The sequence below is a fragment of the Rhea pennata genome, chromosome 1, assembly GCF_028389875.1.
Source record: "Rhea pennata isolate bPtePen1 chromosome 1, bPtePen1.pri, whole genome shotgun sequence".
NCBI classification, from domain to species: domain Eukaryota; kingdom Metazoa; phylum Chordata; class Aves; order Rheiformes; family Rheidae; genus Rhea; species Rhea pennata.
In genome coordinates, this window is record NC_084663.1 from 119,949,994 (window position 1) to 120,176,590 (window position 226,597).

Consider the following 226,597-nt stretch of genomic DNA (forward strand, 5'->3'; position numbering starts at 1 on the left):
TCAAACTCCCAGAGGGTTTAAAAAAAAATTTTTTTTAATTATTTATTGTTCAAGTGTTCATCTTCCTTCTGGCTCTCTACAACCTGTCCATATGAATAAAATAAAAAAACACAAACCAGCATGCTCAGTTGGTTAGAGCATGGTGCTGCTAATGCCAAGGTTGTGGGTTCAATCCCCCTATGGGCTATGCTGAGGGCTGGACCAGATGATCTCCAGTGGTCCCTTCCAACCTTACCATTCTATGATTCTACGAGTCTATGATTTGCTTTGCTATTCAAAAAAACAAACAAGCAAGTAAGCAAGCAAGAAAAAAAAATGTTATGGTCAATCAGCCAGTAATTTGCTCTCAGATATGTGAATATAGGGGCCAGAACCTGCACCCAACTTTCTAGGATCATCATGAACATTTCAGAGAATACAGAATGGTATAAAGTACAACACATGAAAAAGGAAAAGGAAAAATAAAAAGAACCTTTTTAAATCTAAGCCTGAATTGGAAATACAAACCTAACAGCCCAAATTTAGCTAACTTTAGATTAATGAACATTTTGAAGCTCTCAAATGATTGATATTATACCAATTTTTACACCTCTATTGGAAGTTTTTATTTCATAGAACACTGACCATATGCAGCTGCTAAACAATGTATTCAGTTTAAGCAAACTAGTATTTGTGTATCATCCATATTCTTTTAACAAAGATGCTCCTGGAAGGCATGATGCACAAAGCCACTTCAAAGAGCCATGCTTCATTACTAAACACAACCGTGTTCATATTTTAGAAGCCTATTTAAAGAATTCAGATAAACAAATGTACAAAATTCTACCATTATATTAAAGACTATGCTCTAATAAAAAACTAAAAAAATAATAAAAAAAGCAAGCTCCTGGGGCAAAAATGGTATAAACTATTAATCATTGGACTTCACATAGAAGTCTTAGGAAAAAAAAAATATATATTTTTCCTACATTGAGATACCATTCTGGATACCAAAATGATGTGATGACTGATTACATTTTGGCACACAATGTTAGCAAACTTGCTGAGAAGTGGTTTTCAGTAACTGCTAGTAGGCAGTAGTTGAGACTCCATTTTTTGTTACATCACATACGCGTTCTGTTACAATGACAGCTTGACTATGCAGCTGTACTACTTTAAGACTATTCCCATCCAGATGTTACTACCTCTCCCGTCTGCTGGAAAACTAACTCACAAGCTTGCTATTTCAGTTAAAATGAGCTGGGTTAGGATAAATATATGAGCACATCTCACACCTATTGAACAAAGATCAAGAATCACATAAATCAAACCATGTGAGAAACTGACCCAACAGAGCAGAGGCAGGAAAACTATGGTGCAGAGTGTGAAAAGAGCAGGAATCACCAAGCAGCTAGTGTGGAGCTGAAGGCAGTAACCTTATAGCTTCAGCCAGCACAATCCCATGAACACATCATCAAGCCAGTAAGCAGCTACAACTATTGCAGTGAGTTTTATACTGGCCAAGGAAGGGGAAGTGAAGAGCTTCTCCTTGACCAGTTCTCTACTAAACTAAGCATGCCTCAGTAAGAGTTGAGAGTCAAATTAGGTGCTATGCATTCTCTTATCCGATACATGGCCATCCAAGAATTTATATATTTTAACGGGAGAAATATTTTCCTATCAGTAATTATTTGTTGTCAACAACAGCTGTCTTAAGTGTTCCAAAAATAGGCGGATGAGGTAGTACAATAATCAGAAACTGGTAAGGTTTAATCAATGCAGCAGTCTAATATTGAAGCACTTTAAGTATGGAAGAACAATGGAGAAATAGTAAAAAGGTCTGGAATGTAAGGATTCTGAACCTCAATCATTTCACACACACACAAAAAAAAAAACAAGTGTTTTGTTTGTTTTTCTGTTTTATAAAGAAAACACACAAAAACCCTTAGGCCCAAGAGTTCACCTGCATTTCATATTCTTAAATTTACAGTATAGAAGTCACATTAATGATAGTACTACCTGTCAGCATAAACCCTCTCTTTACCAGCACCATTATGCCTTTTTAACTGGCAAATACACTTTTCACTAGTAACTGGTTCTAGTTGTATGTTTTCAATAATGGAAGTACAGAACATTTAACATCTGTACTAATACAAGCTGTAATGTTATTAACCTAGTGACCATTCATTACTCTTCTGATGCAATATTAACATCCACCAGACTTTTATAGTGTACAGTATTATTTATAAGCCTGTTACTATTGTATACAATTTCATACAGCATTAGAGATGTTTGAAATCTGTTCTTGAATGTGTTAATGTTGTATGACCTAGGTAGTATTCCATTGCAGCACCCATAACAATAATACTCAACATACTGCTATCAACCTGTTGTGCAGTGTTTTAACATTTTTAAGTCTTGTTATATGTAATAAAATACCAGTATAGACAAAAAATTGCCCCTATAATGAGGCACATTTTGGCATCTGTGCTAAATGCTGCTACATGGGCAGGCAAGTGCAAGTCAAAATATGAAAAGGAGAAAGTCATGATCTAATCACATTCATAACTTTTTCATAGAAAAATATAAATATATTCCCTGAAATGTAGGACAAAGAAGAGCCAGCATCCATCATGAGTTCTAGTGCTATTACCATAAAAAAAGTGTGCTGGCTTTTCTTTTTAAGGTTACGTTTCACAATCTACATCATCTAGACCCCTGCTGTTGTCGTCGTCGTCGTCGTCACAGTCGTCGTATCTCACAGTCCGTTTACCTCCATTTCGAGTTCTTATCTTAGAACGTCGATTAGTTCTTCTATATTTGGTGTAATCCGAATCTTCAGAGTCATTTTCTTGATCAAGTTTACGTTTCCTTCGCTGGGGTCTTCTGGAAGGCTTAGGCAAATTGGAGTTTGAGATTTCCTTTCTAACGACTTCTGCTTTTTTCTTCTTTTTTGTTTCTGTGGTATCACTAGAGTTATCATCAGTTCCAGAGTCTGAATTAGAAGAACAATTCAAATTGGCTTTTGAACTTCCTGCAGTCCCAGCCGTTTCCACATTCTTTGTTACTGAGCTTTTTTCATCTTTCTTCTCCTCTGCTTCAGATTCTGCTGTTTCTTTTAAATCATTCAATTTTGCTCTTTTGAAAGAGGTTCTAGACTTTTTGTTTGGTATCTGCGTGATATTTTTAGTTTCACATTTGGGTAACTCAGAATCTGCCTCGTCTTCAGAGTTGCTCACTATATAATGGTTGTGGGCTGAAGTCGACTGCCTAGAAATTTTCCTGTTTCTCCCATTTTCCACATTGTGGTTTCTGGAATTCTCCTCTGAAAAGTCATATATAGAGTTTTTGAGAGAGGAAGCATGAACTTTTCCACGTGGCTGCTTGTGGTTATCATCACTCTGCTTTTGAGACATTTTTATCTCTGCCTCAGAATCTGTTTTCTCGTCTTCAGATTCACTAATGTATTTTCTTTTAAAAGTAGAATTAGAGCAAGAAAGTTTCTTTCTACCAGCAAACTGTTCTTTCTCACTTTCAGACTTTAAACTAACATCTATCTCAGAGCTGCTGATCAGTTTTTTCCTGGATGCTGCTGACCCATTGCCATGAAGCTGCCTTCTGTTCTTTTTTCCTGTGCAAGTGCTTTCTGAGCTTGATGATTCTTCCTTTGTATCACTCATTATCTTAATCTTATTAGCTGCCAAAGTGGCACATCTGCGTGGATTTTTTTTCTCAGTCACATTAGACAGTTTTATATGTTTTTTGTAGTTAATTATACATGTCCTGCTTCTGAGCACTTTTCCGCTTTGTTCAATCTCCTCAGATGCTGATCCTATAAAACAAAGATTTAAAAGTTAAAAACATTGCATTTCTGATGAAGCTAGTTTATTAAGCATAAACATAACTGCCTTTAATAAAATACGGAAAAACATTTTTCAATTCCAACTGTTATGTGCAATTTACCTTAAGCCTTTAATAAAAACATTCAGAATCAGTCTAAGACATACTTTTAACTCTTAGTACTACTTCTCAGCATTACTCTTTTGTTTTGAGATAACGGAAGGGTGGGAAAGTAACATTCTTTATCATTACTCTAGTATTATCTTCCAAATAACAAATTACTTAACTTAAATGCTTTAACATTATTAATACTTCCATTGTTAAAGCTATCATTTTCTTCCTAGTATGTCCTTTCAAAATGAATTATTACAGATTTTATTACACACTTTCTTTATTCTAAAAATTGGATGGTAAACTTCTGTGCATACAAGCATTGGATGGATTTCACCATTTAGAATTGTTTCATATAGACAGAGAGCATTTAAACCATTCATTTTCTTAGTGACTTAAGCAGTAAGATTGTTTCTTAACAGAGGATGTTCCACCCTGTATTCAATTCAGTGGTTATTTCTTATGTTGAGTTTTAAAATAAATATTCAGTGCGTAAATAATATGAATGATTTTAACAAAACAAATGATTTAAACCTTTGCCTTCTAAATCACAGAAATACTGGTAAATTTACTTCAAGAATTTTCACTTCTAATTTGAGCAAAATCTATCAGCATAAAATTGATAAACACAAATAACATTTTGCTATTTTAGCAAAAATGTCATTTGCAAAATTTTTTCCCAACTTTGATATCTATTGCATAATTTTTTGAACTGCTAACTGATTTTATGGACAAGCACGCACTCCATGAAAGCATCCACTAATATAATCAAAGCATTAGTCTATTAACTCCTAGAACGATTCCCCATCTGTGAAGTACAGATAGGGCAATATTTTCTCTAAGTTCTGGCAAGAAAAAGCACAGTACTGATGCATTAGGAAAGACAGTGGATAATTATTTAAGTTGAAGACAGGACAAAAATTCAAGTGTCCAATTTCAGTATCAGTATTTAAAATTTCTTCGGACACAAAACCTAGTCATCATTTCAAGGCAGAACTTTTCAGGTACTAGCTCACCATAAGGTATCTATTTTGGTATTTCCAGAGGTTAATTCAATTCTACAGTCTTTTCTAACAGTTTCCAGAAATGATACACTAAAACTATTACTGCTATTATTTGTATTGTGTCATTTAATGGGCTAAAACCATAACACTCTTCTGAATACTGTGTTTTACTGTATAAAAGCTCAGCTTAACTTAGATACTGTCTTCCAATACTATCAAGTAAACATTTAAGCAACATACAGCTGTTCCCTGTAACAGTTATTATGGGGCAAGCCTCAACATGCAGGACCATAGAGACTTGAAACAGGAAAATATTGAAAAACAGATAGAGCAACATGCTGCAGGATCTTAGTCATCGCAAACAACACATAAGTTACTTGTACAAAGAGAGATTTTGTCCAGTTATTAAGTGTAGAAATGCACAACCCAGCCTTAGGATTAAGATTCCTCTACAACTGCTTTGAGCTACACTCACATTTAGAAAGGCAATTATAAAAGGTTTAAAGGACTACTCAGCCATAACACTGAGTGCTAACAAAAATCACATTTGACTATCTGAAGAAACAACCATTTCAAATGGTATCCCTTAAGTTTTAAACTATTCCAAGAAAAAAGAAAACAAAAAACAAAAACAAAAACCCCCAAAAAAGAAAGAATGCCCAGAAGCTTTTAGTTAGTTGAGATGGGTGCTTAGGTACTTATGTCTAAAAATGCGTGCTTTTAAAGAAAAAAGCTGGATCATCACAACAGGTTACGTGTATTTGAGTTTCCACAGCTAACTCAAGAGAGCGGAATGCAAGGCTAAAGGATAAAAGCAGCACGATAGTCCACTGAAGACAGAAGTCCAGTCTTTCTGCAGCACTGCCAGTATGTTAAATTTGTGCTTTACATACAAAGTCTTAAACTGGGAACAAATATGTATAAAGCTGATCACAATTTTTAATTCAAGCTTCTTACCAGAGTTAATTTTAATGCTGAAATGACGTGGTATACATTCCTACACACCACAGTACCACCTGAATTTGCATCTCCTTAATGAAACTATGCCAGTACCAAACTCTAAACCTGCAAGTCCAGGCTGCAAGACAAGGTAGGAATATCCAGCTATCTCACCAAGTCAGCTTACTTGCAGGTAATATCACAGACCACAAAGTGTCTCACATCCACTTAACCAACTATTCCATTTATGTGGAAACCTGGCTTTATTTATTTTTTGTTTTTAAACAAAAGCACAAGTATACTCCAGCAATATCTAAAAATAACTTTTAGAAATAGTAACTTGTTTAGCTTCCTATTTACTGTTAACTGTCAAGTTCTTCAGAAAATACCAATACATCCATCAGTTTGGCAAACCACAGTAAATTAGGTTGAGCACCTGTCACATCAATTGTCTGTTGAGGAGTAAAATGAGCTATAGAATTCAAAACTGTTACTGATTATCTGCGATATCCCAAATTAACTATAGATTGGATAAATTAAAACTAAAAATAATGTTAACGCATTGATGCTCTTTAAAATCTCTGGTAATTTTATTATGATCATTAAATAAATGCAGCCCTTGACAACTAACTGATAATGCACACTGATACTTGCCAATGTTTGGCACCAATTGCAAATTAAAAATAAAGCTGTATTTGCTTTTATGATTAACAGCTTTACCTAGTAGATGAACATTAATTACTACAGAAGGTATATTCAAAATAAAAGTATATTCATTTTAACTAGAGAATTAAACTTTTTTTTCCTGTTTTCTTGTTTTTCATAAGGAAACAAAATGTGAGTAAGAGGAGTTTTGCTCTAAGTTAGAGCTGGAAGACAAATTAACACTTCACACCCAAGGACATGAAAGGGACAGTACAGTAAAAGCTAAAAATTAACGACTATGATAAAGAACTGATAGGAAAAAAGAAACCAGGTTTTTGTCAAGCTTTAAACACTAGAGGACAAATAGTTAAAACATCCACATTACATTTAACGGATAAGCTAGAGACCAAACTCAAACTCAGTGTTAACTATCTAGTATGGAAGCTTCTACATACTTCATGGGGAAACTTTGCACAAAAAACATAAGGAAAGTTATCAAAACAAAACAGCCTTGTTTTTCCCTTAGAAAAGGCATCTCATGCAATTTTGGTAAGGGAGATGTTACAAATTATTTGGACTCGCCGGTTTTTGATGTATGAAACAAATTCAAGGGAGATTTTAAATCCTAGAAAGCTATTAATAGAAAACGTATCTTTCTTTCCCTTCCTTTGTGCTGTTTAAAAGAAATAAGCTCCTATGGCAACATAGTTCTGACAAATCTAAAGTTCAGTAGTCAGATACAACGCTCAGCAGCTCTTCTGTTTTCTTTTGTTTCTTCACTGTAACTAACGTACTTTCACATTGCCAATGTTAAGGTGTTAGTAAGTATTCGGTACATTCACTAGGAAGAAATACCAAGATATTTTAGTAAAAAAATATATATATATATATATATTGTGGAGTATCATCATGAAAGATGCACTTTAACATAGTGATTTTCTTCAAGATTTTTATATCACTGCACTGCAAATGAATATCAAAGATACCTTCCTGAGAGGGCACAAAAATTTGAAACAATCACATTTACAAGGCTGTTAAGAAGCGTATTCAGTGGAAGAAAAAATACAGCATTTCAAATATGCTGTCAGAAACAGTGCTGTCCCCAACCTAGTTTTTGGCAGCTCACGCTGAAGGGTGGAAAGAAAGCAACTTCAACATAGATTTTACCACTTATAATGCAGTACTGAAAATGGCTCCTTCTCTCAGATGCCAAATCAAATGATGTAGAAAGTAACTGCAAATGCAGATAGGAATTTTTACTCTAATGCATGAGAGTTAACCCACATGTTAAGGCTAAGCAATGTGCACAACTTTGTTCGAGGAAGGTGAGTGCAGAAAAAGTAGGAAAGCTTAGTCTCTGCATCAAAAAAAAAAAAAAAAAAAGCACTATATAATGAAGTCTAGAGGATAAGAAATGCTGTATAGAAGTATGTAACAGCTCACATGTTGCAATCCCATAAAATACGTTCCATTCCCTTTTTAGGATAACTGTAACTCATAATAACTGTTAAAGCCTGAAAAATAAGCTTTAGTCACTGTAAAGCATACTGACAACTTGTACTTAAATATAGAAAAAGCTAATAATCCAACTGCATCTATTGCCAGTTATGGGTATTCCTTCAAGCCAAGTCCTTTAAGAGCAGTTCAAAACTTTGAGAAAAAACAATCACAGTTAAAATATCTCAACAACTTTTTTGAGGTAATCTACCTCTGTGATTCAAGTGACAGATCTGGAAGGATGAAACAAAAAACACACCTCCTGGGTAATCTTCAATGTCTGAATCATTTTTCTCAGAAAAAAAAAAACAATCCCCTAAAAATCTGAAGATACAGAATGTACAGAGCTTATTTTAATAAATCTTAACATCATTCAGATGAGCTTAACCCTCCCTCCATCAACTCTTCAATTCAGAACATGTCAGCATGCACAAGCATTTGAGTGATGAATAAAATTATACTAAAAACAGAAAGCAGAGCAAAAGTTTCTGAAACAGGTGGAATGTTAATCTTGCTTCTTCAACTATCTGGAATGTTTGCACATCAACTTCCTGCTCTTTATATTATCATACTGATCAGCCATCTTTACATGTAATGTCTTTAGTCAGACCAGTGACATGATGCATATCAATTACTTATAACTAATTGATACAACTTAATTTGTGTTTGCTTAGGCAAACATAAAACTATGGAACTAAAGAAAGAAAAGGGTCAGAGGGTCACCGCTACATTGGTTTAAAGAAAAAAAGACAAAACAAAACCGTCAAACCCACCCAAACCATGGAAATAAAAATCATTAATACATCTTTAAAACACCACAAATAAAGTCACTCCATTTGAAAATAATGGCTCTGTCTCTCAGTCTGCTTTATCACCAAAGTTATTGACTGAAAAAGAAGGTACACTCTACTATTACTTCACTAACAAACTCAAGTTAACAGAACTACAATTCAGAAGTTTTCATTACTGAAATTCTGAACAAGAAGCAGGCCAAAGATAACAGCAAATCTCGAAAGGAACGGTCTGTTCTGTATCTTGAATTGCACATCATATAACTAATTCACAGCACACAGAGTTTTGCTTAATATTGTGCCAACAACTGCAAGTCAGTCTTTCTCTAACTTTTTTAAAAGTCATTACACAGAGTAAAATTATTTCAAATAGAGATATTTTAGTATCAGTTGCTATAAACTGATATATGGATAAGAAAGTGTAAATTTAAGAAAGAAAAGAACAATTATAACTTAATGATTTTTTTTTTTTAAGTGCATTACATGAATTGCAGGACAAGAACCACCAGCATTCACCATGAATTCTAAGTACTATTACTATAAAACTGGAATAGCTTTCTCTCAGTGTTGTGTTCAGTAACCTCCCAGTTAAACAAAACAGTCTAGACTTCTAGACACTTATTATACTTTACCAAGAAGCTCTCCTTCTCTGATTTCTAGTTCTTATTTTAAAATGTTTAGGAATACTATTACATTTTGTATAGTCCAAATCCTCCCAGTCAACCTAAGATACTAATCTTAGGTTGCTTCCCCCACTGAGTCAGTATTACACATAGATGTAAGAGCTTTAAAAATTTTACCTCTTCTAATGATTTTTGGTTTTCCTTTTCTTATCCTTCTTTTTGTTTTTGAAATGTCACAATATTTACTGTTATTGGAATCTATTTCAGATTCTGTATCAGAAGAGCAACTGAAGTTGGCACCAGCTCCAGTTTTTGAACTCCCAACAATTCTAGATGTCACCAAGCTCTCTGAAACAAAGCTTCTCCCATCCTTGCTTTCTTCTCTTTCAGATTCTCCTGTGTCCTCTAAATCACTCAAGACTTTTGCTTTTTTTAAAGGAGCAACAGGCTGCTGACCAGTCATTTTTCTGCTGTTGCACCTCTCCAATTCAGAATCTGCTTCATCCTCCAGTAAGACTGCAGGCTTATCTGCAGATGTTGACTGGTCAGAAACTTTCCGACTGCTCCCATCCTCTGAATTATGGCTTTTGGAGTCCTCATCCGACAGTTCTAGTGTAGGATTTTCTGTCTTGGGAGACACCGAATGGACTGTCTCACGCAACTGTTTATGGCCATTGCTTTGCCAGTTTTTATGCTTCATTTGTGTGTCTGTCTCCGAATCTGACGTTGCATTTTCAGATTCACTAATGAATTTTCTTCTTGCAACAGAGGAACCAGGTTGAGAATGAATTTTCCTCTTGGTAAACTGTTCTCCTTCTTTTTCACTTTCAGATTTTAGACCAACATCATCTTCAGAGCCATCCAGTAACATTCGCCTGGCTGCAGCTGAGGCATTCCGGTGAGGCAGTTTTCTGTTCTTGCATCCAATACCGATGCTTTCTGAGCTTGAAACCTCTTCCTCCACATCACTCATTAGCTTTAATTTATTAGCAGCCACAGCAGCACTCCTCCGTGGAATTTTTCTATGTCGACCAGTACTATTACTCAGTGATTCAGATGTCACCACTGAAGTATTTTCAGAGTCACTTCCATATAACCTTTTCCTGGCAGTTCTTCTCGTATTCCCATTCTCTTGAGAAGGCATTCCTGAAAAGTAAGAGTGATTAAAATTTTAGATACATAAATAGACACTTCTTAGATCTTTTCTAATCTCAAACAGGTTCAACTCAAAAACATGGCTAATGGAATATGCTTTTAGTAATAGTTATGCGATTTTATTGTCTAACAGGAAGAGATACTGAACCCTATCACATATTTTGAATTCATTTTTGTGAAAATTCTTTACAAATTAATTTTACTTTAATTAAGATTTAAAATGTTGCAAGACACTCCTTCTCACTAGACTGTTTGTTTCTGCCTCCTATCTTGATTATCAAAACCAATTATTTATTTTGAAAACTTCAAGTAGTATTTTGAGAGCTATATAACTAGCTACAGTCAGAACGTATACAACAACTAAAAATAGTGATTACCTTTTATTAACGACACTTCTCTTGTGTTATTGATTGTTGACAGAAAAACTAGTCAAATCTTACCTATTTTTTTCCTTTGAGCAGCTCTATTTCTAGTTATCCTGAAATTGTTATTCTTTCTTCTAGATACACCATTGTGTAGCGGGGGTGATACAAGAGTTGCAGAGCTTTCTTTGCTGTCTTCTGAGCTACTTGTAGAGGATGAAGAGGAAGAGGAAGAAGAAACCAAAGAAGCTTCTATTTCACTATCTGTTAAAAAAATAAAATTTTCAATTAGAATTCTAAACACAGTTAAATTGCAATTAAGAGCTGCAGTTTACTGATCAAAAAAGTCTTCACATTTCCTCATAATATTTATTTTACAGTGCACTGTTTTATCATGCCTTGATTTCTTATATCAATAAGAAATTGGTAACTATATTTGCAGAATATGCCACTTAATATTTCTAACGTTTTCTATTGATAGGAAGCTTCTTTGAGCTGTATTTTTTGTTCTGACTAAAATAACACAGCTATGTTCACATATCTTTAAGCAGGACATGCAGCCTAATTTTTTGAAGGAAGCTGAGATTTTTGTCAGATAGAGGGAGAACAGCCAGAGATTAAGGTTTTTATGCCTCTGAGAACTTCCATTCTGCCATTTGCTAAGTTTTACTTAAAAAAAAAAAGTTTATAATGTACCATATGCAGGGATATGACCTGTATTTTACATAGCACCATTTATCAAACCGCTTATATTTTTGTCTTAAATAAAAGGTATCCATTTACCACAACGACTCAACTGCTGTTTGATATGTATAAATTCTATTACTGAAATTAGTGGAAGACTGAAGAGCACCAAGTAACCATATTGGTGCATCAATTTTCTTATCAGTTTCAATCAGCTCAGATTTTTAGTGAATCCCCAAAGTGGCCAAAATTGCAATCTATTAGACTGCAATAGGTAACCAAGACAGCTCTGCCTCTTAACTATCCTAATGACAAATCTCCTCTTCGAAGTAGGCTTTTCATTAATAAAGGAGCTGATAATCTTACTGCATTTTATGTGATTTTAAAGCAGAAAATTCTGTCTTCAGTACACAATTCAGAAAGGTATTGTACCCAATTCAACAATGTAGTAAGAGTTCAAAATTCAACAAAATACACAACATTCAAAATTCAATATTACTCAAAATATAAACTGCATAAAAATCTTGTCTAAAAAACTTCTCACTGATTAGCAAGTAAACATTAGCAAACTTCATAGATATGACCAAGATAAAAAGCTGCACCTGAAACAGATTCCATTTCTTACCTGATGACAAAGCAGAACAGTTTGTTAGTGTTGTAGATCTAGCCTTTCCGTTCCTTTCAAAGGATGCCAGGCATGCAGAATCTGAAGATTCACCGGAGGAACTATGGACATAATTGCTAGCATTCATTTTATGGCTTGTAACACAAGCGGCTCTGCTTGAGGTAGGTAGAGTAAAAGAATCTTCCCGCTCAGATTCAATTTTTGCCTGAGATTTTAAAGGTTTCTGCTTCAAATTTCTAATGAAAGGGGAAAGAGACAAAAGCAACATAGGCTGTAAAACTACGAAAAATAGATAATTAAGTGTTCTGACAATAATTCTTCCCCCAGAAGCTTAAATCGTATGGCATACGGTTGTTTTAGATTTATGGAAGAGTAATTAGATTTGTGACCTAACAGGTGTGGGACAATTTTAATGTTGATAAGCATTAAGTACTCCCAGTAAAAAACAGTCTACATTCCTAGTAAAGTTATAGGAGAAAAAAAAGTTTCTCTCTACTGTCTGAAAAAAAAAAAAAAGTTCATGCATTATGTGTCCGTGACAAAATACCTTCTTATTAACAGCAAGTTGCAGCAACAGTCTCAGAACTCTGAATCTCAGAGTCTTGTTAATCACACATAAGCCTCAAATTAAGTGTTGTGCATACAAGCATTATTCCATGATAACCTCAGCTGCAAAGACACCAAGAAGGTGCATCTTTGGGGAACAAATTTATTGTTTAAAATAAACTTATTACTTGTAGTAGAAACCCACTAATCTAATTCTCCACTAAAACCCTTCATCACAGATGCTAGAGTATTACACACTGTCCAGATATTCTATTTGAATACAGTAGGAGAAAAATGATCTAAAGGGAAACTGGAGAAGGGACACGCATTATACAAGGTAATTCAGAGGTTACTAGGCACTGGCAAGTAACTTTTTACATTTAGAACTACTATTTGTTATTTGCTTTCTTTCAGTCACAGGCTTTCAAATATTTTTCTAGATGCACCTGTATGCACTTCCTGCATGACTGCTTAATATCCCAATGCTCCCCCAAATATTCTTAAGCCTCATTTCTGCTATGCAGCGCTGAACTGTAATCAAGTTGCATACAGTTCTTCAGATGGGAACATAAGCATTGACTGAGAGTTCCTGTCTGTCCTAATGTGTGTTTATTATAGTCATAAAATTATTTCACTGGGAAGAACTACAACCTCGAGGAAAATTCCCAAATGCTCAAAGCATGTATCATAAGATATGCACATGGTGTAATCCAATATTTATGCAGAAAAATTGAAAATGTATGATTAATCCATTACTCTTCAGAATTGTAAGGTAATATAATCACATACAGCAAAGAAATTTATTCTTAAGAGGTTATTCTTATAACTCTTATTCTCACCCTTCCATTGCCAGTCATAAAAAAAGGCTGGATAGCAGCAAAAAGGGATATTTTATGTTCCCACAGTACATCATATTTAGCTTTTTGTATTTTGTCTTGCTTCATCTCACATACTAATTGAGAAGAGCACATGGAATTATGTTAGCCAGTAGTCATGTCAGAACCTACGCAGGCTGATAATTTCTTCTGTGCATAAGATAATCCTGTAATACATTTTGCAATTAATCTTGATTCCTTGACTAAAGTATTAAATGAATAAATAAAAAAGCCCTATTCTACCTTCAAGTCCCTCAGCTGTTTCACAACCTGTTTTATACTACAAAAGAACATTTTTTCCCCCTCCAATTATCTCTTTCCTGCTGCAAGAGAGGTAATTCTACACTAAAGTTTGCTATCCATCTAATAAACCAATTGTTCTCATCTTCCAAGACTAAATATGATGGAATATGAATAAATATTGCGATAAATCTCCACATATTTGTAACTCTTTTAGTTACCTGAGTGTTTTGGTAGGATGCTGAACGGAGCTTTGATTCTGAAATCTTCTAGTATATCTCTGTTTTTTGCGTAGGCTTTCATTCTGCTTCTGACCATTTTTAAAATCAGAAACAATTCTTCTCATTTTCTCTTCAAATAGCGCTGACAGTCTCAATGTCATACTATAAATCTAAATAAAGACAACTATATATTAAAAAACAGAACATATTATCCAAATAACCAAATTATCCAAATTTATAAAATTAAAAATTGTACAGAAATACATTAGATAGAAAAAGTATGGCAAAGTGATGCTTTGTAATACTAGATAAACAAGACATATGAACAAATATATTTAATATTTTTGCTGCACTTACCTACTCGATCAGAAACTTTATGAAGAGATACTGATAAACAAACTACTTCCAAAATAAAACCTAATGTTATGACATGCATAAAAACACAACATTAACAGCTACCTTAGATTTTTTGTTTGGAGTGTAAGATTTTGCATTACTAAATATTAGTCTTATATCTTTGCACAGTTCCATTGGAGTGTCGTAATTTCCAGCTTCCAGCGTTTCTTTCACTGTACCAAAGTCCATTGGAGTGTCTATAATATGTCTATAATCCTAAAGATAGGAAAACAGAAAGGAAAAAAAAAGTAATTCAACAAGGTACAAAGCAAATAAAACAACGGTTTTGAATTTTATATTTTTGTCATTTAAAGATGAGCTAAAATGACCATGGATTATCTTTACCACCATCTGAAGACAGAAGCACCTAGTACAGTAGACAGCTTAACTTTCACAAAGACTACCTGATCTTAAGTCTCCATTACATTACCCTCTTGCTCACTTTCAAGGTTTTTTGCATCAGCTCAATTATCCTTCAAAAAAAAATCTGAAGTGTCATGTGCCCAAGAATGCAGCTTTCCAGTTTCAATTCCTCCAAGTTACCTTTATATGAGCTACCCAGTAATACTAACTTGCAAGTAAACCATTTTATTTTTATCAAAATGAGAAATCTGACTGTGACAGATCTTCATGTAATCCCTTCATTGTTTCTCATAGTAAAAATGCAAACTGGATTGGTTAAAAAACAACCTCTCCCCCATTAAATCTCTATCTTGTTCTCTCCCCTGTAAACGAGGAGTTTTAGAGAACCCGAAAATGTTCTTCAAACCCAAAAGAGACCTAAACTCAAGATATGAAGCTCAGAAGAAAACACCTGTATGGTTATTAAAAAGATTTTTTCCTTGAGAGTTTATTGGAACTTTAAAAAAATGGAACTTTTAAGAAGAGTTAGCAAGAATACCATGAGCTGTTAAGAGAAAGAATAAATCAAGTTTATCACTCAGACTTAGCAAACAGATTTTATATGGAAACTATGCAAACTTATCTAAAGTGACTTTCTTATAAAAGATAGCAGGAAAGAAAATAAAAAGGAAATGTGAACCCACTACTGCAGCAAAGGATAAAGTTTGGGGAAAAATGACTCTTGACATTAGGGTAAGTTTCTAAGTAAGAGGTATAGAAAACTGCAGAAGGCCTTGGGAAAAACAAGATATTTGTTGGTATGGAAGTGGAACTGATGACCAGATCTGTAAGACATTCTGAGATGTATTTTACAGGGAATTCAGAGAAAATAAAACAGAAGACGGATGGAACCTATACTTCAGAGGTACACATCAATCAAAATCTATATTCTATCTATATGTGAAGCTTCAAATATGGGGTAGATTTACAAAAATATTCAGTAAGCTAGTAGAAAAGATAATGCCAGCAATGACAGTCAGAAAAAACAAAGCCATGGGGATACAGCTAGGAAGCTCAGATTTGACTATGATCAGTTCAAGAGAAAGTAGACATTTATATGTTGTCTTCAAAGTTAACAGATAACAGCAAACCAAGAGAATTTATATGCTTATTTATGGTAATGCAGTATTTGCAGTCCCAACAACACTAGTTTACAATTTGTTTTGCATTAATATTTTGATGGTTTGCATCTCAATACGTACATAGTTCATACTTCTGAGCATACGGCAAAGTAAATTCCTTTGAGTGGATCTGGACTAAAACCATAACAAGAACAAACAGCTCCAAGAGCTATATAGAGATCTTATTATGCTATCAAATGTTAAGAGAAAAAACAAATAATATAAAATATTTTTCAACATTAATAAGAACAACTTACAGGATATTGATCCAAATCAACTGGCTGCCTAAAAGGTTCAGAATCTTCACATTGGAAAATCAAGTTCACTAGTTCCATACACTGTTTCTTCCAACTATTTTCATCATAGCCGGTTTTCATGCTTTTCCCTCTTTTTAAAGCCCGTCCCTTAAAAAAAAAGTCAGAAAAAAAGGCATTACTAAAATACAGCTTGAAAAACTAGTCTTAAAAACGTAGTTGTAATTATTTCTGTATCAGAAAAATAAGCTTCCAAGCATATAGTTTTATAACAAAAAAGGCATTATACTGCTAGCAGATTCTTTTTCTCTAGTCTATATTAATAGCATTGATAAATTATAACCTTTTTTCCCTCCTCATGTTTCTTGTTTACATAAAATAACGAAGGCACATATAAAGAAACCTGCTAATTTCTTAAGAATTACTCTTAAAACAGCAGAATCCGTTACTCCAAATTCCTCAACATCTTAGCAGAATAATGCTTTTATTTCACTGTCATACAGATAACTGAAAGCTCTTGCAATGAACAATATTTACATCAAATTCATCAGCAAGATGAAAGCACCACTCCCACAGAATTTCAATACATTCTGTTAATCATTTTTTTCCTGCTAGACCTGATTTGAGTATGTAAGGCAAAGATTAGTCAACTCACTTTTCTTCTTCTATATGAAGTTCTTGGAAGACATTTCTCATCATCCTGCACAAAATAAAATCAATTATCTTCAAAAATATGTATGAAGTTAAATGGCTAATGGGTGCTCAATGTATATTTTGTATTGGGGTAAAAGTAACTTAATTTTTTTTTCATTTTTCTTGATGAGTCAGAAAGTGAGCGTATCAAAAACACAACATAGCCTTTGACAAGACTTCGAAAATAAGATCCTAAGCAGACACTGCTGAATATTCAACTCCATCTCTTTCCTTTGTATTAAGGACAAACATCACCAAATGAGAAGTTACCTAGAATATTACTTTTGGACCATCCAACATCAGACAGAGACCGTACTCCTGGAATACCCTGCTAAGTATTTAAAGACATCCTATACAAAATTTGAGAGTTATGCTTCCATCAAGCTTTGCGCCTCAGTGACTAAAGATCATCAGCAATTCAATTCACAAACAGAAGTCATAAAATTTTCTGTGTTTTTGTTGTCCTGAATTTAGGAAAGACCATCTTGTGATTAAGTCACTTTTCATAAACTTCTAAAACACATTGTTAGAAACACATAATGTAGAAATACAGAGATGATGCTAAAGTAGCGAGATGCAGTAATAAAATGTCTCATTTTTTTTCCCTATGTAATAACCAGCAAGGGAGGGCCACCACTTTGTAACCTTCTGAAGTCTTGTGAGTAAATACTAAATTAGAAATCAAAATGTAAAAAAGACATCAGTTTGGGGGTACACTGTTAACAGACAGCACTGCAGAAAACTATGCATTCACCGCATAACAGTACTACTAACTCTCTCAGATTTAACATAAATATACTTTATTAAACTCTCCATAAGGTATGCAAAACCAGTGCATAATTCAGTGTTGTGTAGAGAAACTGAGAATTGAAGTTTCATTGTAATAGTCCTACACTTTGACAGCTTTTAATAGTTAATACTGTATGAATGACAATTTTGCCCTTAGAGGTAACCAAAGTAATTAACAAGCAAAGTGGAAGATAACTGCTCAAGGAATAAGTATTTCTGTTCAAATAGATATTCATATGTTTATATATTTAATATATTACATTACTACACATTAATATGCATTCAGAAATACCACTCAGAAATGCCACTCAATACATGGGAGAAAAAAAATGTTTTATTTGATGCCACAATCATAGTACAAAATGCGTACGTGTTATACTTCTGTACAAGTAATGACAACACAAAATCCTTTCATAAAGCATATCTCATACCAGATGCATAACATACTCAAGCTATATATTAGCTATGCATTAGCTTTATATTGTAAATACATAAATATACACAGAAACACTCCAGTAAAAGTAACTGAGTAATTTTACCATATGTATTTGAAGACTGGTAGTATTTCCTTATTATTGCAATTATTTACTAAAATACAAAACAAACAGAAGCCCCTTACCAGATCATCGGCATCATCTCGCTCATCTTCTGTGGTGCTACACAGCTCAAAAATGTTTGTACAATCCTGGTCACTGTAATACAATTAAAGGTGTATTACTGGAACAGCAAAACCATAGCTATCACTTCCTAGATTAAACCCTGCCATAACTAAAAACTACAGATGCACTGGAAGATAGTAAAAATTAGAGTGATATATAAAAATAAATCACAAGATAATTAGAACATTAATAAAGCAATGTTAAATCTGAAATGCTGTTATACAGTTCACTTCAGAAAAAGCTGTGAGGGAAAGAGGGTTAAGTGAGCACTGAAGATTTGAAAAGGGTCTTCGAGCTTGATCTACCCGAAGGAAGACTACCTACGCTAACTTCTCTCAGCACAACTTCTTAATTATACCAGATCAAGCATACTGCAACAAGAACTTCTACACATGTACTAGATAGCACAAAATTTACTTCATAGGTTGCACTACTTAGAAGTCAAGTGATATTTTCTTGCTGTAAGCACTAGTGAATGTTATGAAGGAAAAAAGTCTGTATGTCTCTATGCTGAACATAAAAGTATTTCCTTAGTTAAGGTAATACTCAAGATTTTTCACACAGACACACACACAATTTAGATTTAAATGCTGCTTACTTGATAAATTTTAAGAGTTGTGTAGTGATCTTCTTTGCAGCTCTAGCAATAGCACTCCCAGGTTCATTGAAAGTCCTGGCATTGCTTTCAATGTATCTTACTTCCCAAACCAATGCAGAGATTCTCCTTAAAATTATAAAAAATTGCACCTTTAATATTAAGCTAAAAGGGTGAAAACTGCAGAAAGTAATTATCTGTCTACATTAGAGCGGGATGAATATCCTTCATTTAAAGTGAATTTCCTTAGACCAGACTCAAACTTTCCATTAACATCCCCTATTTAAAAATAAACATTCACATGGAAAATAGAAAAAGGAAAAAAAAAGACAAAAAAACAGACTCCCCCCAATCAGACACACACATGTGCATTCAAGGAAGCAAAATCAGTGTACATCTTTGCTAACTCATTTTCCAACTCATTATTGATAATTCATTTTTAGAAACTTTGCAAAGTTCTAGTAGGCATTAGTTTCATTCTCCTTAAAGCTTTGTTAACCTCGTATGTTATACCATTTCTCCATAATCCAACCTTCTGATGTTACACACTATTCCAGTATGATGAAACAGAGACTTACTAAATTTTGTATGCATGCGTGTGTTCTTTTCAAGCTAAATGAACTAAAAATCATGATACTTTATGCATAAAAGCTTGTGATGACCAGGAACCAACTAGGGAGGCATCCAAAACCAAACCAGTTTTCCAGAAAATATCTGGAAATAGGGTATTTCCAGGAATAGGAATTCACAGGAATAGGAAAAATAGGAGAATTTTTCTAGATGTATGAAATATTGACAAATTAGCACTTTGCATTTAATACCACTAAGTTCTGAAATATCATTTAAATAATATAACTATAAAGGGTCTCAGATTCCTTGCATTCTTAAAAAAATGTGTACTTTCAAAAAAGCTTAGGTTTGACACATTTTTTAAAAAAAAGAAAAATTGGTATTTAACTACCACTGTAAAATTATAATATTTATTCTGTAAACACATACATAAATTTCTTGTGACAGAATCTTGCCAAGTGGAATATGAGTGAGTTCCTTTGTTCTTAAAAGTTGTTATGATGGTACAAATAACCACAGCAAGACAAAAGCAATTAGAAGAAAGAAGAAGCTTGATCTAAATACTTGTTTTTAAATACAACTCAGCTATGATGTTCTGTTCTATCCTCCCTCAAAATACCTTTTGAGAGGTACTGCTCAGTCATAAATCGGTATCCTCTGCAAGTTTAGAAACTGCTACATATACAAATTGTAACTTCATAGGAACAAGCTAGCACAACTATGTAGCTTTATTTTACCATTCATTTTTCCAGTTCCTTGTAATTATGAAGCAACTTACATTTACTCTTCATCCTCCAAATTTCAAAGCTTATCACAATGCTTATGAAGGAGGAAAGCAACCATCATTGTCTCCTTTTTATTCAAAGAGATGCTGAACGCAAGTTCAGATAATGAATACCCTTTAGTTTCTTTTAGAGCTAGGGATATCCACAGCACATTCAAGAAATTAGAATTTTAGCATTCCTGCACTTTAGCTTCCTCTCTTTTGCTACCTATGTTTTTCTCATTTAAAATGACAGAGGTCATATTTAACATCTCATCTCCATTTTTAAGCCCTCTTCTAAATTTAACAGGTTCTTAAGAGTTTAACTGTGAGTTGAAAGTACCTGAAATATTGCATCTCAGAACTAGAATTAAGGCTTTAGCCCCTCCCCCAAAAGATATTTTAATATGCTTACTGATTTCCAAATAACAAGTTTTGCATAAAAACAATTGCAATGTTTACTGTAACTCTGAAAACAATATAGGCCAAAATCAATTTCCTTAGAATTAAGAAACTTAATACAAAGGAATATTAATTCTAATTGACAAATATCAGAGCCCTGCTGAAGCAATAATGAATTCACGTACTGAACTATTGGTTTTCCTAATATCTATAAGCAGCATAATTGTTCTTCTTCCCAAAAAGGTTTAGGTCTTTCAATGAGGTACAAGCTCAAGGCTATATTCTCACTTTCTACTGTTAGTACTAACCTGTAAAATCGGTTCACCAATCTTGTCCGAATAGTGTTTAGGTCTGTTGGATAAGCAATCACAGTACAGTACTTGGGATACGTACACAGGTCAACTGGACCAGCAAAAGCTGCTGACATGTCTGTACAGAACAGCAAGATTAAGATTAATTGTATGCACACAAATATTGAGCAAAGTATTCAAGTACTACATATAAAAATTCTTGATAAAACCATCAATGCTTAAAAACAAAAATCTGAGTGCAGGCACACTGAGAAAACTGCTTATAAACACATGCTAACTTTTACAGTACTTTACCACAGGTCACTTTTAGAGGACACCATGTATATGCCAGGGATCTATTTATAAATGTAATGCTAACAGAAAAGCCCCTAAAGCTTAGACTACATGCTCACCAAGAGTCAGAAGCTGATCAATACCACGGATAATTCGCTCACATGCTTCATCACGAGATCGCATCCCCCACTCCCCTTCTTCGGGTTTGTATAGTAGCTTCTCCATTTCATCAAAAGTCACGGAAACACTAGCTCCTAATTCTTCTGGCTGATCAACTGAAGAGTGACAGCAAATAGGAAAGCATGAACAGAGAACTCAAAACAAGAAAAAAACTGATATATTTTCACAAGCATATGTAACAAAAAAACCCCCTTTCCTTACATAAAGTGGAGGATGATGCCAAGACTATGGGGAATAGAAATACACAAAACACACATAGAAGAAAGATCCCAAACCAAAGAAATCTTTTATTGTTCTTTTCTGCAATTCTGAATTTCCAGAATACTTTGTCTCTAGATATAGGCATTAATCTTAAGAAAACTAAAACTAAATTATGATCCTGCAAAGTCTAGGGTGTGCATTCAAAACGAAAGCATATAAACAATTACTCTGAGTTTAATGAATTCATTTGCATCCTCAATCATTAAACGTACAAAGTAGGCAATGTGCATTGGAAGTGTGACTCCTTGCTCAGAACCATGTATCTCATCTTTATATTTCTGCAAGTTTTTATTGCTTTGAATTTCAAGTAATCATTCATGTTCAAAATTAATATTCAAAAATTGTCCAAAATATTATGGTTAAGAATACTAGGAAGGATGTTACAAAGACATGCAACTAACACGGAACAACTGAGTAGATTGTTTTTAGCACACTGTGTTTCAGTTTTTATAGCTTTTTAGGAGCAATGAAACTATCTGTAGTGTGTCACCAACATTAAGCCCCTCATTTTACTTGCAGACTTCTGCAAGAACAAGCTAATGAAGGTACCTAATCAGATGCTGTGGGTAGGTAAGATCATTCCATCCTTCTTTGTGGAGATTAGGAAAAGCAAAATAGCAGTTAAAATGGCAGATTAACATTGAACAGTATAAAATGTATAGGCTTACAACTAGAAGCTAACAGTAACAACTCCCTTTAGCATCTAAGAGTTAATCTATTAAAAATGAGAGCAAGAAAGATGACTGAGTAGATCCTTGTCAGTGTTACAATGACTAGAGTCTACAAATATATTATTAGAATAGATATCTTATACAGTATATAGATGCCCTGTTCCTTAAACACATTCTAAAATACTTTTTTGCTACAACTACTGCAGAGTCAAAATAACCTAAACAAGTTTTAATGATGACCTTTTAAGTTTATGAAAAGGACTACTTTTCCCTTCAATCAAACAAGACTAGTCCCGATGACTCAAAATCCTTTCTAGTTCTCCGCCCATTACTGCACTGACAAAGCCATAACAGTATTTGCTAGCCTCTCAAATAATACTGAAGACAAAGTTGCTCTGATCTGGGAGACAAAAACTCCAGATGCTAGGAAAAAGTGGGGCAGAGGTGTCTCACTCAGGTAATCCTTTTAACTGATCTTCAAGTTGAAGCAAATTCCACAACCAAAATCCCTGGAGATGACACTAGCAGAAAGAAGCAAGTAAAATCCTACATACTTATGTAGGATCAAATTAAGAAGAACTCGATACCACACATCATAGTGTGTGGTATTCTTTCTATTGCATCAGCATTTGAGAGGGATTTTACCCTGCAAGAGTAACGACTAAAGCAGAATGACAGATTAAAAAAAAAGTTTATCACTAAGTATGGATTCTGTGCACCGCTTTGTGTTCTTTACAGCACCCTGATACACGTGACACAGAAGACTTGTCATAACCACTAGCACACTGTAGTATGATGAGATGATCAAGTCCTCAAGAGTAAATGAGGTCACAGGAAGTTGAACCTTGAGCAGAAGGGTTACAGTGCTTCAGATACAGATAGCTGGAATGAGTAACAGTCAGCCAGCACGAGAACGCTTCAGTAAGCAGGCTGATGAAAGTTGAACTTTCAGGTCCATCTCTTTACTGATCTCGACAACATTGTCCCTGACAAAGAGAGCACTTGACACCTGATTCTAGAAAAAAAATTATGCCTGCAGGATACAATAGGCTAATAAGCTAAGTTGTGGCCCATTTAATCCAACTATCAGTGTTGTTCCTTTCCCACGGCTCTATCTTAGCAAACTGAATGAAGAAACATTTTGAGAGTTTGAGAAGAGTGGCAAATGCAAGGTACAATTTCAAACTGACCTGCAAGTTGTTCAGCCGAAGAAAAAAAAGAAAACAAATTAAGTGGTTTAACTCTCATTTTATAGTATACTATTAACATAATGATACTTTCTAGAAACACATAAAATCTTTCTGTATGAGCATTATTTCCTCAGAGCACTGAGGACCCATTCTCTATCTGGAAAATATTATAAAACAAGAAAGTCTGGAAGTTCTTTTTCATTTTTTTTCCCCCTCCTCTAGCCTAGTGTCGTTGTGGAACTTCTCCCTGACCCTGCTCAGAGGATGTTCTTCTCATCCTTTGATTCTCTCCCCAGAAGTTGCACAAGCTTTCAACCTTTTTCTCCTTTTCATTTTCCCTTCATTCTCCTATGTTAGAGTCATGGCTCCTCAGATCAATCAAATCTTGAGCCTTTAACATGGCAGAGGAACAACGTATTAGATCAAACAGGCAAGTTGTAACTTACTTCTGGCACAGCCAGTAAATGACCACTTACATATGTAATACTATCCAGATTTAAACTAGTGTTTGTAGGATGTCTCTATTACTACATTACATAAGGGAACTAGAACTCAGAAAATTGCTATACAGGCAAACTTAAGCAGTTGAGAACATTAAATCTCTTGTTTCAATACAGAGGAAGAAGAAATGATAATACACTTAATCTAAACAGGAACTTAAACTATACAACAGAATATTCAAGAAAAATGATGCAATTTGTCCTGTTACCAGAAAACAAAACAAAACCACCCCCACACGACTTAAGTTCATGTGTAAGGCTTGTTCCAGAGCATCTGACAACAACATGACTAAGCAATGCATATGGAAAGCATTAATCAACCCATGAAGAAAATGAGAGGAGAAGCTGCTGTACAATAGAAAGGGACATATAAAGGTAACAAGAGAATGAATAGAACTTTACAATTAAATCTGTGGGAAAAAAGTCCTGTCAGTTGTTCGTTTTACATATCTTAAACTAAAATGTATGAAGACAATTTCACACTTCGATTTTGAATTGTTTTGTAGAATTTGTCATCTCAAGATAAGACTGAAGCAACCAGAGAATACTTCAGAGGTGAGATACTCCTGCAGCTACTGAAAACATCCATACATGTGCAACATACTGGTATTTAATGAAAAAAAAGAAAGAAAAAGAAAGAAAGAAAGAAAAGCCCTTCTGGAGTTTGCAAAGCAAACTAACTCCTAAGAGGTGCTTAGGAAAATGAGAATTCTTTTGACAGATTATTCAATGACTACTTCAGTATTTTGCTAATCTCCCTCTCTCCCTCTACTGACAAATGATGGTACTGACAAGCGATGGAAAACTGAGCTGAGTTAGACAAACTAGGATTCTAACTGTTTCGCTTGCAGCTCATTTGAATTTGACCATAAACGTTATAAAAGTGCTACTTTTAAAGTACATGCAGTAAGGATTTGCTGATTGGAAATAGTTTAACTGCATTTGTATGTGTATGTATATATGTGTTTGCATAACAAATACACATTTTTCCCCTTGTACTGTGTTGGAACAACCGAGTCACTGTTATAATATACAAGAATGTAAGAAACTTGACATTTGGAAGAAGCAGGCTTTATTGTATAAGCTTGAGCTACATATTTTGGGTATTTCCTCCACAACAGCTTTGGAGGATAGAAAGTTTAAGAAAAAAACATAGGGATATCTAAGGCATTCTGCCAAATTAGAAGGGAGATCAAATTAAAGAACATTCTTGCTTACGTAGGAAAAGAAAAAAAACCCAACCCATCTGTCTGGGTAGTTGACATTCTCTTAAATTTGACAGTAAATATTGTCATATCAAGTCTATCTGTTAAGTAGATGTATACAATGAATATTGTGCTCAGAAGATCAGGATCGCAGGAGATAAGAATCATTTAAGGTCCACTGGTTGCATGAAACAAATTATCTGAAGAGGGAGAAGCATATTAACTATTTTATCAAGTGAGTTTCCACATACCATTATCAGGGACTGGTTCCATGTCCCACGGACTAAGCTTTTCATTTTCACCATTGTCCCATCTGATTTATCAGGGAAAAAAACAAACAAACAGACAAAAAAAAACAGTTAGCCTAACTTGGAAGCATTTCCTCCAAGCTTATTTGAAACAACTTTTCACAATTCTTCATCACAGCTATTTTTAAGCATTAATGAAGCTTATGTGCATTTATATGGTATTTAAGAGCATTAGTAGACTATCAGACCATCACAATGCATAAAGCAAACATTTTTCTTAATAAATTTCTAATTAAAATTGTACTGTTGATTTTGGCTATATACAGCTGACCTACTGGATCAGCTTAGTGGTACAGCTAGACCAGTAATTTGTCTTTGACAGTATCAGTAGAAGATGCGACTTAGGAAGACCTTATGAGCCTGGTTCTAATCCATTCTACTCATACTCTCGACATGGACAATCACTGTTTTAGGGATGTTCATTAATGCATCCCAGCTTATTTGCTTTAGTATGTGTTTAAGAGCCTGATGTCCTTGAATCTGTCTAATAACTTTCTGAGCCTGGTAACACTGCCAGTCTCCACAGTCTATGTGAATATATCTCCAATTCACTTGCCACAATGTTAAAAAAATAAAAGGAGGGGGGGGGGATAAGAAAAAGCCTCTTTTAAACCAATCTCCTAGAAATTTGAACAACTGCTTCCAGTTGGTGAATAATAATTCTCTATTCACTTTGTCCACCACCTTTATGATTTTGTGAACTATGACTACAACCCCCTTCATCCTTCAAATTCAGGAATCACAGTCTAAGTTTTAACCCACAGGGTGCTTGTGCAACCTCTCAATTCTCACGCTCTTCTCTGCACCTTTTCCAAATTCACTCTATCTTCCTTAGATGCAGGAACCAGAATTACATCAAGACATCAGTGTATCGCTATACTGCTGATCATAGAGCCATGAGCAATGCTGTTTTGACATCTTTCCTGGTAGTGCCTAACATATTGTTGGTTTTTACAGCTGCACTGCACACAGAGGAAGCAATCCGAGAACTGTCAATAACTACTTCAAGATACTTCAACTGTTAACTACCACTAAACCACAACTGTTAACCACCATCACATACACATAATTTATATTATTGCAGCCCCATGTGCCACCTTATATGCTTACCTACACTGAAATTTATCTGCCCCTTTTTTCCCCTGCTCTTTCAATTTTACGAGGTTTTCTGGAACTCTTCACATTTAGCGTGACATTTGACTACCTGTCACACTGTCACAGCAGGAGATTCCTGGGACAGTACATTACTCTAACCTGAAATATGATTGTTAAGAAACACTCTTTTGCTTCTTGACCTGTAATTAACTTTCAGTATCTGAAGGGTCCTCCAATCCTGTGGCATCTAAGCTCCTCTAACATCTCTTGGGAAGAAACCCTACCAAGGGCTTCTTGAAAAAAAAAAATACATATACATATATATATGTATATGTATATCTATGTATGAATATATGTGTATGCGTGAATGTATACACATATGCAAATATATATTCACACACATATACACATAAGGCTTACTTTATCCATACACTTACTAGCAATGTCACAGAACCTCAAAAAGCTAGTGAGGTAGAATTTCCCTGTACAGAAGCAATGCTGGCTCTTTCCTACATCTGTGTTCATCCAGATCAGATATGAAAGTCATATACATCAGTCTACAGTTCACAGGTTTCCCTTTAGGAACCTGGCCATATGCAGGAGTACAAAAGCAGCCTGCCACTTCTCTGGTTCAGGGTCCAACTGTAGGATATGTTACAACTTTGCCAGCAGTTTCAAATCTGATTTCTTCAAACTGCTGGGTGAATGCCATCCAGTTCTTGTGATGTTAATACATCCAAATTCATGTATTTGCTCTCATGCTTCCCATGTGTTTACTTAAAACTGAAACTGTAAATGCAGTAATCCTCATCATAATATTTTACAATTAAAACACTGCTTAGGTAAGAGAACCTCTCAATTATTTTGAGCTATCTGTAAATTCAGGAAGACTTTGCTCAATTCATACTCTGCCTGTTTGATGTTTATGAACTAGCAAGTTTCTGAAGTCTTGTCTACCAAGAGCTCTCTTTCCCAGGTAATGTACAATACTGTAGAAGTTACTGATATTAATAAATGTATACACTATTTTATAATGTTGTGTGAAGGACTGCATCACCATAGTCTGGTTAAGCTCCATTTATCCAGATAACGTAACTTACATAATACATAAAGCTGCTTCTACACGAATACCCATCTTAGACCAACCAAAAAATTAAAATGTTCAGCTTATACAACTTCCATCTATTATTTACACCACATTGGTAGTGCTAATTTGAGATAACTTCTAAGTGTAAAATGACCTGGTTACTGAGGTTTTCAATGTATTGAAAGGAATAGCTCAGAAGTGTCAATAATTAACAATTCTGGAGCAATGATTCCCCTTCATTTCATTCAAATTAGGCTTCTAATATTTTCCATCTATTGTTTTGAAACCATCTTTCAAAGTTTGCTTCCATTATAAAATAAACAACATTTCAATTCTAATAAAGCTCTTTGTCTCACAAAGAACAACTGCAGATGCCCAAATTCAGCTGAATTACCATGATTATACCATCCAAAAAAGCACCATAATACAGATCTTGACTGAAGAATAGAAGTAGCTTTCTGCAGTTTTTTCCAAGACAAAGTCATAAAAAACTTTGTTTAGGTTTCTTTCATTTAAATAGATGCAAAAGTGAAGTGACTTTAAAAACATTCTTTGCACCCAAATCACAAAGCATACAAATGCAAATTAAAAAGCAACTTTCATTATTCCAAAGGAAGGTATGTGGGTCAACTCACCTTAAAAATCTTGAACAAAGGATCACATTTATAAAAAGAGACAATGACCAGGCCAAGTCACAAAACCTAACTATATCTACAAAACAGTCCAGACACTGTCAGACGCTTATATTTCTTTTCCTCTGAATAGATGACTTCTGAGAATGAAGTGAGAGCTGGGAGACAACAGCATTTCAGGGACTTACTTGAGGGGCAGTTGCACCCTATGGTAATGTAAAACAAAAACCTACGTGAGGATTTTGGAAATCCTCACAGATCTTGCATCTCATGCTCCAGAATCCTTAAAATTGAAAGTTTCATTCTCTGTCAAATAATGAAGTTTGCAGAAATCTCAGAAATCAGCAGAGAAGTTATTCATGAGTAGAGGTGAACAGATTCACATCCTCTCCATAAACAGCACATATCTTTAAAGAGATCCCCTTTGAAAATACTCCTTGAAGAGTGCTGCATTCCTTATCTATTCAATTACTAAGCTAACTTCAAAGCAGTTCTGGAATTTCCTCTCTTAAAAGTTGGTGTAGTAAAGATACTGAAATATCCTCAAACATTCACAGATAAAACGAGCATAGGAAATTAAGTTATAGGCTCTTTTCCATATACTGAAGATGTCACTGAAGTGGTAAAGAAACCAAAAATCCTATCCGCACTTACTCCAAGTAGTAACAGTGATAACATATGGAAACACATGATGAATGGTTACACATATGGAAGGTATGTTTTGACAGCAATATCTGGACTCATTGGATGTTTACTCAGTGTATCATTTTACATAACAAAGGAAAAGATATCAGCCAGTAACTGCAGTTCAAAGCTTATAGTACACATTGTAAGCATGTGTATGTTACCATTTGGCACGAGTATGTTTACTCCAACATCACCTGCAGAAGATGTGCTCCAAGCATACTGACTTATGCTTGGCACATGATTAAGATCTCAGTAAGCACTCAGCATCAATTTAGTTTGTCAGGATCCTCTCTTTAGGTAAGAGAAGATTCTGAGGAAGAACTGAGTGAGAGCAAGAAATGAAAATACTCATAGTCTTGATTTCAGCTGACAGCTCACATACATATTCTCACTACCAAACTCTACACATGCAGGATCACTGAACCTTTTACAGAAAACAATGACTGTAGGACCCCAATACTAACTGAATCACCCCTGAATGCCTCTGGGATTGCACAGTGCTCAGTGAAGATATGGCTAGAACTCCAAATAGAGTTAGAGATGGAGATGCTCAAAGAGAGAGTATCCAATAGAAATGCACCTCTGATTTAAAAAACACATCACAGCTAATAGCAGAAGGTGGCTTCATCATAGCAGTTTTATAAACTTCAACACAATCCATAACTGGAAACTGTTAGGAAAAAATCCTCCATGCTAAAGGTGTAAAGGACAGCTTCAGCCCTAAAAATGGGGGTAAGAAAAATGGGGGGAGGGGGGAAGAAATCAACTTACCCAGTTTCTTAAGAGGAGAACTTGAAAAAAAAATTTAGAAAAGGAACCAAGAAAAATTATCCAAAAACAACATGAATAGGGAAGTAGGATGGGAGGGTGAAGGGTGGAAAGGTTGGAGGGAGAGGAAGGAAAACCTCTCTTTGACCAGAAGGACATCCTCCTAGAAGTAGTAACCAGGAATGACACCATAACAGAAAGGTGATGTAATACATATTGCATTAAAAGCAAAAAAGGCAGTGTCATGATGGCTTGACTGTAAGGTTAAATCCTGTTATAGCATTAGGTTTTTAATAGATCAGAATAAGCAAACCAGTCTCACAGGAATGCAAAGAATTAATTCACAGAAGACTACTGCCTGACAGCACCTGACTAACTCAATTCTGACCAATTTCAAAGCTGGATTAAACAGTAAGTATGACTGAGGCTGAAGCCTATGCAAGAGAACACTTTGGGGAACACATAGTTGAGAACTTGATCCATTTTCCAGTAAGTATCTTGTAGAAATGAGACTACCGCACATGTTTTGCATTAGAAGTACAGATAGGAATCTTGGATTCCATATGAACATGTTGCAGACCTTTACATTAAAACTGCTCAGATAGATTAGAGTGAACTGATCTTCATAACTCCTTCCCCTCAACCCTTAGGAAACCTCAGAATCAGAAGGTCTGGGATTGTTTAGCCATTGGACTAGTAATGCACCTCAGAGACCTAAGATGACCTCAAACTCAAAACAGCAAGTCTTACATTTGCAAAGCAACTTACACAGCAAACTGTGCTAGCAGGCACCCACAATGCTGAACTATGGTACTCATGTGGACCTCTATTTCTTAGAAGGCCAACACCTTCTGAGCTGCATACCTGTCCAAGAGAAGCATCTGACACAAGTCAACCTAGAGTAAAGCAGGGAAACCTCTCCAGCAGGATGGAAAGCAACTCACACTCTACTTTCATAGACCCATTCAGAGGAATGGTATCTGCCTAGAAAGTATTTACCACTTTATCTGATGGAAGATAGCTACACTGCTTCAAAATGGGTGAAGAAGCAATAACCTGAATAGGCTCCTATTTCTCAGAAATCAGTTACATCCCTAAGTGAATCAAGGATACAGATGGGGGAGAAAGAGGGGAAGAACAAACATGGGTTGTGGCTACAACTGTCAGCTTGCATTTTGCTGCTTGAGCTTGAGATATTTCTGAAGAACTGAGGAGCACTCTGATGACTCTTTCTAGGAGTGAGCTAAGGCTACCTCTGAAGCATTTAACTTGGTCTATCTTTTAATTCAACTGGAATAAGCCATTAAAAGAAAGTTCTTCAACATCAGATGGCTACAAACAGCAGTCTGCCAAAGAGAAAGCAAGTATTTGCATATGCTGATATGAAGAACAGCCTTAGTTGTATCTCTTTCAGGAATGTGAGTCCTTCATGGACAGAATACCTATTGTGGAGGTCCAATGTTTGATGATAGTTATGCTTATGGCACATCAAGAGCACTAATTTGCTAATCATAGCTGCAAAGGCCAAAGGGAAAATTCACTTGCCAAAAGTAAGAATATAGGCAGGCATTTCTACCTGGATATTATTTGTATTCTACCTGGATACTATTTGTATTTTCCCATTATGCCCAAAGACAGCTGAACTGGAACAGGTAACAAGTAAGGTAGATGAGACAAGGAATCAAAAATACATGACTATCTTGACAGTCTCCCAAAACTGTCTATTAACTGCAAGTACCTTCTTACTGCTGGTTGAATGACAGGTTCAAAAGTCTCTGAATGGAAACAGACAGAGAACTCCACACAGTGGAACTCTGAACACCAAAAATACTGTAAAAGACACATTAAGAAACTCTGGTCATGACAGAAATAAGAAAACTATGTATTCACCGATTATTCTCCTTACAGTCCTCCCTTGCTGAGGGAATCCAAAGACAACCAGAGTCATCTCAGACGGTTTGGACAAGGTAGGACAATGACAATATCCTGATTCTGAAGACAGAGGTCCAGAGTTATCTTTGTTTACCTTTGCTTTCCTTTGTGTGAAGAATCATTTTGTGCATATGAAAGAAAGTTCCTAGGACTAGTGCTAATGCCAGACTGCCGTGGAAGGATAGTAGTGAGTCATTTGTCAGCACATGCCTTGGGTCAAGAAGGTATGGGTCCAACCATCCTTTGGCTAATTTGAGTTCAATGTTCCTGGCCTTTCCTGTTTAAGTAGTTAATTTATCTCCTACTCTAATACCCTTAGCTGCACTGCTCAAAATAAATGGTAAATTGACCATCTGCCACTATATGCTTTCATCTAGGCAGTTCGATCAGGATTTGACAGGTAGACTGGTCAAAGGAATTTGTCTCTCACAGGTAACAAAGCATTAATACAGTTATCTAGCTAAATACTACCCCAAAGAGGAAACAAGAAGGTGAAACTGCAAGCAGGATCTACATAATAGAATCTGACAGAACACTACACCAGGTCATTAAGAGACTGAAGTTCTGCCTTAACCTTTCCTGTGTTAAGCATGAAGGGAGAGCAAGGTCTAAAAACATCGTCTAGTCGACTCTGAAGTGATTATATGCAATCATGTTACAGGTATACTTGCTCCTGTGGAAAATGTGAAAGACAGGACTGTAAAACTTAAGCATAAAAAGGATCAGAATCTCAACAAAACAGAAGAGATTCAGCATGCCCAAACCAAAAATGATCACCAATGAAGAGTAATTTACATACACTGGAAATTCCTTATATTAACTAAGATGTACATTTCATTGCACTGTTTGCTTCATGAAAGAGATTTGCCAATGGTCATTACAGAAAACAGTTCATGTTTTTTTTTTTTTTTTGTGTGTGGGGGGGTAGAAATCTGTAACTTGTTTTACTACATCACTATTTATTAAAAATTTGCCTCAAAATATTATACATTCATGCGGTACTTGATTAATGACTTAAAGAGAAAGTCATGTTACAACCAATAAAGTTATTTGAACAATTTAAGCATTCTTATACCAACAGCCCAGCTATATAAGAGACAATCTGCATTACTAATTGTAGCCACATTACTAATTTTAGAAGTTAAAATCCTTTTATACTTACTTAACACTGTAACACTGGAAGTGACTATCTGGATATTGAGGCTGATATGGTTCTTGACCCAACACTGTTCCAAACCACCATGCATCATCAATAATGGATCGGAACCTGTCAGCTACAGCAAAAATAATCTGCTCATATATTTTACTAAGAGCTATGTAACTATGCTTCTTATGTATGTAATCAGAAAACTTATAATCAGTGTATTTCAGTTTAAAGTTCTAAAAAAATACTGACATTCAATAAAACATGAGATAACCTACAATGCAAAAACCAAAAATCCCCCAAAACCCACAAAATAAAATCGCAAATGCTAAGATCTATATATGCTTCCTACCTCACCTATAAAACAAGAAAAGAGAAGACTAGAACTGCAATATATATTTCAAAGGCCATATCTTAAATCTGTGGAAATCCTTCCAAAATACCCAGTACAGCAATTAGTAGTTTCAACTTTCAAACAGACAAAGGGATCATACCTAACAGAGGGCCTTTCTAAATTACAATCAACTGGCATTTAGCATATTCAGCAGCTAGCCAAGGACAATTTTTTGATTTCAAAATTGTTTAGTTGAATACTTAGAATAGAAAACTGACTTACAAGCTTGCCAGTTTCTTTGCCGTGCTTCATCATAGAACTGACGCAATATAAGGAAGTCGATAACATCCGGCATATCATGGTATCTAAAAATAAAGATAAAAAGAAATTGCTTTCATTTGTGTAACTTTAGGGCTTTAGAAGAAGCTTATAAAGAATGTATTTCTGAATACATTTTCAGGAAAATAAAGATGCACATACTTGATGGAAAATGATTTGTCTGTATGTTTTCCAGTGGCATGATCTATAAAAGCAAGTTTGAGGCAACACAGTGTGGGAGGACCAACTTCATATCTAATTCCAACAATTTTTACCAACTCCTGATCCTGCAAGTAGAAGTGAATAATTTCACGAAAATATCTCGTTATGCACAAAACTCTCCATTTCACATGAACTGCACCCACATCCAAACAGTAAAAAAAATATTAAAACTGTATGCAAGATTTCAACAGTAGACAGCTTTTTAATCTCAGCCATTTTAAGACAGCTATTTATACTCAGGCTTCCCACAGATAACTGAAGACTACTAGTACTGAACTCAATGTCTTCAAGGCAGTCTTACCCTAAGGACTACTTTTCTCCATGGCTCCTTTTGTGGATTCAGTTCATAAATGTTATTTCTTCTAACAGCCTCAACATAAGCTTCATGCCCTTGTCGAAAATATATTACCTTTAAAAGCAAAATAAACACACACAAAATAGTAAAATGTTTTCCTATATTTAATAACTATGCTAATGTGCAAGTAACAGGCTTTTAAAGGAGATTTTAATAAATATTTTTACCTCATCGCCCATCTGAGGTACAAATGGAGATCTTCTAAGAGCTGTGTCTGTTATCCAAACAGGAGGATGCCAGTCATACGGCAATTCCGAGTTTATTGGCTGCGTTGGCACATCAGCCTTTATGTTTAATTAACAGTAAAATTAGATATAATCAGACATTCTTGACATGACATCAAAACAACTTGTCTGGCCAATTAAAACTGAACAAGTTTAAGTTACAAAACACTAATATACATTTCCAAAACCTATTACCAAAATCATTCTAAGACTCTGCTTTGGTTCTAACTATACTCATAGTATCCACATGATGTATTCTTTTCCTATATGAAGATCTAAGCAAGCAAGCTAACTATTATGCAGATCATGAGAAACAAAGCTTATAGTATAGATAATATTCTCAGTGACTAATTAAAAATCTAACAGTCTACAAGAAGCTTTTTGAAGATTAAAAAATATGAAAGATATTGCATAGTCACTATGCACATCTAGAAATTAAGTTCTTGACAACATATATCTTCATTTGACTCCACTCTGGAGGCAGACAAGTTAATCTCGCCCATTAAGAGCACCTTAAAATGGAGATATGACTAAACTTTTTTTGAAGTAACATTAACAAAGTGGTAATAATCAAATAATCAAGCACTTCTTCAGTAAGTATCCGTATTAAAACAATTCCAAATCTATTGTTTTAGAAAATATCTGGAAGAAAGTGAGACAGAGAAAAAACAAATACAAAAATCATCTGAAGTGCTCAAAAATATTCTGTTTGTCTACAGCTATGGTAGAAGACAGCCAAGGATATTTGTATTTATTTTACTAAAGGATTTAAGGACAAAATTCAACCCAAGTATCAATGGACATCATAAAATACAGTGACTACATTCTACAAGTCTTCAGAAAAAAATACATTATTTAAAACCAAGCAAGGTTTTAGTCTGACATTCTGTATATTTACTTAATAATCAAGTTTCTTCCTTCAAAACCAACAGCTTTTGAACCCTTTTTATTTCAAAAGTGTTTTCTATTTTATTTGGAGTGCAGATCCTCACATACAAATCAGCAGTTACCTTAGATTTGAAATCTTCTCAAATAAAAAGCACATTGTATGAAAAACGAATCTCATAAAAGAATTCAACCAAACTAAGATTTGCTATTAATTTGAACATTTCAGCTGATGTACCGAGCATGCTGAGTTTGCTAAGACACATTTAAGAAAGCGCTAAACTACTGAGTCCTATATTTGGATAGATTTGTACTTTCAAAGCTCTGTAGAGATGATATTAAGTAATAATTAATCTATTTGTTTGTAAGATTTCTTTACTAATGCTACAACACTAAAAAATACCAGAACTATTGTCTATACTAATTTAAAAATATGTTTTGTATATTAATAGCTATCAAGGCAGCAAAAAAAAAAGAGCAAGAAATCTTACATTATTTTTGGAAAAGCAGAATCTATAGACTAATACTAGCAAATCAAATGTCAACAGAACATGGGAATTTTGAAGCTGAAACCTGAGGTTTATTTTATGACAACTATTATTAGAGATACTAACATCCTTGGCTCCCAAAAGGCAAAACACACTAGTCTATAATAGTTTCCAGTAAGGAGATCTGAAGCCTACAAGAAAATTCTATTAAAGAGTAAATGTAAGTGAGTAGAAGGAATCAACTAATACCTCCTCCTGCTTTTTTGGTTTTGGCTTTTTTCTTCTTTTTCTTCTTCTCCTCTTTGGAGGAGATGATTTCTCTGCTGATACTTCATCTTCTGAAGTACTGCAGTATCTGATAGCCTTCCTTCGAGAAGTCCGTACAGGAGGTTGCAGATTAATTCCTGCATCAGCGATCCAGTCAGAATACCTACTTGAAGAATCACTGTCCATGGAGCAAGGAAAAGCAGACAGAGAAAGAAAATACAAACCATGGAACCAGCTGGTCTTTTTGGATATTTCAAAATGTTAAATTATGTTAGGCAAATATTTGCAGATTATTGTTGAAAAATATCAAAAGAAGAAAAATTATTTTGAGTTCTTGGAATTATTTCACTAGACGTTTATCAAGGTTTTTTTTTTGAGAATAAAATTTGAAGTATGTTTTTCCAAGAAAAGTCAAGTTTGGCAAATTCTAAAAATTACCAATTTTTTTGAAGAATGCTGCATATCAACAAGTTTTGGGACCAATTAGGCATCCTCCTTAAAGGGCACACTAGCCACCTGTTAGTTAAAGTCTTTAAAGACAGCTATACAAATCTCACGGGCACACTTTCACTTATAATTAGTAGTATTCAGTAGTTCTACTAGCTAGTAGTATTTACTAGTTCTACTATTGGAGTTTTAGAAAAAATATCTAGAAAGCTATACTGAATTATAAAAATTTAACTATAACTTCAGTTTTAATAAAAAGATAATGCTATTCATCAAAATCAAGACTTTTTGTTTAAAATCAAAACATTTCCTAAGAACAAACAACTCTTGCAGGGATCTTCAAAAAAAAAAAAAAAAAAAAAAACACAGTATCAAAAACATTTTCTATCTTCATTTGCCTTGTCACCTATCAATAAATAAAAGGATCTGAAACTACATTAAAACACAGCAGCATTTCTGTGAAATGGAACACTAAAATCAAGCAATGTGACAGTATGGATTTTTTCAAATAACCTATAGCATATTATTATTTATGAATCAAGTTATGACTTCTTTACATCTTTCCTTTACCAAAATTCAAGCAAAACCCATGACTGAGTTTGCACTTTTTTCTTTACCTAGAACTATTACTGTTGCTTTTCTTGTCACTTCTCCATTCTTCCTCTTCATCAGATGAGCCAGAACCTTCACTTTCTTCAGCTTCCTGAATTTAGAAAGCATAAAACGGTATCAACCCTGAAGTTTTTCATGTATGTTTTAATGATTTTTTAAACATGAAAACACATTCTTTTTTCATGCCTGCATATTATGAGATTGGGAAGAAATCTGTCTGGTTAAAAAAAGTTTTTGTATTAACATCAAACTAATTCTTTTTTGTAAATGATTTCAACTTATCTGTTATTAACTCCAGGAGTGCACTATTAGTCATTAACTTCTGTCTGTCCACCTACACTGAAATAGCTAAATGTGGATCCAGCTGTTCACTACCAATTCAACAAAGCGACAATTCCTGCCTCATCATACAGTAGTGCTGGTTTTTTTTTTACTAATCTAAATTCACATTCCGTGCCAGAACAAACTGACCGGTGATTTTATGACTGCTTTGGACTGCAAACTTACAATGCTCTGATTAAGTCATGTAGAACACATTATAAAACCTAGCTCCCTAGAATGCAAAGGAAGAATTTAAAAGTTCTTTATAAAAGGGAATTATTTAAAGAAAACTATCACATCTTCCAATTAATGCTTCTGCAAATTTTTATTTTCATTAATGATTTATATGGGTGAGGATATAATAATTTTTCCAATTTTAGTATCAACTATTGGCCAAGTAATAACTGGGTATTTTCAAGTATGTATTTAAATATAAAGCTAAGTAAATAAGCAGTCAAGCTATACCAAAATATATTACAACTTAGTTTCCTGGCTGCTGCTGAACAACTTATTTACAACTCATTTAATTTCAATGAGTTATTCAACAAGTCATTTAAACTTCATGTTTAAAAACTGATTTCCATAAATGAAGTCACTGAATATAATACATTGCTCATGTCTCGGGTTCTATGTTGTTGAAATATCCCTCTCCCCAAAAAAGATACATATAATCTTGTGTGTGTGTGTGTGTGTGTGTGTGTGTGTGTGTGTGTGTGTGTACACACAAAACAAAAAGAACAAATTTGACTTGCCACTTGAAGTTTGAAACTGTTTGAATTAATTCTCCCAATAAGTGTATCAATTTGTCAAAGTTAACAGTTTGACCCAGAATAATTGCAGGCTATTCCTCCTTGCCAAACCATCCTGTTCACACAGTGTTCCTGCTTGTTCTTCATGGATCTTACCTTCATAAAGTACAAGACATTTCACAAATTGATTTCTATAGTTCCTCTGAATGGGGAACTTTCCCCTGTAATGGGGAATTAAAGCACAGAAGGATGGATGTCAGAAGATCTGAAATCTCTCCGAAAACATTTTAGCGTATGTAATAATTACAGCACACTGAGCATAGCTTAGCTGCAGTTTGAGTGCTCTGAATTTTTGTCAGATGCCAAACATTTCCTGACAGCTCCTCTTCCATCTTATTCCCAAAGCCCATCTGAATGTATGACAACCTTCTTAACCTCTTCCACTCCTTTCCTCCTTTCCCAGTTTGACTCTCTCTTCCTTTGTGTAGAAGGTAAAACACCATGAGTCCAAGGCAATCCTATCACTCACATCTCTTACAGTGTCTGACACCAAAGCAGGCAAACCCTGCAGCAGAAGCGTCATCTGTGAAATTCTGAGCTAGGGCTAAGCCAGTATAAACTGGCTGTTACAAGAACTGTATTTTCAGACTGCAACAGTGCTTTATCAAGTATCTGCAAATTTTCCACAATTTCAGGTGCACATGCAGGAAGATTTGGAAGTGTTTTGCAAAGAACAACAAAAAGCATCTAAAATTTAAATTTCCATGTAAACTAGCTTCAGAATTGTACATTAGATTTTTTTGCCTCAGACTATCAGTTCGTTATTACTAGTGATAGGAAAGATATGCTGTCATTACTAAAGCTACTGATAACTAGGTCTGAAAAGTGTTTTAATTTACACTAATAACAATGAAGTTTATAGAAATATTTTCTCTGCTTTTTTTTTTTTTTTTTTTTTTTTTTTTTTTGATAGAGAGTGTGAAAAGGCACATTTTTATGAAGCTTCACTTCTTCCAGGAGTTCAAGTTCTAAATACAGAATTCAGGGAGAACTTACTTGCTCTATCAAGCCAAAGCAGTCATCTTTTTCCTCATCAGACGAATCAAGTTGTTCAATGTTATTCCGCGTTCGGTAATTTGGATATTTGCGTCTATGCAGTCTACGCTTAGATTGTATTAATGAAGACTCAGAATCACTCTAATTTATACAAAAAGCAAAAGTAAGATGTTACAGAAAAATACATACACAGTAAACTTTTTGTAGGGGTAGTAGGGTGTCTAAAAGCACTACTGAAAGTGTAAACTGAAATGGCCTTATCATACAGCTCCTTTACACAAAAAATAATTTTACTGTAAGCCATTACCTTTAAATTTCAACTTCCTAATTTACGATTTAATACTCGTTTTAAGAAACCATTCTTCATACACTACTATTAATAACAGGTCCATTCAAATTATCTGATGAATGCTACATATTTAAAGAATCAAGATATGAAAGGGAACTACCCACAAATGTAATTGAGAGGGCCAGAAGTCCTTGACTCCTCCCAGTTAAGGGTATCATCCAGTACAGTTTTTGAATTAAGTTGTTTGGTACTGCAATATACAGTCAGGTCATTATCTTTTTTAAAAACAGTATAATATCCAATTTTTGGTTCTTCTTGAATTAATTTTTTCAAGAAACAGAAAATGGAAGAAGTATTCAAAATTAGGCAATGCTGAAAAAGTTAACTATTCACAAAATATACTCATCTAAAGTAAAGTGCAAGAGAAAAGCAAAATAACATATAATTCTTCTTCAAACATAGGATCTTGAACAGTCTCACTTCTCTAAATTCTTTACCATGTACTTCAGAAGTGTCCTTGATCCCTTAACTACCTATTATAGACTAGCCTGGAACTGACCCTGCCTTCAACACTTCTACCAAGTATTGTGGAAGGATCCAAGGCTCCCTGAAAGAAGCTAACTCCAGGTATTCATCACAATTAATGAATAAATAAATAAAACATCAAACCTTGTCCTACACTAAGAAGTAGAACCAGAACCAACAAGAACCCCTGAAGACAACACCCTCAGGAAAGTGTTCTGATTCTCATAAGCATAATTTGTTCCTATCACAGGCAGAAGTATTCACCTTCTCGTAGAGTTGTTGCATACCTTTTCTGACAACTGGAATGACTTTTTCTTCTCCGTTGCATAAAGATCTCGCTCCTCTTCTCCTTTTGCGATTCGATATTCTTCCTGCTTACTACAAGCAAATTACGAAAATCTAATTCAGCATCTATTTAGATGATACTTAAGTTCAACTGAATAGCCACAGATCTGTGACTTATTAAAAAACAAACAAACAAAAAAAACTAACTGCTAATTCCAAAGAAGTTTCTTATTTCCAGATAGAGTGAAGAAGCTGGATATTAAAGAAAAGGCCTTCCTCATAGAGAGGTAAACATCAGAATATAATAAACTTTTTCAATCACATTTTAAATTCATATTTTCCCTTTTGTAATCATTTTACCTCCAAGAATTCACCACTAGGAAAGCTCTGTAAAAACTTATCCACAGACATGGCAGCATGTATGGCTGTATGATCAAAACAAAGTATCTACCTATCCATGTTACTTCTCCTTTTAACAAGTGCATAGTGATAATACTTTTAGAAGCAGCTGACTGCTTCTGCACTGAAGAACCTCTGTTATTCTCAAATTCACAGCACAGTTCTTGGCTTCAGCTTATCAAGTACTCAATGTTGCTTCTAGTTGTAACAAATCATGAGTAGTTCATAACAGTCTCACAAAAGCATAACCTTTCTGAACTCATGTCAATAAATTTATCTCTATTCTGGAACAGGTGAGAATCTAGGGAATTCATCTCAAAGTAACTCACAATACTGAAATATGTGAGGATAGTTCTCTGTTAGACAAACATTCCATTTATGTTTTTTGAATGGACTTTTCAATTAAAATTTAAAAACAACTGAAAATAAAACTGAATTAGTTTTCAATTTGTGCCATGTATCTATTTAGTTCAAATGTGCTAAGAGTAGGTTTAAAATTAAACAGTAAAATATATTCTCTATAGTATTACTTGCAATCTAACAAGTTGTCTACACACCTTAGTAAGGGTGGTGGTATTTCTGGTACGACAACTCTTCGCCTCCAAGCTTGAAGGTCTCGCTCAGTAGCCATCTGACTTCGTGGAGCATTCTGATGCATCTGGCGCACACCTTCAACTTGCCCACTACGCCGCAGACCAATATTGGGAGGAGACTGGATGTCGAAACTTGGCCGTCTGAAGGCTAAAATATATAAAAGTGTGTGTGTTGTTTTTTTTCCTTTTCCTTTCCTCCCTGACTACACGAAACAGGAACTGTCTTTTTTTAATCTCTTGTAAGAACAAAGTAACAGTTTTCCATATTTTTATCTCTGTGTTCATAAACATGTGTCCCATAATGATAGTCAGGAAATTATCAGTCTTGCTAAAAAAAAAGGTGCTTCTCTGAATTTTTTCAGGTAGTTCTGAAGCAATCAAGTTATAAAGGCAGCTTTCCTGGAGTTGGGCTTACATAATCAAAACTGCAAAGACACAGACCAGAAGCGTATCTGATTTACATCTGTAAGGCAGATGGGGCTCCAGTTTGAATAACGGTAAATATTTATTTTTGCAGATTTTAGAGAAATAACATTTAAAAGCACCACATTGATTTTTGAATAACATGCATTTACTCTTAAATATGTAGCAGTCTAAAATAAATTTAATTAATGCTTTTTTTTTAAAGAAAGAATGAAGGAGTTTGTTTTGTAATTTAATCACAGGAGTAACAGTGTTTTAACCAAGAAAATCTTAATCAGACATCCTCATTTTAAGGGCATTTTAGAGTCTAAAGCAACACTGAAGTTAAAAGCTACTTGAAATATTTCATACCATGCAACAAAAAATGAGATAAAATAAACACTGAAGTATTTATTAGGAAGTACTGACCTCTTCTAGGTGTTCCTTCTCCATTTTGTGTACCACTTGAAACAGGTTCTTGATCTGCTCCAGTTCTTTGGTCTTGTTGTTGTTGTAATCGTCTAATCATGCTATCAAGAATGCTAGGCTCCAAACCTTGCTCATCCTGATCAATTGTCTGTTGGCCTATAACTTGTTCAACCACTTCTCCATCACCTTGTAAATACAAATACAATACAAATCACAAATAAAAGCAATGGTTTCAAGTTAACTGACTACAGAAAACGATTTAATGTCATCACATTGAGATGTGTTCAAAAATTAAATACAATGAGAATAATTCTGAAAATCACTGAAATTACTTATTACTAATGAGACAGTCTAAGAACTATAAACATAGTTTATGCATATCAGCTCCAGCAGGGTGTGTGGGGGGAACGACACACTTTTTTTTTTTTTTTTTTTTGCTTTAATTTACTGTGTAACCTTCCAGCACCTTTAATGGACACAGATATGCATTACAGTTGTAAGCATAGAAGACAATGGCTTGTTTCAAGTCAGCTATGTCACATCTACTCTCTTCCCATTCAGAATTACCACAGTCTTCAGCAATACTGTTCTTACTTGTTGCTACATATCCAAGTTGAGGAATCAAATGTTCATCTGCACAATTCTCTCTTCCTGGCACTAGTCTTTGATATCTTGTTGGATGAGGGTTTCCATCCACATCTACTAAGAAGGGTGGAGGCATGAGATGAGGAGCTTGTTGAGTCTGCTCATCTAGGACATAATTGTTGGAGTCTCGAATAAGTGGTCGATAGTCAGTGTGGAAGAACATCTGATCAGGAATCTAGGGAAAAAAAAAAAGTAGTTTGTATGTTGTCAACTTGAAAAAAAATATATATGCTAAAGAACATGAAAGAAAAGGTTACACTAATTCATGTGCCTGAAGTCACCTTAAAAGGTAAAGGTTAAGCTCTCATTGAAGAGATGTATGCAACTACTCTACATCTATAGATATGTCAGAATACTCACCTTGGAGAGATCTTTTAATCGGGCAACAAATGTTTTTAGAAAAGAATAAAATGAGATAACTTAACACAGAAGCATTGTGCTATACTTAAAATTCATTAAAATGTTTTATAGCCTACGCATATTTCTGACTATTCAATTAAACAAATGTTTGGTTTCCAAACAAGAAAAATCAATGCCTAAAATTCAACGTAAGTTCTCCAAGTTGATTTCTTAATTGTGTAATGTTAATCAGAAATAATTTTCCTGCAACTGAAACAATCTGTTAAATCTATGCAACCCAAAAAAATCCCTCTTTAAAATAATAAACAAAGTTGCTATTGCAACTTTTAAAAAATAAAAAATAGGGAGAAGTGAAGAAGAGCATAGACTGAGTTGTTTCAAGAAAATACAAATATGTATATTTATCTAAACAGAACGGAAATAAAGGCTGGTACATTCAAAAAGACAACCCTCTCATCTCATACATTTCAAAATCAGTAGCATTTGATGCATATTTACTTCAGCTTATTTTAGTAAGCCTGCCACAGTGAATTTGGGTTTGAGAAAGGAAAGGTCTAAAAAACTGCAAGTTCTGATAATGAAAATAAAACACAGCAAATTATTAACATAAAAATGTCTTGGTTTTGCTAATTTGGTACCAGAGCAATGAACTTCACGATACATTCCAATCTTAAAACATTAACCTATTTTGAGAAATTAGGAACAAAAGTAATCTTGATGCACTGAAGAGATTTTTAAAAGACATGCAAGCATTAAAACTTTGAAACTCTAAGTAAGAGTTAGTACAGATGACATTAATATATATTATTAAAATGTAAAACAAAATCAGTTTATGCTAAACTAGTAGAACAAGGAACCTCAAGCCAGCTATTAGGTCACTTTTACAAGGTTAAACAACATTTAAGTTTGCTGCTGGAAGATGAAAATTTGTTGCAGAAAACCTCTTGCGAGCTATTCCCAGGGAAATTTTATGACACTTCCCTGCCATGCCAGAACCATGAGCATAAGAAAACTCACAAACATCAAAAAGTCAGCTTTATTTAGATTCCCCTCCCTACAGAAAAAACTTTTCTACATGACATACTAGAGCAGCAAAATGAATTAATCTAATAACTTCACTCAGAAACTTTATCAGTTCTAAAAGGAAGTTGAACTTACCTTTTCATAAGGCCGGCTACAGCCAAAACCAAATATCAAGAGATGCCCATGAGAATCTGTACATGCAAAATGCTGCCCATCTGGTGAAAATTTACAGTCAAAAACAGCACCGTGTCCTTGGCCTTCAATCTAGATTGAAGGAAAGAAACTCAAGACAAGTTTTTCAGACTTTTTTGAGCAAACAATGCAGTAGCATTAAAACATTACTTACTCCACTAAAAGCAGTCATGCACCTTTCAGAATTCTTTATGCTTTAACTGAGGTATTTTATATTATTTTGGTTCATTTCATTTCCTTTCATACGCTAATGTAAGGCCTAGATCATACAACTTTAAAAGATGCACTAATGGTTATGATGGTTATGGAAACTGACTTTAAAAAAGAGGCTTTTTTTAGATGTCATAATCTACTTTTAAGCAGTATATTAACTACCATAAACTGATTGTTAACCACCTTAAAGAAAAAGCACAGAGAATCTTAAAACCAAACAAAAAATCACTTCCCTACTGACTGTATTCAGAAGTGCAAATGATAAGCTATCAAATAGAGTGAACTGACGTTCACGGGAGCTCTCTGCAAGAACCACCCCATGCCACTAATGCTTACTATAATAACATTTTAATTTTTAAGACTCTTGAGAATACTGATCCATATGACTCTCATTGAAATTACAGTCTAAAATGGGATCTTTCAATCTTTTTAGCTGGCACCTTATCTCAATTAAGAAAAACAGTTACTATGAATGAGGTGCAGGGGAAAAAAAAAGAGGTCTTTAGTGGTAGAAAGACTGGATCAACAGATGGAAGTCAGGCTAGCTCAAATATTGACCATGATGAAAGGAAAGTCATGCTTTCTTCCTCCATCCCATTTTTCACACCTGGCTACAAATTCTCATAACTCATCTTCCTTGTCTCAAAAGCTCATCAGACCATGCTGAGCTGATACAACTCACTAACCCAGGAGAAAACTAGCAATGAGAGGATGAGGGAATACTCCTCTGTCAGATTAGTGAACTGATTCAGCTTAATAAAAGGATCCAGTGAGACACACCTGATTCAAAGCGGAGTATGGAGCTGCTGAGAGTAGACAAGGGAAGGAGAATCTTTTTTTTTTTCCTGCAGTACTAAGTTGCTAATTGTCTCATGGTTAAGTTGCAACTATAATTACTAGAAACCAGGAAATTCAAAGGTAAAAATTCAAGAGAGAGACTGAAATCATGACTTTTGCTAGTTTTGGTCAAATTTTCTGGGTAGAAACAGGGTAGTGAGGGAAAGATACACACTTGGTGACACAGTAATATTGCAATTATTTAAACTGGTACCTGAACATACTGCTGCATCTTGACAAAAAGTGGAGAGTTATCAAAAAAAGAAAAAAAGAAAGACTTACCATATTAAAATAATGCCTTGTTTTCATGCCTTTTGTAATGTCCCATATAAAAATGCTGCCATCATGACCCGCAGACAACATAATCCTGGAATCAAAAGGATGGGTCTCCAAGACAAATACTTCATCTGCATGCCCCTAAAATTAAAAGTTGCAAGTCACACGCAAACAGAGGAGAAATCCAAATTAACAGAACATTTACACTAGAGTCCTGAAGTATTGTACCATCCTCTCCTCACTCTCAAGACTTTTGGTAAATAAGACCCCTATAAGCTGCCTCTGAAAATCTGAGGATTTTAAGAGATTCTACAGCTTTCCACAGCATATTTATCTGGACTGCTACCTTTACAGTTAGAGTGCTACAGAAAAAGTAGGGTGAAAATCCAGGCAGCCAGAGAAAACATTATTGTTCTGAATTAATTACTTCCTAGATTCAAACACGGAGATAAACAACTTTGGGGATTTGAACTTCTTTTCCAAATGACAATAAGCTACTAAATTGGCAAGTATGTTATTGTACAGCAATCTGAAGCTTTTATTTTACAGGAGAGGCAATTCAACACAGCATCTAGGGAAGGTTTGTTAGAAAACAGAAGCAAGCAGTTAGTTTTGTTTTAAAAAATAAACAAAACAAGGAAAACTCAATTTTTGCACTTGCTTTACCATTCACATAGAGCTTTCAAGACAAAGTAAATCTAATGATCAGCTCAGCATGCACGTCACTGCAATTCAAGGCAGCCTATCTACTTCAAAAAGCACGTAAAATTACATACCACCAAATCATGAAGCAACTGTCCTGTATAGGAATTCCAAACTTTGAGCAGATGATTATTCACAGCTGTAACAACGTAGTTATCATTCTGGTTCCAAGCTATCATGGTTACCTTAGGCTTCATAAATTTGTCTTCTTCTGAACATGAATCACTACTTTAAAAGAGTTGTGTATGTATGAGACATTTTGAATTAGCCCATTTCAATCTCAAAATAAAGAAAAATAACCTGTTTCCCAGATTTTCAGAGTTAATAATTAGACAAGGCAAGGGATTAAATTTATATTTGTATTTAAGGGAATTGAATTTATACAGGTACTTTTGTTTTTTCTTTTTTTAAAAAGAAAACCTAACTATAATGCTACTCTGCACTTCTTGGGTTGACTAATTCATACTTATAATTTTTGAAAGGGGAATAGTTTAAGAAAAAAATCAAAAATATTATTAAGGAAATAATGATGGTATCACAGAATTAATCCTTAGGCAAGCACTTCTACAATAGGATATCCTACTTTATTTTTCTAAAATTGGTAAACTACGTAAAAGTGCACAGAATTTATATTTCCCTCGGGCGTCAGTTAAAAGAGTATCAATAGCGAAGGCTTTTAAAAGGTTGAAACTCCCATAAGTCTGATCTCAAGAGGCTCAAGAAAGGTGGGGCAAGAATATCAATTTAAGTGAGAAATACAGAATTGAAGTTTATTAGTGTACGTATTTCACTGGACATCGCAACAGCCTGCTCATTTGAAATGCACGACAAAAATTCTTTTCATGGAGTCTCGTGTCTTCCCACAACTAGTGTCACAACGTAACTCCTTTTTAAGTTTGGACTTTTTAAAGCCAATAGCTTGACAATTAATTCTGTTTCAGAAGTTAATCTCTACAATACTAGGCATTTTTTCCGATTCTCAAATAAATGCATTAACACTATGACAACATTTTGTACTAATCTTAATCTATTTCCTCTTGTTTCTCTCCCAAAAAATACATTTGCAGGATATCATATCACTCCCTCTCATCATTTTAGTTAACTGAAGGAATCAGGCTTTGAGATATACCTTCATATAACATTATTTTCCATGTCAACTAGTACTCTCTTCTACAACTAATCTTGCTGATGTATACGCTACTGTAATTATACGTATTATCCCAGAGAAACGTCACAGTAAAATTTCAAGTATTTACATCTTCTTTTTTCTATTAAAAGCACATTTGTTTTTTTTCACAACTGCACCACACTGATAGTTTGCAATCATCCTCTGATAAACTCATACTTAGTTGTATTAGTTTATATATCTAATCAACTCTGAATTCAGAACAAAGTTTCTGCTTAGTTTCCGCAAAGATGACCAAGCATTCTATACTACTGAATCTCATCCAGCATTCAGGTTTATCCAGTGCGATATAAAAATCCTGATCTTCACCTCCAGTGACACTGTTCATATTGCACACCACCTGCATATTTCATTACTATACTTTTAAAAAGTGCTAAAGAATCAATAAAAATAGTTTGCAAGATCAGTCCTTGATGAAATCCACTGATTACCTGCCATCATCTCTCCTGAAAAGAGCTTATTATCTACCTTATTTTTGCTAACCCAAAAGGTTTCTCCTCTGACACCACATCAAGTGCCTTACAAAAGTTTTGATAAAAAGCTACTGCATATTCTGTTAACTCTTTTCTCGACAGATAATGTAGTAAATTTGGCAAAATGTACATTTGAAAGCTAAATAATTATTGATATATTTTTTTAAGCACAGGCAAGAGTTTAAGCATCTATCATCATCATTGGATATGAAACATCATTCATTTCCCCTAAATTAAAAATCACACTACTTAATCATAATATTGCAAAGACTCATTCCAATTTGATTGTAAGAAAGCGTTTGATGACTTTTTCAATCTTTCAGACTTCATGCAACAGAAAAAAAAAGACAACACTTCATCTACCCTGGCAATCGATCAGCCATATCCAACAAAATACTCCTCCATTCTGCTTGTTCAAAACGCCAGATTCGAGCTGTTCCATCTCTGCTGCCACTTATGAACCTTGAAGAAATTAAAAAAACAAAGTGACCAGCTCTTCAAAACAATTCCTGTTTTAAAATATTTTCAGTCATACACACATAAATGCATAATTAGAAATGTTACAATGAAAGATTGATAAATATGAAATCTTCAATCTGTGTTTGAGAGGGTTCTTTAATTTCCTGTGCTTAACCTTCTTTCCAGAAGCCTAGAGGGAACTTTTTTTGAACTGAAGCTGAACAGAACTGTCAACGGATAAATCTGAGAAGCAAGTTCCAAAGTTAAACTCATTTCACAAAAACTATCACCAACTCTTTTTCAAGTACAGTATTTTAATTAATTTTTTTTATTCAACTCATTCTGAGATTGTAGACTATCAGATACTGATTATTTATATGTAGTGTTAAGGACTGCTCAGGTTAGTAAACCTTGAGAGGTTCCCATCCACAGCAGCGCATAGAAAAGACCACCAGTAGTGGTTTCCATTAAGATAACGAACTGTAAACCACAGTGGCTCATGTTCCATTTTATAAACTGAACTATCAGCACAACAGAATGGAAACTCCTTAAGAAAGGAAAGGAAATACTATCAGACATCCAAAGGTAAGTCTCCCTTGCCCATGAATCACAATCCTCAGACATACAGCCTTTTTCTATGGAAGGTATTTCACCTGTATGCTGGGTATGTCAAGACTGTACTCTGATTTTGTTATGATTCATTTTACTAATAATTTTAAATCCTAAGTATATTTCATAGAAAGTGTTACCAAGCAGAAGTGCAGATGTATTTTGCTCATTTTTCACACGGCCTTTAAAAGGTAATTCATGCAAGTGTGATGGATCAGTGCAACTCAATGGTGCCAAAAGCAAGTACAATTGTAGAAAAACATATTTAAAAAGACAAACAGTTATAACTTCCAAACCAAATAGGTCAGTGTTCTCAGTCACAATTGTCTTGCTTTGAAAAAGAAAAGGGATCCAATAAAAACAAAGCTGTAGTTTACGGCTGCATTTCAAGTATGGGTTAAGATTTTCAAATGAATTTACACAGCAAACACTTATTTTTCCCAAATCAGCAGCACAATATTGTTAAATTCATTTGCTGCGGGGGAGGGGGGAGAGAGCACACTTAAAAAAAAAAAAAAAAAAAAAGAACAAAGATTAGAACTTATTTCAGATCATTTGTGTTGGATTTTCCTGCTTCACTTTTTGATCTAATACTTGCTGAAAATGGGAGAGAAGGAAGTAGAAAGAGGAGGCTTATGAAGCCACTAATAAGGCAGTTCTATTATTAATTTAAAAAGTGATTACATTCCTCCATATAGTAAAAAAGGCACTTAGTTCAAAGAGATTATCTAACAAAGATTAGCAGAAAGCTGAGGCACGTATATAGCTGAAATTTATACTCTCATGGATTAGTCCAAGTTCCACGTAAGTAAAAGTCTGCCTAAATAGAATTTTCTTACTGGAAATGTTCAGATAAGAAAAACAATACATTCTTAACTCCCTAAAAATGTATTATTTGTTTACATTTGAGTATCTTTCAACATACCTATCACCACTATTAGAAAACTGAATGCTGTCAACTTTATCCTGTAAGAAAAAGTAAAATATGTTAGAAATTAAATTTTGAAACATGAAATGTTTCCAACAAATCCAAGATGATGAAAAAAGTTCTGTAGCTTCTAGTAGTATTAACTATAGGATAAACCAAGCCCAAAGACTTACCAGAATTCACTAACCTTTTAATGACAAAATTGAAATGTAAGTTTTAAACAATGTTCCACTTGAATATGAAGTCCTAACAGATGAAACAACTGTTTTACTAATAACTTGGCAATTAACTACTTTTTAAGATTGAATTGAATGTGTACTTCCAATATTCTAAGTCAATTATACCCTAGAAGAATCTGCTTCTCCTACTCCTACTTATACAGCCCACAAATACACAATTAGTTATTTGGTTTTTGGCCCAGTGGAAAAAAAAAAGAAAAAAAAAAAAAAAACAGGAAAAGTAGACAGCATACTCGGATTATCCAGTGGCGCTGAAAGTCTTCTCTATAGACAGTGATATGGCTTAATCAATACACATTCTATAACATGAATACTTAGTGTGAGATAAAGTATTAGAGAAAAATGTATTAAGGCAAACAAAATTAAGAAACAAAATGAGGTTTTGAAGAGCTGCCCTTGAAAGAGCTTTAAGGAGTCACTTATATTTAAGTTACAAAATCACAAAATGGTTGAGGTTGGAAGGGACCTCTGGAGATCATCTAGTCCAACCTCCCTGCTCGAGCACGGTCACCTAGGGCATGTTAGACAGGGCTGCATTCAGGCAGGCTTTGAATATCTCCAAGGATGGAGACTCCATCAACTTTCTGGGCAACCTGTTCCAGTGCTCCGTCACTCTCACAGTGAAGAAGTTCCTCCTTATATTCTCCGTAATAAAGCTACAAAGGGGCGAGGAGAGTTCTGACAGCCCCTGTACAATAACACAAAGAAAACCTAACAATGCAAAATTTTGAGGAACTTTAAGCAGTCTTGTGTTAAATACTTTCCACTTCCCACCTGGTGGAAAAACTGCCTTTACATACCATATATGGAATCACCACCCCAAACCACCACAGTAATAGTAACAGACATAAGCTTTGTTATCCAGTAACCTGAGACCCCTACAAAAAGGAACTTTATGTGCTTTGATTTTTCATTTGAAAGCACAAACACCACTCTTCACTATACATGTCTCCCTAACATAACATAGCTACCTTTAAAATTACAAATTTAGAAATCATAAGTTTATCTGGCTGGCCATCTATTCAGAAGCCATACAGCCAGATTCACTATATCAAAAGAGTTATTTCCTAGGTGATGGATGAACAGAGTCTTAAAACTTAAATTTTGTCATTACACCATACCTAAATGTGAGGTATGATGTTTGTGTCAGTTTTCTGTATCCTTATGTGACCCTTACTTACACCTATATCACCTTCATACTCTACTGTACCACTCAACGAAATCTTGCATAGTATAGCAAATTAAGAAAGAGTATCCTTCCTGGCTTAAGTTCTCTGATGTTAATAAACAGAGAGGGCAGAGAACTGTTTCACTAGATGATTAAAATTACAATTCAGAACAAGATTAGATCACATTACCAAATATAGCAGTAAGAAAAGTTGAGTTGACAAGATAAGGAGATAAAGTTAAATTGATAAGTGATGAGGGGGAAAACAAACAAACAAAACATGAAATTACGCAAACATAAGGCCCCAGATCCTATTCATAGGAAGATTCACCGTACTGCTCTGAACGTATAAAATGTGTTAACATCACCCCTAAAGACTGTGACAACCTTCAGCACATGAATATAAGCCAAGTTTATTTTAAAAATACAATCTGCTATACTAAAGTACAAAACCCAAAGATGACAGCAGTTCAACTAGAAAGTTATCTTCCTAACAGTTATCAGTTATATCAAGAGAGCAAGTAAAGAGAGATACCACATATTACACAATGCATATGGGAGAATGAAACTAAACCAGCAAGCTGACTTATTACTAAGGAAGTACCAAGTAGCTTGCGCTGTCAACTATCTGAACACTTTCAATACAGGCCAAGACGAACAGAAGTACAATTCCGTAAGTTCAATTCTTATTTAAAGATTTAACATAGAAAGCGTCAAAATGAAAACACCTGATTAATAAAATCCATCTGCTCGGAACATATACTTCCTGCATACATTATGTAACAAATAGCTGTATGTGCTACATGCACTTATTACATAGATCAAAGCAACTGTGCAAGTCACATGCTTAAATTTAGAGGTATATATTATCAAGTTAAGAACGGTGTAATTCTAAATGTCCTCAGTATCTTCCATCCATGAAAACGGTCAAGAAGTATTTTGAGGCTACTGGCTGAAATTCTGTACAAGTTTTAAAAATATTCAATAAAATAACATTATTACAAATCCTTTAATCATGGTAGCTTGCAACTTTAACACTACTTTGATTGACTAATTACTGGAGTTAACAGTCTTACTTACAGCATGACTTTCCAACTCAGCAATTTTCTCAGGTGCTTCAGAGCCAAAAAAATACATCCTGATAACATGGTCAGTACTGCCAGTCGCTAAGAACATACCACCTAAAAATCAAGCATAATTAAGCTAATACATAAGAAATTAAAACAGATCATCAACATTTCTCAGATACCTAGACAAAAGAAAGTCTGAAGACTGTCTTAAAGTCTTCCACTGCTACACGGATGTGGAATGAAATCCCCTCCTCTCCTTCCCCAAAACTTTCTCAGACATACAAAACATACTAAAAATGCATCAGTTAACATACTAACCATGCAATTGCATAGTTGCATTCAATGTTACAAAGATATAAAAATACACAATTAGGGGAATGCTGAAACACTTAACGTTATTAATTACACACAGGAGCAATTACAGAGAATAGGACTAGTCATCATCATCTACACGATCCTTTTACTTTTACATGTTAATTGTGGCAGGCAAATCACCTCAAAAAAAAAACCAGACATATTTATAGATTCATTTATAGATTTTGCAGTAAGAAGGCATCTTTATGACCACTCCTGTATACAGCCTGGCATAGAATTGGGAACTATTTTTGGTAACCACTGCCACTCCTGTTGACTATATTTTAGAGAATAAATTTTGGGAAACCCTAAATGTTACGCTAAGGAAAGCCATAATATTATACTAAGGAGTTAAACAAATATAGAAATCCAGTAAAGAGGGCTGAAAAGTAAACAAGCATCAGGTGGCTTTTACCCCTGTAAACAGCCAATGGCAAATGGAAAATAGTATCACTTAATTTAGCCATCTTTCACAGTAAAGTAAGGCAAGTCACATTATCTTAAAGTTGTCATAAGCTAACAACTCACATATATACAATTACATAATATACACTGGCTGTTTTCTGTATATTTTTAATTTGCTATAACCAGACTGTTATATAGACTATTCATGGGTAAAGAGAAATACCAATGCTTCTTTTTTTTTTTAAAAAAAAAAAAAAATCAATCCGAATATGACTTACCTACACTGAATGACGAACAAAGCATCTGAACCCCTGGTCTAGGTTTCTCTGTGAATTTCACTGGCCGATTGCTTAAAAAGAGAAGTTGCTTGAAACAGGACATGCCATGCAAAACTTAGCTTTTATCAACCTTTCAGAACGTAAATATTCAAACACATTTACGTAACAGCTACTTCTTAAATACATACAGTAACATCTGTTCCATTTGTCTTTCCCATACAAGATGTAAGTTTACTTCTTTTCAAAGTGAGTGTCTATGCATACACAAGCAATATTTAAAGCTCACATACCCAGCATTTTGCAGAAAAAGTCATAAGCTGCTATTACCTAGCAAGGATAATATGACACTTAAAAGAACGCGTCTCTTTCATCCTTCAATATGATTTACCACCTCCATAACATATCCACAAGTACAGAATTAGTGTCCTCACATTGTAAAACTCCAATGGTACAGTAAATAAAGTCTAATGAATAGCATATTACAGAATGCTTTGGAAATTTGTAAAATTTTACAGTGCAGAAAGTTAAATACATGTTTTAGAACACTGTGCAAATGGTGATTTAAAAGACTGGTTTCCTGTTCTGCAAATGATGTCAGCTCAGCTGGAAGAGTATGTACTAGAATCTCATATAAAGTAGCTACATAAGGATAAGAACTACACTATGGAGAAAATCCAGCACACACTGTGCCACTTAAAAACATTGTAGGTTTCTGTTCGTTACTTCTCTGGTTTTCAATGCAAGCGTTTTCTACTAAAATTCTAAACATTTTCTTTGGTAAGTAGGAGAACGACTTCTCATCTATGTAATAAATATCAGAAATTCAAATTGTGATGATTTTGTACAGAAAACTACTGATAATTAAGTCCACATCAACCTATTTAAACAATACTTGTATCTCATACAGTGCTCTAGATTAATTTCTTAAAGGAGAGTAATTAAGAACACAATTTAAATATTCTCCTCCTGTAACATATATCTCTAAAAGTTCTTCAGATGAAACAGTCTCTCTTAAGGTTTTGTTGCCATTTTACTAATTTTAAAATCACGTGCAAATTAAAAATAAAATAATCTCCTGCCCTCTAAACTACTGAAATTCTCAAAAAATTTGTTCTAATATAAAATGAATTATTTATAATCAAGCAGCATTGTTTTGAGAACACTATATTTAATGATGCTGCTTAAAAATAATTCCATATTAGAATTATGTCCCCAGTTATTACGTGTTTTTTTTTTTTTTTTTAAGTTAGATCATTCCCCAAATATTCAGCTTACTTCAATCAAGAAGATTATGGCACAGAAAGAGTTAACTAACAATCCAGTTACATACTTGAATTTCATGGAATCTGTATCCCATTGCCAAAAGCAAACAGTTCCATCTGCACCAGTAGAGACCATGTATCGCATGGATCCTTTAGCCATTGGACTAAACTAAATATTAGGGGGAAAAAAAAGTAAGTAAAATCAACCACATGCATAAAGAGGTATTTAAAAATCTGTGTAGGATCTTATAAAAATGTTAACATCAAATCTGGAATTATTTTGAACACCGTCATTAAAACAGTTAAAAGCAGTTGCTGAGAAACATCAAATACTTTCACTTGCTTTGGTTTTTTTTAAGTCTTACCTTCATAAGCAACATTCACTGAAAACTGTCAATGAATGAAATAACAAGTATAACAGAGCATAAAGAAAAAAAAAACTTAAGCGTGTCTAGTGAAACTTCCTTCACTTTCTAATGTTCTTTAATTGTACAGAGCATCAGTTATGAGGTAGTTTGGAAAAGTATAACCTAGCATCAAATACTAATTTATACGAATTCCTCACACATGCTTAAGACATTGATTGCTTGCTATTCACAGAACTACTCTCTCAGAAAACTACAGAGGACACAAGGTTATCAAGCTGCTGTTCTACTACTACTACTGCTACCACCTCAGTCAGCCATAAACCTTAATAAGGCTATAATGGAAATATCTAAGGGCTACAAAGACAAATCCTCCTCCACACTTAAAGATTTTTTTTTTTTTTTTTTTTTTTTGCCAGCAAAGGAACAGATACCAAAACAAATTTTGCAAGTATGAAGAATACTCTTGCAAGCAGTTTTTGAGAAAAGAACTGCATAAAAGAAAAAATTTGTATTAAATTGCACAATTGCAGGAAGCCACTCTTCACCCCTCTAAGTATAAGCCTGTTTGTCTCAGTGGAAAACATAGCAAGTCTGGATAATAAGCTGCTAGTTGATTTGTTAACCAAGGAATTACAAAGGACTGAATCCAAAGGACTATCAAAGACATACAGTAATATCACAACACTTTCTAATTTAAATACATAGCATAGTATGCCAAACATGTTTGCACTTTTGAAGTAACTTACACTTTTGAGATTAAAATACATACCCATAAGGCAGAAGCTGTAAGAACCGATACACTGTATCAGAACACTAACCCACTTAGGCCACCACATAGTATCTCCAACAATAAACTGGAAGGCGCAACATTACCCAGAAATTCTCTACAGTTCCAAAAGCTCAAAATTAGATAGCTGTTTCTGAGCAACTATCAAAGTACAATTTTCTCTTAAGAAAAAAATATCTTGACTAATTTTTGACATGTTTCTCAGTAGTTTCTCTGAAATTAAAGGTTAAAACTTCTTGAGTTCAGTACTGTCATCTTTTTCTTTTTTTCTTTAAAGGGAAAAAGAATTCCTTTCATTATCTTCAATCAACTATTCAGGAGTTTGGGGAAGGCAAGAAACCTTTTCTATAAAGAAGTTTCTTCTATCATTTTTCACTTTTGGAGCCTGCATTTAAATATTTTGATCTTACATACATGCAGATAGTGACACAAAAATTAAGTCATCTGAAAACCTGCGATACAACAATGACAATTACTTGCTATTCATATACCAGCCCTCACAGAAAACAGAGTATCAATTCCTTGCATCTGAACATCAAGTAGTAAAACGCACGTTTACAAAGCGACTTAACTTCGTAACACCAACCACGAAGTACTTTTCTCCATAAACAAAAACCAAAGAACTTGTTTTCATTTTCAAGAAGTTATAGCATATAGATAGAAGGCACTATTTATCTAGAGCTTTCATGCAACTGTTTTTCAACTTCAGTAAGCAACCAAGAAAATTAGTTATTTCCCTACCAGCATGACAGCCAGCTAACCTGAGGGTGTCCCATCTCTCTATTTAAAATTGGCTCTTAACTTTCTAAATTGGGTGCAACAACATCTTTTTTCACCCAGATTATTTCATGTTTTCTATGGTTTTTAATCAAGCATGTTCAAACCTTCCACTCCATACTGTCAGTGAAATGATGATTTTTGAGTTTCATAGATTGGCTGCTTCTAACAATGCACCTCCATTCTTCACATTTCAGTATACTGAAGCTCTTAAAAACAAATTACAGGTATCCACCTTAAGACCAAGGTAACTTTGTAACATTTAAGTTACACACAAGAGTTTTCTTTAACACCCACTATTTAATAGTCCGGCTGACCTCACAGTACATTGCTGTGCTAGTGCTATTTAGTTAGAAATGAGAAAAACCATAGAACAGTGGGAGGGGTTCAAAACACCAAAAGCAGAGACTAAGTCAGAGTTAAAAGTCTCACCATCTGTACTATACTATGTACTTCACTATAGACCGCTCCTTCCATGCTTATTTATCATTTTTGTATTTTCTGCAAGTTCTGATTTTTATTTACGGAACTTAAAGTACTTATTCTGACAGAAATACTGTTGTGCACATACATTAACAGTTCTGAAGACTTTTTTAAAAGTATTTTTTGATTTCTTCTTTTAATCTCATTTGCTACATATGAAGAAAGTAAGTACCATCTGCTTAATATAACCTCCAATAGTACATAAAATATCTCATGACTCCAAGATAAAAGTATTAATTCAAAACATACCTGCAATGAGGTAATGGACCCGGTGTGTCCATGGAGGACAGCAACTGGTGCACAAGTTCTGAGACACCACACTCTGATCACTTTATCACAACTTCCAGCTGCAATCATAGTGTTTTCATAATTGACAGCCATATCTGAAATCTCTGCTGAATGTCCTCGTAAAGTGGCAAATAATCGACCATTATGAGTTGACCAGATTTTTACCAAGCAGTCGTCTGAGCCCTAAAGAGAAAAGTGTTAAACTCAGCAAAGAGTTCATAAAACATTCAGGATACCACAGTCCAAGTTTCCTTTAGAGAACCCACTATGGGGGTTTTTTTTGTTTTGTTTTGTTTTTTTCAAAGCTTGGCAAATGACGTATCTATTTAAAACTATGCATGTTATTTAAGCTGACAGAAAGTAAATCATATGACCCATAATAAAAAGAAATGTTCAATTGTGGTTCAGGATCACACTACAATCACCACAAATCTACACCATATAATGCAGAAAAACTGGATAAAATTCGGCAGAGTTCCTTACAGGACTGGCAGCTAAATAAAAGCACTCTGCAATAAAAGCAACCTCTCCTCTACTACTTCATAAAGAATGTGACATATTGAACATAGAAGCACATCACTGCAGAAAATTCCTAAATCAACGACAATTATCAAGTACAACAGTATCCCACATTTCTCACCTTTAAATACATCAAATCGTTTTGCTTAAGCATTGTGATAGAGCTAATCAGCTACACTTTAACACTTTATGCTACAAAACCTTTCACAGGTGGATACCAATAATGTGCATTTTGAAGTTCCTTTCCCTGTATCCAGCTACAAGTATTTTCATATTTAATTTATCAACTCACAGTAAATATTCTATGTCCAGTCCTATCGAATGCAACACAATATACAGCAGAAAGATGGCCAAGAATCCGTCTGTGCATCTTTATATGTTGATACATACTTCCTGGAAATGAAGTACCAAACTTTGCATATCCAGTTAGATGTTTTGCTCGATATACTTCCACTAGAACACAAAGAGATCAAAGAATGAACACAATGTTGTGTAAAACAAGTATATTATAAATCATTGTTTCATCTAACTTCCTGTAATATATTACTTACAGATTTACTAAAAGTCACTTTCAGATTTCATAGAGATAATCAGGCTTTTTTAAAACTCGTAATTTTTGTACATATAAAAGCAGGACAGTATTTTAAACTTGCTCCAACCAAAACATCCTTCTGTAAACATGATGCGGAAAATGCTGTCTTTATTTCCTCATGGCCTTCTATACATTAAATCATACAAGAGTCCTTCTATTCAAAGGCCACTGATATTTATTTCTTGTACGTTTATACACTTAGCACACAGGCTTGGTAAAAGAAAAAGATGCAATCTAGAGGCTAGTACGTCACTAATGCAGTAAGCAGACTTTCATAATCATGCATAATGCCACCAAATTCACATGGAGTTCTCCAGACAAGGCTCCAGACCAAGTTCTGAGATGCAATTATCAGTGACATAGGTAAGATCAGTGCCAAGGTACACGTTATATACTCACCAAGATTCGGTGGCATGCCATAGTTTACAGGAATTTCAGGAGGTCTTCCTCTATGAAGAGCAGCAAAAGCAGAGCCTTTCCAAACAGTGCTCCTGCAATCTTTGAAATCAGTTAGTCGTAAGTACATTTTAAAAATGCCAAGCAAGTTACTGTTCCAAAATGCAGGAACAAAGATACTTGACAAAGTTTCAATGCTGCGTATGAGAACGTAACAACTGAAAAAAATCAGAATCTCACAAGCCCCCAAACTTTTCTCAAACAATTGCATGGGGTGGAGGGAAGAGAGGAGAGGGGTAGGTAGTGAAAAGCATTTTTACCCATTTAATATAGTAACAAAAAAATCTTTGAAACTATTCCTAAATAGCAATACCTCAACAATTCAGGTAATTCAAAACCAACTTTTCAACTGAAATTTTCATACTCATTCTCAGCGCAAAGTATCTGTGAAAGATTTAAGACTTATTTAAGGTCACCTATTAAGAAAAAAATTCTCCTCATGGAAATTTATTTTGACAAACTCATGCTGAAATGATTGCAAGTCTGAATTTGTGGACATCACAGTCATTGCATCATTCAGTGTGCATCTTTTCAAACAGACAGGACAAATAATTGGAATCGCCTCCCAACTCCAAAGAGGGAAAAAAAAGAAAGTAGTATCCACTAAACCAGTGTTCTCATGGCATACAGCTACTCAATAGAACTTCATATAAACACATAAAAATCAATGAAAAGCAAATTCTAAAGCTAAAGTTTCTTCAGTGGATATCAAATAACAAATTATATGCCTACAAATTTGTAGCCATTCACCTTAGATTATGGACAAAGGCTGTTTCTGCATAAATACATAATTCATATATCCTAATTATGATGCCATCAGCCTTAACCAAAAAAAAAAAAAAATCATAAAACTGGTGCTACTGTCTGCCGTTTGCATCGAATAAACAGCTACCCCATTCAAAAAAAAAAAAAAAAAAGGCTGATATGAGATTATTGGGAGTATCAGGAGATGTCAGAAAAGTAGCACTTTTATCCTAAAGGTTCATTATATTGCAGAAATACTAAAAAGGCTTCAGCACTCACAGTAACAACAATTTTGGTTATATACCTTAAGACCTCACATTCACAAGAATCAATACAGAGTTATACTATTAAAATACAGACACTAGTATCTTTGTTGATTAAAGATAGTAGAGAAGTAGTGGGGGCCACTTTCAGTGAAAGCTCACTGCCATTCAATATTCCAAAAGTCTTTATCACATAGTTATTGAAATGTATCATACCCATTTCAAATAATAAACAATTCATACCTTTTGCTGTACGTAATAATGACTGTCTTCCTGCACCAAGTAAGGAATTCACTCTCGAAATGCTGGGTGGAATCTCCTTATCCAGTATAGGGCCAATACGCTTGCAAATTTGTAACAAATGATCTGGAGCCACATGTTTGTTGGATAGCACCTGATAGAAATTTAATTTTTAAACACATATATGTTATATTCAGAACAGATGAGCCTAAAAGCATCAATATTATACTAATATTTAAACATGTGTAATATACCTAAATCCAACTTACAGACCAAAATCAACTCTATATAAAGAGTTTTATCTAGTGAACACACTCCAACAATGGAAATGCTGTATTAAAATTGCTTATTGCACATCAGCATTTTACTACTGAAAATCTGCAGTATTCACACATATGGTATCCATTTCTGAATGGCACGCTACAATCAGTCTTTGCCCAATGTACTCAATTTTTTTCTTTAATTAAAAAAAGTAAAATAAGTAATCATGCTCTCATAACTCAAAATCATGAAAAATTCTGCTGTAATCAAGTATAAGAATCTATGCAACTAGTACTTCAGTTGCCCATTACTTTTTCAGTAAGCTGCAATCTAATAGGTTTGAATAAGTATACAATTCCTTCAGAAACAGTTTCCTTGAAGAATCACTACTACATAGGAAAAGACTACCCTACTTCCTTAAATCAATGGGATTAAGACAGTTATCTGTCCATTCAGGAAGGATTCCATAATTTCTACATGTAACAGTCTCCACATAAATAATAATAATAAAAAAACCACACTCAGATGTCTCCATCAAAACCACGTGTTTTATTCCTCAGTGTCTTCCTTTCCGGACATTTGATGGAAAAATTCTTCTCTAACTACACTATCAAACACAGTAAGGGAGAATTCAAATACACAAAGTAGAGCTCACACAGACTTAAGTAAAACAGAGCAGCAGCATAGATTTAAACTACTCAGGTCTGGATCAAGCAGGTAGAAGCAGACCCATGCTTATCAAACTGCCTGATCTGGCCATGTGTAAGTTGGTTTGACCCAGAAGCCATACTGCTACATTAGCAAATAAGTTACTCAGCCAAAGCATCTAGGAGAGACAGGTTGCAGCAATGCAGGTGCAGGACCCCTTTGTCCATCAAGTATGGAACACAGGCAGAACAAGCTCGTGTTTATGATGCTATTCCGTCAGTGTACTGATTGAATTTAAACAAATAAATTCCTGATTAGGCCAATCTCACAATCATAATAGTAGGAATAAGAATTCTGTATGTTGTCAAGTAAGATTTGTCCAACAAGCTGTCCAAATGTCCATAGGTTACAGTTTATACCAGTATACTAAGTAAAACTTTCGATGATTACTCAGGACCTTAAAAGCTCAAGGACAATTTATATTCTTCTCTAGCCAAAATGGTTTAAAAACACTGAATATTGAGAATAGTATAATTTAATGCAGAATTTAATACTTGTTTGAACAGTAAAAATGCAAGTTTGAAAACCAAGTAATGTACTAGCTTATGGGTTGCACAGAGATTATTTTTTTTTGTTACAACAGTAAAACAGTTAATACTGCTACAGAGTCAAACATATCCAAATAAATCAGATGAGTAGATGTTTAAGTTGATGAAGTATGAGAAAGTATACTTCATAATAGTCTAAAGATTGTATTTTTTCATCATTTCTTTATAAAAAGTTTGCTACTTGAATTGGTCTACTGTAGCACTGGCCAAGATATGCAGGACATAAAGTTCAGCGTATGCAACATCAAGCATTATAAACCATTTTGTTTGCGTACCATCATCAGGAAATACATTCCAAATGCAGTCCTTGATGGCAGCATATTTATAAAACCTAACAACTCTTTTTAAATAATTTCACTAAGATTTTTAGAAGGAACAATTATTTTAAACTCATGCTTCAATTCTGATATGAACAATAAGAAATAATTGCACCACATGATTGTACTTGTTATCAGTCTTGGTAAATTGAACAAAAAAGTGAGAGCAGCTGGACAAGAAGTTCCCAAAGCCTCTCAAAAGTAGAAAAAAAATAATCTTTAGAAGACAAATTATGAATATTCTAAAACACTAGCATCATATACAGGTATTTCTTTCAAATGATGCTGGAAAAAGAGGGAGAAGAGACACATGTCAGACTTCATCTGACAACATTATACACAAACATAGAAAAAAGCCTGCATTATAGTCAGAAGAATCACAACATCTCCTGACAATGTCACTGTTTTCCAGAAGAACTAGGGTCTAAAACAAAACAAAACAAACAAAAAAAAACCCCCACCAAAATCTTTAAAACTTAATACCACTGTTACGTTTACTAAATTCAAGTCAACTTGAAAGAATTCTTGAGTTCTTGTATTCTCATTTAGCAAGACTTGGCTTTTCATCTACTAACTGAAAGCATTAATTTAAAAACTCATCTGCCATATCAACACGTTACCAACAAGTGAAAAGTAAGAGAAATGGAATTCAGTTTATCATTTTAAGCAGCACTTAGAATGAAATTTTATTTAAAACATTTTCTTAATTATTTTTCTCCTCTACACAAACACTATTTTAAGATTTTCAAATCTCCTCATCTCAACGTGACTATAACAATATGCAAGCTGACAGGTAAGAGAGAACTCAGGTAACTTGGAATGCCTCAAGCTTTTAAAAAACAACAACAAATGACCCCCAAACCCACACAGATGCTACAAGAACAAACTTTTGTTTAAAGAAGAAGAGATCAAGAACAATGACAATTTAGCACATCGGCAAACTTGCTAAATACCACCAGAAACCATCACTTCACAAGATTCAATTGCCAAATATATTTTGCAGTTCTTAAGAAGCAGCAAAATAAAACGTCAAGAAAAGAAAAACAGCTTTCCATTCTAAGATAGCCCAAAGTGAAGGAATACATCTAGTTCAGCTAGTATCTGTAGGAAAAGTCCTCAAGTCCACGCTGCTGAGAGATCACTTGCATCTTTCTATCATTTAGAGACCAAGCTATAACTAGCAAGTAGCCAGAGAGCACAGGCACCACAACTGCCAACCCTTGATTTCTGAAACAGCGATTTCATTTCCTAATCTGTTGAAGGGAGTTGATGAAGGAAGCCAACCAGAAAATAAATACTGTCAAATCAAAACGTGCTTAACAAACTTGCTCATGAAACTCTGAAATGAAACCTTGCTTCAGATTGGTTCTTCCCTATATGTAGGCAGTAGCAAGTACCAATGCACAATGCCAAGCTCCACCTCTGCTATGTAAACAATATCCTCAATTTAAGACACCACTTGTGTTTTTGTTAGTCTAATGTAAAGAAATGAAAGGCCCTTCCAAAAAAAGTAATTCCTACGTCTTACTAGACCCGGAATGGAGCAAGGAATTAAAGTTCTGGGCCTAGTTTTGAAAGTAAAGGGTCTAACATCAACGTTATCATCTTAATCAAAAGTTAAAAAAAAAAAAAAAAACTCACCAATTCTTCAAAACTTCTATAATGCTCATTGCCTTCCCAATCCAACCTTCTAGGAAGTAACTAAATCGAGAAAGAAAAAAAAAGTGAGCGATTAAAGGGGAGGGAGGAAAAGACCATATCCAAAACAATGCGCTTTGGCGGGGGTGGGGGGGGAAGCTGGGACATGAGAGTGGAAGAAACTTGAATGACTTATGTAGTAAAAGCAAACTTCCGACTCCAGTAAGAGAGGTGAAATCATCAGAGAGTCCACACACACACAGACCTGGTGCTGCTCCAGCTCCTGCACCAGCACCTGCAAGGGAAAGGGAAAAAAAAAATACACAAGAGTTAGGGACAACCAAACTTCTTGCTTCTTCTCAAGCCGCGGCTGCTGCAAGAGCGCTGGGGAGGAGGAGGAGGAGGAGGAGGAGGAGGAGGAGGAGGGGGAGGGGGGAGGCGGGGGGGACGACCGGCTGTTCACACCTCCCCTTCAATCCGCTTTGCAGCAGCCAAGGGGTCCAAATGCGAGAGCGTGCACCCAGGTGAGTGTGCGGGGCCCCCGTACTCACCTCCAGTGCTCTCCTGCAGGGCCCAGTGGCCAGGAACCGAGCTATGAGGAAGTAGAGCTCTGCAAGAGACACGGGGAGAGAGACGAGGGGGGGGGGGGGGGGAATGAGTCTGGGGCTGGCTGAGCAAAGCGGGGGGGCGGGGGAGCCCCCGAGGTGACTGTAATTCATCATCACGATGAGGAAGATGGCGGCAGGGAGCGGCGGCACCGGCAGTTGCTCTCTCGCTCCGGCCCGCGGCCGCTCGCGCCCCGGCGGTTTTTACCTGATTCAATGAGCGGCAGGGACACGCCGCCGCCGCCGGAGCTGGAAGAGGCCGAGGGCTCAGCCATGGCGGCCCCGGCCCGGCGGCTAGAGCTCGCTCGTTCGCTCGCTCACTCGGCACAACTGCTGCTCGCGGCGGCCGCTGCTGCCAAGGCAGGGATTAGGGCTCAGGCAGCGTCTGGCGCGGGCAGGGCCCGGCTCGGCATAGCCCTGTCAGCGCCGCCCCTCCCCCACGCGCTCCCCCCTCCCCCCCCCCCGCCAGCCACCCCCCCTCCTTCCCTCTCCCCCTCCCCTTCCGTGCGCGGGAGCGAGCCGCCCGCGCCCCCCGCCGGACGCCTCGCTCGCGCTCGCGCTCCGGCTCCCCTCCCCCTGCGCGGGCGCTAGCGCAGCCTCGGCGGCGCCGCCGCCATAGCCGCCGAGCGACCTGCCACGGCGCGGAGAACCGCCACCTGCGCCGGGCGAGCCCGGGGAGGGCGGAGGGAAAAGTAGTCCGCGTCTCGGGCAACAGGGGCGCTGGGGGCGGCGGGGAGAGGGGCGGCGCGGGGCGCCGCTGGCGGCGGCGGGGGGCGGCGGCGGGGCGCAGGCGAGAGAGAGGCGAGGAGAAAGCGCCCGGGGAGGCCGAGGCGTCCCGGGCGCGGAGGGATTGTGCGAGGGAGGCGGGTGGTGATGAGACAGGCGGTGGGCGGGGTCGCTTTGTGAGGCGGGGAGGCGTCACAGGGGCTGCGGGGCGCGAGCGGCGCGGCCGTTCGGCGGCCGTTGGGGGCGCGGGGGGCGCGCGACCCCGGCGGGGGGAGGCGCGGGCCGAAGGCGCCGCCGCCCTCCCCTCTGCCCGGGCCGCCGCGGCCTTTGGCCGAGCCCCGGCGCAGTCGGGCCTTCTCCGGGTGATCCTTTGCCTGGGGAGGTGGTGCAGGTCTTGCGGGCTGTGGAACCCCGATGTTACGAGAGTCCCCCGCGTTGCCTGGCTGGCCGTTAGCCCCCACAACGTCCGTACTACAGGGCTGCTCGCTCTGCTGAACTGCTGTAGTTTGGAAATAACTTGACCAGCAGAACAAGTGTATTTTCAAGGCCTGCCGCGGGAGTACTGTTCCCGTTGGTTATGTAAGAACACAGTAGCGGCTCTGTGAGGCTGCTCTCAGCAGCCACTCAGAGCCATAATCCTGCTGCTACCAGTACGGTGTTTTTGCACCACGATCCATTAATTGTCTTTAGACCACTCCTATGCACTACTTAAAGCAGATTTAGCTTCACGCTGCCGCAGCCCGGACTGATGGGGAGGAGGCCAGTTCCTCCAACCGCTGCTGCCATCAGTGTTGCACATGTATGATGCTTGGGGTTACCTTAGCTTCCCTTTGGGGAATGCTTCCTCCCCATCCCTCTTTGGAGGCAGGGATCAGTTTGCATCTCCTTTCCAAAACTGGCAGCTTTGCTTAAGTGCCTCCTATCACCTCTCTTCAAAGAGGTAGTAGCCTCCCCACCAGCTGCCCCCCCACACACCAGCTTTGGGGGCCTGTTTATGGTGGCTTTTTTTCTCCTCCTTACAACTTGTTTCTTACCTCTACCTGCTACAAAGGCTAATGTGAATGGAGCAATGGCTGCACTCTCATTGTGTTTTAAATCTGGAGCTGTCCCTTTTCTTCCCCTTTTTCATTCCCCCAACTGTGGTAGTTTGGTATGCATTTTTTAGAGCCTTTGAAGCAAAATATTTTTACATATCAATGTAAAAAATATTTCTGTATTAATCTTACTACCTCAGATGCGCTCTCAGTTTTTGACAAAGTTTTCTTACACATTTGGGGAAGGCCCAGGAACAGGCAGTTTTTCCAGGTGTGTCCTGCTGCCCCAGCCTCCTCTTTTTCACCACCTATTGCCTGTTAAAAACTCCTGCATCACAATTTGGATGCAAGAAAAAAAATAAGCTTAATTCTTACTGAAATATCCCCTTCAAAGAGATCAGTCGTCCTCTGGAACATGTGCATTGCTCCAAGTTTTAGACAGATCATTCTTCAGGGTCACTTGCATCTCCCTAGATTTCACTGCCAGGCAAATCAGTATTAATTAAAGCTGGATGCACTTTAGCATCCTAGCTGTGTTCTTGTCTTAAATAAAGAGTGGTGATCTAGCTGACACTAAAAAATTAAGTCCAGAAGAATGGTGCAGTATGAGCATGCATAAAATAGCATTCTCTTAACCAGAACAGTAGCTGGTAGCAGTACACAAAATACATTTTTGTGATTCGCTAAAGTCTTACAGAAACATGTTTTATTCTCTTCATGCTGTATTTCCAAATGGATGATTCGCATTTTTGTATATGCAAATTGTCATTAACTGTCACTCCATTCCTTATTCACATAGAAAATACGTATCTGATATCATTACAAGATAGAAAGCTATCTCCAAAATAGGCCTATGTAAATTCTTGCCAGATGAGTCGAAATACCTTCCAATTCATTGTCCACATGCAGGATTGACATCTTGCGCCAATACATACAACTCCTCATTTTCCCAGCAGCCAGTGTTGTCTTTTATGGCTACATGTTGGCATTTCATGCACGGTATGTGGATGAGGGCAACAGTCTGCATTCTCTGCCATTTATATAATTGTATTCCTTATGGGGTGCAATGTGCTTGGCTTAGAATTGGATTTCTTTCTCCTGAGTGGACTGCTTATGACGACTAAAGAATGGTTCTTTGACAGCAGCCATTTTTTTTTCTTCTCAAAGGGTGCCCAAGCAGCAGTTATCTTTACATTAGAGGCTAAGAGAATCCTTTCGTGCCTATTTCTACATGAATATATTGAGCTCTGGGGACTGACATTAGAGCTGTGAAAGGCATCCCCTCCATCTACTGCAGAATCAATCTCCGGTCATACAGTCAATTTGTATTTCATAATTTAAGAGGTTGTTCACCTACTTATTTACTAGGCGTATTGTGTGTACTTTGGGAAAGTACACTTCATTCTTTACTTCATCAATAGTGGGCTCCGAGCACTGAAAAGCAGATCTAGGGCTCCTGTGCTCTTATTCTACTACCACTGTTCATTCTTCCTTCAGTATTAAACATTCTCTATCCTGTAGTGGCTAAGCTTTCACTGATTTGATTCACTTCCACAACAAAGCGACAAATAACATTTTTTCAACAAATTAAGTATTAGGCAACAGCTCTGATCAAGTAAACAGTGGATGACAGAGGTTAGAGGATGTTGAAGGCCAGCACCTCACCATTACAGACTCAACACATATAGAATGTATGCATTCAAATAGGAGGCAAAAGAGGTTATTTCAGGATACTTGCCTGCAAATCTGATGGTCATTTAACTGATGTTTTTTGACTTGCTAAAAATACGAAGAAAGCAAACATACTGCATGCACAGCTAAGCATCATGCTACTACTAAAGTTAAAGCAACAAGTAACATAAAGTAACAAGTAACAGGGGAAAGAAAAAGTGGCAGAAAATTACAGTTCAAGCCTTATAGACTCACAGAACATGAAGCCAAAGCTACTGCTAAAGCCAGATGAGTTCTGCTAGGAACACACCTATGGTAGAATGAGACCAGAAGCATATCGTGGTGCAGTGTTGGAAGACATCATCTAGAGAAGTAAGGAAAAATGGAACAGCAGGAGAGTCAGTGAGACAGGGAAAGAAATCATTTACTATAAGCAAAGCCGTTTCAAAGTTTTTGTAAAACATTGTAAAACAAAACATTACTTAAATATTTAAGAGGTTAAAATGGTAAAATGTTTTCTCAAGTGAAAGCATTACTTGAGAAAATAAGTTAGAAATGAAACTTTTTTTTTTAAAAAAAAAAAAAAAAAGAAAGCAACTTTATCATGGGATGAGGAAGACACCAAAAATGAGCAGGAAGCAGATACTGTGCTCACAGGTGGTATTTCACAGCATAAACTCTCAGTCAAGGGGAAAAAAAGAAACAAAGAAAACAAACATTTTTTTTCCTCCCAAGACAAAGAGGTGACAGTTATCTCACTAGCATCACATAGACTGGGAAGATAAAACCAAGCTACTACTTCTTGCTGCATTACAGCAAAATAATGGAAAAATGGAAAAAAGATAAAACTGCTGTCTTTGGGAGAACTGAAGAAACACTGTCTAGATTTTAGTTTTTATTTTAAGGGTAAGTAACAAATACTCAATATGCCCCCTTCTGCTGAAAAGCTGTTAAATCTTCAACAACATTGATTTAATGTTCTCAAATGCAGTGAAGGAGAATCAGGACAGTTTTATACTACCAGAATTAGTTCTCAACACAGCTATATTTTACTTTTTATTTGCAACTATGCTGTGTCAGCTTGCAACCTTATACACAGGGTACCGGTGTCCTCACAGTGTGGTAAGCCAACCTAATAACTCATCAGCACCAAAAGGGAAGTGTTCTTGTTCCTGCCTCCCTGCTCCTGGCCAAGCTGTTCCGCTGCTTATCTTCTGTGGGTTCCATTAGATAGACTCAGCAACTTGTGAAAGTTCATAGCATAGGTTCATAATTGGGGAAATTCTGTATGTATAGTTTAGGAACGCACTGGCTTACTAACCCCAACCCTGATGTAGAATATAATTATATTCAATTTCAACAAAAATTCATTCAAAATTTTCAATAGAAAGGCCTTCTTATAGCTTAGGTAAATGCTACGGAAGTAAAGCCTCAAAGCAACAGCACCTGATTAGTCATATTTGTTAGCATTCTAGAGGACTGCTTTGTGCATATTCATTAAAGTAGTTATTTACACACAGGTGCACAAGCAAACACTTGAATCCAAGACGGATAATCCAAGACCTGATGCTTAGTAATTACAGAAAGATTTTTTTTTTAACATGACAAACACCACTAAGCTATCAAAGTGGAAGTCTAGATAAGACTGCAACTACCTTAGAAGCTGAAGGCAGGAGGTGTTTATTTTTTTAAATGCTGCTTGCTGCTTGTTTTACCACCTACCTCTTGAAAAGTATGTTTTTAATAATGTTAAGAATATAGATAAGTATAAAAAACAGAAAGGACTTCTATTTATTGTTTTCCAGCAAAAACAGCTAGCTTAATGACTACACAAATTATACTCTGAGTTGTCATAGTCAGTGCAGGGGCTACAGAAGCTTCCTTTCATGAGCAAAGTTTATTTTTGTTTGGTGATTACAGACAATATGAACATTTCTGGAATTGCTTTTATTCATATAGATATTTTTAATCTAAAAACCATTTTTAAGCCTATTCCAGTTATTATTCATCTTTATAGGAAGCTGTCCTTTAAAACTAGACATGAAGTACCAGCATCTTGAATACTTGCATGATAATTTGTTACATCTGCCAAGCAGGAACTTTTTACCTATTCAGTATTTAAAGATATAATAAAGGTTTCCAATCTTTCACATTGGTTAGAAAGCTGTTGGAAAAAAATAAAACTGTACTTACCAAAAATAACTTTATCACAGACAATACAAGACTCGGCAAGAAATCCAACACTAGGGAGCAGTTTTATTAGGTAAGCAATTCTACTGATGGTACAATCATAGATAAATAACTACAATGTTAAAACGTTTTAAACACATCATGAATTCCAAAGTTTGATCTGTTATGCTTCATTTAATAGGATAGAAAAACTGTCCCTCACTCTATGGAACGTGAAGTCTAATCAAGCCTTCGAAGCCGTCAACATTCCTTTGATTTCTGGTTTCATAGAAAACAGACAACCAGTACATGATTTTACCACTTTAAAAAAGCATTTACAATTATCTAAATATAAAAAAATGGGTTTAGTTGGGATTCTTTTTTTTTTCCTTTTTAAAAATGTGTTTTCTAGAACTACTAAAAAACTTGCATTTACAAAATAGTTGATAAAAATAATCCTCTGAATTGTACAAGAAAGATATAAGGACCACCAATTAAAGAGCTGGTACAAGATGTTATTCAGACTTAGCTTCTTTCTCTACTGCTGCGTCAGATGCTGGGATCTGAAAAGAAAAGAAGGTTCATGCAAACTTAATTGATCAAAAATTACAACACTGTTTAGATTGGAAAACTCACTGTGTTTGCAACAGTAAGTAAAAATGGAATGTAGCCTATGTATTAACAGAAAAAATATACTTAATTTAGTTATTCCAAAGTTTTCCAGCACCACCAGAAGAATAGAATGTTTAGTCATAGTATTAACCAAACAGAAACCATTAACATCTGTTAACATGTCTTCTACCTGCATCTGAGGGAAGCTTTTCAAGAATCAGGTACAATAGCCACTTCCATGAACAGGCATTATTCTGTCTGAATTTTAATGTTACTGGAAGAGTACATTGGACTTTCACAATAGTTCACTGATACTATTGTACTGGTTGAAAACAGTAGTGTCTAAATAATACGAAATGGGACACATTATACCTCTGCTTCTTCTAGACTTAAGTATCTATTAATTCAGAAATTTTGACTGGTGGGACCAACACAAGCCTAGCGTGACCGTATGCCCCAAAACTCATTATCCATTCCTTAAATTTACAGCTTTTCTACACTAGCAATTCAAAGAAACCACAGTTGAGAAAATATTGCCAAATTTAACTTTCATTAGTATTGCTGAAATTCTGTATGCATACATTTGAAGTAAAACGACTAATCTACGTGATGGCAATACAGAGCTAGAACCATATACAAAATTAAATCAATTCCTATTAATAACACAGCTTCTCACAAAGAAGACACAGTAAGTTTGCAAATGAAAAACTGTTACCTCCAACTAAGTTGTCCTGTACACTTAAATATCATTCTGTACTCTCTCCACCCACCAAAAGCCACCATGCACCTAAAAAAATCAAATATTCTGTTCCTCTATTTGAAGATATATTTGTTCAATGCAACCACCAGACAGGAAGCATGAGTCACACATTTAAATTAACAAATCATCTGATCATTAAACTCAACTCAACTAATTGGAATGAGTGAAGCAGTCATCACTGCAGAAACCTAAGGCTAACTCTTCTAAACCTGCCTACATGAAAACTTGTGTGTTTTAACCAGTTTTAACAGTTGCCCTAATAAGAGACACTTCCTTTCCTGACAAATCTTGCCCTTCTAAATATAAAACTAAATTATGGGCACATCCATAGCAAAAAAAAAGGGGAATATAGTATAGATGTTGTTTAAGTTAGATGATCACCAAAACCAAAAACATAAACAATAGTCATTTTCACACAGCATTACAACCAAGACGGATTTGACACATTCATTTCTTCAGCCATAACCATAAAATAGTCCTTGTCTCTTCTTTCCCTTCTACCAGCAAAGGTGTCTATAAGACTGCTATTTTAAGAAAGTAGTTTTTGTCAAACCATTTCAACTTCAGATTTTCAAAACTCTGGAACAGTGAAAACCATTTCCAGTGGAAAATTTCGCAAGAAAATGAATGGTGTGTTTGTCAGAAACCTTTTTTAGAGTGAGGAAAACTCTCTTCCAAGAATGGCATAGGCAGATTTATAATTTGCACTCAAGACTGAAAAAATAAAAACCCTCCAAACAACCACCCCTCATCTTCTCAGACACGTACAGCAGCCTTATCCAAAACCTACCAGCAGGCAAAACAGCTCTTAGAAGGACTTCATACTGTATTGGAACTCAGGTAAAAGCCTTATCTTTTCCCTTTATTTCAGGATATCACATCACTGCAATTTTACCTCCACCCTTTTTGGAGGAACTAGAATTTTCCTGGCAGATCTATTGATGTTTTCATAATCTACACTTTTCTTTCGGCAGAAATAGATTCTAATCTAAGTACTGCATATATTAGCTGAAACACGTCTGTCAGATGATTACATAAATCGGTACAGCAAGTACTTCAGTTGCTCTGCTGTCAAAGAACACCAGTAACTTTACCTCTTCACTTTTCGTTTCTCCATTTTCTGCAGGCAAGTTGTCTTTTGTCTGTTCTTGGTTTGTCTCTTCTGTCTGTTTTCCTTTAGGCCCCTTTTTCCCTTTTGATTGAGCTTTCTTGTCCTCAGATTTATCCTACAATGAAATAAAATTCCAGTAAGTAAATGCATATGATCTAGCAGGTAAACCTTGAAAATAATAAACAAGGTGAACTTGCTGTAAGCAGCAAGAGCCACCATCAGCCACCAATGAGCTAAAATACTGCTTAACTGTTAAAAAAAAAAAAAAAAAAAAAAAAAAAAAAAAAAAAAAAAAAAAAAAAAAAAAAAAAGAACTTTCAAAACTGTATTCTTGAACCAATGATCACTGGTTCAAATAACCACGAAAACGAGAGAATCTAATTAGGATCAGAAGATAAATCCCCCCCCCCTTCCCTCCTCAAAACTGAACACCACAGTTTACAGAAAGGCTAACAGAATCTGGAATTACTACACTGTGTAAGAACTAAAAGTACTGCTCAGTTTGGTACAAACCCATCTGAGAAATCTATCATAGGGAAAAACAGTAGTATTAAATTTCAGTGGCAAAATACAAGAAATTTGTAATACATGATTTATTTGTTCTCTCTTGTGGCAGATAAAACAGCAATGCAGTCCTTCCACTTCGTAAATACAAAACACTTCAAACTTTCAACTTTTTTATGATGTGTGAATTTCAGTAACTTATCTTAAACAAATGCATCATCTGAAGTTTTCATTTTCAATGGTAGCTTGCTAGTATCTCAAGTACATCCTTTTTTACCTGCATTATTGTTGTTACATGGACAAGGAAAAATATTTGCCCAAGAGCTTTTATTTCCTGAAAATATGCAGTACACCCTTCTAGACATTCCGTTCAGCAATCAAGTGGTACAAAGCTTGCCAGTCCTCCAGCTGATCCTCACACTTACAAAGTATTTGTATCAATTCAAAACTATATGAAAGTACTGGTTTTTACACCACCTGTCAAACATTAGCCTTATTTATTAATGACACTAACAATTTTAAATAAATGATAAACTGTAATACTTTCTCTGAACAGCTACAATCTGGTAAGTGACAAAAAAATGTAGTACCTTTACACCTCTAAGGAGAATAATCTATGCTCTATTGTCTCTGATCAAAAATTCACTCTGAGAAATGAAGTTCTCATTTTGCTCATGCTGTGTTTAAGTGTGTATTTCAGATTACTATTACAAACCATTTGGTCAGAAGTATTCCTTACTTCATGTTTTCTCTGCGAGCATTCTTCTTTATAAAAAGCCCACTGTCAAGCTACTGAGTTACTTTGCACATTCAAATTTTTAATAGCTACTTGAATACATTTCCTGTTCCACATGTATGCAAAAGTAAAAATATTTTCTTCATGAAAGATACAGTTTTGTCAAATGACTGCAATTATAAAACAAAAGCTCAAAAAAAGCTACATCACATCTACAAAAGATAAAACCACACACTAATAGACAACTCCGAAACAGAGGATGCTCTGCAAGTTTATTTACTTCCTTATTTTATGAGGAATAGGCTGTCTACTGATATGCCTAAATAAACTAGTACATATTCTCAATAAAAATCTCACTTCAAATCTTACTGTTCATTATATTAAGTTACAGTATTTCTTCCTTGTGAGATCTGAATGGCTGAAAAAAATGCACTGAGAAACAGCATACACTTACCCAAATATTGAGCCTTTCTGCTCTATACAAATATTCATTGTTCCAGGATGTTTTACCAGGAGGTTTAGGTTTGGTCTTGTGGCCTTTGCCCGTATCATCTAATGTGCAATTTAGACAAGTAAAACCCAATGCTGAAAAATGTTATCTAGCTAAATCTTTAATGTCCCACAAAACGTGAGAAATGCTTTTGTCCCAGTTTTAGAAGAGATTTATTTGCCTGTCATCAAGAGAACAGAGAAAATAACTGAAACATACTGATGGTGAAATAAAATCCCTTTACAAAGTTATACAGGGACTGTCCCCACTTCGTTGCTCCCCTCCTTTCCCTCTTCACCACCTAAAATCAATACTCAAATCAAGTAAAACTGGAAACCTTCCTAAATTCTTTAGTCCTAACACCTGGGAGAATAGATTGGTATCAAACCATTGGAACAAAGATGCATTGCTGGTAAGTAATCATTCAGTAGAATTATTAAAGTAAAAATATATATAAAAGAGTAAGTTAAGTTCTGTATTAGCGTCTTTGAAATGCTCTTAAGCCATACATTTAAAAAAGCTTATAAAGGTGTGTTAAAGAACACATATATACCAACATGGTGACAGATACATAGCCGCTTTTATTTCTCCAATAAACAAAAAACATTAAGTCAGCTATTGCAGCACTCAAGTGGAAAAATTATTTAGTTAAAGAAGTAAATAAATGAAAAAACATTTATATATGTGCACAAAGATACGGAAGCTAGAACACATGAATGGAAACTCAGTATGTTTCCATGTCTGTCTAAATACTTCAAATACATTTTACAGTCTTAATACATCGCTTTAAACTGCAAGCATATTCCATTCTCTTTCATTACAGGAGAATGAAATGCAATCCCGCATACAGCTGCTTGAACCTCCAACTAGCTATGATCAGTACTGAAATACCATCCGACAACCCTAAATCAACACTCACATTTCTATCCAGCCCTAGAAGAGCTTGACATGGATCCAGCGAAAGAGTGTCAGATTGGAACTCTCTCTAGTGCACCTGGAGATGCTGGTATGAGTGTCTGAAAGAGATCTTTAAACTAACTAAGGGTTCCCGTGAGGAACAAGCAAGAGCTAATTCTGACACAGAAGCACTCAGAAACCAGGCATCCATGACATGAAATGGGAAGTAGCTGGGCACTTGACCAACCAACCCAAACACCTGCTCTCCCCTTCCCTCTTCCCAGTAACTCTCACCTTCACTGTTGACTTTTTTGGTTTCTGTTCTGCTTTGGCAGGAGCAGGTTTCTGAGGAGAAAGAACAAGTCAGAGAGAGCTTCGTCCCTCCTTATACCCCCCCCCCCGCCTTTCCGCTACAGAACCCCCTCACAGGTAAGAAACGCCTCCTGCACTTACCGCGGAGAGCCGCGCGGATCTCCTCTTCGGCTAAAGACGAGGAAAGAAACAGACAGACATGGCGTGAGCGTACGTGGCCCGGCCGCGCCGGGCCGGCGCCCGCCCTCCCCTCACACCTACCTCCTCACCGGCCTCCGCCTCTGCCGCCGTCACCTGCCAACACAAACACAGGCGCGCGTGAGGCGCCGCCCGCGCACGCGGCCGGACGGGGCCCCCGCGCACGTGACGCCGCGGCCCGCCCGCCCCTTCCCGCCGCCGCTTTCGGATTTCAAGCGCCGCGGAGGCGCTCGGCGAGCTCCCGCCGAACCTTCCAGACGCCGCTGCCCGCGCTGCCCGTTCCCCCCCCCCCCCTCCCCCGCGCGGCCCCGTTGGGGCGGCCGCGGGGCTCGCTGCGGCGCGGGCGAGGTGCCTGCCCAGCGTCAGCTGCCGCACCGGTGCCTGCGCAGCGCCTGCCCCCTCCCCGCCGCGTCCCCTGCGGTGCCAGCCCGCCCCCCGCTCCCTCCACCGCCCGGCCCTGAGGCGCGCCTGCGGCGGCCCCCCCGCGAAGCGCGGTTTCCCGGCGGCGGCTCCGCTTCACCTTTCTCTTCGGCATGGCACAGCGCACGGCGGCTGCGAGCCGCCGCCACCACCACCACCCCCCGCCCCGGAGCTGCGGCGGCTCCCGCGCGGGCTCGGTCTCTCGCGGCGAGCCGCTGCGGCTGCCTGCGAGCGAGCCTCGCTGCGCAGGGAAACCGCTTCCCCTCCCCCCCCATCCCAGCAGCGCCAGCGGCACCGCAACAGGATCCAGCCGGATTGGCGGGGGTGGGGGGTGAAGGGGGGGGCGCGCCCCGCTCGGCAGCGGCCGCGCGCAGTCAGCGCCGCCCCCCCGGGGCGTTAACCCGGCCCCGGCGGAGGAGGGGCACCCCCATCCCCGGCTGGCGCAAGGCGGGATCTCTCACCCAATCGGCACCGCCCCCTGCCGGGAGGCGGCCTCCTCATTGGCCAGCCCTCCCCGTCGCCCCGCCCCCGCCGCCACGGGCCGGCGCCCGGCGGTGTGTAGGGCGAGCCCCTCTGACGTGCCGCTGCCGGCCCCCCACCCTTCACGGCGGGAATCGTCAGTGGGAGGGGGAGGGGCGGGCCGCGCGCGCCGCGCAGGCGGAGGAGGGCGGCGGTGGGGCATGGCGGAGAGCGGTGCCTGGCTCCTGGTGCTGAGCTCGGTGTTCCTCTGCAACGCGCTCAAGATCCTCCTGCCCTCCTGCTCCTCCATTGTGAGTGACGTCCCCGCGCCCGCCCCGCGGCTGGCGGCCGTTAGGCGGCGGCCGATGACCGGGAGCCCTTCGGCCCCCGCCGGCAGCGGCGCTGGGGGGAGGGGGCCGCGGCCCGCCCGCCCGCCGCCGAGATAAAGCGGTTGCCGGGGAGGGGCGCTGGGTTTTGGCCGGCAGCTTGAGGAAGGGGTTGCGGTGGGGGCGGCGCGTCCCCGCGGCCTTCTTTTGAGGAGCGTCCCCCGACCTTTGTGTTTGGCGGAGGTGGGGACGTTTCGCGGCTGAAAACTGAGGAGGGGTGGGGGAGCGGTGCCGTCTCCAAAGGACTCCAGGCGGGATCTTCCAGTGTAGCTGGGAGCACCCGTGACACGCCTCAAGCTTTGGTTAGTAGGGCGTCACATAGCCCTCGTTTTAGAAGAGGAGCAACTGGGGAGATTGATAATGGACAGAAGATACTGAAGTGCTGTATCATGGTAATAGTTGACTTCAGTAGCCTTGATATAAACTGGCCTTTGAAATGAAGTGTATTAAATGATGGTTTCTCAGGCACCCATATATTTGTCTTACAGCATCTTAAGGGAGATGGTGTTTCCAGTTTGTGTTGTATGGGAGTTCACTCGGGACGTGATGTTTGCCTATCCTTACCTTAACGACCGTGGTATTGACAGTCTAATGCTAGAATAGATTAATAAGCTCATGACAGAGTAAAACTTACTGACTGCCAGATGGGGAGATTTCAAAGTCAGAAAGTCCATGTAACTGTCTCTGTGCAACATAACATTCATCTTAGTTCTGATATGTGTGGTACTTGATATCTGTGTGTTTAAAAAAACCCCAAACCTCAGACACACATAATATTGATTACATCAGGTAAATTTAATGAGAGAAAACAGGAGATGCCACTATATAAGCCTGTATATGTAATTTACTCTGTAAAAAATAGTTTGGAAAACTGAGCCACGTGGGATTTCTTTGAATTTTGGAACTTGGCTAGTGTAGCCAATAAATGAGCACTTGGAAAATTCAAAGTATATTTTGAAGAGTAAATGGCTAAGAATATAAAAGAAAGAAGTTATTTAATAATAGCAGAAATAGGAGATCTGTAGAATAACTGGTATACTTTTAGGCTATTAAGGGTTTAAACAGAATAAGAAAGATCAAAGACATTGCAGGGAAAAAAAAGATAAAGGGAAAAAGATAGCTTTGCTTCGTCTTTTACCCTTTGAACAGATTGGCGTGCCTATTTCTGGAAATGGAGATAAGTGAATATAGAGATTGAGGAGTTATAAATAATAGGAGAAATTGTTATTTTTAAGTCACAAACACTGAGGAATACGTCCTTTGATCTGATCTTAAGCAATCCTGTGGAAAGGACGTCGGTGTGGGTAACAGAATTAGGGACCAATAAACTATATGGCAAATAAGCCTGTATGTGAGAAACTAGACAATTTTCTGTCATACTGTGTATTCGCATAACTTTATTGTCACACAGAACAGTGCACACTTGGAATAATGCATTAAAAATCCTGTATAAGTTACAGCAATTTTGTAAGCAGAACTTAATGTTACAATAATGACTAATAGAAATCCCTGCTCAATGTTCTGCTGTGGTTCACAACAAAGTAATGTAATGTTCTTATATTTTCCATGTAAATTAGTTTAGACCCTTGTTTGAGGCTTGGAGCTGGAAACAGGAATGATAGATAAGCTGCAGAAGCTCTAAAGAGCAGTGGTGAAAAGGGCTTGCCAAAGAGGAAGGACCAGGGAAGCAGTACCAGCTGTTTGTGATCATAGATCCAAAGAGTGCATCATTGCAGAGTGGAAAACAAGGAGATGAAGGCAGAATTAGGGAAGGGGAAGGCAGTTAACCTTAATTACAAAAGTTGAAAATCATCTGTTTAAAGGGAGAATTTTACTTTGACCATTCTTGGCTTATTTCTGAGTCAAACCATGAAAATAAGAATTCTCTGACTTCCAAAACATGTTGTGGAATGTGTGAAATCAAGGTTTTCCTGGGTTCTCATGAAAAGGTTGTTTTATGGGAGATTTTTGAGTATGCAAACAGGAAACCATGCTTTATAAATATCAAAGAAACTTTATTTTAGTTAACTAACTGATACTATTTCTTTACTTCTTAGATATTCAGACTGTTACAAAAGGATGCAGAGCAGGAATCCCAAATGAGAGCTGAAATTCAGAACATGAAGCAAGAACTCTCAACCATTAGTATGATGGATGAGTTTGCTAGATATGCCCGTCTGGAAAGAAAGATTAACAAAATGACTGACAAACTTAAAACTCATGGTAAAGTGCAATACTTACTCTTCTATCAAGTTTCTGGGGGAAAAAAATTATAAGGATTTTTTCCATTTTAAGTGTATTTCTCCTTATCTCTATAGCCTTTCACTTTTTGCTCCCCCTTTTATTTCCTTTCCACTGTCCCTCTTCCCTTTTTTTTCCCATTTTGGAGGGCTTTTTTTTTTTTTTTTTTTTTTTTTTAATTTTCCAGTTGCCATGGTTCTGCATACACTGGTAAGTATGCAATCCTAGTTGTGAAATTCTTTTTACAAGGATTTTCCTGGGCTTCACTGTTTTCACTGTTTAACATATTAACTGTTTCTTAGTGATGCTCATCAGGAAATTGTGGAAAACACAAGTTTTCATTCTTTGTCTCTTGGTAGATATTTCAGTCCGCTTAGTACATCTAGATGTTTTGAGTAAGTCAAGGAAGTTCTCTGACATTAGGAAAAGAAATAATACATTAAGGTTGCATATTTTCACCGCACAAAGAGCGCTTTACTTGGCTGGGGCTATTTGGTTGTGCTACAAGAGGCTAAAGAGAAAGTGCTGATCTACAAGGTAACCAGATGAAAGCTTTGCTATTGTTTTGCAACTCCACTTGACCTTATCCAGTTGCTGTTATGATAAAGCTAGTGCTTTGTCTCCATCAGGATTTTGCAGTGGTATAAGCCATCATCTCATGGTAGAAAACACATATAAACCTTTGGCAGCAGAGCTTCCCTTGTTGTCTTTGTCCAAACTCACTAACTGATTCTATCAGGATAAGGAGAATACTTGCTATGTCTGCCTCCTCTGTGCAGGATGGATGTGGATGTTTATATGCTTCTCTTCTTTGTATAAAAGACAGTATTTGATGTTTTGGATTGTTTTGAGAAATAGTATTATTAATCAGTAATTTCAATTAAACTAGATGTGAGTAGTTTACTTAACCAATAACACTGTTTTGTAAAACTTCTGGCTACTGTTTTATCTGCAGATGTGTTGTCTTCAGAGAGTGTCTTAATATTAGTCTAAGGTGCTGTACTAGAACAGATACTGGGAAAAGAATTCTTAGTATTAAATCTGACCAAGATTGATTCAACAAAGGAGTAGTCTTGTGAATAGTTTCAACCATCTTCCTGGATGAAATAAAGCAAAAAGTGCATCTGCTAAGGCAGTCATTTTCTCCTTTTGGGAAGGAGAAAAATCATATTTTATGCTTTGTCTAAAGCAAGTTCTTGAATTAGTAGCCACAGAGACTGTTCTCATTTGGAAATAGGGTTCTTGATTATATGTGACATTTTTCTGTCTAGAATATCAGTGTTTCAAACTTTTCAGAGTAGCATTAATTAAGAAACTACTAGTGCTTTCTTGCAGAGGGGTACTTCTGATGTAACTGTGAATCATTTTAAAAAAAGATTTTAACCAGGTGTGTGATGTTTAAGTATAATGTTCTGATTTCAAGAGTGATACATTAATAAACTATGTAAGTATCGATTTGCTGTTATAAGTAACGCAGAGTAATATTTTTTCTTTTAACAGTAAAAGCCCGAACTGCTCAATTAGCCAAAATAAAGTGGGTTATAAATATTGTATTCTACATCTTACAAGTAAGTAAATATTTTATTATGAATACAGATTACTAAGGCAAATCCTCAGTAGTGTTACATTTCCACTCTCCTGCATTTATTAACCGACGGTCAGTCACACAGCTCTTTGACATTCTCATGACACAAAGCATGCCAAGGTGAAACTGTTTCTTAAACACAGAAAGGAGAGAAAATGTTGCTGATGGGGTCTGGTAGTTGTGGATAAAAAAAATTTAATTTAAAGTCTTATTTTTTGGATTTTTAGATGACAAGATAAGAGTTTACCTTAACTCTTCCATTACTCTTCTATTTGTATAAGGCACTGGACACAGAAAACTTCTAATAAACATATATACGTTTTGCTTATGTTTTAGAATATACAAAATGTCAGGCTTTTGCTTACGATGCAAATCTCCACTTAGAGCTGCCACACATTTCCCCACAGCACCTCACCAGATGTCTCTGTAGTTCAGATTTGATGCCAAAGAATTCCATGAATTTTCTGCTAGTAAGGATGTCGGTGCTTAACCTGAGGGTATCTTTTGGGTACTGTGAAAGCTGGTTGAATTGCTAGCTGGCTAGGATTATGGCTAAAAACAATCATCAGAATGCAACGATTTGTATTACTGTTCTTTATCTATGCTACTTTGGAACCGGTGTCTCAGAAGAATACAGTATTTTCCAGAGCCTCACCTCTACCTCTAAATATTGTGTGTGAGGTTAAGGTCATACTAAGGGCTTTAAAAATGTTCAGAAGTTGCTTAAGAACAATGTAAATAATAAATAAACTATTGTCTTTTATGAGAATTTGTGATTTGCTGCTTCAGAATAGCAGTGGAAATGTACTTTGTGTATTGTAATCGAAACTAATAAAACTTTCCATTCTAGGCTGCCTTGATGATCTCACTAATTTGGAAGTACTATTCTGAGCCAGTTACAGTGCTTCCAAGCAAATGGCTCGCTCCACTGGAGCGCCTGGTAGCCTTTCCTACAGGGGTGGCAGGTAAGAACTGTACAGTGGAAAAATAAATTTCCATCATCCCAAACCTGATGCTAATACAATGATAAAATGATATATATACATATTGATATATAGATAGATAATTATGTAATGATAAAAAGCATATAATATGCCATGTATGTGATGATATATACATCATATATAATGATAAAAAACATAATTAGTAATGATTAAAAACAATACTTCCATATATTTCTTAATAATAACATAGGAATTTTCAAACATTTCATTAGCTATGTATACAGGTTTTGTTTAATTAATTGATAGTGAAATGGCCCATTTGTCGTTCCTGTTTCTTTTCTAACAGAGCAACTTCGTTTTAATATAGAATACACTCTGGAGAAGATTACAAATTGGAAATATTTTTATATTAAAATCACTGAAAATAGTAAAATTAAATTTAAAATGGGCAAATACTTCATAGACTATATGTGTTTCTTATAAACTGCTCAGATTTCATAGGAACATAACTCCAGAATGACTTAGGTGTGCTCTTTGCTACTTACCACACCTAATTACCTAATTAAATCCTTTTCATTTGGGCAGTTTAACAAACTAACAATCAAAATGATTATCACAGGTTTCAGATACATGTTTCTGAGTGAAAGGTGTGATGGCTGTATGCTAATGAGATAAGTAGACAGAATGACTGGACAGTATAGCATTGAAATTTATTGTCAAGCTATAACACAGCTGGTAAATCTTCATATTAGACTAAGTCCCCACTCCCTTAGGAGGAATTCTAAAATGTGTTGCTGTCTTACCATTTTATTAGCTATCTAAAAAATGGTTCCTATCCAGTGTGTTTACTGGCCAAGACAAAACTATTTCTGTGTGGGATAAGAGAACAATCCTTGCAAAACATTTAAATAAAAAGCATTTTAATGGCTTTAAAATGCTTCCCTTCCTTCTTTGCTTTCACATCTCCTTTGTTGTCTTTGTTGATAAACACATTAATGAGGTTGCTTTTGAAAATTCTTCTAGATAATGAAGTTGAGAACAGAAAAGCATTGAAAAAAATCACCAAAAGATAGTTTCCTCACCTCCTATGGTGTGGATATATTTTGTAGTGTTACTTTTTAAAAGAGTGTAACTGTACCTGGCATAAGAATAGAACATAAATCTAAAGTTTTTATCTCTGTTTATTTCCTCTTTTGCATAGTCAATCTAAATGACAGCTCAATGTCTAAAAGCTTCATGGTCCTTATTGCTGGCAAACAAACCTCACTTTTAAAGCAAATGGCTAACTTTTTTTCTGATTAACGTATGGATTTCTTTCATAACTCCCATTAATAGGACATGAACTTGGAAACACTGCCCTTCAAGAAAAATGCAATAAATCTTTAATCACTTCTTCATTGTACCTCAGCTTTCCTGCTGTATTACAATCAAGACATGCCTTATCATACAGATACAGTTACTACAGTGCTAGTCTGAATGATGGGACCATTTAAAACAGCAGTACCAGGGACCTGGATTAGTAATGAAACTCTCTAGGGTTTTTGCATACAGCTGTATGCAGAGCAGGATTTAATAGTCTTAAAATACTGATTTAAATTTTTGAGGTAAACTTCCTCTGTACTTCTCTTGAATCTCTGAATTTAGGTTTTACCGGAGTAGTTTGTTACTTGCCATACCTTTAAGTTTAGCAACCCTAGCATTTTTCATTAGGTGAATGTTCTTAGAATTTGTAGGTTGACTGCCACACGCTTGCTTATATTCCTGTTGTTCAGTACCCCCTTCCTCAGATAATCTTCAGATTTTTTTCAGAACTACCATGGGCTTAACTGTCATCCCTTGAAGAGAGACATTTGTGTCTAGAAAGAAAAACATTTTGTTCCCCCTGACTTTGTAACTCTAAGTTTTGTTTCTGAAACTGCCAAAGTTGTTCTCAAAAGCTGGTGTACTTTAGGGCCATTGATGCCATGACTTACATTGTGTTTTATGTCTCTTTCAGGTGGTGTTGGAATTACGTGTTGGCTTGTGGTTTGCAATAAAGTTGTAGCTATCATGCTTCACCCTTTCAGCTGAAGGAATCTCAGTAATCCATGGAGTCCTAAACTATGTTTTCATTATTACAGTTAAAAAACGGGAACAGTTGTCTTTTGTGAAAGACGAAGTCTGAGCTAATCTCTGTTACTTCAGTTGGGTATCTGTAAGTGCTTTTTCCGTTATATTATCTTTCCTTAGTGGTTTTTTTTTTTTTTTTTTTTTTTGTTCAGGTTCATAATCAGCTGTTTTTGAAGAAAAGCATTGCTATCTATAAAACCACATTTTTAGTCTATTTTGACCATGATTCATGGCATAACCTTAAAACTTTGTCATGGCCTATTCACCAAGATCTAAAAATGCTAGATTTTTATACCTTTAAGGTGGAAATGCACTTACATTAGGAATTGTTCTGAGAGCTTTGTTCCTCCTTTGCTGTATAATATGGCAATTTCACCCAAAGGTGGGATTATATTTGGTGACAGATGAGACTAGAGGAAGGTAGTTTGGTTGGTTTAGTGTAAAACAGAATGAATTACCTCCTTGCTTTTCTACACTAGAATTGGGATATTCTTGGACTGTTAGAAAATGTAGGACTGATACAATATGCAGAATCAGCATGTTGCCTCTTGAGATTTTGTCAGTTGCCAAATGCAGGATGGCTGATTACCTCTTCTGCCCTGTCTTTTAAAATTCACTGAAAGCTTAAATTTTTCTTGCTTTTATTGAAAACCAACCTTTCCTTGTGATTTTTTTTCTGCTTCCCAAACTGGCATATCCCTAGAAACTAGTGATATTCACTCACTGGAAACTGGTTCCTTCCATGTTTTGGGAGGAAGGGTCTAATCAGCATTCTAAAGCTTCGTGTTCAGAAGAATAAGGTAGGAGACTGTGCCGTTCCTTCAGAGGATACATTGCTACGGCTGCAATATACATATATATTAATGACAGATCCTGATAGCTCAGGAGCACTTATAATTTAAAAAGGCAAATTAGTGATTTAAATGTCTAAAGTAGTAAGAGATGGTAGCAGTTGTTGAGGAAAATGATCTATTTTGGAGTACAGCCGCCTTGCATATTTAGCTGCAGGAAACAGCCATGATTATTTTGAGTTTAAAGGAGGACAAAATTCTGCCTAGTACTGTGGCTGTTGAACAGTGCATCTTCCGTGATACAGTGGTATCTGCAACTGATAGCACTGTTGTCCCATAAGAATGGTTTTGTAGTCCTTGATCTACAAATACACAACTTTTTTTTTTTTTTTTTTTTTTTTTTTTTTTTTTTTTTTGACATGAGCCTGAGCAAAGCTCTTGTGGTGGACACCCTTCTGTTTTCTGCTGGACTTTGGGTCTTCCCACTCTGTACAGTGAAAAACATTAGTTCTGTTACATTCCAGTCCTTTGTGTTCCTGCAGGGATCGGCCAAGGCCCCTCCATAATTAACGCTACCTTTAGAAATTAATTCAAAAGGTCATGATATATTTTTTGTGTATATGCATGAAATGTTTTTCTGAAATGCTAATTTTAAAAAAAGACTAAAATTTGTTTTTATATTAGGGATTACATTTAGCCAACATGAAAATGAATGCATTAAGCATCAAAAGAAAAAAATGTAGAGATTGAGTCTGTTATGTATAATTGTGTTTTTATTCATGAAATAAAAGTTTTCAACTTCTCAGTTTTTCTAATCAATCTTTTAAGGTTAAAATAATTTTCCTAAAAAAAAAAAAAAAAAAAAAAAAGGCAAGAAAAAGTCTATGTTTTTGTCTAAGGAGAAAGAGTTTGAATCAACAGGCCTCATGTTTAGATTTTTTTTTAAATTTATTTTTGAAGTATTGAGGATGGATTATTTAATTATGACATTGATATTTTTGAATTTTAAGATGTGGCTAACAACACTGTCATTTAATTTGTTAAAGAGTTTAGCATGGAGAGGTCAAGAAAAGCAGGATTATTTAAAACCTTCAGAATGCTATTAACTCTTTAGCCACCCTTATCATTGGATAATCAAATATGTGGTCTGTTGGCTGCTCTAGTCAAACATTTGGGTGAGTTGGGCAATATAGTCAGTACAGACAGGAGTGTTGAATTATATGTATTTGTTTGCTCTGAACTTGGGGACATCAATAAATATATTATAGAAAGTATTAATAGTTCATAGAGGAAAAATACCTGGTCATCTGATTGCACTAAACTGATCCTCTTTGACATCAGTCCACTATACAGCTTAATCACTACTTCAAGGAAAAAAAATCTTTAAGATTTTGAAGAGAAATACATTGCAAGAAGATTCATATCAAAATACCTTAATCATCTTTAAATCCTTTAGGGAATAATTTTTTGAAGTTCTTCTTTAAATGTTACCTCTTTAATAACAATAAGCATAGTTCTTTACTTTTTAACAAATATTTGATGTTTCATGAATTACTGTGAGATATAAAACAAGTAATCCTTCTACCCTCACTTACACAGCCTTAAACACAGGATGTTTTAAAGTCTTTTTGAAAACTGGATATGCCTGACTTATCCAAAACAATAGTTTACATTTGTGCATTCATCTTTGGATGTCAGCTGTGGAAGTTACCAGGCAAATTGCTTTGATCACTTCTAACAGTGGAAAAGAATGAAGCTTCAGAGTTTTATAATGCTAGTGAAAACAATGTAATATCAAATTACTTTTATTCTGTGTGAATTCTGGAAATTATTGCAAGAGTGAAGAAGATTTTATTTCGTGCATTTTTGGTACTAATCAAATAATGGAGCATTGTGAAATCAGGTATCTCTCCACAAGGAGCTGGCAAATAATCAAAATTCAACTGCAGAGAGGATTCCAAAACTGAAAATTACCCCCAAAAGACTACCTTGGATGCCTCAGAGCTTAAAATGTCATAACTGTCAAGGTCCTCTTAGTAAATTGCATCACGATCCTCCTCCAAAATGTGTTCTGTGACAACTGAGTTGATAACCTATCATATTTGAAGAATCATTGAAAAAATTAGTGTGTAACATTTAATGTTGTATGAAGGTTAAAAACATTTGTAGGTAAAACATGTTTCAGTAAGTGTTGAAAATGCTCTGTATTTCAACAGATTAGTTATATTCAGGTTAATATACTTGAATATTGAGCGAAATCATTATTTTGTGTGTTCTTTTGAGATTGTTCAAAATGGATTTCATCAGTGTTAGACTGTCCGCATAAGCTAGTAGTGGTGTTCTGAAGTCTGGCTTGTGTAACCATGCATTCTTTCACTTCTCTACTTCTCTCATGATATAATCTGAAGGGTTATCTTTTAGAACACAGCTTGGTCCAAAGAGTTCTTTCATAAGACTGTTTTTCCTTTCAGTGAAAGTCATATGAGTGCAGCCTCCCACTTCAACCACATTGTCCTTCTGCCTTGTGTTGGTAACTTTACCAAAAGACGATTCATATAGTCCAAATGAATTTTTCACTTTTGATTCAGCTATTGCACAGCATTCCTGAAATGCATGTCTGTGGTTGCAGAGGCTGCCTGTTCTGGATTTTGTACCTGATACAGGAAGTCCATGATGCAAATTTTCAGTGGCTTCTGAGAATATGTATTGTTTTTTCAGTCTAATGGGTGTTTTGATTCTTTGAATAGAAGTTACACATTTACTGTCTTCCTTCCCACTATTATTTAATTGTTTGTCTGGCTTTTGTTCTTCTTCATAGTCTTCCACTGCATCTCCTTCTTGATTGTTCTCTTTTATAATTTCATTTTGAGGAGTTTGTTCAGTTTTCATCATTTTTTTCAGCTCCTGTTTAAGCAATTCAGCTTTACTTTTTTGCTCTTCTCTCTTTTTTTCCTCTTCCATGTATTCCAAATGTGTGTGTTCTTCCATTACTGGTTTGCTTTCCCTTAAAAATTCTAAAATCAAATATTTTGGGGTTTAGGACTTTGTTTTATATATTGTCTAGGAACCTAGACAATTATGAAGCATTAATGAAAGAAAGTTTTACTTTCTTATTTCACAGCTAAGTGGTTGTTGATGGCTCTTCAGTCTTGAGGGTTATGACTGTGCTGTTTACTAATAAGTATAGCTGGATGGGCCAAGATTTAAACATGTGTTGTGCCACTGAATTTAAGTAGGCACTTTTATTTTGACCTTTTCATGATGTTTAGTTTTATTATAAACAATATTTGCACATTTATTCATTTAATCAGTAGTGAATGCCTCACAGTATCTTAAAGGCTAAATATAAGGCCAGAGAAGTCATGTATAAAGCAATAGGCAAACCACATCAGATCAAAACTCTTAATTGTCATCTTTTTGCTTTTAAATGGAACTTAAACATAGCTATAATTTTCTTTCTCTAAATTGACAAATCACTTGATTTGAGGCAGAATATAGTACAGCTCTCTGACCTACTACTGAGTTGGTTTTGCTTTTCAATAAAAAGATACATGTATACTGAAAGCCTACAGTAAATACATTTGTCTATGCAGAGGAAAAACTGTATTTCTGTGTTTTGGAGAGAATCAGAGTACCTCCAAAATGAGACAAAAATCCAGAATTAAAGGATAAGTATGAAGTCACAGTAATGAAAATAACTGAAAGACTTCATTATAACTCAAATAGCAGTAACTGGAGAAAGCCTGAAGAGAGTCTGTCATGCAAAACCGAGGGGAGTGTTCCACAAGCAGAATCAGAAGACCTGTGTTTCCTGTCAGTTTTAAAAGGAGATTTCAAAGACAAATGGTGACTTCAGTTACCTGGAGGGGTTAAAGGATGGGTTCTGGAAAGGCTTCTGGCTGAAAAGATGGAGTACAAAATATAGAAGTTAATGCATTCCAGATTCCTAGCTCTGTTAGTGATCTAGCAAGTGATCTTAACAATCTGCTTCACCACTGAGTCTCTTTTCCTGCTTTTGTCTAAATTGAATTTAGGCCATGTAAAGCCTCCTCTCGCACGTGAAATATTTAGCATGATGGCATTTGGATCTTGGTTGAATACGTAAGCCTTACTGTAATGAAAATAATATTATTAATATTTTTAGGAAGACAAAACTGCTTAAAGGAATAGGTACATTGGCTACTTCAAAATAAAAATCTCTTCAAAATAAAGCTGTTAATAAACAAGTTTGTTGTACATAACTTCTACAAGAGAACTCAATCCAATGGCTAAGGCTTACAGAAAGTATATTTACAGTGCTTACTGTAATGCGGAGATACCTCTAGCCCTTCAAGAACTCCTTTTCTTTCTCAACAGCAGATGTAGGGCTTCACTTTCTTAGCTAAGACCTTGGCTGTTGAATTTTTTGGCTAAAACGCTTGATCTTGCTGTGAGGTTCCACAACAGTTCTCATTCATACACTTACTTTGCCGAACAGTTCAATTTGTTTTGTGTTTTGCTAGGTGCATCCTTTCAGGGGAGCAAAGTAATAGTATTACATAATTAAATTCTGCAGCACCTTTAGGATCTAAAAGGTTTGAGGCATACATGGTTGAGAAGATCAAGGCCGTATAGATAAAAAGTCGATCTAGACCAGCATGCTTAATCAAACCCTAGACAAATGTCCTATGATACTCAGTATGATGAAAATTCACAACCAGTAATTTGAGATCAGTGTTTAGTGTGGAATTCACAGAATATTAACTAAAGTGTACTTTTAGCTAAAGCACTATATTTTACCAACATAAATGGAATATATTTTAAAACTGCTGTTAGCAGTACATCAGTATAAAGATGCTTGATACAGTGCTGCTTGTTTGTTCTCAGTGTGGCAGCACCACCAGCAGCTGGATTTTAGTGACTCTTTATTTTTCTGTTGTTGAACTAATTACTGTCTGTCAGATGCCAGCTAATGCTGTCAGACCCATATAAATTATCGGTATCAGCAGTTCATTCAACTTTTCACAAGATCAAATGAGTTTCTGAGCAAAAATGTTAAAATATACCTCTACATGTTCTATTAAACGTTTCCAGCTTTGGGATTTTCTTGGTTGCTTGCTTTTCTATTCTATGTTGGACATCAGTGTGTGCTTCATTGGCTTTAACTTTTTGATTTTTATCTTCTGAATGCTTTTCCTCCTGAATTGACAATTAAAGGTAACAGTAAAGTAAAAATATTTGTTTAGTGACATTTAGAAGTACATATACTAGTAAAAAGATTACTAATTTCTACTTTTATTATGTTCTTATTTTGTATGGCAACCTTTGCCCTACATATTTTCTGTAATATTTACAGTAATTATATTCAAACAAAATGCAAATCATAGAAAGGTAAGATGACAAATTGAGATATTAGGTATAGTATTGAAACTTAGAGAATAACATACAACTTAGTTGAGACTTCAACAAGATACTTAATCTAGATCTTTCATACCTTTGATAGCTGAGTGGGACATTTTTCTGTTTCCTTGGTTTGGTATTGTGACAGCAGAAGTGATCTAAAAGTCTGTCTGTCTACTTGGACTGATTTGTTTAAACTAAGACCTGTTGGAAAAAAAAATCATTACAGTACATACACTACATAGAGTAGTTTCTGGAACTATATGGTTAGCAGAAACAAAAGATATCTAATCTAATAAACTTATACTAGCCTTTGGTCTAGGGTTTAATCTTTTTGTTGTATGTCATAATGCATTTTAATAAAGAAATTCAGTCTGACTTATAAATGCTGAAACTGGAACATAAACATAGTAAGAATCCATCTTCAGGTTGTGTTAGTTAATGCCTTAGGTTATGACACTTAAACTTAGGTTTAAGTATATATCACTGCATGATAGTTCCATAATGCATTCCACAGTCTAAACAATGTGTCATTGTCTTTATTGCAGGAGTATCTCAGCTAATAAAGAAAAACAGGGAAATAATAACTAAAACAAAACATTGCTGAGTTTGAGACGGATATGTTGCAACTGTTCTGCCCAAAGACTTATTAAAACTTCATTGTCCAAGAATTTTTGACTTTTTATTAATAAAGGCTATGAATTCAGGTGCCTGTAGTTCTGAGCATTTTCATCAGTAAATGCTGAATGTCTTAGTCAGATCTACAAAGAAGTCCAGTGCAGATAGAACATGTGAAGTCGGGCAAAAACGTCTATACCTTACAGCCCATATTTGCTCAATTTGCATGGTAACATTCTAATCTGAACCTGCCCTAGAGAGTCTGGTGTAGGACCTCAGCTTTCAGGTTCCTGAATTCTGATCCTACAGAGGATAGTGAGTATGCTTGTTTTTATGCCTTCCGACTTGATTACTAATCGTGCTCAAAGTTAAGTATTTATGTAAGGCTTCACAGAACCAAACTCTTTGGAGGAAACATTTAACCCTATCTGAAATATTTAGGTTATTTGAAAGATTCCAAGGGAGTGGCCGAAGGGAACTTTAAAAGAAATGTCTGCATGGAGATGGCAGGGGGAGGGTAGTAACAGTACCTTCTTCTTTCATCCTGTTAGAATAATTTTGACATAAATACAGTAGCTAAGAAAGTTGCTAACACAGAAGCAAAAGTGTGATTTTACGTACCTCAAGCTTCAAACTTGTTCTCAGATTTGCTTTCTGAAATTGGAAGAATACTATCTACTAAATGATGACCTTCAAGTGTTTGTGGCTTGAAAGTAATAAGGATGTTGATAAATAGATTTGGAATGGCACTGATGATGTGGCAGAAATTAGTTTTCTTTTCGAACCAGTTAACAAGTTACTTCAGATGCCTTTTTCAACAGAAATTCATTGAGCATTCCTTAGATTCAGAGCTAGGGGGAGCTGTACCTCTGGATGAGCCAGTGTGGCCTAACCTTCCCACAACATAGCAAGCTTTCCTCTAAGTGAGAGTTTATGAAATTAATTTCTTGGATTTGTTCAATAAATTAATTTTATTTATGTAAATCTGTTTCACATATGCTAAGCCTACCTTCAGCTGTTTATTGGGGTGATAACAATGCAACCCCACAGTTCTCTTTTTCTTTCCTGCTGAGTAAAAATATTTACAAATGCAGAACAGAAAATAGCTACTGCTTAAAGAAAGTAGCTCTTTCTTAGTCAGTTATAGGAAAATTCAAGTCAATAGGTAAAAGAGAAAAAAAATCCAGTTCTAGATTCTAAATCATCTATTTCCATAAACAGGCAGAGAATGAAACCCTTATTGGCCAAAAATACCACAAGATCAGAGAACGTTGCCAGGAACCTTTTCACATTACAGAATATATCAGGTCTCTCTCCAACCATGCTCCTTTATCTTTCTTAAAGAAAAGATGAACTTAAATAATAATCAGTGATTTAAATACTATAATTTAAATAGCAATATTGTACAAGTAAAAACCTGAGTAAAATTTTTAAAAGTCTGACTCTGAATGAGGTGTAGGAATTTTTTTAATCTTACAGCTTGAATTATCACCTGTTTTCCTGTAGTTCGCTTGTCATTAATGCAGACCAATGGATTTGTAAAGGCAATGTATTAGGAAAGAAGTAAACAACTGACTACAAGAATACTTTGTACTGATATGATATCGTTAAGAATTCTGTAGGCATGTACAGTATTTCAGAAGTTCTGTTTGACAGTAAATAAATTTTAAATGTTCCTCTGTTCCATATGAAGAAATTGCCAATTTCTCCTTCAGTTCAGCAGCAGAAATATTTGACCAGTATTTTAAGGAGGAGCTTAACTCAGGGAAATAATGTTCAGATCACCATCCAAAATGAAGGAATGCAAAATATTTTTTGAGGGGAAATTTTGACAGAATGACTGTGCTCTAGTGTAGGAAGCAAAAGGTTACTTTTGGTGTTGGTAAAGTACTTAAAATTTATTTATCAATTTCTGTATAAAGCACCTGATTAGTGAAATCCAGATATAACATCTGAGGCATATGACAATCTTTTAGAAGTTTATAAATACTTTAAAAAATTATATTCTTTAACATTTTGTCCCTGATGAGTATAGTGAGCATATGGACAATGTTTGCTTGTATGATTTTTAATTGTTTTAGCTGTTGTCCTCTCAGTCTCAAGGGGCTGGATTCACTCATCTGAACACAGGCGCCTAATGCTATTTGAGATGCTGCCGAGTATTCAAGGTATCCACATGAGGCTGGCCAATATAACGCAGGACCTATGGTACACCCGTGTCCTTCTGGAACAACAACTACTGGGCCAAGCAGAATATGCTAGGACATCTCAGATGGCACTGGATGCCTATAATTAGGCAACTGAATCCCACACAAGATATTTATTCTTGGAATGGTAAATAGACAAGATTACATATGATAAACATTTCTTTCTGATACCTGTGAGCATCCATGTAAAAGAAATACCCTCTATTAAAGAGCTCTTTCTTCCTGTTTATTGAATTAACTATTATTCTATTGTTACTTTATTCTGTTTTTCTATTCTATTATTCTACTACATTACTCTAAGCAACATCAATTCTGTCGATAGAAATAATTGAGAAGATACACAATAATTGGGTTATAATAATCTCTGGTTACATAGGGTAAGTAAATTCAAAAGGGCAATCAAATGACTACAAAGGGTAAGTGCTCTCCTCTCTGACAAGCTGACAGCATGATCATCAGACTCACCTTTAAACTTTAAAAACTGTATCTGAAAACACCTCCTCTCCTTTTCCCTCAACAAAATAAAAAGTTGCAGAAGCTTCAGTAATATCCATTATTTAAACATTTCTGCTATTTATAAGTTAGAGGGTCTAAGAATTTTAAAGATGAGAAAATAACTTTAAAAAATCCAACCAAATTCATGATTTTTGTTCATATAAAAGAGCTGTATTAAAACTGATAACTTGTTACAGTAAGGTTGTTTGGGAAGTGCTTTGATTTAGTAAGCCACGTTGTGGAAATTCCAGTCCTAGGATAGCTACTTCTGCTGGCCAAGTCGAGGGGAACAGACTGGGCAAAAATTAAGTCTGTACAGGTTATGTGGACTGATAACTTCACCCTGTCAAAATCAGATCAGCAAACAGCTCTTGATGCAAACAGATACTTAAAATAGCAGCACTGCTTCAGTGTCATCATTGTTACACTAAAACTGTATGTATACTAAGTGCTATTCATGCTTCAAGTTGGGTTAAGTATTAAAAACGGGCTAGAGATTTGTATTTGTAAAATAAATGAGTAAAGAAACAAGCACTTGTCTTTGAATTGTATGTGCTAGAATACTTCTAGCCCACAAGTGCCATTTTGGCTTTTATTTTGGAATATATACCACAGTTATAAAACAGTGCAAGTTTCACCTAACTAAATAACAGAAGAAAATGAACATACATGTACTTTTTTCATGAGGTACTGAATCACCTTTGTCCTTCGAAATTTTAAGCATCCGATTTGCATATATATTTCTTATACACAGTTCTCGTTCCTTTTCCTAGGAAGAAGTAAACACTGTTAAGCTTCTGATATGCATTAAGAATTACTTTCTACCAACTTAATTATCCCACGCAAAGAAGACTGTCAGCAATTTTGCGTTATGTTAGGCCATGTGGTGACTTTGCTATTTATGTCAATGGGCATAAGTCATCTTTCATGGGTCAACTCAGAATTTTCCCTCTTTTAAGGCTAAGAGTGTACCTGAACGCCTGCATGATCTTTTTCCTGGTAGGGTGTTCAGAAGAGGAAGCCTTCTCTAATGATTTTTTTTTCATTTGTTTTTCTTTGTCATTTTGTTCAGAGTATTTTTGGCTTCACTTCCATGACCTTTTTTACTAAGTGACTGTTTACTGCAAACACTGTTCTGACTGTTCTGATTTACAAACTACTACTTGGTAGGTGACAAATTTCAGGGACACACTTTACAAATCTATTTTGTGAGCCTTCTCTTTCCATACTGAAATGTCTCTTAAACACAGAATAATTTCAGTAACACTCTCACTGTATCTATTCTTCTTTTAGTTTGGAAAAATAGGAGTTGCATTTAAATTGCAGATACAGATTGATTTCAATGGGGATTGAATACCTTGAAGGGTCTGAATAGCTGGGTGCCTAAAAATATGTAAGAATAAACTCCATCCTGGCACAGAAATAAGGTTAGTAAGCATGTCTGCTTCAAAAAAAATGAAGGTTTTGTGAATCTAAAGATTACATTAAGAGAATGGGACACACAGAAAACTCTGGAAAACATATGAAATTGAAATATTTCAGACAAGTGTTATGATGAAAACTATACTTTCAAACAATTCTTATTTCAAAACAGTTTTACATTAGTGTTCCTGGGACTTTAATTATTCCCCTTTCCCAGATCTGCTTATGTAGGAGCTCAGACTGTGTGGTAGGAATTAGTATTGCAAGTGCCCTTCCAGCATCTCTGACACAGGGCCTGGATGCACTGCTGTACCCTTTTCCCTGCCCAACAGTTCATGGGGATTTTGCGGCTGGGCAATCCTTGTTTGCAGTGATGCTGCCAAAGACCAGGAGGAATGTTTCTGCACCCCACCAGGAGCTAAGAAGGGACAAACAGTGCCTCTGTATAGAAATGCACATCTCCATGCATCCTCAGGATTTGCCCATTCTACCCTTGACAATGACTGGAAAGACAAAATAACATCTCGTGATCCCACAAAGAAGGAAAAGCTCCCTACAAGAATCAACAGATGGATCAGTCATTTCATATTGAAATAAAGTAAGCATATTTTAACTGTATTACAAATACAGTTTAGATTTTTAAAAACTACAAGAATTTTTCATGTTTTTTGGAATGTGGAATGTGTACTGTTTTTCTTATGAATTACTTGTATGATATAACAGCTGAGCCAGTTTTGCTTTTTATTTCTATTCAGTGTCACTTCCAGTTTTTCATTTGTAAATCAAACATAGCACTATACTACTAAATATTACAGTAAGAGATGAACTTGAAAAAATATTCATGTCTAAAAACTATGCTGGAATTAAAAAAAAGCTATTGAAACATTTACACAAGTTTTTTTTTTAATTATTAAAGTTTAGTTTTGTAGACTGTACTATTTGGCTCATTTTGATTGGAAAGTATTCTTGAAAGGCAGCTCATAAAAAAATAACAGATGAATATATTGACCTACATATATCAAAGCGGTAACAAGTTTGTAGGGATTACTTGTTCAAATTGTTATGACAAATAAACCCTACAAGAATTTCATCATTTATTTTCTGACTTTTTGACAGACTACATACTCAGCTAGAAACCAAATGTTCCAACACTAAATAATATAGATGAGGGAAAAGGAATAGAAGAAATTAAATACATTAAAATACTTGAACCATCTTGTAGAAACAGAAACCTACTTAAAATTTTGAATACCTTAATTTTTTGGTGAAGAGTTTTAATTTCCATTTGCAAGTGTTTTGCAATTATTCCAGCTTCAACAGCTTTTTTATTCTCATCTGCCAGCTGACGATTAAAGGTGCTATTGTTTAACTTCAGCTGTTTTTCGAGGACCTTAAAAAAGTACATACTTTAAATTATGAATGTACTCAGTATGACTGCTCAAGAATTTCAATTCTTATATTTTAAAAATAAATATGCTAAACAACAAAAAGATTCTAATAATTATATTCCTCTGAAATGTATGACAGGTATGACAGGTATGACAAAGCATACTCTAAAAAAATGAACAAAAACTAGTTTCAAACCTAATTTTACTAAAGAAAATAAAGCATATTTTGCATTTAAACATGAAAAATAAATCTGTACATTACATTTCTGATGAATTAATGAATATAAACATCCTGGAGAAATTTTAGGACATCATTTCTATTCACACAGAGATCTATTAACTGTGGCAGCATAAGGAGGCTTAGTGTGCATGAATACTGGTACTTTATCAAGTACTTTATCATCAGAACTCGGAAATGCTCTGAAATTTTAGTTACTAAAATTATAAGTTGGGCCTCCATCTTGCAAGCTTTTTACAGTTTCTCACTGGTACCTCTTTAAATAGAAAGTTTTCAGAAGAGAGTCTGAATTCATCTGCTTATACTGCCTTTTTATCATCTAAGAAAAAGTATATGCACTTCTGACCTAGCTGTTCTGGACAGCAGTGGATTGAAAAGAATATTCAGTGTTACAGGGTTGAATCAGAAGCATTAATTTGACAAGAAACAGCTAAAAACTTTCCACTATTCTTGCACAGAAAGTCTCTTCTTATTGTTCCACAAATACAATGGTATGCACGTATTACCTGTATTCTCTTATTATTGACTTCTATTTTTTCTGTAAAGACTGATAATCTGTGATTAAGTTCATCTCTCTCTGCAAGAGCCTTGTCTTCCGAAAGTTTATGCAATGCCTGCAAAGCATCTTTGTTTTTTAGCAGCTCTGCTTCAACTTTTCTGAGCTTCCTGGATGTCTGTCTTTCTTCCTCCTGAGATATCCTCAGGAGTTTCCTTAAAGTTCTTACCTCAGTATAATGTCTTGCCAAAAGATCAGGCAAGTTATTTTCTGAATTTTCATATCTACCTATTGCTTTCAAGTGCCGACACTGAAGCTTTTTCAGAATCTGGTTTTCTAAGTTTGATGCTTCTAGCTTGTGTTGTAAATCAAATAGTTCATTTTTCAGCTCTCTAATTTTCTGAAATTTTGCTGATGATATTCGCTGAGCCACTGCATTTTTCTTCTGGGAAATTGTATTATTTTTCAGGCTTAAAAATGAAGTATTCTTATGTTGCATCTTCTTAGGTGGCAATTTCTTCCCTCCTGCATTCAGACCAAGGCAAAATGGTATTATGTCATCTGAGACATCAAAATCACTATTTATGTTTATTGTTCATGTAAGTTCAAATATTCCTCATCCAAACTACTTAAATGTACTGTATTTGACAAAATGCCCATGATCGGTACTAAGAACCCAATATTCAAGTATTTCATAGATAAATACATGCAGATTTTGTATGTCTGTGTATATATATACACATGCATGGCTGCCCTAAGGCATAACTAACTAGGTCTTTACGAGGTCAAGATTCATTGCTTTTGTTCTCTGAAGACATTTCGATAGCCATCATGCTCATACTCCATTAGAAGGGTAGCTAAGTACATGCTATCTTCTGAGGCAAATAGCAATAATACTCTGTGAATAACTTAGTAAAGCATGCTTATTTAAAACAATTACTCCAACATCAAGAGAAACACATTTTCTTTCTCTGTAAATCATTCAGATCACTAATACATCTGTGAATTGGGGATTGATGAAGCAAATTATTCCATCTGGAAAGATTCCCACAGGCTTCAGCAAAGGAGGACCTGGATCTTAAATAGGGAAATTCCTTGATGGAAGAAAAAAAAATAGTAATCTATAGACCCATAAGAACTCAAAAAAAAAGGGGGGGGGGTCACAATAGTACATGTTTAAATTTCTTGGCAGCTTGGAATTCTTACCAGTTTTCTAGAACTTTCAAATCATCTTTGAATGGAACTAAGTTTTTTACCTTTATGTATGCGCTTATAACTACAGAACAGTTGCACAATTGTCTACATTGCTTTTATATAGTAATTAAAATAAAATCTTTAAGGCCTATCATTCTAAGTGTATTACTCTCATTTCTCTTTCCTAAAACATAATTAGAATTTGAAAATAGTCAAAACTGTTTATCTGAGTGTTTCCCCCTCTTCCAGACAAACTTTCACAAATAGCTCTCAAGGCATTTCAAGCAGTATTTTGCTGGAAGATTATTATTATTATTTGTATATCATACAACATTTTAAGAACAAAGCAGGCAAGGTCCTAACTGCCCCCGCCCCCCAAAAGAAACCCAAGATAAGAGGCAGATTTTTTTAAGCACTTCCATTGAATTCAGTGGGTAATCTGCATATGAACTATTGAAAAGAGCAGGCCCTATCTAGGAAACACAATTGCAGAACACAAGCAATATCAAATCAGTAGCATAAAAAGGAGACTGCTGAAGGCAGCATAAAGCCATGGCCTCATTGCTTCCACTATCTATGCTTGATGATCAGGGCAGCTGCTTCTGCAAAGCAAATTGTTCCTCTCCGCAGCAGAACCTTTTCCTGTCTTTTCCCTTTCCTGCTGGTGTCAACTGGACCAGCCTTCATATTCTCCACAGCTTTCTGTCCAGGCCTTTTCTTCCCCTTCCCAGGACAGGGTTGCTGTTCCTGCCTTGGCTCTGGTATCAATATCTTGTTTTCAAGGCAGCAAACATCAAAGCTGCTTACTTGACAAAGTTGAGAAGCCTTAAGCCATAGCACTGCACAGAATAAGGCCCAAAGATGATACGGAAATTATGATGGTGGTCGGGCAGAATAAAGTAGACACGATAATGGCGGGAAGTTTGGAAGCTATGGAGGGGAGCACTCATCCCATCTAGCCTTTGTTCTTATTCCCTAAATATCTGATATACCGCTGTTTCAGGACACAAACCTGATGCTCTTTTTTCTGACAACTATATTGACAGAAGACAAAGCGCAGGCAAGTAGATAGGGCTTAATTCATTCAAAGCTGTATGAGGAGAATAACCTTATCAAATTCACAGTGATAGCAAAGGAAAGGACAGAAAGAACTTGAGATCAGGAATGGCAAGGAGGAGAAACTGATTTGGCAGACTTGTTTATTCTTTTACTAAGCTTTAAATGAATTAAGGAGAAATGCTGTAGAGATTCAGGTAAACAGAGAAGAAATTATAGCCATTAAGCAAGATCAGAGATGAACAAGACCTTCCAAGAGTGAAAAAAAAATTAACAGGTTCTGTGAAAAAAAACTGATCAGAGGTTATAAAAAACATTTTTTTTTTTTTTTTTTTTTTTTTTTTTTTTGCTCCTGAGAGATTGATGATGACAAGTTGCCATGAATAACTAAAACCAACTATTTAGAGAACCCAACAAAGTCAGTGGCCAATAATGATGTTTTCTGCTAAATAGATAAAAATATTCGGTTACTTTTTCTGGTCCTGTGGTTTTGCACCAGGTTAACTTCTTGATGCTGGCATAAAACTTATGTAATAGAACAGAGAATCAGAGTTTACTTTCTCTTTTTTTAGTATATTTGTGTCTTTCAGATTTTGTAGATCTAAGTGAAATTGTGATGCTTAGGAGGAAATGGGTCACCAGTTTTATAGTCATTTTTTTGACTCATGATGGTGGGATTTAAGAAATTATAGCTAAGTCTAGATATTAAAAAACACATAAATAAAGGATTCTTCACTGCTACCATTTACATAAAGGGAATATATTTGTCCTATAGGGCCAGGCCATTGAAGCATAAATTTCATTTTATATAATATCCTATGACTAAGTTGGCAAATATATGGCTTTTTTGTCCAAACTGACACTTTTGTTCAAACATATCATTTTTGAGTAACTTTTCCTCAGGAAAGACTTCTCAGACTCATCATGCTATGCAGTCAAAAATAGAGAACTTAGTTGGAGTGCTATTTTCAAGTCCCCAGATTCAATAATGAGGAATAAGGATTGCAAAGGTGTTTGTGCATCACAGGTGAATATGCTGCCTCCTGGATCACTGAGTACTGTGCAATAAACATATAGGGAATCTCTACCTCTCTACTCTCCACTCTGCTGTTTTTGAAATATTATTCCTGTTTTTGAAATGATTTATTATTCATTTTTTCTGCACTAAGAAACTGTTTCCCAAACCTTTCTAACTACTGAAAGAAAAAGCCAAAAAAGGCAAACAGCTATATTTCTCAGGACACTCTTCCTTAACTACTACTAGAAAACAAATTACCTTTTTACCTTTTGGGGGGACCATATGCTGCCCTTTTTTCTTTTTCTTCTTTTTCTGTGATTTCTTCTCTTCAGTTCCTGAAAGTTTTAAATCATTGCTCCTTCTAGCTGCTTCTGAGCAGTCACTGATGAAGTCCTCAGAATAGCTAGCATGAGAATTTTCACTTTCATATTCTCTACTGCATTGCCTACAATCATTACTTTTGCCACAGATGCTGCTTTTAATACTTTTATTTGTTTTTGGAGAATCATTAGCATCCCTGCTTTCTGTGCCACTTCCTGACTTATTATCTTCTTGCACTAAAATATGGAGGAAACAATGATCTGAGTTCATCATTATGTTGCTTGTAGAAGACTTAAAAATTGACATCTGTAACCTATCAGGAATCAGAATGTTAGTGAGTTGATCACATAAAAAGCTTAACATAAACAATATTGAACAGTACTAAACTGTACTAAACAATACTAAAAATTACAAAGTTACCTTTCAAAAAGTACTGTTATTACTCTTTGGTCCACTAAAAATAACTATGTGGTCTTAGTTATAGAAGTTATACCCACATTATGTATGTGGGTAAGGCTGTTTCCAGAAAGAACTGCAATATGAAATACCTTTTATCTCAGAATTTAATATAGTACTGGCATATGTTTTCCGAAGATTTACAAAGATGCTACTATTTCAGTGCAAATACATACCACAGTTTGTAATATATATATTTTGCCCATGATTAACCTAACAAGGGATAGGTTCAGCTGTATTTTTGCTTAATAGTTAAAAATTGCTTTGTAAATATTAAAAAATAATTGTTTGACAAGTCCCTAGATGCTGTCTAGAAATTGATTTAACTGATAACTCTAATTGTGTTCTTATGTAATTTTAACAGTCTATTTATGTAATAAAAATCAATTTGGCCATATTTTCAAAATTTACATCATAAATTAGACCAGAAACTTAAGCTGTACATTAAAATAAAACAATCATCTTAACTATTATATTAACATTATAGGCAGAGTATATAGAAGTAACTAAAGCTGCATAACAGAGCATCTATTTTAGAGAGTAAAATAAAAGTTTTCTTAATCTTTTGGTATGTTGTTTATTTATTTTCAAATTGGAATCATTTGTGAAAACAAGCCCACTAAATAAAAAAAATCACAGAGTAAAAGAATTGTCTCCGCACACTTTCAGAAGAAACATTAGGGAAATTTTCAGTGTTTTTCTTAACAATAGCAATTTCTTCACAGCCTAGCTATACTTAAGACATCTGTTTCCTTTGAAAACACTGTAAGATACTTCTCTACATCTTCAGGCACCCATATAACTCTGAAAACATCACCTGTACTGTATTGTTGTCAGAGGTGTGGTTTGGTGATGATACTTGTTTGATCAGCTTCCAAGCAACATTGCTGCTTTCCTTGGACCTGTCTTCTCTCAGTATCAAACAAAATGAACAATCCTAGCTGTTGAACTTTTTTTTTTTTTTTTTTAAAAAAAGAACAGATATTTATAACAAAATGCTTAAGTATTTTCTAAACTTTTTTGTTTTGGGGTGGAATAGTAAGTATGCAAAAGGCATACGAGGAGGGTATGATTCTTGAATGATTCTTGAATTCAGGTAGAATTTAACAAGTAGCTTAAGCTAAAAATGAAAATATTTTAGAATATTCTAACTATTTTGTTAACATTTTTGTCCTGTGATAGCATTTAATTTTAAATTTACTTAAGTTTATTAAAGAGGAAAGATGAAAGAGTCACATAACTCCCAAAGAAAATGACGAAATGCAACTTAGGTTTGCACAAAATGTTTCAAGTCAAATCAAAATAATTTTCCTCCTCTTCATTCCCTCATATGAACTAACTCTCCTTAGTGGTAAAGTAAGGAATGTCCAGGCCCTAGTAAATCTGAGCCAGTGTAGGAACCCCTAAGAAATGGAAACTCACATTTTAAAATGAGAATAAGGCAACAGCTAGCCTGGTATATCAATTTGTATTTCTGTTTAAATATGATCTAGCACTGTCATCATTTTCTGGACAAAATATGTTAAAATCAAATTACAGCTTAAACTGAAAACTACTGCTTTCATTTGTTTGAATGAGAAGTGTGTGGAGAGCCTCACTAGCTTCAAAAGCAGAGGGTGAGAAAAAACGTAGTGGAAAAGGACGAGACAAGAAGAGAAAAGACGACAAGAAACAGGAAAAATGAGACAAAAGGTATTACTGTAGAAATGAATTAAAAAAGCAGCAGAAGCTGAAGGGGAAAATAAAACCAGGAGAATGTGTGTTGAGAGAGAGAATAGGGCTGAATCTGTCAAAGATGAAAATGCCATTTCAGGCACCCAAAACCAGCAAAACCGCCGTGGTGGAGCATTAAGTAGAGCTGGGAAGCAGTAAGCGAGCAGGAAGGAGGATCGTGGCAGGAAAGCACAGCTGGGGAGCGGCTGTCCCGCAGCCCAGCCCTGCGCCCGAGCGGGCCGCCACGGGCCCGGCCTCAGCGGCCACCCCGGAGCAGAAAAGGTGACGGGGAAGCCAGGGCCCTCAGGCCGGCCTCGGAGCTCCGCCAGCGGCCCCACGGAGCTGCTCTGCCCGGTGCGCACAAGCCAGAGCTCCCGCGCCTCCCGCAGCACGGCGCCGCCCCGCACCTCAGCTCCCGCCCTCAGGCCGCTCGTTGCGTCTCAACCGCCCCCTTGCTCTCCCCAACCGCCCCACAGCGGGCTGCTCTTCGCCCTCCCACCTCCCACTGCGGTGCCGCCTCTCAGCCCTGGCAACTGCCCTGATGGCCGGCCTCAAAACCACCCCCCGCCAAAACATCCCAACCGCCGCCATTACCGGCTTCCTCGGCCGGTGGGGCGCGGCGCCGTTGCCATGGGGACAGGCCGCGGCCGCGGGGCACCCTGGGAGTCGTAGTCGGCCCCGGCGCGGCGCGGGTTGCGCGGCTGAGCGTCTTGTTGCATTTGTAACAACGAAACAGGACTTATCTTCCCCCTCCCCGCAAGTCTGTGTACCGCGCTGGGGCCGCCCCCAGTGCGGCTGCGCCACGGCCGAGAGGCGCCGGGTCCCGACTCTTCTTAGTTGAACCGCCAGGTCTGTGCCGTGGCGGTGAGGCCTCGCGGTCCCCTCGCGGTCGTGGGGACCCTCGGGGTCACACACCAGCCACACGTCCCCGGGGGGAGCCAAGGCCGGATCCCGGAGGTGGGAAATGAGAGCTGCAGATGTGCAGAAAGCGTTTTCATACTTAAATAATAATTCCAAGAGGAAGAATCCCATAGAAATCCCATGTTCTGTTTTACAGGAAAATACTCAGTGAAAATGTATGATTTTATCTGACTTTTCTTTTTTTTCTGGACCTGCTATTGCCTTGCAAAAGAAGAAATGGCAGATGGTGAGGCATAGTAAACTGTGCAAAGTATGCCTACTGCTGGCTTTGGTTTTCAGTGAGGTTTTTCAGGATCCCCGTTCAATACACTGAATATTGTATTTCCAGCTTCGTATAATACTTCAAATGACAAAAAGCTTACTGTCCAGATTAGCACTGCTGTTGCACATTCAGCCCTAGTCAATCTTAGAAGGCACTACATTCCAGTTTAAGTATTTTCAGGATTGGACACTGTGATGTTTAGTTTTAACATTTAATAGGTGTGTAAACACTTCACAGAGCCTAGGCCAATTTCAGTTCTGACGTAGGTTCAGTTTTGCTGAAGTTTGTGGCATGTTGCTCACTTATAACAGAAATGAACTTGGCTCTTAACATTTCAAAGTCGTCTGATAACAGCTAACATTTTAAAAATAGTTCTCATGCTCAAAGTGCTCCTTAAATATGTGCATGCAGGCACTGAATTGTGACCATCTGTGGGGCAAAAGGCAACAGCCAGATGGAAAAAGAGCATCCTTGATGTTTCAAAGGAATAGAATATTTTTTACCAAGAATTCTGGACTCCCTCATATACCATGTGCCCTGGGAATTTTCGCTGGTATGGCAGAAAGAGGGAGAAAATCCAATATTGGTTTTTGGACAGATGGAATCAGCCAAATCACCCTCCCTAGTAGTAGGAAACGTATTGACATATTTCAGAGAAGTGCCTGAGCTATGCAGTTTGGATCATGATCTGAGCTTTTGAAAGCTGCCTGTGTTTGTAACTGAGAATTATTTCAGTGGGATCTGTATTACCACTGCAGCTGCATGTTTGCTTACCCCCAAAACACTTTTTAAAGTAAAATTCATAGCTGCAACTCTGAAGCCACTTTGTTGTGGTCAGGATGTTGAGCCCTGTTAGCTGTGAAAGTGTGAACATAACTTTGAATATTACCCTACAGCTTTTTGATCTCCCCCAAGCACTGAGTTCCCTCTTCTGTCTCCCCTCTCCCTTCTCCCTTCCCCCTCTCCCAAACATTTTCCAGTCCTGTCTCATTGGTGCACTACTCTACTTTGCCTTTTATGGGCTGCCATCCCGTCAATCTAATGCAATAAGGCCAGGGGCAGGTGCAAGTCCCTTACTAGGGATCCTCTTACAAACCAATCCTCTACTGGCCCCTGGTCCCGAAATACCTAAGAGCCAATGGAGTGGGGAAACCCGGGACCCTGGGGAGTGGAAGAGGGAGAGGGCAAAGCTGGCAGATAGCTGCTGGGGGGAATCATTTAGGATCTGGGTTAGTCCAGGCGCTCCTGCATGCCTGGGTTCCTCTCTGGGCTCTGGTGACTTGTCGATAGCAGGCGTGTTCTCCTGATTCATTTTGATCGCTGTCAAGATGGTGATCAAAGTCTTTGTAGCCACATCCTCGGGGTCTACAGCGGTAGGTGTCTCATTTAACACGTGCCTCTTTCTGCTAGGATCGGTTTGGTAAATTAGCTGATGTCCAGAAGAAGAGCCTGAGTCTGATTGTGAGAAAAAAATACTGAATTTCTTCGAGTTTGTGTTGACCACCTTGTTCTTGAAAGCAACTCAGAATATAGAGAATTGCTCTTATTATTGGCTTGTTTGCATGACAGTTTTTACTACATGTATAATATTTGCATATAATATATGTCAATTAATAGATTATTATCTATTTGAAAAAGTGTATGCAATGTATGTTCACTAAAGAAGGAAAAAGTGAATATTGTATTTGCACAGAATAGGGTATGTTCTTTACACTAGAAGTTAATTTGTTTTTGAGAGAGACTTTAGAACACTGTTTCTGCCAAAGGGAAACTGTGTTTAAGAAAGATTCTGAAGCCAAAGTAAGTGAATAAAATTGCAGAAAAAATGTCTTCCCCACACCCTTCCCTTTCCCTAAGTTTTCATGTTTTTTCCCTTTTTCCCTTTTTTTTAGATGTCTCTTGAAAAGCTATACTGGTGATTTTTGTTTTTGATGTCTACTGCTGTAGTTGTCAGCATAGTAAATCAGCTGAAGGGAAGGGCATGTGAATGGTAGAGAGGCTGGAAATCTGTGGGAGGTGGGAGCCAAGAAAGGACTGTTTCCTTTTATATCCAGTTCCCACATGAGCTCAGATTGCAGCTTTCCTTTGGCAGTCACTCATTCCCAGTGACATGGCTAAACAAATTGGCTGGTGCTTGCACATAGCTGTAACTGCATCTCCACGTCCTTAAGAAGCTTCCAGAGTTGAAAAGCTGAAAAAGCACTCCCTGTTTATAGGGTCAGCACCTCTAGAAAGTGAACTGGAGGAGACGCACTGAAATTTGTACTGGAACACAGCTAAGGAAGTTTGTGGGTCTCTCTTCAGTTTTTTTTTGCCAGCCTGTTTCTAAGTTTGAGACTCTAATATTGACATTTTACTTTTTTCTACAAGATGCATTATATGCAAGACAGAAAAATAAGAGGAGGAGACTGGAATCTGCAGGTTGGGTAATTTGTAATTTAGCAGTTACTGCTCAAATAGCTTTATAAATTACCACACATTGTGCATTGACAGTCTTATCTCCTGTTTGGTTACCAAAGAAGGCTCATACTTACCTCCTTTGCCAATCTTCTGTCTTCAGGGAAAAGTTGTGACCATGACTGAAATCACTCAGCAGACTTTCTATATGTGTATGTCATAGCCATCATTTTGGTCCTCTGTAGAGATTCATTTTGTGCAACAATTAATTTTGTGCAAGGCATGAATTGTTACCGTTCCAGCTACAGGACTTGAGCTATAGTTCAGCAAAGCACTTGTATGAGTGTTTTGATTAAACATTGACATTTAGGAGATCACTTACACAGTTAAAACGAAGCATATCATATGTTTAGCACTATCTGAACCAAAAGCTTTCCTCGGCTCTATGCATTCCTCTTTCCTCGCTCCCAGCTAGCAGCTATCTCTTAACTCCTTTCTTCTTGGGCTGCAGTGAAGGGATGTATATGCTACACTGAATCCTGGGAAACATATAAGCTTTATCCAGTCATTTTCAGCTGTTAAACTTTCCTAATGCAGGTTACTACTGCTAAAAAAGATAACTAAGGCCGGTGAACTGTAATAGGTTTTAAGCTTATTAACGCCAATCTCTTCTATTTGTTGGCAGCCCACAAAAGCTGTCACTGAGATGCCAAGCACACACTGGAAGGAAGAGTATGGCATTTTTACACAGCAATATACTGCATTTCCTCCTTTCTTCTGTAATTTGTGTATGTTTAGCCTTTGCAGTTTCAGGGGGCAGTATGTGTTCAGGTTGCTGACACAAAATTGCAAGTTCAGAAAAAGAAATTATTCAGCTGGAGTAGTTTTCCAGGTTTACTGGCTAAAATGGATAGAAGGAATCCTTTCAATGAGTCTTTAATAAGTTTTGATATCTATAAAAGTCACTCATGCAAGGAGCCAGCACAAACCTAAATATATCACTAAAATCCTATTAAAAACTACTTTTGTATCTGCTTTGTACAGCTTTTCCTTGAGAAGAATGAATTTCATTCCTACGGAGCTTAAATGGAAGTCTAAATTGTCCTAGTAGCACTGATGCTGTCTCCAATGTGGCTGATCTCTATCAAATGCATATTGTTCTTTTTGAATTTCAAAATATGACAGGTCAGACCTGCTTTGGTGTAGATCATGAGAGTTTAATTGGTAAAATAAGAAAAGCATTTCTATTCTATGTATTATACAACCATACCAATAATTGCAACTGGTTATCACATTAGTAAATAATTTTCCAGAATGAATACAGTGAACCCAGTAACACTCCATTGCTTTGGATCAGATGCTTAAATGATGTAATTCAGTGTGTTTCTGGAGCAAAATCCACTGTCTGTATTTTCCCCTCAACAATTCAGAAATTTATTTTAAATTGTTTTAGTGTCCTTCTACTCCAAACATGTAGTTGGTATTGAACTATTAATTAAGGCAATTAGAAGTGGAGAAACTTACAGAATAAAAATATACTGAATGGTTGTCTTGAAACAAGCAGTAAAACTTAAGGTATTTTTGGAAATAGCCATAGAAATGTTTATAAGTGGGTAATATCTTACAAGGTTCTAGTGTACCATAAATCACAAGAGAATGGATGTTCATGTCTTCTGCAGAGGAAGTTTTCCAAAGGCTTGAAAACTGCTGCTCATGGTTAGGTCACCTCTAAAGTCTTATTCCCAGGGTTTTTGCAGACATTTTATGAACTAGTCTGCTTCTGAATCTGTAGATGTCAGTTTTAATATCCCCCATTACTTCAAAAAGACTGAGCAAAACATAGACTATCTATATTATCTCCTCTGAAATACAGGGTAGAGGTTTGACATCTGTGATTATGAATCTGTCCATAAGCAAACCTAAACTCAATTTTGAAATCAAGAAAGAGGGTAACACCTCATAGTGTACACAGCCAAAACAGAAGTTACAGTGTAATAAATAAGAATAATTCCCTGTTAAAACTCCATTGGGATAATGTTGTCTGTGCAGTGTTAGAGCTGAGAGCTGCAGCAACTCTGCCTGCCAACACTAACGCTCCCACTGCTGTAAATTGTTGACTAGACATCTGCTTCTGACATAGGCAAGCGGTCAAAGGGTGTGCTCTGGATGGCAAGGATATAGATGAAAATATTAATTCTACATCAGGTGAAGCTAATATTAGCTCTTACATTTCAGATAATATTTATTTAAAATAAAACTGGCTTTGTTTAATTTAAAGGACATGGTAGCAGCTAGGCATGGTGGAACTTAAGCTTTGTTAAAAGGGAAAATGGCATGGATGAAATAATATCCTGATCAGTACCACTTTCCAGGGAATCTATGCCCAAGTAATCTGAATTCCTCCCATGCCAACAGACACACATTAGGGCACAAACAAGCTTCTGCAATCCTCATCCATTCTGGGAAAGTCTTTGCATGTCCTCTGTGTTGTTACGTCCTGGAAGATTTCCTTCTCTGAACACTGATTGCTGGAGGGATTCTTTTGCTTACCCAGTGCCAGCCATAGCGGAGATTTGCTTTATGGTTTTGTCCTTAGTGCATGTCCCACGTACCAAAATCTTCTTTTGCTCTGCCTGAACCCTGGTATTGTAAGCTTTAAGACATCATACATCTTTTGTCTGTTTTATTGTGCTTACCATTATGAGAAAGATCTTGCACTCATATATTGCCTTATCCAGGCATAATTGGATGTAACATTCAGTATAAAAGAAATGGTAGTTAGGATTTGGCCAGAACTTCACAATGTATAATGGTTTTCCTAGGTGTATGTTTGCACTCCACACTTCAGAACAACATAGAGATAGTGGACATAGTTCTAAACTAAATAGCTTTTTGTGTCAAAAGCAATCTAATTGCAACAACAGGGACTTTGCATGGACTTATTTACCACAGCTAAAATTTTCTGGTACTCAAAACTAGCTTGTTTAGAATTAACCTTGGTAATTCTACTATTAGCCCTAGTGTGCACCACCCAAAAGAGTGCTGATTTTCTGAAAGCATTGTACAGACATAGCCCTGGGTAAATAGTCCTTTCATCTGATCTAATACACCCATTATCATGTCCAACATGTGAAGAAAACAGATGTCTTTTATGTGGAGCAAGAACTTCGGAGATGCTAGCATGTTGCCACAGGAGAATCCTATTTACAATCCTCACTTAACTGCAAGCTAAGAATGATCAGGAAACTCAGTTTAGAGAAAGTAAAGGTCCCAGGGGCAAGAGCTTCCATTTTGTTATATACAGGGTAATACTCAGCAGTGTGAAGGTCCTGGGTGCAGCATTTAAATACTACTGCAATGTAGATAATTCGTAGTAAGGATATGGTAGAGAGGAAAGAAAAGCTCTTTTTTTTTTTCATGTTCTATTCATCAACATGACATAAACTGTTGCAATTCTTATAAACTGGTTCAAGCATGATTGTTACTATTAACTGTTCAGAAAACACTAAAAATGTTTGGGACAAGTCAGGAATCTCTACAGTTCTCATTTAATATCTAAAAAAAAAAAAAAGAGAACTTTTTCTGTAAAGTTAACATCTAGCAACATCTAGTAATCCTTAACCTTTAATTAAACTCCCAGAAAAGCACAAGGTGGCCTTTAAATTATGAGATATTAAAAAAGTACGTTTAGGGCTCTCTCTGTTTGTTGCTTGATTTCTGAACCACTTCTCTTTCTGTTCACTTGTTTTAAACATAAGCTAAGATTCTGACCTAGTCAAATCACTTAAAAAAACTTAAGTAAGTAGAATAACAGGGATTAGGAAACTCACTGTAGAACCCTGAGATTTAACAAGAGTGATTATATATTAAAGGCCCTCTCTCCCTGCTACTCCAACAAAATTCATACATATCAGCAGAGATTAAAGATTTTAGAGGAGAAATGTGGTAAGGAGGAAGAATTAATATTAAGTGTCCAAGTGACATTTAGGAGAGTAATCCCCAACCTTTTCCAGTCTGTGGTCCTTTGAAAAATTGCCAAGGGAGATGCCCCGTTGTGAGTCTCAAATATAAGCCTTTCACTAGTAGCCTTAAAAGTAATCTCCTGAGGTCCACTGGCCACCACATAATCTACTGACCTACTGAGGAAAAAGCATGTATCTAGCTTTAATTCTCGTCATTCTAGTTGCAACCATAAGCAAGGGAACACAGAACTTGTAGCTCAGTTTTCATTACCTCCCTGTAGGACGTTTAGGGCACTAGCTATTCCAGGAGCCATGTCTTCTTCGATGGCTGTGTCCAAAGAGAAAAGCTGATGCTGAAATAGCACCTGTCAGCATTTGAATACACTGGCTTTCAGAGCATTTGGTGAAACTCATAGCACTGTTGCAGGCAGTTTTTACTAAGTATTTATACAAACATTATCCTGCCACTTCCTCTGATGAAGTGCTCTGATGCACTCCTCATGCAATCCTTTCTGCTGTCTGAATGTGTTCTCTAAATAATCATGTAGCTAAACAGCCATTAAAAAAATTACCTCTGTTTAAAATGTGAAAATAAAAATAAAAATCACCTTTGAGAACGGTCAACTGCATGTTCAACTGTGTGGCTTGTGAACACTTTGGATTAGTATTTCTATCCAAAGTGCTATCTTAAAAATGTACATTATTTTCTGGATGTTGATTTTTTTAACAAGCAAATGCAGCTGTGTAGCTTTTCAGCCTTTCAGGCTTAGTAAATTATAGAAATACATAATCCATGTGTTATATTTCTTGTCTTATTTCCTGTCTCCATTCTGATGTTCAGATGTCTGATTTGTGGAAGACCTGTCTTCTAGTCATATGATGGCTCATATGCAAAAATTACCTTGGTGCTCTCATTCCAGTTACCATTTATATATGACATTAAATTGCTGCACAGTATGGCACAACTTTGAGGAAAGGAAAGCCACATCTGGAAGATGATTCTGCTAGACAGTAATTTAGTTGTGTGTGACCAGCAGAGCAGTGTGACAAAATTTGTACTCTTCAGCATAAACAGTGCTTGCTTCTAATGCTGCAGTCCTTGCAGAGCTAAAGTTTGGCCTAGCAGCTCTTAGAATAGACATATAAAAACGGAGAATTTATTTAAATGTTGCTTAGAAGGAGCATCCCTTTAGTGAAGAGATACAATGAGAATTATAGCTTCAAGATAAGGTGATAAACTATAGGCTTGGTGCCTGGATTCTAAGTGTATACAGTACTAGCATCAAAGGTAAAGTGGCCATGAATTTTAGCTGCCAGAAAAGCTCATGGAAAACTAACTGTTCTATGCAATGAGCAGGATAAGTGACAGTGCTACATATTGGGAAGAATATACATCCTCGGACCTATGCTGACTTCAGGCAGGATCAGCTTAGGTATCTGTACCTAACTCAAAGCTCAAACTCAAAGCTGCAAACAGAGTAGAGAGGTTCTTGCTGAGCTTCTTTTCTTAGGGAAGATGGAGGTACCATTACTTCCTGGGAGGAAAGAAGAAAGAAAGGGAAGGAGGGGATAAACTGTAATGGCAGTGGTCTGGGTGCTGAAAGGCAGTGCTGAGTCTCAGCTTCAAAAAATTTGAGGGATCCAGCTTGACATACCTGCATTGGTTCTGTTCGAAATAGTCATTCCTTTTAGAAAACTTTTTTCTTTTTTTTTTTATGTTAAAGAAGCAGTTTTGGTTTTTGTTTTTCCTAAACAGATCAAAAAGAAACAGCAAGAAGTAGTGGGCTTTTTAGAGGCCAACAAGATTGACTTTCAGCAAATGGACATAGCAGGTGATGAGGACAACAGGAAATGGATGAGAGAGAACGTCCCAGGTGAAAAAAAGCCTCAAAATGGAATCCCTCTCCCTCCACAGATCTTCAATGAGGAACGGTACTGTGGGGTAAGAAGCTGTCTGAAAACAAATAAGTTTAAAGACTGTTCTTTTATAGCAAGTGCCTCTTTTCCATTAGTAGGAAGTGTCCTCAACCTCCTTAAGACAATTGGAGATTTACTGTGAAAGAAAATTCTTAGAAAGTGTTTCTTAGGCACAGAAAGGAAATGAAACACAAAATTATCCCTTTTTTTAGCAGAAGAATACACATGGAGGGAAAACTGACTGGAGAAACTCTGCTTAAGAGCTTGCATGGATAATCCCCTTGCAGATCCAGAGCCTGTGTCCTCACTACAAGGCATGGAGTATTTAGTTTGCTGCCTTTGAGGAGCTCCCTCTTTTGTATCTCACGTTCTCCTACCTCCTGCCGTGTAGCTCGCTCACAGCTTAGCCTGCTCTTGACCCTCTGCCTACACCCTCACTTGAGTTCCTGAAGACCAAAGACAATGTTGTCTAAGTGATACTATGGCTTCTTCTCACAGTATCACAGGATAACAAAGCGTAGAGGCTGAAATCAGCTCAACTGCACTTGTAGTTTTATGTGCTCTGTGATTTGACAATACCGAGCTACTAAAGACTAGCGGGGTTTGTGGCAAGGTTGATCTGCTCTCTCCAGCTGGATTGTGCTTCCTTTCCTGAACTTTCAGTTAATTTTGCATGGTGTGTGTTGATCTCTCTGTTTGTTTCACACAGAGTCCTCTGGGCTGCTAGGAAGTCGAGTGGATGTCTGAGGCAACAGGGACCATGAGTAGGCATTTTCCTTTTACATTGTGTTACAAATATAAATAAATAGTAGATACAGTTGACTAGAATAGTTCCAGTGTATGGCTTTTGAATTACTGAAACTGTGTTGCTTATTCAATCCAGCTTCCTAACAGAAATTTTAAACTCCATCAGGTGCTTTTATATTTACACATAGAGGCTGGTAACAGGCACATTATCTTTCTGCAGAGATTTTGTACAAATCAGTGGAAGATAACACTGTAACAACATAAATATTAGGATCAAGAATGAAAAAAGATCTCTGAGGTAATTTTCTGCTCAGAGTCTGAATGGAAATACAAACTGGAAAGTACTCTGATATGATCTTTGAAATGAACTTGTAAAGTACTCAGAAATGTGTATCACACAGTGTGTCCAGTTATGTTACTCCACAAATCCAGTGTGAACTCTTGCACAGATTGTTTTGGGAGAGAAGGGATTTACATGCTACTAGGTTTTCAGAATTAACTTCAGTGTTCTGAGAGCAAAAGTAACTAGTACATGAGTAATAGTAAAAATGTTTTCTCATTTTCTCATGTGAATCTTAAAAGAGAAATTGGCAAGTTAGAGTTCATATGCATTTTACTTTTTACTGTTCCAGATCAGATGTTATCACTTGATATATCTTGTTTTAGACTTCCTGGCAATCAATGTGGCAATAAGTATTTCTGAGATTCCCTGGAGAGGTTATCTAGTGAATTAAAGAGCAGCTGCCTTACAAAGCATTGTAGCTGGTCTGCCTTGCCAATAAATGATGAATATACTGTGTTTACTCAATGTGTGAAACTATTTCAGGAAGTCAAATAATCTCCATGTTAATACAAATTTATATTAAAAAAGTATCATTTGCAAAGACACCTCAGTGTGGAAGGGAGTTGAGAAAGCTGTTTTAGCTATTGATTTAAAAAGTAAATCGAATTTGAAATTAGCCTGAAAGTCTCTGGAGTTCTAATGTGCCCAGCTCTCAAAGCTCTTATCTAAGGATCCCAGTGGGTGCATAACAAAAATTAATTTTTAGCATGAGGCTTGTCATCTCAGAATACTCTCCAAATAAATGAGGTAATAATAATAATAATCATCATACATATCAATATATGATCTTTACCCTTCTCCCTGAGATACTGGTGCCTTGAGGGAGCTGCAGAATGAATGTGAAGTGGGATTGTGTGGGCTCATTGAGAACATGGCCACTTGCTGGCCAACCGGTGCAAAATTCCTTGGAGGGATGTGGAGTCTTCCACAGAATGTCTGTGGTATAAATCTGGGGATCTGCATTCTACTTCCTTGCATAACCTACATAGGTACAACAGACCAGTCACTCTGAAAAACAGGACTGTTTAAACGTTGTTTCAGGTTTACATGATATATATTAACTCTTCCCCTGTGTCCCATTTCTGTTGCCTTCAGCCACATTAGAAAAATAGAAAAGATTTTCCTGAGCCGTGGATTTCAGTCCTGTATCCTGAGGTCATGAAAGTCCCATTAAAATGTGTTACTCTTGGTAGTATATTCTTCAAGGGTCTCATTCTCTTGGCAGCTAGAAACCTCCTTAGACTTTCCAGCCTGGATATAACCAGTTTTTACCTGTTTCCTTGTATGACAAAATTGCCCTTTAGCTTAAACAGCTCTAGCCCAATGTGTTTATAGATGGGAATCATATCTTCTTTTGATCTTCCCTTTGCTATGCCAAACAAGTCAAGCCCCTTATGCCTTTTTTTCTATGACACATCTTCTTTTTCTCATTTTCCTTCCTACCAAATCCTTTCTTTCCTTATTCCCAAGTAGTCCTTTGTTTTTAGATTAGGACTTGCTATGTTTCATTTCTGCCCATTCTCTTTTCTGAGATCTCTCCTTCTTTCTCTCACCTCACTTCCCATTGATCCTCTTATATGTTCAGTTCCCATTCACACATGCACATGTATATACACAATAGCAGTGTGCTGACCTGGGAGCAGGTGGGAAGGTGAAAATGAAGGATAAAAGATTTCCTTCCTATTCTTAAGGAAGAGATACATGACAACCTTCAAGTATTTCAGCAAAGAGGAATTCATTATGATATGAATTCAATATTGACCCTGCTTTGAGTAGGAGTTTGGACAACATGGCCTTCTGAAGTCTCTTCCCACCTGAATTATCTTTTGGTTCTATGATTTTGTAAAATATGTTCTGCTCTGTGCCCACTGGGGATGGAACAAGATGCAATGGGCGTAAAATGCAGCAAAGGAGGTTTAGGTCAGACATCAGAAAAAAAAATCTATTCTAATGAGAAAAATAACAAAGCATTGGAACAATTTGTTAGGGAGATTGTTTCCTTATGTCATTAAAGGTCCTTACCAATGGACTGGAAAAATGTCAGTCAGGAATGTCATTCCTCACTTGTAAAAGTGGTCCTTTGAGATGGTCCTCAGTCCTCTCTTCTCCACTTTAGTGCAAGTTTGTGGGGGAAGGATACTGTGCAAAGAAACTTCTTTTTTTTTTTTTTTTTTTTTTTTTTTTTTTGTGCTGGAATAGATTGACATAATGAGCAGGTAAGTTGCAACAGCCTTGTTGAAAATCATCTTTTCTGCTGATATGTAAAAGCATATGCATCGCCTGGCTGACACTGAAGAGCTGCTTTGCTTATTGCCTGGTGCTGTAAAATGAGAGTTTCTTATGGATGCATTTATGAAAATACTCCAACCGTCAGCTGCTTTTCCATAGTTTTTCCAGAGAAGCTTAAAGTTGTTTTATAAATAGTATGATTCTTATTTTTCTTTTGGATCTTTGGTATTGTCACTTGTAGGCACAGATTAGAAATGGAATCATTCTTTATGCCTGGCTAACCTACTAGTTTCAAGTATCTACTCTAATCCATCAATGTTGACAATTATGTTCTTACTTGATTTTTTTCTTAACCTTGTTCTTTGCTCACGTCTAGACAGAAATCTGTGTCACTTCCTAAATTCTGAGAACTGAAATCTATAGAGTAACCTAGCCATGTACATCTTATTTTAAAGAATCTCTGAATTATTAAATGAAATCTTTACCTGATGCCTTGTGTAACTGTTGAAATCACAGGGACCTCTGGAGGTCTCTAGGCTAATCTTCTGCTTAAAGCAGGGCTAACTTTAAAGTGAGATGAAGATGCTTGGGGCTTTGGCCAGGCATCTTCTGAAAATCTCCAAGGATGGCATTTCAACAGCCTCTCTGTTCCATCTGATCTGGTGCTGCACTACTCATGTTGCAAAGAATTTTTTCTTAATGTCTAATTGGAATTTACAGTCTAGCATTTCCCCAATGGTCACACAAAGGAAGATACATAGACTATATATGTATATAGGCACTAGTATCATAAAGAGAAACTCCTGGGGATATTTTTGCAAATATTTTTGCTACATTCTTCATAGACTAGTTCCCAAGACAAATGACAGCACTACCCTCTGCATTTAGTGTTTCTGTCTTCTCATATAAGTACAATATTATTGCTTACCAGAAATAGATTGTTATTCCTCTTTTTTCTTACTGCCTGTCCTGGAACTCTTTTCAATGAACTTCAGTGGTTCAGTACATGGAGATTTGAGTAAGTCATCATAAGGAAAGCAAGAGTGCACATCCACAATGCATACTATTCCATGGTCACTGTAAACATGCTTTTACCCCTTGTAAATGATAAAGTCACTTGCCTCAGTGGAAGTAGGGTAAATGACCTTTTGTTTATTGTGATATCACACATTTACTGCAGGATATCAGTGTGCACTATCTGTTGCCAAGAAGTACCTGATGAACTGGAAGCTTACATCCAAGCTTATCCTTTGAAAAGAAGTTCATCTGCTCATTCACATCTCTTGCTTGTGACCTCAGGTTTGGTTATCTGCATGGCTATGTGCCTCTAAAGATTTTTGGAACAACTTGCAGTCTGTTGCAAGACATATAAAATATTAAGCCCAGTTCTTAGCCCTTCATTGTTATTATTCTGTTCTTGTTTCCCAGTACTGATGGGCTCTGCCACAATTTACTTAGTCTGTTATATGAGTAGGCAGTGTGCAGGAGGACACAAGGGTTCCCTGTGCCTCTGTGGCCTGTCAGAGGCCCAGGTCAAATTCCAGACCTTGCCTTTCAGGTTGCAGAAAACCTTCGTGCTCTTGTTTGCTGTAGTCCTCCAGAATTTATTGGTTAAACTTCAGATGCTGGCTTTCATAAATACTGAGGGTTAGATAAACCGGAAAACCCCATAGTGAAATGAAAGAAGCAAACAGATGGTTTCCAGAGTGGCTGAAGCATCAGGAAATGTTCTGCCTGTTCAGGCCAAAGTGTGTGCTAGGGCTTCCCCTAACCAGGGCAGCCCCCAGCTCCTGTAACTAAGTCTATGTTCTATGAAAACCAATCTGTCCCATAGGTAAATCTATTAAGCTATGTATGCCCCTTCCAAACTGGACTGAAAAGCCATTGATTACAGCCTTGTTGATATTAAGGTGGCTTCTGAACCATCCACTGCAGGCTGTTCTAGGATTACCATTCTCCAACCATTTACTCTTTGGAAATGCTAAAACTGCCCAATAAACAGCTCAAGTCCTAGCTCAGCTTTATAAACAAGTCTCGGCAATGGTTTAGCACCTTGTTACTTACAGGATTCTATTTTTGGAGTTATCTGGACTGAGGGGAAGGTTGATAAAGCTGTCAAAGCAGTAGTCTAGAATTCAGCAGGCCTGCATTCCTTTCCTGTCCTGTGCAGAGCTGCAGTGTGATCCTGGGATAGTCACTTACTACCAGAATTTCTGCTGACTTCTTAAATACATGATTTTCACCTGAGTAAGATACGGATCGTAAACTCCCCAGCAACAAACTAGCAATAGCAGAGCTTCCCTATTTGATAGGAAAGTTGAAAGGATGAACACAGTAAACACTGTGCAAGCTCTAGATATTAGCATGGGAGTCATTCATCCCATCTTTTCAGTTATTTTAGCACTGAAGAGAAAATGGGCATTTATAACATGTGATTTATAACTTCAGTTCACATATGCACAAGACGTTTTTCCCTCATGTCGGAGGGAACGACACAGTCCTTCGTTAAGTTTGTCTGAAATGATATTGCATTTTCTAACTAGAGTGCCTTCCTCTAAAGTAGTTTCCTCATTGTCATTTCACTTGTGCTATTATACTGATCATTGTCTTTTTTTTGCCATAAAGCTGCCCAGGGTTTTCAGGGCCTAATCTGGGTTCTTACTCAAAGCAAGGTTTGTTACAATATTTAAGTGGACATCTTAGCTTTGATGTATACAGCATATTAAAATGAGATGCTTAATTTTCTATGATTCTAACATAGGTGTGATATAATTAAAGTGTAACTCTCTGGAGATATTTGCCTATTTATTCATTTTGCCAGCCAGCATGAAACTCCTTTTACCTGAATATTCTTTCTGGGGCTTAGGTAATGCAAGCACTTGTACAAATGCATAGTCATTTTCATCAGCGTAAGAAAGATTTGCCAGAACTAGTTTTTCCTTCATGTGTTTTTTGCTTGATTTTTGTTACTGATTGTCTGTTGTATGTTTGTTCCTTTTTTAGGACTTCGAATCCTTTTTTTCTGCTAAAGAAGAAAATATTGTTTATTCATTCCTGGGTCTTGCTCCTCCTCCAGGCACAGAGGTATGCACTGCTATTCTTCCATGGGGGCTATTTATTTGATTTTAATAGAAGATGAAGGTAAGCACTGACTCAGCAGGTCAAATAAGAGACAGTGCCAAGTACTACATTAGATGCTATCACAGCAAAGTGCTCATAAAGAAACAAAACAATGGCTGGTTTAGTACAAGGAAGGATTTCTCTCTTCCCTTCTTTCATCACAGGCTTGTTACCATGTGTCTATCTGAGGATTTTATTATTGAACATAAAGCAGTATTTTTTCATGTTCAGCTTTAAAAGGATGCAGAACTTCCTAATGAATTTCATAGGCTATATAAGGCTATATACAGGAGACATTCACTTCTTGGCTACATCAAATCTTGAGCAAATAGAGTTTATATTGGCTGCCAACAGAGGGATGCTTGACCTAGTCCAGCCTGAGTATCTGAGCATGCCCACTATATGGACACACACACACACATATATATATATATATATGTATATGCCCATATAGTTTGGGCAACTATATGCCCAGACTGTTCTGGGGTTCATACTCTTTGCCTTGAGGAGATAAATTAAGGTCTTACCAAAGACTTCATGAAATTCCTGTGGCTAGTCTACCCATTCTTCTCTATCCACTGTATTTTGACAATGTTATAACATATTTCTAGCAAAAGAAATAGATGTTTCTTTTTTGGATTTCTCCTTTACTGAAAGCAATGTATTTTTTCTTTAACACAGTTGTTTTTTTAACTTAGAAGCTTTATAACTCTTATCCTGAGATCATGTTAGATCATAATCAAATGTTTCCATCTTTAACACGGGTGATTCAACCAACAAAATGAAAAAAGAGGGTGATGAGTCAGACTGATAGCAAAGAACTCTGCTGTATTGTGTGGCACTAATGAACTGCCCAGGAACATGAGATCTGCTTTCTAGTCTTACCTCTGCCACCAACTGTTCAGCAACTTAGAGTAAACACTATGGTAAAACATCACTGTAAATGCCTCTGTTTTTCCTCTTCTGTAAAAGCAGAGGGAAAAATGAGCAAATGAGCCTTTGCTAAGTGCCCTGAGATCTGCTGATGCGGAGATACCAGGGTAGAGCCACTATTGCTATAAATGCTATCTTTGACACCCTGTCCCTGTGTGATATGGAGCGAATGATTTAAACTTTCTGCTTTAGCTGTCCTATCTCCCACCAAGGGAAATAAAAATTACTTGCTTGCCTCACAAGGGTCTTGTGAGGATTCATTTAATTAACATCCACAAAGCCATGAAAGGCTTAAAGGACCTACAAGTACTGCATATTATCGTCATTATAAAAGATATGTGGAGAATCAGAGAGATAAAGAAAATTGCATTTTCCACCTTTTCACTTCATATATTATCTGCTCCTTCATGCAAGGTTCTATTAGATAGTGTGTCTGTGAGGCAAAGTAGCAATTTTTTAGAATTCAGTCATTCCACCTGACAGAAGAAGCTATTACAGTTTCTAGCTTGTGACAACTTTGTAAATGTTGAAAATAATAATTTCAGAGCAATCTGCCAGGCAGATAACTTTCAGTGCTATTGGTAGCACACAAGAATGGTTTACGCTGATTAATTGCTGCATTGGTTGTGTTGGGGATTGTTTCAGTCCAGAAAATAGATTAAATAAGAGTGCTTTTAAAGAATATGTGTAAAGAGTGGAAGTATATTTACATCCTGCCCATTACAGAATCTGTCCCTGAATTTGAGAGAGAAATATTAAGTGTTTTAGTATTTATTGCAGAGGTGTTTCTCAGCATCTTGACTGCATACCAGTCTGTCTGGCTGTGCTTGTCATACAAGTGACCTTGCTGCGGTGCTGCTGTTTTCTGTTGATTAGGCTGTCAATTCAACCTTAGCATGAATTACAAAGGGTGGTTCGTGACATTGCCAGCAGCATGGATCTGGGAAAGTATGTCAGGTGTGAAAGAGATGCTGATGATGACAGATATGACAGAATTTCCTACTAATCCCTTCTTATTTTTTTTTCCCTGGAATATGGTGATAATTTACAAAAGAAGCAAACTATAAAGTATGAAAAAACCAAGTCAGTAAGCCTTTGCCTTATAGGTGTTTTTGCTCCTTGGGGCATTACAAAGACTAATATGAAGCTGGTATACTTTTTATACTGACCGTCCCATCAGAAGATTCTGTTCCCTTTTCCATCCATCTTTCAACTCTTACTGTGCCAGCAGTAGGTACACTCTTCAATGATCATGATGCTATTTCATTGCACAGCCTACAAGGGTCCTGATACAGCACTGTTTTCAGACTGTTTCCCAGAGCAGGCAGAGGAACCTTTTGCTACCCCTTCAACAGATTCTAACTTCCTAACAAAATAGTTGCAGAATTAAATTCATTGACACATCAGCCTGTTGAGTGCACAATACATGTTTCATTTTTGCAGATTCTCATTTTTGTAGCCTTGACTTCTCTCTGGCATAGCTGGCCATACTGCCAGGTATGTGGAGCTCTGATGGCTCCCCAGGAGTTGTAATGTGCAAGTACAAGCTAAGCAGTAAATCTGTTTTGCGCAAGCTAAGCAGTATGTCTGATTTGTTTGGGACACATTGCCTCCAAGGTGCAGACTGACTGTAAGACACACACAAAGAAGCTCTGAGTACCCACAAATATAAAGGAGATCCTTGTCAGATATGCAGCGTACATGCAAATTAGTCTGTGTGCACAGTATCCTCTTACTTAGAAAAAAGCTTTGATTGTTTCAGTAGGAACCAGCAAATCAACATCAAAGTTAATCAGGCTGGCTGGAAAACAGGCTGGGGGCAACTCCCTAAGTAGGCATTTTTCCTGACCGTCAGCCTTACTGTGACCTAGGCTAAGGTACGGACTGTAGTACAAATAATGAGTTACTGTGTTGATTACTGTTTTCCCAGTCCCAATCCAGTAAAGTATTTAGATGCATGAGTGGCATATGAAAAGTGCTGTAGGTCTTGTGAAAGGGCTTAAGTTCCGAATGCTGAGTACTTGCTTAGGTAACTGTGGGAATCAGGCAAAGTTCTTCACACTTTTCTTCCTACATACCAAATACTTTATTATTATTATTATTATTATCAGGGTGCTTTTTGACCATAAAAATTAGTGACACTGTAGGAAATCAATACAATATTTTTGGTATTTCAGGGAGAATCAATTAGCTCACCCCCTCATCTCTCTCCTGTAGCTTCCCTATCACACTAGTTATCACATTTCCCTCAGCATCATTTACTAGCGATGAGTACCACAGTTTTATACCCCCAAGAGGACCAGCAGGTGTAGTATTTGTGTTAATAAGTTCTTTATTCTATTAATATGGAACACCCTCTCACTTGAAGGAATACCTGATCTTAAATATTTCTATTTAATTCTAAATAAACAACAAGTTTCATGTCAGACTGGGATTTAGAGGAAACTATATGCTTGACTCAAAGATCACTTAAGTTAGTGATGGATTTCTGAATGATTTTGGTTAATCTTGGATTAGTGCCAGGAACAGTGACATGCCAAGAGTATACAGGATTGAGTTACAAGCAATGTACTTCTTAAGTCTAGGCTAATGAACATCAGTCTTAGATGCCACAATGTGGTGAGTAAAACTGGGTACATTTCTTCTTTAGGCCTCATCATTTTTATGCTCAGTCTGAGACTGTTCTCAATATTCTTGAAACTGTGCTCAAATATTGTTATTGTGTGAAAAAAAAAACATTAAGAGCTGCTGCTGCTGTAGAGTTTTTCCTAAAATGGAACAAGTGAATTGTTCTGTCAATGAGACATCTGTTACTTAAATTAGGATGACAAACAGTATATTGTACTCTTGTACTTTCTGAGTATCTTAGCAAGACTGGAATTCAGAAAATTAATTGCTTCTTTAGTCTCAGGCCCAAACAGCTTTATTAACCAAAGTGGAATATTGCTTCTTTTTATTGGAACTCCAGAGAGCAGGCAGCTTGTAGCTAGATCATCTAAGTAAGTTTGCTATTGCTTTCCAAACTTACTGAAACTGATTTACACAAACTGAGGATCTGGTTTCAAATCTTGCATATGCTTAATTCCATAATCTTAGTGTTCTTATCTTAATATCCTTAATCTTGATATCCTAAAATCCACAGATATTTGATCTTTTGTCCTTTGGCTGAAGAAGGCTTCTGCAGTTAAGACTGCGTTGAATTACAAACTTAAAATAGATGCATCTAACTGAAAGGGAAAATGATCTGTCAGCCAATCTTTATGAGTCGGACTTCATTTTAAATTATTTTAAATTACATTTTGTGTTCCTGTGTATAGCTAGTATAATGGTGATATTCCAAATATCACAATTGTCCATATAATCAATGAAAACTCTGTGTATGTTTGTGTGTATATGTACACCTGTGTGCTGGCTGATAACATGCTGCTTCTGGAGTTTTAGCTCTTTCAGCCACAAATTTTATTTGCTGTATGTTCTGAGTAAGTATATGATTTCTCTGAGACAGCTTTACATAGTAGTAAATTTTAATTAAAATGCCATCATTACTCTTTGTATATTTTTAGCCAAAAATATTGAGAACAGGGATTTTATATGTTAGGATATATATTAAAAAATAAACATCCAACCAATACGATCTTCATGAACACTATTCATTTTAGGAACTGCTACAGAGAAAGCATCTTTAAGGAAATTATAATTTACTTAAGCATACAATGTATAAACACAATGTTGCACAAGAGAGGTTCAATATATTTCTGCATTTCTACACATTCTTATCTTCAAATTTTTACTAGCTTGTGGAGCAAAAGTAAAAGATAAGTTAAACCAAACCAAACTCTCTGTACATCTAGTTTTAATAACAATGCTACCAGCATAAGAGTGCAATGAGCCTGCAGTTTCATGTACACTTGAAATAAGACAGCGTTGCCAGGAAAAGAAATAGTCCCACCTTCCTCCTGATCCTTCCCCTTACTCGCAGTTGCTCCTTCCCCTCCCCAAGAATCCTCCAAGTGCTAGCAAAAATGTTTGTGCAGCTGTGGAGTGTGCAAGCTGCCAGAGATAGAACTGTTTCCCTTTTTACAGCTTTAATCTAGATCAGACCCCCTGCTACAGTTCACCATGCAGCCCTGCAAAGGCTTTTGCTGATAGCAGGGTAAGGGGCAGTGCAGCACTGGGAAGGACTTCTGGGAGGGCCTGACTTGCTTCTGTGACACTTTTTACTGATAATGGTCTTTATTATTTTTTGTTATCCTCTGGGAAGGGGAAAGGGAGTTTATGAGCCTTATTAGCCTGTTAAAATCTCTTTTAACAAGATTATTACATAAAAAACTTGCTTTCCATGATTCATGAGAAAACTGCTGGAAAAGCACCAAACCTTATAAACAATCAAGTTTCAGGAAAAAAAAAAAACCATGGAAGTATTTTATCTATCTTCACCCTACCAATCTGATAGCCTTCTCCGATGGAATGACTGGCTGGGTAGATGAGGGCAGAGCAGTGGACGTTGTGTACCTTGACTTCAGCAAGGCTTTTGACACTGTCTCCCATAACATCCTCCTAGATAAGCTCAGGAAGTGTGGGTTAGACGAGTGGACAGTGAGGTGGATTGAGAACTGGCTGAGAGGCAGAGCTCAGAGGGTTGTCATCGGTGGCGTGGAATCTAGTTGGAGGTGTGTGGCTAGTGGCGCCCCCCTTCCCAGGGCTAAGTACTGTGTCCCATCCTGTTCAACTTTTTCATCAGTGACCTGGATGGAACTGGATGAAGGGACAGAGTGCCTCCTCTGCAAGTTTGCTGATGATACCAAGCTGGGAGGAGTGGCTGACACACCTGAGGGCTGTGCTGCCATTCAGAGAGACCTGGCCAGGCTGGAGAGTTGGGCGGAGAGGAACCTCCTGTGGTTCAACAAGGGCCTGCACTGAGGGAGAAATAACCCTAGGCATCAGTACAAGCTGGAGGCTGATCTACAGGAAAACAGCTCTGCAGAAAAGGACCTGGGAGTGCTGGTGGATGACAGGTTGACTATGAGCCAACAATGTGTCCTTGTGGCCAAGAAGGCCAATGATGTCCTGGGGTGCATTGGGAAGATGGTTGCCAGCAAGTCAAGGGAGGTGATCCTGCCCCTCTACTCAGCCCTGGGGAGGCCTTGAGTACTGTGTCCAGTTCTGGGCTCCCCAGGACAAGTGAGACATGGAGCTACTGGAGAGAGTCCACCACATGGCTACAAAGATGATCAGAGGGCTGGAGCACCTGCCCTATGAGGAACGGCTGCGAGAGCTGGGCCTCTTCAGCCTGGGGAAGAGAAGACTGAGGGGGGATCTTATCAATGTGTATAAGTACCTGAAGGGAGGGTGTCAAGGGGACGGGGCCAAACTCTTTTCAGTTGTCTCGTGTGACAGGACAAGAGGCAATGGGCAGAAATCAAAGCACAGGAAGTTCTGCCTGACCGTGAGGGGGAATTTCTTCCCTGTGAGAGTGACAGAGCCCTGGACCAGGTTGCCCAGAGAGGTTGTGGAGTCTCCTTCTCTGGAGCTCTTCAAGACCTGCCTGGATGCAACCCTGTCTAACGTGCTTTAGATGACCCTGCTTGAGCAGGGGGGGTAGACTAGATGATCTCTGGAGGTCCCTTCCAACCTTACCGATTCTGTGATTCTGTGATTCTACCATGATACCTGCTTCCAAACATTCCTGTCCTTGTTTCCACCATTTTTTCCCAGTCCAGCAGAGCATCTCAGCTGGAGAACGTCTTATATTGCACAGCAAATCCTGGGGCAAGGATCCCTGAGCCAGCACTGACCCAGTCTGCTTGACGGCTAAAAGCCACAGAGCTATGCTGATGTGACACTTCTGCAGGCTAAGTACAGCAGCTGAGGAATCATACATGATGTAGGACACAGGAGGGGGACTTGTGAAGCTTAAAGAACAGAGGATCTTGACTGGGGGCTTTTGTATGATTGCAGAGGCAGAGATGAAATTATGGAAAAGCAGAACAACTCAGACCTACCAGGTGGATGAATTGTAAAGGCTCAGTCTCAGGGAGGAGAAAGGAGCATAGGATGTAGGACTTGGGAGGGCACAGAACAGGATCTCCCTGGAGCCCAATTCTGTGTTGCTGGAGGCAACCACACCAGATAACGGCTCTTAGAAATGGTTGAGCTCCCCTTTAATGAATTAGGTCCTTTACCTCCACTTCTCCTACTAGAATGCACTTCTAAAATTGCACACTGCTGATAGTTAGAAACTTCTTTATGATTTTCAGCTTATTTTTATTTACAGCTGGTTTGTACCCATTTTACATCTACTTCAATACTCTTTCTTAACCTATCCCTCCCTGATGTTTACTCTGTTCTATTTTTAGAGAGACATTATATCCCCTCACAGCCTTGCGTTCACCTGATTAAACTAGTGAAGCTTTTTTTGTCACTCTTTCATAAGAGAGGCTCTCTACTCCCTCAGATATTCCTGTAACCCCTCTCTGCACCTGTTCCCATCTGAATTTCTCTTTCTTGAGCCTGGGTGACAAGAATGGTACAGAATGATCTAGAGGAGGTTTTGCCTTTGCCTCCTGCATTGACATTAATATTTGCTTTTATCTCCATCAGATATACCTCACCTGATACATCTGAGGATCACATCTGTTAGTTTTTCACTGTTGCATCACACTGATGACTCAGTTACTCTGTGTTTAATTGAAATTCAACAATCTTTTTCATCTTTGATCATCTCCAACTAAAGAGTTCCCAAATTACAGCAGAAATGTCTGTTTATATTAGCTGTCCCAGAACTACCTGTCCCTAGTAACGTGACTTTAAACTTCATGCTACTGCATTTCATCCCATTCCTATTATTCCACTTAAGGCCATTTAGGTCTCCTTTTGTCTGACCCAGTGTGTGGTCCAATGTGACCTTTCACATCTGCCTAACAGAAAATACAAGATGACTTAAAAGGAGAGCTTCTAGGAGTTACTTGCTTATGCTGCTGGGAGAAATAGATCTAGTACATTGGTATATTAACTGAGGATTAGTTACATGATGATTTTAAACAAGAAAGCTAAGAGTCTGTATATGAAATCCTTTATTACATCTGTTTCCCTGTAGTTTCCTGATGAAGTTTAATTGGAATGCATGCTGGTGAAAAAGACTTTTTTCCCTGAAGCCCGAATGTGCCATCAGGGTGAGCATCAGTTTCTATTAAACTTTCCACGGAAAAGTTAGAGAATCTCCTCTGCTCTGAAAAGGAAATAAGGGGCTTGAATTCATGTTTTCCACGTACCAACCCATGGTCCTTTGACAGGAAAATGTCCAAAAGGGAATATTTTCATGTAAGTGCTGAAGCAAAATTAGAAAAACACCTCCAAAAACTATGCAACCAAAAGACTGTATAGAAAGGAATTGGTGATCATGTGTCTGGAGGCTAACAGTGACTTTTTCTTTGCTGCCAGGAGACTGAAAAGTCTGAAGCCACTGAAGTAAATGAGGCACATGCAGAAGCCAACGCAGATGAAGAGGCTCAGTCTGCTCAGTCACCATCAGAAGATCAACAGGTAATTTCCCCTTTGCCGTCCGTGACATGAGGGTTTTACCTGTGGTAAGCTAATAAAACATAAACCCACAGGTCCTTCTAGTGTACCGCAGGGTGGGAAGACTGAATGCAGAGTGGCCTCACCTGTCTTTTGGGTGCATTTTATTTGATATCATAGTGATGTGAAACCTAGATAAAACTCCAGGAAACTTTGTTCCAGACCTTGAATAACAATAGCTCTCTTTATTTAACAGTTTCCTTTTTCTGTTTTCTACCAAATCCATTTATTTAATGCTCACTTGGAATCAGACTCTAGTTATGGAGAATAATAGAGAACTAGACTTCTGAGTCCTATCTATATAGAAAATTGCTGCTATCAGTATGTACTAGCATTGACTAATATCACAGCAAGCCAGACTTGACAGTGTCTTCTCCCAGGCCATGCAGGAACCTCTGGCCAGCGCAGAAATGGAGATGACTGTTACCCTTTCTGCCTACAGCATGGTATTGTTACAGCCACATTGGCAGATCTCAAACTGCAGTGTGAAAGGTTCTTGGAAGAAAACATCTGAGCTGCTTCATCAGCTCTCTGGCAGGATATCTGCAAAACATACCATTCACCCTTTCCTGCAGTGAGCTAAGATAAGTAAAGTACTTGTGCTGTATGGAAGCATAGATGGAGCCTGCAAAAAGGGCCAATGCTGTTGTATACCGGCTTTTTCCACAGTGAGATATTTATATTACTAGCCAGGTTCTAGCCCTATTAGAGACTAAGTAGAAATGGCCCCTGTATCTGGAGACAGGGATCCAACCGCTTTACGTCTCCTGCTGCTCTGCCAGTTTGCATTTAAGGATGGGTTTGTTTTGATGTTGCAGTATCATGTGACTCTCCTCCCAGAGAGGCAAACCTGCTACTGAATCAAGCACTTACTTACACTTGTTATTTTCTGCTGTGCTTTGGAGCTCAGACTCTCTCTGTGGAATATTTGTTGCAAATGCATCATCTCTTTCACTAATAACCACAACAAATGTGTGTGTGTTTTTTTTTTCATCTGGCTACAAAGTTCTTCCAGAGGAAGTACCTCCCTCTGTAAGCCTTTTCCCATTCCCATTTTAACAATTCATGAAGCATTAGACTGGAAATGCATTACTTCATATAACTTCATGCAAGTCTCAGGCACCAGGGAAAGTCCCATTTAAAATTTCAGAGTTGATCGTGCGTAGCGATGAGGAGAGACGCTGCCCTTGGCCCACAGTGGGAACTGAAAATTACCCTTAAATTGTTTCCAGGCCCTTTCAATGTGTCTATAAATTTCACCAGCTCATCAATGCCATCAAATGCTTTTTTCCTCAAAACTTAACAGAAGCTCTGGGTAGAACTGCACTGCATTCCTTGGCTGGATTAGATTACATATCATTCTGGTTGGCAGTCTATTCTAATGTTTTTAAGATGAGAACAGAGTGCTGGAACATGTCTGCAAATGTGTCAAGCAGCTGTGTATGAGAGGCTTTGTAATGACATACTGCAATACCATTCTATACAACAAGCACCTTGCTCCATTTCACAGAGAGTAGGTTGGAGCTGTAAGTGGAAAATACATTGTCTTTTAGTTTTATGGCAGAGGAAAGGCAGCTGGGCAATACAGTGTGTGTGAACAAATCTTTGTATAGTTATCAAGGCATAAAACATGATTTGTCTCATGAATCTTCCCCTTTCACCTGCACAATCTTGGCATTATTGAAATGTTCTTACAAGTGTTCTTGTTTAAGGGGGAGGAAAAGTCTTCCTGAAATGATCTAACTCTGATACCTGCCTTCTTCATGTCAGGAGATGTATATTAGCTTCTAGGGAGAGTAAAATGTACTGTTTCTGTTTCTGTCGCACTCATTGACAGTAAGGGTACTCAGGATTGCAGGCAGTGAGGTACCAGCAAGGCTGCTCTTGGAGACTCACAAAAACATTTTTTATCCTGTTCTACCACCTACTTCCCATGTCACAGAGGACAAATCACTTCAGTGATGTGGCATCTGTCTGCCTTGTCACAGTTAAACACAAACTTCTCTTGGGATAACATGAATCATTCTTTAGAAATTCTGGTATCTTCTTTCATTACAGAGAGCATGCAGAAGACTAGTTTAAATGAGATGAATTATTCTGAGACAGCTAAAGTGAGATGAATTCTGCCTTTTTTGTCTGTATTTCATTTTTCCCCCTATAAAACAGAGATAGAATAACATTTCCTTACCTGGCCATGATTTTATGAATTTACACATTTAAAGATTGTGAGGTTGCCATTGAAGTACCTGCTTTGGATGTTAGGCCCTAAAGGATATGTGTAGCATCAACATAATATTTTCAGTATTTCCCTCTCTTTAATTCTGCAGCCCAGCAGAATTATCTTGCTTGGCTGCTTGACCATCTTGAATAGTTGTTTTCAGTGTGTTCTTCCCCACCCGTGTCTTTTTTTCTTCTAGCTTATTAAGAGCTGGTCTCTGCCTATCATGTTCTGAAAGGGTGGCCTTTTTGTCACTGGCACTCTGTGATTTGCAGCAAAACTGTTGCATCTTTTGAACTATAGTCTGATCCCATCTGGATTGTCAACTCACTCTTTTGACAAACTCTCAGATCAGAATGCCATAATTTATACATCACAGTTTTACATTCTGCTCCTGAATTAATACACTAATATGAATCAAGCATTGGCAATTTGATCTTATTTAGCACTCCGTTTCAAACAAGCTTAAAAATGATTCTGTGATTCAGGATGTAATCCAGCCTGCTTTTTCTCCAGTGACTCTGCAAGAAAAATGCACGCCCTGTGGAGCAATTCTAGAAGAATCTTGGCACGGTAAAGATATCTCAGCCTTTGCCAATGAGCATATGACAGGTGACAAAATAAACTGTGACAGTCTGAATTGTGGAGCTGTATGGAGGGGCCCCAGTTTCAGGAGGCTCCTCCCATGCCTCAAGAGCAGGAATGACAGCCAACAGCCAACGCAGGTATGTGCAGAAGCTGCAGCCCTCTACTGCTTCCTCCTGCATTTGCTTGGAGATGCAGAAGTCCAGAAGCTCCAGCCTTTTGCCTCAACCTGGTATGACCCTGAGGAAGCCATCAAGAGACCCCAACCCTCTGAAAAACAAATCCCTTAAGCCAGCAGCTGCCTCTGGAAGCACCAGGGATAAATGTGTGGTGTGACAGGTTGTTCTTCACAGCCTTCCTATTAGACTTGTCAACAGTGTTTTAGGCTGCCCTGGATTCAGCAGCTCTAGCCCCTCATTCACACATTCAAGCAGGAAAGCCTGGAGCAAATGTTCAAATAGAAGGTCACGGATGCTGTAGTAAGTAACAGGAATAGCTTTCAGTCTGTGTCAACAAGGACCACTGCACTAAAATTTCTTCATGAATTTTTGACTTACCTTAAACCTTCCTCCCCTAATGGCTTCATCAGCCCTCCAATCCCTCCTCATACTTTTCCAACTCTAATCCCCATCATTTGGTGGAGAAGAACGAGGGTACATTTTGTTTGGATATGGTGTCCCTTTCTCTTCTTTGTCTGTCGTTTGGTTTCTGAGTTTTCTGAGGAAAAGATTGTGACCTTCTACAAGGCAGGCACAGCAGGTGCTCTGTTTCGGCTGGTGACTGGATGTGATGGCAATATATCTTCTTTCTTCATACTATCCATTTTTAACTTTAGATTTTAGCTTGGGTGTAGAAACTTACTTAAATGGTGTCCCAGTTAAATCAGTTTCCTGCACAGACTAAGCTCACTTTGAGAACAGGGCCAAATTATTTTAGAACTGTGTTCAAAAATCATATTACAATGCAAGTCTATATACTATCTCAGCAATTCCCCAGGCCATATATAAACTCTGGTGCTGCAGCTTACTTCTCTATCCCACTAAATTATATGCAAATTCCTAACAGCCTTCTGTGAGGTACCTGTGTGGATTCCATCTGCCCTTTCTCTGATCCTGTGTAAGATCAGCTCTTCCCTCCAATAAGCAGTTTGATATTTGACATTAAATTATATTGCACTGTACATCTATATTTTCTCTCTTTTATCCCACTTTATCACTTTTGCTCAATCTATAGTATTAAAGTCAATTTGCCTTATTTCTTATTCCCCAGTACTGTTGCGCCAAGGCACTTGTTCCAGCCTAGAAATCATCAACAGATTAGCAAGCCAGGTTCTGAGTCATGACATGCAACACAGATAGGGCTCTGTATATTACTGACTTAACTTTGATTTTGTGGGCCACATAGTTAGGGAAAAAAACTCTGAAAAGCCAATCAAAACCCAAGACGTAATGCTTTGCTTGTAAAAGAAGAAGATTTGGTTGGAAGTAACTGAAGAAAAGGGGATTGTATTCCATGATTTTATAGTCCTTTTGCAAAATAGAATCTTAGCTTAAATTTGCTTTGTGAGTTATTCTGGAGGACAGTAATCCAAAGTAAATCCACTGAATTCCACATAATTTTCCTAAATTCAGCATTTTAAACTCCGCCATGTTTTACCTGTATGACCTCTGATACTATTTCTTTGATCTATCTTTTAACCATTTTCTTTTATATGTTCTTTTATGTAGGAAGACAAGGAAGAACATGCAGCAGCAGGGGTATAGTATATTATCTGAACATTTTGCTTTCAGATTTTGTTTGTGTGCATGTAATTCTTTTTCTGTCTCATCGATTCACTCAAAAGTTAGCAAATTCTTATTTATGAAACTGAATGTGTTAGTACTATATTCTGCTGAGATAATTATTGGTCATATCGTAGTTCTGTTGTTTGTGAACAAAGATAGGCCTTTAATTATTTACAACTGTAAATGGAAATTGTCTTTCACAAATTCTTTAATAATATTTGCCAAGAGCTCCCAAGACACATATACCTTTGAAAATCACTAACTGACACCATCCTGATTACATTTTCAGTGTTCTGAATGTGTAAGAGCCATTTTGACAAACTAGGTAATTAGGTAAAGGATATATTTTCCCTGTGAAGATTTGTAAGACCCAGGTGCAAATTCTTATATACTTTTCTCCTTTGCCGGGGCTTGCAAATTTATGCCTTCAATATTTCTCCAGTGTTTCATTAAAATTATTTGGTTGGCTGAAGGCAGGGGCTTTAAGCTTTAAGCTATGCTATTTCTCTTTTATGACAAAGGGAAATAAGAACTTTTGAAGCAGAAACTTGCCTTATTTTCTGACTCTCGATGATCTTTCAGGAGTCTAGTTCCTGTGGCATGAATCTTGACTTGCTTACTGCACAAAGAAAGCATCTAATTCCAAATACTAAGTTCTGTGTCATATTTACATATATTTTTATATTCTCATTATGATCTTGAACATCTGTTTACAGCTTAACCATCTAGCTTCTTCTAAATTATCTAAGAAGGGTATCTGTATATTCCAACACCAACCTCCTAACTCCATGAGGCTAGAGCCTTGTCATGTTAAGAATAAAAACTCTATACATTACTCCTCTGTTCTACTTTTGTTTTATGCTCTATTAAAATTGACATTTGCTAAAAACATAACAGTTGCAAAAGAAGAGGACTTTTCAGTTTTTCCTCAGTTCTTATATGATTTACTGAAATATTTTCTATAAAAAAAAAGGAAGAAGAAGAAAAGCAGGAAGAGGGAGAAGAAAAGGAAGAGGTGGAGGAGGAGACAGAGGAGCAAGAAGAGTCTTAGTACACTTTCTTATGACACATTCTTTCTTGAAAAGGTTTTCAGGTAACTATTAAGGTATCCAACACAGTTTCTAAATGTTCTTAAAGAAGTATCAACTTGAAAAATTTTGTACATGTTTTTGTTATGTGCAATAACTGTGAGGACAAGAGTGGAAAGAACTTACCAAGTCCTTAAAAAAGAAGCTTCATGTTTTTGACACATTGTGGTTAGACATAACTATTCCCCTTAAAGAGTCTGTTAGTTTTCCCCATTTCCCTGGAATGAATGAAATGGAGTTTCCTCCACAGTTGTGTCTGTGATCCCTAATATCCACAACTGCAGACCCCTTGATCCATTCCTCCCTGCCAGACTTCTGACCTTCGGTTCAGGCCTACTCCTTAACATCCCCAGCTCCCTGTTGTGTCTCCTAAGTATGGACACAGCAACATGCAGCACCTGTTACATGTCTATTGCTTGAATGGTCAGTAACTATGCACTAATTGCCATTAGTTGCTAGACTAATATTGCAGTTTCTCCTTCATTTGGGGTAAGAACTCATTTCTCCACTCTCTTACTCAACTGCTAATTTCTCTGAAACTCCGAAACCTTTAGGAGCTTCATGTCTGGAATGAAGTCCTCTCTCAAATTTGGATGAAATTGGCCAACATTCAAAAACAAAATCCAAAAAAGAATACTGGGGAAAGGAAAGGAGACCAAGAAGCAGTATGACACACTATGATCTATTACTCAGATTGCCTAGGCCTAAAGTGACTGTAAAACTCCAGAACAGCAAACATCTAGGGGCAGAATTTTTGCCTGTCCAGATGTATGAGCATCCGGCATTACTGGTTTTGTCAGCAGATGTTTTTAAATGTAGTTTTCAGGTTTCCTTTTCCCTGCTACTGTCTCTTCTCCTCTGCATGGAAATAGAGATCAAGCAGTCACTTAATATGAAAAATTTGTTTACCCGCAAGAAACTTGGATTTTCCAGCAGATTATCCCTTGGGTGGTGTGATTCTCTCCCAGTTGCAGACACAGCGTGTGATATATTCTTCCTAGAACTAGGCAGATTCCCAGCTAATCCTATTTTTGGAGTAAATGGCCATAGGTTTCAGCAACCATACAGATGCTAATGTGAATATTCAGTGCCTCAGTAGGATAGAAAAGCTCCTAAATTTGGGTTCCTCTGTTGTTGCTGGTAACTAATTAAGCATAAAGCTGTCCAGTGTTCAGACATGCAAAGTCATGGAAGGAGTGCTAAATTCTGCTTTACTTTCTCTTTTCTTTTCATGAAGTGCACGCTGGAGCAGTACCACCAGAGAAAATAAAATCACCCTCTCAAATAAACTGTCATTGTCTTTCATGCCTGCACACATATGAGGATTTAAATATAGCAGAACAAAGACACCACTTAGTGCTACTTTTCGCCTTTGTATATATATTTGGTATTATAATTGCTTGTTAAACGGGGTCCTCTTCTATCTGACTTACGATATTTCACTTGATTGTTATACGTTGGAATAGTATTGTCCATGTCAAATTTTAGATTGTAAGCTCCTCAGGGCAGGAACCATGTCTTTTTCCATGTTTGTGTACTGCCAGTCACACTGCTGCCACTCAGCATATAACTGCACTTTCACAGTGAAGTTGCATTCAGAGAAAAAGAAAATCAGCACTGAAAAATGCAAAGATGCTTCCTGTATACAAGCTTTGTGAGTTCTCCCTCAGCTGGCTTTTGAAAATGATTGAGATTTCCACTGTACAGCAGTTTAAATAAATACATTTTGTGTCACATCTGTTGTTGATCTGCAAAAGCATTCACTTAACCCCAGCAAGCTATGCTAACGTCTGTAAAGTGAAATTTTCTCTGTCATTCCAGTTGTAGGTTATACAAAGTCTTTCACCTTGTCTTGCCTTCTTGCTGAAGTTTCTGCTCTTTTCTGTGCATTTACTTGTGTCCTACAAGATGTACAAGACACATGAGCACACTTTTCTCATCAGTGAGGAACAATCAGATCAGGCATGATCAGAAACTCACACAAAATGAGAAGAGAAAATAAGGCTTTCTCTCCCCTTTTGTACTATAGATCCAGGGTTAACACATTCATTTCAAATATGGAAAGCATAGGTACTTATCCCGTGTCTAACCATTTCCAGTTTGCCTACAGAAGGCCCTGTACTGCCAGGATACACAATATTCATTGAAGGAAAGAGTTATCACAGTCCCTTCTACTGCAGCTGTTTCAGTATTCATGGATACATTTGTATTCACTGGGCCAGGGAGACAGGGAAAATTCAATCTACATTCATGATCTGGCTGTTGGCTAGATGTTCACTAAGGAGGATGGAGCTTGGATTTCAGTCTCTGGGCCAATTACTTGTTAAGAGATTTGTAATAACTGCTTATAGGGGAAGGGAGAGGATGAGAAACGCTCATTACCATAATAGCTCATAACTTCATAGATGAAACAATCTCCAAAGGAACAACAAGTTATATTTAACCTGCTCAAAAAGAGAGGGGATTCTCAAGTTTAGATCTCATATAGTGTGAATGAGTGTTCGCACAATAATGGCAAATTAAATGGAAGAAACATCTGTGGAAGTTTACTGAACACACGGGTACATTTTTTGCTCAGGATACATCTTAAGTTGCAGATTGTTGGGAAGGGATGGATGAGGAATCAATGCTGTCTACCCTGTTGCTATACTTGTAGATGACACTGAGCTCAGAACTGGCAGCTGCAGCTGAGGAAGGAGACATTGGAGACATCACTGACAGCTCTCTGAAATCATCATCTCAGTGTGCAGCAGCAGCCAAAAATCAGCAAAGTGTTGGGAACCGTCACAAAGACAGTGTGGTTTTGCTGGTGTACGAAGCCCTGCTGAGGCCACATCTTGAGCACTGTGTGCAGTCTGGTCTCTGCAGCTCAAGGAAGGTGTAGGGGTATAAGAGATGGTACGAAGGAAACAGCTAGATAGTTGCAGTGGATGAAACAGCTGCCTTATGAGGAGACGGGAAAGGCTGGCACTTTTCAGTTTGGAGAGGAAGCCCAAGAATTTACAAAAATCAAGAAGGCAGTGGATAAGCAGAATGAGAACTGTCAGAAAATCCTAAAATGAGGACACACAATCAAATTAGTAGGTCAGTTTAAAAGAGATGAAAGAGAATACTTTTTTTACACCGTGGGTAGTGAAGTTCTGGAATTTGTCGCCACAGGAGATTGTGGAGACTGACAATGTCAGCAGACTCAGAAAGGTGTTAGAAAATGTTAGGATCAAGAGGCTCGTAAGCCAATATGAAAGCCTGGGATGTAGTCACTAGCATTCCCAGTGCAATGATTGTGGGTGCTGGGGATTATGAGCAGAAGAAATTGAATATAGTGGACAGACCCACATGCTGTCCATGAAGAGCATTGCCTATTGTCATTTTCAAAGACACAGTAAAGGACTAGGTGAGTTGGATGGACATTGATCTGACCCATTTTTTATGTTTCTATAGAAGACACTCCTCCCTGGGCAAATAGTCCTCATCTCACTGGCAGCCAAACTGGGACGTCAGCCACAGCCACAGTAATTCTGAGGGAAAGCCTGGACTTTCAGGGACAGGAGAGAGAACAGGAAAGCCAAGCTGTTAATCACTTTGGAAATGCAATAAATCCGACACTGAGTATATGTTGTGTGTCAGCCTGAATGTTCATGATACGCTCTTCAGCTGTCTGGGCTTGGCCGTGCCGGTGTACCGTAGGCTCTGCTTTTCCCCTTGCTGTCGTACAGCCCAAAGAGCCTGAGTGTACTCGGTTAAACAGGCAGGCCCAAAGGCGTTAGGCTTGAAACAGAAGCGCCACACCTTGCATATTCAGGTATTACTTGTTAAGGGAGAAATATGGCAACCATGTTCTCAAGAGGGCGTAATCTGGAAAGCTCACGAGGGAATGTTAGGAATGCTAAATCTCAAATACCGAAGTGACGTGCTGAACCCATCTTACACTGGTCACATAAAGCGTGGAGAGAAATATATGCAAACGGGATAGTTGATGTCCTAGATGTCACTCTTACGAAGTAGATCTTGGGCACATTCCTTGGGGGAATACTTTTTTTGCATGTGCTGATCATCTTTTCTGCCAGATGAGAGGAGGCTATGAGTAAGCAGAGGATAAACTGAAAGCTAACTGCTGCTCTCTAAGAATGCCCTGTGATTACAGCCATAACGAATGCTAATTCCACTTACACAAGCTCAACACTTTCTCTAGTGATTTAGTGCAACTAGTAAAAAAGAATGAAATCTCTTCATTTCAAAGAAATGAAAATCAGTAGTACAAATATATGAGCTGCTGACTTATGTGCTTTTTAAAAACATACTGTCTATATTGTTTTATAATTTATTTTTTACTGGGTGAAAACTACATTCAGTTAACAGGGAATGTCTGGTAAACAGCATTTCATGTGTTTCAGGAACCTGTAGATGCAAAACCATACCAGCGCACCACAATTAAACACAAAACGGCATTTTACCTTTTCTGACATTTAAACATGTAAAATATTTTCCTTGGATGATTGAGGCTGGAAACTTCTAGTATAATGACACTTCTAGTATAACGAAATCTTCTTTCTCAATAATGAGAAGGAAGGTTTCAAGCTACCCTTCCTACAGTCCCATACATGACAGAGGATGGTGGCTGTTTACACCTTAAGACATTTGATTATGAAATGTAACAGACTACTTAAGATTAAAAGAAGTGACTGTAAGTACTTAAGCAGCTAGGACTAGTCAATGGGTTGTTTTCTAGGAAAATAAATATTATGTGTACAGCTTTCAGTTAACAAAAGTGCAAGGCAGGCATGGAAACTGTCAGACCACAGGTGAGCATAGCTGGCTCTGGGATAAGGTCCAGGCAATAGGAAAGGTTCACAAGTGATTCTGGCATAGGATGATATGCATAATGCAAATCTGGGGGTTAAAGCAGTTGTTTTTTTAAACTGTACAAAATAAAAGGTGAATATTGAACAACAACAAAACAGTTGGTCATCACGTGAGAAACATCACAAGAGAAACCAGAGAAAGCAAAAAACTCCTGCCACATTCCCTGCTGGTGTCTCTAATACTCTCTGCGGCTGGAATATGGATACAAGACTGCCTTGCTTGCGATGGAAAAGGTTTCAGTTCATTGCTAGCAATAAAGCGATTTGAATAACAGGTCCAGAAGACAATCTGTGCCATGCTGTCATTTGCAGGAGAGCACTTTTGAGCCAACTTAAGAGATTTTCTTCTAAGAAAACTCAAAGCAGAATTAATTCACTGGAGAGGACAGGAATTATAAGTAGTTCAGACAATATGGCACTAGCCCTCAGTCTGCATTTCTGGTCACCTTTCCAGCCACCTCATTTTTCCACCTGCCTCTTAATATTTGATATGTCAATATCTTAAAGAATGCTTGCTGTTCCTCCAGGTACAAAGTCATTGCCATGCATGCAGCAAATAGAGGAAACAGTAACTCTCAGATGAGACTTTCATTCCTAATGAATTATTATCTCAATTTTGTTCTTGAGGAAATAAGGTGTCGAAGTTGAACGGCATGCTTAATAACACAGGTCAAGGATATTAGAGTACAAATTAGACATTAGACTCCTCAAGTGTGTTCTCCTGCTTCAGAGCATATCTCCCACGGTTTTGCATGTGGATCAGACTTTCTGTCACTAAAAGCAGGAGAGAACCTGACAGTCCTTATCTTAGAGGAACTAGGAATGAATCTCTGAGACTATCTGGAACTGCTTTACAGTAATCACAGGTTCTTTGAGGAACAATATCTTGCCCTTTCAGGGTACATGTTTTGCAGGGAATAAAGTTGTCTTTGCAATAAACAGATTTAAGAGAAGTTGGGTGTTGGTGCCATCTTGGCCAAAACCAGTTTTGACTGCAGACTGTTCAGTTAACTTCTTTGCACCTTACTTTCCCCATGGAATTGGTAAAATACTCGTGATACAAAATCCATGGGAATAAAATCAAAGTATCAACAAACGTCCGCTGCTTACCCTTGGCTAATTGTGTAATTCTTTGGTCAAAAGATGAAAGTAAAGCTGCATCCTCTTTCTTTGACAAAGTTAGCTGCTGCTGAGCAATTGATTCCACACAGGCAAAAATGTCAATTTCTACATTTTTCTGGATTATTGTTACCTGTTAGCTATCATAACTGCCTTCTCCTTTACATCATGTCTTTACTGCTTTTCCAGGATTTCTTCACCTAACTCTACTGCTATGCAGCCTACAGAATAAATGGCTGTCAAAACAGCCACCTTTCCCCTGTGTTGTTCACAGGCCTAGATCAGAATCAGGGCTGAAAAATGTCTCTTTGGGGATATCAGCTGGGTTGACATCTCCTTTCTCTCAGAACCTAAGCATGGATCTACATATGTAGAGTTAGAGGTCTAGGACCTCTACAGATCCTATAGACCCTACGTCACAAGGTCACCTCTAAAGTACATGAGTGTTTACAGTCATTCGATCAAAGTCAGCTTCATAGAGCTTACACATTTACTAAGCAATGTCTTTTGAAGATGAAGTCAGCCTAGCACCCTGCTTAGCACCCAAAGGGTGTCAACAGACCAGAGACTGATCATGAACCTTGTCTGGGATGGTGTATTGTCTCCCTGGGCCCATCAACGATCCATTTAACACTCAGAGATATACTTTCCATAAGAAACCCATGGCTGCGTGCACATGATTTCCTTCTGCTTTCACCTCATCCAGCTCGGCATCTGTCTGCTGGGGATGAGTAAGTCCCTGTGCACCCGCTGGGTCGGCTGCGTTCCCCTCTGAGGCGGCAGGACGGGATTCCTGGTCAGGTCAGACTTCTTTGATTCCCATCAGACATCTGCACGAGCTGCAGAGGAGTCTGAAAGAAAGTTCCTCTGAGCACAGATACTAGGCATTGAAAGCTGGTGACGCTCATTTCTTTTAGGAAAGAAATGGGCAGGAGGGAAAAACACCGGGAAAGATGTAACAAGGTGATAATGGGCTGACGAGTCCAGATAGTGCTGGTGAGACTAAGCAAATGAAGGGGACCGATCCAATCGATCCGGGAATTTGGAATTCCCTGAGCCCATCGGCTGGTCCAAGTTGCTTGCCCACAGCAACTGTGGTCCCGTTCTTGCAAGCCTGCCAAAGGTATTATTGTGATAGTATTTGTTTGCCTTTATTATTATTCTGTAATTTCAAGTAAACTAGTTAGTTAGCTTTAAACCACTAGTCTTGGCCTCTGATATTATATTCAAAATCACTATTGCAACTAAATCTTTCTATTAAACAGCTCACATTAGTGATGTTCTGCAGTTTAAACTGACTTTATAGTGGCAGAAGCTGAACACTCAAGGCTGATTCTCATTTTTTGACCTGAGGGACTTCACCTCTCCTGGTGCACTGAGGCCACCCAGCTGTAATCACATGTTGCTGTTCCTTACCCACAGGGAAAGCCAAGGCACAACCAAAAGATGATCAGAGAGCTTGACCAATAAGAGCAAAATATAAGTATATGTGTACTAGGTAGGCATTTTAGAGTTCCAGGGTTTTTATTTTATTTTTTCTTTCCTAAAAAAAAAGAGGGGGGGGAGATTTCTATAAAAAGTGTCCACCCTTCTCCATTTTCATTATAACTTGCTATGAAGAAAGAGGGTATCTCCCATATTTCCCCGTCACTTGCACACTGACTGCATTCAACTTCTCTCCTAGCCAGTACTCAGCTGTGCACAGGTGTTGCCAAGCACAAGGTAGCAATCAAATCCATCTATCTTCTCACCACAGCATCCCCCCAAAACCAACCAAATATGTAGTGAAGAAAAGTCAGCTAAGAAAATCTCATTTGAAAAGACAGACTGAGTTATCTTTCTTGGATGTCTGCAGTTTGGTAATATCCAGAGTGGCTTTCCTCTTCAGTCATGAAGGATTGCTGCCTGATATGCTTGAGCTTATAATGATATTCAGGGGAGATGCCAATAGTAGCCTCTGAGGGATCATGTTAATAGGAGAGTCCCAGCATATGAGATAATTTACATTATAAATACTGAAATACAGCAGAGCTGGCAATGCGTAAACATAGCTGAGACCGTTGTCAAAGCTAGAGCACCTGATTCCCAGCTGACTGTCTGCACAGAGCTATTTCTATAGAGCTGCTAGCAAAGCACGACTGCTTCAGCTCCGCCGACTTTAAAGGTGGCATACTGGATGAATTCCATTTTTCTGTCCATCCCCATTTTTAGCTTTCCAGGGATTTTTTTATTCTTTCTGACCTTGAGGCTTTACAACTTGTGAGTAGTAAAGCTAGAAGAAAATCCGTTGATGTTTCTTCATCGTGGGCTATCAGACCTGAGGAACATCTTTGCGTGGGCGTGTGACGAAATCCCCCTCCGGTGCCTACGAGTTTGTAGGAGGGCAGACCAGAGCAGCGTGCCGAGCAACTGGACAGCTCGGCTAGTGCTGTGCCTTAGCCTTTTACAATCATGTTACTCTGATAAGGTCGTTAGTCCCAGTCGATGCTCCTAGTGCAGAATCCCCCAGTAATAAACTCTGCAGGCAAACCAAGAGCCTTGGTTCCCAGCATGGCTGGAGCCACCTTCTGCAGACAGCCCCCTGCTCCTTGCTATGGTGGGACCAAAATTAGCCAGAACGTGTCCTTCTCTTTAAAGAGAGCGTGCTGAAAGTCAGTGACAGGCTCCCCCTGCCTGGACGTGGGCTGATAAGAGCAAAAAGATGTAATCCTTAAATAGGGAGGGGCCAGTTCTGCCAGCGAGAAGGCTAAATAAGCCGAAAATCGGTAACTGATACCCCGTACTTGTAGGTCGGACACTTTGCCCCAGCTCCACAGCTGGAGGGCAGCAACATTTAGCAGCTTCAGGCCCCACTGGTGGCCTCTCTCTGCTATGCCACTGGGCAGCACGAGCCCCCCCAGCTGCCTTCCTCCCTGCTGCCCAGCCTCTGCCCCTCGGGGTGTTTCTCTCTCTCTCTCTCTCTCTCTCTTTTTTTTTTTTTTTTTTAAAAAAAACAAAAGCGAATTGTCTGACAATAAGCTCCAGACAAACAAATACAGCAGATGCATCCCCTTCTAGCATCCCCCTGGCAGGGGAGACCACAATCCCCGTGGTGGGAGCCCCAGCTCATGTGATGAGCACGGCAAACAGCAGGGCCTGCTGGAAAGAGCCGGGCTGCTGGAGGCTGCTTCTCCGGGGCTCCCGCAGCTGTGGGGAAGCCGTCCCAGCCTGCCCAGCTAATTGAGCAGCAGCACCTCGGATGCATGAACTCAGCACTAACTTACGGCTGTTACCTACCTGCTCTGCAGCAGAGGGAAGAATAAGCAAGAAAAGTGAGAAAGCAGGTGGAGACAAACTTGCTTTGGGCTAAGAGCGGCTTCTGGAGTCACTGTACGTGAGTGATGCCCTGGAGTCAGTGCTGGGGCAGTGGGTTTGGGCTTTCATTTTAATGACACGGTGTGCTGCGTTAATATTGGCCGTAGCCAACCTAAAAGGGTCTGGTACAGGTGGTACAGGTGTCCATGTACCTAATCAGACTTCGCTGAAAGCTAGAGGAATTAAAGGAAAATGCTATTTGACTTCCAGCCAACCTTCGGGTTGGTTTCAGCTGGTGTGACCCGTGGGAAATCCTGGGAGCAGCTGGCAGAGAAGAGCCTGCCGGGAGCACGGGGCCAGCAGCTTCTGGCTCAATGGGCGAGTGACCCCCGTGCCGAATGCTGGCATGTGGACAATGTGTCCCACCAGGCAGTGGTAGAGGTGTTAAAGGTCCCTCAGTCACCAGCCCCATATGTTTATGCCTAAGGCTGCGAGAGGAGTAAGTGGTGGGAAGGGGGGCGGGAGAGCAGCAGGTCAGGCTGAAAGGCCTCAAAGAACAGAAATGAGCTGAAATTCAAGAGTTCAGAGTATCCACATCATGAGCTCTGGGGACAAACAAGGATTTCTGCTGCAAGCTGGGAGCTCATCTCTTGGGAATGGTATAGGAGGAGGAAGGCTTGTGCACTTTCGTTCATCTTAAATGGACACGAAACTGTAACGCGATGCAACAGGGGCAAAGAGAAATGTGATCACGACATGTATTGGAGGAGCTATTTTCAGAAGCACAGGGAATACCTGTAACGTTGCGTAACACTGCAGTGGCACCTCATTTGGGATACTACATAATGTTTGACCTCCTCTTCCCAAAAACATGAATTTGCACTGCTAGCTCAGGGGAAAGCTATTACAGCTATCAGGGCCTGGACTGTCTAATCTACAAGAGGAGGCTACAGGACCTTGTTTTGTTTAGCCTAGCAAAATGAGTGACTATTGATACAGTTGTTTCTTAATCAGGGTCAGAGAAAACATGAAGTAAAGCTGGAGAAGAAACTCAATCTAGAGGAAAGGGAAATACAATGGTTCCCCAGATGGAGACTGTGCATCATGCATTACAGGCCACGAGGAATTGCATGCAAAATAAAGCAAAGAGAAATTATGACTGACAGTAAGGCAATGAATACTGAATACACAGAACTGGCTGTTTGGCATATCGAGAAACAGCGTCTCAGCATGTAGACTTCCAGGAGAAGAATCTGAAAATATTTATAACCTGAGAAGAGGAAGCAGCTGGCGAGAGACTGGGAATGAGAGGTTTCCTTTGCACTGCTGAATGGGTTTTCCGTGTAGCAACGCAGACAACACTTTGCAGGACTTTGCAAGGTGGCAGGGAGCTTCCCTTGAGAGACTTGCTGCTGTTAGCCACCAGGGTTTGACTGATGGAAATCTGTTATCCAGGGCTGTCTGTAGCATTACTATTTTATAGAATTCACTAAAGAGAATGAATTCAACCAATGCTATATATCCTTAGTAATGTATTCTGCACTACTGCTGTTATAAATATACGTTTCCCCTCCAGTGATCTTAACCCGTTACTATTCCTAATGTCAGCGCCAACATCTTTCCTCAGGTGACTCACACCGAAAACGTGGGTATTTTGGTGCATGGCGAACTAAAAGAGCGTGCTGAGGTCTTGCCTCTGACGCCCAAACCACCCGAGAGCCTGGCAGACACTCGATCCCTGCCAGCGTCAGTGCGTGCCCGTGTGAAGGGGCCTTTGGGTTACAGACGGGCCCCCCTAACAGCGGCACCCGGAGCCCGAGGGGGCTGCACAAGCCGTACCGGCGTCCCAGGCGGTATTTCGCTTTTCCGTACTAGCCACGAAGCCCGAGGTAGCAACCCGGCGAGCGCCGGGCGCTGCAGGGTCCTCTGCTGCTCGGTGCAGCGTTGGAAGGCATCGTAAACAGGCATGGGGATGAAAGCAGCCTGGGAAGCACTGTTGCAAATGCTGCATGAAGAGATTAATCATTGAACAGATCGTTTAACTTCTGAACGTAGACTTGTCACCCGTGTTTGATTAAGCCTTTGTCAAACAAGGAGATTCTGCTGGATGTGGCTGCGAGACGCTTTACGCTCGCTGCCTCAGCAGGGAAGGGTTGCAATAACCTGTTTCTGATCAAATTACGGTGTTATCAGTTACTGATGTCTCAAATGAGGTGAACGGAAAATCACTCCTGAACTGTATGTGCCTGGTAAATTCACCCTAACCTAGAAGAGACAAGTAAAACAAGTCCAAGAGAGCGTTGTACTTGTTGACGTTTAAAAACGTTACTGATATGCCGATTAGACTGCAATCGGGTGGATTGCAGATGGCGGAAAACCAAAAATCTGGAACTGGTCAGAAGAATTTGTTTGTAAACGCAGTTATTGGAGGGAAAATGCGAGTGGAAAGGGGAGCAGAACGGAAGCATTAGCTTTAAGTAACCAGGCCGGCTTGCACAACAAATCCCAGAGGCCGCTTGGGCAAAAATACTGACTCTGGTGACTCTTTTTTGATGAGTCAGTTAATGTTATTTCTAAAGAGGTTTTATTGAAAATAAAACGTTTCATGAAAGCAAAGATTAATGGCTTTTCCAAAATTTTATGACATTTTATAAAACGAACTATCTTCTTTTAAATCAGTATTTTACAGACCTTTTTTAAAAGCAGCAAAACCAAAGGAAAACATTCAAAAGAAAGCCAGAAACAAGGCATTCCTTTCAGTCTCCTCTTTGAAGACCTCAAATGTTTTACAGTAGGCTGAAATAATTTTATTTCAATTAGAGTGCTGTATTTCTGAGCCAGCTCTATTTGCTGTGCGCCCTTCCACTCCCAAGCGAAGGGACCAGCAGCTTGTTCCCGAGCATAAGTGCTCTGCAGCCTCCAGGCATCTCCTGGCAAATGATAAGGGTAGTGAAGAGACAAACTGCTTAGTTTCTAGGCTCATGTCAGCTGGGGCACAAGAAAATTATTGTTGTTTCCTACCCCTCATAAAGCAAAGAGATGGGTATGCATTAGTCCAACTGTGATTTTGTCTGTCTTGCTGTTGGGGCTTACAATAATGGCACGAAAGCTTGCTGGGCAACGTGCGAAAATATTCTGGTGTCGAGGGAAATGAGAATGTAGGTGGATAGTTTTCTGTCATTAAAGATCTTTTCAGCTATCTAAGCAAGTACATCAGCTTTTCTTCCCCTCCCCCCAATGCCTTTTTCTGAGATAACTAGTAGCATGCGTTCATGGTCACCTTCCTACCTGCAGAATATATATTCTTGTGCCACACTAGGCACTTACAAAATTTTGGGGAGGATGGAAATACAAGCATTCAGATTGGATGCTTTATGTGGAAACCGTAAGATAACTGAGCTAGAGATACTGCAGTCTATAACTGCATAAAGATTTGATGGTTTTGTAAATTTATTTATACCTTATATATATTATTAATGTGTATTTATATGATTATTTTATATAATTATTAATATATTTACTTAGTAAGTTCAGTACAGATGCTTTGGATTTACATTTCTCCAAGGCATTCGTTATGCGCTGCCACATCGCCGCATGTTTTTGTTGTATTTTATTTATCTTTGGTTCTCCTACAGAATTAGGCAGCTGCTAAGCAGACCTGCAGCATGCCCAAGCAGCGAGGTTGCTATGGGTACTCCATGGCCAGAAGGGCAGGGGCTCCACAGTCCGGGTGGCCTCTGACCGCAGTTTAATCTGTGCAACAAAAGCTTTTCTGTGCTCAAGTGGGCACAGAAGGGAGGAGGCTGATTGTAATATTAGCATTAACACATTTTTGCGACTGAGGACCAGAGGGGGGAAAATATGAGTTTGGCATACTTAATTACTCCAAAACTCTTAAATAGCATTAGCAGAAGGAGTTTGTGTCTTTAGTATCTGAATGTCCTTGTTAGGCAAAGCTCTGAGCCAAAGCTCATGTTATTGAGCCGTGCGTGTCGAACCTGCTGAATTAATCAAGAAGTAGTAATTTATTGAGATAAATGTTATGGTCTATGTTTTGCAGTTGTTAATATGAGGACTGCATCCAAATAAGAACCTTCTTTCCTTCTTAATTACAATCCAATTTCCTGAATTCCCCTGAAAGGGAAAAGGCAGAGAGTTGATTCAGTGGTCAACAGAAAACAAGGACGGATATGTTTTTTTACTCATATATGCTCATTGCACTGTGCTAAAGATTAATAAGCTTTCTTAGCAGAGGCCTTCATGTGGCAGATGGGCAAAGTTGCGCGCAGGGAGTTTCCTGCTCTGACCACCCGAAGTGTCTTGGTGGGAGCTTGAAGAGGTGCTGCCACCTCCTTTTGTGGGAAAGCCTCTGGAGGCACAGCATGCCCTGACCCGGCTTCGTTCTTCTGGAAAAAGGGGGTTTGAAAGGGGAAGTATAAATTAAAAATAGGATAAAAAGCTTAGAAACAGAGCAAACTGAAAATGTCTGACAGAATTTTGATTTTTTTTAAATGATAAAACAGTGTCTTTCATAAAGAGACATCTGGCAAGTGAGCGACCAGAAATAAGCGTATACATATTTAACTGAATAATGCATACACTCCCATGGTATCAGTATTTTCAAGTGAGTCTTCTGTGGGTCAGAGTTGAAAAAGGGCTAAATCTAAATAAATAGTCATGAAAATCTCAGCTTTGGAGGGCCCTAGACTCATGGAGCAGCTATTACACAGAAAAGAACCAAAGCATGAAGAGAAAAATCATGAAAATGCGACTTTTTGGCTTAGTACTCAAGCAGCTTACTTGGATGAGGCAAAGAGGAGAGCAAGGTCCAGTCCTGGCCCAGTGACTATTTACTTATTTTATTCAGCAACTCTTAAATGAACTTGAGGTTCCCCATATCTAAGACAAGTGCTGCAAATGCTAGCAGCAAGCAGTACACAAGTAGGGGAATCCTGGCCCCAAGCAGCCATGCTTTAAGAGCAAGGACTGCTTTATCAGCTTGCAAAGGACAGCCCAAACCCACCCGTGTCCAAGCAGGGCTTCTGCGCTGTGGCCCCTGCCAGTCTCCTATCGTCCATAAGAGTCTCCTCTCCCTGCTCTGCAGGCCAGGGGCTTGGGAGCCTCTTCCTCATCACCAAATTCATCCCCCCATGTACTCTGTAAGGCATTCAGAGAAAAAAAAAGAAAAAAAGCAGGAAGTTGTTGCTGTAGAATAGGTAAGGCATAGGTTACATACCCAGGAAATTACAGGGAAGATGGATATCTGGCTACCAATATTCAGTGTCATTCATCTGAAAAAAGCAACTACGGAAAAAAAGAAAGCAACAATATGGAAAATAGCCTGCACAGTTCTTTAATATTTATAAGACATTGATAAATACCAGTGGAGCCAGTGGTTTTGCTCAATTTACTAAATTGCTGCCAGCAATACCTCCTAGGTAACAGAAGAAGTTTGACAATGTGGGAGAGCAGACTTTTGTAAAGAGATGGGTTGAGGGCTGTATTGATAAACAGGCTTTACCTAAAAATGCAAGTGTAGAAGTTATCATTTTATTTCAGGCGCTTACATGGCCACGCTTTATAAAATCAGTAGAAGGTTTTTAAAGAAATGGAAGTTCACCAAATGTTTTTCTCTTCTCTTGAGGCAAACAAGTTTCACTTGGAATTCTTAGTTTTAAACCAAGCTGAAACATTTCAAAGAAGAATGATGTCAAAAATGATTTCATTTCTGTTGAGCTTTGGGGAGATCTTTTTTGAATTTTCCACCTTTTTGAAAGTAATATTGTGTCAGATTTCCCTTGTGTCCCATTTTATACCAAAGCCGTGTCTGACAGCAAAGTAGCCTGTTGCATTCAGTTGGGCTGGAGCATTTTGCTCTGGAAGCAAAAATGGTGTGGGAGCCTTTTTTTGCTGATGTGCTACACCTCTCTCTTTTTTTCTTTTTTTAATCAAAGATAAGGGTTAGTGCCACAGCCTGTATAAATCACGATGTACTTGTAATAATATAGCTCTGTTGCCTTCAGTGCCAGCTGAAAAACAGGTGAGAAGTGTGACTTGACCTGGGCCCGATTTTGATCTCTGTTACATTTGTGCAATTCTGTTGGCTGGTCTGCTCTAATGTAAGATGGTGAAATCAGGCCATATGTCCTAATGGCGATGAGCAACCTGCCGCTTGTACCAAACCCACCTGCTAAGGTGCACCTGATCCATTAGGACAAGCGTAGAACAATGCGCCTTGCTTATCGCCTTAACTTTAGACTTATCTAAGGACATGATACGCCTTTGCTTGGCTGTACGTAGCCCTCATTAGGACATGCACAGAGCAGATTGCCCCCATCATGTGTTTATTTGGGGGGCAGGTTTAGCTCAGTTGGTTAGAGCGTGGTGCTGCTAATGCCAAGGTCACAGGTTCAGTCCCTGTATTGGCTAAGCTGAGGGCTGGACTAGATGATCTCCAGAGGTCCCTTCCAACTTTACCGTTCTATGACTATCTCGCCTTGCAAGCGGTGGCCCGAAAGCCACGTTGCGAGCTGGCCCTCCTGCTGCTCCCAACAGCGAGCTCGTGCGGCACACAGCCAGCTCCTGCCTGGCTGCCCCATTGCCAGCAGACACATGGGCACCTGCTATGCTCACGTGCTTGGTGGCACTTTGCCGTCTCTTCTCCTGGTCCTCCTGGCACTTTGGTGAACCAAAGGTGACATTTAGAGCAAGCGCTTGCTTTGTTTCTCTGTCTCTAGCTCTCACCTCTGCTGGTGCTTTGGGGAAAATCATTCTGCAAGCTTTCTAGAAAAGTTTTTTCTAACATGAACTATTTTCCCTCTGAATAATATTGTCATTTCTTTAAAATACAGAGAAAAGACAAAAAAACATAATAATAATACTCTGTTTTTTAAATATGAAAGCTGGTGTGCTTGGTTTTAGCCCAAATGAACTGAAACTTTCCTGTCGACAACTGTAATTTTGAGCCAGATCAAAAATACGCTGTCTGGATACCTTCCTCTTGGCATTTGTTCTTTTACCACCCCAGTAAAGGGTCATGCTGCTAATAAATAAATAAACAAACAAATTAAACCCAGCAGCTTAGAGGGATCCATTTCTCTGAGCTGTAACTGAATGACCAGTTTTCTGGCCCTGCAATCAAGTTCCATCAAAACCTTCATCTCCCGCTATGTACCGGATCCTGCAGCTGAGATTAGTCGGTGCTGAGAAAATGTTTGCTAGGCAGATAGGCTGGAGGGGAAGGAGTAGGAGTTATATTAAACCTGGTTCTCAATCGTTATTTCCCTAAGATTGCATTACTGTCTGGAAGGCAGCATGCGTCCAGCGGGTGAGGATTTGTTAGCTCTGCCCTGGTTTGCCCGCTCTGTGCCACGTCCCCCCGGGCTGCACAGGGAGGCGACGGGCGGTCTCAATTCAGCGAGGGCTTCTGAGCACAGGCTGCCAGACACCGAGCCTAAAACCAACAACCTAAAGGCAGGGGTCCACACTGAGTAATGTTTATCATGCCTCTGACCGGCACGGCTCCACGCTGGCTACTGTGAATCTTTGGAGTTTTTCATTAACGCTTCTCTCCTGACGGGTATGAAATAACATGCTATCATAAAGGAAGAAAGAGAAAGATTGAGGTAGCCAGTCCGTGTACCCACTCGCTGCAAGGCTCAGCATTTTTTTCTTAGAGTGAACGTGCCTTCCACGCTATCATTCATTTTGTTGTGCAACTATATTGTGTTTTCACTTGTGAGACTCCCCTACCTACAGCTTTTGCTTCTGGATGTATTTCAGCTCCAAGGCCACTTCATATATCTTTCAATAGTGATCCTGCCCCTTGCACCTTCCCAGGAAGAGGAAGATGGGGAAATTCCTCTGTCGATTTCTCTGAGGTCCCAGCATTTAGGTTGCTCCATTTCTGAAGCAGTGCCCAGCCATCGGGCCGTTGTGTGCAGGGTAGACACCGGCACCGGCACCGCTGTGCTGGAGAGGAGCCATAGCTCGCGTTTCATGCTCTACCGGTGCTCTCTTAGTCTATCTGAGAGGTGGTCTGGGCTCGCCTTTCTGATAACATTCATTAGGAGATTAATGTCCTGCAGGCTGCTCACACCCTGTTTAGTTTTGGATCCTAGTGTAGGTTGGCAGAAATGGAATAACCAGTTCTTTGGGGAGGGACAGTTCAGGAAGCAGCCAGAAGACAGGTGATTGCTGTGGGGAACATGTGGCAGCTGAGCTGTAACTTCTGATGCAGAATAAAAATAAAGCCTTTATATCTGCCCCGAGCTGTTCCCTGACCCTCAGTCAGGCATTTGGTTTGGGAGAAGAAATCCCTTCTTGACCCACCTCTGGTGAACAGCAGAAAGCAGGACACATGAGTGAGGCCCATATCTTGCAGCTTTGAGACTGTTCTGGCCCAGCATTTGGCACCTAATTGTGCCTCATTTTTTGCTGTTTCTTTTTGTTTGTTTGTTTGTTTGGTGCTTCAAGCCAACAGGCAAGGCAGAGAGAAACAAAGTACTGAGTACTTCCAGCTACGGGTGCAGTGGGCAGAAACAAAAAGAAAATGCTTTCCTCATTCCTGCAGGTTGGAGGCCCTGGAGCAAATGATTTGATTATCATCAACGTCCTAAATCAGTGTTCAGAGCCTGCTGTGAGCCCACCTACCATGAAAAAGGACATTTATGGAGGTTTTGGAGGGTTGCAGGCTCCCAGGGCAGACAAGGCAGCCTCTAGCCGTTTATGGTCCCCTGCATCTCTTGCCTGCTCCCCACTGAGAAATGCTGCAGGGCTCCTTCTGGAAGCAACCTGAAACACCCTGGACAGCAAGGAGGAGGCTGTTTTGGACCTTTTAGTTAGTTCCAGTGTTTCATAACCTGCACTATTAGGAAACAGGGTCTTATTTAAGGCTTAAGGGGCCCAACTCTAATTTCCACATGATGTATGAGGAGGAATGTGGGGATGTTGTCTTTCCTCAGGGCAGAGCACCTGCAGGATACTTAGTAGGACCCTGGTCTCACTCCTCAAGAGGAATGTGGAAGGGATAGGAAGAGTTAAAAGGATCTGGACTCCGGAAAAGATGCCAGCAAATGTGACATGTATTCTGCTCAGATCATTCAGCTTATCAAAGAGAAGACCGAGGAGCGAGTGATCTGAGTGCTGTAATATAGGTCACCTTTGTAGCAGAAACCGTTGAGCGCCAGCCAGCTGTGACTCTGAAGAGGTCTGAAGGGTCACAGCGGCAAGCAGCCGATCTCTGCGGCACCGTGACGAACAGAGCGGGTGTCGTCTTGGGGAATACAACGAGCAAAATGGAGGCGGCGTTAACTTCGCATTCGTGCCAGTGACACCAGCATACAGTTTCAGCATCTTCAGGAAAAATCTAAGTATGTTGGAAGGAGCTCAGGTGGGACCTGCAGGCATTACTGGAGTGCTGGATAACGTGTCCTCATGGCAACAGTGAGGAAGTCTCCGTTGCCATAGGCCCTCAAACCACGGTCAGAATCACGCAGCCTCATGTGCTGTGAGGACACAGAACATGTGCAGTCCTTATCTTGACCCACCTGCAATTTAAGGAGACTATGCGGGATTTTCTTTTGCAAGTTTATTCAAAAAAAATCAAAAGGCAGCTTGATCACAGTCTATTTCTGCTTATAAAGGGATAATAAAGCTCCCTGGAACAGGACATAATCTCCAGCAGACAAAAATATAACAAGAAATGAGGCAAAAAAAACGCCAGCAACATGGATGGTTAACTACTTGGGCAGCTTATCAGTAGAAGCAGAGGTTTTTCTGTCACTCACAGGCTTCAAATCAAGCTGGAATTCCTCTCTGAAAGGTAAACTGTAGGTCAGACAAATACTACTGAGTTCCTGCAAGAGTTGTGGGGTGGTGCTCTCCGGCACGCATTACCTGGATATCCTGCAAGGAGCTCATAACGTGCCTGCTGGCCTGGCAGTCGATGAATCTATGTTCCTGTAATTAAATGCGGAAATTGCAGAGAGTCGCCAGTTGTCTGGGCCTGGCCTGGCTGCTTCCTTGTCTGCTCAGCTGCTGGGGCTGGGCTGTGCCAGCCGCAGGCACGGCCCTGTGCTAGCACCAGCCCTGGGCGTTCTGCCCTGGGCTCCATTGAACACAGCCAGCAACCACCAACCCCTCAGGATTAAATATTTGAGAAAGAAACAAATTTGAAGAAGACTTTTTACAAGCATGTGCTTCTGCTTGCATCATTACAACACATTACCATAGGATGTAGCTTCAGCTATTCTTGGTAGATGAATTCCTCCAGAATCTACCAGAAATTAATGTCAGTAAAATTAATGACCAGCATCTGAAGATATATTGGAGGCTTTATACAAAATTAAATAAAATTTTTCAAGTCCATACATCAAAAGTCTTCCTTTGACTTAGTGTTGCTACAGTTGCTTAAGAGATGAATTTATAGCTTCAGCAGGAGCTGGAGAAACTCTGACTTGCAGGAGTCACCCACTGGGATGCTGCAGAAGTGAACAGAAAAATAATGCAAAAATGTGCCAATTCAGCTTTCTCTGGTCATTGAGGCCATATTAAGACAAGTATATGCAAAGAAATAATTTGAATGAGTTTGTCCTTCCACAGCTCAATTTATTTAAGCACAGTAGAGAAGTGGACAAGGTAGAGCAAGGGGGAGAGGTAACGCAGGAAGCGAGGTTGGGGCTGGGGTTGGTCACCAGGACGGCAGCCTGGGCTGTATTAAAGTCAAGCTCTTGACGCAGCCCTACGAGCACTGATCTGTACAGGAGCCAGCTGCGCACAATAATACATAACTTATAATACTGGCTATTCCTTTATATTAGCAGCTTGATAAGTATTTAAGACCTTGTTTGCACAAGTAATTGCAATGCTTTAATGATTTGGATATAATTCAACCCCCACACAACCCCCACCTTCCCTCTTCTACCCAGTACGGATGCTGCTATATGGATAAAACTACATGTGTAGTGGGGTAACAGTTGTTTACAAATAGAGTTCTTTGGCTACCTGCCAAAGATGTGGTTTTGGACCAGTAAAAATACACTCCTATAATATTATGGTAGATACCATTTTACTGCTATACAAGTGGGCTTTACTGGTATTGATTATCCTCATATGAGAATAATCTGTGCTGCTATTGATATCTTTATAACATGAACTGTGCCCATTGAAGAAGTGATACTGTTATTTCAGCAAAAGTCCTAGCACTGACTGAAAGAAAACCTGTGCATAGATTAGATGTAGAGAAGTCCTTGATCCTGAAAAACTTCCATGTGAAAAATTGAATTTAATTTCTCATTAAGGTGAAAAGCTGGCAAACTGCCACTGCAGTCGAGTAATAAAGCTGCGCTGCAATCAAGTTCTGAAGCTGTTAAGACATCCAGCACCCTACACACAGCCTGTACATCAGTTACGTTCTTCAGCTGCAAGTACTTCTCTTCCTTCATCCACAGCTGTTGTATCAACACATGCATTCAGAATAACCCAAGGACACAGCTCCCACTCATTTTTTCCTTGATATAAAAAAAAAAATCCACACGCAGACGACACACACAACAAGCCCAGAGGAAGCAATGGCAGCTCTTGGCGCGCATTTGCAGTTTGACGTCATCTCTGCCTGCCTTGTGCTGCTGCAAGCTCATACGTGCAACTATTAACTGTAACTTACCAAGGCCACGTCCGGCCAACGTTACTCATCCAGAGCAGGTGCCAGTATCAGCCACTGACGCAGCATCGGTGTTCCCGGCTGCGAGTTTCTTGTTTGAAAGAGGAAGGAGCCACGTGGGTGGGGGGCATTGGGGCACCTGACTTCAGTGGGTGAATTGGGTTTGGAAGGTTCAAGGCAAATGTCTGGCTCTGTGAGCTCCACCTCCCCCTTAGCCAGCTGGGCAGCATCCATGCTCTCTTTTTTTAATTTCATCTAGCCTCTCCTGATGACTAAGGGAATAGGAAGATTATAGTTTAAGTATATAATTTTCATTTGATGTGACAGGCTAAAGCTATGTGCTTTTAGAGAAGGATTAGATTATTTTAGTTCAATTACAATACTGATTTAGGCCCTGAATCACTCTTTGAGGACTGGCTTCATGTAGACATATGTTGGCTTAGATGAACTGCTAATGAAATATAGGCACGCATTTACATTACTGTACTTAAATGCTTTGCTGGCATAGGCATGGACTTGCACAATGAGTGCAATCCTGAGTTGGAGATATAAAGAAGTAGGTTTGTTTAGGCTAGATTCTTCAGATTTTTCCCTTCTTCTTCCCCCTCCCAGATACTAGCCTGTATCATCTCCAGCCAAAGTGTGTTTTCCCGTGTGCAGTCCCAACAACGACTGAATGCCTCCAGGTCCCTCTGTTGTTAATGACAGCTGGGTAGGCTAAAGGCTGTTGGGAGACAAACTGCTAAAATTTATGTGGCAGCCTGGGAGCACTAACCTCTTACTGGGATAGCTGAAGGGTGTGGAAGCAGGTTTGATGTGGAGCTGCAATGAATTCCCCTATCTTCATGCTTCTTGGCTAGGACTACCCTGAGGGTGTCCCAGGATGCGTCTTGCTTTCAGGTAAAGGAGGTGTGCAGAGAGAGAAATGAGTCCCGGCGCTCTGCTGGTTTCCTCTTTTCCACTGGTCCTATCCATATCCAGGTGGAAGGCATGAAATTTGTTTGCAGAAACTCATGTGTGTCTAGTTTCTCTTGGATTTTTGTAGGAGTTGAAGAACTTTGAACACAGCAGAGATAGTAGTCATGCATGCAGAGAAAGATGAAGGTATTTTGGATGACTCAGCTTCCTCTTTCTAAGAAAGTGAAGCTTTCTGGGTCTGTTTTTTGCCTTAAGGAAGCCAAAAAAGCAAACCCCCACATTTCTAGAAGTCCACTCTGCAGCAAATCTAGAAGGGTTTTTGAATTTCTTTGTTATTTCCCCTGCAAAGGAGAACAAGTAAACAGCATTTTGCATGTCTGCTTCATTAGATCCATCTATCTATATCTTTGGAATGGAGGGGGAGGAGAAAGGGAGCTGCCAGCAGCCCCTGGTGATTGATTTGTCTCTTGTTTTTTATGCCACACTAGAACAAACTGTCTTCAAAATGACAATGATGAATCAAAGGAAACATTTCTCACTAGAAATTCAAAATCCCAGGCTTGTTAGTGGGAACATTAAATAGGCTCCTTAATCCGTAGCATTTATTTGCAAGTATTCACTGCTACTTGAGCTTGCAGCTCTTAGGAAAGAAGTGTATTTGCCTGAAGTAATTTATTTTAATAATTGTTGTTAAGTGAAACTTTCTGCCGTTAATTGCCATCACTTGAAGACACCTTGCCTATCTATGAAGATGAAAATACTACAGTTATCAACCTACATCCAGTTGGCCCTGGAAATGGATCTGGCATCTCCCATTTGCCCAGGGCTGAGCCCTGTCCAGAATAAGACGGCTTCCCTGAAACAGTGCTGAAACAGTAAACTGTCAGAGGGCTCACATAGCCTCCGAGGATCCTAGGAGAAAAGAGAGGAAGCGATGGGGGAAAGAGTAGGGAATACAGATGGGGCAGGGGTGCCCCCACGGTGCCAGTTTTCGTCCCTGGGAGGGGGTTGATACTTGCTCCCCTTTGCTGTTTTCAGCAGGTTGCAATTCCTTGTATGAGAAAAATCCCAGGACGCAGAGGGTGCTTTCGCACTGCCCTTTTAGCAGAAGGTGATTTCTCTCCTGCTGTTAAAATCAGGGCAGTATCGCTTTTAATTAGGAGCGTGGGGCTGAACTTTCCCACCTCTGCATGCCGCGAAGGGTTAGCCCCGCTCGGACACGATTTTCAGCTTCGGCTGTACTAATCGCAGCGCTGGGGAGAGCGGGAGACCATCGTCTGCCCCTCCCTCCCCAAATGCAAAATAAAAACATTTGTAGACAGTTCCTAACTTTCCTTTCCCTGCCAATCGCGCCGCAGTGGTACTGTTAGCCTGTTACCTATGAGCGAGGGAGCGAGGCAGAGGGAGGAGGCAGGGAGAACCAAACGCGCACACGGCTCAGGTTACCGCCGCCGCTGCCGCTGCATCGGTGCTTTCCCCAGCTCCTCGTCCGCGAGGAGGCACGGATTACTGCGGACCGCCTCGCTGGACCCCACGGGGATCAGAGAGGAGTTAAGCAACTGCAGCCTACGCCTGCCGGCGGCGGTCGGAGCCCGCTCGCTGCAGCTCCCGTGCAACATGGCTCGCCAAGCCGGAGGATGCACTGCAGAAACATGAGCGACGGAGGTGCGGGCTCTTTCCAACAGGCAAACGCCGCCAAGGGCAGGTAGGACCGCGCGCGTGTGAGTCCAGTCTGGTCATGTGCATACGCTCACTTGAGCCTGTGTTATTGCTTTCGGAAACTCGCCTACTGCTATCCTCCTATCAGGAGCGTCACCAACGCTGGCACGTAGGGCTCTTTTTGACAAGGAATAAAAGCAGGTGAGAGCCTGCTTCGCCTGAAGTCTCAGGCGAGGCTGGTTTTGAGGAAACATAGACCTGGATCAAAGTCCAGACCTCCATGTTCGGGGATGTCAGTCACTTGCCACAAAGGCACCCGAGCTGAGCAGCATTTGGCCCCAGCGCGGCTTGGAGTTTCTCTGGAGGCTCAGGATTGCATCCACTATCCCGTAGTAAAACAGGCAAGTAAACTCTTTGCACTGACTGATTGGCACGAGGAGTACACTGGTTCAATGACATGAAACTGTTAATAAGTAATCTTGTTTTTCAGAGGATTTAGAGTGTATTTTAACCCTGAGGTTCCTTTCGGTATCTGTGACTCTGTCTCCACCCTAAAGAGCAGGCTCAGTTAGGACAAACGCAGGGCAATGTTTTCTTCATTGCTTGTCCTGAGCTGGGAGGAGACGCTTAAAAACAAGAAAATCTGAGATAGATGCCGTTAAGAAAGCAATTGCTGGTCCTGATCCTGTAACCGTTGCCGTGTATAGTCAGCACTTTTAGAGCCCGGCAGCTATTTACAAAGGATTTGCCAGCGCCAGACCCCCGCAGCGGGATCCCTGTTCAGTTGCAGTGCGCCTTAGCCCTGCTAATCGAGCAGAGGAGCTGGACGCAGCCCTCCAGGTTAGCGCTTGGCACGGGGCAGCGCGAAGCGCCCGAGCTGCTACCCCTGCCCTGCCTGCGCTCTGCGTGGAAGCGGGACGATGCCCGGGAACGTTATCCTTCCAGAGCACCATGCCGTCTCTTGCATAGACGTGTGCGCGTTCAAAGCCTGACTTATTGATGGGGGGAAAATACAGCTCCGAATGGTAAGAAAGCATAGTGCCAAGAAGGAAAGGGGAAGGGTATCGAAGGGCACAAGCACTGGACTCACCTGTTCAGTACAAGGGTTGCCCCAGGTTGAAACAAGGAAATAGATGGGCTGAAAGGTAACGCCCTGACAAATCCTGATCCCACAGTGGCATTGACAGGGCTGAAAACGAGTTTGTTTATGAAGGATTTAAGTCATTATTGGAATTTCATTATTGGTAATTTTTCCTGTTTTGCACAGTTTGTACAATCTGCAGAGCTCTCTCTTCTCTGCATTGCTTTTTCCTTCTTGCTTCATTTATCTTCAGATTCCTGCCAAGGAAGAAGGGCAAGACCCTTATCCTGAATATTCCCATATTCAGGTTTTTCTCTTTCACTATGATGAAAAATCCAACTTGTAGCACTTACACATAAACAAAGGTGCAATAAATAATTTGTTTTGGGAGGAGACAAGCACATATGTACAGATTTTGAAGCACAGTGCTTCTATAGCTCAGAGAACCAGGCTGTCAGCCGGAGTACTGACAGCAAGGGCTTAATGAAGATTTTTTCTTTGCTTTATTTCTTTATAAAGACTTACATATCTTTCTATCTAATGCTAGTAGACTTTCTTCTTATAATGCTCCCATCTTCCTTCCTTATCTTCCGCTTATCTTATCTCCTAACTGATGTCAGAAAGCATATTTAACTTTTTAACAACTTTGCCTCATGAATCAGTAAGTTTAACACCATTATAATTTGGTTGCTATGTAACATGCTCCTGATCATACCATAGATAAGCAATCGTCTAAGGTGGGATAAATCACAATAGCCTTCTCCAGTAGAAACCATTATGAGTTATGTGGCTGAAGAGAAGCAAAATCCAATTCACAACAACTTTTATACCTTTAGTTTTCTTCTAAACTCCATAACACGGCGCCTAACAGCTTATGTGGCAACCTTTACTGCAAAACCTCTCCATCCTGAAAAAGGAACCTAGCCCTGTTAAATCTCCACGCTGACTTTCAGCAGGCTTTATTAGAGCTAGGAGCTCACCAAGAGAATTTTGGCTTGGTTCTATATTCCATATTTTTTTTAAAAAAAAATGTTTTTTGTTCCTATTAAAATCCAAAGCAGTAAAGTCAGTGCAACATTATGCAAAGGCAATACGATTTGCTGCTGAAATTACAGGGTCAATCAGCTAAATGGATCTCGGTATCATCACATTAGAGCATAAACCAGGCGACACAGAAGGCTTTGCATCAAATAAGTAATCGTAATACCCCTTTTCTGCGTGTTGTCTCACTTCACTTCCATCGACAGAGAACTATTTGTATATATAACGTTGTAAACACGTGTAGCTGTCTGAAGGATTGGGCTTTGGCAGCAGCCACCACCACGGCTCTTCCTTGAGCGCTTCGCCCCCCTCTCTCGTCGCTCCCTGCCGTAACTGGGTGCCCTAGTTAGGACCTCACCGGGGGAGGCAGGAGACCTGGATTTTTTTTCTTGGCTCCGCCACCAGTTCGCTCTGCGAAAACAGGTAAATCACCCCATCACCCCGTGGAGTCATTGACCCCCCCGTAAAGCATTTTGACTCTTCAGGAGACCCCAAGGCTTGTCTAAAAAATATTAAAAGCGCACCCCTCTGGACCCCCATCCCCACGTGCACGTGGTCTCGGCCAGGCTGGGTTAGTGCAGAGCCAACGGGGAAGAGACGGGAAAGCTTAAGCGCCCTCGGTAGCACCTGTGGGGTTGGCGTGTGCTCCAGCAACGTAGCAAGCGTTTGCGGCTGCCTGCTCTCTCCTTCCTGCTCTCCCTCAGGTTACTTCGTCTGCAACTGCGTCCGCCCAAACGGCAAAACAGAGATCTTCTTTGAATTTCTATTAAATAATAATAATAATAAAAGGGCATTCTTTGGGGGAGGAGGAGGGTGGGGTGTAAACAACTGCTCTTGTTCGCGTGAGCAATATCTTCTGCTGGTGGCAGCCCCGTTACGACTGCTGCTTGTGGCATCCAGTACTATTGCTTGAGGGGGAGAAGAGAGGGAAACAATTTGGCTGTAAATAAAGTGCTTAGCAACTCGGCACTTAAATGGCAGGAGCAGGTAGGTACGAGGCACAAGAACCGATGTCTTGCGTCGACTCGCCGACGCGTTCGGCGTTACGGCTGGTCCTCCGTTGCTCTTGGCCTTTGGGCCTCCAAGGTGGGAGCGGTCCCCGTGGCTCGGGCTGCGCCTCGTCTGCACGACGGCCCCGGCTCTCCTTTCCGCGGGTTAAAGGGGACAGCCAGCCACCTCCTCAAGGGGCGATTTTGTCCCCCAAATCCCGTGGCAGACGGGAGACCTGGCCGCCGTGTCCTGGGTGGTCCTGCCGCTGCTGAACTCGCTGCCTCGCTGGGGATGTGGTCTGCGGTTGCTCAGAGCCGCAGGCTGGTCTCCGCTCTTCTGAAACGCTGGAACTGGAGGGGGGAAAATGTTCCCTGCTGTACTTGACATTTTCCTATTATCTGTGCATGCTTAATCCTTCTTTGGGTCCTGCTGAGCCCCTCAGAAAGCAATTTTGGGGGCTTTGTTTACAAAGAAAATCAAAGCTTAGCAGGTGTTATTAGCATTTACACTGGGGCATGTGCTACTCCTGATCATTAGGACAGGAAAATCAGAACATCCCTGCTGACTGCAAACGTGCAGTGTTTCTAACTCTGCTTCTTGTGCCTGCCTTGGAGCAGCTGCTTGCTTCTCTCTTTTACCAAGCGGCAATGCCTGCAGCAGGCCAAAACCACCCTGGGTGTCTGCTCTTTGGGTCATTCACTGATGTGTGCGACTCTGGGCAAAGCCAGGACTGAAAGTCCACTGAACTCGGTAGCATAATCATAGCTTTGTCCCACAATAATAAAGTAAACTTTATTTTTTTAAAATTGATATTTTAAATCTTTTTTTTTTGTTGTTGTTGTTCTCAAGAGGACTCTAGACCTACTTGCTTCTCCCTCAGGTCAGACTGCTTTTCCTGGTGCCTTGTAATCTTAATGTCTTGGAGCTCCATACCTGTACTCATTAACAGACCTAAAGGAGGGGTCAGATTCTTTTTGATGGACTAAAGCTTCCCTGTTCACCTGACACCAAGAAGGAAGGTGCTGGCTGTCCAAGGTGGTGGCCTTGGACAAAGGAAGCTGGTCTTCTTTCTGTCACCCTCTGGGCGATCGCTGGGCGATCTTTCAGCAAAGGCCTACCTTGTAAAGCAGAGGCAAACTTGGGTGCTCAAGACACTGAGACGCCTGCCGGCCTCTGGCAGGTCTCGGGCACCCCGGCCCTCGAAAGCCAAAGGAGCAGAGATGAAAGATGGGGGCCACCAGGTCAGACACCCCGTGTTTGCTCCCGCCCACACCCGAGGCACTTGCAAAATTCATCAGAAGAGGGAAACTGGAGCTATAATGGTGGAAGAAATGGGAATTGGGGTTGCGGTGGAAACCTGGGCTCAGCTCCTGCAGGGACAGGGAAGCCGGGGCCCCCAGGACGCTGCTCTGGGGTGGTGAGAGCTGCTGCCCGGGGTCTGCTGTGCTTGGGGGTGGCGGCAAGATTAAATGGAGCAGGTCACCCCCCTCCCAAAATGGGCTCTGCTTTCTCACAAAACACCCTCTGCTAATTTCTTTCTTCGTGTTAGTGAATGTGTTACTCAAAATGGCTCAAATGTCTCTGTGTCTGTTCAGCAACACAAGGCTAAAACTTCCCACTTTTCTATCTGGATTGTGAATTTTAATTTTGGAAAGAACAGAATAAAAATTGAAAGCTCCAGATCCTGACATCTTTTCCCCACTGTGCAAAGAAAACAGCAGGGTACTTGCAAAGTGAAATCTGCAGAGTACAAGCTGGCAAGGGTTTTCTTTCTGCTTGTGCATTAGCTGAGATGAATGCTTGCAGCCTTCTAGAGCCCTTGCTATTAAAAATCAGCCAGAGTGCAAAGTTTCGAATTATGTCATGGCAGAATTACTCAAGAATGGCTGAACTCACTAATTTAACAAGTCTCTTTTTTTCAATTGTAAACCAGCTGGGAAACATTGCAAAGCAAAGGGAATTTTGTCAAGAAAGTGAACTGAAAACAAGGGAAATAGAAATGTTACAACAGAATGCAGAATTCAACTTTAACTTTAGACAGGGACCTGCTGTATGTGCAGTTTGCAAAATCCACACGTTACATTTTACTAACATTTGCATTGCTAGTATCAAAGGAAAATGATGATATGGTGAAAGTACTGGTGGAGGTGTATGGGTACGTGTCTTTGTGTGTGGTTATCTGTCTGTATAAGGTATACCTCTTCATATAGGGACTGAAAGAGAAAGACATTGGCTATTGATAGACAGTGTGGTGAATACTTGCCAGGATGTTCCTTGGGAGACTGGTCCGTCCCCAGTCGCCTAGATGAGGGACCGCTCTGGAGCATGCTGCGGGTGCTGTTTGGATACTGTTGGGGTTGCGTGCTCAGCTGACCTCCTCCCCGCCACCGCTGGGGTATCGGGGAGACGAGGAGCATGGAGGGTGCCCAGATCTCATGCAGGAGCAGTGACAAGGTACTTCCAGACCTTGCCCTCAGGCTGCAGAGCACCTCACTGCTGGGATGTGGCCTCTGCTTCTGTAGATCCCTTAGCAGTTACCAAACCTGGAAAAAAGTCAGAAGTAATTATAGTGAAGTCACGTTCGTCTGATATTGCTGAAATTGAGTAAAATGAGTACATTATATTATAGTTTTTTGCTCTTGAGTATTGCTGAAAAGATTTCAATAGATTTACACTGGAAATTGTTCTCAACTGTTTTCTTAGTTATTTCAAAAGCTTTTGCTTGTGCGTGTTCCACAATTCCAGCTGCTGACATGCAAGTCCTTTGAATAGTTTCACGAGAGCAGATGACAGGAGTGAATCCTTTCTGCAGCTTTCTTGTCAAGCCTTATCCTTTTCTGAAAACGCCATTGTCAGTAAAGTCATGTGCTCCTCCCAGCCTCCGAAGAAAGCAAGAACAGATGCAGAGCAGATTTTGGCATACTATTGTATATACATATGTATGCATGTATGTATATGCATATATTTATACACACATACACACGCGCGCACACACACACACACAATTGCATATCTATATGTAATTATAAGTTTGGAGATTAAGCTGATCTCCAAACACTACTGTGAGCTATACATACTTGAAAAAAACAGATCCGAAGAATATACAATCTAAAAATAGGCTAAGTAAGTTAAACATAAGGGGCAGAAGAAATGTGAAAATTTTATATATTCTCAAAACTGCTAAGTGAATCATTATAAAAATACATTTCACAATGTGATGAACCATAGTAAGCCAACGCTTCACTTCTACTTGATGAATGCTCATGAGACTACTTACTGTAGTTAATAGAACTATTCTTATGGGCAAACTGAGCTGGATATGATCCCAGGAACTGCTACTTGCACTTTAAAATACATTTATGCCTGACATGCGAATCTTTTCATTGCATAGAAAGGGAAGAAGTTGTGGGCCCGTGTTTGAATTTGAGCAGCATCAGGACACTAATGTGGTTTCAGGAAGTCCAGGCAGAACATTCCTGGTTGGGAGGTTTGAAGAGATCAAATTTCCATGAAACGATAGCTCTGAGGCTTGTAAACTTGGTTTGCTGTAGTATTTGGATAGGAAGCCAGATCCATTTCTTTGTCATGAAGCAGGGGAAGCGGAAGGGAATGTGCTTCTCTCTAGTAAGATTCCCCCATCTTAGTACTCAAAAAAGGAGCTGTTGGGCCCGTGGGGTTATGAAATGAGTAAACTAAACATTATACTTTTCTCCTCAAGTTAATTTTATGAAAATGTGTTATTTTTCTGGCACTGTGGCTTTTTTTTTTTCTTTGATTTACTTTGCTCCTCTTTCTCACAATTTATATTGGAGTAGTGACCAGTTACCTGGCACATTCATCTGTTACAAGAATGAATGAATGAATAAGCAAAGTCATTGTTTTGACCACCTCTTTCTTCAGGAAAGGGTGTGTGGGGTTAGGGTCCACCCTTCTTCTACCTCAATGCTCTAATGAGTCACCTAAACTCAGCAAAAGAGGAAGCAGCAACCTAATCTGACCTACTGTTTTGTTTTGTTTTTCTCCAAGCAGCTGACCTGACCTCGAAGAGGTGATTTATGGCCCCTCCAGCAGAAAGGCTGGGAGCAGTGGTTGAGTTGGTGGAGGAGCCCTGCTGCGCATGAAGAGAGTGAAGATGGGAGGAAGTTAGGGGGTCTGGTTTGGTCTGGCAATCAGCCAGGGCTTGCTGGCTCCAGAACCGGCTGCTTTTCAAATGAGTGGAGAAATAAGGTATTTCAAACTATTACTGTTACCCTCTCGCATCTGGCCAGGGCATACATCAGCTACTTCTCCACTATTTGGCTTGTGAGGATGCTGGTGGGTCAAAGACATGTTTTGTAACGCCCTAAAAATGGTGAAGAGGCCAGCAGCATCGACCAGGGTGACCCAGCATTGGCGGGCCGTCTTGTGTGGATTTTCAAGAGTATATGTGTGTATGAGTGCCCTGAACAAGGTACCTGTCAGTCGAAGATGATGATGTTCTAAGTCCCTGTGCAGTAGTAGGGAGTTTGGTATACAGCACTGAAAGAAATAGGATTGTTTTTTTTTAATATACCATTCCTTCTTGTCTCTTTCAGATGGATTTCAAGAAATTCAATATGCTTGTTTGCCTCATGGGGCTCAGCTGTGCTAGCTTATGGTTTTTGTACATCAGTTTGACTGAATTCTGTATATTCTGTGAAAAGAGCCAAAATCACATAATCCCCTCACGGACTTTTAGGAGAAGCGGTGAAAACTTCTCGCTGCTCCCGGAAACCAACTGCCATAAGAATCCCCCTTTCCTCGTCCTGCTCGTGACGTCCTCGTGCCCCCATGTCAACGCCAGGATGGCCATCCGGCAAACCTGGGGCAAGGAGAGAATCGTCGCCAGCAAACGCATTGTAACATATTTCCTCCTGGGAATGTCTGTGAATCACAGTGAGCAGGCTGATATTGTTGCTGAAAGCCAAAAATACAAAGACATCATTCAAAAGAACTTCACAGACACGTACTACAATTTGACTTTGAAGACCATGATGGGAATTGAGTGGATTCACAAATTTTGTTATCAGTCCAGCTTTGTGATGAAAACTGACGCAGATGTGTTTGTCAATGTGTTTTACCTCGCTGAGCTTCTTCTAAGAAAAAAGAGGAGCACGAGATTCTTCACGGGCTTTTTAAAACCGCACGAGTACCCTATCCGGAAAACAAACAGTAAGTGGTATGTGAGCAACGAAGAATATCCAGGAGACACCTACCCGCCGTTTTGTTCAGGGACTGGCTATGTTTTGTCCACTGATGTTGCTAGTGAGATCTATAACATTTCAGAGAGCATCCCATTTATTAAACTGGAGGATGTGTTCATAGGACTGTGCCTTGCCAAATTAAAAATCCGGCTGGAGGAGCTTCATTCAGAGCAGACATTTTTTCCAGAACGGATTCAGTTCTCTGTTTCTCGCTTTAAGAAAATCGTGATGTGCCATGAAGTAAAGCCATCTGAGCAGCTGAGCTTCTGGAATGACTTAATGGAGCCATAAAAAAGCCATGGAGTGCTCTAGCACCTTACTTGCTCGAATTTACAAATTGAAATGCTCAGAATTAGCGGGGCTGCTCTTTACTTCAGCAAAACTCTCAACTCCAGACCTTATGTTAAAGACTTTTTAAATGAGTATTTTAATCTCCACTTCTGCCTAAGAACATGCAAGTGTCTTTCTTACCCATTCACTCCTGTCTCCTTGCATCCCTTTCTACATAACTTACAAACTTCTTTTTTTCCTGAAAGATGCAGGCCCACAAAACAGCTCTCAACATGGACCAGCTCTCCAAATCTTGCCACTCCAGGACTGAGCTAATTTCTGCAGTGCCAAACTAAAGGTCAAGTTCCACTCAGAGGGAAAATTTGCACCCTCTTCCCTGTTCCCCTTGGCAGATTACTATGTTCACACACATCTGTGCAGGCATTTAAAAGGTGTTTGTAGTTGGCAGGACTCTTCCTTGCTGTTATAGGAAACTGTAGCCCTGCCCTTGCATTGGGCAAGACGGTGCAGAGGCATAGGTTCCTCCTCAGTTCTGCTGGGTTTGTTTGCACAGGCAGAGGAATTTGCCTGTACAACATGCTTGGGACCACCATGGGTGACCTTAGGTATTGCAGGCCACCCTGTGAACAGGAAGGCTGCTGCATCTGTTTTCCTATGCACGTCTCCTGCCGCAAATGATGTGCAGTAGAACCGGATCCAAGCTCGGTGGAGAGTGTACTGTTCCTTTCGATTGCCTTAGACTACACCCTGGAGACACCCTTCAAATTTGTGACTCACTTTGAATGCTTGAAAGCTGCTGTAAGTGGTTTATCAAAGCTAAACTAGAGTCGCTTACAATGAGCTAGACTGTATGTCTGGTTTAGATGTTTTCCTATCAGGAACTGGGTATAGATAGGGGAGAAGACAGGAGGACTTTTTCTCCTGTACTGAGGACTGAGAGCCTCATTTCTTGTTTCGTTAGCAACCAAAGACTCATGAAATCAGTGCGATGTTTGTGGGTTCGAGGGATACAGAATTGAGTCTGTACAGTAGTTACTGTGGAAAGTACATCTGATACATGAGGATGGAGGAGGAAGTTCATACAATCATGGCTTATGCGGTACTGTCCAGCACTTTTTAAAAATTATTTTTGCTTTTGATTTACTCTCCAGGCAAACAAAAGGTCGGTTCTAGTAGCAAATAAGTACTGAATGCCTATGTATGAAATACTTTTTTATGAAAATGAGCTTGAAATCTTATATGGAATTTTATTTGGTGGGTTGCCTGACTCTAGTCAAACCCAGGAAATGTATACTACTCTCCCACTTACTGTCAGGCAAATATATACCGTATATACACAGGATGCAGTAAAAAGCATGGAGGTAACATATGAAAAGTTAGATAGCAGTGTGCTGCCCAGGGGCCTGCGTTTAACCCTGTCGATCTACGCACTGTTTAAGCCTGTGTGCGCTCTGGTTAGCCGTGCCTGCAGCGCGCTGCAGGCGTGCTGCACAGCCCGCGCGGGGCTGCAGCGTGCACCCCTGGGTCTCCTGGCCCCAGGCACCGGTCCCGGCCACCTCCCGCCTCCCTGGGGCCTGCGGAGCCGGGAGGAGAGCACGACCCATGCCTCCAGCTGCAAGAAAGATAAAACGAGTAAAGGTGGATACTTAACTGAGAATCTTAGGTTGGCTGAAAAAGTTCAGCACGGTCAGTATTTCCTCAGTCTCTTCCGAGGGGGTCACGTGGAAAGACCCAGCACAGAAAAGAGCAGGGAATGCTGTAGATATTGCAGTCTTTTGAGGCTTTCAGTGACTTATTTTCTGATACAAACTTTGGATTTATTTATTTTTTAGTATTTATTTTTATTGAATTTGATAAGTTCTGGCCAAGTATCCCTTTTTATTTGCTTGTGTCTGAAGAGTAGGATAAATGTTTTCAGCAGGAATATGCCCATCCTAAGAAGTGTTTCATAATGGTAAAAATACGCTGTATATTTTCTTCTGATGTAGAGCAGCCTGAGCTCATGCATTTATTTTTGGCAGCTGATGATGAAATAAATCTTTTTGTTTGTTTGGCAGAAGAATGTTCTGCTTTATTTTAAGGAAATTTCCCGTTGAGGAAATAGCTCTGTGTATAGTGTTTGCAGAGACATGGCTCACCCGGCTAGTCAGGTGGGCGAGCAAAGGAGGTGTTTGCCCTTCCGTTAGCGTGTACCCTGTGCCATGGGGTGGGGAGCCTTGCTCCAGGTTGACTGGCATCTCGCTGCCTGCCATCCTAGCCTGCAGCTGCATCTGCCCTTGGCCTCAAAGCCCTGCTGTAGCACATCTGCTTTTGCCGCTGCCTTCAGCAGGCATGAATGGTCAGACCTATAAAGCCTAGTAAGAGTGCTTTAATCGCTTTGCTTTCCACGTAACCTGCAGAAGTGTTTTTTTGCCATTCATTGTTGTAGCCAAGGTGCAAGCTGACAACTGCTTAAATTTAGAGCAAAATGCTGAGCATTAAGAGAATGCTTTCTGGCCTCTCCTAGCGCCCCCCTTGTAAGGGTCTGTGAGCTGAGGCTACACGGAGTGGCCTAATATTCCTCCTGGCCTCTTCTTGTATTGAGAGAAACACTCTCACGGCCCTCGTGGATCCCTCGTCCCTCTGCACACCATAGCGGACACTGCACTTCCACCATTAACTTGCCCACCTCCGTCAGGCGTTGAGATCGAAGAGGTCTGGTGGCACGTGGCTTCGGGGATGGTGCAGCTGCTGGTCTTCTGCCAGGCTGTGTGTGTGGCCAAAGGGTCAAGTCTCCCCTTGAAGGGAGAGTTTTTTGGGTTGCTAGCCCAGAGGACGGCTGCTCTTGAATGACACTAGAATATGCCTTAGCTGAGCTGTTTGTGGCCTTCTGTCATCATACAAAAGTCACCTTTGAGGACCAGGTTCTGCTAGCCTTCTTGACTGTGGGTTTTATTTTGGTTCAGGAGAGTTCCTACCTACTTGAAAATAGCTACTAATGGGGAAGATGGTGCTGCTCTCTATTAACCACATTTGCAGAAGCTGCCCTGATGTTTCTGAGACAGAAACTCGGGCTAAATTCACAGTCCTCTGTCATTGGGAACAAGGTCCTCAGGGATCTTGTAACAAACCATCCCACTCTGGATGTTTCTAGGGAGCGTACTTGTAAATCTGGTGACCTGTGGAAGATTCCCATTTATCTATTTATTACCTCATTCAAAGTATGTCACTCCTACTGAATATATGCTGTTAAGCATCTAGTGGGCTGCTCATCTGAAGGACTTCGATTATCACTATTAAACATCCAATAAGCAGCAAATGAGCACAGATTGAAATGTTATGGATTCACATATCTTGTGCCTGTCCTTTGGCTAGTTAGGTCCCCAAGTGAATGGTTTAGACTGCTGTATGTTATTTTCCTGGATACACGACCTTCTTTGTTCTTATATAAATTAGAAATGGATTTCTTAATTCTCTCCACTCAGTAGGCTGCCCTGAAAAAGAATATAGTAAATGAATAATTAATTACTTAAAATATAATGTTATAGTGCTGGAAAAGATGACATAAGAAAAGAAGCTGATTGCATGTAAAGCCAACTCACTTATTTAAACAAAACCAATATACTAGTCATTATAAATGCATCAGCAGTGAAATTAGCTTTTGCTGCTTAGGCCATGGATCATGACTTCTAGCACAATCACGACTGTGCATTAGTGGCCTTTTGTGAAATTAGGTATATTTTCCTACCAGTAGTGATCATAGAAAGGTTGGAAATATATCTAGGACTGTAAACACAATCCTGCAGTGTTGTGTGTGTACATATACATATATTTTTTTAAAAATGTAGGCTAATAAAATAATCCAGACACATTTTTTTGGCAGTTTTTCTGTAGAAGTAGTACTATTTCCTAACATTTTTATGCTTCATAGGTCAGAAGATCATTAAATCAGGTTTTTCTAAATGGCTTTGGAAAGTTACTCGGAAAGTTACTCTAGTGCTCATTTATCAGCAAGGAGTGTAAAAATCAACAGACCTAATTAATGATTGTTTCAGCATACAAGATCAGTTTTTGCATACAGAAAAATGAACATATTTTTCACAGTCCTAACTCATCAACTAACATATTCTTCATTTAGGTTGGGATTTTCAACAACCTCAATGAAAGATATGTGATCAAATCCTATCTGAATCAATATTACCGAACAAGTATAACTCCCTCCCCCCCCCGGCTCTTTTGAGAATACAAATATTTGCCTTATGTAAAAGCTGAATGGAACAAAAGGGCTAATTGTGCATAATATACCTGCCAGGAATGATGCTGTTCTTGAATTTGTGCAGAATACTCTATAATATTAACAAAAAAATACGTGACAATGTTTGCATTGTTTTTATAGAACATGGGAATGTTGAGCTAACTGTCGAATGTATGATATTTTAGTAAAATATTTTGTTATCACAGTTTTGTGTGTTCCCTTATTTTTTCTGCTGTGAATATAATTAACATTTTGGAACTTAGTCAAAACGAGGTTTACTCTTTTTCCAGTTAAAATGAACTTTCTTCTCTTCTCAAAAATGCTTTAGTGTGCACATTCTAAAATTAAGAGAGGTTGGTTTCTCTTCCTTAAACAAATTCTTAATTTCCATGAAAGACAAAGTGATCAAGAACTGGAACGTTTTCACAAATATTAAATCTGCAGTCTTGCTGCATTAGCCAGTGCTGTCCTTAATGGTGCAGACATGGTACACCGTTAAGTCAAAGGCATCATAAAATAAAATAGAATAAAACCTTCTAAAAAGATTGTGATCTGAAACGGAAAATTTTTCCAAAATGACGAGAATGTCAAGAATAATATTATTAATAGCCATAGCAAATGAGTGGATTAAAAAAGGGGCAGTTTTAATGACGATTTATACCTTTTGGAAGATCAAGGTCCTGAAATAACATAAATGTAAAGCCTAAGGTAGTTTGCTTGTGGCCCGACAGGCAGCACTGTTTGAGTGTTGTTGTTTGCATGCTTCTTCAGAGCGGGAAGCACCACGCTGATCTACTCGCACTCAGAAGAGAAATGCCAAATAAATAAGAGATGGTCAGACTGTTTGCCAAACTTGAGCAGAGATGAATCAAAAATTGTAACTAGAAAACCTCTCTCTTTCTAGTTTTATCTGCTGTTTCATCTTTTTTTTCTCACTTACCTTTTTGGCATATTTTGCTTGTTCATTTGTTGTTTGTGACATATTCATTCCACAAATATGTTGCCAAAAGCCTCTACAAATAGTGGAGCACCAGAAGAAGGAAAGGATCAGAGTCGTAAGACTTAGAGACGTGCAGGACGCAGGGGATCCAATCTGAAAGAACGGACTCAAGTTCTACGCATGTTCTGGTTGAGCAAGCAGAGATTTTTTTTCAAAGCCTAATCTTACAGCGATTTTAAGGCTATGCCTTCAAGAAGCTCACTGAAGCACATCTCAAATGAAGAATGTAACTGAACAATTTCAGTGCTTCAGAAATAGCCTTGTTGTTGCCTTAGGTTTCACAAATTCAAAACCACATTTTTTTGGGGGGGAGGGAGGGCAATCTTAGTCCCTTCCTAGAATCTCTCAACCTGAGCTACTTGCACATTAGCCCCTGCGTTCAGCTGCTGAAACCTAACCCGACCTTTACGACTTTGGATGCAGGGGTAGCAGCCTGGGAAATCCGCTGCCTATTCCTTCGTCATCGAAAGCGCTTAGGAATCGCAGCCACCCTCGCGCTTACAAGCCGTCAGCGTACAGCCGTAGGCGCAGAATGCCATCAATTAGTTATGTGCTGTGATTTACACCTCCAGCTTGTAATCGCCAAGGCAGCTCTGCTCCCATCGTGTTTAATTTAATTGTTATTGCCGGAACAGCAGCTGTAAGTAAATGTTTGACTCCAGTACATAAAGGGATCTGTAGCTCTTACACGCGCTTCTGCTAGTAAAATTTAAACAAGTGAACCGAGCCCTGAGGCAGGAGCCAGCCGTGGCGCTGGGGCCCAACGCAGCTTGCTCCTGCAGGGAGCGAGGTGGCAGCAGAAAAGCAAAATAGCAGCGCTTGGGGCTCGTGGGGCGAGCTCTGTGCCGAAAGGCAAGGAGGTAGGTGCGAGCGCCTCCTTGCTCCTCCTCGCTCGCCAGGTCCCTGGTGCCTTTTGGAGACCCGGTTCCCCTATGCCGCGGCCAGGGCCTGCATGCCTCGTGGGAAACTACCTCTGTCAAGGACTTAGCTTTCAGTCAGAGGCCATATCACAAATATATAATACCTAGGAGAAATTTCGAAGCAAAAATACCTGTCATTTCTACTCTGTGATTTTAACTGAATGCCCAAAGGCAGCAGTAAGGTGCCAGGTGTAGGGATGTATTTCATGAAAAGGCAAAAAAGACGCATCTCTTCCAATATAATGCCTACTCTTACAGTGATAATCCATCGTCTTGTCATTAGGATGTCACCTTGGATCACACCTGCAGTCCACTTAGGGAAAGAATATTCATTAGTATACGATTTTCAGAGGTGCAAGTATTAATGTTTCTCGTAATTGGCCACTTTGCAAAATCACCAGGAAAGAAAGAAAGGATATAATTGCATATTCCCATGGTAATTTTCCTGGTGCTGCTCTTAAGGGTGGCCTGCGGCATTTGCAAGCCCTGGGGGTAGCACCTGTGTGTGCAGATCGCTGACAAGACCTGTGCACAATTTGTCTGACAGACAGAGCTGGACTTGCTGTGCACGGCTCGACAGTTTTTGAGCACACTAATTTTAAAGGAGCTCTGGATACATTTGCACTTTGCCTGAACTCCCTGAAGAATCTGGCTGTGGCTACAAAGCTCAGGAGGGAGTCAAAAATCATGACCCAAAGCAATAATGAAAAATGTAATAGTGCATATAATGAGTGTACAGCATGATGTTTACATTTCCTCAGCACACTATAATACACTGAAAATTTTCTCAGCATAAACTGAATGATAACCTAAGCAATTAAACTAACTGTTTGGACCAGAGACAAAACATTTCTAAAGCCCAAGAAAATGTTGCTAGGGGAACCAATATAAGAGAGCATTCAAAATTTCCTTAGATTTACACTCCTCCTAAGAGCATCAAAGCTGTGTCTTCCTTCATTCTGTGTAAATTTTCTTGCTTAACTATTGTTGTCTGGGCTCCATGCTAAACTATTTTATCTGCATTCCCTGAATTATGACATTTCTCCATTTACCAGCAAAAACTCATCACTGATTTCATTGCTGGTGAGGAGGAATGCATCTGCCAAAGGGGAAATGTAGAATGCAGCTCAGAAGGAGTCTTGGCAGGGAAGTGTCGGAGAACCACATTCCAGAGGTGCAGATTTATTAAGGCCAAATAAAAACTAGAAGGATATTCATTCAAATGTGCTATAAAGTATTTAATCCCATGGCCTCCTGTGTGAAAGCCTGGGCTAAGATTGTTTCCAAAGCCAACTGATTAAGGGCCCACAGTAATTTTCATAGAGTTGTGGCTTTGTAATAACAAGCAAGAGAACACCGAGGAAAAAAGTCTGAATGAAGAAATTAGACGAGCTATATCAGTGTTATAAAGTTTCTGAGGATTTCCTAGACACCAAAAGATCATTAGTTGCCTAAAAATCTGTGGAATTTCATTACAGGTGCTCCATTTAGAATTGCCAGGTATTTCAGCTGTGCTGAGGAACTACTGCTCTGGCTGGTTTCAGTGAGATGATTTTCAACACGCCCAGTGAAAAATCAGGCCCCAGATATTTCTGCTTGAGGATTCCAGATTGAAGGGGGAGAAGATTTGTGTGAAGACTTGGTGTCGAGTGGTCTGCACAAGGCCAGCCTGGGAACTAGAAGAAAAGCCAGTAACATCACTTCATGAGTCTTTAGATCAAGACGAAGACGACCTGCCTTCCTGGGAAGGTGACAAAAGCAGGTATGATAGCCCAGATCATCAGATCAATGGGACTTGAGCATCTTAGTATTTTGGAGGAACAAGCACTATTGGTAGGATTGGTCTCAGGTAATTTTTGCAATCTAAAACAGCATGTCTAGTCTAACCCTGTTTTTCAGATCCTTCTGCAGTCAAAATAAAGCAACAGTAATGGCTTTAGTACCTCTTTAGCCTGATCAGCTGCTAGAAAGCAGGGTGGCATCATGGCAGACAGAGCTAGTTCAGTCACCAGTCACTTGTCTCTTACCTCAGCCTTTTCTAGGTATTTCACATCTTCTACTGGACAATAGGACATTTACTTCTTAATATTCAAAATCTTTGTAATTTTTCAAGCCAATTTCCTTGGGAAAATAAAGAATTTTATTCCTCCTTCTAGCACTGAGCTCAGTCTGAAGGGGGAAGCACCTGTTCCCCGCTATTTCATCACATTTTCTTTGGCTCAGCTAAATACATGAATGTACAGAGTGGAAGTGTAGGACCGGTTATCTCCCCTGCTGCATTCTCACTTTTACAAACAGAGGTGTCTAAATGCATTTCAGTTTCCATCATGACAATTTGTCCAATTCTTCCAGGAAAAAAATTACACTTACGGCAGCAATGTTAGAAGCCTTCATTAAGTGACTCTTAAAAAGTCCATTTCATTCAGAGTCTTATGGTGTGGGCTTGCAGGGACAGAAATATAGACAAATGTTTCAGGCTTATACATCCAGGAACAAAAGATGTCGAAGGCTGCTCCAGCAGCTTTCAAGTTACCAATAGAAGTACCTATTGAAGATAGGTTTTTGTGCACCTATATGGTACACAAAAAGGACTTTTAAAGGGTTCCAGAAAAGAAAAAAAGAAAAAAGAAGAGAAAGGAAAAGAAAAAAGAAAAACAGGGAAAAACCCTCCTACTCACAGGCAGAAGAAAAAGGCAGACTTGGAAAGAAGAGTCTAGAGAAACCGGAGTGGGAGGCTGGAATCTGCCTGGTATTCAGGCTGATGATTCACAAAATCATTTTCCATTTGCATCAGGCTTGCAAACTTAGGACCTGATCTTTCGAACACTCATACACATGGGTAATTTTGTATGTGCACGTTGTTCTCAGTGTTTGGGGATCCAGACTCCTTACCCATGCTGGGTAATGTCTTATCCCACGCACATCCTAACTGATGCCAGTGGTTGCATTCATCACAGTAAGAGGATCATTATCAAAGTCAAGTAGGGAAGGAACTAACCAGAGCAATGAGAAGTAATTAATAAAATACTAATATATTTGTTAGTTGTCTAAGTAGCCCCAGGAAAAATAAAGGACATTTGATTCCAATCTCTATGCATCACATTCATCCAGGAGGATTTCAGCCAATGCAACCAAGTCAGCTCGTGTGTGGGTGGAGACGATAAGTTCTCTTCTGACAATTCCCTTGCTGCCGTAGAGCTCGGGTCGGATCCAGAACAAGGTGTAACACAGTAGATGAGGCTGCAATGCACCCAGTTCCCTCTCGGTGCTGATTTAGGCATAGCAGTCTTCTCTACATTGAGAGTTTGGGAATGAAATGCCTGTGGCTGGGGCCAGCAGGCTGTGTGTGGGGACATCAAAAGCAGTGAGGTACTGAAGAGGACTTCTCACAGGAAGCGTTATCTCTTCTCCAGACAGAGGTGCCTCTGTGAAACAGATTTGCAGCTTAAAGCTGCTTACTCTGAATATGCTGTTTGTGTATTCTGCTCTACAGTGGTTAGGCTATTTTCTCACAAGATGGGAAATGTGAGTTTTCAGACCACTGTAACCCAAGGAACTTTTAACTCACAGTCCCAACTTTTCAGGAGAGTCCCTTGCCAAGGTAATACCGGTCTTCAAGATGAAAAACCTCCTTCCAACCCGATGGTGCCCTGACATGCAGCAGAGGAGCTTGGTTTGAGAAACCTAGCAATGATCAGAGTGCTGAGGTCAGTTCCTCACCTTTCTGTGACTCCTACTCTTCCAGATGGCTGCCAGACATCCCATCTTCACTTCCTTTGCTCACTCTAGTGGCCAGACTCAGAGAAGGCTGCCCACAGATATTCAGATTTGTCTGTTTTGCATTTGCCAGTTCTCCTGATTTGAGAAGAATGATGGGCTCTGATGAAGATGCATCCCCAGGCTACCTGTGCTTGAAGCCAACATGGCCCAGCCAGCCTTATGTGATAAGGCACATCAGCAGGTAATTACTAAATTACAAATCATTCATACCTCTCCAATAAGGACCAGTAAGCATAGACTGGGAACCACTACTCGACTCTTCCTGTCACAGGTGGGCCAAAGCATAGCAAAATCCCAGTCTGCTCAGTTTGTGGCTGTTTTCTGAGGTCCAATCGGTCAGAGACTCAAAAAAAGAAGTTGGGAGAATGCCTTTTTTTTAAGAAAAAAAAGCCTCCTCAGTATTTATGCATGAGGTAGGGCAGATCCATGGCCTTGTTGCTTTGTTGCTGACCAATAGAGATATCAGCATGGAGAAGCTTTAGGCCTGCAGAGACTTACAATGTTTGCTATCTGCTAAGTAGGGATTCTGAGGACCTATGTTGGATGTAGCTAAGGGAGTGACCATTAAGCATCCCTTTATGGATCATAGCCCCATTTGAATTTTCAAAATCACTTAGTTGACCGATTTCCTCCTCTTCCAGTGTGAGGTAATACCCCGGCTTTCGTGGAAATCATAATGGGTGTCATATCCATTTTAGTGCACGTGCAAGTTTATGGATATGGCTGAACTATGGAGCATGATAGACTGTAATGTGATAAAGAGATAGCTGATTAACCTGTGAATAGCTAGTGTTATAATACCTGTTAGAGCATAGATACAGCAGTGTGAGGTCCATTGGGGCCTTGTTAAATGTGAGAACGGCCAACAGAAACATAATGAAATCCAATGTGAGGAAGCATAAAGTTCTGCATGTTGGGGGTAACAGGCCCGAGGCACAGGCTGCAATGGCACCATCTGGGAAATGACAGTGGGTAGAAATCACAATGAAGCAAGCAGGGTAAAGTGAATACTATGATGAATATACACTGCCTTCTCATTGCAAATATAACACATACAAGGTTACTTTCAGAGAAGCATTCCCAGCAAATTCAGAGAAATTTTCCTCCTCAACTAGCCAGAACTGGAAATCTGGGAGCGCTTCTGTGCCCCTCAGTGCAAGAGGGATGTGAAGAAGCTGGAGAGGGTCCAGCAGCGGTAGACCACGCGGCCAGGGGTCTAGAGCACCGGACTTGTGAGATGATACTGAGGAGTAGAGCTTGTTTAATTTGGTACAGAAGTAGTTAAAGGGTGATCTAATAGCAGTTTAAATCTACCTGAAGGGCAATTAGAAAGATGACAGAGCCAGCCTCTCCTCCAGGAAGGTTGTGCATTGAGACAGATCACTTACGGAGTATAGGATCCTCCACACCTGGAGTTTTATAAGACTTGGCTGGACAGAGCTGCCACGATTGTCCTGCTCTGAGTGAGAGGCTGGACTAGTGACCTCCAGAGCTGCTCCTCAACCAACACCACCATGGTTCCTGTGAAGGCTGCAAAACCCACCTGAGCAACACAGCAAGGCACAGACGAGCCGTTCTGCATCCCACTGGCAGAGTGAAGGTGTGCCATGGGAGATCTGGGGTGCAGGGACACCGATCCAGATTTCACGTAGCACAGGAAGTAGAAACAGGAAAATACAGAAGGAAATTAGATGAAGAAATGGACCAAAACTGACTATATGAAATTCTTAACAGTTTTGTAAAAGCTTTAAAAGCACCTACTACCATTTCTGAAGGTATTTTATGAGTTCAAAATGCCTCCCTGAAACCAAACTGAAGATCCAGTCAAATTATTTAAACTGCCTGCACTTTTCCTACTTGGCAACCAGAGATGACATCTGCTTATTAAACCTTTTCCCTGTTCTTCCTCTAGTCTGGTATGGAGGAAAATCAAATTATCCATAGAAGTTATTTGAAGAATGCTATTAAGAAAGTATAGTTATTGGCCGGACAAGAGTATGAGATTTTAGACTTAAAAAAAATAGATGTTTGGAAAAGCAAGTAAGTAAAAAGAAAAAATTATAGTTGGTCTAAAAAACTTCTTGCAGATTTCACTGTTTTTCTTTTAAAAAGTCAGGGTGACATTTTCTTCTAATAAAACAGAAAGGTTTTGAGATTTCGTTTTGGAAACGAATCAAAATCCCCCAAACGAAATGTCAGATTCCCCTTTGCCGAACTGCGCCTTTCCATTTCGAGTCAGCGCGACATTAATTTCTCCTTGCTAGAACGGTTACCCGGCCTAGTTCAGGACACTCGTACGTTCCCTCTTCGCGGCCGAGGCTTCCCGGCAGACGGGCTCCCTGCAAAGCTCTCCGGACGTATCGTATTAGTTCACTTGCTGACCGGTCGTGACGCAACGAGGAGCACGTTGCTCGGCGCTCGGAGGAAGACGAAGGCTACGTCCATCGGAGGAACGCCTCTCACAAGGAGGAACGGCAGCTTTGGCCAATCAAGTTATTATCAAAGCGGCAGAAAAGGGGGCCGTCGGTGCCGCAACCTGCTGTGGCCCTGTCTCCCGGGTGGATTTGCTCCCGTGCCGTAGCCTCGTCCCCAGCCCTGTCGCCGGCCCCGTGTCTTCTGCTCCTGACCGGAGCCCCAGATGGCTGCAGCTTGGCTCGCCCACGTGCCGCCTGTGGGTTTATAAGAGCAAGGAGAGCTGGACAATTAGCAGCTATCAGCAGTGCGCTAATACAGCTTCGTAGCCACGAAACTACTAACATCCTCAGCACTGTGGCAGGCGCCGCAGGTCCCGGCGGTGCAGCGCAGCCGTCCTCCGCTGAGATGTTAGGTGTCATCACCGGTCCCGCTTCTCTGGTCAGCGTCCTGTGAAGGTTGCTCCTGCGAGCACGTCACCGGCACGTCGCTGTTCTTTCTTACGGCCCGGGTTAAACGTTAACGTGGGGAATAGGCGTATCTGGGGCGGGAATCGTAGCGTATCTTATCGCCGCCGCGACGTCGCGGCGGAGCCGTGCCGCGATGTCGGGGCGAGCCAAGCGCGCGGGCGTAATTTCCTCGCGACGTCCCGGCTGGGCCGTCAGGTGAAGTCACGGCTCCCCGGCGCGCCTCCGCGTCCGCCCGGGACTTGCTTGCCAGGGAAAGCAGGTGTTTGCTCACGGGAAAGGGTTCCCTCCGCGGGAGGGGGGAAGGTAAGGCCAAGCGCCGGGGCGGGGAGTGGGGGGAGGTAGACGATCTCAAACGCCGTTAAATTCGGAAGCGGGGGAGGTTTCGCGAATCGTTTTTCGTGGTTAGAGGGAGCCTTCGGGGAGCCGATCCAGGTAACTGCGCCAAAGCAGCCACCACATTTCCTGGTACAAGGAGCGACAGCCGAAACAGTATTTAACCCTCTCCATCTGGGCGGCCGGGTAAGGGAAGCGGGACGGCGCCGGCCCCCTCCGCCGGCAACTCGGCTTCAGCGCAGCTGAACTGATTTTGGGCGCAGGCTCTGACTTAGCCACAGCTGAAGATTTAGGCAGCTCCCCCCAGCTCAATTTATACTCCTGCAGAGGGCCCGATAAATGGGATTACAGACTGTGGTTGCTGTTTTCGGAGAAGCCCTGGCTCGGGGGGTCCTCCCGAGACCTCCCGCGTGCCTGTGGCTGCCCCCTCCTAGGGAAGGACAGGACACGGACTTTGGATTTGTTTCCCGGCAGTTTACTTACGCCGTTTCTGTTACTACGATCGGCAATAGCAACACGTCAATCCTACCGGCTGGTTTACAGGCACGCTTAGGCTAACGCAGAGCACGAGAAACGGGGCTGGCTTCGGGATTCAAAGGTGACCCGAACGCTTGCAAACCAGAAAGCGCGAAACAGCCTGCCGGCCGGCCGCTGCAATCTGCAGCGCGGGCCAGGCGGGAGCCTTTGGGAAGGCGACAGAGGCGATCGTGTTGCGCGGGCTGCATACCCCTTCCCCGCAAGAATCAGCCGCTCTCACTGGAAATTCACGCGGTGAGAAAAGGGGCAAAAGATTGCTTGCTCGACTGGGCCAGGGCTTTTGTGTTTTGTTCCTTAATGCCCTTTTGGTTTTAGCAAGAGAGAGATTTAAAAAATACACCGATTGCCGGAAACTCATGGTGTCTCTGTGGCGATACCCATGCTCATGCATACCGCAGAGCCGCCTATGAAGGACACCTCTGAAAACAAAAACACTTCCGTGAGGAGAAATCTGGGCTGGGCCAGGAAACGGCATCCTTTGGCCTGTGTACCTTTCATGGGCGCAAACTTTAATTACCCAGCTGAGAAGTTTGTAAACCAGGCAGCACAGTGAAACTGTCTCCCACGTATTTTGAGGCGGAGGAGAATAATATCACAGAAATGAATCACAAACACTGGAAAAACAGAGAATGCAGAAGTAAAGTGGTGGCTCCCACCCAATCGCTGTCTCTTTTCTCCATCCACTTTTGAAAGCTGCTGATATTTTGTTTGGGGGGAGGTGCAAGAAACTTTCTGGAGTATGGGTCAGGTTCAGAGCGATAGTCCTGAGACCCCTCTGCTGCACTAGTGGCCTTTCTAAACCTGCTGACTCAGGCTGTGTACATGGGAGGAGGTTTGGTGTTTCTCCGCTTGCTCTGAGCAAGGTGGATGGCAGGAGCCATTCCTCCTGGCTGGGCAGCGATGCTGTCCGCAGCAGCAGCAGCAGCGGTGGTGGTGGTAGTGGTTCCTCCCAGGGATGAGGAGGCACAGTGCAGGTAAATAATTGGAGCCAGTACCCCCCAACCCATGGCCCAGAAGAGGTCAGGGCTGCTCTCTCGCCCCTTGCAGAGTCTCTTGCACTTTTTTGTCAGCTCACCCTTTGCAAATGGAGCAATTAGTCCCCCAATCACTGGTGCTTTGTGCAAGCTGGAGCAAGCCTTTGTACTGGCCTGTACAAATAGGCATCCTAGTTTTGCAGTTAAACACTCATAAGAAACTGCGAAACTACTTTTTTTTTTTTAGGTGTAGCGATGCACTGGGGTATATTCCCACTTCCTCTGCCTCCTCCACTGAGGCCAGAAAGCAAGCTGCCTGATGTGGGAGGTCTCACTTTAGTGCCAGTTTCTAGAAAGGGGTAACGATCCCTTCTCCGTAGGGAGGACTGCTGCCCTCTGGCCCTGCAGGAGCAGCTTGCGCCTGGTGCAGTTGCTCTGTGACAGTAAGTGATGGAGCCCAGGGCTCATTAGTCGGCCACGATGCTGTTGGCAGCATGGGAAGTGCCCCCGCATTACGTGTGCAATTGCGGGCAACCAAGAGAATTATTTTTCCCAGCTGTTTGTGATTAACTTTAATGATGTAGATGGGTTTTCCTTGACATCGTTAATCCTGAAGCATTGTAATAACCAGAATGAACTGAGGATGTGAGAGATGCGAGGTCTTCAGGGGGAGGGCACTCCGCTGAAGAAAGTTCTGTGTACTGAAAGCTCATCTACTTCTTTCCAAACAGGTGTTCTGATAAAAGACACTGCTGGCCCTCCAAACCTTGCCTTGCTTAATCCTCGCTGCTTGTTTGTAATGCAGGTCATGCAAAGGCACATTTTAGCATAAAATGCAAAGCCGTAGCTCATTACTGAGCTTCCAATAAGCTATGTGCTTCAGCTTCTTCTTAAACATGAAATGACCGCTCATGACTATTCTGTCTTAGGGACCAGGAGAGAATGCTCCCATGGAGAGGTTCCAGAAATTCATTTTACTTCCTTTCATCTTAACTGCCTCGCTAACAGGTAGGACTCATTCATAATCTGTGAAATGAGCCATCATGGGCAAAATGTGTGAACTGGTTTTAAAGCCGTGTAAATGGCAGTTACTGGCAATATCATATTGAACGAGAAGTTCCAAAGGGGAATCATTTAAAGTGTTTAAAATGGATAAGTTTGCATTTCAAGCCTGAATGATCTCATGGCTTTGAGTGGGCTGCAGTAAGCAGGAGTGAGCAGGGGACAAGGCGGGGAGGAAATGGGGAACTTGCCTTCTCTCTTCCAATGAGAAGGGATGTGCTGCTTATTCCTCCTTCTCCTTATGCCCATTCTCCTATCTGCTTTAGGATGGGTCGGGAGGCGGTGTCCTCATGGAAGTTCAGTGTCAGCAGCTGATTTTGCTTCAAGCAATATGTGCAAATTATCATTTTGCTCGTTTACCTCCACTTTGCATTCCACATGCCTAAATTTCAAAGTGGATTCACATAAAAGACATCTTGGTGGCAGAGCTGTTATAAAAAAAAAAAAAAAAAAAAGGTGAATATGAAGTAACTAGCTGGGTAACAGAAACAGGGCTCATTTGTTTCTTATAGCACAGCTGACTTTTTAACAAGCTCGGAAAGGAAAGAGCAAGAGTGGGATAAGATGGAAGGTATTGTGGCTAAATAACTAGTGAAAAGAGGCACAATGTAGAGTTTTCAGAGCAGAGTGGTATTCCCAGCGGAGTTGTGCACAAATCTGTGGTTTCAACAAACTCTTAAACAGCCCGATGAGGAGGAGTGAGATGTGAGGTGGCAGACTTTGCAGGTGGTAGACAATTACTCCGGGCAGCCAAATCCAAAAAGAGACTATGAAGATTTGCAGGAAAATGTCACGATGCCGAGTGACTAAGTAATAAAGGAGTGGAAAAAATTCAATACAAAGCATCACTTAACTAAAGATGTCTAGTGGGGAAAAGAATTGACTTTTGGAGACTCAGATCAACCTGCTGAAATAGAAATAAAATTTCACTGCTTAGTGTCTTCAGCAAGGGAAATATAATGAATGTAATGAAACCTGGCATTATATAAATCCACAGGAAGCTTATATCTTGAATACTGGATGTTATGTTAGCCATTCTATTTTTAAAAAAACATATTAGGCCTGGAAAAGGTATAAAGTGTGAGAAGGATAATCAAAGTTATGATGAGAAGCTTCACTAGACAGATTTTTTCAGCTTGGGAGAAAAAAGAAATAGTGAAGCTTTATTAAAATAATTAATTACATAGAGGTGAATGTTGGAATACATATTCACAAATTTTCATAACAAAAAGAACCAGGAACAATGAGTAAAACTAGCAGAAAGAAGGTTTAAGGCAAATGAAAGGATGTACTTTTCCTCACAGCATGTAATTTAAATAGCCAAGCTCATGGTCACCTGGTACAGGGGACAGAAACCAGATTATAAATAGTCTGAAAAACACATTAGACAAATTCCCGGAGGATAAATCCAGTGGTGCAGATGCAATCACTGGCTCTGGCAATCCCTAAATATCCCAGTTTTGGACAATGGGTGGTTATAACAGGGAAGCCTCAACTTTTGCCTGCTCTGCTTCTTACATTGCCTTCCTAAGCGTCCGCAGTGGGGCAGGATTGGAGGATTTCTATTACCCTTCACTAGTGCTTTTAACTAAGTACAACTGGAGTGGGTGTTATATTGCCCCACTTGGTCCCTGGGATATTGCTGGTGGCAATGAGGTCCTTGTGGCCCAAGGACCCTGTGACAGAAGACAAGATACAGAGGAGAAGGAGGAGGAGGAAGAGAAGTCTGGCAACAGGCCTGCGGGGGCTGCAATGGACAATTGTTAGAAAACGAACCGGATGAGAGATGGGCAAACATATTTGGGGGCTGCGGAGAGGAGGTTTGTGTGCAGGTGGGTGGGAATCACAAGTCACGGAGTAACAGTGGATTGCTACTACTTGGCAGAAACATCCTATACGTTTTTTAAAAGGCTTTTTAACGTAAGCAAACAAACTAGTCTTTCTCTGCAGGCTTTGCAACCCAGCTCAAACCTATTTTGGTTTTCAAAAAGCTTAGCTTCAGGGCTGTTGGTTTTTGAAATAAATTTGAGACGTGCTGAAGAAAAATCTTTCTAAATCCAAAACAATTTATTGCAGAGTCCTTGCTGAAGCAGTGGGAGAAGAAGTGGGAAAGCGATGAAGCAGGCAAGGCTTAAAACAAGGAGGGGGGTGAAGTAGGGACTGAAGAAAGAGTAAAAAAAAAATTAAGCAGACTGGAAGTAAAAAATTTAGGAAGTCAAACAGAAAGAGCAGAGAAGGAAGGCAGAACAGAGACTAGATACACAAAGTGACAGATAAACTAAAAAGGCACACTTTATGGAAGGCAGATAAGGATATAGACAAGGGCAGTGTTTTGAAATACTATAATGAGGCTGAAAAAGGTATCATTAAGACAAAAGGATAAGCCCATCCTGTTCTTCACTATTTTTTTATCCAAACTGGTCACATATAAAAGTAGGAAGGACAGAGTCAGTTGAGGAGAGCAGGGGAAGCAAAGGTAGCCTCCGTACCCTTGCTGCTGAACTTCTAGCATGAAAAAGTGGTCTCCTAGTGAGAGTTGGTTCGGACAGGGAAGGAAAAATGCTGATGAAGAAGTGTGATTCCTTGACAAATGAGGTTCGCTCAGCACAGGCATTATTCACCAGAGCCCTGAAAACAGTAAATGAGAAGCACTTTTGTTTCTTCAAAACCCACTATGATGGCCATGACAGTGAGTTTCTGTGGTAGAGAAGGGAATAAACATCTCCTAAAGGAGCTGATGTGTATTTTGGATGCTGTTGGGAAAGACTGAACGCCACAAACACCTTTCAATTAAATGAAACTTTGGCCAGTAGTTATTCCTTTGTAAACATTTAGTGATGTGCCACAGGAAAGGTGTCCTAACTCAGCTTTGTTCTTCAAAAGTAAAGGTATAATGTGGGATAGTGTAGACAGCCTAAATTTTCCCTGATTGCAAAGGATTTGTGACGTGGAGATACTTGTCTGGATAGGATTTCTTATTGATTGTGTGTGTGGAAGCAGATGTTAAGCCAGCTGTTAAAAGCTGAACACATAATTCCTGCAAAGTGCAATGAAAAGCTAGCCTTAATTTGTCTAAAAGCAACTAGCTGCAAGATATTTTTCAAGAAGCATGTAAATGAAATTAGCACTGAAATTTACTCCTTTGCATAAGAAGCAAGGCCCAGCAGAGAGGAATTATGGCACTGGATGAAAGCAACTGGCCTTAGGTCCCCGTTCTGTCATGTATGTCCTCTTTGACCTTACACAACTTACTTTATCGGTGTTTGTACGGGTGTTGGACAATAGGACCCACTGTTGGTTTGGGACTCCGCGTGCTATTGCAAGATTGAAAAAAAAAAGGGGCAAAAAGATAAAGAGGCAAGGTTACAACCACTGGAAATCTACTGGCAGCAGGCGGAGAAGAAGGCTCATGAAGCCAGGCAGCTCCAAGCTAGCAAGGAAGGGAACATCAAATAAACCACTCTATGCCAGGGTGTGCCAGCAAGGCAGCAGATGCTCAGAGTGATGAGAAAGCCAAGGTACTTAGAGCATTTTTTTTCTCAGAGTTTTCTGCCTAAGGAGGTCAGCTTTCAGTTACAGCAGAGATAACATAGGAGCTCTGCAACTAGAAACTGCAGAGCCTAGCACAGCACTTCCTCAACTCTGTCCAGATCTTTGCTCCTTTTTCAGTTGTGCTGGGGTTTTGCAGAGGTCCAAAGGGAGGCCAGGTTGAGCTGCTTCCCACTCCTCAATCCTCTTCTCACTCCTCGTTCCTCTTGTCCCTTAGGATCCTTCCAGAGCTCATGGGCCTCTTCTGTAGCTCAGAGAAGTCAGCGGGAGGCCATCCATTGCTCCTAGCAGATGTAGTTGCTGGAAGAAAATGTAGATCTTACCATACCTGTCCACTGTTAAAAATCACTGTGCTAGATAAATGAAGAAATAATTCATACCTGCTTGCCTGTACTGTCTTGAATGGCTGAACAAGACAAAAGCAGTATTAGTCATGTATTTTTATGGTAGATGATCACTGATTATTCATGTTTAGATCTAAATTTGAAGTCTATAACGGACCTCACAGACATGATCTCATAGCAAATGATAGATTAACAGTAGGCAGTGTACCGAAAGTCACATCATTTTATTTAGAGTCGCAGCAAGCCATTAGTCTCCTTAAGAAAGTGTTTACACAAGATAAGAAATAAAATAAAAATGCAGAGGGATCAGTTTTCATTAATAGGAACAGTGTGAATAAATACTGCCATGCTTTGCTATGCAGCTCCTGGTTCATGGGCGGCTAAATACAATTTGATGTTAATTCTAAGAAGGGTTGTGTATGGCTCTATCTCTTATCATGATAGCTGTTTGTGTCAGCTTCCACAAGTCAGGAAAAATTCAAACAAGCTGTGAAAAATTAATAAGTTCAATATGTCAACATGTTACAGACCCCATGGGATGTACAGGGAATAGTATTGTAAAGGCTGGTTATAGCCTTTAGATAATAGATAATTCAAAGACTCATTTGAGCTTAGGACACTGCCTCAACCACAGTAATATCAGTTAAGAATAGAAATCATGATTATTTGATCCTGAATACCAAGGAAAAGTATCATATTAAATGAGGAATGGTCTCATTGGAATGCACCTCATCAATGAGCTCTCAGTACAATTCTCAATGCGATGAGAATTAGAAAACTCATAGTTCTGGAAATGATGCCATCCACAGACACGCAGGGAATCCCTGTCATTCAGAAAGTGACAAACAGAAAAGAGAGGAAATGGGTTTTATCTGTTTTTCTGGATTAACTGCTTGTAAAACAATGCATTAAGCTATATAGAGAGATTTGATTGCTGAGGTAATCTTCAAGCTGTTGCATGTTTTAAAGCATTACAGTTCACCTGTAATGAACTGTACTGAATAACTTTGAAGAGCTTTGAATAACTTAATGGAAAAAATGAGCCACTGAAGTTGAACTGAAATATGTTTATCTTACATTATCTGACTTTATTAATTATCAGTACAAATGGAGTTTGCTTTTGATTTAATGTTTTATTGCTCACACAGAGATATGCTGTGCATGGTAAAGGTAACAAATCCAGGAAGGTGAAAAACATTTTTAAAGCTTTTTGTAAGCATGGGAGAACTCAGAGTCAATACAAGAGGGCTAGGCTTGTATAAACCAGCAAAACAAAGAACGAGAAGATTCTCATCTGTAAATACATGCAGAGGGTGGGAGGAAAGAGGGGAGCTATTTATATTACAGAACAATTCTTGGCACAAACCTGAGTAGATATAAACTGCCTAGGATTAAATATGAGCTGGAAATTAGAAAATGATGTTGACATCAGAGCAATGAGATTATGGACCATATGCCTTGGGTATGTGTATGGAAGTTCTGGTTGCAACATCATAACTGAGATTGGGGTGTGGCTGCATTTATATAAGTATTAAACATCTCTCTTGTGCGAGACAATACAACATATCCTCCTCTGCTCATGCCAGCTAATGATTGAATAAAATACAAATTTGGCAGTAATTTGTAAATTAATCCAGTAGTGAATAAACTACCTAGAATGAACAAAACCTGAGTCCTTTAAAAAGCACTTCATTGTTCTGAACAGTCCTAGCAAGACTAAGCCATTTCAGAGTTTCTTGAGTCTCAGATGTTCGTGTTCAGGCTAAATTTGAAGACATAGGATTTTAATTACACTACCATGGACTGTAGTATGTAATTACTGTACTTATGCAGACTATAGCCTGAATCATCAAGGTAACACTGGAAGTCCCTGTGCTTCCTGTGATTGAACATTTCCCAGTAAGCAAAAACTTAATGATGAGGTAGACCTCTCTGGCATGACTGGTTGGTCTGCGAAGAGCATGTCAAATGTCTGTCCTTAGGAATATTCAAAATTTGGCTGGATGAGGCCCTGTGCAAATGCTCTAACTTTGAAGTTAGCCCTGCTTGGAACATGGTGTTGGGCTAGAGACCTCCAGAGGCCCCTTCCCACCAATATCGTTCTGTGCTCCTGTCAAAGTGTAACCATGTCACTGGGAGGTGCAGGGGACCTCTGCCTGCCTTTGGTGTGCCAGCTTGGTTACCCCTGCCTTGACCCTGTACAAGGCTGAGAGGGAGCAGACCTGAGCTAAGAGGCAGGTGAAGAGGCTACAGCAGCCCCAGGGGAGGAGGGCAAAAGAGCTGCACCTGGTGAGTTGCAGAGCATCAGCAATTTTCTGAGGTGAGGCTCAGCAACTGTGTCCCTCCCTCTCTGCTCAACCTGCAACTGGCAGGGTTATGGGCTGCAGCACCTTAGTGAGAATGACCAATTTACTTACAATAAGTTGAAACAGAAGAGATTCAGACTGGATACGAGGAAAAACATTCAAAATAAGGATAATAAGGTAGTAGAGGAGGCTGCCCAGGGAGGTTGTGCAGCCTCCATCCTTGGAGATTTTCAAGGATCCTCTGAGCAGGGCATTGGACTTGAGACGTCCTGAGGTCTCTTCCAACCTGAATTATCCTGTGATCCTAGGATCATTTGGTCAGTAACTACTCCTCCTTCAAAACTGTTGATAGTACCTCTGCCTTTGCTCTATTGCACATGGGCATGGTGTGCTCAGGGGAACTTAGCCAAAATCCATAGGGAGGTCACAGAATATGAAGACCCAGTGATGCAGGTTCCTAATTTCACGTGGTGCTGTTCTCAAGCACTATTCCCAAGATGCCAAACCAGTAACCTAGATCGTTCTTCATGTTTGAAGTTTTGTCCCTCAGGGATGACGAGGGTATATGAAGTCCTCTTTCTGAGAAATGGTTTAAGAGTTGCCCATTTTCAAAATGGCACTTATTTCCCTTGGCTATTTCATGGACTGAAGTCGCAGCTGCTGTCTTGAAAAGATGGTCTCTGCCTTTCTTTTGCTTTCTGCTCATCGGAAGCACGTGCTTCTGCGCTCCCACGCACAGGGGACCACCCTCCGCCTGGGTGACGGCTGTGCCGTCCTCCCGCTGAGGGCAGCTGGAGCCCTGGGTATGCTGAGGAAGGAAAGAAAACAAAATGCCTCCATCAGAGCTGAGCTCTGAATTCTGAAAAATAGCAGCCCAATGAACAGTACTTTTAAGGAGAAAATCTCATCAATCACAGCAGATCTGGTTAATAGAAAGCTAGAGAAGGCAGGGGAGAATGTGTTTTGAATCACGCGTAAGAAAAGCAGGGAGGAGAGGAAAGTGTATGAAAGGGGGTAGAAAAGAATCACTGTCAATCTTAGGTACAGGAACGGAAAACATAGTTAAGGACCTGCTATGTACTCTGTACTTCAAGTCTAGAGAAATCACGTATTTTTCTTTTTTAAGGGTGAAAGCATTTTCCTTCAGCAGTAATGATAAGTTTGGCCTTTAGTGACTCCATGAAAAGAGAAAGTTGAGTGATTTGTGAGTGGGAGGCAGAGAGACAAAAAATCTAATGCATCTTAAAAAAAAATCTCATCTGGAGATTAGCTGAAAGATTAGATTGTTTGTACATTTCCATCTCTAAATAGGCTAAGATTTTTTAATCTATGCAAGTCTGTTTCTTGAGTTGACAAAGGTTGGCTTGGGGATCCATTATAGCACGCCTGTGTAGCATATGCTCACAGCTTACTGCTGTGTGCTTAACACTACTTAGCTGCAGTTTCATTTTACCACAGATAGTTTTTAACCATTTATTGTAAGGCCTTACTGAAAGTGAGATATGAATCTCCTTCTGAAATGATCAGGAACTGAAGGAAAAGGCAGAAGGAAAGTGCCAGCATAGTTGAAGCAACAGCCTTTCCTGATATGCAACTAAGTGTTTAATACTCTGCTGCTCCCAGGGAATAATAATGTCATTTGAACCAGATGTTCTTGCTTTTTATCCCCTTATATTGCTGACCATAAAAATTAAGCCAAAGGCTTTAGCTGATGTTGCTGTTTATGTAACTGCAGATTGTGTGGTTTTTGCTTCCTTCCAGGTCTTGGCTTTTGTTCTTCTATTATAACTGGCCCTACTAATGCGACCGTCCTTGCTGGTTCAGAAGCCCGGTTTAATTGTACAGTGTCATTAAAATGGGTGATTCTCATCTGGTTGTTAAAGGGAAATCCTGTCCTCACTGTGGTTCCTGAAGGACCTATTGAAACATTAAACCGCTTCACCTCTCAAAATTACACCATCAGTAATGGGTTTACCTCCGAGCTGATCATCCACGACACACAACTGAGTGACTCTGGTAAAATAGAGTGCAACACCCAGCAAGCTAACGAGAGCACCTTTGCATTTCTTTCTGTTCAAGGTGAGTATGGCCACATGGAAAGCTGTTTTATTATAGTGTGCTTAAAGAAATCCTCTGTTGGATTGCCCAGATTATCTCTATGAAGGACTACATGCTCCTATTTAACATTCTTTGTCTCCTGTCTTCCTTGACTTAATTTTACTGTCACAGCAGGTTTCAGAGTCACCCTCACAGTGCCATTAAAAGAGGATTGAATTGCCCTTGTTTTTTCCCATTGCTTCTCCTTATTCTATATTTGGATTTTGTGAAAGTGCCTGAAGGCTATATCAGGCCCTCTAGCAGTCAGTCAAAAATGATCTGTTGGCTAGGGACAGTATGGACTAGCCTATACAAACATCTTTGCATCAATATTCTGCACTCTTTAGTGCAAATCTCCATTCTACTTTCTGATTTAAAATGCAGTCTTAAAGCCGGCTTATCTGAGTTTGATTTAACGGAGCGTAGAGGTAAGGCCTCTGAGACGCAAGGTGACACCCATCAGATAATTGCTGCTGTAAGCTACCTTTCCAAGGAACAAAAAGCTCCTGTGCATAAAGCCCTTGTGACCTCTTCCTCCTCAAGCATCAGGAGTGACACAGTGCATCTGGTAAAGCAGAATCTAACCACCAGACATTATCTATTTGTCAAAGAGGTGCTTGATACAGCAAGAACACCTCATCATCTACCTCTAAACTTTTCCTGATAAACCCCAAGAGCATGCTGCAAATTTACAGAGAAACACAGTTATTACATTATGTTGTCCTTCAGCTAGAAATATATCAGTACGACCAAAAAGTATAATTTACTGCTTTTTATTCAAAAGCCACTGAAGGCTGAGTGTAGTGTTTTAGAAATACTGCGCAGTAATGTGTCTCTGAAGCTGCAATGTCTGCATTTTTATGTCATGCATATGGTACCTCAGTGTTAATGATAGTTGTTTTTAAATTCATATCTCAAGACACGGCTAATTTTGGGTAGCAAGGTAAGATTTGAAATTATCAGTAGGAAAGCAATGCATCCAAATATTCTGAAGGAAAAAATATCTTTTCCCTCCTACAGTTAATGGATCTTTATTCATCAAAAATAGCACCTTTACAGTAAAAAAGAACGAAACAGTTGAAATTGTTTGTGAAGCCTTAGGATGGGCTCCAGCTCCAGACATTACCTGGATGACAAATGACTCTTTCATAGATAAGTCGAGGTATGTTACCAGGCAAAGTCAAGGATCTAATGGCCTTCACAATGCCATGAGCATCTTAACTTTGACTCCAACGGACACTGAGATTTTGACTTGTTTAGCTGATATAGAAGCACTCTCTAGCCCTCAGAATGCAACTATAACTGTTTTTTTTCTCAACTCTACTCTGGGTAAGTAGATGTTTATTATACTTTGCCTATCCTATTCTCTCAGAACTAAGCTTTTAGTTTTATTTTGAAAAATCTTTTATTTGTAAACCAAATACTGTAAGATGTGCAGAGGTGATAGAGTTAAGAACTGATTGTCACAGCTTCATACATAGAGTTAAATTCACTACTGATACAAGCCCTATGAACCAGAAAATCTGACCTAGGACCAATCTGAAAAAAATGAATGAATGAAGCAAAAAATCTGCCACTGTTTCCTACTACGGTTTTGCTAACATTGCTAACAATACTGGCCTTGGCTCTTGTTATACAAGAAATTATCTAATGAATGTGAAACATCTTTGATTGTGGCATGTCCAGCACATGAAAATAAATTTCTAGACCTCATTTGCTCAAGGCCAAACTCTCAAGTGAAACTATCTTCTATTATATTCAATGCCAGCTTTACCACTGACTTCAAAAAACCTTGGATTTCATGCTCAGTTTCTACACACAACCCAAAGTAGATTTTGCACTAGCTCTCCAAATGCAGGTAGACAGTTCTCCATATGAGCACTGAGCAGATGTGATGGAGCTATTGTAGTTTGCTGGTAACAACCCCAGGCTGCACTGAGCTTGGCACCCAAGTGGGACAAGGTAGCATTCCAGTCATATGGTGCATCCCAACATCTGTGTAGGTCCAAGAGCCATTTGTCCTGCTCTCTTCTTCCTGATATGGTCTCTTTCACATCCTAGAAGAATATGGATATGTGCAATAAATATACCTGGAATTCTTTGGACAGTGTATTAGGTTGCCTTTTGTTTCCTTATATTTAAGGAAATTTAAGGTAGTTTTAATCCAAGTATAAATGTCAAATAAATCTTTCAAGAACCATTACCAAAACTTAAATAGTTTTGCTAATGCTGTCAGCAATTTTTTTGTAATGCTGCTAATCTTCGGCCTCACTGACATTCTACAACAATAAATTCCACAGATTAACGCATTCACAGTGTTAGGATACTCATCAGGCAAAACATGACCTTTATCTGCTTTATGCTGTCAGTGTGAAACAAAGTAAGTGGGACTATGAATAAAGAGCTACTTGATAATCTAACAGAACCCTATGGAAATACTTTTATTTTCAAAACAATAATACAATAAGAATGAGTAAGAGGAACTCTTTCCCTGTGGGTTAGCAGTGTTTAGCGCACATGAGGAGATGATGCCACCTTGTCCATTGCAGTTTTTCTTTGGTGAGACTGGCCAAGAATCTCAGTAATAAGGTAGAGGAGTCTCAGAGCAAGCTGAACTTGCACCAATAATCACATGCTCGGGAGCCTGTCTCAGGAGCTGAGGTTGCTGGTTATGGGTGCACTGCCAGCTGTGGTGGCATAGCCCATCCTACAATAGTATCCTTCTTATTAGCCATACCCTGTGGTATGAAAAATGCCTAAGTCATATAGAGGTTTTTACAGTGGCTGCCTAGGTATCTTCCGTACAGAGTAGGACCTTAAGTCTGCACTTCTTTTTATGAAGTGATGAGCATTGAGAACTTCCATAATCGTGCTGACAGCTTTTCTTGATGAACTAGTTCTTGTTCTGTAATGGATGAATACATCGTGCATGAAGACCTTCTTATAGTAGATTGATGAACAGTATGGTAAATTTCTACATATAAACAACCAAAGAGGTTGAGTAACTGTGCCTTTTATTTTACACATGAATCATTATTAGCAAGTCCTTTCACAAGTAGTCACTTTGTAATGCAATTGAAGAAGGTCATTTAATCATTTTTAATGCAACTTTTTTTGTAGTCAGATTGCTCCTAATTACTGACTAAGCAAAATAGAGCTATCCTGAGGAAATTAATAAATTCCCCTGCCTACTCATTTGTGAACTACAGAGGTATCACCCTCAGTTTCCATAGCTACTCACAGTGAATCAGAAGAGGAGAAAAACAGATGTCATGAAGCACAATTAGTGTATAATTAGTGATTGTATAGGATCATCATTCATTTCTCTTTGGAAAAATCATTGTGCAGCAGCAGACACTCAAAATTTGTCAGGATAGGAGAAAAGGAAATCTCTAAACTATGACAATGAAATAAAGATGTGACATTACAATAGAGGAAGATATCTAATATATATCATACTTTAAATCTCAGAACTTCTCTGACTTTTCATATACAGACTCACCCTTAGCTAGATGTTGTCAGGAATGAAGAAGGCTAGCTTTAAACATCAAAAGAATCTTTCCCAAAACTACAGGGGTAGCAATTTCAGCCCTCACTTAAAAACTTGAGCAATCATCTAGTTCACTTCTCCATGTTCCTCATGAGCAGCCCTTGTCCGTTTACAAGCATTGTAACCCAAAACTTTCGAGCCTTCTTCCACAGCCTCTAATGGATAAACCAACATCACCTGGAATGTGAATGTCCTGCCTTCCTGCATATCTAATATCAGGCCTTTTCTTACAGTTAACAAGGTGATGCATTTGCGTGTTGGTCACTCCTCTCCAGAGGTGCCTCATTCAAAATTCAGTTTGGCTGAGCCTCAAAATTGGGAACTCCTATGGAGTTAAACATCAGCAGAAGCAGTCACAGAGCTGTTACTGGGAAATGAGGTTCTTGGCAGAGTCTCTTGGCAAGTCTTGGCTTCAGCTTTTTATGGCTTCAGTGTTGACTTCATGCGGCCTTTGCACTGCAGAAGCTGGGAATCAGCTAGAAGCCTGATCTTCGTTTGCTTTTATCTTAGCCAGAAAGCTCCAAAGTGTCCAAGAAGTGGGGTGCAGCTTTGTCTCAATCTCATTTCTCCTTGGTTACCATCATGTCCCTTTTCTAGAGATGCTTTGCTCAAGTAAATTCTTAAGCAGCTTTGGGAGAAGCTTAATGTTAGCATAGCAACAGAGAATGGACTATTTAGTATGAGAAAGTCACGTTCATCCACATTTTGCACCTGATGTAACTTGGTGTGGATTTACAAGTGGGGCTAAAATGGATTTAATTCTTTCATCCTTCCGAGCCCCTCTCTTGCACCCTAACTTACATGTTGAGCTGGTGGCCCATGCATTCATACCTGCTGGTCACATCCCCAGTTTCTTTCCGGATATCCCAGAACTGGGGGAAAATTACAGTGCAGAACAGCCTGGGGGGATTTGTGTTGTATCCTGTTCCTCTTGCTTCTGCTCTGTAGAGCCTCTTTTGGCAGATATCCTGAGCCTGATGGGGAGCAAAACACCTTGGTCTGGCAGTCAGCCTGGAGGTATGGTCCAGAATGCATTTGACTGCTTTTTTTCATACTGGGGCTAAATTACCCCCTATAGCTAAGACAGCTTTGTTTTTCATATTTTAACTACCTTTAAATCCCTAGGACATGTTTTATAGAATAACATATAATAAACTATAGATACTTATTGCAGTACTTCTGGATGAAAATGTTATGAACAAGTTTATAATCAATTGTAATCACAACTGATTATAGCCTACAGAATTAATTACTAGTCTGCAGGTTACTGAGTGCTTGTTTTTCCTAATTGTCACAAGAAATTTAAAACCTGCTGATTGTGTGTTAGGATTAGAGAAAAGACTGGAATGAATTGCTTAATCATAATGACCTGAGATTTGGCAAGTTCTGAATCCTAACACAGGTCCCAGCTTGCCAGGGGCTCCAGTCCTGTGTCTCTGCAGTCCAAAGCCTCCAAACCCCAAGCAAATACAACTGTGCAAATTTGTAGCTAGAATGGATTTACTTCTCTATCCCCTGCCATTAGTAGGACAGAAGATACTCTGGTTCACACATCAGGGGAATAGCTATGACACTGTGCAGCTACTAATCATCTATGTTGCTGCAGTACCTTTCCCAGAGGCTGTCAGGTAAATGTTGCCATACAGTTTTTAATTGAGACCTCTAGTGAGGACGTGACATGCATAAACCCAGCATGACAGAATGAGTTTTGTCAAGTCTGTATGTGTCTCATACCTGTAGTTCAGACTGGAAGTTTGTTTCTAAACAACTGCCAAAGTGATTTTTGGGCAGCTTTTCAAAGGGTAGCCAAGTTAGAAGTGCTCCTAAAATACCTGATCAAAACCAACGGGCAGGCTGATTATGACAATTAAAATTGACATTTTCTTTATGCATCCATCTGCATAAGGAATATAGAGTGTTTTTTAAACTCTGTGCATATGGCAGCTCTGTTAGCAAAACCATTTAAACACTTTCAGGAAGACATATTGAGTTATTTTGAAATCACCTCTTTTAACATTGCAGATTACAGCGAAGACAAAGCAATATTCTAATGCTGTGAAAACACCAGGAGTGAAGTAGTAACTGCAAACACCCAAACTGTGCTACTCTATGGTTTTTGCTCTTTACTGCTCTTTACAGTGAATTACAGGATGACCTACAAAGTATATCCCCAAATCAAACACCTGCTGAAATCAGTGAGAAATCCCAGTTTGGGATTTATCAAAAGATTGTATGTACCAGATAGATATCTCCATCTGCCCTAGTCACCTAAGGCTATCATTGTGGCCAGTGAGGAAAAATGGATACTTCCTGAGAGCTGTTCATCTTTACCAAATGGCCAACACATTTGGTCAAATGAATTGTAATTCAAAACATCTGTTTTCTCTCCATGGACTAGAACAACTAGGCAAGATGCTTAATATAGTACAGAAATAGAAATATAATATAGACATCTAAATTGAATCTTAGCCCTTCTCCCAACCACAAAGGTCTCTAAAGGATTACTCAGAGTAACTACAAAATAAAGTTTAGGTAGGAAGATTACAATGCTATTTTTCAGAAAAAGAAGTAAATATGGGAAAGTTACCATTGCAATAAGGAATTAGCATTTGGAAACATTTTAAATTCTTAGGCACTATCCCTATATACAGAATCCTATCCTTTGGGACAGCCTCCTTCTTAAATAATGACAAGCAGTTAAAAACTTCTCACAGAAAAGGTAAATATTCTGCAAAAGGATGTTTCCAGGCTCTGACAGTACAATGTTTCTTCATTTAATTTAACAGAAAGTGATTACAGTGAAGACAGCATAAGCACATGGGTTATTGTAGTTGCAGTCGTATTCTCACTTATTGGTTTTATTCTTCTGATCTTTATCATTGGAGTTGTCATACGCTGCTTCTGCCAAAAGAAGAACGGTAAGTGGATCTTCACAGCTGCTCTGTGCATTAAAAAAAAATTCTTAAATTAGACATAAATCTACTACTAAGCTCTGATGTGGTTCCAAGACCTGTAAGTGAAAGTGTGAGCGGATGGATTATACTCTTGACCTGAAGATACTTCTTACTTTCACCTTGTTGTTTTTCATATAACTTGCTTTCAAAGTAATCAGTAGCCGACTAGGTTTGCCATGCATATTAACTACAAGGGGGTAGTATTTTTCAAAAGTACATTAATTTTCAGTGACATTTAGTTCCTATGCTAAGGGTCTTTTTTGAAGCATACCTTCAGTGCTGTGTTTGTCAGATACTTTCCTGATTTCCAGTTTCTGTGCAAGCTATCCTAAAGGGTTATTGCACAGTTGTGTAAACAGGGAGGAGAGATGCTCCTGTGGTAACTAGAGCACAATGCATGCTCTAGGAGGAGCTCTCTAGTAGGGCATATTAAATTTTCCTGCATTTTAAACAGATCCATTTTTTCTTTCAGGCTCCACATATCAAAATGAGATAAGGTAAGCTGAATAAAGTGGGATTTTTTTTTTCCCTTTAATTAGATTCTTTCAGGTGGCCACAGGATGATGAAAGCAATGTGCCAGCTTCCACCACCTCCTACTTGCTGCCCGTTGGGTCAGCCCTGCTGGGCGACTTGGCACATTTTGGCATGCACAGCCCGGGAGAGGGGCTGCCGGTGTGCGAGAGGGGAACGGGCCACAGGGGCGAAGAGCAAGGGCCACCATCTGCAGTGGGTTGTGACTTCTGTTCCTGCAATAACCTGGGTGAAAAAACCCCAAATTGCTCAGTGATGACACCGCTGATTCTGCAAGCGCCCCGAGTGGGCGACCATCCCTCCCCCCCCCCCCCCCACACACACACCACCACCACCCCTGCTATCTGAAGCTGCTGGGCAAAGCAAATCCTGAAAAACTGGTTCTTTGCGGGCGGTTTTCGGGCGCCGGGTGTTTGCAGCAGTGCCCACAGGGGGTCACTGTGAGCCAGCGGCTGGCGCCAGCTTCCCCCGACCCGCCGTGCCTGCATCTCGTGCAAACGCACTGGTGTCCGACGGCAAAAAAAAAAAAAAAAAACAGACAAACAAGCAAGCAAACAACAGCCCCCAACACCCCAAAATGCAAAATGCAAAAAAACCAAACAAACAAAAAAAAAAAAACAAAAAAAAAAAACAAAAAAAAAAAAACACCACCACCAACAAAACTGCCCTGGTGATGAGTGTCGAAGCTTCAAGAGAGTGCCAGACTCACTTGCAAACAAAGCTGACCACACATTATTGCAGGCAGGGACGTGTGAAAAGAACACGACTCCACAGGCCTCAGTACTAAGATCCTATTCATTACGAGATGCGCTTTTCTTCTAAGTGTTCAGGGAGCACTGTAAATTCGTACACAGCTTGCACTTACGAGGTGTTTGACTTCGTAATCTAACAGGTTTGCAATCCTGTGCAAGGCTTCGCCTCTCGCTTCAGTAATACCTAGCTTCATTAATGACCTCTTGGGGGGCGGGGGGAGGGACTTCTGTAAAGACCTGTTTTGTAAATGTAAACGTAAAGATTTCCATTTATGCTGTACTTTATTGACAGAAAGGAAAATAAGGAAATTAAAGAAGCCCTATTTTCTCTTGAGGAAATGATGTTAATTATACTGTGCCATACCAGTAAACTTCTAGGTGATTTCTTATCTGTGATATTTAATCAATCAAGTTACGAACTGCAGCTACATAAGTAAGTAGGACTAAATTGGGAACTGGAGGCCGAAAGTAAGTGCAGCTTGCCTATTGGTTTTGGTACAAATGGAGCATTACAAAGCATTTTTTTCACTTGTATTCTAACTTAGTTCTGCCAAAAGCCTGCTGCACAATCAATCCTGCTATGGCAGAATCAACTGAATGCATGGATAAGCATCTGCCCAGCAGCAGGGACTGGTATGGCCAAGCCCATGTCCTTCCTGGGGATCCTGTGCTCTGTTGCTGCCTTCAGAAGCACAGTATTTGCTGTCAGACAGCATCAACAGGTCCAGAACAAGCCCTAACATTACTTTCTCCCTATTCTTTGAATCTGGCTTGGGGTAAATAAAATTATATCTTCATGGCATAATATGTGTTTTTTAAATCCTGATACAGTAAAGCCCTTGTTTGCACATTAACTTTAAGCATGGATTGTCCTACTGCCTTCAGCAATTATTTGCACTCTTCGTGTTAAGCAAATGCTTAAGCACTGGGATGAGTCCAGGCTCTAGGGTTTAGCTTGGATTCAGGAACTCAGTGTTAACTGTTCTGCAAAGTTTTAGCATGTGTAAATAATACTGCTGATATCACAGGAACTATTTACAGTTACTTCCAGGCCTTGCAGGTGAGTGCTTTTCTTGTTTTTGGGGAGTGGGGGTGGTAGAGGGAACCCATCTGAATTAAAAGAATGAAGATTCTCTGGATTTCAGATGCCACCTCGTACTAGAAGAAAGAAGAAATGAGACCAAAGATGTATTGTTTTACTCCCCACCACATTTAACTTTAGCATGTCTGACCAGCTTTCTGTACTTCCTGCACTTTTTTTGTAACTGCTTGGGGTTTGGCTACTACACTGAGTTCGCTGAAATGTAAGAATCAGATAGAGTAGACTGTACAGTATCATTTAAGATACAGAGATGATATTCCTAAACAATTGCTCTTATCTTTCAACAACCCTGACAGGTTTCTTAGTAGTATTTAACATGTTTATCTCATTAAAAAAAAGAACATTTCTCATAGCTGGCCCATTATATTTACACGTGCATCAGTGATACTCCTCTGAAGCTTTATGCATCTTTATGCTAAACATAAAAAGTAAATACAGCAGTTTCCATAAATATTGGTAACCAAAAATAATTCACCATTCACCTACATATCCCTGCACTGCCACAATCCTGCCGTCAGTTTGTACTTGCTGTGCCAAAACCCTAGGAAAAGATGGATCTGGATCTACTCGTAGCATAACAAACATGAGTAACAAGTACACTCTTCTCTTAGTGTGTAGCTATGCAGGTCACTTCTGTAAATCCAGAGATGTGTAGCTTTAACTAAGGAAGTTCTATTAACTTCACTGTGACCGTGTTCATGTACAAAGTAAATTCCAAAGTAAAAGATTAACTTCAGAGTGTACAGATAAATCATTTGGGAGTGAACTGTGGTGATGTGAGCTTTGTTTTGCAATTAAGTGAGCTCAGATCACAAAGATGATGGGTTATCGCAGGGGACCTGACTGGTGTTCCCTTAGTGGGCTGCTGGCTGTCCCGTAATTCAGAATCTGAGATCAAAATTAACTTCCTACAAAACCTGTGGTCTAGACTGGAGACTTCACAGAGTTCTCATTTTATTTTCCTACTTGCTGATAAAACAGGCAAGGGAAACTTTCTAAGCAGAACTGCATAGATAATATTTATATAGGACAGAATTTGCAACAGATAAATACTTGGAAAGCCCAGAAATATTTTGCATCTATTTCTTCAGGAGTCAGACATATCCCCTTTTCTGTCTTTTTCTCTGCTGTTACTCAATATACTCAACTATAATGAAGTTCTAACAATAGGTACTTTTATTTCTAGGAAAGCTTCAGCTAAGAAGAAAAATAGAGGCCATTTGCAAAACAGCCAGAGAAGTGGTAATGAAAATCATGGATACATTCCAGAGGAACCAAAGTACACAGAACCCATCCCAAGTGAGTCTAAATCAGTGAAACACATAGTATTGAACTGCTTCTCAACATGAGCGTTATAGCCAATATGTCAAGCAATTATATTATGAGATTTCACAACCCCTTGTGGTGGACTTGTGCCTGGCTTGAACCTCTTCAGAGAATTTTGAATCTTTTACAACATAGTCTTTCAAAACTACTGAGAAAACTTCAAAGCTCTTTGCAGTTGAATTTAATGTTATTTTTTTTTTCTTTTTCTTTTCTTTTTTTTTTCTTTTTAATGCCTTTGTTCTTCCAGATTCCCTCTAGGGCCAGAGGTAAAAGTACTAGATTCCCAGATGAAAGGCTATTTAGGCCATATTTTGCAGTTGGACTAAAAAAAAAATACCACCACCACCCCTAAAAGGGCAAAAGACTCCACAGGAGACATAAATGCACTTTTGAAGAAGTTCTCTTACTTTGGTTAACTCTTGGTACTTGTGCTGTTTTTCAGACTTCAGCTGAATCAGTGGAAGTTTCAAGCTTATCCATCATTTTTTTTTCCATTTTTTTTCGTATTCATTTTTTGCTACCCACGTAACTGAACAATAATCATATTTTTGTGCAATAAGTTATTGCCATGTCCATTTGTTCAACATTAGCATAAAAAGTACTCTCTCTGGTAATGATATTCAGATGGTATATAAACACCCTCATAACATTTCAAGCACTGTAGGCAATTCTTCGGTTTCCTATCTCAAAGATGATTTGCATGCTTTGGGGGAAGATATAGCCATGGGTGAGAAAAATTGTACCCATATACTCTGCTGAATGTCGCTGAATGTTGTCTCCAACAGTTACCCATAACATGACACGTAATTGAAGAAGGGGATCTTTATATGCAGCTTCCCTCCCTCTCCTTTCCTCTGCCTCCAATCCAAGTAATTCCATGAAAACCAGAAACAATGAAGCCTATTTTCCAAAGTCTCACCTGTTCTCAGGAAACATTTTGAATACGTCAGACTTTCTGAAACTTTCCAACAAGTTCAGATATTACTGAAGTAGGTGGAGCTGCACACCCACATTGCAGATATTAAGCAGATATTCTTCATTTCCTTAACAAACTAGGCTCACGTTTACAGCAATATCTCTTAGGAATTTTATTCATCAGTGGTGATGAACTGCATAATGACTGCAAGCAGTGACAGTGTAGAGCATGCAAGTAACTAGAGGGGCAAAGGTTGGAAAAAGCCTAGTTTTTAAGCAGCTTATATTTTCCACAGGTGAACATGGCCGAGCAACTGTCCTTTACATTACTTTTCTCCTCACTGCTGACAGCATTTGTAAAAATATATTAGTGAATTATGATTCTACTGATAAATGACTAAGGCATTATAAATTCTAGTCCTTTAGCACAAGGCTTGTTCTATAGCAAATGTAAATCTCCACCAAATCTCGGCCTATCATTTGCATGTGTAACCACATTATTATCAAAGCATTAAATCAAATTCTTTATGGCATAAAATTATTGTGCAGAGTGTATAATCTAGGCATATACCCCTTTCTCTCTAATTAATAAATTGTGACAAAATAAGTGCAGTGGAACGATTTTAAGAGCACAGGGTATTTGTAAGCTTAACACAGCTAAAGAAAAAGAAAATTAAAATAAACATGGATAAATTGATTCTACAGGTCCTAGATGGGCTTCTTTCATATTCATTAGACAGAACTGGGCTCACAAGGCATTTCTAGTATTAAATCATATTTAGTTTCATTCCTGAATGGCTTGTGATTTATATCATGGTGGACACTGAATAACAGTAATCTTGTATTTTTTTGTTACAGGAATTGTCTCTCTTCCCCCAATGACTTCCAAGTTTACTGTCCCTGATCCAGATTCATATGCCGGTTCTGTATCAAAGGTAACTGTAACATGGAGCTCTTGACATTTTTCCCACAGTGTGTATCATACTATATACATATTGTAAACATAGATTTGGGGTTCATGTAGACCTTTAAAAGACAATTGCAGGTCTAGCTGGATAAGTGGAATGATCCTTTCAGCATTCCTGAACCTTCTGCTTATAAGGATAAGACCACTGGGAGTTAGTCTTGTATTTAGATTGATTTTATTTGGGGGGGAGGGGAGGAGGGGAAGAAGAATGAATATTTGGATAAAAGACTTAATAAAGCTTTCTCCACAGACCTGTTTCCCTCAGCTCCCTGCTATTTCTTCTCTCCCTCATCCAGGCTAACGTTGCATAAGTTGCAGGCTTCTCCTCCTCAGTCTGTTTCTGATCTCTACTATCCATTTCGTATCCTCCCTTCTCCAAATATCAGCTAAGTCTTTCTCCAAGTGTGGTGGGTAGCCCTGGCGGGGACAGACTTACCATAAATAAAGGCAATTGTTTTCTTATCATTCCTAGGATTACAACATCACCTCCTCCCTCCTCAGCCCACTTGTTATCATTACTTAAACCTTTTAGCCTTGCCAGAATAATTCTCGCTCAACTCTTAAGAATTCACCTCTGCGTATATTATACAACCCATTATAATTGTGGAGGTTTGCTTTGCTCTGGGGGTGTAATAATTCTGGCAGTGAAGACCACTATATATCAGTGGAGCTCTGCAATGTTTTTGTTGTTCTCCCCAGTCACCAGACTGGAGGAGATGTGGGGATGAGATGGAGGCACCGCTGAAAGTAGGGCTTGGGGTTTGTTGGCAACCATAGTAATCTAGTGCACAAACAAATGTGCATTTTCTCTGGATTATTTCATGATTGTATTCTCAAATTGTACTTCCACATTATAGGAATGCCCTCAGTTAGGAACTTCACAACAATATTAGAGATCTTTGGTATCTCAGCAGTAAGTGATGGAAGTGAAGGCATAAAACTAACACCCACTGTAGAGTTTTACCCCCTTTCCACATGACTAAAGATAAAAGAAGCACAGTTCAGCATTTATTCCCCAACTTGTTCTATTCCCAGCTACCTCCATTCCGAAGTGTGGCATTGGGCTCATAGCTTCTAGCACAACGGCAATATGGATCTTAATTTATGCCATACATTTGTAAAATAGTTTTAACATCTCTGTGATGGTTTTTGCCAATATTCCCTTGGGAAAGCAGCAGCCGTGTGGCACTGAGTTCTCCAGCTCAACACAGTGATACCTCATTTATTTCTGAAGAGCTGTTTCAACATACACAGGGCAGAGATCTGTCTTGTGATGACATTGCATGTAATTCATTACAGAATCTAGCTCTTTCGGCACACGATGAAATTTAGAAAGTATTCAATCAATGATTAAAATAATGATCAAAATAATAACAGTAGAAATAATAGCAATGGTAATGATGTATCTATGGCTGGTAGTTATTATGTTTGACACTAATTACTTGTTAAACAAAGTAGTATAAATGCAAAGCTGAAAAGCATGCAAAAAAACAGCTGAGAGTTCAAACATTCCTATCATCAGCAGGCAGTTTCAGTGTGACTCCCTGACCATGAGCAACAGTTTTAGATGATTTGATACGTTTATATGGCATGGGCTACATCTTCATTCACATGGAGCGTGGCACTTTATGATCAGTTCAGAGGAGCAAATCAGTGAGTGTCAAGGACCAGGCATCTGCACTGCACAGATTCAGGGAAAGCGATAGCTGCAATTAACTGTAGTCTTCTCCCTCAGTCTGGGTGCTCATTTACGGTTGACATGCGCTAGATGTGCTCCTCAAGGGCATTGTGCAGTTCGTCTGAACTGGATCCACTTTGGGCACTACCAGGCAGCTGTACGGTGAGATCCAAAGTGTTGCAAGAGGTGACTGGGTTCAGAAGCATGCTCCCGATTCGAGCCGAAACACAAATGTAGGTGCAGCCCTCCATGTCGAATGCTAGATTAGATGGCCTAGAATGTCCCTTGCAGCCGGGGGCCAAGGGAACAGTGAAATCCATCAGAGGGACATAGCAAAGATTTGAAGTATTCTGGGCAAACCAGGTGTGCCTGGACAATGTTTCGTACAAGTCTGATAAGGTGGCTTCTAGCTGCACCTTTTTAAATATCTGCTTTTTTTAAATATCAAGAGATAATTTACAGGTGAAAATTGTTTATATTTTTTCAACATGTTGGAGGACTGTTTAGCAATCTAAAAATGGCTTGTGAGGAGAAATTAGTTCTCAATTTGAACAGGGCCGTGCAGTATGTTATGGTGCCCCCAGCTTGTATGTACAGAGGCTGGTAAGGGAACTGTTAATATTGCTTGAGAAAGATTTACCTTAAGAGATTGTAGCTTTGCAGTCTGTGATTTAAGTTTACAGGAATATATGCAAACACAGTGAAATATTTTCCAGGCAAAAATTGTTTTTCTGTTACATTCGTAACCTTACCCAGTAACTGCATAATAGAAGTTTCCTGACAGAGAGTTGTGCTACTGGATGCATTTTAATAAAGTTCAGTCACCACCGTTGCCAATAAATTGCATAATAAACACTACGGTGATCTTTCACGATAATATATTTCTTGTCAAGTAGGAGAAATCAGACAGCAGGCCATTTAACTGTTTGCTGATTAGCACTGAATCAAACAACTTGTTCAGAAATGACCTGCCTTCCTGCCACTACATTTTCTGGGCAGAGAATGTTGTGTTTCTCAGTTGTCTCTCCCTTCCTGGGAGAAACATTCCCAATAGTTTTTCTTCTTTATTCTTCTGAACTTTTCAGTGATAAATGGGGGGAAAAATCAAAAGGGAGAGGAGTCACCCAGAGAATTTTTCCATGGTCAAAGAGATCATAAAGGAGTGGACTCTGGCAAATTGCCGCTCTCTCTATGGATAAGCAGGAAAAATAAGCGAACATCTTCATGGTGCTTACAAGGAGGCAGAGGGAGTGAAGGTCCTCCCTCAGCAGCAGGGTGGGAAGGGAAGGAGAAGCCCAGCTTACTGATGGAACTCTTTAGTCAGACAGACTGAAGACCTAAATCCTAGCCTCTCCACCTCTGCAAGGTCAAGGAACGTAAGATTTCTGTGCTTGGCTTCCTTGGGAACTTATGGGATCAGCAAGAAGGATTAACCACTGCAACAGGTCAGAAAGCAGGTCCAAAATGAGAAATATTTTAATAGGGAGCCTTAAAATTAGAACAAGCTCATGCATGTGGGGAGAAGATGCAAAGCAGGGCAATCATAGTGAATTAAGATTTTCCAAATTTGCATTTTGGTTGGATGGAGGTGAACGTACCTAATACAGAGCACATCACTCCTAGGAGAAAAGGGGATGGAAAGTTTCAGCACCTAGAAGCACAGGCTGCAGGTATTAGGAAGTCTCTGTTGGGTCTCAACTTCAATTTAGTACCTTCTGTTCCACATGTAAAAAGGTACAATCTTAAATGATTTGAAATAATAAGGAAATTTTTGTATCAAAAATTTTGTTTCCTCAGAAGTCCTTGCCCATTGATCCAACCTGGTACAAAGCCCAGGTCTCATTGTAAAAGATGACAATGGGAAACCATTTAGGTCGGCTATTCACCATTGAACCTCATTGAATCAGAAACTAATGCAAAACATTCACAGAAGATAAATGTTGCCCAGGAATTGCACTGATCAATTCCTACCATGAAAAAAAGATTTGGCAAATCACCTTAGGGAAAATTAATGCCACAGCCAAGAAGAAGTGTGTGGGGGGGAGAAAGATGTGCAAGGCATTTAAAAAATGATGACTATTGGACTAAATTATTGAGCTGAGGAAAAAAATTACCAGCCAGTGGAAGAGGAGGCCAGGAGCATCAGTCAGGAGGTGCTGGAAGGTCTTCACTCTGATTACATTAGCCAAGAAAAGGTCAAATGGAGAGTAGAGTTACAGGCTTCTGCTTAATTGCATATTTTGTTACCATCAGCAATGGCAGGGTAGCAATCCTTGCTTCTAGTCCCAGAGCTGAACTGCAGGTGAAACGCGTGTTAGAGACTAAGGTCCCATCCAGGGGCTGTTTCATATGCCCTGACCCGTTATGCAGAGCTCTTTCCAAAATCCAGGTGCAGTGAATTGGATCCTTCCCCAGACTCTAGCAGATTTTGGGTCAGTCTCACACACAACTAAGCCTGATCAAAGGCCGTAGGGCCAGTTCTGCCATGTCCCGAGGACCATCTGTGAAGAACTGCATTTTTTTTAAGTCCTGCTGGTACAAAAGGAGTTCTAAGTACTCAGCATCTTGCAGGACTGGACAGTCTCCTATACAAGCCCACTAATTAGTCCATTTAATATGCCATGAATGTCTCTATGATAAATCCAACGATCATTTCTTAAAAGGGAGTGATCATTTATAGTGGGCCAGATTCATCCCTGGTGTAATTCAGCTGATTTTAGCAGAGCTAGCTACATGAGGCTTGGATTTGCCACCACAGCCACACTCTTCCTCTTCAATCCAAAGTGAGTCATGGCTCTGATAATGGTGACATCTATTTTTCTTAACTACTCTAAATGAAACTCTATAAACTGGAAATATTATTTAGTTGTGGCTGTGGTTTTATACTGGGCAGAAAATGAGTGATGAATCGTAGCTACGTTTATTGCACAATATATAACTGCACTGACTCTGTGGATTGTTTCAAAAGAAAAATTAAGCTATCAAAATCAAATTAAAAGGCCAATAAAATAGAACTATAAACCAATGACAGCAAATAATTTTACACTTACTGACGAAATGTACTATAGAGTATGTCATGTTATGATAGTCATTGGTCAGCAAATCTTGAATAATAGAGTACTAAATATTGATGATATAGATGTAGAAAAGGCAGCTGTGCAGACTGAAGTATAATTTTTCCAAGTGTCTGTGTAAAAAGGGGAGAAATTAAGTTGCATGGGTGGGATTAACCTCTCTCTCTCTCTCTGTGTGTGTGTGTGGAAGCATGCATGTGTGTGTAAAGAAAAGGAATTGCAAGTTTGTTTATCTATTGATAGACAGAAAATATGCTGAATGTATTGAAAAGTTTGTAGGGAGGAACTGTTCTGCTATTTGAAGCAATGACACATCTGAATCAGCCTGAGGGTACCCAGAGGTTTTGGGTGGGTGTTTTCCTGTCAATGAAATGAATTTGGAGTGAGAAATAAAAATTGAGAGAAGCGGAAAAGATGACCTTGTAAAACAGAATACAGCTGTGCCTCCATGATTTTTTGTGATAACAGTTAGCAAAATGTGTGATGCATGCAGACATATTTGGAAGTATTCCTACATTAATTTCAGCAATTTGTTCTAATGTGGTTAGCCCTGGACTTTTTGGTTGGATAATAGCAAGCAAAGCCTTCAGCTTATCACACATTTCCATAGCATCAGTATCTGAGGAGCTGTTTTCTGTCAAATCAATTTAAAGATCAGAACCCTGTTTCATAATGCCAGATGTGTTTATCATTCATATCAGTGATGTCATATGGGGTGCAGTATTGACTACAACATCCTTCTAATAGCAGAAGTCTCCCTTTCTTTGACTGAAGATCAGTATCTAAAACATCACTGAAGGATTCAACCCTGAAATTGGATGATAAACGTGTTATTTTACCTTCTGATTCATCTGTGTATTGCTAGTTCTCTTTTTGTGAGGTGAAGAGATGAAAGAGATGGAAAGATTGGGCATTTTTCCCCAACCAAACCATGCAAAGCTTTGGCCAGCATAATAATCCCTGTATACTAATCCATTTAAAACATCATCTAGGGCAGATTTAAGTCAACAGAAAGCTTTTGAAACATGCAACTTAAATATCTATGGTTAGCTGAGAGTACAAAGACACTTAAAACTATGTAAAGAGATGCTGATTCCTTTCATCTGAGGGGATCATCTTAGAAACTTGCTCCTGTAGTGTTGGGATCTGCATGAACCAGTAGAGCTACCTTCTTTGCCTTCAACTTGTATGATGTAGTGAATAATGAAACCACTTTTTCAGACTAGGACTGACAGGATTAGTAGGGCACTAAATTAATCTGAAGAAAAAGTAACTTTGAAATCAAAACCAAGCAGAGACTCTGGCAGCAGTAGCATATTAGAGTTTAAACACAAAATGGCTGTTGTGATTCTACTCTGCATTTTGTATTTGTAATGGTCTTGAATTTGAGATCTTCAGTAGCATCAGAAAATGAATTCCAGGTCACTAAGCTAGCAGCCAGCAGCCTTGATTTCAGTGAAGTTACATCCAGTTAACTGCAATCTCAGTGAGGCTATGCTACTTCAGAGAAAGCTCCACAGAAAATGGGCCAACACACAGCATGAACTGATTGAAATTCATGAAATTATTCATTAACTGATATCAGAACACAATGAGAATAAAATATGAGTAACCCAGGACATTTGCACTAAAGCAAATAAATGTAGAAGATGCAGGGCCAAGGTGAACCTGGTCCATTATGGGCACAATCTGCACTCCAGACCTGTAATAGGAGCAAGTGCTGTTCAGTTCCTCCTTTGGTGGTGAGGAGAAAGGGCATCACAGGACTGGGACTGCGATGACTTCTTCTTGCAGAAGAGATTTTTAAGGCAAAACAAGTTTGCTTGCATTACAGCCACCCCAGTACTGTCAGGTAGGGAAGCGTGGTGCAGTTTAGACCCAACGATTGTAAGAGTCTGCCAGCTCCTCTTACTCAAAATCAAATGCAAACCCCAAACAGGTATTGGCTACTAGTAGTCATGTACACTGCTTCTTATGACAGCATTATTTGATGCACTTTCTATTGAGTGTCTTTTATTTCAGTAAAACTAGATGCAATACAATATTTTTTTGCAACAAATTCTGGGAAATATTTCTATATCAATATTTTGCTAAACATGGAATTCAAGTATTTACATATGTCAGGAAATTTCAGAGGCAGTGTTCAACAGGTGCTCTTGAACTCCCTCTGAAACTTTCTGAGCTACATTCAGTATGTTAACCAGTTCAGTGTGGTTTATACTCAAAGAACAGTGCAGAGTATGTGGGAACACATGCTTTCTACAAACATAACACCTGTCTTCAGCTTTTTCCAACTGTTTTTCTTCTCATTTTATTTGCAAATCTGTTGTTTTCTGAAGGTAGCAGAAGTTGCAAGTATCTCAAGACCTCTGCCTTAGAGAAAAAGCTTGCCTTAACAGGCCTATAATTGAAGGATCAGGAAATAGAAATAACTGTTCTGCATTAATGGAGCAAATCTCATCAGATATTAATCTTCTGGGAAACATAGACCAAAGGAAACTTCTCATATGCTCTGGAAATGAATGAGTGATAACTCTGTTGAGTACCAGCAAGGTCTTTGAGCTACTGCTGAACTGCAAGAAATTAAGAGCAGCAGAGAGAAGCAGAGAGATCTTGGAAAAGATTTCTTGAGCAGAGACAGGAAATCTTGTTACTTCCCAGAGCACCACTCCTCTCTGCTGAAAGAAATGGTAAATAAGGGTAAATTTAGAAAACAGCAGTATGTTTTAGCAACAAAACAGAGAAAAGGAAAAAAAAAGAGTTGTGTTTAAAACAGAAGGCAGCTGACTTATGAAATGTTTCTAGGATAGTTATATTTATCCCATGGTTTTACTTGAGGTGCTGAGACTCACTAAATACTAGAGAAGTATTGCTCACATGTGTTAGCTAACATTTTCTTTTATGGCTTATTCAATAATGTATATATACAAGATGCATTATTTAAAATGTTAAATACTGGAAGAATACCAAAGCACTACAGATGGTACATGATTAAAGCTTGAGAAACAAAATATAGGAAGTTTGGTCAATAGCTGGGAACCAAATCTAAGCTTGGACTTGATAAAAATTTCCACTGGGAAGGATGGTGAGATTTTCATTAATATCAAAGGGCTTGGGACAAAATGGAGAAGCTGTGAGGAACACAGTAGCCAGCAGATAGCCTGTACTTGGAGGAAGACAAAAATCAGCATTTGGGCCAGTCATAGCAAGCTGTTTGACAATAGTGTTTCCTTTAGGAAGCTATGTGAAGACACAGGATTTAGAGCTACTTTGTAATTACCTGCATGAGGTCTCACTGCCAGGTACAAATATCTAAAGCCTGTATTGGATGCATCTGAGAACAAATTTTTCTTTGTTATTTCTTCTGCAGTTTTACTTTGTAAAAGTGCATAAGTAATTAGTGCATAATCCATTGCAATGAATGTAAATGAGAATAAGGTTTTCAAACTTGCTGGATGTATGCCTTAATCTGATCTCACTAAGGTCAGATGGAAACCCCTCTTTGCTGTGAGTTCAAGTGGCATCATGCTAATCATAGGAACTTCATAAAAAAAGCCGGCTTTAAATAAATACTGAGATGTTGAAAGCTGTCTTTGAGACGCATTAAATATTGGAACACTTATTGTTGATATTCTTAATATATTCAGAAGGCAACATCAGATGTTTAGTTTTTATTATAGCCTATCAGGTAATTTTGTTAAGACAACCAGAGGAGAAATGTCCAACATTATCTTTTGCTTAAAAGAACACAGACTGTGGAGTACGCAAGCAGTTCTCAGATAGCATATGACCAGTTAATGAATTCCCAGAACTGCCATCGCTGTGTTGCATGTGAAGCTTATGTAAGTGTTTTCTTTTTCTTTTTTTTTCCTGTTCCTCTTTGTATTTGAATTTTGAGTGGGTTGCTAATGATAGATTTAATTTTAGTATAATGCTTTGAGGTGAGGGGTTGGCAGGTAACCTCCTGAGGTCCCTTGCAGCACTACTTTCCTAGGACTTTTTAATTTTAAAAATTTTTTTAGTTCTGTAACTGATTTATTCTCCCATAGGTGCGACCTCAAAGATGTCCTGATTATCCGATCACCCCGAAGAAAATTAGAAACGTGACACACGTTTAGGACGTGCTTTTCCAGGAAAAGCTTCGATCAGCTGGATGTTGCACGTTTGGATGGCTTCCTAGAACAAAGAAAGGTTCACCAGTTGTCAGTTTAAGCTACAGATTATTTTCTGTTTATTTTTTTGATAAAGGAATACAATTGCAACCTTCACCATGTAGCATACAATATCTCAGCAAAATAACAGACATGATTGGCAACCTTAAATTCAGAGGCAATGAATTCCATGAGACTTCAGAAGAAGAGGAATCCGTGCTTTGGGTCCCAAGGAAGCCAGCAAAACTCCTTACTGGGCAGACATCTTTGGTTATCCACAGCAAGGTCAAAGACTGTCACTATTAGAGATTTATTAATTCAAAAAAGAATTAATAATAATTCTGCTTAATAATAATACTGGTTAATACAATACCTATCGTGTGTACAACTGATTATGTTAAGCTCATAAATCAAGAACACTTTTCAATTTCTGTTCTGTAATAAAATCAAGGGAAATTTTCATCAGGGCTTTTTCAGAACTTCTAGCATAACAATTTGTGGATCAGAAATAATTTTTTTTTCATTTCAATACATACTTTTGCTACAGTGTTTTTTTAAAACAATGTTCCAGTGTTAAGTAAAAATAATTACCCATAGGCCAAAAAGTCCTGTTTTGATTGAAAGGCAAAAATCTTTAGCTGAAAAACGTGGATTTGAAACTGTTGAATTGTAAGAGTTGTTGCTTGAACGCTTTATGTCTCTGTTTTATCTGTGGGCTGAGTTTGTCAACCAAGTGATGTGTGTTACAGAGAATGGTGGCTGGTGATACCATGCTGCACCCTGTTGTTTCGTCAAGGATGGAGTTGAGAGTGACTGTGGGAAATACAGCTTGGCTAGGTAACCTAGCCAGCAGAGCAGATCTGGTACATGGGACCCTATATCTGCCTTCACAGACTAAAAATAATGATTTCTAGCAGAAATCTCTTGGCTAAAATTTTATACTTCGCATAAAAATTTCAGCTTATTAATTTTTTACACAAAGGCAACCTTCCTTCACAAAAGAGACTTTTCCAGTATACTCTCCTTTCCAACCACTCAAAGCATTCTGAATTATCCAGTATTTTGCACATTAATTTTTCATATGAATCCATGCATGTGCTTTTTAAGTGATGAAAGAAATAGAATTATTTCTTCAGTGATATTCTATTCAATGAAAACAAGAAAAGATTGTTTTGCATGTTCAGTATTTGGGATCTCATTAAATAGTGACAGATTTTGCACTGCCACTTTTTTTTTTAATTTTTTTTTTTTTTTTTTTTTTGGTCAGTCTATCAGAACGAAAGGTGAAACCAATTCATGTCCTGTCATGTGCAATTGTTGTTTCAAATTCTGGTGGTTTCCACTCTTTCTGTCTTGTTTGGTTAAAGCAGAGTTTCGAAATGCATTCCCTTGAACAACATGGTATGTAAATAGCAGTCATGTTATACAGAGAAAATACAAATAATTTATTCTGTGGGATACCTGTGTTCTTTCTTTCAAATAACCATGACAAAGATCAACCTTATTCTGGTGTAGATATTGATATTGCTGACATCTGCTAGTTACTAATACAGCTCAGTGTAAATTTGTAACCTAAAAAGAAACAAAAATCCACTTTATTAGAGGAATGCCCATTTTGTGGCAGAGACGCTAGGCTGTATCTCAGATATAAAAAACATGGATCTTTGGCTTTCTGCACAAATGCAAAGTTAGCATGTATGTTTCTTATGTCAGAAAGGTAACCTTGTGGTACAGAAATGAAGGCTGCATCACGGTAGTTGTTTCTCAGTAGAAAATACTTTGAAAAGAGATTAAACTATTCCATGTTGTTAATCTCAAAGCCCTTGATCTCAAACTTAATTTTGATATTATTTATATCATACTAGTGAGCCTAGAACTAGAGAAAACATCTTCCCCAATCAATCTAAAATTTTCCTCATTAGTCAAAGAATACTATTTTGAAGTTGAGCGCAAGAGGCTAGCTGCTCTAAATCAAAAGAGGGACATTGTCAATGATACAGTGCCTCCTGTGCTGGGGAGGCTTCATTTAGAGTTACACATCCTGCTACCTGCTGCTCGGGGCTCCTCTGAGTGCAGCAGCAGTGCTTCCCAAGTTGTTTTCTAGGCTGCGATCAGGCCAAAGCACCTCCTAGCACTGCTAGGGGATGAATGAGCTGACGTGAGATCCAGATTGCTGCAGCGGGCCAGCAGCAACGTGCAGCCAGGTCACCCTCTGGCTCTGTATCTTGCCTGGGAGCTGGCCTTGCTTGCCTTGGGGACCATATGCCAGCAGATAACACATGGCAGCAATATGAATTACACCCCACTGATTGCACATGCCACTGACTAGAATGAATGAAGGCTTTTTGCACAAAGAGGTACCACAACCATGGAAACGTGCATGTTAACCAGAGTCTGGAGCTATTTTCCTTCCTGCCAGCTACAAGAAGGCATCCCACACAGCTATGGTGGATATTCTTAACAGAATTAGCATGATGTTAAGAAATGCTTACAGAGTCCTTGAAATTTATAGTTGAGGGCATTCCTGGGCTTCCAGATTTATTTTCTTCAGGCATGTTATACAGCCTGTATATCATCTCCGGTACTAACAGTTAGCTATGTTTGCAAATAGAGCTCTACAAACAACAATACATAAAATACAGAGACAATTTTTAGCACTCAGGGAATATAAAATACGCAGGCACTTTGAGAAGACACAGTACAGTAAAAAATACTGAATTTCAAGCACTTTATGGAGACACCAATCTTTTGTACCCATGCATACTGATTTATAATTATGACTTGAGAGACATTTTAGTCATCTAGAAATATTTAGTTCTTTTTCTGCTTACAGACTGTGTAAAGTTTGATAATATAAAACCCCTCCATGTTTCTTTACAAAATGTTCTGATTTGAATTCCATACATGTATGTGTGGAAAAAAATCCTTCACACATATCTAGTATTTCATTCTACAGTAAAGTTTCCTGAATTTGTCCCATTAGTTTTATATTTCCCAGAACTTCCAAGCTACTTGAAGACAAAGCCAATTAAAAATAACACTTGCTTCATGTGGAAGTTTCTTTTTACAATAAAAAAGCACCTCAGGTCTGTGTGGGCTGAGCAGAATCAGCAGATGCACTGTTAACCAAGGGTACTCACAGCATTGACTAAACATTTGTTTTTTTATTGATCTGCTTGAACTGAGCCTCTATTTTCGAATATTTATTTGGTAGAATATATAGTATGTACTGTTGCTAACCTAAAATATCCCATTCTCAATCAAGTATTTGTGCCTCCTAGTGCCAGAGATGGGCAGTCTTCGGTCACCAGCTGACCGCCTCACTCACTCTTTCCTCAAAAGGATTTTGTATGAGGCAAGAAGGACACTACCTCTTACAAGTTTTCTCAACAGAAACTCTGCTAAAACCAGCATATGGCCCTCTTGAAGTGTTGCAGATGGCTCATCTTATTCCCTCTCCCCTGACAGGTATATAGCTTGATAGTTTAAAATGGAGCCCAACCCTCTCTCCCTGAATTTCTCTATATCCCACACCCGCATTCGCAGAAATACAATTAAATTCACCCAGTATCCTCATGGTAACTGTGTTAGTGAAACTAAGCAATTATTTTGTGTCAAATGATCTCCTATGGGCAAGCTTTAATGGAAACTCCCCTAGTTGCCAAACAGGGAATATGTCTCACAAAATACCTTTGGCATCTTAGTCCTCTTTTTCAGAATAACCTCCAAAAACACTTTCTAAAGATGAGGTTGAGAACTGAAAGTCATAAAGGCACTTGCTATGAAGAAGCATGCACTCGCTAGATGTGACTTTTATGATTAGACTCTCCGCCTACTCACCACGAACTACTCTTGTTCCCCAGGCTATAAACTACTTGCCTCTTTTTTCCCCCTAGGTGATAAGTAGCTCAGTTTAACTCTTTCTGTCTCTCACCTTGCTCCCTCTTTATCATCTCTTCCTCTCCACAACTACCAAATACCTTTCTTTCAATGGAGGACTAACTGATACATATTTAATTAACCTATGATTATTGGTTCTCAGCTTGTATTTAGCTTTGAAAATTGCTGATTCTATTTCAGATCTGAAGAAGGGCTTGCATGTCTGAAAGCTTGTTTTATTTTTCCAGCCATATCAGCTGATCCAATAAAAAGTATTATCTCTACCCATATACTTTGTCCTGCATATGCACACACACTGATGCCTATATATTTTGCTTACCTCACCTCATAAGACTTCAGGAGGATACTATGCAAATTTAATATGGACTTTCTGAAGTACTGTTGGGAAAAAGTGGAGATATAAAGGAATGATTGCCTCTGTAACAGCAAAAGACAGTTTGTCACTCAGCCTCCACCTCCCTCCTAAGCCCAAAGTATTTAAATATATCCATTTAGAGAAAGAACATGTTAATATTAACCTCATTTGGAAGTGAAATTTGTCAATAAAAAGGAAATTAACCAAATGCTATTTGTGGAGTCAAGACAAAGAGAAACCCCATCAGGTCCACACTAACACGTCTACATCAAATCGCTTCAGCTAATGGAAAAATTACCTGTTTCATTGTAAACATGAGCTTTGATAACACTAAGCACTGTCATAGTCACTTTAACAAATCTAAACAAAGTTTCTGTCGTTTTGCCATGTAGAATTAAATTTTCTCTTCCTGCTCTCTACTCTTTGGGAGGTACAGGTTTGTAATAAGTCCTTTGCATTATCCTAGAAATCACTATTTATTTAAGATAGATTTATACAGATATTTATTTAGATGAATTCTTGCTGGCTCAGAGTAATACTACAATAGACTATTCCTTTTAGTTCAGAGAACTAGCATCTGGGAGCTTTCAGTGGCATACGACATCTTACAGCAGAACTCATGTCTCACAAATGTTATTTATATTGGTTATTTTCTACTGTGGTATGATGACTGTCTCAAATGAGGGTTACACTAAGTGGCTTTTTTCAGATCATGTTCTAGAAAAACATAGTTTGTTTTTGCTTTGGGAAAAGAATACCAAAATTCAGGAAAAAAAATATATTGAGATACCTTTATTAGACAAGTCAGCCAGATTCATCTTAGCTCTGCCTCATCTCATTAACTTCTCATTGCTAAAAGCCCAGGGGCTGCTGTGACCTTGGATCAGCCCATCTGTGCTGATCCCCTGAGTCCTGGTAACTTTACAGTTGGACACTACTGCTGTGGTTGCAGCTCCACTTGGTTGGACCATCTGTCCCTGTACCATGGGGCTCCCTGTTGCAGATACTACTGCTGCTTTTAGACCTACTGTGAAATGGCAAAGAGAGGAGTCAGGAGTCAGACCTTCTGCCCCAGGGCTGGCAGTCTTTCAAAGGTGGTGGCAGACTTTATTTTTCTTTCCCAGTTGAGGGGGGATTCAAAAGAATCTATGAACTGCCACACACGTCTCACTGGAGGGCAGTGGCTCTGAGTCTTTGGGGAGTTCATAGCTCTGTGCATCCCAGGAGATACTTTTCTTGAGATGCCATGGGTGCCAGTATAAGGCCTGTTGCCTTGATGATCTTGTGTGTTTGCTGCTTTCAGCAACCAACAAATAGGTGGCTGGTCCTTGCTTTTGGTGCTAATCCTTTAAATGTAAGAACAGAACATGTCTCAGCACACATAAAGAATATTATTAGAGCAAGGTATGAAAAGATCTGAGCTCAGTATTCAATGACAATCATCACTACCACTCTTACCAGGCTGTATTACCTCTTTTAAAGAAATCAGACCTATTTGTAACTTCACTGAAACTGACTTCAGCAGCCAGATCACTGCACCTGTATCAGCATAAATTCCCCACCTTAATTCTAAATGCCTAAAGGGACTGTAGCAAGAATATTTACTGATTGAGGACCTTTGTCCATCCCAGGATCCAATTAGTAGCTGCTTCCTGGAAAAAATCAACACAAAGATGTCAGGAGTGCCTTATACTGCTTTTTTGCAGATACAGAGTTTTATTTAGATCTTACCCTACTGTCCTTGCAAAGGATAGTCAATGAATCTCCCTTGAGGAGGTAATACATTTACCAGGTCTTATTCCAAAGTCACACAATTTGTTAAAAAGAACATTATGAACTTTAGGTTTGTCTTAGCACATCTCATGTAGGCATTTATGTAAAATCCAGTCATCTTCATGATGATTGCTATTCTACACTAATAGAGTTATGGGGCAGCAATTCCCACCTGAAAACTAGCCATATGGATTTTGGATTGCATTACTCCTTGCTAATGAACAGTTAACCACACTCAAACTATGCAAAACAGAGACTGCTTATTAGAGCATAAGCAAATTTAGCAGCTGTTTTTGTGGATATCTGCATCTTGGAAATTTGCAAGGCTTCTCCCTGATCATCTGGAGACATGCTCATTAAGCTCTGTGTTATCAGCCAAGCCTCTCAATGCTGCCTTTGAGGAGGCAGTATATCAGCCCAAACTCAGAAAAGATTCTTCTAATTTGATCAGCGCTTCATTAGTCTTCATCTGTGAAATGAGTAACTCAAAGAGGAAGCAACAGACATTCTTAGAGATGCACTATCTGTGGTGATCCATCAAAATTCATTGGGTACGCATCTGAGCTGGTGGAGGAACAGTTACTTCTCCCTGGTCCTTTCACAGGCTCGCAGAAGAGGGTGAAAACAGAGGGGTGGCAAGGATGGGACTGCTGATGACTAAAAAGTCCTTGTGCCTGGCAATGGGGCACATGGATCTCCCCAAGCAGAACATAGACAGCAATATCTTTTGAAGAATTCCTGCCTTTACAAGATAGGTTAAAACAATAGTCCTTCATCTTGTAAAAATTATATATGATCGTTACATCATGGGTACTAGCATACTGGAGCTATCTATAGATGAAAGATACAAAGCTTAAAAGTACGAGGCAGAGTTCATTATGGCACTGAGTAGTCACAACAGCAAATTCTTAGTGTTTTGGTGAAGATAATACAAAAAAATCATCCTATGAGTGTAAGGTACTGAAAATGTCAGTAATCTGAGCATCTTACTGATTACATTTCTCCTTAAGATCCTGAAAAGAATTGTAATGTTCTATATTGTATTGTGCAACCAAATCTGAGGAAATTTTATAACTTCATATTACATCAGAAATCAAGGTTCTGTTCCATTTTATTACGCAAAATCATTGCTGATTTCAGTGGGGTAACTATTTTAAAAATAGTTTTTAAAAATATTCTACTTTCTTATGGGGTAGAATTGTTCAGTGTTAGAAACAAACATATTCCTTCCAAGGTTTCCCTTTGTTATAATTTTTTTCTAACATATAAAGACTAATTAGGTGTATTAAACATGTTTACAACATACATGTAGTAAGGATGAGAGACTATTGGGAGTACAAGGTGGAGCAGGAGGATATGGTATGGTATATGTGGTAGCCCATATATATTTTCACTATTTAATGCCCGAGGTCTTGGAAGATCTAATGAAATGACTTAAATTTCATATGCAATTTTGACAGCATTCATAAGGAACATTTCATGGCTCTGAGCATATAAACAGGCTCTAGCTGCCCTGACATATCTAGCTCTGATATGGTGAAGCTGTGTAATCTGACATCAGACTTCTATGGAAAAAGCTAAGCTGTGAGGAAGAGCATTGAGAAGCTTCATCTGAGGCTTCCACTCATGCACCCGTGCGCAAGGGCTCAGAAGCTGCAGCTATGTATGCTGTAAGCCTGCTGCGCTAGGCCTTGCACTCAGCTGACCTTGAACCTGACTTGACTTTTTGGCTTGACCTTGAACCTGCCTTGTCACCGTGGACCTGTCCAACCACCTGGACTTTTGGCTGACCTTAGTCATCATCACTGCAGCTGCTCTGCTCTTATTTTCTCAGTCCCATGGGACCCCTTGCTAGCAAGAAGCCTGCCCCTGCCTGCCCTGCTGGCACTGGCTGTTACAGCACACCTGCCCTGTGGAGTAACCCCACTCTTGCTGTATGGTGTGCTGCAGTCGAGCCCTTTCTCAGTAGTTACTCCGGCTGCACAGAAGTCTCTGCTTTCCTATTAGTTGCGTTAGTTGTATGGATTCTTCAGGTTGCAAGAAAGGCTATTTTGAAGACAGATTTAAAACTTGTTTTACAGAAGCTAGCTACTAAGCAGCAAGTACATCTGTAGTTTCCTACTGGCTGCACATTACCACAGAGAACCCTCTTCCACCCATTCAGGAACATAAATCCTTGAAGATTTCAGTACAATCTCACACTGAGACACAAAACACCGCATCACCCTCGAGTGGTCCTGCCATGAGGGCTCTTTGTGAAATAATCAGCACACTGCCACTTCCCTAAATCACTTTCAGGATGCAGGTGAAAGTGTCCTTATCCACATGGGGAAGCAGGGCAGCTGCTCACTTTGTCACTTAATGTGGGAGCACCAATGGAGGAATACAAGGAAGAATGCAACAAGCTATTTATCTTTCTTAATCTGTGCTTACTGAACAAGCAGTTTGTATCAATTCAGAAAGGCCAGAGCCACTAAGTCCCATCTCACTGTGGTACAGCTCCCAAGCAGATGCCTAAAAATCCTTGCTCCTGTGTCTGGAAACTTCTACAGTTCAACAGCTCTGCTGCTGAGTAGCTGCTGCAACCTCACCTCTGAACTATGCATACCTAGCCACGCTACTGCAAATGACGTTTTACTTCTCTCCCCAAAAAGAGAAATTTTCCCTTATTTGCAGATGTTTTTCTCCCCCACTGCCCTCAGTTTGTTGTCACATCTCACAGCTTTACTTGTTTAATGAGGAACCCAAATGCCCCAGAGCAGGTACTTTGTCTCCTCACTTGGCTGTGAGCAGCCACAATGCCACTGCACATATAATAAGTAAGTCTATATCCCTCTACCCTCAATAGCCAGACTGCTGACAAATTTTGCCTGGCATTGCAGATGCTATTTAATTATTGCAATGAACCCCATCAGAAATAATTAATGAAGACTTTCTAATGGGTATTGGGAAGGTCATCCACGAAACTCAGGGAGGTTTTCTTTCTTCTCCTGCTGTATTGCTGCACTCAGCAGCTTCATAGCTAATACGTTACAAAGCCCTACATTCCTTAATTTCAACTGCTAATACCTTTTGACAGGGTAGAGGTAGGTACAGTTAATGTTAGATGATTATGAAGTCATTGATGGTGCTCCGAAATGGAAACTGTAAGAAGAGCCATGAGCTATGGTTACCCATGTTACATTACTTAAGCCACTCATTCACTTGTATTAGTTAATTTTGCATCTCGATAAGAATTTCTTAGCAGACACCAGACATCCCTTGCGCACCCTTTAACTGCTTAATGATAGAAGTTCTAAGTGAGCAACCAGTACATGCCATATTCCATTTTCTGTGTGTTTCTCTTCCAGGGAAGTGCTGCCATCTGACACACTAGTGGGTCATTGGCCAGGTTAATTCAAAGCATCAACTAAATTGCCTGTAATTGCAACTATTTATATGTAAGTGATAGACTGTAACTATACTATTTTTCCTACTGTAAGTGCAGAGAGCAAAGTATTCAGCTCACTCTTTCTGAGTTGATACTATTCTGCAAACCTCATAGGTGAGAGTTCATTGAACTCACTTTGCTTCTTTTGCTGTTTTCTGCTCTGCAAACACAGTTGTCAAAGGAATATATCTGCCTGCTTAGGGTTGTGATTTTTTTCCTGTCAAGGAGCAAGAGGCCTTTATGAAGGTTTAAAGATCCAACTGAAAGGTCCATTGGCATAATCAACACTTTAAGTAATAAATCTATTATCATATTTTTAATTTCATTACCTCAATCAATGATTCCTTTGCCTGGGTTAGAATTGGCAATTCAGTGCAGTGAGTGCAGTGATTCTCAACAGTCAGGTATCTTTGGATGAACTTTAAGGCCTGGGTAATTTATAATACAAAAACTCTAAAGGACATAACAGTTACTTTGTTTTCTAGGCATCAGTCATGTACTTGGTTAAATTAGAAATGTGTATAATGGAGCCAAGGGAATAAAAATCTAATAGTGAAATGGGCTAGACCAGGGATATTTATGCACTAGCACATCTTTTGCATGACACCAGCTGAAACTAGCAAGAAATATACTTTGGCAAAGCTTTTGGTAGCAATTCAAAATAGTTCCACCTCTTTTGTGGCAGTGAGGGAGAGAGGAACATTTCAGAAAATAATATAACAGCAGCATTAGAAGGAAGCTCTCATGTTTTTTTTCTGCTGTTGTAAATCAAACCTCACTCATTTGAAACCATTTTGTTTAAATACACTACTCTGAATATCCTCTGGAGTGCCTGAGATAAGATTCTGGCCTATTCTCCCAAGAGTTAAATCATGTATTACTTGTTTTTAGCTTTATAGTAATCATAATTGCCTTTTCCCATTGAACACCATATGCCACTGATACATGGTACATAGATCAGTGATTCTATCGTCATTGTTTTGTTTCATATTGAATTTAAACATGGTCTAAGTGGATGAGAGACAAACTGTTTACAGATGAAGAACTCAAAGTGCAGTTAAATATCCTGCTTAATGAGGTATTGGTAGGTATCACCCAAGAGCTTGAGGATATGTATAAAATATGATTTCACCTACTTCTCAGGCCTTTTCCTGATAACTGTCTCACGAAATTGAGTTCTCAAGAACACACTACAGCAACAGAAAATCCCCTTAGGAAGTAAAACTTAATAATTCATTAAAGATACTGAGTCACCCTTATTGGCTAGTGCAGGACTGAAAGGATTTTCCTATTGCGCTAGGGTAAGAGAAGTCCAACGTTATGCAGTCCTTGCCTCCAGGCCCCAGATTCAAAGGTTTTCTGCCTCCAAGATCCCCTAGAAATGGAGCCATATGTGGTCAGCTGTCAGCTACAGCACAGGGGCTAGTAAGAGACAGCAGTATAATTCTTTAAAAATTGAACCAGTAAGGAGAGAAATGAAACAATCTGCTCACAGACTGCAGATGTCCTCTAGTGCATAATATTTCCAGTTACCAGATTAAAAAAAAAAAAAAAAAAAAAAGTCAGAAAACTCTTAAAGTCAGGTTAAGCTTGGGTTAATTTAAATTTTTCTGAGAGTCTTATGAGTGTTTCCACACAACAGCCCTCAGGCAGTCAATACTGTCCTTCAACCTAAATGGGCAGGGAGTACAGCACACCACAGAAAGACTCGTGCCCTTATCCATGGTACTCTCCTGATACCCCTTGATCCAGAGCTTGCCAGATGCAGAGAGCACAGTAGACGTGCTTTAGCAGTAGAGGAAGAGCAGTTGTTTTTATCTGGCATACCTCAACGCCTGAGAAGGGCTATGGCTTCTGGAGACACAGCACTAAGAGGCATTTCCAGTGCAAGTTCCAGTGGATGTTCATCAGACAACAGCTCCACAACTGAGTAACTACACATGCCAATTCTTCACTTGAGGAAGAATTTGTGACCAGATGACAGCAGATGACATTGTAATGTGTTTTAGGACCACAGAGACATTCTTGCAAAGACAGACAAACTGCTGGAGCTAGGAACTCTACAGGGTTTATTGAACACATGCAAGCTCTCTTCACTTACCTAAAATCTGTGCAAAAGTATTTTTTATATACCTCATTTCACACCACTTGACAACAAGATAATGCATTATTGATTAAGCTAATGTTTTAAAAACAGTCTCCAGGCTCTAGGACAGAATCTCTTGCATATGGTGTTCAGAAATCTAAATCAAACAGTTGCACTAAATTTCCTTTTGTGGGATTGCCAATGCCCAATGCTCTATTTCAGAGTCGTTCATGGTGCAGCATAAGGATGTGGCTCTGCTCTGAGCTGGGGAACCTGATGACCCCCAAAGGTCCCTTTTGGTGTAAACTATTCTTTGATCCTATGAATCTGTTTGAAACACCCAACAAGGTAGATTAATGCTCACCAAAATGGCAATGATGTCCTCTGTTAGAGCAGCTAGAAGTTAAGAGGTATGTTATTTAATACCCTTCCTCAGTATCAGGTGAAGTCATCTGTTTACAGTTGTATAACATCATTAAAGTTTTAGCTTCTGAAACTTTAAATACAAAGAGACGATAAACTAAATATTTAAGAGAACCTAGGATTAAATTCCACTGACCTTCACAAACTCCTTCTAGTAATTTATATAAATTAATCTACTTCTTATTCAGAAGAAAATCCCTGAAAAAATACAAATACAGGACAATTACTAAATTTTACAGCTGAGATCAGAGTTAGCCCTCATGGCTACAGTCCATACTCTTATCATTCTTCCAGGTCGTCTGTGGGGGAAAAACTACCCTTAATTGTCTCTAAATGATTTTTTGTTATTATTTTGGGGGATACTGGACTTTTGATTTAGTCAAATCATAGTGTACTTGGGTAAATGCTAAACCCCTCTATGCTTCACCCCACTGGAACTGCACGAGGACAAACTATCTAACTATACAAGAATGCATTAAAATTTAACTGTGCTTTTTTTTCTAGTGCTAAGTAACAAGATGCAGCTATTTTTAATATCTGTGCAGCAGCAAGTGGTAAACAAGCTATGCATGATCTAGTTTGCATTTCAGAGAAAGAAAATACAAGGAAAAGTTTGTAACAGTTGTACCATACCAATCACAGCCTGTGACTTTGGAACTGGGAGATCTCATGACTTGGCCATTGTGCTCATCCTCTCCTTTTGCCATCTGGAGAAGATCATCTTCTCTTAGGGAAGGGTTTCTGGACCAGTCCTTAGGGGAATATCCACACAGGTTAACAAGAGTTTAGGATGGCTTCTTTTCCCCCAGTTTACTAGAAAGTCAGAGAAGAAAGCGAAAAAGACACCTTGCCAGCACACAAGTCAGGGTGGCCAGTTATGTCCCGTATTTCCCTCAAAATAAACTTGTCCTTTCATGGTTTGCAGACAGAGCCCAACCCCTTCAGGCCAAACTAGCCTTCTCTCTTTTTACTGTGCTTTGGAAATGCCACCCCAGATAACTCAGTGCTGAATAAAGTGGCATTGTAGTGAGTCAGGACAGAGAATCATGTCTCTTTTGTATGTATGAATCCATTTTAGAGCTATGTTGAGCTTTACAAGAACCTTTACTTAATAATACCTCAATTAGAGATACTAAGTCAGAGTACTTTCTAGCAGGGACAGAAGGTGGACAAAGGCCACAGAAAAGTTATCAGCCATTAAACTGAAATGTCACCATTAGCCCATAAGAAATATCTAAAATGAGGTATTATTATTGGTAACATAGACATGGAAGAAGGATGAAGGAAACAGAACTAAGCATTTCTTCTGTGTTAAAGGCAAAATGCTTTCAATCAGAAGTCATCCATTCCCATTAGTCAGGTGGTAGTGGCTTTTATTTCCATCTCCATTTTACCCTTAAAAATAAAATCCAAATAACTTAATAAAAAATCAGATTTAACTCAGTGGCACAGAACTGGTGATATTAAAGGGCTTGGTTTTGGGTGTCTGAAGCATGCTCATTATTAAATGGATATTTCTAGAAGCCTGCACAGTCTATCTCAGGCTATTGTGCTTTATGGCTCAGAAGTTAAAAAGTGTCATTCTTATTTTTCTTTGACCAGCATAATTTCTGAATGGTAAGTAAATATCTTTATCCTGATAAGTGGTACAGATCCCATCCTATGAAAAAGGTAAGTGTAGGAAACAGGCCTAGAAGTGATGTCTCGGAGCATTAAGTCCAAATCTCTTTTCCTGTCTCCAGACAATCTTTTATATAATGGAGCTCGTTAACGAGCTCCATTTTGAAACCAGGCCTGTAAACGTCAAAAGGCACCAGAAGCTGAGACTGAGAATGCCAAAGCTTCGAATATCAAGCTATAAATATATTTTTTAAAAAGATGTTTTGCAATAGGAACAAATACTTTTTATTTCTATGGACCTTTCCATCTGTGAGTCTTCATATTTGTAAGCATTCCCCTTTCTAGATAACTACTCAGTCATGCTATACACAGCAGGGTCCTACAGAGAGAAAGTGAAGAACCCCAAGATATATTTGCATGAGAGAAGAGCAAAGATGAAGTAGAGTTGCATTGGGATCCTCATTTTGGCATCTGCTAGTTATGGAACACTTGGCGAAGTTAACTTTCTTTTACTGGAATATATTATGTGCAATTACTAACAATATAGCACTAAAGGTTTCCTAGGACAAGTGGAAAGATAGGGCTTGAATGGCTTGACTTTCTATTTTTGTCCTATAAAATGTCTGAAAAAATTTGGGAGTTCCATAATATGAGCAGCAGAGGTTGTTCTGAAGCCTCCTCTCTGTCTAATGATGAAACACAAACAGGACAGAAACTCTTCCAAAATTCACCATTATGCTGTTCCAGAGACCAAGAAAAATAAATCCAGTAGCTAGAGCAATTACACTAACAGCTCTGGGTGACACACAACTGAAGAGATCTTGTGTCATTGGCTTTCACTGTTGATCAAACTAGCTTCTTGCAGCTCAAGCAGGAGAGAAGACTATGATCCCTGAGTTTCACACAGAGGTAAATACTGCCAGTGATGTTATCTCTGCAATGTACTGCAGCCCTTTTGAAGCCGGGAGCCTTCTAAATCCATTTGCTGAGTAGAATAAGCATGGACAGAGGATAGCAGAAGAAAAACGCTACCTGAACAGTCTCCTGTGCAACAGTCAAGAGCCATTGATGATGGCTTTGTCCTAGATGTTTTATTTCACCCCAGCATAGGGAACTAAGCACCTAATGCTCTCAGCTCTTACTTTAAGAGGAGGCGTGTACTTTAAGCTTCCTCCTCTCTCTACACTGCAAGTTATAATTGTTGTGGATCTTTTTAAACACATTAATTCCCTTGTCTGTACAGAGATTGAAAATTGTTAACCAATAATTAATACATCTTTTTACCTTTTAATTAAAAAGTTAACCGCTATGGGTAAGTGCCAGGTAACATCTGAATACTATACATTTTCAAATCCTCTTTCCTTATATAACAGACCCAATCAAAGAGTTGACACCCACAACACTCTTCAGGCTTTGAAAGGTTTATGGGATTTGACTTAAACTCAGAATGGCTTTCTTAATTCCAAAGTTAACAACATTTATTAATCACATTCCTCAAAATTCTTTGGCCAGACTTAAGAATTGAAACTTATATTTGTTTTTTCTTTTTTAGGATAAGAGATGACTCACGCTGTAGAGTAAGTCGTGTCATGCAACTCTCTGGAGAAAAGACTTAATTTTTCCAAATTATATTTGATATTTTTGTGACATTGACAGCAATGAGATTTTGTTAGAACCATTGACTGATTCTTCTTGCATGGGAACAAAGGTTAGATTGTAACAAAGGCCCTAGGGCTCAGATCTGCAGAGGTATTTTGTTGTTTAGCTACCCACCATTAGCTTCTTAATTAAAAGGTAAAAAGATACTAATGAGAGTTAAGCCTTTGGAAAGTTCCTTTTTTCTAAATTTTTAATTTTTTGGTTGGGCAAATTAGCCGATATGTATGAATGACCAGTCACACATGATACAGTATTTCAGGCTATGTTACTATCAAAGTGCAAACTGAAGTCTATAATTCTGGCATGTTCTCTGTAATTAAGGCCATGTTCTATATCCCCTTTTAAATTCCAGTATTCAAAGGCACATAGCTTTCTGAAACAAAAGCTTTCCATTTGTAATCAACATTCTGGATTTCATTTACTATCGGGACTTTTTCAGAAAGTTTGTGTGAAATTGTTTAATCTTTTCATAGAGTTAAAAAAAAGAAAGAGGCATAGGTTTCACTTCAGTGTACCAGTCTCAAGTACTGTGCTTGACCTCGAAACTCATTTTTTTTCGGTCACAGTCAAAATTTAAATCTAGACAGAAAAGGTAGCTTTACACAAATGAAATATGGTATATCTTTCAAGGCACTGTCAGATTTTCACTTAGATTTTTTTTTTTATTTTGATTTGAATCAAATTTTGATTGCAAAACACTAACTAAACGCCTAAGAGGTTATCTTCCCCTAAACTCTATTACTGTCTCCTCTAGAGTGATTCTGCAACTAACCACACTGCTAATAAAACCACTTTACTTACCAGATACCTTCAATGGTGGTATTTAAAGTGAAGCAAAACTGTGCAGTTATGTTGAATTGCCAATTATAAAGATTAAGCATACAATTAGTTCTTTTGTTACATGTATACATGCAATGCATGGTTCTCCAATTATGCATTACTCAGACTTGCACAGAAGAGTTATCTCCAGACCTACTGTACAGGTGAAATTCCTTGGAAGTCTGTAAACACTTGTTCCAGAATCCAGCTCAGATTTTCTTCTCTGTATTGATTCTTTCAGGTAAGTGGGAGTAAAAGGCAGTAAAATTGTGGTCATATGCTAGCAGACAAGATGGAACGCATATGAAGTGCAGACATGATGAATGAAAAGGTGGCATTTTAAAAGTCATTTTTCAGAATAAAACAGGTCTTGAAAATAGAACAGCTTAGAGCATTTTCTCAATTTAGAAGTGTTTCTACTTAGCACTTAAGTAAAAGCTGAGCTTTGGGGGACCTTTAAGATAGAAGTTTTCCATAGGTTAGAAAGGCTGCCAAAGAAAGAATACTTCTAAACTGAAACCTGGTCCCACATGCTAATATAAATGATAGAATAAAAATGAAACTTTTTTTCACATTATTTCTATTTTTCTATTATTGCTATTTTTGTCTATGGTTCATTTGAAAAGTTAAAGTTGC

At 39.1% G+C, this 226,597-nt stretch overlaps 7 protein-coding genes across 13 annotated transcripts; 4 read left to right on the top strand and 3 right to left on the bottom strand.

The window, feature by feature from the left end:
- Positions 1 to 1,880: 1,880 nt before the first annotated feature.
- On the bottom strand, positions 1,881 to 64,895 carry BRWD1 (bromodomain and WD repeat domain containing 1). Of its 4 annotated transcripts, none has more exons than XM_062599025.1 (41): positions 64,707 to 64,895; positions 64,445 to 64,503; positions 64,159 to 64,188; positions 63,897 to 63,956; positions 60,425 to 60,575; positions 59,118 to 59,216; positions 58,419 to 58,579; positions 57,569 to 57,790; positions 54,973 to 55,073; positions 53,643 to 53,713; positions 52,616 to 52,716; positions 50,126 to 50,166; positions 48,496 to 48,594; positions 46,548 to 46,698; positions 45,778 to 45,912; positions 44,389 to 44,517; positions 42,820 to 43,045; positions 42,226 to 42,411; positions 41,359 to 41,542; positions 40,405 to 40,495; positions 39,304 to 39,444; positions 37,183 to 37,268; positions 36,101 to 36,296; positions 34,422 to 34,538; positions 34,201 to 34,308; positions 33,840 to 33,964; positions 33,642 to 33,724; positions 33,044 to 33,155; positions 25,624 to 25,685; positions 21,485 to 21,640; positions 21,090 to 21,210; positions 19,050 to 19,175; positions 18,412 to 18,484; positions 16,966 to 17,010; positions 16,314 to 16,460; positions 14,597 to 14,749; positions 14,138 to 14,307; positions 12,256 to 12,491; positions 11,025 to 11,210; positions 9,607 to 10,575; positions 1,881 to 3,811 (listed from the first exon to the last, which is right to left on the bottom strand). In XM_062599025.1, exons 1-41 carry the CDS (start codon positions 64,771 to 64,773, stop codon positions 2,667 to 2,669), a joined length of 6,921 nt encoding a protein of 2,306 aa, XP_062455009.1. In that variant the 5' UTR covers positions 64,774 to 64,895; the 3' UTR covers positions 1,881 to 2,666. The 4 variants fall into 4 exon arrangements, with proteins under 4 accessions (XP_062455009.1, XP_062455018.1, XP_062454999.1 ...); XM_062599034.1 differs by having other exon boundaries at positions 21,527 to 21,640; positions 46,548 to 46,701; XM_062599015.1 differs by having other exon boundaries at positions 46,548 to 46,701.
- A 5,270-nt stretch (positions 64,896 to 70,165) lies between these two features.
- HMGN1 (high mobility group nucleosome binding domain 1) lies at positions 70,166 to 76,400 on the bottom strand. Its single transcript, XM_062599056.1, has 6 exons — positions 76,239 to 76,400; positions 75,782 to 75,814; positions 75,662 to 75,691; positions 75,503 to 75,553; positions 72,565 to 72,696; positions 70,166 to 70,661 (listed from the first exon to the last, which is right to left on the bottom strand). The coding sequence occupies exons 1-6, from the start codon at positions 76,251 to 76,253 to the stop codon at positions 70,614 to 70,616; spliced, it is 309 nt and encodes a 102-aa protein (XP_062455040.1). The 5' UTR covers positions 76,254 to 76,400; the 3' UTR covers positions 70,166 to 70,613.
- A 323-nt stretch (positions 76,401 to 76,723) lies between these two features.
- Positions 76,724 to 85,051, top strand: GET1 (guided entry of tail-anchored proteins factor 1). 2 transcript variants are annotated; one of them, XM_062599106.1, is made up of 5 exons: positions 76,724 to 76,908; positions 79,041 to 79,206; positions 80,725 to 80,792; positions 81,660 to 81,774; positions 83,874 to 85,051. In XM_062599106.1, exons 1-5 carry the CDS (start codon positions 76,819 to 76,821, stop codon positions 83,915 to 83,917), a joined length of 483 nt encoding a protein of 160 aa, XP_062455090.1. In that variant the 5' UTR covers positions 76,724 to 76,818; the 3' UTR covers positions 83,918 to 85,051. The 2 variants fall into 2 exon arrangements, with proteins under 2 accessions (XP_062455090.1, XP_062455080.1); XM_062599096.1 differs by having other exon boundaries at positions 83,750 to 83,966.
- A 1,975-nt stretch (positions 85,052 to 87,026) lies between these two features.
- On the bottom strand, positions 87,027 to 105,149 carry LCA5L (lebercilin LCA5 like). Its single transcript, XM_062576234.1, is given in 10 exon segments — positions 87,027 to 87,667; positions 89,699 to 89,831; positions 90,127 to 90,236; positions 94,028 to 94,121; positions 96,027 to 96,164; positions 96,907 to 97,421; positions 100,431 to 100,544; positions 100,547 to 100,721; positions 103,249 to 103,625; positions 104,966 to 105,149. Coding segments are annotated over 10 exon segments (2,481 nt in total).
- Positions 104,992 to 136,352, top strand: SH3BGR (SH3 domain binding glutamate rich protein). 3 transcript variants are annotated; one of them, XR_009961120.1, is made up of 7 exons: positions 104,992 to 105,210; positions 111,953 to 112,138; positions 118,436 to 118,516; positions 126,926 to 127,027; positions 131,594 to 131,623; positions 132,624 to 132,755; positions 133,976 to 134,472. XR_009961120.1 is itself a non-coding variant. In XM_062599082.1 (7 exons), the coding sequence occupies exons 1-6, from the start codon at positions 105,166 to 105,168 to the stop codon at positions 132,699 to 132,701; spliced, it is 522 nt and encodes a 173-aa protein (XP_062455066.1). In that variant the 5' UTR covers positions 104,992 to 105,165; the 3' UTR covers positions 132,702 to 132,743; positions 136,180 to 136,352. The 3 variants fall into 3 exon arrangements, 2 of the variants coding, with proteins under 2 accessions (XP_062455066.1, XP_062455053.1); XM_062599082.1 differs by lacking the exon at positions 133,976 to 134,472 and adding an exon at positions 136,180 to 136,352 and having other exon boundaries at positions 132,624 to 132,743; XM_062599069.1 differs by having other exon boundaries at positions 104,994 to 105,210; positions 132,624 to 132,743.
- A 27,586-nt stretch (positions 136,353 to 163,938) lies between these two features.
- B3GALT5 (beta-1,3-galactosyltransferase 5) lies at positions 163,939 to 164,877 on the top strand. The gene has a single exon (XM_062573669.1). It carries the CDS (start codon positions 163,939 to 163,941, stop codon positions 164,875 to 164,877), a length of 939 nt encoding a protein of 312 aa, XP_062429653.1.
- A 15,610-nt stretch (positions 164,878 to 180,487) lies between these two features.
- On the top strand, positions 180,488 to 209,863 carry IGSF5 (immunoglobulin superfamily member 5). Its single transcript, XM_062573680.1, has 8 exons — positions 180,488 to 180,545; positions 188,560 to 188,877; positions 189,916 to 190,224; positions 195,232 to 195,363; positions 195,872 to 195,896; positions 198,972 to 199,084; positions 200,885 to 200,961; positions 209,795 to 209,863. Exons 1-8 carry the CDS (start codon positions 180,488 to 180,490, stop codon positions 209,861 to 209,863), a joined length of 1,101 nt encoding a protein of 366 aa, XP_062429664.1.
- Positions 209,864 to 226,597: the final 16,734 nt, after the last annotated feature.

Excerpts from the sequence above, each read along its gene's own strand:
- B3GALT5 (XM_062573669.1), top strand. The coding sequence starts at position 163,939 with ATGGATTTCAAGAAATTCAATATGCTTGTTTGCCTCATGGGGCTCAGC.
- BRWD1 (XM_062599015.1), bottom strand. The coding sequence starts at position 64,773 with ATGGCTGAGCCCTCGGCCTCTTCCAGCTCCGGCGGCGGCGGCGTGTCC. Across the intron at positions 60,576-63,896 it reads ATAGAAGTTTTGAAGAATTG|GTGCTATCCAACAAACATGT; the intron begins GTGAGTTTTTTT and ends AATTTCTATCAG. Across the intron at positions 40,496-41,358 it reads ATACCACCACCCTTACTAAG|TAAGCAGGAAGAATATCGAA; the intron begins GTGTGTAGACAA and ends ATTTGCTTGTAG.
- HMGN1 (XM_062599056.1), bottom strand. Across the intron at positions 75,554-75,661 it reads GATCCGCGCGGCTCTCCGCG|AAACCTGCTCCTGCCAAAGC; the intron begins GTAAGTGCAGGA and ends CTTTCTCCTCAG. Across the intron at positions 72,697-75,502 it reads CAAAAAAGTCAACAGTGAAG|GATAAATCTGAGGACAAGAA; the intron begins GTGAGAGTTACT and ends ATTTCATTGTAG.
- SH3BGR (XM_062599082.1), top strand. The coding sequence starts at position 105,166 with ATGGTGATCAAAGTCTTTGTAGCCACATCCTCGGGGTCTACAGCG. Across the intron at positions 112,139-118,435 it reads ATGAGGAACGGTACTGTGGG|GACTTCGAATCCTTTTTTTC; the intron begins GTAAGAAGCTGT and ends TTCCTTTTTTAG. Across the intron at positions 118,517-126,925 it reads CTCCTCCTCCAGGCACAGAG|GAGACTGAAAAGTCTGAAGC; the intron begins GTATGCACTGCT and ends CTTTGCTGCCAG.
- IGSF5 (XM_062573680.1), top strand. The coding sequence starts at position 180,488 with ATGGAGAGGTTCCAGAAATTCATTTTACTTCCTTTCATCTTAACTGCC. Across the intron at positions 190,225-195,231 it reads TTTTCTCAACTCTACTCTGG|AAAGTGATTACAGTGAAGAC; the intron begins GTAAGTAGATGT and ends TTAATTTAACAG. Across the intron at positions 199,085-200,884 it reads GTACACAGAACCCATCCCAA|GAATTGTCTCTCTTCCCCCA; the intron begins GTGAGTCTAAAT and ends TTTTTGTTACAG.
- GET1 (XM_062599096.1), top strand. The coding sequence starts at position 76,819 with ATGGCGGAGAGCGGTGCCTGGCTCCTGGTGCTGAGCTCGGTGTTCCTC. Across the intron at positions 76,909-79,040 it reads TGCCCTCCTGCTCCTCCATT|ATATTCAGACTGTTACAAAA; the intron begins GTGAGTGACGTC and ends TTTACTTCTTAG. Across the intron at positions 81,775-83,749 it reads CTTTCCTACAGGGGTGGCAG|GTGGTGTTGGAATTACGTGT; the intron begins GTAAGAACTGTA and ends TGTCTCTTTCAG.